Source organism: Anabrus simplex, chromosome 9, assembly GCF_040414725.1.
Source record: "Anabrus simplex isolate iqAnaSimp1 chromosome 9, ASM4041472v1, whole genome shotgun sequence".
NCBI lineage: Eukaryota > Metazoa > Arthropoda > Insecta > Orthoptera > Tettigoniidae > Anabrus > Anabrus simplex.
This window is the reverse complement of record NC_090273.1, coordinates 11,680,332-11,924,124: the sequence shown is the minus strand read 5'-3', so window position 1 is coordinate 11,924,124 and position 243,793 is coordinate 11,680,332. Positions and strand designations below refer to the sequence as shown.

Here is a 243,793-nt window from a genome sequence, read left to right as displayed (position 1 = left end):
CACCAATGACTATTTAAAAAACAGAAGATAATTGCTTTATGTTAGTTGAAACTGTCGCATGTTTTATTGTGATGTAATGTGTTAGATCTCACAGATTTCAATGAAAGTTGGGTGAATGATCAATTAACATATTTAATGGCAATAATCATTTTGCCATAAAGTCAACGATAGTGCTGCGCACCTCTGAATACTTGGCTAAACGATAACTACCGATTGTTTTATTTAAAGTTACATAAAACGCTTTATATTGAAAATGAGATTTTGACAACACGAAGAAACCTATTTTACTAATATGTACAGTATATGAACATACACAATTTAATCATTCTGTATTGTTTACAATGAAAGCTGAAATGTTATGACATCTCGATTATGAAAATACAGAAATTTTCTATTACCACAAATGAAGAAACTGCCAGATTCCATTCAGAATCACTTTTGTTTTTCATGGACAGTGTCATGTCTTAATTGATCTGCCACCCTAGTTTCATTGCAACTTCAACAGATGTGCAATTATGAGGATACGTAATCTACTTTCTGCACGATCAAAACAATCATAGGACGAAAACCAGGTTTCCCACCACCGTCAACTTCACACAGAGCCGTAGCAGTCTCTTTCCCGCTCTGTTTCACATGCTATCACCGAAAACCTTGGGCAGACTCCATAGTGGAAATAAGTTTCATCATCTTGTAGTTCATCCCATAACTAACGCTGCTTGATTGAATCAGCCACGCTTTCACTTGGTGGGGTACATCTTTTTCAAAACAAAAGACTGCGGAAAAGTTTCAAGCGTTTCCTCAAACTCTTGAAAGATAACCGCAGCCTCTCGAGCTTTCGTGGAAAGAGTACACTAAGAGTGATGTACATAGGATGGACAAGGGTAAAATACATCATTTCTCCCTTCTATGGCTGTAACAATAATGTTCACCTTCTGATCCTAGAAGATTTGTTTATCGATGTTGCTAAAACCAACTAATGGTGTACAATGGCACTTCTAATGACGTACAATGGCACTTTTCGTTCACGACAGCATGGAAGATTTAAAACAAGAGTTACCCAAAATTTATATTTAAACCAACATGGTTAGTATTCACACCGCAGCAAAACACTTTTCAAGCCTTAGACACTTCAGTCTTTGATATACAGTGTAAGTTTCATAACATTTCAGAAAATTATTCGAATATGCATGGCTGTTCAAGTAAACAAAATGGAATCCTTTTCTTCCTCCTAATAATGTGTTTATGTGGTACAAGCGACAAAAATATAGAAACCATGACTCTTTTCATAAATTCAGTTTGGTTTACAACTTGCTTAATGATTTCCACAACCAGTGTATCATCATTAACTTTTCTTTTTCTAAAACATACAAGGAAAGCACAAAATCCATTGCTGTATCAGCTGTAGCATTCATTTCATAGCAGGAAGTACGGTATTTCAGTGCTATCAGGCAGGACAAGCCAGTTTTGCTACTGGATATGCAGTGAAACTAAACATATTTTCCTTCCCTTCAGTTGTATAACTGCTTTCTATTTACCGTATTTTACTGCTGTATACATACCTGCCAACTTTTAGAAATCAAAAATAGGAAGAGTTTGAATTATTGGATTTCATCACGTATATTGCGCGACGGTCTTGATGAAAAGAGGACAAGATAAAAGGCATACATATCTACAGTTACAATGTGAATATAGCATTAAATTTAAAATCTTAAACCAAGAAAACATAAAAATGGCTACAAGAAAGTGTACCCAGTCATTCTCATTTATGACACATACATACGAATGTATATTACACAGACACAAAAATAGGAAGAAGTGAAAATTAATTGGAAAATTGGAAGAGGTGTTAAAAAACGGAAAGTTTCTGGGTAAATCGGAAGGGTTGGCAGGTATGTGTATACACTGTGATTAGATCTGCACCCCTTTCTTTATACGGTTCTAGGTTACTGTCTATTATAAATGAAATAAGGAAAAATTAAATGTTATATTTAGCATTTTGAAAAAAAACTTAGAAATTAAAATAGGCACACTGTGATGTTACTTTCTACAACAAAGTCACACAATATTTTATTTTTAATATGGAAGGAGTTCAACCAAAGACTATTTCAATGTAAATTTTCTTCTGATAAGGACAGGACACATGTCACCGATATTGTTCAAACTTCAGAAGGTCAAAAATAAACAAATACATCCCCAAGTATTTTATTAGTACAACCTCCCCCCTTGAGGATGCTGCCACGAGGACAAAGTATATGGATGACAAAAGAAATTGTACATCTTTGAAAGAAATTGGTGAAAATAATACAATGTATTAGATAGAAAAGAACAGGAGGTTCTGAATAAATTAGGAAATACAGTATAAATCCTATACAAATAATTGCAGAGTATGGTTAGTGAACCCCGTAATGTGGCAATAGTGATGTCACGAAGTTATGTCCGGTTACATGCAAGATATTCCCACAATTACACCAGATCAGGAGTCCATGGACAGAGTTGTTGTCTATCATAAGTTACGATTTTCATTTCCATGTTGACGTATAACTTATATAACGGGAATTAACTGAGAGATATTCCATTGTTCAACACAATGTATAAAACATGACATTTATTGAGCGAAAACTGGTTTTGATTCCCTTGGAATCATCATCATTTCACGATAAATAAATAATCAAAGGATCCTAATAACAATAAACATGAAAACTGCCTTAAATACATTTACAATGGTTGACATAAAACATATTACTATTTACAGAAAGTTCTTGGAACAGGTCACTGATAACTGCAGACACATATGACAAAAAACCACATTACTATTTACAGAAAGTTCTTGGATTTAGGTCACAGATAATTGTAGTGAGTTCGTAAGCTGTTGAACAGAGCTTTAGGAAAATGTGTAAAAACTTGGAAGTTAGAATACTGTGAGGTTCTTATTTATTACAGTGGGTATAAAAAACATATGTTAAAATGTTCAGATATTCTTAGTTGAAACGTTGGTGGATGGTAAAAACATGTATTAAATTTGATGGCCTTGTGAAATGCTGATGCTTGCAGTTAAAACGATTAGCTGAGGGGTTGGGGGAACATCCTTCGTTGTTATATAACATCTGCTTTGTTGCTGAAACTGTTGACTGTTATTGTTGTTGAGGTAAAAGTTGAATGACGGTATGGCCTTGGGTGTATGGCATAGTATCTTAAAAGGTGGAAGTCTGAGGAAAAAGAAAAAGAAATGAGAACTAATGTGCATGTGTTCGGATATAATTATTGGAAAGTGGTTTGATAGTACTTACTCCCTTGTCCCTCGCTCTCGTTAAACTGCCCCTAGAAGAGTATTCTACAACTTCAAGTTTTTACACATTTTCCTAAAGCTCTGTTCAACAGTGTATTAACTCACTGCAATTATCTGCGACCTAAATCCAAGAACTTCCTGTAAATAGTAATGTTTTTTGTCATACGTGTCTGCAGTTATCTGTGACCTGTTTTAAGAACTTTCTGTAAATAGTAATATGTTTTACAATCATACGTATTTTATGTCAACCATTGTAAATGTATTTAAGGCAGTTTTCATGTTGATTGTTATTAGGATCCTTTGATTTTTTATTTAATTATTTATCGCAAACTGATGACGATTCCAAGGGAATCGAAACCGGTTTTCGCTCAATAAATGCCATGTTTTATACACTGTGTTGAATGGTGGAACATCCCTCAATTAATTCCCATTATATGAGTTGTTTATGCAAAATTTCCATTTATAATAGTTTACAGTTGGCTGGTAAACAGACTTCTTCAGGCTGGCCGATGTGCGACTTGAAGCGTAAGATAAGTTTTGCTAGCTAGCTGGTTGAAAGGCTAAGATGCCAATACGCCTGTTACTCCCATCAGCAGCCAGGCCAGAAACCTCTTCCTGCACTGTGAAATCGTGATCTCTCGGCGAGTTTACAATCATGTGCAGTTTGAATGACGGCAGGAATTTCTTGATACCTCCCAGTGAGGGCGGCACCCAGCATGTGGGCAAGAATTTCATGCTCTCTGTGGCAACGCCAACAGAGGGTATTATCCTAGGACCTTCCCGGCATGGACAAGTGGCGCAAACATTTGCAATCATCTTGATGGCCTCGTTCCATTCCACACAGGATAAGCATCCATTTCTTCCCAGGCATATATTCCTGGAAAAGCCCAACACACTTTCTTTTGTGCGGCAGCTTCATCCACGACCGAAATTCTCTGTCTCTTATCTGCTGGACCTTGCTTACTTTGCGAAATTGGTGGTTACTTTTGAACATAACTTGTTCATTCATATCTACACCTAGATATTGCAAACAAGTAAGGCATCCTTAGTCCAAGTTCCTGGTAGCATAATGTAATCATTATTTGCCTGTGTTAATTTACTGGAAATGTTGATATGCTGTAGTTTGGCTTCACAAGTAGTGCGAAACAAACCGAGACGTTTATACTTCCTTTTGGTATAAACTAAGTGATCTGGAATGTCTGCTGTTAGTTGTAATATTCCTTTAGTTCCTATCTTTAATATTTTATCTGTGTCTAACAGAACAGTTAGAGGAATCTTCTTTTGGGGAGTAAATTGGAATGGGTAAATAAGAGTACGTGATTCTGAAGTATTTACGAATGAAAATTTGTGATTGGGTTGCAACGATGGTGAGTTAACAAGGGCCTCAAAACGTGTTTCACGTCTTATCAAGTACAACTTGTGGATGGATTTTAAGCTTTTTAATGAAGTTCACCCCTGAGTAGCAAATTGCATTTCTACTAAGAAATGGGCAGTGTGTAGTTATCTCTCATCTAGTGGTCAGTATTTCTGACTTCCACTTGGGCATTTGAGAGAGAGAGAGAGAGAGAGAGAAAATATCAAGTCAGCAGAAAAGGATAAAGACTGATTGCTTAAAACAATACCGGAATAAGCTGGAGTGGAGGACTGTACATTTTGTAACCTGTCAACTGAAGAAACAGAAATACAAAACTAAGGAGGAGAGGTTGGTGAGCTGCGTACTATACATGCATGCTGGCAGTTAAACTTAAAGGGCCAATGGCACTAACCTTCAAACATGTATAAGTTTTTATCAACATTTCAAAGTTTGAACAAAACTGGTGATCCTATAGTTGTGGCCTCCGTTTGTAGAAGTCTGCTGTTACAAAAAGTAAATGTGTATGATAAAACCAAAAACATTTATCTTGATAATTAAGAAGTCAAATTTCTTTTGTGGAAATAGAAAATGTTGTAGGTAAGGGAGGGGAAAAGGAAGGACATAAACCATCCTCAAGACAACAAGAGTGAAGCTAATGAAGTTACGCTGTTTGTCAACTTCGACTCATTGCTGTGCCTACTTTTCTATAACAAATTAAGATGAAGAGGCTTGTACTTGCATCTTTAATAAATTACATTCAACACAGCCAATAAAGTGGAGCAACATCTGAGGGACGATCACCAGGTCTGCTCTTCACATAGTTCGACAACATTTCTACATTGGAAATTCTAAGTTCCAAAGGAGGGAATTAGATATTTTTCCACCAATAGAACATTTCTACAGCTAGAGCAAGAGTGTAACGAGTGACCTAATGAAAGGTTCAGATGTTATAAAATAGATGCAAGGAAAGCAAGCTTCCACAGTACAGCACAAATGGTCCTTTTGACTATATTAATAATACAGAGGAAATTCATTATTCTCTATAAGGCAACTGCTATAGAGCAACCATCAAAAATACAAGACCAACTGTGATCCAACACACACGACATCAGTGGCCAAGAAACTGTAAACTGTGCAAGACATTCTATTTTCTTTTCCAGGTGGAATCAAATATCCTATGACTTTCACAACAGCAATGTAGAAAATATACTAAGTTGTTGGTTATTTGTGCTTCTGGTTGTTACGACTATGTACTAGTATTACCACACTTTATGTGCCAGTGTGCTGGTGTTACTACTACTACTACTACCACCACCACCACCACCACCACCTTTCAAATTCAGCTGCACAAAAGCTACTCAAATTACTGATTTGGTTGCTGTCTTAAGAGTGCTACTGGTTTCTTTTTCTATCCATAGATTTAATTATCTTTCGTTAGTAATAGGTTCTGCTTCCTTGCAACAGCACTCAGTTCCTTCAGACATTACTGTTGACAGATTTCATGTGGCAGACCAGTTTTTCTAGAACAGGTATATTAAAAAAATTATAATTCTACACCAAAAGCTGAAAGAACTGATTACAGTATTTTCCAGAGTGTCTAAGTAATGCCATTTTAAATAGTCCAGGTGGTGTGAAGCAACTACACACGAGTATTTCATTCCTGTACCTCAATCCTATCAATCCTTTTGGTATAGGTTTTATGTTGCACTGACATAGTTTTATGGCAACAAGACCGTGGCCTCAATTCAGGTACAGCCCTGCATTTGCTTTGGAAAACCATCTTCAGGACAGTCAAAGTGGGGTTTGAACCCACCATCCTCCAAATGCAAGCTTAGAGCCACACGGCCCCATCCGTGCAGACACTCGCAATAAGCGTGATCAGGATCTCGCCCATTAATGTGCGACCAGTTCAGCAACAACTGCATTAAATTGAATAGCCATTGAAGTATATCTATTTGAAAAATAACCCCAAATTAAAAAAGCAAGAGGGAAGTCTTACCATTTTCTGGCAAGTGGCACTAGGCATTTGCCATGAATTTTTGAAACAGCTATTAGTTTCTGAGTGTGTTTAGTATGTGTTGCAATTGTTGAGACAAGCAGGGAATCATAACTTGCTTCTATTTCAAACTGGTGCAAGCATTTACCAACATGTACCAATTTATGGCAATTCACCAAGAAGCACATCTGGTCAAGTCAAAAGTGTTGCTGACAGTTTTTATTGCACATCAGCAGCATTTCCTATTTGAGGATCAAATGGTGATATACTAATATTATCTTGAAGTCTTGAAATGTGAGGAGGGAAAGACCAAGCATGGTGCTGGAATTTTGTTCCGAACGAGTTCTCTTAATGCGACACTAAATCTACATCTACCGTCACGAGGCTAACATACTTGAGCATCTTCAAATACCATCAACTTGAGTTCGGAAACCAGCACTTTACTGTCCGAGCTACTCAGATTGACCCCAGCAAACTTTTCTTCTATTCCCCAAACTGAAATTCATCCTGAAAGGACAATTTCAGTAAGCTGAAGAGAACAAACTGAAATTGTAGATGGAACTGAGTGTGATCCCCCAAACTGCCCACCACAACTCCTTCCATAAATAGAAACAACATTACGAGTGTAGTATTAGCCTGACTGTGCAGAGTGCCTCTTCATCGTAGGAATTGTGAACTGAGTCAAACTTTCTTTCACATAGGGACACACTTTCCTTTCCTTTGGGCACCTTGAAAAAGTTATGGATTTTAATGCTGTGACAACCAATCTTCACAGGAAGCTGTAAAGTGTGGCTCTTTGATGAGAATATTTCTTTGTCTTCGAACAGTTACAAGGACTTGGGTGTTGATCTTAATTCCGATGGCGCAGTTAGTTGATAAATTATGTTGCTGTGGCGGATATGAATGCCGAATATGGAGACTATAGCAAGGTGAATGCTTGTTCAGCATTCCAGTGGAAATATATGCCTACTTAAGTGGTTCGTAAGGAGAGTACGAGGAGTGTACTATACTGTATCAAAATTTTGTGTATGTGCCAAAACTAACGTGTTACAGCAATTCCAATATCACGTATTTGGCACTCCTAACGTCCTCCCGCACTAGCGAGTGGCATAAGATGAAACTAACTAGGCCTGCAGGAAAGCTCCCCCACCCTTTGAAGAGTTATTTTTTTCACAGACCCTCGTACACAATCAGCTACTAGGACAGAAGCTGTGGTATTCTTTCCTTGATCGGCCACGTGACATCAATCGTAGCAAATGAGAGGGTGTTTGCTACAAATAGAAGACAAAGGCACTACTGTTACATATCAAATTCAATTCTAGAAATTACTGGCTCTGCCATTTATTTCTCCTGACATCAAACTGCAGGCACATGTACAAGGATTCCAAGCTGAAGAATGTGGAGTTTTCCTTCTTGACATCTTCACTGAATAAATAAATGCTCTTAAACCCAAACTGATAAAACAATAATCGATGACATATTCAAAAGACACTTTTCATGATATTTCAGAAGTATTTCTTGAATTAGAAAAGAATATTCACACAAGCTTTCAAAAATGTAGTTATCAGTATTGCAATTAAGCATTCAAGTTAAGATTGTCATTTCTTACTTGTACCAAGATGATGTCTTGGTACAATACTTTCACATTTTAGGAGCACTAAAAAACAGTAATCTCCATGTATGTTTGTGTCTGGAGAAGTTACAATTCTTGCAAGGGAACCTTGTGATAATGCAGCCGGCAGTAACCTATTTAATTTGGGAAAACTACTCATATTATACATATAAACATTCTGAAAATATTCGCTGCCTATGTTGACACATGTGCAAAAATAATAGTATATAAAAATATCCTATCAAAATTCACAGTATTTGTACCCAAATGAGGATTTCAAGACACTCAGTGTTTCATACTACTTTTTAGTATTCCACAGTGATAACTCAGTGGTCCAAAGAGAAGGTACCTGTATACTGGGAGAACATCTCAATACCCATCACTGAAGAATTGTTGTACCAGGACACAAGACTGGAAAGAGTTCAGACACATCTGGAGTAATGTTAGAGGTATTCACCAACAACAAACATTCAAAGAGTGATGGACTAAGGGGTATTTAAACATGCTCTCTATACAGCTACTTTCTGTTTGGACCAGTCTCCTATCAATGTATTGCAAGTGAAATGGTAAAAAGAATTCATGAAAAGCCACGTGTCTTAAAATATTTCTCATCTGGTTTGAAATGCTGTGAATTTTGATAGCACATCATAATATGCCTCCATAGCTCTCGCGGCAGCATGCTGGGTTCCGTGGTTCACATCCCGGTCACTCCATGCGAGATCTGGGCTGGACAAAGCAAAGGTAGAGACAGGTTTTTCCCTGAGTACTCTGGTTTTCCCTGTCATCTTTCATTCCAGCAACACTCTCCAATATCATTTCATTTCATTTCATCTGTCAGTCATTATTCAGAGGAGTGTGACAGGCTTCAGCAGCCGGCACAACTGCCATCCACGCTGCTAGATGGGGGGTTCATTCATTGCATTCCTGAGCCGGTCGAATGACTGGAAACGGGCTGTGGATTTTGATTTTTTAAATCTTAATATACTAATTACTTCCTGAAGATTATTTACAGCCTTATATTTCCTAAACGTGTCCACATCGGCAGCTAGGAATATGAGAGGTTTATATCTATAATATGAGTAGCTTTTCCAAATGCAATAGGTTAAATTTTGCTCTGTGAGGTGCATTTTTGGAAGGATCCCTTCTTAGTATCAAAAAGAACAATCTCCAGCATAAAATCACAATTAACAAGAACATCACTAATATTACATCCAAGGTATTTAGCTATTGTCATACAAAACATGATGAAAATTTAGAATGAAGAATAATCAAAATACTGTGTTGAGAAATACAGTAACAAAACTCTACCCTAACTGAAAATTTATGGCAAAAGGAGATTGCTCCTTTTGATACCAAATTCTTTTACTCATTTCCAAACAAAGAACAATCTAAAAATTATCTGTAAAAGTGCCAAAAAATGACATGATTCCAACTAATCATGTTAGAAAACATCACTCTAGTTGCTTCTCAAATAATTAGTTAAGATAAAAAATTCACCTTTGCTGCAAAATATACATACAGGAATTTGTGTGTACACAAGAATAATGAATAGTACATCTACAGAGGGATATTACAGTGCACTGCTTGTGCTGCCATGCCCTATGAGGAGTTCCATATGATTATTATAATAGCCAGATCTTTCAAAAGTTTTTTTCTTTTACATCAGTGCTTAAGCTGCTTAGAAACAAGTAGAACAAATAACCAACAAACACTTTCAGCATTCTACCAAACAAGACATTCACATTACACATTAGTACTTCTGTGCAACATAACCAAAACTGCGTGCTGCAATTATCATTTGTGAAGATTTCTTCCACAGTTTCAAGCTTAATTTCATATTTTTTAAAAATTCAAATCATGGCAATATATTATATTCTTCCCTCTCCTTAGCAGGATCAAACTCCACCACATATTAAAGGTTTCTTGGCCAGTTCTCACACGTAGCCACCTTCCCTCACAGATTACTGGCTTAAGTAAGAAAGTCGAGGGGAAGAAAGACATGGCAGGGCAGATAAAGGAAGTCACTGTAAAGATATCCAGTCCTCCAACAGATATATTATAATAATGAGAATAAGAATAAAAAGAAGAATATTTTTTGCAAACAAGACTGAAAAATACAAGAGCCATTAGAAGAAAATACCCAGAAGAAAAATTATATAAATCTTTTATTATGTGATATTTTATCCTTTAAAGTTCATTTAAATCATCACAGAAATGAGGATTATATAACAAACATCTCTATGTCAAACATCACTGGTATCATCTACTCCATTCTAAACCTGCCACTTTCTGTCCAACAGAGTGGAGCTCCTACTGGACACTTGGGTGAGAAAGAGAAGGGGAACGGGAAAGGAATGGGGGATAGCCAGCTCCGGTACTACTACGAACACATGTCGTGCCACGCATTCCCGTTGGTCGATGATGATGGCGTTTCTCCGAAACCTGCAAAAAACACTACAAGTGTATGGCATATCAAGAATAGATTAGAAGGAGAGATAAAGGCAGGTCATTTCATAGGAACAAAGGAAACAAATCACAGAAATATAACAATTTTGAGCAAGAAAAAACACGACAGCCACTCTTAAGGGTATCTGGATGCGAACAGTCATAAAAAATTCGTGCAGTTTGGTTTCCCACTTCTCTAAACAGAATAAGCTTTCTGGAAAAGGGTCTAACAAGGTGAGGCCACCTCTACGGGAGATTGATCTGCGACCAAATTAAACAGGGTTTCTGTTGTTGGCCCTTATTTAAGAAGATAAAAGTTGGAACCGAAAAGGACAAATCAGGGCGAATATTCATTTATAGGAAGAGGAATTAGGGATTAGATTACTTTACTGAAGAAGATGTTCGATAAACTTCAAACTTCTTTGAAATAGTTTACAAATTTTTTTTTTGCTAGGGGCTTTACGTCGCACCGACACAGATAGGTCTTATGGTGACGATGGGATAGGAAAGGCCTAGGAGTTGGAAGGAAGCGGCCGTGGCCTTAATTAAGGTACAGCCCCAGCATTTGCCTGGTGTGAAAATGGGAAACCACGGAAAACCATTTTCAGGGCTGCCGATAATGGGATTCGAACCTACTATCTTCCGGATGCAAGCTCACAGCCGCGCGCCTCTACGCGCACGGCCAACTCGCCCGGTAAATAGTTTACAAAAAGACTAGACTGATAGGGAATCTACCATCTGGACGACAGCCCTAAGTAATGACTGATGATGACAACGAAAATAGCTCTTTAAATTTAACAGCTTGCATACATGTTGGCTATTTGTGTACCACCACTGGTCAAGTGGCCAGCGTCCCTCACTTCTAAGTGACTTAAAGACTCTGGTATTCCTTGATGAGTACTCATTTTTGTTACAAAATATGTAGTATGTAATTACAGAACAGAATTCCACACACGTTCTAAATTATCTAGTTCATAATGTATTACGCTCAGAGCTGGGAAGTAAATGAGTAAAAGTAATCGAATGACTTGTATCCTCTCGATCTGGGAAACTCGAGAAGTGCCCGATGCCATCATCACTATCTTCAAGAAAGGCAATCGTAGTGTATGTGGGAACTACCGTGGTATATCGCCTTTGTCACTTGCAGGTTAAATACTCGCAAGAATTATATTAAATCGGCTCAGAGTTATCTCGGAGAGGATTTTGCCCAAGTCTCGATGTGGTTTCCGAACCTCCCGAGGCGCAACAGATATGATCTGTGTTAGACAACTCCAGGAAAATACAGAGACCAACAGCAGCCTCTCTATTTAGTTTTCTATGATATGGAACAAGCCTTTGATTCAGTACCAAGATCTGCTATGTGGAAAGTATTGAGATGTTCTGGATGTCCTGAACGTTATGTGGAATTGGTTCAAGCTCTTCATGATGGCATGTCTGGACAGGTTCTTCATGCAGATTCATTCCCAATCACTCAAGGATTGAAACAAGGCTGTATGCTTGCTCCTACACTCTTTGCACTGTACATGGCTGCCATGCTGCATGAATCATCTGCAAACAACTTAGGCATGGAGATCAAATTTCGTTTTGATGGAGGCCTTTTCAATCTGGCAAGACTTTGCTCACAAAGACACACTCTGGTTACCCGGGTGACAGAACTGCGGTATGCTGATTACACCGCATCTCCTGCTCTCTTCAGAACTACAAGAGTCAGTCAACTGCTTTAAAACTGCATCTGATCGCTTTGGTCTTGCCATTAATGCAAAAAACACTGAATGTACTTGCACAATCTGCCGCAGGGTTAACTCTTCCTGAGTTCAGTATCTCCGTCATGGACACAACACTGGAACAGGTTGATCACTTTTCACATCTCGGAAGCATCTTGTCTAAATGGTGTGTGTACCTGCGAACAAGATGTTGATAAAAAAAATTGGGGCTGCTCATGCAGCATTTGGACGGTTAATGCACAGAGTCTTCATGAATAACGACCAAAACTGCATATCAAACTCATGGTGTACAAAGCTGTTGTCATTTCCACGCTACTGTATGGCTGTGAAACTTGGACACACTATCGCCATGAACTTGAGCGCTTCCATCAACAAAAAATGAGATACATCTTGAATATCAAGTGGGAGAACTAAGTGACCAACAATGCAGTTCTCGACAAAGCGCAGCTAAATGGCATTGGGGCAATAATCATCACTCATCAGCTGAGATGGTTAGGCCATGTTCACCGCATGGGTGATACCAGGCTTCCCTGCCAAATTCTTTATGGTGAACTTTGCTCTGGCAGTAGACTTCATGGAGCCTCTCTTAAGAGTTTTATGGACCAGCTGAAACACATCATGAAGACAACTGGTATAAATATACAGACATGGGAAGAATGTGCTCTGGACCATTCACTGTGGCAGAACACTACATCCACCGCTGTCAACTTGTTTGAAAGAGAATGCTACAGACATCAAGAGGCCAAGCGACAAGTAACAAAGCTCCGTCTATTACAACTCCGCCCTCCTGCATCCATTGAGTATGATTTGTGTGGGAGTATGTTTTATGCCAGGATGGGTCTGTTGAGTCATCGCAAACACATCCATAAACTGACTTGAACTGGTCAAATGTATGCAGGAAGAAGTTATATATACTCGGATCGAGTTACAGTCGACAACATCGCACAGAAGCAGAAACGTGTAAAAATATATAACGATAAAGATGACTTTTTCACTTCTACTACAGCAGAACCAGTTCTTACCTCTCCAGCATTTCCAAGGACATTCCAACGATGTTCTTAAAATTAAACACAGGCATTCCTTCAAGTGCCCCTGAAGGTTGTCTTTTCAGTAAATACAAAGATGTACGTACTCTCCCCCTAAGTCATCGAAGAACAGCAATGAGAATTTTAAGAACCAATTAATTTATTTGCAAAGTAAATGGAAAATCACCGAGCTGACTCCAACTTGGCAGGTTTGATCGTCGCTCAGAGTGGTGGTGGTGGTGGTGGTGGTGGTGGTGATTACTGTTTTAAAAGCAAGTACAACTAGGCAACCATCCTCTATATAACAGTAATCAGAGGGGAAAATGGAAGGGATCCGACACTTTGAAAAATGAAGGTATCGGCCATAGGAAGACAAGGGCCACGAAGGGCATGAAAATGAAAGACTCCCTATGCCTCTGTACATAATACCGTCGGGGTCTGAAAAGAACATGATTGGTTGATTGATGCTTGTTGTTTAAAGGGGCCTAACATCTAGGTCATCAGCCCCTGAAAAGAACAAGAGTTGACCAAAGGAGGTCGGATAGGATAGATGAAAGTGAGGAGCCTGGCACAAGTAAGTGTAAGCAATGCCAGGACTCAAATGACGGCCCAGTGGTCGCCAACCCACGCTCTAAAGTTCAGAGCCCCTAGGGCTCCTTTTAGTCACCTCTTACGACAGGCAGGGGATACCGTGGGTGTTATTCTACAGCCCCCACCCACAGGGGGAATCGTTGCTCAGAACCGGTAGTATTTGAGGGTGCTCAAGTAAGTCAGCCTCGTGTTGGTAGATTTATTGGCACGTTAAGGAACTCCTGCGAGACAAAATTCCAGCACCTCGGTGTCACCAAAAAACCGTAAAAGTAGTTAACGGTATGTAAAATCAATAACAATATTAAATGGAAAATCATTTCAAATGCAAAAAAATCATTAACTAAAATAAAAATCTTGGGAAAACATAATTTTGAAAAAAAAAAAAAGAAATAATAATAATAATCCTAGGAGCAAGATATACCCAAGATGGTTACAGGCTACAATCAATCAAAACAACAGAAAAAGTTTCAAACATTGAAACTGACATTAAGAAAAGACAAATGAAATTCTTTGGACACCTCACAAGATTACCAGAAAATCGACTGTCAAAAAGAATATTAAATTATGTTAGCTCACTTAGGAATTCAACACCTTGGCTGGACGAACTTCGAAAGGACCTCAAAAACGCAAACATATGTGCAACAGACATTTTAGAAAGAGAAACCTTCAGACACTAAGTCAACAAGTGGGAAGTTACATCAGAGCAACCAAAGCAAAAACAGTGCATACTGAAATGGTCGGAAGAACGTAAACAAGCCTTCTCAGAGAGAATGAAAGCCTATTGGAAGAACAAGAAGAACCCAAAGAAAGCTTGATTGAGTTGTTTGCTTAACGTCTTCCATTATTGGGAGAATACGCTAATAATAATAATAATAATAATAATAATAATAATAATAATAATAATAATAATAATAATAATAATAATAATAATAATAGTTATTGGCTTTACGTCCCACTAAGTACTTTTTCAGTTTTTGGAGAGACAGAGGTGGTGAAATGGTGTCCCATAGGAGTTCTTTTACGTGCCAGTAAACCTAGACACGAGGCTGCATTTTGAAAAATCCAAGGTATTAGGTTCAATCTCACCGAGTGATGATAGCCACTTAATGCCTCTATGCTAGAAGAAACCACTCATAATGAAGTAACATTTGTTTTCCTTGCAAATTTTTGTATTATTCCAGCCCCAAGGAAGAAAAAAAAAAAAATCTGAGATTTCCTTAAGACTAACATTCTGTAAAGTAATTGTAATTTTAATGTTACTGATTACTTTATAATTTATATTCGCAACTGAGTAATATATTTCCCAAATAACCATAATTGAGCCCAATTACTTTTTTCTTGTATTCTTCCCATCACTGGATATGTTATATCTTACAAGGTTTTTTCTTTTAATTTGCTTTATGTCGCACCGACACAGATAGGTCTTATGACGATGATGGGATAGAAAAGGTCTAAGAGTAGGAAGGAAGTGACTGTGGTCTTAATTAAGGAAAAGTCCCAGCACTTGCCTAGTGTGAAAATAGGAAACCACGGGAAACCATCTTCAGGGATGTCAAAAGTGGGGTTCGAACCCACTATGTCCCGGAGGCAGGCTAACAGCTGTGCGTCCCTAACCGCACAGCCAACTCGCCTGGTTCTTGCAATGTTAATACATATTGGAATAGTTGTACAACACTGTAAATATAACTTTCTCAAAATAATTCACACCAAGGTTTTCTTCCTCACCGATTTGTTATAAAAGTTTCTCTCTCCATCTCTTAACACAGTGGTTATAAAAATATCAGAAAAATTAAGATTTGTCAAGCTGAGAGTGGCAGGAGTATATGATATACTTCCTAGTCCTCGTGAATAATGACAAAAACAGATAAAAAGTAGAAGAAAAGTAAAAAAACAGGGATAGAGATACCCAGGTGGAGGTCAGGAATTAGACAACAATGCAACAGGTACACACAAATTGCCAACATTTATGCACGCTGTTAAATATAAAAAGCAATTTTCTTGTTATACAAGGGCCAACAGGCACAAACCCTCAGACACGATTCTTAATTTTTGATGGAGGCCAAATTCCTGAAGTTTGAAAGAAACCTGTGGCCCCATAGCTGTGACCTCCCCTTGCAAGTGTCAAAAACCAAAAACAAAGATAGGCTTTTCAGTTGAAAAGGTTTTAAGTGTCAAGCATTAAGCTGAAGTAGGTAGTTTTTAAGACAAGCTAAAGATGGAGCTATAATATAAGCATCATCATTTCCCCATATCCTGCTCCACCGGGTTAGGGTATTTATGGCACTTCTCCATCTTCCACTTCCAGATCTTGTCCCAGTCTAAATTTCGTCTTCTTATGCCACTCTTCACTGATTTAATCCACCTTGTTCTAGGTCTTCCTCTTGCACTCTTGCCCTTGCACTTTGCCTCCAGCATCTGTCTTGGAATTCTATTTTCCTCCATCGTCTTTACATGCCCAAATCACCTTAGTTTATTCTTTTCAACTCTCATTTAGCTTTCCTATTCCAACTTCCTTCCTAACATCTTCATTTCTCACTCTGTCTTTCCTATCATACTTCTTAGGAATTTCATCTCACTGACTTGAATTCTACTCTCTTGCCAGCTAGTCAAAGTCTCAGCTGCGTAAGTCAGTATGGGTACATTATCTCTTTACTTTTCCTTGGTACTTCTTTGCTCCAAACAAGTTCTCTTACACTTTGGTAGAATGCATTACCCTGCTGTACCCTCCTGCCAATCTCCATGTCCACCCTAGTATTTTGCATTAATTCACTTCCTAGGTATTTAAAGCCGTCTACAATTTCCAGACTGTGACTTTCAATTTTCACAGTGGCCTTTCCATGCCTTTCCCTTCTCGACATCACCATAGTCTTGCTTTTCTCTGTATTGATTTTCATGCCATACTTCTCCATTTTTTTGTTCAGTATATCTAGTTGTTGTTGCACTTCTTTGCAGTTCATTCCCCAGTCCATGGCATCATCAGCAAATAGCAGTAACTTCATCTCTTTATCTCCATAGGCTTCCTTCATTTCCTTTACAATTTCCTCCATGACCATAATAAACAAAAGAGGTGACAGCTCACTCCCCTGTCTTAGTCCAGTCTTATTCCTAAACCATATGTCTCTCCAACTGGGGTCAGTACTCTGCTAATACAGTTGTTGTACATTGCTTGCACCATTTCTAACATTTCTCTTCCAAGTTTCTTTTTAACCATGGTTTCCCAAACCTTCTCTCTACACTATCATACGCCTTTTCTATATCTATGAAAGTCATGACCAGATCCTTTCCATCAGCTGTCTCATGCTTAAGATTGGGTCCACTGTAGATCTTCCACTCCTGAAGCCATACTGTTCCTCTTGTAACTCTCCTTTAATCTTTCTTCTCATTCTTCTTTCTAATGTCCTTTCTAGTATTTTAACTACCTGTGATATAAGCGTGATTCTTCTATAGTTACCACAAACTTTCTTGTCCCCTTTCTTAAGCACTGATATTATTCCTTTTCTTCCAGTCTTCTGGTACACATTTGTGTTTCCACACACACTGGTAGTCGGTACAACCATTGCATACCAACAGGTCCAGCAGCCTTCATCATTTCCACACTGATTTCATCCATCCCTGTTGCTTTTCGCATTTTCATCTTTTGCACCGCTAACTCCACCTCCCGCATTGTTATATCATCCTCTGTTGTTGAGTCCTCACACTGTATTGCTTCTATCTCCCCTGTACAGTTGTTCACATTCAATAGCTTACCAAAATATTTCTTCCATCTTCTCTTTATCTCTTCTGGGTGTGTTAACTCGATGAGTGCTACGCCCGGTCCAGTGGTACTACACCCGTCTATAGACGGTGAACAAGAACTTTAATTTTTTTGAGTTTTCCAGTTCACTCTCGAGTGCCGATTCGATCTCCGGCATGTTCTGCCACCTGTTGGGTATAATGTAGAACTAACTGATCATGGATTATAGCTTCTGGAAGTAACTTACAGAGCTTTTTATAGATGTCTACGGAATTCATCTATGATGTAAACAAACATGGCGGAACAACAAGCTACAGTTGCTCTTGCGGCAATGCTATTTCGGATCAAAGAATCTTTCAATTATTAACCACAGCGGAAAGTGATTATGATTTCAATGAATTGTTAAGTGATTTTGAAAGTGAGAGTGATACAGAGTGTGCTGAAAATATTTCAAGTGAGAAAGAAACACAGCCTCCTTCTAAACAAAAGAAGAAAAACACGGCAAGTTCAAAAGCTATTTCATCACCATTTTCATGGCGGACGGATGATTTTTCTCCACCAAACTTTCAAGAAACTGTGACAGACTCTGGGAGCCAAGTAGTGTTTGATGACAACCCCAATTTTATTTTGAACTCTTTACTGTGTATAAATGTGATGTACTCATGGGCACAAAAAGTGTAATTTTGTTTTCTCTCAAAATTATACTGAACATAAGGGTAGGATTTTCCATTTGCATTTAGATTTATAAGGAACCAACAATTATAAAGACCCCACTGATAAGTTAAAAATTGAGGCTTCTACAAATTTTTTACATAGGAAGAAAAAACTCAGCACTGAGGTACCAAACAGTCAACTGGTAACTAAGCACTTAAAAGGTTAACAGTTCCCCATCTTTTTTCACTAGCTTTGTGGTAACTCTTTCTGTCGTCTTACTTATAAGCCCATACAGCATCCTTTTACTGCCACTTACATCCGCTTCCAATTTTTTGTGTAAATTCTTCCTAACTCTTCATCTTTTCTTCTCCTACCACCTACTTACATCTCCATTTGCTGTTGAGATACTTCCTTTTGCTTTGTTCTGTTTAATATCGGTTCCATTCTCGCCAGGCTGTCTCCTTTTCTTTCACTCTTGTAGATGTCCTGCCACAAACACTCTCTGCTGCACTAACAAGTGCCTTTTTAAAATTGACCCACTCCTCTTCTACATTTTCCACTTCAGTAACTGGAATTTGTTGCTTCAACTCCCCTGAAAATCTTCCTGTACATTTTTGTCTTTCAATATCCATACTTTTATTTTGCTTTCTCTTATCTCTTTTAGTTTTTCTATTTATCCCAACCGTAATTTTGCCACCACAACTCTATGGTCCACATCAAATGCTTCTCCTGGTAAAGCTGTCACATCCATCAACTTCCTGCGATTTGTCCTTTCCACCAAAAAGTAGTCAATTACTGATTTTGTTCTTCTGTCACCCTACTAATAATTTTCCTGCTGTTTTTCTTTCAAAACCATGTACTCTCCACTATCAGTCCATTCCTTTCAGAGAAGTCCACGAGTTCCTCTCCTTTACGATTCTTTTTCCCATATCCATACGGTCCAATGATTTCTTCCTTGTCTATCGTTTCCGACCTGTCTCCCATAATAACCACTTCCACATCTGAAATTTCTCTTTCTACTTTCTCCAAGAATCCTTCAATATCTTCTTCCCTGTTTCCCACCTGCAGTGCATACACTTGTATGAAGTCCATCACTTCATTCTTCATCTTTAGTCTAATCTTCATTATTCTGTCACACATTCTACCACTTGAACATACCCTCCACTTGCTTCAAAATGATTAGTCCCACTCCGTTTATTGTCTGCTGGCCACCATTCCGGTATAATGTGTATCCTTTCCTTAATTTCTTCCTCCCATTACCTTTCCAATTCACTTCACTCAGCTCCATCATTTCCACCTTCTCCTTCTCCACGAAGTCTACCGATTCCTCTGCCTTTTCTGTCAGGGTCATTCCTATCTTAATGTTGGTTACTGGTCGCCCATTTCTCAGTTACCCCAGTACCCTGAGAACTGTACGTCACCTGTAGGGGACGCCCTAACCTTTTCCGAGGTTGATTTCCTAGTACCATACCATATATAGCCTATTATTATGATGGGGTCGCCACTCCCAAAGGCATTTTATACCTACTGCCAGGTGTTATTCTAGGCCGCTCCACTGGAGTACAGACGCCACAAGTTTCCCTCTTCCGCCACCGATGCTGTACCAAAGTCCACCTTCTCCACCACTGATGCCATTGGGCCCTCCATATTTGTTACCGCTGGAGAAAGAGGGTGTCCCAGTATTTTAAAGCCCCCAGGAACTGGGCTGCCTGTTAGTCCGTGGGTTGTATTGGGTATTTCAACCAGCCCTATTGAATTGTTGAGTCCCCCTACCCCCCACCCGAGACGCCCTCTAGGGGTTAACAGGCTCCCTGGAAGGGGAGCTATAATAATGGAGTTATAATATTAAAATTCAAGAATCGTCATGTAAATAAAATATTTAAGATTACATAAAACAAACATCTCTTCTTAAAATTCTCAAACAGAAGGAGCTGCAATACAACATTTTAAATTGTACATGCACACACTGTTTCTAGAGACAATATCTCAATCTTAAGAAGAAGAGATGCTTATTTTACGTAATTTTTGTTTTTTATGGAATTTTAATACTGGTTTTACGCAAATAATCCCTACATATTTTTAAAAAAATTTGAGGCACGAAATTGGCGTGCAGGTTTTATTTGCGTCAAGGTTGCCAACACGCTCCTGGCTCACCTACTTTTTGATGCTGAGTGTACAGTTATGCTTTGTGCAACCGTAGATGGAAGAAAACTGTCCCCATATGTCATATTTAAACGGAAAACAATTCAGACTTTTAATTCTAAACTGACTTTACATTGTTTTAAATAGTACCGTATTTTACAGAGTAATTTAAATTCAAAATTTCTCTGCATACGATAGAACGTGTTTTCCGGAACGTGCAGGGTTAGCTTTCCACACTTTCACTCACTTTGGTGCGTCTATAGTGTGTTTCTTAGTTGAAAATAGACTGAAATCATAATTCTTTTGTATTCAGCATTTTAAGGAACGCCACAATATCACGTTACAGGCAGTATGCGGTAAAGCAGAATCTGTGAAAACTGGCGAGGGTTGGCATTTCTGAATTACAAGATGGCTGTTAATTTGAAATCATGTAGTTGGAAGTCCGATTTCTGTATTACAAAGACTTCGAATTAACGAGGTTTTACTGTATCGCAAAACTAACATCAGATGTCGCCGGTGTGTCTATGTCAAATGTTTACATTACACGAAAAGAATTATCTACCACTGGTTGTGTTACTGTCCAGTAAAAAGAGACCGCGTGTGAAAAGTGTTTAGACGTGGAGTGTGACGAACTTGTAAGTAATTTAGGAGAGGATTCTAGTGATGCAAGAGACAACAAATCTTCCCATCTACAGGGAATCGAGCCTATTGCAAGTTCAGATTAATGAAATACCTGTCACGTAAGTAGGCCTACTTGCTCATTTTCATGGAAAATATATTTCGTAGCAGTGATAATGTATTTTTATCATCTCAGGCAAAGCAGCCATATCCGTAAATTTACATGTTCATATTTGCGTAAAGACCACGTGGACCTCGCAGAGTGATACAAAATGTTTGTTTACGCCTACGTTACTCTTTCGATGGAAGGAAATTTAGTTCATTTAATTTTATTTCAAAATGAGCCTTCCTAAAATGAGGGTGCGGGCATTATTCGACAGCAGGGATTATTCGGGTAAATACGGTATTTTATTTAGATTACTATTCTTGTATTTTAATTATAACTTATTTAGGGTATACTGTCAGCAGGTTTTGAATCAAGCCCGGAAATTATTTGATGGAATGTTAGGTTGCTGATGAAGAGAGTATCAGATTCTCGAAACATGCATGACGTTTTATTAACATGGATTAATCATCACCATTTCACAGTTTCAGTTTCCCCAGGTACTGCTGGCGAGCCTCTTCCATTCTGCCTTATTGTTCTGTTGTTAATGACGTCCTCCAGTGTCCTTCCCCGATCTGCAATGTCCATCTTTATCATGTCCATCCAGTGGGTTCTTGGTCTTCCCACCATCCATTTCCTGCCACATGTCTCTCTAAGTTAACATACGCTGTCCTTGTTGGCTCCATCCTCATTACATGCCCAAACCACCTCAGTCTGGACATGCTGATCTGATCTAACAATGATTTAACAATCCCAGCTTCCTTCCTAACCACATCATTCCTCAACTTGTCCAGTTTGGTTTTTTGAATTGTGAACCTAAGGAACTTCATCTCAGATGCCTGCAACCTTGATGAGTCTTTCTTAGTGAGGGTGCAGGTTTCAATACCATAGGTTAAGATTGGTATGAAGTACTGATTGAACATCACCAGCTTTGATTTTCTTTGTACTTCGGGATCCCAGAGGAGTGTTCGTACTTGCTGGTAAAAGTGAGGGCTCTTCTGCACTCTATTTGCCACCTCCTTTGTGGCTAGTGTATCTCGAGATATTACAATGCCGAGGTATGTAAAGCTTTCCACACCTTCAAGTGGATGGTTTCCTAGTATAATGTTCGCTGGTCGTCCCTCTCTGTTTATTGCCATCACCACTGTTTTGAGTTTGCTTATCTTGAGATTGAACTCCTGGAACTTAACCTTCCATTCATTGAGTCTTGACTGTACTTGTTCCTCAGTTTCTCCCCAGATCATAACATCATCAGCAAAGGCCATTGCATTTAGTTTACCAGAGGTTTTCTTGATGTTCTTCATTATGTCATCCATGATGGTGATAAATAATGAGGATAGCGCACTACCTTGCTGGACTCCACTTTCGGTCTTGAACCAGGATGAATGTCCATCACCCAATCGCACACAGCTGGTACAGTTCTCATACAGCACCTGAACTTTCCTCACCAGTCGCTCTGGCACATTCCTTTTTCTTAGGCATTCCCATATCTTCTCTCCTGCAATGCTATCATATGCCTTCTCAATGTCAAGGAAAACCAGAAACACATTTTTGCCTTTTTCCCAATATTTTTCCATTAACATACGGACACTGAAGATTACGTCTTGTGGACCTGTTAGGCCTGAAGCCATACTGTTCCCCTTCGAACTGTGGCTCTAAGATGACTTGCAATCTGCTCTCTAAGATTTTCTCAAGAATCTTAAGCCCATGAGAAAGGAGTGTTATTCCCCAGTAGTTGGAGCATTTTCAGCAATTTCCTTTCTTAAACAAGGGGTAATGACACTCTTCCTCCAATCAGTACGTATCTCGCCATCTTTCCAAACTGCATTGAGCACTCTGTGTAGCCGCTGTAAATCCTGGACTCCTGCTGCTTTAATAGATTGAATAGCTTTATATTAGTACTGACAAGGCGGACATGATCTTTACCTGTGATTTTTCAGTGTTGTTATTAGATAAGTCAATCGTCATCCTCCTCCCCTCATCCAGCTCCTGCCAGGTCAGAGGATTTACGGCACTCCTCCTCCTTCCTCTCTCCTTCCACCATTTTGTCCCAGTCCAGGTTTCTTCTTGCACTTCTGTTTATGGACTCAATCCACCTTGTTCTAGATCTCCCTCTCACACTCGTTCCCTCCAACTTCATCTCCATGACCTGTTTTGGTATTCTTTTCTCCTCCATCCTCTTCACATGTCCAAACCATCTTTGTTTACTCCTATCAATTCTCTCATTTAGGTTTTCCATTCTGACCTTTCTCACATCTTTGTTTCTCAATCTGTCTTTCCTATCATACTTCTTAGGTATTCCATTTCATTGGCCTGAATTCTACACTCCTCACTACTTGTCACTGTCCAGATCTCAGCTGCAGAGGTCAATGTGTGAACGTTATCTCTTTACCCTTCCTTGATACTTCCTTATTTCAGACAAGGTTTTTTACACTGCTATAAATCTTTGCACTGTTGCACCCTCTTGCTAATCTCCATGTCCAGCCTTGTTTCTGTATTAATTTACTCCCTAGGTATTTGAAACTGTCAACAATTTCAAGGTTTTGACCACCAATTTTCACAATTCCTTACCCTTGTCTTTCTCCTCTTGATATCAGCATGGTCTTGCTTTTCTCTGCACTGATGTTTCATACCATACTTTTCAGTTTTCTTGTTTCAGTACATAAAATTGTTCTTGCCGTTCTTTATTGTTTATTCCCCACTCCACAATATCGTCTGCAAATAGTAATAACTTCATCACCCCGATGCTACCTTTATCTCCTTTACAATTTTGTCCATAACCATTAGAAACCTTTTAACTTCATGTGACGCAAGTTTTATTACGAATTGTATCATTTAAACTTAGAAATAAGTGGTGTTTTAACATTATAGTATGTTTTATCAAAGTAAGGTGCTTCTGCAGCTGAAGATGGCCTCTAATAGGAACCAACACCGGTACTGCAAAATGTATTAAATACATCTAAATAAAATAAATTTAAAAAGTATTGAGTAGGTGAGAAATTCAGCTTTATAACTGATTTTTTGAACGATCTATACAGGGCTAATGAAGCTAATAAACTACAATAAGGAAAATAGTATTTTTTGAAATAAACTCTTTCATGCTATGAAATACTTTATGTACCCTTTTCTGATGCCAATAAATTTTTCATGGAATTGGATTATCTGTTTTTTAATTTTTTTGTGCATGTCCCCCCCTTAGCCTACACGCCCTCAGACTACAGAAATGTGTATTTATTAAATAATTCTTTTCATCAATCTTCGCTACTTTTCTGTGTTTATTCTTTGTGTGATCCTATCCTCCCTTCTGCTTTCCCATCTTTGATTTTAACTGGCTGTATTTCATCACACATAGCCATAGGTCCTCCAGAATTCAAATCGTTGGAATATAACTTTTCATTTCAAAATCGGACATGTACTGGTCTCATTACTAATATCAACAAGAGAAACTCAAATGCTCTTTACAAATTAATGTGGCTTTTCAGCCTGTAAAAAAGTAAACTCGTGTTCTCACGTACCATCTCCACCGTGTACCAGCCCTCCTGCCATTCATAAATTTTTGGCTCCTTAGGATGGCAGCTAAAAACGCTAACCGTTACGCTACAGGTCTGTGTCCCACAGTAACAGTAAGTAATGGATGATAGCAGCTTAGTAAAGAAAAATGTTCATTATTTACTGAAAGGACAGTTCCTTTGTCCAACCCTTGTCCCGTTTCTCTATGGGGTCAGGTATGAGGTGAGATGAATCTGTTACGGCGCGTTTTTATGACTAGATGCCCTTCCTGACGTCAACCTCATCAGAGGAGTTAATGAGATGAAATGAATGACGTGATATATGACAGCAGGAAGGGTGATGGTGAAACCCGGTGCCAGCACATAGCCTACTCCTGTCGAAAGCAACAAGGGGTCTGCTCAAGGCTTAACATCTCCAACTGATGGATGAATCGCCATCAATGTCGTATGCCCTCACTCCATATGAGCACTGCGGAGAGGTTTGGAATTTAATCCAGGCTTTTTGCACGCAATCTAGTGATTAGAAATTGTATACCACCACCTCCGCTACCCTGCCGGCCAACATTTTGACGGTGAAAATTTGTTCGACCAACGGGACTCGAACTGGCTAACCACGGTGTCAGACCAGGCAGGCTATTTTCTGAAGTGACAGCAACATTCATAATTGTTCATGGCACGACTAATTTACGCAAAGAAAACACTACTGCACATACATGGGCATGATTTAAAGTGATTTGATAGAATCTGAGAATATTCTTGTAGAATGAAACATGTCATTCTTAGTTTAATAGTGTGTAGTTCTTACAGATATGTTATAGTGTTTTGAACTAGTGTGTTCGACAGCCTGAAAAGTTTTTAAGTTACATTAACTAAGTCGACACTGGGAAGTATGGCTTACTTCTTAACAAAGTTTACAAACAAATCAGTCATTTGGTTATGGTACACTGTAGCCACCAAAATACAATGAAAGAATAATTAAACAACTGTGATGAAAAATGTTAGTTTATATATATATATATGTTAGTTTATATATATGTTATAGTTGCGTGCGAACACAAGTTGGCAGGACAAGTTGGTTCAAAATAACTAGTGGGCTGAGACAGGGAAGTGTTCTATCACCAATCCAGTTTACAATAGTAATGGATGACATCATGAGAACAGCAAAAGCAGCATATGGAGGAAGAGAAATGAATATGATGTTATTTGCAGATGATATTGTGATTTGGGGAGAAGACGACAGGAAGGTTCAAGAACAGTTGAACGTGGTGAATGGGAAGATCGAAGAATGTGGATTGAAAATAAGTGTAGAAAAGAGTAAAACTCTTGTTATGACTACAGGGGAAAAAGAAGGGAAAGGTCAGATTAGACTTGCAGACAAGCCCCTGGAAGCAGTGGAAACTTTTAAATACCTGGGGAGTGAATTAATGGAGAATGCTCGACTGGATGCTGAGATTAGTAAAAGGATTCAAGCTGGAAGTTGTTTCTATCATAGTGTAAGAAACATGTTATGGGAAAAAGATGTGCCAATGGAAGCAAAGGATACTATGTACAAGATGTATTACGTACCCATAACAACTTACGGAGCAGAAACTTGGACAATGACAAAGAAGGATGAGAGTCGAATACAGGCAGCCGAAATGAAGTTCTTGAGGAGTATGATACAGAAGAGTAGAAGAGACAAAATAAGGAATGAGAAAATCCGGGAAGAAATTGGAGTGGAAAAAATGAATGATAGAATAGAGAAGAGCCGACTAAGATGGTTTTGGCACATAAAGCGAATGAGCGATGAAAGAATGCCAAAAAAGGTAATGGAAATGCAAATCCAAGGAAGGAGAGGCCGTGGACGACCACGATTGAGATGGAAGGATACCATCCAACGCAGCATTATAGAAAGAAACCTGGACTGGGACACAGTGTTGGAGGAGGAGCAGTGGAAAGACCGAAGAAAGTGGAGAGGAACCATATTTCCCCCTACCCGGCTACAGCTGGATAAAGGGAAAAGATGATGATGATATTCTAAGAAAATATCCTTTAATTTTTTTGAGTAAAAGGTCACATGTAACACTTGAATCAGCAAATAAGTTTCCTCAATTGTTGAATACAACTTTCATGGTTACAGTATCATTTTATACTTTTCCAAACAACCAATTCAAATATATGTCGAGTTTAGACCTGCACACAAATAACAACGCCATGCACAGTTCAATGTTTATTAATTTTCTCAAGTGCTAACATATTCTTTATACATGTACAGGTTCACGTAATCTTACCAGTCTCGCTGGATTTCGAGCTGGAACTTCTATGTTTCTTAGGACCCCATATCCGAATAGTGCAATCATCAGATACAGACGCCAACATCTGATGGAATACTGGATTCCAATGTACGCAGTTCACCGTTCTAGTGTGTCCCGTGAGGGTGGCAATGGGCAATTCCCGTTTAACATGCCACACGTACACTTTGTTATCTGCAATTCCAAAAAGAGTAAACATTTTTTTCTTTAGAAAGGATAAACTACCAAGCAGAGATGCACAATGTCAACTTTGAAGGAGAAAAGTTATATTTTTTATTTACCTGCTTTTCATAAATTAAAAATATGTGGCATTACAAATGCAATAAAACTTAGCTCACATTTATACAGACAAAGATTTTAGTCAGACAATACATACTAGAAAAAAATAACTCAAATATTTTGGCCTGGTAACAGTAAATATTCTCCTTGACCTGCGACTAATATATTAATTTCTATACACAACAAAATCATTACTATTTAATGTTATTTCTTAAGTTGAATTTTGAAAAACTGCATTCCATTACAAAAGTGATCTCTAGTAACCTTATAAACCTTATCCAATCTGAGAGCTCTCTTTGAAGACAGGCAAACAAAAAGTGTATACGTATAGAACAGCAACGTCATAGTTGTCTATCATCTTTGGGATTGAGAAATTCTCCTTTCCATCACTTCCATGTCATCACATTCCTTAAAATTATGACACTGCCTTTACTTTCAACTTTTTGCAGCTATGTAAACTATTCAGTTCTAGAATTATTTTGCATCTTTCAATTTTCTCAATGTTTTCTCAATGCAAGTTTATGTAACTGAGTGGCACGACAAGTACCTCCAATACCATATCATAATACTGAAGCCGTTTCTTAACTCGTGCAACAAAGCAAGAATTATAATATAATTAAATAATGTGCATACATAATTATCATTCTTTGGACATCTTATCAGAACACCTGACACCAGAATTGGCAGAAGAATAATAATTGAAAAATTATGGAGTAGCAAGACCAAGATTAAATGGATCACGGAAAATAAGGAGGATATTAAAGAACTACAAATAACAATAAACAATCTCAAAAACAAAACACCAAGATCAATAAAAGGTCTAATGGGAGGGTATTTTCAACAGAACAAAGGAAAGCAGCAACTCTCAGAATGAAAAAATATTGGGCTGATAGGAAATCAAGAAATTTTTGTATAATTGACTAGAGTGGTCCAATGTAGGCCATAAAATGTAAAATAAATAAATAAATTATGGCAATGTACAAAAGGGTGCACACCTTCACTTCCACTGGCCACAAAGTCTTGATTGACACCTCCGAAGCAACTATGGATGGTGAAATGTCCCTGAGTGACTCCCTGAAACTTGCGCACCAGACAGCGGTCTTGAAGATCCCATAAATGAACTCCTTGAGTAGCTACGTTGAGGAGAGCCAATCTGTCTGTGGCATTTACTGAGAATGCCATTACTGGGTGGTCCTCCTGAAGACTAAGAAATGGTCTCCACATTAAACAACTTACAGGTATATCCACAACGTTTCATGAAATACGTCACACACCTTGAAAGTCAACAGTGTCAAGTAGTCAAATCACTTACATATTAGAATCTGTTAAATCGTCGAAGTTGTAGCTCCGTACACGATGATGGGTGTCGGCAGCAAGCACCGTCTTGCCATCGCTGCGACACCAAAGGCAGTTAACACGTACACCCTCCCAAGAATCCAGAACATTACCTTCCAAATCCTGGAACATTCAGAGAATTGAGCGTTAACTGAAAGACTGAAGATAATCTACATCTGGGGGGGGGGAAAAATATGTTGTTTCTTTTCTTTTCATTTCATACACTTACAAAGGTAAACAGACAACCCGAAATGTAATTGAATACCTTACAAAGAATTATAAAACAGTAACATATTGACAATCAACTTCACCAAGCTTAACCCTTGCAGGTGGTGGGAATTTAAGGCAGTAAGTGGCAGAAATTTTGAAGAAGGAAAAAAGGAAATTATGAATATGTCTGCAAAGATTACTTAATCAAGCAAATATACTTCAAAGTTACTACGTATCTTGTGACAGGTGTGCAGCATAGTTGCCTCTAGGGTAACCACAGTCCCAAATTTTATGGGACAATGCTGTATTTGGATACTTTTAGACTGTCCCACTTGGGGTAGCATTCGTCCTGCAAATATGTTTTTATGTCTTTGTGCAGTGATCTTTCAGTCTAGTCCAATCTTAGAGACAGGCTTCATGTGGATACATTTGAAGCAGAGCTTCAAGTAAAAATAAACTTCAGTATGGAATGTAAAGACTTTTTATGTACTGTATTCAATGACAAAAGACATTTTTGCATGTGCAAGAAGTAACAAAAGGCACAGATGTAAATGAAATATATTATGTGATTCCAGAAATATGTTCACAGGCCTACAAACTTGAGACGTAAGTTATATTCTTTTTTTTTTTTCAGGTTTCCTGATTCCCCCCCAATAATCTTGGTCAGCATTAATGTTTTACACCTGTCTTGATGTAAACCAGATGTGGATGGTTCTGTGTTAAGGTGTTGACAAAACACCCAAACACCCAGTCTCTGAGCCAGATGAATTAACCAATACAAGGCCTGACTGAGAATCAAACCCGGAGCTTTCTGAACTAAAGGACATTTGCTGACCATTCAGCCAATGAACCTGACTAGTATTTTCTAATTGAAAATGTAAAATCAGTTCTAAATAACAAAGAATGTAAGAAAAGAGGATTGAATTAAAACTCATTTTATGCTGACTTGTGCCCTGCTTTTTTTTTTTTTTTAAACACATCTTTTATTCCTCACCTAGTCATTGCCCTTGTATCTTGCCATGCAAGGGCCCATATTTATTTTTCCTGCAATTATATACTAAGTTTTAATTTTTAGCATTCTCAGATTTTAGCTCTATTAGTAAGTATAGCAATGTCTAGTGCTGGCAAGGTGTATAGATAGGGATGAGCACACACTTTCCATATCCTGCAATGCTTCAAAAAACTTCTGCTTTTCTCACGTATGGCATGAGGTAATACCGTAACAGAAGACAAAAACCTTCAACTCGGATTTAGTGCATTATAAACCAGGGAGGAAATCCTTTCCTCAAAACAATATATTTGATCAGAAACTGCAGACCATGGACAGTAAAATAATATATACATATGTGTCTAATTTTCTCAAGAACACCATGTGTGTTTTTCACAGCAGTCATTGCCAGCAGGGCTCAATTCCCTTTTATGAAATTCATGTTCAGTACAGTCAAGCAGTCAAGTCTTTATCTTTTATCCAGGAGTCCATTTTCACACAAATCTACCCTAATCACATATGTTCCATCTGATTATTTAAAACTTTTATCCTGCTGTTGCACTGTTAAGTACAAGGTTTGCATTCATAAGCTCTCCTTAGCTACAGCAGCTAGCTTATAAACTTCTCTACTGAAGTGCCAGACCGAGAGCGCTGGCCTTCTGAACCCAACTTGGCAGGTGCTCAAATATGTCGACCTCCTGTAGGTAAAGTTAACTAATGAAAAAGGTTCCACCTGATCGATACTTTCCTTTTTTTAATTTTATTACTTGGCCTTCGGCTAAATTTTTGTCATTAAAACTTACAGTACATGTTTCGATTGCTTAGCAATCATCATCAGCTGTTTCACATAATGCTTAGGTAAAAAATAGCATAAAACAATTCCATAATTAAGATTAAAAATGATGTTAGTAAGGAACAATTAGGTGGTGGGGGAGTGGGGCAGTTGTTAGTTAAAGATAAAAACTTATACAAATTAAAAAACTATTTTGTAATTAAAGTCTTTGGTTTCATTCTATGTCACTGCACTGGTTATTTATTAAATTACACGTCCTCGTCACACCGCTTCTACACAAGGTCGAGAACGGCAGAGATAGATACAAACTCGCAAACATCGGAACAAGAACAAATTGGACAGGGTTACAGGTCGTACACCAAACATCCCAACTTAACGATTTACGAATAGAATTTGTATAACTGAACAATTGGATAGGGGTCGTACTCCAAACTATCCAACTTAACGAAACCTGAATAATTCGACCAACAATAAACATAATCTCCTCCACCGGACAGTAACGAGATACAAACAAGAAAGGTCTAGCAAAAGAAGGAACATTACACAACCAAGACAAGTTTGCAAGAGCATCATACTAAAAACCATTGAATTTAATAAATAACTGGCACGTAAAATAGTAAAATAACTCCAGCGGGAAAAAAGTTCCGACACCCCAGCGGCTCTGCTCTGAAAACTGTAATGGTACTTGCCAATGAAATTATTATTGTCCATCAAAGCTCCTTCACCCCCCCCCCCCCCACTAGTGGCTTTACGTCGCACCGACACAGATAGGTCTTATGGCGACGATGGGGTAGAAAAGGCCTGGGAGTTGGAAGGAAGCAGGAAACCACGGAAAACCATCTTCAGGGCTGCTGACAGTGGGATTCGAACCCACTATCTCCCGGATGCAAGCTCACAGCCGCGCGCCCCTAACCACATGACCAATTCGCCCAGTAAGAGCCTTTCTTTTAGGATTGTTAGTTCCTATATGAAGCACTAACACTTTCACTGCAGCTGAACTTGGTACCAGTCACAAGCCTGGACAAACGGGGAGGGTTGGTATCAGAATGGCATCAAGTTGTAAAAATCTGCCAAAAGCACAATGGAACCCTGTAAATAACCTCACCAGTGTCCAGTGAGAACTACGCAAAAACTAATCCATCAAGGATAGACCCGACTCTTTAGAGTGAGCCCCTTCTACATTGGTAGTATGTCCGGAGGAGGAAGAGAACTAGCCAATTTCATGTAGTAAAGGAGGAGAGACATACTCTGTGTGCAAGAGACAGGGAGGAGGATAAAATCTACTCAACATATGGGGGGAGGGGGATGGAGACTGCATAATCTTGATAAGATTGTGGAAGACATGCTTAGAGATAGGTAACAGGAGAGGTGATAGACAGCAGACACAAAGCATTTTCCACAAGGAAAATCTGCAATACTCAAAGATGATGCAAGCTTGTCTCAAAATGACTGTTCATTAGTATTAAACAATCTTTGACCACGAAACTGATGGCTCTCTCACAATTCTGTCCTAATCTAAAGTGAGGAACTAGAATAGCCTATTAATGTCAATGTTGCTCACCCTTTACAAGTACTTACACACTGGTAGAACTGTCCTCTAATGCCTCCTGTAACAAATTTCTTGCCGTCTCTATGCCAGGAACAGGAAGTTAAAGAGTCTTCAGCCGATTGAGACATCTTTACTCTGAGGTCATCCGATTCTATGTTCCATATCCACAGCTCAGGACAGTCTTCGGGCCCACAAGCGATGAGATGAGTGCTGTCTGGACTCCAAGCAATGTACGCCACCCCGTAGGAGTGGCCCTCCAGCGTCTTCCGATGGGTGCAAGTCAGCGTCTCCTGCACATTGCAGGGAGGCACCAGTCAGTAGGGCAAACCTAAAACAGACCGCCTGGCTAAGGGGGTCTCTGCGACTTGGCAAACGTCGCTTTATATTGCTGGTATATACTGTCCTACCCATTTAGATTACAGAGTTGACTATGTTAAAATATCACAGGTAAAAGCAAAATTAGACTTTACTAGAATATTTTAGTCACAAAAAGAACACATTACTTTCAACCACAATTTTCTTTTTATCATATCAGATTATCATAGGTTGCAAATAAAATCAAAAGTAGACTTTTCTGCAATCTTTATATATATAAAATAACACATTATTTCCTCGCACAATTTTCTTTTAACATATCAAATTAACTTATGAATGATGCACAACAATGCAAATTAGGAAATAGAAATATCAGAAATGAGAAGACGTTCCTCCTAATCAGAGCAAAAACCAGTTCGACAAGAACACGAAGGGTGACTTATGAGAACTATTCATGTAGAAAATTGTGTTTCAAGCAAAAGCTGGAAAAGTCTGCTCAAGGAATGGGATAAACCCCAAAGGAAGTAGTAGTAGTAATGTGCATTTGTTTCCAGATAATATAACTTAAAAGCTTTTCAGTCTAAATACAAAGAGAACACTTAGAACACTATACAATATATTCAATTTTTTACCTCAGGTATTTTATACTTCGTGTTTGACAAACTGAAAAGCTTATAAATTATATTAACTGAGTCAACACTGAAAAAGAACGGCTTTATTAAATTATTTTAAAAAATAAAGTTGTTTTCAGGACAAGACCAACATAATCGACAGAAATATATCAAAAGTTGGAACTATTTTAAAAAGTCACTTATAATTTCTTATATCACTGTGCCAAATTCTTTGTACAAAAACAAAGAAGGAAGAGGGAAAATAGTGCTAGTCTGGTAAAAATTACAGAACAGGTTACAAAAACCAATTCCATACCAAACCTAATCATTTTCCATCACCCACATGTAATCCTATAATATCAAATGATTTACTACTAATTTACTTCATCATGGTTTACAACAAGCAGCCACAGAGCTCTTGCAATACGTGATGAACAAGTCTTTTTTTTATGGGTAAGTTTTATGAAATACTGAGTGACATCGTAGTCAGGGTCAACAGCAAGGAGTGGAGAGTGCTGATGGGAGATTTCAATGCGAGAGTTGGAAATAGAATTGAAGGATATAAGAAGGTGATGGATACATGAGGGGAAGATCTAGAAGCCAGCAGGAATGGGAAGCGTTTACTGGACTTCTGTGCTAGTATGGGACTAGCAGTTACAAGTACATTCTACAAACACAAAGCTATTCATCGCTTCAAAAGGAGGATAGGGGCACCAGATCCATAATACACTATATCATAACAGATTTTGAATTCAGGAAATCTGTTAGAAATGTGCAGGTGTTCCAGGGATTTTTCAATGGGGAAGACCACCACCTGACCTGTAGAGAACTAAGTATCGCTAGGCCTAGGATAGAGAAAGTGAAATCTGTCTGTAGGCTATTAAAGGTAGAGAAGCTCCAGGAGAAAAAAAAAATTAGAAGTACACGGATATACTGCATTTACGCGAATAATCCCTGCACCCTAATTTTAGGAAGAATAATTTTGAAAGAAATGAAATGAAATGAACTAAAATTCCTTCTAGTGAAAGAGTAATGTAGGCATAAACAAAGATTTCATATCACTCCTAGAGTTTCATGTGGTCTTTCTTCAAATATGAACATGACGGATATAACTACTTTGACTGAACATATCTGAGAAGATAAAAATGCATTATCACTGCTATAAAATATATCTGTCATGAAAATTGGCAAGTAGGCCTTCTTACATGACAGGTATTTCATTAATATGAACTTGCAATAGATTGGAAGATTCTTTATATCTTGCATCACAAGATTCCTCTCCTAAATTACTTACAAATCACATGTTTAAAACACTTCTCCCACAATATTCTTTTTACTCAGAGAGTAACACAACCAGTGGTGGATAATTCTTTTTGTGCAATGTAAACACTTGGAACAGAAACACCTACAAACTCGTTTGTTAGTTTTCTCTTTTTTTTTTTTTTTTTTTTTTTTCCAAGCTACTTTACGTTGCACTGATACAGATAGGTCTTATGGCAACGATGGGACAGGAAAGGGCTACGAGTGGGAAGGAAGCGTCCGTTGCCTTAAGGTACAGCCCCAGCATTTGCCTGGTGTGAAAATGGGAAACCACGGAAAACCATCTTCAGGGCTGCCAACAGTGGGGTTTGAACCCACTACCTCCGGAAAACTGGATACTGGCCGCACTTAAGCGACAGCAGCTATCGAGCTCGGTGGTTCGTTAGTTTTGCGATACAGTAAAACCTCGTTAATTCAAAGTCGTAGGGACGCAAAAATGTGACTTTGAATTAAGTGATTTCAAATTAACCACCAACTCTTCATAAACAGAAATGCCAATCCTTGCCGTATCACAAAATATTCGAAGACCCGTTACTGCATGCAATTAACATGTATTCACAGTTTAAACTTTTCAAATGCCATGAAAAAAAAAATTCCAAAATGTATCCAACAAGGCGCATTTACAGTATTCAAAGAACGCACTTGGATAAGTCACTGGCAAACATAACCTCAATCTATGAAGGAAAAAAAGAAAAAAATATGATTCAAGGATTAGGAGAAATCAATGTTAGTTCACCTGTGCAAGTGTTTTATTCATTGTACGGAAAGTACCTGTTGCCCTTAAAAGCACTGTGGTTTATCGAACATTCCTATGACGAGGGGAGGGAGTAGGAAGTCTCTCGTTTCCGTCTGCATTGCAATACAGTACAGCGACCCTATCTCCCTTAAAACCTCAAGTCTGTTTGATCTCGGCATTCGGAAAAAAGACGCTGTTTCATCAGCATTGACAATATTGTTTGGTGCGTACGAATTGATAATAATTATGAACCACGCTGTTTTGCCAACTGTCGGCATCACCAGTGTTCGCGGATTCTGTTTCTCCGCACACTGCCTGCTATGTGATATTGTGATATTCCTTAAAAGGCTGAATAGTAATGAATTATGATTTCACTCAAACTTAGCAACTACGAAATGCACTGTAGATGCATAGAAGCAAGTGAAAGTGCGGAAAGCTACCCCTGCACGTTCCGGAAGACGCGTTCTATCGTGATGCTGAGAAAATGTTAATTAATCTCTAAAAACTATTTTTTTTTAATTTATAAACAGTTTTGAATTAAAAGTCTGAATTGTTTTCCATTTTAATATGACATATGGGGCCAGTTTTCTTCCAATATCGAAGACTATGGGCCATTTTCTCCAAATCGAGTTAAACCTGGTATAAATTAAACCCGTTTAACTTTAGTACCTAGTTTAAAGTTGCGTCCATTTTCTCCACCAATTTCTGACACTCGTTTAGTTTAAACGGGCGAGCTGCCGTTGGCGCTAACGTTGGCTGCACTGAAGGAATAGTCGAAGGCATGGTCGATTGGAATTGGCCAATCAGAGCCAAGTAATTCAATGACCGACATTTTTGTAATAATATCAGCTGTTTGTGGCGAATTAATGCTATCGTACGTAGTGAATAAAGAACAAATTCGGCGGGATATTAGCTTTACTGATAAATAAATTGTTTACATTTGTGCGAAGTGTTGTGTCATATAATTCTACCTATGGCTGTCTACAATTTATTGGAACGCACTTTTATTTCTTATTTTTCTCTGTCATGCTTTACCATAAACAAGTACCGTGGGCCTAATACGTGTCTTTTGATGTCTGTATTGTCTTACGGAACACACAGGAACGTTGAAATATTAAAATCCTGGTCTTTCAGCAATAGGCCTACGGTATTCCTTTCCTCAGAAAATCAACATTTATGTGAATTTCAAGTAAACAAATTCCAAGCATGCTCGGGATCTATCTCCTATCAAAATCCATCGCCCTCGGCTGGGATCAATCTCACAAACCTTGGATCCAGCAGACAGACCACTGAGGATGTATTATTTGGAGATGTATTACTTGATTCCATATTCGTTTATAACATAACCAAGTTCGCGATATGTCGTACTGTATGCATAATACTCTTCTCCCTATAGCATTAATATTTCTATTGCTGGTATGCTGGCAATAGATACGATGAAACATTCTTAACTATAATCTATTCTATTACAAGTTTACTAGCAAGCATGAAATACTTTATTGTTTTTCTGATCCTATAAATATATAATCTAGCGATTAGAAATTGTATACCACCGCCTCTCCTACCGTGCCGGTCAACATTCTGATGGTAAAAATATTTTCGACAAATTAGATTCGAACCGCCTTGTCACGGATTCGGGCGATGCTGACTTCACGCTTTAGCGACCACAGCCACAGGTACCGATGAAAAGCGGACGTATTACACGACTTATGTAGGAATATTTTTATGCTTCACATTACAGTATTCATACCACGAACAGTATTTTACAGTATATAATATAAGGGGACTGCAATTTAAGGTCTGTGGTCCCCGTTGTTAATGAAAAAAATGCCTGCTGCATCATATCTTAAAGCAACCAGAATCATTGCTTCTAGCGAAATAGCATTATTTCGTGCAGTTGACGTTTTAAATGAATCCTTCTTCGATACTAGACAATCCTTGCTGTTCGCTTATGAATTATAAATCCATCAAAGAACTCCGTTACATCCGATTTTCCAAGATTGTAAACTTTTGTTGGAACGCGGCTTCTTAACCTCTCTTGCACATCAAAATTATTTCCTATTTAACCAAAGACTTCAATAAATTCTCCCATTTTTCTAATGCTAATACTAGGTTTTAATTTTAGTACGTTTTTCGTTAAAGTGCTGCAGTACTGGTAGTCAAAACTAACCCTTCTATTAAGAAAATCACAGATACGTTAATAAAATGTCAAGAAAGTTGAATATAAACAGCAGTTTAAACCAACAATATAGAAGGTTTAACTCTGAGCCAGGTTTAAACTTGATACAAAGTTTAAACCAATATGGGGAAAATGAATGTTAGTTTAAACTCAGACTTAAACCAGATTAAAATAAACCTAGTTTAAACTCATTTGGGGAAAACGGCCCTATGTGATGCAGGAGCGTGTTGCCAACCTTGACGCAAACAAAACCCACACCCAATTTCGTGCCTCAATTTTTTTTTAAATATGCGGGGATTACTCGCATAAATATGGTAATTAGAGAAGAGACCAAACAACAGACAGTAAGCAGGTTCAAGACATAGAACGAGAATGCATGACATACAGTGATGCTGTAGTAGAAACAGCAAGTGTCTCGGAACAACTGCGTGTAAAGATATGAAAAAGCGAACATCTTGGTGAAATGATGAAGTGAGGGCGGCCTGCAAATGTAAAAGAAGGCGTATCAGAAATAGCTCCAAACAAGTGTACATAGATGGAAAAAAATGAAATGGCGTATGGCTTTTAGTGCCGGGAATGTCCAAGGACATGTTCAGCTCGCCAGGTGCAGGTCTTTCAATCTTATGTTAATTTCAAGGACACTTCCTCTAAAGCATTACTTTGTCAATTTTATATTTTTCATCTAAACTGTGTTATGTGGCTGAAGATGTTGATAATATACGAAACATGTACCACTTTTGACCAATAAAAATTGCCTTAGGCAATCATTGTATCGACTAGGTGGAAAATAAATAAATACTTCATTGTGAATCTATTGAAGTGCGATACGGACCATGAAGCTGATTTTATGTAATTGACAGCTGTAGGCGACCTGCGCATCGTGATGAGGATGAAATGATGAAGACGCATACCGTATAATTACGAATACCACCCGCACTTTTTTCCCCAAATTATTGGTTCTAAATCCTGGGTGTGGGTCGTATTCAAGCAGTTCATTCTCGTAAATATTTACAACGTTTACATGGAGTATTGAAATAGATTTGAATACAGTTACCGTACTCGATATAGCACATGTAAACGGGCATTCAAGTCTTAGTGTGTTTTAGTTGCGTTCTAGAAAACAAGATAGATGTTTTTCTCAACACTGTTACAGTGGCATGTAAACGCGAAATGTAAGATAATGAAATATGGTAAATCAAAGAATATGGGTAAATATGCGGTAAATATGAAAGCTGCGGGTGCTCGATTGTAATTTGTTTCACAAGTGTTGCTGGCATGCTGGGTGCGCGAATAGCTGATCTCGCGAGATTTCGTACTTTGTGAGAGTCGAGACTGTTGGTTACGGAAGTCTACCTTGCTCACATATCTGTCCCGTGAAAGTCCTGTCTCGATAGTAAGCGATGGATTCAAAACGGCGTCTGTGGTCATTTACTGTGCATGAGAAACTTAAAGTTGTAAGCGAAGCTGAAATATATAGAAATTGTGCCGTTGGTAGAAAGTACGATATTGATGAATCGTGGACGATATTCGTGACTGGCAGAAGAATGAGGAAAAACTTCTGAAAAGTAACGGTGATCGCAGAGCGTTCCGTGGGCAGAGTGCAGTGTTTCAGGAAATTGAAAAACGACTCCACAAATTTGTGATAAAAAAACGTGAGTTAGGATATGGTGTTTCTAGTGAAATGTGTCAATTGAAAGCACTGGAGATCTCAAAAGAACTCAAAACACAGGGTTTTACTGCAAGCCACGGATGGAGCCGACACTTTTATCGGAAGGGATTGTGCATTCGGAGACATACGTCTATTTCCCAATGTCTACCAGGGGCGTATGAAGAAAAATTAATGGCCTTTCAGCGTCAAATTATTAATTTGTGGGAGCAAAATTCTTATTTGCTGTTGCAAACTGGGAAAGCTGACCAGACACCTGTCTATTTTGAAATGCCGTTTGAAAATACAGTGGATACGAAGGGTTCTAAAAGTATAACCATCAGAACAGGTCGTAACGAAAAGCAACGATGTACGGTAATATTGTATGTATTAGCGGATGGAACCAAACTTCCTCCATATTTGGTTCTGAAAAGGAAAACACTTCTGAAAGGAAACTTGCTGTCCAGTGTTATTGTTAGAACACACGAGTCCAGCTGGATGGACAGTGCATTAGTTGAGGACTGGGTGAAGTGCGTTTGGCAACCTTGCCCAGGAGCTTTTTTACAAAAACAAAAATGCTTGTGATGGACAGTTACCGAGGACATACAACTGACGCCGTAAAAGATATGATGAGAAAAGGAAAAACCGATCTTGTGATAATTCCTGGAGGACTCACTTCTATTCTACAGCCGTTGGATGTGTGCGTGAACAGGCCTTTCAAAACTGCAATGAAACAGTTGTACACCGAATGGATGTCAGATGGTGATCGCACGTTAACACCAACCGGACGAGTGAAGAGGCCTGAAGTGGGACTAATATGCAGCTGGATCAAGACCGCATGGGCGCACATTCCTAACGATCTAGTGTCCAAAAGCTTTAAGAAATGTGTAATTTCAAATTCAGTCGACGGTAGTGAGGACGACTATTTGTGGAAAGATGCCAGCGACGAAAGTTACTATGGTCGAACTTCAGACGACGATGGTGAATTGTGAATGATGTGAGTATTGGACCAATTTTATTTACGATTTTTGTGATGATTTTATTAATTGTAAATTGTTTGAATTTATATTTGTGGCATATTTGAAGAAAATTAAATAGTTATGTAAGTTATATGTTTTTTTTTATTTTTTTCCGTATTTTGCTGTTTCAAATTTAGGGTGCAGGTCTTATTCGGTGGCGGGTGGTATTTGGGATTATACGGTACACCCAGCCCCCGTGTCAGCGAAATTAACCAATGATGGTTAAAATTTCTGATCCTGCCGGGAATCTAACCTGGAACCCCTCAGACCAAAGGCCAGCACACTAACCATTTAGCCATGGAGCCGGACCGTAGATGGAAGAAACAAAGTGAAAAAAAGAAAAAAATGTTGAATCCAAAGTCGTGGGAAGACGACGGTAATAACCTGGAAAGGCTAGGTCAAATGGCAGAGAAACCTTTCCGGAAAGTAATAAAGAATCTGAGAAAGGCAGGGAAAAGTGAAATGAATAGTGTTTTGGGTAAATCAGGTGATCTCATAATAGATCCCTAAAGAATATTTCGAAAATCTTCTTAACGTAAAAGGAAAACATCATTCTGGTGATGTCACGAACAACTGAGCTCATGGGAGGGGGGACAACGATGTTGGTGAAATTACGCTCTCCATTGTCATAAAGCAGCAGGAATAGATGAAATTCCCTGAAATGGTGAAATACAGTGGAAAGGCAGGAATGAAATGGCTTCATAGAGTAATAAGATTAGCATGGAATGTTAGTATGGTACCTTCTCAGTGTTCTCCCTAGGAATGTGTGCACCGCCCTGCTGCTTTTACAGAGTGCCTGGCTAACATATGTGCTTGGGTGCTCCAAATTAACATGTAAATACTGTAAAACTGTTTATGTAAATGATAAATCTTCATTATTGTCAGCATAACTGCATCAATTAGATTGGAGTTGAAATGTTTAGCTCAACTATAAGGCAGTGTCGTGCGCGAGCGGTGTCTGGATTAGCATGGAATCGCATGCGAGCACTCGATTCCGTATGACATTACAAACCCGAGCGACAGAGTGGTAAGCTCCGATTTCACATGATTATGAACGAGCAGTAGAACACTTAGAGTTCAAAATACTCTGTTATGCCATGTTTGTGATAATGACATGAAAACAGTTAATTTTGCAGTTAAAGTTTACATGTATGATAATACTGTTAATGCCCTGAGGGGAATACATTTTTCATATTCACTTTTTACATAGTATTCCCCGCCCGGCTGACGAAAATTTCTGGGGAGAGCACTTCTTCTGATTGGACGAAAGCAGTACTTACACATATCTATAAGCAAGGGCAGCAAGGACTGCAACAACTATCGAAGTATTTCATTGATCAATATACCAGGCAATGTTTTCCCTGGCATTTTGCAAGGGAGGATGTGATCAGTGGTTGAGTTTAAGTTGGATGAAAAACGGTGTGGTTTCAGACCATAGAGCGGTTATTAGGATCAGATTTTCAGTATGCACCAGGTAACTGAAAAATGCTACAAGAGGAATAGACAGTTATATTTATATTTCATAGATCTAGAGAAGGTGTATGAGTACCGAGGGAAAAGATGTTAGCCATACTGCGGGAGCTAAGGAATTAAGGGCAGATTATAAAAAGCAATTAAAGGCATTTACACTGACAATTGAATTGCAGTGAGAATTGATGGTAGAATGAGTTCTTGGTTCAAGGTACTTACAGCTTTGTTGTTCATAGTTTACATGGATCATCTACTGAAAAGTACAAAGTAGCAGGGAGGCATGCAATTAGGTGGAAATGTAGTAAGCAGTTTGGCCTATGCCAACTACTTGGTCTTAATGGCAGATTGTGCTGATAGCCTATAGTCTAATATCTTGGACCTTGAAAAAATGTGCAATGAGTATGATATGAAAATTGGCATTTCCAAGACCAAAGTGATGTCAGTACGAAAGAAACATCAGAGAACTGAATGTCAGGTTGGTAATACAAACCTGGAACAAGTGGATCATTTCAAGTATTTAGGATGTGTGTTCTTCCAGGGTTAGTACAAGTGAGATTGAATCAAGATGCAGTAAAGCTAGTGCAGTGAGCTTGCTGTTGCGATCAACAGTAGTCTGTAAGAAAGAAGTCAGCTCCCGGATGAAACTATCTTTACACACATCTGTTTTCAGACCAACTTTGCTTTACGAGAGTAAAAGCTGGGTGGACTCAGGATACCTTATTCAAATGTTAGAAGTAACAAGAGATCAAAGTAGCGAGAATGATCGCTGGTGCAAACAGGTGGGAACAATGGCGGAAACATATTCGGAATAAGGAGATAAAGGCTAAGCTAGGAATGAACTCTACTGATGAAACTGTACGCATAATCGGCTTCAGTTGTGGGGTCATGTGAGGTGGATGGACGAGGATGGGTTACCTAGGAGAGTAATTGACTCAGCCAGGGATGGTAGAAGAAGTAAAGCGAGACCACAATGATGCTTAGACTCTGTTTCAAATGGTTTAAAGATACGGGGTATAGAACTAAACGAGGCCACAGAGCTAGTTACTGTGATGGCATTCAGTAAATTCACAGAGGTTTGTAGACTGAAAGGCATAACAGTCTATAATGTATGTGTTTTGTGCTAATCTCATTGGGAACTGTTCCTTGCCAAGTTGTCTTTTACTGCAGTGGAATAAATTCAGGAACACTTATTAAGCACAGGGTAGAACAAGCATTTCACTTTAGTTCTACTATATGAAGTGCACACCAGAACTAGGACTTTTTAAGTATTTCAACTTTAAGAGCCACGAGCTGTCTGGCCTACTGATCACACGGTAGCAAAGTGCCAAAAGTACACATATAAAGAGTGTGGTATGGCCTAAGAAATACACAAAGAATTGACGGTGAAAAGTCTATAGCAAAATGAAATTTGCAAATCAACAGCCACATAATGAAATGAAGCTGCAATTAATGCCAGACATCACAGCATTCACAAAAAAGTGAGATTCGAGACTGATGTGCCACAGCCAGTAAAAGTCAACAAAAATAAACAAACTTGTGTATCCCCTACTATCTTAATAAATATCAGCTCAAGAGACTTAAGTTCAGAGCCGCAGGCATGATTATATCCATCTTTGTCAACTTCTACAACATATTTAATCCCATGCTTATACATTCAATACTTTGGATATATTTTCATTATTTTTATTTCATATTCTTGGTCCATAACAGCTGTAGGCTAATAACTCACAAATTCTGGATCCTTGTGGTCACCTGTAATTTCACGGACCTGTAATTTCACGCAGATTAACAAAACAAACCTTGAAATCTACAAGTTGTTCTATACTTGGGATTATAAAAGAAAAGCCTTCTAAACATATGCAAGAGAAATATTTTGCCCTCCATCTAATGAGTCATTTTCAGAGCCTAGAACCTCTATGTTATAGAACAACCACATACAGAGAAAAGCAGTCAATTAATGACCATTTACAACTACACATGTATCAAAGGCTGCAATGCAAAATACTGCAATTAATTAAGTAAAACTGCATACAGGATTATATAATCTCTGAAAAGGGACATCTGTCACTCAGATGCCAAAGAAAAGAAGCTACAGTTTACTCACAGGGTCCACATCCCATATCACAACTGTGGTATCCTTGGAGCCTGTTGCAAGCTTCAAACCGTCAGGTGAAAAGCGACAGAACCAAACCTCATCGCAGTGGTCATTTAGAATTTGTATAGTCTCACATGGAAACTGATCCCTGAAACAAAATTAGAACTACCTTCAGGTTCAGATATAGCTAGAGTAACATCACCATCACTCTCAAATCTCCATATGCCATATTGCTACAGGAAAGTCAATTGACCTAATTTTGTCGAGACACTGGCTCAACAATGTCTCAGGTAACTTGATTCTTTAACTTACACTGACCAGAATGCAACACACATTATAGAGCATAACTGTTGTATCTGGTGTTGACGGTTTAGTCTCTCTACGATTGCAGAAAACTTATCTTTATCACCCTTTGAGCAATAATGACATCTAGCAGAAGCAGTTGTAACAGAAGAAACGGGACTCAGTCAGTGGAACACTACTGTTGATTCTCAACACCAGTACTTGGAAGTTAGTGAATAAATATAGCAATAGCAATATTCTTCGTACAATAACAATGCCCACAACATAAAAATCTGATATTATATTTTGCACGATTTATTGTGTATGGTTTTTTGATACAGCTAATATAAACAGAGAAATATGAAATCACTCTACTTAATTCAATGCACAAACATTTCACGCAACATTTAAACTTTAGATTTTATTCATTCACTAATGTTCAATAAGACATGCCAAAATTACTTCCTATAAACAATTAAAAATAAAAACAAAAATAAAGACTATAGTTTACAAGGATCATCTATAGAGTGGCAGAATGTAGTAAGCACTTGGTCTTAATGGCAGACTGTGCTGAAAGCCTGCAGTCTTGAAACTTGAAAATTAGTGTTTCCAAGACTAAAGTGACACCAGTAAGGACGAAACAGAGAATTGAATGTCTGGCTCCATGGCTAAATGGTTAGTGTGTTTGCCTTTGGTCACAGGAGTCCCGGGTTCGACTCCTGGCAGGGTCGGGAATTTTAACCATCATTGGTTAATTTCTCTAGCACGGGACTAGGTGTATGTGTCGAATTCATCATAATTTCATCATCATCATCACGACGCACAGGTCGCCTACGGCCGTCATATCGAAAGACCTGTAACAGGCGAGCCGAACATGTCTTCGGACACTCCCAGCACTAAAAGCCATACGCCATTCCATTTAGAGAATTGAATGTCAGGTTGGGAATACAAATCTGGAACAGGTAGATCATTTCAAAAATTTAAAACGTGTATGATGGCAATGTAGTAAGTGAGATTAAACCACAGTGCAGCCAGCAAAGCTAACGCAGTGAACTCGCAGATGTAATCAACACTATTCTGTAAGAAAGAAGTCAGATCCGAGATGAAACAATCTTTACACACGTCTGTTTTCATACCAACTTCGTTTTATGAGAGTGAAAGGTGGGTGGACTGAGGATACCTTATTTATAAGTTAGAAGTTAACAGACATGAAAGTGGCAAGAATGATTGCTGGTATAAACAGATGGGAACAATGGCAGGAGGGTACTTAGAATGAATATATGAAGCGGTACGCATAAACCGGCTTCGGTAGTGGGGTCGTGAGACGAGGGGAGGACAGGTTACCTATGAGAATAATTGACTCAGCCATGGAGGGAAAGAAAAGTAGAGAAAGACAAGTCAACAATGGTTAGACTCAGTTTCTAAAAATTTTAAATATAAGATATATGGAACTAAACAAGGCCACAGAGCTAGTTCCAAAAAGAGGATTGTGGAGGTATTTAGCAAATTCACAGAGGCTTGCATACTGAATGCTGAAAGACATAACAGTCTTACATATGTATGTATGTATGTATGTAAGTATGTATGTATGTATGTATGTATGTATGTATGTATGTATAACAGGTAAAATTATTGCTAGAATATTGCTCAATCACCTGCAGATTATTTCCAAGAGGATCCTACCTGAGTCGCTGCAGTTTTTGAACCTCCAGCGGCATGAGAGACATGATCTGCAGAGAGCAACAAACTCGTTTATACCTAATATTCCATGACCTGGAAAAGGCTTTCAACTCAGTCCCGAGACCAGCTATGTGAACAGTGCTGAAACACTTTGGCTGTCCACAGGATTTTGTAGATCTGGTCAAGGCTTTTCATAATACATCACATCACATCATCACAATATTGTCCGACTCATTGGCTGAACGATCAGCGTACTGACCTTCGGTTCAGAGGGTCCCGGGTTCGATTCCCGGCCGGGTCGGGGATTTTAACCTTAATTGGTTAATTCCTACAGCACGGGGGCTGGGTGTATGTGTTGTCTTCATCATCATTTCATCCTCATCACGACGCGCAGGTCGCCTACGGGCGTCACATAGAAAGACCTGCACCTGGCGAGCCGAACCCGTCCTGGGATATCCCGGCACTAAAAGCCATACGACATTTCATTTCATCACAATATTATCTCTAAATTTTCCAGCTAACTCATTCCCAGTTGCCAGAGTTTCGCGCCAGTGTGCTAAGTTGAGCTCATCAGTTGGTACTTAGCACACCCACCAAGATGCATGGCTAGTGCATACTGTGGAGGCCATTGCGTAGGCTACTTGGAGCCACCAGCAGTGCCAATGCACTATGAGAGAACAAAAACTGATGTCTGCCTGGCCATCACACCCCCTCTGATGGTGGTACAAATGCTCACTCACGTTCCTTTTTTCAATGAAATCTTCCTCCTTCCATATGTAAGAAGATATATTGTCTTTTGATTCTACTTTGTGCCCAGAAGTTTTTGTTCTCACTTTGTCCTTCACAGAAAGCAGTGGAAGCTTCAATGATCAATACAGGAAGTTTCCCTGCATTTAGAGACCATCGATGGGAAATACAAAAACTATCTGAACCAAAGTTTTTAAACGTTTAAAGACGTGCTAGGATATGGCGGCAGCTCAAAATGTAAACAATCTACTTGTTTGGCAGTGAATGTGTAACCTTAAAATTAATAATACAACGGAAGATTTTTAAGAGAGAATAAGATGGTCCCCGTTCAAGAACCTTGACGCCACTGCTCCTGGCATATTCCACCAATAACCAGACCCTATGGTATGATATCAGCCTAAAAGGCTGCCAACGTAAGTCGTCGTCCTTCGTTTCAAAGACAGTAGATATGATCGCAGTAAACGTCAGTGGTAAGTACCTGTGCTTGAATGTGATAACTTGAGAGTTGTTTACTTCTGGCATATTGAAAAGTTACAGCAAGACAGAATTCTGACATCCTATACCATATTTATCCACGTAATGGACAAGCCTTTTCCCCCAGTTTTTATTTTTTAAATCTATGGTGCTTCTTATATGAGAGGAAAATCTGTAAATGCCAGGTTCCTAAGACTACACATGGAAGGTCTGCACTGCACTGCACTGCACACTACCTTTGCAATGATGTTCCGAGGCAGTGTGGTTTCTCAAACTGCGAAATCACGTTTCATCCAATGAATCTCGCCGCCTACATGCTACTTTTGAAAGAGAATACGGATGATAAAGAGGAAATTCTCCTGAGCTTTTTTGGTGGGGAATACTGTGATAGGAGGGAGCCTAAAATATTCTTGTAAAACACCATCTGGAAACAGTGAAACTAAATTCAGATATTACTTTCGAGTCTCAAAGAACCTTTTCCACAGTATTTTACATTTCTTTAACAAAATAACAGAACCATCTCACTGGGTGAATTTGGATTTGTTCAATCAGTTTCTAGATCACTTGGTCAGTAAAACCCATATTAACGCTCGATGAAGAACAGAAACCACTTTCTGAGGCAAGTTATCTCTGCGAAGCTGCAAAGACCGCACACCGCAGAACATTAAAATCCACTCTCCTTAGCTCCTGTAATTTGGATATGAGTGAAGCAGCTATGCACCTCGCATGCATTAAGCCTTACAAACCTAACCTTAAGACAAAAATGAGATGTATTAAAACACGAACCATCTCGAATGCGAAATAATCTATAGGATAGGATCAATATAGCAAACCAGGAGAGACTACAAACGATGTATTGATCGTTGCGCTATAAACGAGTCTACAATCGATCTACCTAACTTATGTAACAAAACATAGATAGCATACACATACTTGCCATACTTGAAAAGGGCTATCAGTAAAACTCACGTGCGACAAAAAAATGTAACAATTTTCGACATAGCCCGGCTTGATATAGATGTTGATTCCCACAGGGAACCTGAAATATTTGTCCCGGCTTGATGAAAATAATAATGCTTCTGGGCTACAAAATACAATAATTCATGCTTTAAACAGGATACTTCAATGAAATCATATCTACTTACATTATAGGCCAATGATTTGTAAATGAACATAATCAAGAAGAAATACATGTTAAACAGCAGCAGGCATGGTGAATATTAGTTTGGAGCATATATAACAGGACTTCCTTGATAAATTAAGCAGAATATAATTGAAAAAGGCTTTACACAATAAAACTTGTTGAACGTAACACAGGCAAGAAATAATATGATACACATGATACACACTGCAAATCACACGCTAGTTTGACTTTAAAATCATAGTTGTGACCTTTTTAGCTTCCTTCAAAAAGTCTTGAGAAAATGTTTTGTCATAACAGGAACCAGAACTCCTGGTCTTCAAAATAGAAATAGACTCCAGAGATTCATTGGACATGCATGATCTGAACTCTGTTCTATATTTCTTCACAAGGCTAAAAACACGTTCACATTCTGCATTGATATAGGGTGTGGTGAGAATAGAGAGCATTACTCTAGAAATTCGGTTATACTTAAGAAGTCCATCGGCTCCATGAATTCTTGATATTTGTGCTCAGCTGAAATCACTTGCAGCATCTTGATTTGCAGCCGAAGTGTCATCTACCTGAAGAGCTGTGAACTACCTCTGAAGTTCATTCATCACCTCGTCTGTAGTTTCATTCTCTTCCTTGCATAACATGATAGGAAACTATTCCAAGAAGAAAACGAATGGAAGAAAACTGTGCGTCTTCAATGTTGTCTAACCTAGAAAATTGAGCATGCTTTTAACACATCATCCTTCAGTGGAAACTTGTTGATGATGTAGTCACAGGCAATACAAAAGTAGTTTCTCACTGATGAAAAGAAAAGGGATTTATCTGTATCCCGGAGATCATTCACTATGTTCGAAGTCTGGATGCCAATAACTAACTCATCATCACTTAAATTGTTTCTTCCACCATGTGCAATATTAATATCACACCCACATACCGTGCAAAAGGCAAATTTTTCTCCCTTTCTTGATTTTAGTATGCACAGAAAATCAACAGAATATGATTCTTTAAATGCCTGGAAGTACTGTTTCTCACTGGATTTATTCATGATAATCTATAATAGAAACGTAGCATATGAAAATGTCCGAGAACAAATGTCTCGATGTGTACTGAAAATAGAAAAGAACCTGGATCACTGAATGTCACACAAAATGATAAACACTCAAGGCAGTCAAACACTTCATTAAAACATGTCAAAGCACACAAAGTCAAACCATTAAATGAACACTACGCCAACCTTGTGAACAAAGAATATGCACATGGTAAAATTACACACACACGTGGAACGAATGTCCTTCTTCATAATTACATGGGCTTCGCTACTAACGGTATACACAGTTACTACAACGAATGTAATTAGTCCAACGAATACGGAAAAGTGCGAAGCATGAACTTGTAACACAAAAACTCGAACACTTCATTAAAATATGTCATAACATTAAAAGGCCAAAACTTTCAAAGAACGCCAACTTCGTGAACAAAGAACAACACTCACGTGGTCAAAGGATACATGTTAAATCACAACAAGCGAACGTAGCGGAACAAAGAATTTTCGGAACAGAGCCTGTCGACACCTAAAATTCACACCAAACAGGATTCACACAGAAGAACTGTTATCCCAGCTTTAAATCCAATTCCAATAACAACACAAACATCACACGGTTAAAAATACCAATCGTATCAAAGAATGAGTTATCGACTATCGTGGACTTGCCTTCGACCAAGAACGAGCGTGCTTCGACCCACGCAAACAATCGATTGTGCGGAAGTGAAGCGATTATCAAATAACATTTTTATATTTTTCCGCAAAGTTGTGAAATGACACCGTCCATCTGTAAAACCATAAAATGCTGCAATTTCCGTAAATTTTACGAATAAACCGTAAAAGTTGCCAGGTATTAACACAGCGTATCACAACTTAAAATTGGAAATAAAGTACAGCAGTATTTATTGGTAAAACGAAACAATACCAAAATGTTATTGCTATGATTATGCTAAAATTTACTGTATAATTTCAATATTTTAACTTATATCTAACCATTTTTTTTTGGCTTTACGCTGCACCGACACAGATAGGTCTTATGGCGACGATGGGATAGGAAAGGCCTAGAAGTGGAAAGGAAGCGGCCGTGGCCTTAATTTAGGTAGCCCCAGCATTTGCCTGATGTGAAAATGGGAAACCACGCAAAACCTCTTCAGGGCTGCCAACAGTGGGATTCAAACCCACTATCTTCCGGATGCAAGCTCACAGCCATGCACCCCTGACCACACGGCCAACTCGCCCGGTCTATCCATTGTAAAAACCCTTGTTCAATACAACTAATTTCTGCAGTTCCAACAACACTGGGTTATTACCCATTCAGTGCATCTTTTCAGCGTTAAAAAAAAAAGGGGGGGCGATTGATCGTGATTAGAGTTTTTATGAATTATTTAAAAACTTGAATTTTAACATGCCTACTCTGCCCTTCACCCCTTAATATCACCAATAAATTAAAATAATACACACTGCCATCCCCTTTACACACATGCTACGGATATGCCAGTAATACAGTTTATGAATTTCATATTCATAATGTTCCATATCTATAAAATACGAGTTCTGTCTGTACATTGCTTAGAATTTTTTAAAAAAGGTAATTTTGTGTCTGTCGTGTCCACAGAAACAAGGAAATGCACTTTTAAATTTTTCATCATCTATGTATGTAATGTATGTGATGTATGTATGTATGTATGTATGTATGTATGTATGTGCATCACAAGAAAATAGCTGAAGATAATTTAATGAAAATCAGTGTGTAAAGTCGGGAAATGAGTCACTACAATCTAGGCTGTAAATAATGTTATTCACGCTAAGTGAAATGGTAGTTTCGAGGAAGACCTAAAATGTATGTTATTTATGGTCCTATTGATAAATACTACGTAACTAAAGTTATATACAATTAAATTTCCAATCATTTATATCTTATACATTTTTTCAAGAATTGGTATCATCAATGTCAAGACTCTGAATGGCAAGGTAGAAAAACTGAAAGAGTACATGGAGAAGAATCACAGCAATGATGGGAATGAGTGAGACAAGATGGAAGAGGAAAGTCAAAAATAATTGAAGAAAGGGTATAGATTATATTGGAGTGGAGGAAAGATGGCAACAAATGGTGTTGGTGTTATAGTGAGAGAAGACCTAGTGCAATATATGGACAAAATTGACCAGATCAGTGACAGGATAATTACAGTTAGACTTGGACTTGAGAGTGGAATCAAGGATTTTATACAAGATTATGCACCCCAATGGAGGAATGCAAATGAATGCTTAGAAGAGTTTCTAGAAGAACTGGAAAGTTGTATTGAAGACAAAGAGGCTATAATAATGGGAGACATGAATGCACATGTTGGAACAGTCAGACAGGGAAAAGAATAGATAATTGGCCCCTATAATTTTGGAAACCAAGATGAAGGAGGAGATTTGGTATTAGATTTTTGAAGAAGGAATGGATTAATTGTTGGCAATACGTGACTTAGAAAAAAAAAACACAAAAAATAACTAGATATGGTTGGGGAGATAGAAAGACAAAGACAATGATTGATCTTACTCTGGTGGAGGAGGAGAAGCATAGCCAACTGGAAGATGTGACAGCAATGCCAAGAGCAGATTTGGAAGGAGACCATCAAGTGGTGGTAGCCAAATTAAAACTTAGTAAAATAACAAAGTTAAAAGAAAAAAAGGGAAAGAAAAATAATGGGTGGGAAGTTAAAAGAGAAAGAAATAAGGGAAAAGTTGCAAGAGGATCTGAAGAAAGAAATTCCCAAAGGTGACGTCAACAGTGTGGAAGAGGAATGGACATGTTTCAGAAATGGTTTTGTAAAGTGGGCAGAAAACACCTGTGGAAGACGATCAGGGAGGAAAAAGGAAAAGGAGACTCTTTGGTGGAACGGCAGGGTAAAGGAAGCAGTTAAAGAGAAAAAAATGGCTTTGAGGAAGTGGATAGGGAGCAATAGTACAGGGAATTGGCAGAAATATAAAGAAGCCAAAAACGTATGTAAGAAAATAGTACAAGAAGAGAAACGGAAGAGCTGGGATAGTTTCGCAGAAACTTTACAGGAGGATACAAAGGGAAGTAAAAAGGTTTTGTATGGTTTGGTGAAGAATAGTTTACGAAACAGGGAAGATACAAAGTTTGTAAAAACTGAAACAGGGCAGATACTGATGCAAAGAGATGACATACCAAAAAGATGGGAAGAATACTTCACAGAATTGCTAAATATTAAATACAGTGAACTGGTAGATGAGAAGGAGAAAGAAGAAACAATGGGGAAAGAGAAACTAGAAAAGGAGATATCGATGTTAGAAATAGAGGAAGCCATACAAAAGATGAAGAGCAGTAAAGCAGCAGGAGTGGACGAGGTAGCTATGGAAATGATAAAAGCAGCAGGACCATTAGGGCTACAGTGACTGTATAGATTATTTAGAATAATCTGGAGGAAGAAAGAGATCCCAGTAGAGTGGGGAAAGGGTTTAATTATCCCGATGTTTAAAAAATGTGATGAAAAGGAATGTAATAACTACAGAGGAATCACCCTCACTGCCCATGTTGCTAAGATATTTGAGAGAGTATTGGAAGGAAGACTGAGGAGGAAGCTAGAAGGATATATGGAAGAAGAACAGTATGGTTATAGGAAAGACAGATCAATGTTTGATCTGATCTTTACATCTATATATATAAAATAAGAGTTTTGTCTGTACATTGCTCAGAATTTGAAAAGAATGGTATTTCTGTATCGGTCATGTCCACAATAACAAGGAAATATACTTTTTACTTTTCCAATTTCTGTCTGTCTGTCTGTCTGTCTGTCTGTATACGCATAAGGAGAAAACGGCTGAAGATAATTTAATGAAAATCGGTGCAAAGTTGGGGGAAGAACCACTACAATCTAGGCTATAAATAATTTTATTCACGCTGAGTGAAATGGTAGTTTAGGGGAAGGCCTGAAATTTAATGTTCAAATATTTGTATTAATAGTGGTCCTATCGATCAATACTACATAACTAGTTATATAGAATGAAATTTCCTATCATTTTTGTCTTATATTTACCGTACCGGTTATGATAACACAGATAGTCATGAATTTGTATTTTTGTTGCTAAGTCCATATCACACGAGCCTCGAGAAAATGGGTTAACAGACTTTAATGAAAATTGGTATATAGAGTCATGGAATAAGAAACTATGGTCTAAGCTATAAACAATTTTATTCACCCTGGATGAAATTGTAGTTTAGGGGAAGGCACCTAAAATTTAATTTTTAAATACTTATGTCATTGGTCCTTTCAAAACTACTACATAACAAAAGTTATAGAAAATACAATTTCCAATCATTTATCTTTTATTCAGTTTTACCGTACCAGCTAAAATAAAAATGGTATTTCAGGGTCGGAAGAAAACTAAATGTGAAGGCCTCGAAAGCGCATAACATTGATCAACAATACCATTACACTGGCCACTGTTTGTTGTGATGTTCTTTGTCTCTTATGCTGTCACTCGACTCCGATAGATGGTATTACTGCTGCGTACCGAGAATAACAGCCTGACTGAATATTGGCGGGAAATAGCTGGGGAGTTAGAAAATGTTCTTCTTTAGCATGCCATTCCTCTGGTTCATACATTTCCTGATGCTACTGGTACGTAATACACTGGTTCATCATAGTATTACAGGTATTTGATGCTTACTCTGATGCGCTGTTTTAAATGAGCAGTAGTGTTGGCTACTGAATGCATGATTCGAAGCAGTGTATCGATTCATTCAAATGTCCGAGTGAATCAATTCACAGGAACGGCAAGCTCACGGCACACGATTCAGCTTACTCCCAGCGTACAGTGCTGAGTGGCACACTCACGGGTCACTAGCGGGACACTGGACGCTGGCGGGGAGCCGAGTTTCCGCTACAGCGCATAATGAATCATGGCACACACACACGGTTCATTATCAGTACACTGGACATTGGCGGGGAGCCAAACTTCCTATGAAGCAATACGTATAGAGCCATGGTACACTGAAAGAATCGTATGCTATAATGGAATCTCAGGCTCAGCTCATTTGAAAGTAATACCCACTTGCATTCACTGTCCTTCTTACAGGAAGTTTTAAATAATTCTGGAGTAGCTAGTAAGTAGGTAGGCTATTAGGTTATACTATTTATTAGTTTAATGAATCTTAGTATTATAACTTAGTTGACATTTGACAATTAATTAAACTCTACTCTAGCCTGCCCTATGACTGAGTCATGCTCATGACCACTCAAAAATACCTGTTTTAGATTGGGAAGAACGGCTCAGTATTCTCTCAGTTCGTATGTCACATCGTTGCACAAGACTTCAATCATATGTGGACAGTAAGTGAGCCAACTGACGCAGTAACTTAACCAACAGTACGTTGAATCAGAAAACCAGTGGGCCACTGTACATCTCGGGTAGTGTATACAAAATATGACGATTTAAAAAAATCCTCTGCTGATAGAAAAATACGTATTTTCAAAAATGACTGAGCGAGTTAGACGTGCGGTTAGTATCGCATAGCTATGCGCTTGCATTCGGGAGAGGGTGGGTTCAAATCCCACCATCGGCAGCCGTTAAGATGCTTTTCCGTAGTTTTTCCATTTTCACACCTGGAAATGCTGGGACTGTACCTTAAAGGCCATGGCTGCTACCTTCCTAGACCTTTCCCATCCTGCATCGCCGGAAACCTTCGATGTATTAGAGTAACTAGCATTCTTTTCTAAGAAAGGAATTCATAGTATGAAGGCCAGATGGCAGCAGCGAGCGCTGAATGCTGTTGCTGCTGTCTGCCAGTACATACTACACAGATGCAGTAGGAGCGGTGACTCTAATGTGCCGTGAATCGGATCACTGTGTCGATTCAGTAAAATGAATCAAATGTCCCATCACTAATGAGCAGTGTGAACACTTGAGGTAGAGGCTCAAGAAGAAGAAGAAGAAGAAGAAGAAGAAGAAGAAGAAGAAGAAGAAGAAGAAGAAGAAGACCTGGTCTAGAATTACAATTTAGGCCTATTTCAAATTATAGCAACACAGTTCACTAAATAACTAAAAATTTAACCCTGAACAGAGCTGTTTCTTAAAAAATCTTCTTTCCCTTCACTGTAATTAAATTTGCCTCCAAATCAGATAGTTTTTCCCCCACCAGTATAGTGAATTGAGATTTTCCAAATCATCGGGTACGCCTAGGAAACAGTTAACCCATTACCTACCAAAATTCCTGAATTTTACCCTATTATTGACATTATTTAAATGTTTGGGGCAAGAATAAGCGAGAAAATGGGATTTTATTATATTTCGATGCAGGATCCTAAAATTAAGGGGCGTCCCAATTTTGGGACATTGGCAACTTATGATAGCAGAAGGTTGCACTATTTTATTTATGAAAAAGAACAGATACTGTGCATTCATACGCACTCATTTATTGCTTCACAACATATTTACAAATTTTATGACTCTACATCTATTCACCGACGAATTTTATAACCATAGGATGTAAAGAAGTTGAGATAGGATTTTCACAGCATCGCAGAAAATTGGTCACAAAGCAGAATTCTGCCACAAGAAATAAACCTTCAGCTCCAATGAAATGTGCAACAGGAGTTAGGCACTCAAGTTTATGGCAGCTAACATTCATCGTGTTTGGAATGGAACAAAGCATTTATCATGCAGTGGCACATCGCAATGTACACAAACCCTTGTCCTCTTCTTGCAATGTCCGCATCTTCTCCAAGTTGCAATCGGTGTAATGAAATGATTTCCTGAATGGAACCTGACTACAATGCTTACTCTGCCTTCTAGGAGTTAGCTGCTTTGAGGGCCTCTGCGTTTGGGTGTTGAACCTGATGTTTTAGAAAGATATGCTAGCGCTATCTTCCTTCGTACATCTAGCCGAGATTCATTATCTTCTTTATTGGCAGTTTGGTATGCTCTCCTAGTATTTATGACTGCAACATCCAACATATGGGTAAAACGTGGCCACCGCCACTTTTTGGAGAGAATTCTTGTTTGTTGTTTGTAAACACCAAAACTCATCAAAGAAACATTTTTCAAAAACGTCAGCAACAGACTTTCCATGTAAATTGTCAATGATATGACCAACTCTCTTGGTGAGTAGCTTTCTATAGAGATTTCCCTCCTGGGTGTAGCTACACTTTGAGTATGTTCTGTTTGATCTGTGGGCTTACAGTTGGATGTCAATTCTGCTAAAAGGCATGTTTTCTGCCATTTAGGCTGCTTTCTTGCTGCAGAAGGCGATGGTAGATAATCTAACTGCATTTCAGTTTCCTTTTATTAGCATCGGTACGAAATGCTTCTAATGTCCCTGCTACATCACGTATTTCAGTGTCCAAAAGTTTCTAGCACATCCTCCTCATCAGGATCAGGCGGTAAAATTATTACTCCTATATCATCCACTTCCTGAGAATCATTTTCCAGCTCTTCGAGATAGCTTCTTATCTTCGGAACTGTCAGGCGTGTAGTATATGACATTGTATTTGCCTAGAACGCAAGAAGTAATACGAAGTATTGTACTATAAAAGCAAGAATACATTTATAGAACAAATATTCTCTAACTATGCTAATATAATGCTCTAAAATCAGAGAAATGCAGCATTGTAGGTGATGAAGCATTCAACAATGAACCTTTGTAAGTGCTACTGCTTTATACCAATGTCCCAAAAATGGGACTGCGTGAAGAAACACATGTGATTCTCACCTACATTACAATAACGGGCAGCTTATGCACCATTTGCACTCTCGAAACTTAGAACTATAGCACTGATACTGGAATGAGCTTCAGAAATTCAGTCTAAGGAAATATGCTCAGCTTCCCAAGATCAGTTGCGGAACCTAACAAGAACACATGTAGATAGAACATTCATGGTGAAAGAGTATGAAACTAAACATAATGCTCTCTTGTTTTCTAGTGCAACAGCAAACAGTTTGACCAATATGACAGAAAAAAATACCTCTAACTTAGTAAGCAGTGTTTAAAAAGTTATGAAATATTTGCGTCCCATAAATGGGACATTGGCTGATAATGGGTTAAATAAAAGGACATATGCCCGGGAACTCCTCACTATTCGCCCCCACCACCCCCACCGAAAATAAAAGAGTGTTCACGGCTCACGGCTGTCTGCGGCTTGGTCATTCCAGCTCTGGAACTTTGGACTGTTAGATCAGCAGCGTAGTACTGTTCGTTAAAAGTGACAAAATGGGTGTTTTTCAATTGATCGAGTATTTCATGTGACAGCATTGCTTTTAATCGCGCCATTTATACTGATGTCATTGTGATGACCTATGTTCATTTCAGTATTTCTGAAGATGGAAAAAGGCAGGTGGAGATTGAGTGTCTGGCATTATAATCCTCCCCAACTTGATTGTGACTGAAGGTACGCAAGCGGACCTACCATTACAATGAAAATTGCCTAACCCAGTCTTCATATGAGAAAAGACGTTTGGTGACTTCCCCGTCGAGTTCCTAGGGTAACATTAAGAGCTATGCTATTTAATACAATCTTCCTCACAATGTGTACACTAACTAATCTAGAATTCTGTATACAATGTAGAATTCTGTAGCGAAACATGGGTACATCAGCTAGTTAAGACATATGATGGAGAAAAGATGGGAGTTTGGAAAAGACATAGTGATGACATTTATTGACATTGAGAAAGCTTATGACAGTGTGCCCAGACAGTTGGTATGGAACACATTAAGGAAAAAACAAGTTAACAGAGTGGAAGTGCAAATGATAAAAGCTATGTAAAAAAATTATGTTAGTGTGAAGACTAGCATAGGAAAAACAAAATGGTTTAAAGTTGAAACTGGCCGACAGAGAAGTCTACTATCCCCCATACTATTCATCATAGTCATGAATGAAACTCCTATTGGGGAGACAGGCAACAAAAGCCATGTTGTTTTCAGATGATGCAGTGATATGGGGTGAGGATGAAATGGAAGTGCTAAAACAAGTAGATGTATGGAATCAAGATATAGAAAAATTTGGGATGAAAGTAAGCACTGAGAAAAGTAAAACAACAGCGAAGACAAGGGGAAGGAAGGAAGGAAGGAAGGAAGGAAGGAAGGAAGGAAGGAAGGAAGGAAGGAAGGAAGGAAGGGGAAAGATAAAACTGAATGGTAAAATTCTGGAAGTGGTTAAAAGTTCCAAGTACTTGGGAAGTGTGATCACAGAAGATGGAAAGATAACCAAGGAAATTGGGAAAAGAATACAACAAGCAAACTGCTTCTACCAGAGTGTAAGGGGTATTTTGTGGAACCAAGATGTCCCGAAGAAATGTAAGAAAGTATTATATTCAACCTATTATGAACCCATTCTGAACTATGCAACTGGATCGTGGAGTACAACAAAACGAGAGGAGAGTAGAATACAGGCAGCGGAGATTAAATTCCTAAGAGATATCAAGGGCAAGACCAGAAAGGACAGAATGAGAAATACAGAAATAAGGAAAAGGACAGAAATCTTGAAACTTCCAGACAGGATAGAAACAACAAAGCTAAAGTGGTATGGGCATATGATGAGAATGGGAGGAGAGAAAGTGAAAAAAAAAAAGCTTTTTTCAGAGAAGTTAACAGGAAAGAGACCACGAGGAGGACCCCGAAGGAGGTGGACAGATTCAGTGTGCGAGTGCATAGAGAAGAGGAGAGGAAAACCAGAAGATGTATTGAAAAAAGGGAGAAGAGTGGTGGAGAGACAGGCAGTGATGGAAGTCCTTGATTCACAACCCGACCCGGGAAGCTGGAAACGAGAAATGAAGATGATGGTGACATTTTTACTGTACCGGCTATGATAACAGATATACAGTATTAATGAATTTTGATTTTTGTTGTTAGTTCCATATCAACGCCGAACAACCGGAAAACGGTCGAACAGGATTTAATGAAAATCGGTATGTAAAGTCTGGGAATAAGGTACTACTGTCTAGGCTATAAATAATTTTTAATCACGCTGGATTAAACTGTAGTTTAGGGGCAGGTTAAATTATAATTTTTATAATACCTATGTTATTGGTCCTGTCGAAAAGCATCACATAACAAAAGTTATAGAGAATAGCGTTTCCAACAGTTTCTACAGTTTTACCATACTGACTGTGATAAATTCAGACTTTTGTTGGTTAATCGATATCACCACCGAGCATTGTTAACATGCAAATATTGTTTAATTGTGTTATTTGACGATGGTTTTTATAATTTCTTAAGGTGTAAAACCATGTGATCATTGGTTCATATCAACAAGGAAAATTGTTAAGATGAGTATGAAAAATGAGAAAAAATCTTAAAAGAACGATCACTTTACATCAGAAGCGTTAATATCTCAGAGTCGGAAAAACCTAAATGTGAAGGCCTACAATGTCAAAAGCTCATAAAAATGACCAACAGTAACATTACATTAACCATCGCTGTGATATGATTTCTCTCTTCTGCTGCCACTCATCTCTTATAGATGGGATTATTGCTGCATCCCGAGTAAAACAGCATGACTATATTGGTGGAAAGGAGCTGGGAAGTGCTATACGATTGTCTCGTCAATGATGGGTACTACAGAAAAAGTGTAAAGTCAGGTGGTAACTAACAGTTTCCTCTGTAGTAAGCACTTGTTTATCTTTACAATTCCTCTATTCGACATGTCAACAAGAAGTACGTTTGCTCTTCCATGTTTTTTCTTTACACTTCCTTTTCCCCTCAAGATCATTTCCCCTTATCCAGCTTCTCCCGGGTCAGGGTATTTATGGCACTTCTCCATCTTCCACTTCCAGATCTTGTCCCAGTCTAAATTTAGTCTTCTTATGCCGCTCTTCACTGATTCAATTCACCTTGTTCTAGGTCTTCCTCTCTTTGCCCTCGCACTTTGCCTCCAGCATCTGTCTTGGAATTCTATTTTCCTCCATCATCTTTACATGTCCAAATCACCTTAGTTTATTATTTTCAACTCTCGCATTTAGCTTTCCCTTCCCAACTTCCTTCCTAACATCTTCATTTCTCACTCTGCCTTTCCTATCATACTTCTTAGGAATGTCATCTCACTGGCTTGAATTCTACTCTCCTGCCTGCTAGTCAAAGTCTCAGCTGCATAAGTCAGTATGGGTACATTATCTCTTTACTTTTCCTTGGTACTTCTTTGCTCCAAATAAGTTCTCTTACACTTTGATAGAATGCATTACTCTGCTGTACCCTCCTGCCAATCTCCATGTCCACCCTAGTATTTTGCATTAATTGACTTCCTAGGTATTTAAAGCTGTCCACATTTTCCAGACTCTGACTTTCAATTTTCACAGTGCCATTTCCTTGTCTTTCCCCTCTCGACATCACCATACTCTTGCTTTTCTCTGTACTGATTTTCATGCCATACTTCTCATTTTATTTCGTTCAGTGTATCTAGTTGTTGTTGCACTTCTTTGCAGTCCTTTCCCCAGATTACTGCATCATCTGCAATTAGCAGTATCTTCATCTCGTTATCTCCATAGGCTTAATTTATTTCCTTTGCAATTTCGTCCATGACCATAAAAAGCAAAAGAGTTGACAGCACACTCTGCTGTCTTAGTTTTTTTTTCTTCTTTACATCGCACAAACACAGATGGGTCTTATGGCGACGATGGGACAGGAAAGGCCTAGGAATGGGAAGGAAGTGGCCTTAATGAAGGTACAGCCCCAGCATTTTCCAGGTGTGAAAATGGGAAACCACGGAAAACCACCTTCAGGGATGCCGACGTTGGGATTCGAACCCACTATCTCCCGGATGCGAGCTCACAACTGCACGCCCCTAACCGCACGGCCAACTCGCCCGGCTGTCTTAATACAGTCTTATTCCTAAACCATTCTGTCTTTTCAACTGGGGTCAGTACCCTGCTAACACAGTTGTTGTACATTGCTTGCACCATTTCTAACATTTCTCTTCGAAGTTTCTTTTTAACCATGGTTTCCCAAACTTTCTCTGTGAGGACACAATCATATGACTTTTCCATATCTATGAAAGTCATTACCAGATACTTTCCAGATTCCCAGTTTTTTTTCCATCACCTGCCTCATGCTAAAGATTGGGCCTACTGTAGTCTTCCACTCCTGAAGCCATACTGTTCCTCTTGTAACTCTCCTTCAATCTTTCTTCTCATTCTTCTTTCTAATGTCCTTTCTAGTATTTTAACTACCTGCGATGTAAGTGTGATTCCTCTACAGTTACCACAAACTTTCTTGTCCCCTTTCTTAAACAATGGTATTATTATGTGATTTTTCCAGTCTTCTGGTACACATTTGTGTTTCCACATACACTCTAGTAGTTGGTATAACCATTGCATTTAACAGTTCAAGCAGCCTTTATCGATGATGATGATGATTATGCTTGTTGTTTAAAGGAGCCAGATATCTACGTCACCAGCCCCTAATGATAGGAAATGTAATGAAATTTAAAAGTTCAAAATCATCCACTGACCAGAATAAAAAATGTGATGATGAATGAATGGATAGATGGATTTGAATTTAAAACAGTCAGTGGATCCAACCCAGAAACTATCATAAACAATAGTATTGCTGACTAAGAGACCACTTCTAATGCACAATCCTGAATCAATGATGCTTGTTGTCTAAAGAGGCCCAAAATCCAGGTCAACAGCCCCTCATAATGGTACTTATCGCTAGTAAAGTAGAACCATGATATTTGTCATGTTGCGGTACTAATAAAAATTTGCGTACGCTCGCAGTGTTCCACACATGACGGTACTACTCACAAGTATTGTACGCCGCACAGGTAACTCAGACCTATGGTGTTTCTCACATAAAGGCACCACTCATAGGCAACACATACCCATGGTGTTCCTCACCTAGGTGTATTCCCGTTGTGTTCCTCATATAGGCAATGCCCAGACCCGTGGTGCTTCTCACAATGGTACTAATCACGGGTACTGGAAACCCACAGTGAACCACTCTCTGCTGCTACTAATCACAAACCTATTGTGTACCTAATATAGAGGTACTACTCGCAAGTAAAGGCGACCCATGGTGTTCCCCGCGTGATGGTACTAATCACAAGTAGTTTCATGGTTCTAATACAATCACCCCTTCGTCGCCCCTTAAGACAGGCAGGGGATACCGTGGGTGTATTCTTCGTCTGCGTCCCCCACCCACAGGGGGTGCAGCCTTCATCATTTCCACACTGATTTCATCCATCAGTGTTGCTTTTTGCATCTTCATCTTTTATACCACTAACTCCACCTCCAGCATTGTTATATCATTCTCTGTTGTTCAGTCCTCGCACTGTTTTGCTTCTATCTCCCTACAATTGTTCACATTCAACAGCTTGTCAAAATACCCCTTCCATCTTCTCTTTATCTCTTCTGGAAGTGTTAACAATTCCCCATCTTAGTTTTTCACTAGCTTTGTTATAACTCTTTGTGTCCTCTTACTTCCTATTAGTCCATACAACATCATTTTACTGCCACTTACTGTACATCAACTTCCATTTTTTGTGTACATTCTTCCCAACTCTTCTCATCTACTTCTGCCACCTTCTTACATCTCCTTTTGCTGTTGAGATACTTCCTTTTGCTTTCTTCTGTTTGATCTCGGTTCCAATCTCGCCAAGCCGTCATTTTTTCTTTCATCGCTTTTCTCACTTCCTCATTCCAGCACGGTGTCTCCTTTTCTTTCACTCTTGTAAATGTCCTGCCACAAACACTCTCTGCTGCACTAACAAATGCATTTTTTTTAAATTGGCCCAGTCCTCTACTACATTTTCCACTTCAATAACTGGAATTTGTTTCTTCAATCTCTCCTGAAGATCTTCCTATACAATGAATATTGAATTTTCACGACCGCATTGTAATCGAAACAGACTTTCAATGTATTAGGTCGTGTTACGTACATGATTTCGCGTCGGTTGAGGTTGTGGGTTCGGATCCCACTGGTGTCCGGCTGGCCATTTTTGTTCTGTTCTGTACTTGCATCCCTTCAACACGTACTACATGTATGTAACACGTTGAAAGTCTGTTTCGATCTTCCTATACATTTTTGTCCTTGAATTTCCACACTTTTATTTTACTTACTTTCTCTTATTCCCCTTAGTTTTGCCCTTTTTCCCAACTGTAATTTTTCCTCCACAACTCTATGGTCCCCATCAAATGCTTCTCCTGGTAAAGCCTCACATCCATCAACTTCCTGTGATTTGTCCTTTGCACCAAAAAGTAGTCAATTACTGATTTTGTTCTTCTGTCACCCCACTAATAATTTTCCTGCTGTTTTTCTTTTGAAACCATGTATTCCCCACGATCAGTCCATTCCTTTCCGAGAAGTCCACTAGTTCCTTTCCTTTAAGATTCTTTTTCCCATATCCATACGGTCCAATGATTTCTTCCTTGTCTATCGTTTCCGACCTGTCTCCCATAATAACCACTTCCACATCTGAAATTTCTCTTTCTACTTTCTCCAAGAATCCTTCAATATCTTCTTCCCTGTTTCCCATCTGTGGTGCATACACTTGTATGAAGTCCATCACTTCATTCTTCATCTTTAGTCTAATCTTCATTATTCTGTCACTCACAAATTCTACCACTTGAACATACTCCTCCAATTGCTTCAAAATGATTAGTCCCACTCAGTTTATTGCCTCCTGGCAACCACTCCGGTATAATGTGCAACCTTTCCTCAATTTCTTTCTTCCTTTACCTTTCTATTTTACTTCTACTCAGCCACATCATTTCCACCTTCTCCTTCTCCATGAAGTCTACTGCTTCCTCTGCCTTTCCTGTCAGGGTCATAAGATGTACTATTCCTATCTTAAATGATCTTAATGTTGGTTGCTGGTCGCCCATTTCTCACAGTTCCCCCAGTACTCTGAGAACTGCACTTCGCCTGCAGGGGACGGCCTAACCTTTTTCGATGCTGATTTACTAGTACCATATCATGTATACACTATTATGACGATGGGGTCACCTCTCCCAAAGGCATTTTATACCTACTGCCAGGTGTCATTCTAGGCCGCTCCACTGGAGTACAAACGCTACAAGTTTCCCTCTTCCACAATCGATGCCGTATCGAAGTCCACCTTCGGTGCCGCTGATGCCGTTGAGACTTCTTTTTCTATGAAATTCTTATCTTCTTTTTTACTATGTTTTTAATTGGAGTATCATATCAGTCATTAATTTCACCTAGAAAAATCATTCTTCCGCATTGACTCCAAGCGCAAGCTTGTTTTACGTAACAGTATTTTCTACTAAGTGTGTTACTGCATATTGTTAATTATTCAGAGAGTTTTCTCCGATTCAGACAGAAAAAAAAAAAAAAAAAAAAACAGAGGATTGGACATCATGCCAGAAAGATTCCCTCTGCGCCAATGTTGAACTTTTTATCTTCTAGAACTCAATAGAAGCATTTGGATTTCACTTTAAAACCAGCATATTACGATTTTAAATGTGCAATTTTAGAATATTCGTCAAACGGAGCTCATTTTTATTCAATTTTACAATAATTGTATGATAAATATTCATATAGTTTAATTATACGTGACTTAATTCCAAAGATTTTATTTGTCACTGACAAACATAACATTGTTACATCTATAACAGTTCATAGATTCACCATTTTATGTGCATCATTCCATCACATACTCAATCCATTCTTTTATATTTCATTCCACCGTGTTATTATGTTTTAAGACTTTGGCATATACATATGTATCTTGGCTAGGCTGATGATGGCCCATGCAGTGTCAAAACTAGTACCTCGTAACTTCTTGTAATGTTTTTGTAAACATCGCAATTTATATAAAGTAGGTGGATTAAACCTTGTATTTATTTTATATGTAATCGTAATTCAATACGGAACCAATAATGAAGTTTATAACCTTGAATTGTGTGCTCTATCCAAGAGTGCTTAAGAATGGAGATCCTGTATGTAACAAAAAACCCATTTTACAGGAGCGTGAAAAAAACTGTCCTATGGTTGAAAATTAAAAACAAAATTGTGCCAATGAATTTAATTTGATAATCATATTGATAAGTACAAAAATAATTTTGTTCTAAGATTTTTTTATTCTGTGCTTACGAAGTATTGGTAGTAAGTTATGTAGTATACAAGACACAAAATAGAGGTGTTTGTCATTTTAAGCAATTCTATGGGATATTTTGATACCTGGTCTCCACAGAATGGTTCAGAGGCTTCATATAGTCACAACAAAAAATTGAACAATATTTTTTTTAAATCGCACATGAGGTCTTCATTCTTAAGCAATGATATGCATATCTGGAGTCAGGGTAGCATAGAAAATGGTTTAAATATCTTCAGGAGTAAATATGAGATAAAATTAACAACATATAAAGCATCCAAGTCCTACTTAGAATAGCACTGCTTGCAAGTCAAGATACCACAGCATATTTTGAAAATCACCATCAAGTCAACAAACAATGGAACCCAGGATGTAGGACATAAAATATACTAAATTCTCTCCTGGTAGAACATCAATATATAAAATGAAAGACTGAGTACAGAATATTAATATAAATCTGCTGAATACTAGAGGCTACAGCTACAAACCTGTTTCACTGAACAAAATGTTACAGATGTTCTAAATTAGGTCTTAAAAGTAGAAAGAAATGCTGCAAACAACAAACCTGCCAGGACCATACCTAGTACAATGATGGTCGACCAAGAGAGAGACACTGTTCAGGCCATCCTCGGTCATGGTGTTGTGATACGGACACAAGTGCTTCTGGTACTCCACAGCCTGACACAGCAAGGTGTACAGTCTAGAAAACATTTAATAACAGGCAATACTTTCAGATGGCGTCATGCAATTTCGACAATTTAACAACAAGGAACCTACTGTCAAACATTATCTAAATACAGAGAGTCAACACTCATGCTCAGCTTTATTATGTCCAATAGACAGACTGAAAGTGTATAGACGTAGTTCAGGCCCACACACATCAACGTGTGAGAATGCAGCAGTCAAATGGACAATTTTTTTTTCCTAGTACCGATACAGTGAGATCCAAAACAATACCAACAATGTTTAGTATGGTGTATGGAACACCAAGCTGATCACATTTCAAGAAAGGACCCATGTCCGCAAACTCATGGTCTGAATGCAGTGAGGTGTCAAAATTTGACAACAACTTCGGATGTGGTCATGGGCAAGTGTTCCATATTTAGTGAAGAAACCTCCAGCAAGAACATAACATTGTGCGTTCAATTGTCGACCACCAACCTGCTTGCAGTGCCTACATCCGTGGTGCACTCTTTTGTTTGGGGTACGGGACTTGTGTTCAATCAAAAGATGATCTTATCACACGAATCTACGCAGTGAGCGACATACTAAGCGCACAACCGCACACTCTGACCAGGAGCACCAATCCCAGCACCTTCGATGTCGGCTCTATAATCACGTTGGAGGTCGACAATTCCAACCCCTTTTGTAATTTCTTAATGCATGATGTGATCCTTATGTGTAAATGGTAGAGGTGTCTTGACGAAATATGGAATGTATGTCTCGTCACCAAATTTTAATACACCGCAGCACCAAAATCTTGTACCGTATTTCCCAGCATAATCGTCGCACTTTTTATACAAAAATTTTTGAAAAAAAGAAGGGTGCGACCATTATACGAAGAATTTTTAATACCAGTATTTGTATTACTCAATAAATTTATTTATAACTAAATTGTATTTGATACAAATTTAAGATGCATGTAATACTCGCGTTTATACATCAAAATAATTGAAATAGTCTAAAACAAAATTCATAATTATTCGCAACAATTCGGTGAACGTTTTTCCAACCTGAAAATAAAAATGAACGTATTAAGTTAGTTGTCATTAATCTGAGTATTAAAGTTAAAATATTTCACTTGCAAAAATTATCGCTTTGTTGTTAAATCCGGACTTACTGGTGCACAATTTATTCCAAATTTTCTGTGTCGCTATCGCAGGTTTCGGTACCTGATGCGCCGTCCTCGCCGCTGTTAATACCAGTATCAGATTCTTCGTCTCTGTGCCACACTGTGTCATCTTCGGATCCTCCTAGTGCATTCGAAATCCCAGTCCTTTTGAAGCTCTTGGAGACTAGTTCACATGGTATAAGATCCCAACTCTTCATCACCCACAAGCATAACAAGTCCAAGGGTGGATGCCTGATATTTCCAGCGGGCGTCAATTTCTGATCGCTGCTCATCATCCACTCGTTGCAAAATCGACATAAGTGGTCTTTAAAGGGTTCATTAATACATACGACTAGTGACTGCAAAGCAGATGTTAGGCCACCAGCAATGACTATCTGCTGTGTCTTATTTTTACTGAGAAGTTGCTTCACTTCGTTCACGAGGTGACCTCGGAAACTATATAAAACAAGCAGAGCTGGTTGTTTTAGTAGTGCACCGGGTCTTCTATCCCACACAGTTTTAACCCAGTCCAGCATGAGTTCTACGTCCATCCAACCCTTTGGTTGCACTCGTACATGAATTCCACGGGGAAACTGTATATTCTTAGGCATCGTTTTCTTCTTGAAAATGATGTAAGGCGGCAACTTTCTTCCGTCAGCTGTAATGGCTAGCATTGCCGTGCATCGAAACTTCTCACTACAGCTGGTTTTCATTAATACACTCCGTGATCCTTTTAGCGCAATAGTGCTGTTGCGAGGCATATCAAAAAAGATTGGAGTCTGATCGGCATTACCGATTTGAGAAAGCAAGTACGAAGTTTCCTTACGCAAACGCATGACAAATCAGTGAAAATTTACAATCTTGTCCGTGTAATCAGCAGGCAACTTTTGGCTTAGTGTTGTTCTCCTTCGCACTGACAGAATGTGCCGTCGCATGAACCCCTTAATCCACCCAAGACTCGCCTTAAATTGAGTTATGTTGTGTTTGTGCGCTACCTCCCGTCCCTTAATTTGTAACATTTCATATGATATACTGCAGCTATTGCTACGTATTTCATTGATGTACATAAACACTTCTTCGTCAATTATAGGAACTTTCCCTGTTTTAGGACCTCTAAACGCGCGTCTAGAAGGGTTTGCGCTTTTTAGCTTGTTTTTTAATTTCCGCCAGTCACGCACCAACTTTTCACTCACTGAACATTTTCTTCCTGCAGCTCTGTTCCCGTGCTGTTCAACGAACGCTTAGCTTGAAGCCGCAGAATAGTTTCTATATTTACCCATAATCGCTTATAAATGCTTCACACGTTAATGTTTTGCAATATAAATGACTTTCCGTAATTGTTCACTATGAAAACAAATTATTTCCACAAACACCCCAAACACAAATTAAAAACTGAAATTCTCATGCACACATGTCTATAGTAATCATGTCAGTCACAAAAAAATAAATGCATCTATGATCTGTCCATTCCAGAGCAGCCATACTGTTAGGCAGCAAGGAAGCATGCAGCAATTTGTTATCAGTTGAGCTCGTTGGTTGCGACACAGTAGTGCGCTTGCGCAAAGCTCGCAAACCGGAGCACGGACGTCGTCATACAATGCTCTAGCTAGCGCGGTGTAGATCTAGGTACTGTAGTTGACCGTGTTCCGAGACGTCAGTAACAAACATTAATTTTTTCAATTTCTTTTAAACATACGGTAATTAGGTTTATATTTCTTCCCAGTTATTGATGATTTTACATTACATTACTGACGAGTTTATAAAATAAAACTTTAATACCATTGGATAATAATTATCTTGACTGCTTGGGTAAAAGTTTTCATCCCATGCCCAGACACTTATGACGTAGTAGTAAAATAAGAGTCTAGCGATGACAACTGAGACATCGTAAATAATTCGGCTGACCGTGAGCTGAATAATTCCGTGGAAATCTGCGTTATCGTCTTGGATTTCACTTCGTGCGCAATAATGCAGAAGCCGGCCCCATGGTGTAGGGGTAGCATGCCTGCCTCTTACACTGAGGCCCCGGGTTCAATTCACGACCAGGTCAGGGAATTTTACCTGTATCTGAGGGCTGGTTCGAGGTCCACTCAACCTATGTGATTACAATTGAGGAGCAATCTGACGGTGAGATGGCGGCCCCGGTCTAGGGAGCCAAGAATAACGGCCGTGAGGATTCGTCATGCTGACCACACAACACCTCGCAATCTGCAGGCCTTCGAGCTGAGCAGCGGTCGCTTGCTAGGCCAAGGTCCTTCAAGATTGTTGCACCGGGGGGCGGGTGGTTGTAATAACGCAGAATTACATCAGACCTCTTGTCTACTAAAAGACAAGTGTGTGTTGGTACCGGTATATCCTGGCAAAGTTGCCGATAAGCGATAACTTACAGCCTTATGTATTTCAAATGAGAATTCATAATATGTAGGTGGTGAATAAATTGTACACTGTCTCGCGACCACGTTTTCAAACTGCCGATAACCTACCGGTAAGCCATACGTCGTACATATACCAGTATTATTTATTTATACGTTGTGCAACATCTCTCAAATGTGACTATGTTGCCAAATTGCCCATAAACCATACACGTATTTAAATTGCGCATTCATGTGTAACTTACATTGCAGTTCCATTTACCTTTTAACCAGATTGGTGAACAAAATTTGGAAGTGCGACGATTATGTGATTAAATGTTTAAAGTCCGATTTTTGTATTGAAAATAAAGGATGCGACGATTACGCGATGGCGAAAATTATGCCCGGAAATAGGGTATTTCTTGAAATACAGCACTCAAAAAAAAGTTGTGCGTATCAAGATTTCACACAGTATATGGCAAGCTGACTCCAGCATGCACTGTACGCCAATGTCCGACACACGTAGCAACACTAAACCCACATCAAATTCCATATTTGTCCAATAGGAAGCAGACAGCCAGTCAGTTTAACATCACTTGTAAGGTTTCCACCCTCATGGTGTAAAGGTCACCGTTATCAACCGTCATTCTCAAAGGGCTGGGATCAAGTCCCGGTACTGCCAGAAATTAAGTTTGGCCAGAGGGTATGTGGTTGAAAAGGTACATGCAGCTCACCCTCACCTCCATTGGGAGTGTGCCCGAAGAGCTGCAACATCTCAGAATGAGGACACGAGTATACTTCACTTTTAAGGTAGGTGGTGCATGAAGCACGTGTAGGGCTGGGGTTAATATGGCAAGAGCAATCACTTTAGCTACGACCGCATTCAAATTGAGACACCGCAGACAAATGTCTCCACTAGTGTTGAAGTGAGAATGATGTCTCCAGAACTTGGAAAAAGGTCGAGACAAACTGTTCTTGAGCTGTGTTTGGTCATGCTTCAGGGTGGGATCATGTTTAATTGAGATAGGCCTCTAACTCCTATATAGGGTAACATGACTGGTCTGAAGACATTCTTCAACCTGCTGCCACTGTAGGCGAAGGCTTTACACTAGTGGATGAAAACGCTCTGCCCACTGAACCAGAGTGGTCAGTGAATTATTTGAGACTCATGACATATATATGTCTGGAATATTCTGCGGACATGAACTGTGTTGATACAGGGATGTTGCGAACTGAACAGAGCAATTGCCCACAATTCTAATCCTCTTGCTAACATTCAGCAATTGACTGAAGCTACTATTCATGAGTGGGATAATCTGCCCCAAAACATGTTGTATTCTTTTGCGATGAAAGTATGCCTTGTCACGCTCAAGCACGCTTCAGGGCCTGGGGTGGCTAAACATGGCACAGACTGCCACATAATGAAGGTTAATTTTGTGTTCAAAATCTCACATTACCAACTTTGTGCTTTTCTCGAGTTTCTGTTGTTTTTGTTAGCTGACTGCATGTTGTTTCTCTTTGTATACACCTTTGTAATATGTAACATACGTAGATACATGAAGTAAAATAAAAAGTGCACTAAACCAGAATACAAAAAATACTTTGCATCCCTATCTGTCTGAGTTTCTTTGTAATTAACATATATACTGTGTATGGCAAAACATGGACACATAATAATTACTAGAACAGCAAACGACTTAATTAATTAGCTTAGGTTATATTTATATACAATGTGTACAAATGGTTTCATCAGAATGTTGGCCGGCAGGGGAGGGGAGGTGGTGGTATACAATTTCCAATCACTAGATTGCGTGCCAAAAGCCTGAATTAAATTCCAAACCTCTCCACAGTACTCACAGGAAGTGCGGGCATATGACGCTGTTGATGGTGATTCGTCCGTCGGATGGGGACGTTAAGCCTTGAGCAGACCCCTTGGTGCTATTCAACAGGAGTAGAGTATGGGCCGGAACCAGGTTTCACCCTCTCCCTACTATCATATATCACGTCATTCATTTCATCTCATTAACTCCTCTGATGAGGTTGACGTCAGGAAGGGCATCCGGTCATAAAAACATGCCATGGCAGATTCATCTCCTCTCATACCAGACCCCATAGAGAAACGGGACAAAAAATAACAGTCTCATCAAGCCAGCTTCTTCTTCCACTGCTTTTCCCACGTATGTGGGGTTGCAGGTGCGAATTATGCCGCACATGTGGACTTGAACTTGTTTTACGTCCGGATGCCCTTCCTGACGCTAACCCTATATGAAGGGATGTAATTACTATTGCGTGGTTTGCAGTGTAGTGTGTTGTCCGAGTATGAACAGGAAAGTGTTGGGACAAACACAAACACCCAGTTCCTGGGCCAGGAGAATCACACACAATTAAAACCCCCAACCCGAGCGGGAATCGAACCCGGAACACCTCTGAACCGAAGGTCTCAACGCTGACCATTCAGCCAATGAGTCGGACAGTCTCATCAAGCCAGCTGTGAAAGTCCTGGATAGATCCTCCAAACCTCTCAGTAAACACTCAGGGTTACATGCTTGATAGTATGCGGTATTGTAAGCTGTATGCGGTATGTCGCCACCGTTAGATGTGGGACTCAGGTTTTACCCACTTCAGCAGCCAGAACTCAGATCTGCTATGGTTCTTTCAAATTTCAAAGATGTCTATACTCTTTTTGGTAAGGGCTAAAGGATCAGAGATAATAACTAGGTGATCAGAGTTTCAAGCACCAAGCCTGATCCACTTCGAAATGAACTTCTATCATCTTCACGGCTAGCTTCCACGAGAGATTTTTGTATTTTCATCTCCAATTCCAGTCCTGGTGTCTGAGCAATTATGGATTCTAGCAGTACTTTTTCCATGCTTTTATGTAGAACTATTTTTCTTTGAATGTTGGGAGGATAGCTGCATTTGATTTAACGTCACACAAACACCTGCAAGTTTTTGGGGATGCTGGAATGGGAAAACACTAGGATTGTAGTCTCAATTAAGATACACCCTCTGCATTTTCCAGATGTACAAAACCATCTTCAGGGCTGCTGGCAGTGAGATTCAAACCCAAAATCTTCCACCCGTATCGCTTAGCCAATTCACTCTAACACAGGTAACATTTCAGCCCTGTTAGCAGTGCTGATCCATAAACTTATATAATGGTTTATTTAGTGAAAAGAAATAACAAGCTACTGTTGGCAAGCACTTGAATACATCAATGTTACAGCTCATCACGTTCAGTGCGGAGCACGTGTCATGGGATGGGGGCTAGGAAACGTGAATTAGAGGTTTCCCCCATGGTAACAAAGACTCTCCTTTTCACCCCGCACATCGTGGAAGTCCAGTCTGCAAGGAGGTTCATCCGTAGCCGGGTTTGCACATTCGCATTCAGTTTCCCGCGTATTTCCTCTCCGCAGTTTTTGTCATTCGTCCTCATTATTTTTGGGATCTTTGAGCAGCAAGACAACTTCATTGCGAGCTAAGACACTGAATTTTCTGTTTATTAATACTTCTGCTTTTGAAATAAATTCCACTACTGCAATGAGTTCAGTGAAAGGGCTGAACTTGTAACTGTCCTTTATTCTTCCATCATATTTATGAGTAACATGAAAGAACTTGTAGTAATCATTTTTGACCGAGTCATGATCCTTATGTTATCATTTTATTTATATTTTGTTCAGATGGCCGACAATGCAGTTCCTTCAACATCACCAGATCCACCCACATAGCTGCCAACACTTAGAAATAAAAAATAGGAAGATTTTTTAATTTTAATTCTTGGATTTAATTTTAATTCATGGATTTCATCACGTATATTGTGGCACGGTCTAAGTGAAAAAAAAGGACAGGATAAAAGGCATACATATCTACAGTTACAATGTGAATTGAACATTAAATTTAAAATCTTAAACTAAAAAAAACATTAACCTTTTCGCTGCTAATATTGTGAGCGACTATCTGAACTCTCCGTGCTGAATTACTTTTTAAAAAAATAATGCCTCAAAATACATGAAAAATATGAAAATTTTGCAAGATATTTTACATGAACTGGCAAAAAATTCGAGAACAGCTTTCAGTTTTATTTTTTTCACAAAAATTAACAACAGAAAAAAATCAGGGTTGTCCATGAGAGCCAAAAATAGAAGCAAAAATACACTTTCCTATAAAAAATTCTATATTCCTATTTCACAAGTGCTAAATTATCACCAAATTGGACAAAGCTCTTTCAACAGTTACAAATATGAGACATTTTAGCTATTTTTCAAATCAGGGTCGTCCATAATAGTCAAAGTACTCACTGGTCATCGCCTTGAATAGATCGGTTATGATTAATTATTTCCTAATGAAAAGCAATCAAAGAACATTTCACTATTACATCAATGTTAAAAATATTAAATTTAAGCCAAAATAAGAAATGTAGTGAAAACACCAAGTTCTCAACTCACCTAATTTACACCAAATTGTTTCACAATTTACAACAGACACTCCAATGTGCCGTCTTCTAAACTTCACTAATGTGTGGTATATTTCGAAGCAGGAGTGAACGCAGAGGGTCACGTCACATTTGATGCACATGTACCGGGTTTCTCGCCTCTTCTTTTCGCCAGTTGTGTTGGAGCAGACATGGCAGCATTCTGTTAGAAATTTCTTCTTTGGAGTAGGTTGTACAGGGGATGGGAAATGTCTCTCCGTCAGTCTGAGTGGTTGGTCACCAGATGTAGGACGTCCTCTTTTACTGGTTTGCCTAGATACGTGGTACCTCTGGATGAGTTCCCTTATGAGCTGTAGCTGGAAATCTACTAGAGATATGTTCTGTCCAGTTTTGACATTGAAGAGGGCATGAGAATTTAGAACAGTGATGTTTCGGTACTATTTCATTGACTTCCACGCACACTCTATAGAACTGATCATCATGTCTGACCGGTCAACAGGACCCATATACCTATTATAGTCAACAACGCAATGGGGTTTCTCTACAGGCAATCTTGTCTGTCTGTCCGTCTTCCCTGTAGGTATCATGTCTGTATGTCGCGGGGTCAGCATACAAACTTCCCTACAATCGAACCACCTGATGGCAATCATGTTATCTGTCGCTTTTGATTCAGTTTGTCCTTTCTTCAATTTTGTAGTAAATTTCAGCATACCCCTCCTATTTTTCCTTACGGTACTACATGTGTTGGTTTTGTTTTTATGTAGGTGATCGTACAGTTGTGGACTTGAATACCAGTTATCTATCTACAATGTATGTCCTTTCTAAAAATAAATGAGGAAATAAATGAGCATCTGCCAGAGAACCAATATGGTTTTAGGAAGGGACGATCTACCCTAAACGCTACTGAACTCCTGCTAAACTGATATTGTAATTGGCTCCAGAGACATAACAAAATTACAGGAAACTGTAAATGACGTCCAAAACTGGTGCTCCGAAAACAAGCTGTTCATAAACATCTCAAAAACAGACACCATGGTGTTCAGGAAAGGAGGGAGAGTACCCGCCTCAGCAGAGACCTTCATTCGGGATAAAAAATTAAAGATAGTATCAGACTTCAAATATTTAGGCATCACCCTGCAATCGAGCGCATATTGTTTCACAAAACATGTCACAGAAAAGGCAACTCAAGCAATGATGGCAATGCATGAAATAAAAGACATTAGATCACTTAGTCTGGAGACAGCAATGTTGCTATTCAGAGTAAAAATTCTTCCAATAATGACTTATGGCATTGAAATTATCTGGACACATTTAACAACGAGGAACTTATCAACCTTGGAAAAGGTGAAAGCGAACTATATAAAGGTGTATCAAAAACGACACGATCTAGACTTGTATATCTCCTCGCAAGGGAATCATTTCTCATAGAAGATCTCAGGACAAGTATGCCACTACCGAACACCGGTGCATCAAAGAAACTGCTAGCAAATCTGACGGAGAAGAGAGAAGAAGTCCAACCAGACTTCTATGGCACAGGGGCAATGATAGATCGCTCGTGGACAAAAGCTAATTTTGAATTAAGACATGTCATTACAAGATTAGCAGTTCACGGTTTTCATCACCTACTCTGCAAATCAAAACACTTCCATGACCTAAGTATAGACTGTGAGTGCAAACTATGTGGAAAAACGTGTGAACAGTACCACATTGAATTCTGTACAAGAAGAACAATGTCTATAAGTGATTATGCAAATATGTAACCCATCAATGTAACCTATATCCTCTGTTATGGCTATTTGGCTGCATTAAATATATTAATGTATGTCCTTTCTGCAAGTACCTTTCAATTAGCGTCAAGACAACTGCACTTGAATACCCCAAATTCACGTTCAGGAATTATTTCTGTAGTTGACCCTGTGTAAACAATAAAATCCAGCACATATCCAGTCTCACAATCACAGATAACAAATGTCTTTATTCCAAATCTGTGTCTCTTAGATGGGATAAACTGTATGAATGAAAGCCTGCCTTTGAAAAGCATCAAACTTCCATCAATGCAAATGTTTTCAAACAAGGTGAACGTTTCTCTGAACTTGTTTCTGAGATGGTCAATTACAGGCTTTATTTTATACAGCCGGCCACCTTCAGGCTGACTGTTGTCATTAAAATGTAACAACCGCAATAATAAGAGATACCCGTCTCTAGACAAGAAATCCGAGAACTGTGGGGTCATTATTAGAGGATCAGTTGACCAGTATTCAAGAATTGTAAGCCATACGCACTGTCACGGCGAAAAAGACGTACAGTTCTTCAGGTGTGGTTTCCCTCCATTTCTGTAGCCTTGAACTTGGAGACGGTGGCATTGTTTGCGTAACAAATACAAAGTACTTGTTTCTTTCAACTGCTATATGCTCCATAATTTCTCGTGAAAAGAAGCACTGAAATACGTCTAAAACCGTTGGTTCATAATAAATCACACTGAATGATATACCCGATGAACCGTCATCAAAACTGTGTATTACAGGACTAAACATCTTACCCATGCGCCATTGAAATAAATCAGGTTCGGAATTAATTCTTTTCCTGGTTTGTGGAGCTGGTACTTGAAGCTCAGCACTATCACTGTCATCACTACCCAAATCACTAATATCTGAGTACTCATCTTCCGATTGAAGGGTATTCACAGCTTCTATAATTTCGAACTCTGAAAGAACGCGCCGTCCGCTACTTGAAGCCATTTTTCAAACCCTGGATACACGTGCTTTGCGGGACGGCCAACCTAGGTGGCGCGTTGAGCTGAATGCATTATTTCAGATATTTGACCGTAGATAGCGTTAAAAAAAACAGTCCCCGTTTTGACTGATGGCCCATTATGATGTAGCTTGTTGCCTCTCAAGTTTGAAAAACAAAGCAAAATCCAAAGGTATATATTTCCTTTTCAGAACTTTAGCTAAATTTACCGACGAGATATCTCGAGCGCAGCAAGGACGTGACGCATTACCACGCCCGAGATCGAGCAAAGCAGTGTAAAGGTTAAAATGGTTACAAGAAAATGTACTTAATCACTCTCATTTATGACACATACATATGAATAATAATAATAATAATAATAATAATAATAATAATAATAATAATAATAATACAGTCGAACCTCGATATCTCGAACCTCCGTTACTAGAATTTACAGTTTCTCGAACTAACTTAGATTTTCCGGCTGTTTTTCCTATTCATCACAAGTATTTATCTCTCTATTCGGTTATACAAATTTCTCGAAGCAAACATTTCCTCCCTTGAAGCAAAAAATGCTCTGTAAGTCGAATTTTGTGCACCATTAACTGTGCAATACGGCATTTGTGGTTTGTGAGGAACAGTTAACAAGTGATGCTGGAAACTAATATGACGGGAACCGAAAAACTCAAACTTCTAGTGTTCAGCAAATCCTCGCCGTTTCTCGGGTGTCAATTACCGGTCACGTACGAAAGCAAGCCCAGAAGTCACGGATGACAAGCTCCATTTACGAAACTCGACTGGTGGTATTGACAAGAAGTTTCAACGTGAAGGGACGAAAGATTAACCGCAATAAACAGAAGAGACTGACGGATTATTTTCCAAACGTGTTAACGGAGCTATATTTCTTGTTTCAGTATTCTAAGTTACTATAATAAGGGTTATAATTAAAATGATGCCGTAAAATAGAGTTTCTTTGTACATTTTTAAGTACCGTTAAACATATTCAGTAAAAGCCCGTAGATACATATGATTCAATTATGTGCTATACCGTACATGCTCAAAAACGGTATTCTCTATATCTCGAAATATCGATAACTCGAAATAAAATTTATCTCCCGAGATGATTCGCAGAATAATTTCCTTTATTAGACTGTAAAATGAACAGAAATTTAATTTTGTTTAATTTTATAGGTGTCTCTGAACACTTGGATATAACGTTTATGTTTTTTGGCCATAACGAGAAGAGAAGAAAATACCAGAAACTGTCGCCGACACAACTCCCTGACATACATTCAACTCGTTAAAAATACAAAGACTAAACAAAAATGCACTGAAATATGCGAAACTAGCACATACAAAAAGATCGGTATGTCTCATATATTATTAACATACGACTTTGACACGGGGAAAAGTACAGAACCACTAGAAAAAACACGTGGCATACAACTCCAACGAAATTATGCACAGAAACTATGTTAATAGTGCACGAACTGCACAATAAGAAACTTCATTCTTTCGTCCCGATTAACTGAATCGCCTCTCTTGCCTGTAGGACGATTGCCATCCCGAATCCCCAGCCGTAAAGAGCACACATGCAGCTGTAGCGAGCAGGAAACACGATACACAGAGGCGACGGACGATACACACACGAAATGAAAATGCTTGAAAATGAGGTTGGGTAAATTACACAAGCACATACGAATTTATCCTTTATCCTAGGGGAAGAATATTGACGTCTGGAGATTATAATGGTCAAAAATACAAAGAAATAAAAATAAATCAGAAAATCGGAAGACGAGTTAAAAAATGGAAAGTTTCCAGTTAAATCGGAAGGGTTGGCAGTTATGCGCCCAATAAATGCAGAAGAAATAACGCCTCGGCAGGTGGCAGCTTTGCAATGACAAAGACTTTATGTCGTCAAATTATATAATAGAGAAGTGTAAATGAATATACTTATGTTTGTAATCATACTTATGCATATGCTTGCTATCCATGGTAAATAACGCACAGTAAACTACCGTTGCGCCTGGCACGTGATCCGCCTGACGACCAGTATTACCTCTCGATTTCAACCACCGTGCGGGTCACGCCCAAGGCGCATGAGTGGGATAAGTCCACAAGTTCAATATAACTTGTCCTACCAACATTCAAAACTCTAATTATTACAAGTTTTAAAGAGTTCCACGCAAATATCTTGCTTAGGTTGGGGCGTATGTCATGTTTAGGGGCCGTAATTTTTGGTAATAACGATATGCAAGAGTTTTTTAAATATCTTCTTTGTTGTCTATGTATGACTTCCCAGGTTCTAAAAATACCGTATTTTGGCAAAATGAACTCGCGGAATATCGCAAAAATTGATTTATTGCATGAATTGCACAAATAATCGTGAAATATACACCACTTGGTGCGAAAAATGCGAAATGGCACTGGAAGAGCTCTCCAATAAACGTTTAAATGCTTCTGAGCACTTGACTATCGTTGTTTCCTTCTCATTTGCTTGATAGCGCTGTATATTCTCCACACAAATGCACACAAAGCGGTACGCACAGTGTATCGAAAGTATGTGTATTAAGTTCCGCGATCTCTAAGGCACGATATAGATGTTGATTCCCATAGGGAATCTGAAATATTTGTTCCGAATGAGTAAATTTATAATACCAATATAAATGGTCCGTTATTGGGCATTATAAATTTTCCAGCTAACTCATTCCTGGTTGCCAGCGTTTCGCCCTCGTGTGCTAGCCTGGGCTCATCAGTTGGTACCTAGCACACCTACCAAGACGCTAGCTAGTGCATACCGTAAGTAGGTGTGCTAGGTACCAACTGATGAGCCCAGCCTAGCACACGAGGGCGAAACGCTGGCAACCAGGAATGAGTTAGCTGGAAAATTTATAATGTCCAATAACGGACCATTTATATTGGTATTATAAATTTACTCATTCGGAACAAATATTTCAGATTCCCTATGGGAATCAACATCTATATCATCTGTTGGCCAAGCAGGCATCAAATTTTGATAATGGGACAAAGTGTCTCATAGTGCATTGGTACTGCTGGTGGCTACAATTAGCTTACGCAGTGGCCTCCACGGTATGCACTAGCTAGCGTCTTGGTAGGTGTGCTAGGTACCAACTGATGAGCCCAGCCTAGCACACGAGGGCGAAACGCTGGCAACCAGGAATGAGTTAGCTGGAAAATTTATAATGTCCAATAACGGACCATTTATATTGGTATTATTATCTCTATGGCAGTCGATAAAAATCAATATTTGTTATCGATTATAGCAAATAGCGTTGTGGTCGTAACAAGATACAAGACCGGTCGTAGATACAGCAGTGCGCAATGAGAGTTCGTTACTTACAAAACTTTATCGGCAAATGTTCAACATTTAAGTATTAAAATGCCGAAAACTGCAGTCACAACAGGTTTTTCGAGGGCCAAAGAATACAACAGTGAGGGGTTCTATGTATCTGATGCTGCAAGAAAGATTCTAATGTATCAATAGTGTACCGGTAATATTCGTAAAGTTGAAACGTACGATGTACACAGCAGAGAATCAGAATGAAGCAAATGAACATAATTCTAAGCGGCAAATAACAATCGGCGATACTTCACAGATCGTAAAGGTGTTGAAAACTTATAGAGAGCAATTTGTAATAGACATAGAAAAAGCATTCATGCAAGCCAACATGCCTCTAGAAAAATTGGATAATCCTGGCATGAGGAAGAGAATGAATATTAAAGGAAAGGTAAATAATACTGTCTTTACTGTAAAATATGACGGTATTGGTAGGCCTATAGTAAATAAATCGCCTGTTTGAGTAGTAATAACGTTATTGTTTTTATGTCCCACTAACCACTTTTACGTTTTCCGGAGACGCCAAGATAAAGGAATGTTGTCCCGCAGGAGTTCTTTTACGTGCCAGTAAATTAGTGACACAAGGCTGACCTATTTGAACTCCTTCAAATACCACCGGACTGAGCCAGAATCAAACCTGCCAAATTGGGGTCAGAAAGCCAGCACTTTACCCGTCTGAGCTACTCATCCCCGACCGGGGAAAAAGAGCATATCCATGAACATCTTCCAGAGCTATATGACTTTGAAAAATACACTGAAAGCACATCTGGTTGAGGAAGTGAAAGGAGACAGTGTTAGCAAAGTTTTAGGAGGTTTTATAAAAGAACATAGTGAATTTGATCCAAGTGTTCGCAAGCTTTATGGTTTCCGACATCTAATGTGGTCAGCGAGAGGAGCTTCTCTGCTTACACAGACACACTTTCTGTCACACAACTGTGCATCCTGATAATGTTGAAACCATGCTTAGTTTGTACTTTGGAGACAAGTAATTCAACGTCTGAAAATGTAGGCTATGTATAAATGTATATCACAGGGCAGATTACCTAACTTAATTTCGAAGTATCAGTGATTTATATATTTATTTCTCTAACAATTGCATATTTGGTGTTTCTAAGATTTAATAACAATGATACATTACAGGAATTTACTTTAAAACCCCTTATCACAAAGTTAGTTACATTTACGCCATACACTACTACAAGGAAAATTTCGCAGAAACATCGATCAGTATAACAATTTATTTCACGAAATACCTACCGAAATAGTGTCAGTTTTAACACCAAAATCAACAGTTTTATTTCACCAAAAAATAAGGCCCCTAGTCATGCTCTACAAATACATAGTAAACATGTTAAGGGAAGTTGGATACCTACAAATCAAGACAAGATAAGCTCTCAATGAGTGCTGAAGCTGGAAAGCAGAACTGAGCTCATCAAGAGTACAGTAGAAATGGATGTAGAGAACTGGGACTGGTGAGGAAAGAGTCCATCTATTTGAGGATGACAATGAATGAAAATGTGGAGAGGTGGAGATCGTTCTTGATTTTTCTTTCTATTCCTCCCTCTTCGTAAACTGACCTGTCACTGAATTCATTCAAAACATCATCATCATCATCAAAGTTAATCGTTCCAGCAAGCCAGGCTTATACACGAGCCTGTCCATTACATCATGACAATTCACACATTGGTTTTCAATCTGTTTCACCCAAACATCTAGAGGTCTTCCTCCAAGTCTCTTACCTGTGACAGACTGTTAAAAGTATGCTCATGCAGCCATTCTCTTCACATGACCATACCATTGCAATCACTTCAAAACAACTAAAAGAGACTACTGGATTAGACATTCATACAGAACACTGATGATACATGCTGCACTGCACAAGACAAGGCTTTTTCTAGAGTTATACACACTACTTAGCCCTAGCAAGTCTCCCACATGCGAATAAGAATGCTACACACATCTGTGTGGACTGCTGGATCGTTTGGCTCTGAGAGATGGACATTACACATGACAAAAATCAACCACCTGGAAGGATTTTAAATGTGGTACTTCTGCAGGATTATGAAAACCTCGTGGAAGATTAAGATCTCTAATTACTAGGTCCTTGTGAAGGTAAACAAGAAGGTCTTTAATATATCTCATACGAAAGCAATGTCTGTCCTGGTGGGTTCATGCAATGTGCCATTCAGAAGACAGCAGCAGAAGATTTTACATACGTGGAAAACCAAGACAGCTTCATCAAACAGTGAACAACACAGCATCAGAGAGCTATACAGCAATGAAGACCACTGAAGGAGAAACTTCGTGGCAACTGACCTTTAAGGATTGAATACTTATTGACAACAATGACATTTTATCCTCTCAAAAACTGCTTTAAATGAGATGAAATAACATATTCAAATCAGAAAGACGTCCCTTCATTCTAGTGAAGTGAACTTACAATAGATGTCAAAAACATCTCTCCCATAAATACGGTGCAACCTCATTAGTGCTTTCCTCATGAAGTTTCCTCGCTTAGCATGTTGAAAATTTTAAGTCCCAACTGCTACTGTATTAAATCAATATTAATAGATACTTTTTTCAGCATCACGATTTTTCATTATTGCCACGTAGTATGGTGACATTTTCCCAGTCCTGAAAATATTATTTTTTAATAATAATAATTCATGGACTGAAGAGAGGAGGAAAATGTGCAGTCCTCACATGAAGAGATCTAGCTAAATACTGCAACTTCTACTGCGCTCCACAGATGGGCATAACGCTGTAAAAATTGGTAATATTGGTTTAACATCCCTCTAACTACTTTTATGGTTTTCGGAGACGCTGAGGTGTTGGAATTTTGTCCCACGGGAGTTCCTTTATGTGCCGGTAAATCTACCAACACGGATCTAACGTACATGAGCAAGTTCAAATGACATCGGACTGAACCAGGATTAAACCTGCCAATTTGTGCTCAGAAAGCCAATGCCTTTACTGTCTGAGCCACTCAGCCCGGCCAAACTACTATTTTTTTCATCCCTTGTGTAAGGAATGGCGATTTTCAACACGGACAAGAACTCCTGTCATTGGAGGAAGGTGGGGAAAGTTGTGCCATAACAGTTTCATAGGTTTCATTCCTTCTGATGTTCAATTACAATTTTGTCTTTACGTTGTCATGGTTCTTAAGTGGCGATAAAAATTGTGTCGAAAGGAATTTGACAGTCCTAACTCGTTATTCTAAGATTAATGTTACAACTGGGGGGATCTAATCTTGTTCTAAATTACTTCTTGTATTCACACAGTGTTAACAAAAATAATTATATTAATCAATGATTGGTATATAATAATTGAAATCAAATTATTTTCAACCTTATAATGGGACTTAAAACAAACAAAAAACAATATACCGTTATGGCTATGGTGGTGGTGGTATGATTCTATGGCAAATGTAGGAATTGCCTGAAGGGACAGATTTGATACAGACAGGAAGAATCAAACATACTCAGTTGTAGTCAGGGTGACCAAATGTTGAAGGAAGGAATGAGGGACAAGTCAGTAAACAAAGGGGGACATTCCACAATTTTGGGAGGGGAGAAATAAGGAATGAGAAAATCCGGGAATAAATTGGAGTGAAAGAAATGAATGATAGAATAGAGAAGAGCCGACTAAGATGGTTTGGGCACACAAAGTGAATGAGTGATAAAAGAATACCAAAGAAGGTGATGGAAATGCAAACGCGAGGAAGGAGAGGCCACGGACGACCACGATTGAGATGGAAGGACACAATCCAATGCAGTATTATAGAAAGAAACTTGGACTGCGACACAGTGTTGGAGGAGGAGTGGTGGAAAGGTCGAAGAAAGTGGAGAGGAACCATATTTGCCCTTACCCAGCTACAGCTGGATAATGGGAAATGAAGATGATGAGCTACATTTTTAGCAGCAATTTTAAAAAGACAAAAATTATAACATTTTCAAAATCACTGTGTGGCCACATTCCCTCTTTTTTGACCAAGAGAACTCTCACTGAAGTAACATAGAAAAACTAGGGATAGGTCCTCGATACTTACGATACTTGCATGGTATCAGCATCGAACGATACTTCAGAAAAATCGCTCGATACTTCGGTGGTAATTCTGTAATTTTTATTCATTTTAAAATCACAAAATATTATTGCCGCAAGTAGAACATTTTAAAGTGGTCGCAATGACCATGTAAACAGTAGAGACAAAGACGGAGATACGATCAGGAAGACCCTTCCTTCAATTCCTGCTTATGCAGTGAAAACCCAAACATCTACTTACCTCACTGCAAGTCAAGCAAGAACCTGACTAATTACATGTTGAGTTTAATTTTCTAAGAAGTGCTTCTCTGTGATTTTCTAACAATAGAGAAATTACCTTTGTTGTGTTGTGGGAAAAATGAAAATGAAACAGATCAACTTACAGTTAGAGCTTTCTGGTGAAAGTAAGTCACTTGATTATATTATCGAATCATAAAGCGATCTATTTTGGTACGTTCTTAACTGTCATGTTTGAATGCCAGCACTGTCAGCTGAGGGGGAGCATCATCTGCAGGAGCTCTGCTGCAGCTGGTAGGAATTTCCCCACGGCAGGGTTTTGTCCCTTAATTTCTGGATTTTCTCCACTTGCTTGTCTGGAGATAACTAGACAGGTCAAGGCAGGTAAACAGACAACTTTTTCGGGAAAACCAAATGTAAGATAAGGCCTAATGAGGTTCACCGACTGCTGTGAGCATTAGTTCTCAACCCCCATACCCTCACCTCCCCTCCCCCCCGAATACTCACCAAAATGAGAATTTATTCTTCAGTTGCTACCTCTATGTGACAGAAGATTATGTGTTTCGTTTCGTGGTACCATACCATCTGTATTCTATTTCGTTCAATATGAGTGAACTGTGGAACTATTTTCAAAGAGACCCCCATTGTGATGATTGTGCTATTTGTCACATTTGTAAAAAGAGCTTTTCGTGTGGTGGAGAATCTCACAACGCTAGTAACCTAAAAAATCATGTCACGTCAGTGCACAAAATTGTTTTTTCAGAACATCTGAATAAAAAATTCTGCGGAAGTGGAAATTTAACTTCTGAAGAAGTAATAGTAGATGAGCCTGTAACTCTTCTTTCACGGTCATCGACAACATCGGCATCATCATTACCATCATGATCTCAACAGTCTCAACCTACACTTCAATCATTTATGGACAAGAAATCTGCATTTAAACCACGTGATAGTTAGTTAAAGACAATTTACCAGAAAAACTGTTACAATTGTATGCAAAGATAACCAACCACTGGATATGTGGACATCAACAGCCTGCGACGATTATTTGTCACCATTCATTTCGTGGACCTGGACTATAATCTTAAACATATATGCATTGAAGTGATACCATTGGAAGAAGTGAGCCATACTGGTAAAAATATAGCCAACTTTTTAAAGAATAGAAACTTGGGGTTTAATTGATAAATTAACGATCAAGATTCATAATGGTCGCAATGTTGTAAATGGTATGAAGTTAGGAAACTTTACCCACCTGTCGTATTTAGCTCATACATTCCAACTTGTTTTGAAGCATGGACTTTTCACTTCAAAAAATATTGAAAGTCCCATTTCATCATCCAGGAAACTAGTTAGAAGCTTCAAACACTCCTCAAAATCCATTAAGATTCTCATAGTGGCATAGAAGCATCTTTCTTTATCACAACACCGCTTCATTCAGGATGAACCTACGCGATGGAATTCGACTCTCTATATGTTAAGACGAATTCTGCAGCAAAAGAGGGCCATAGTTTTTGCATCCTCTGATCTCTCCTTGGCAGTGAATCTCACAGTAACACAGTGGGATCTTGTTAATATACTGATTAACACATTAAATATTTTCGATCCAGCAACACTCATCGTAAGTTTATCTTCAGTGTCAATGTCTGAAGTATACCCATTGTGAACAGTGTTATTTCTGAATTGGAAAAGCCGTCAGACAGTGGATCAGGAATTGAGACCATTCTGAGAGTCATAGCTGGATGAAATGAACGTGAGGTACAAAATCCACTGAAGAAAATTAAATATGTTCCATTGCAACGCTGTTGGATTCCCGCTCAAAAGGACGAGTTTCTCGCAACCCCAGTGATCTCAGTTGTGCTAAAGACCGACTGGTGGACCTTGCTAACCAAAAGGAATGTCCCGCATCCAAAAATGATCAGGTAAAATTTATTTTAATTTTTTTTTTTTTCAGATTTTCAGATACCTATGTTAGGCTGACATGCTTGTTAAAATCAATCAGTTCACAAACTTTATTTTATTTTAGGTGTCGCCTACTCCAAAGCCCAAGAAATTGCCAGGAATGTTGTACCTGTACAGTAACATCGTGTGTCAGATTCACTGCCAGTTAACAGTTCACTGCATATCTCGACGATTTGTCGCCTCTTTCTACTGTACTGGATTACTGGAAAACAAATTTAAAATTTCCAAAACTAAAAAAATTGGCTGCTAAATATTTGTGTATTCCAGCTGCAACAGTTTTCTCTGAAAGGCAGGAGTCATATGTGACAGACTTGGCCTCGAAAGAGTGAGTGTGCTAGTATTTTTGAACAGAAACTTATAAAAGTGGACTATTTCAAAACGCCTTTGGCTTTTAAATGTCTAATGTAGAGTTTAAAAATAAATACGCACATGGTTTAAATTTTGTCTCATTAAATATGTGCACCTAATTAATTTCACTGGCATTACGCAGTTCTCCCAACATTCTATTTTATATTGAAACTAGAAGTAGAAATAACGGTATCGAAGTATCGGGTATCGTGGAAAATATTGCGCATCGATATCGGGTGTTGACAAAACTAGTATCGACCCATCCCTAAGAAAAAGTAAGAAAAACACATTTCACTCATTCTTAATGGATAACTTCTTTTCCAGTTTGTGGGTCAAAGCCCCTTCATCCATGATACATACTGAACGTCTCCTTGCCAAGTTTACAAAATGTCTTGTGGACATTACTTCGATCAGGAGATAAGTATAGCGTGTTGGTTTCCCTCTTTGCATTATATGCACATACACGTTTATTTTTCCCTTCAGCTTTCTTGCGTTTAAATGATGGCTTCCTCTTTTAGGAAGAAGTTAGAAGTACAGTCATCACTATCAGACACTGAAAACATTTCAAAAATCACAAAAATAAAAATACCAGTTAATACAACACGTCTATGCTGATGCGCTCCATGTTACAGAACGGCTACACATACCACACTTCGGACTAAAGGTAACTTGGAAGTCGGAAGGTACATCTAGTACTCTTTACCAAAGATGCTATAACCTGCTTCTTTGTCCTTTCAAAGATTGTACTGTTGGCAACAGTTACGCTATGTTTAGTTGAGGCAGGACAGATATGTACTGTGAAAATTTTAACCGATGACAATAACACAAAAATTTGTTCAGATAGAAAACAAAACAATTGTGGGACATACACAAAATGCAGGACAGTTGGTCACCCTACGACACTGCTTCACTGCCGCTATAGCCAGGCATCAGACAATTCCATTTAAGTTGTGGTCTTTATGCTCAGTCATACAAGGCTCTTGTCAACACATCCTGGCCTTGGTAAGCCATTCTTTATTTTGATACATTATTGGTTATGTATAGCATACAAGGATTTTTCAAACACAAAATTTAGCTCTAAGGCTAAAGACTTTTTCGTCAGTCTAGAACAAACTTTGAAAGATGTGAGAGGAGTAATAAAATGAAGAGAGCAAGGGAACAGAACTATACTGTATCAGGGAGCACCTACCTGCGAGGAGGCAGCATAATGCTCGGTGGAAGATATGTCTGCAGCTTGTCCATCAGTTGTGTTCGAGACTTGATTCCCTTGCCATCCCACACCGCCCGCAGCTGAAGTTCCTCTCGCCCAACACACATCATGTAGCTGTTAGAACAAAACAAAGCAACCAATTATACCCTTTCTTCACTTATACCATGCGATAACTCCATCATTAAAATCATGGAGACTTGTTCATGTAGATTGCTTTGGTTGCTACACACGAAGTCGTGAACGTGATTTCTTTTTGTTGGGGTTTTGTTTTTCAAGACTGAAATGCAATAATAATATGAGAAGAAGATAATTATTTTATTTGGATAAGTTGTCTATCACAGAGAATACTGATAAGATAAAAACGAAACATGTGAAAGCTTACACGATTGATTTATAAACTCTATATTTTTAAATTATTAATTCACACAATATTTCAAAAATAATACAAGTTTTTCTTACCAAAAAAAAGTAAAACAGCTTTTTGGACCACTGAAGAAATTCCTCAGCCAGCTACGAAGCCATAGGGAAATGAGTTTGAATCTAGTACTGACCATCACTGTTAACCAGTTCTTGAACATTGAACCATTTTTTTCTCTCTTGCTTTTTTATTACTTCTCCCATGCAAGCTACTCGGATTTGCTGAGATACAAGGCTTTCGGCAGAGTTCACATCCAGTCAATTTGCACCCACAGGGACTTCAGTTCCTGCCAGCGGTGGAATAAAGCACCCTCAAAATAAACGCCATTATCGCAAAATGTAAATAATAGAAATCTTTCCTCCTATTACTTGTCGAGAAGAGATGCGTTCATTATGAGTGCCAGGGACCCACCCAGAGTATGAGTATATTTACTTTCATAACCCAACATCAACAATCGTGCATCATCCTCTATATTTCCTGCAGCTACTACCACTGGTATCGGGTGGAATTTCATGCAACATGAAGTCACTCTGAGAAAGAAACAGAGCTAGATTTTTTGTTGCGTAACACCACACAAAAAAAAATCTTAAACAATGTGGGTCAATGGCCGACACGAAACAGCCCCCGCTACCCAGAGGCTCACTCCGTTTCAGAGGCTCTCTGCTAAACATCCCTGACATGTGAGACTCCATGTTGTTTTTCGTCACTAGCCAGGATGTGCACAGGCCAAAAAAGAAAAGCTGAACCATAACCATGATTGCAGGACTGTGCAGTTTGCAAACATCTGCTGTAAGTAAGGAAGCCGATGTGAACGCTGCAGGTTGATCATCCGAGAGCTATCAACAAAAAGAGGAGCATCTAAGAATGATCATAACAAAAAACATTCATGCTCCACCATGCTGCAGGTGGAACATAGCAACGAGAGCGAGGGACCCTAATTCTTTTTTCTTTCTTTGCTATTGGCCTTACGTCACACCGACACAGATAGGTCTTACGGCGACGATGGAACAGGAAAGGGCTAGGACTGGGAAGGAAGCGGTCCTGGCCTTAATTAAGGTACAGCCCCAGCATTTGCCTGGTGTGAAAATGGGAAACCACGGAAAACCATTTTCAGGGCTGCCGACAGTGGGGTTCGGACCTACTATCTCCCGAATACTGGATACTGGGCGCACTTAAGCGACTGCAGCTATCGAGCTCGGTGGACCCTAATTCAACCTGTAGTTTCTTAGCTGGGATCTACTGAAGTGCTAAAGTTTTCTGAAGAGATTTCAGCTAAGGCTATTTCAAAGACTGAAATGAAATGGCATACGGCTTTTAGTGCTGGGAGTGTCCGAGGACATGTTCGGCTTGTCAGGTGCAGGTCTTTCGATTTGACACCCGTAGGCTACCTGCGCATCATGATGAGGATGAAATGATGATGATGATTACACATACACCCAGTCCCAGTGCCAGAGAAATTAACCAATGATGGTTAAAATTCTCGACCCTGTCGGGAATCAAATCCGGGACCTCTGTGACCAAAGGCCAGCACGCTAACTGTTTAGCCATGGAGCCGGACTTCCAAGATTGTTTAATACTCTAAAATGGTGATGTTTGTATCTGTTAAATGATACAGCTTGAGAGTCTACCAGAAGTCCAGCCTTTTCGGAAAACATTTGAGTCGATACATCAGACGTTGCAGAGCCAGGTGAACTGTTTCAATTTCCCCATCAACATTTGTTTTTTTGTCTGCCTACTAGTGCATATTGGGGGGGAAAAAGGTGGCAGTAGATCCTATTCCAGCACTGTTTTTGGATACATTTTGTCCAACAAAGTGCCGGCCCCATGGTTAGGGGTAGTGTGCCTGCCTCTTACCCGGAAGCCCCGGGTTCAATTCCTGGCCAGGTCTGGGAATTTTATCTGAATCTGAGGGCTGGTTCAAGGTCCACTCAGCCTACGTGATTACAACTGAGAAGCTATGTGACTAAAATAGTGGCCTCAGTCTAGAAAGCCAAGAATAATAGCCGAGAAGATTCGTCCTACCGACAACACGACACCTTGTAATCCGTAGGCCTTCGAGTTGAGCAGTGGTCGCTTCAGAGCTGTTGCGACCATGGAGTTTCATTTGGTTTGTCCAACAAACTAAGGGCAGAGAGTTCCGTAAGATATGAGCCGGTGACACGGTTTCAGAAAGTAAAGAAACAGGACGAAAGCTATGTAGCCAAAAGAGCCCCTGACCCAACTACCCAGGATGCAAAGAAGAGGATGGGCCCAAGAATAGCTGCATCCAACAGATGAGGCAATTACAACAACAACAACTTGACAGCTCCAATGATGTTGAAACACAAGCAAGCACCACCACCAAGCTTTACCCCATAAAAAGCCATTATTACTGCACTTCGACATCATCTACTAGCTTCAGTGCAGACTCTGTCCAGCTTTCTGGTGTCTTAACTACCAACACTCTCTGCAGTGCAAGTTCCACCAAACCTCATGTGACGATTGTTTCACAGTTAAAAGTCCTTAAACATTTACCTCGTTAAAAGTCCTTAAACATTTACCTCGTTAAAAGTCCTTAAACATTTACCTCCATCTCCCCACCCTCTTGCCCTTTGAGGTTCAAACGATGCTTAGGTCTAGGGAAGCACCCAGCCTTACATTCCTTTACCTCACAACACCGTCTACCAGTCAACATCGATCAAATTTACAAAATTACAAGTAATAAACTTCATTCCGGTTCCGTATTGACTTTATATATCTAAAATAAGAATGTAATTGTACTAAGTCCACCTGGTCAATACAAGTTTGCCATTTGATAAATGGTCTGTCTAAAAAGCTACATAGGACATGCTTCGACCTAGCCTAAAATAACACCAAGAAGAAAGACATATACAAAAACTTGAGATAAAATACAATCAACAATTGCAATAAAAATGTATGTTTAAAATGTTCATAGCTTCAATCTTGGACGAATCTAGTTGTACAGGTGCGAGTCCAACTGTATTTAATACAACTATTGGTTGGCTGGAGGAATACTTTAAAATTGTGAAGACTGTCAAATGTTATCTGTTTGTGATGCTTTTGGAACGGAGTGGTTTTAAAATACGTAACATTTCTTCACGGAGGATACAAGTATAGCCAGGATCTAAAAGTGATACCAAAAAGCCAAGTGTGAGAACAAAAAAATGAGGCTGAAGTAAAAGTTAATATGAAAAGTCGTAAAATATTACTCACTTCCGCTTTCCTCCAGGCCTGTACTTGTATAGATCAGATTGGGTCCGTATTGACCTCCACAATGACTAGCGACCCTTCTGAGGTTCTGAGGGCTGGCAGAAAGAGTTTGCGACTCTTCATATTAACTTTTACTTAAACCTCATTTTTTCGTTCTCACATTTGGCTTTTTGGTTTCACTTTTAGATCCTGGCTATACTTGTCTCCGTAGTACAATTTATGAACTTCATAGTATGGATCTGTATTGAAACAGTTAAAACTAAGAAACATGTGGTAGATCACAAAACTCATTATTCAGAAATTGAAAAAGATGAAAGAATGCCTTTTTAAGGACTATTTGAGAAACAAATATATATATATATATAAGTTCATATACATTATTCACACATATTGACCTCACTTCTTGCAAAAACTTTTGTTGTCTCCAATGCTAAAATTGAAATATAACTTGAAATATGACATGCCTGTCATAACGTCTCGTACGGAAACACAATGTCCATTGTTGCTGTCCGTATTTGAAACGCAAGTTCCTTTATGAACTGTTGAGAAAACACTGGAGAACAAATATACATATATTTAATGAGGTAGTTTAACACTTCTTGCAAACGATCTTTTTGCAATGTTAAATATAAACGACCTTACTTGAAAATGTTGCAAGCATTGTTAGAATCTGGTAGTTTGAGTGTGTTGACTGGGGAGATCGAAAATCTGGCCTCGGAAAAGGATTGGTACTAAATCCAAATCAGAACATGTAAAAACTTTAACCTGTAAGGAATTTTCTCTCAAATTGAGCTATTCTGGTAGAAATCTGAAGCCTTATGAGATCGCATGTCGTATGGCAAAGACCAGCGCTGCATGACCACCATATTCATGGCTTAAAACTTAAGAATAAACCTTTCTTTTTTAAACAAGGTCTGGAAAGAAAGAAATATAAAAATTAATGGGTTTAAAACCTTCGGATATCTAAGAAAAGAGATTCCGCCACATGAATGTATGACGTAAAAGCTTACCATCCAATTGGATGAAACCCCTATAGCTGGTTTACGACTGAGCCTGGCTCCGACTTGCTTCTCGCCACGCCACTGCCCATGTTATAGTTGTATTTTTTTTTTGCCCAGCGGAACTTGGCAAGTGGCGGTAGGGGGGGAGACAACGACGACAGTGCTATTAGTGGGGGAAGGGGAAATAGTTCGGCCTATAGTAGGAGCGAGAGGGCAGACAGTTTGAATTAGAGGAGGTGACTTCAAATTATTAATTTTTCGTGATGATAGAAGTGATGGTATCTGTTCATATAACAGATTTTTGTTCTCTTGTACGCCATTTAAATTTTTGTTTGCGTTAATACTCTGGTCCAAACATATATAAATATTTTTGTAATTGCTCATCAGATTCCCTTTGCTCATTTTTTTAATGGTCTAGTCTTTATTTATGTCAGTATATTAGTGACCAGTATCCTCCATGTGGACACTCATTGCAGAATACTTCTGTTGGCATTGGCATGTTCAAGATATCTAGTTTGAAAACTCCTACCTGTTTTCCCCATGTACGTGACGAAGCATTGATCGCACTTATGTTTATAGATTCCTGAATCTAAGAAATCCTCTTTATTGTAATTAACACTATTATGGATATAAAATATAAGACCATTATTGTTCTTAGTCGAAAATGAGACTTGACAGTCGTGTTACTTAAATAATTTTGTGATTTGAAAAATCCCTGGGTTAGTAAAAGTAAAATTTGCATATTTTGAACTCTTGGGATTCTCTGGTGTTAATCTTATGTTGTTCTTTCTTTTTACTTTACTGATGGTATTAACACTGAACACATTCATAATAGCTATCTTCTGTATGTATCGTAATTCCTTTTCTCTTTCTGTATGAGATAAAGGTAAATTGAAGGCTCGATAAACCATACTGAAATAGGCAGCCCTCTTATGACTCCCAGGATGTAAAGAATCATTTTTAATGGTCACTGGAGTAAACGTATCCTTTCTGTATACTTTATGAGAGAACTTGCAAGGTTCCATCTTAACGGTTACATCCAAGAAATTCAAAGCACTGTCCTCATTTTAAAGAGTGAATTTTATTCTTTCATCTAATGAATTTTAAAAATGTAAGATATTGTTACTATTGTTATAACACTTATCTATTATTACAAATCCAAACCTGGAATATGTCCTATTATTTTGCAATGTTGTAGATGGTCGAAATAAATATTGACTGATATAGCCGAGGCAGAAGCTCCCATTGGTAATCCTTCTTGCCTATAAATGGTGGTGTTGAACATAAAATAGTTGTTTTTGTGACAAACTCTAGAATTTTCATGAATTGATCAATCTCTAAGTTCCCTAGACGACCCTGACTGGTTAAATTCGTTCTATTAATATCTATTGTTTTATTGATTGGGATATTTGCATACATATTAGTTACGTCAAATGAACATAAGTAATGATGGGGCAGAAGCTTGAAACCTTCTAAACTTTTACAAAATTCTACCGAATTTCTAATTACTGTACTGACTTATTGTGAAACAAAGTCAACCACTAGTGATTAAGGAAATGATTAAATTTCTTTGCAGAAAGAAATCCTCCTTAAATTAAAAGTTGTATTTAGCTCATCTTGAGGCCCCCCTTTGGCTAGAGCCCTGCACGGATGCGGATATCCGCGGGTCAATTTCTAAATAATGACGTTTATGGATTTTCACTCAGGTATACTCTTATTTTTGCTTGTGGTTTGGAGACCCTTGACAGTGGTATGGGAGAATGGTGATATATCAGTTTTCAGTGATGTCTAGAAGAGGGCCTTTAATTAGAGTGCTGAGAATTCTGATATCCTGGTCTATTGTAATGAAAATATGTTTTGTGTCATGTATATGTTGCACCACTGCCAAAAATCTGTTGTATTTTATTGCATTAACGCATTCAAAATATCTAATTTTGAAGTTACGACCAGTTTGACCTATGTAAGAAGAGTTACAGTTGTTGCGTTTAAAACGGTATACGCCTGACTTAGAAAAGACACTGCTTTTATTTAAGGAGTTGGAGTTATGTAATAATTCAAGGTTTCTATTATTAGTTTGAAAAGAAATCATGGTGGTGTGTTTTTTGGAAGACATTAGCAATACTGTAGGCATTTATATTGAATGTGGAGTAAGCAGCTGGTTTAGGATTATCTTTTAAGAATGTTGTATTAGGATGGTGTTTAAAATTGTTAATAATTCGTTCAATAAAATATCTATTATAACCATTAAATTTGGCGATGGAGCGGATGATATTTAGTTCTTTATTTAAGTTATCCTTTGATAGCAGAATTTTGAAAGCACGGTTAACCATACTGTTGCACGAGGCGCGTTTACGTGTCTGTGGATGAAAAGAGTCTTGTTTTATGGTATTAGCTGTATGTGTGGGTTTTCTATAAATCATATATGATGAGGAAGGTAATCTGCTTATTGTTATACCTAGAAAATTAATTGATTTGTTTGATTCTGTTTCAAGAGTGAATTTAATATGTGGATCAATTTTGAGGTTATTTAGAGTAGATGCTGCATTAAAAACTATCATCTAGGATCACAAATGTGTCATCTACATACCTGGCCCAAAAAAAATACGTGTTTAAAGTTGCCGTCATTATCAATGAAATTGTATTCTAAAAAATCTAGGTATATTTCCGCTAAGATCCCTGAGGCTGGTGAACTCATTGCCAAACCATCTTGTTGATAAATTGTATTGTGGAAGATGAAGAAGTTGTTATTAACTACTAATTTTAAGATGGTCATGAAATCATTAATTTCAAGTTTGCTTAAGCAACTATGTGTGTTTAAATTCTCCTCAATGATAGGAAATAATTTTTTGATATTAATGCTGGCATACATGTTGACAATATCGAAAGAGCGTAGAGAATGGCGTGGTTGAAATTTAAAGTTATTTCATTTCTCAATTAGTTCTATGGCATTTTTTACAGACTTATTCAATAAAAATTTGTAATTATTCTTAAGAAATTTCAGAATGAATTGTGCTAATTTGTAAAGTGGGCTGGGTCTGTAATTAATAATTGGTCGAATTACATTGAAAAAACCAAAAATTTCTTCAGTAATAATTCTTTTTCTATAATAAAGAAAGATCCTACTCAACAAAACCAACATCTCCGTAAACAATCCCTAAAGAACTCTTCATTCTTATTTACTGAGCATGAAAAAACAAGACTGAGTATGAATCCAGGCCTACCAACCGCAAAATCTCTCCCTAAGATTCATAAGACTGTCCCCATTCGATGTAACCGCTTCGTCAACTGATCCAGAATCGTGCATAGTTGAAAGTAGTAAAACTGCCTTGTTCTTTTTCGGTACATATGACACTAACTTCATGTCATTCTGTAAACCAAACAGAAAGGAATGGAGAGCCCAAGGTAGAAATTTTTTTGGGATCTCATGTTTGTTTTTTCTCAATGTACCAATGAATGTTAGCCGCTTTTTCAACAATGAGGCAGCTAAGGAGTTGCTGGTGTACCAATTATCCATCATAACATTTCTACCGGAGCCCTCAGTGTGAGTAACAAGCCTTCTTGTAATATCACTGGGAGAATTAGAAGCATCGTATGGTCCTGTAGGTTGTTTCCTGCAGTATACTTGAATATTACTTGCGAAGAATGTTTTAGCATCTGCTAAAACAAAACTCTTTCTTGTGATTCGCTGGTTTGTTCAGGATATACTGAAGAAAAGAACAGCAACCGCAGGAAGCTTGCAACTCAGAAAAAGGACATTGTTTTCAAAGCAGGGTCATACTATAACAGAAAGACACTCCCGTTTGTCACGTGCAAATTTTTTGCTTATAATACCAGCCATGGACTCTTCTTAAATTTAATTTCTATCATTTTATAATCGTTGATTATTTAAACTGTGATTTAACTCATAGTTTACCTTGGTAACATAAAAACAGCTCTTCCGTACATGTTTTCAAAGTACGCCACGTGCCCGCCGGAGGGTTAATGCAATGATCATGAAGTTGTGGCATCCGCCAACAGGTTCAATTCATTACAACAAAAGATAATTTACCTACTGATTTTATGAACATGCCAAATGAATATAAACTGTACAGTAAACACGAATTGTTGTAAGCACCCTAGAATTTTTGAAAGCACAGCAAAGTGAATGAATTTATACCAAGTTTTTACTCTGTAGTTAGCGCTATCATAAGAAATTATTTTTCTTCCATTTTTATTGGGATAAACCATATTTTTGGATTAGCATAGTTTGGATTAACAAAACCCTACTGTAATTGCTGCTCAAATCAATACTGAGCTGGCTGAAATAAACATTACAGCCATTAAATTATACAGGGGAGATGTTTTAATAAGAAAAGAAGATCACAATACTATGCAGAGAAAGAAATGCATACCTGCTGAGCTCGTGGACACGTTCCGTCTCATGCTGAAGAGGCGTAAGCTCGGTCCGGAGCACGTGCAGAGCATCCAACACCCTGCCATCCTCCAGGTACTCCAAGTACTTTTGCTCCAGCAGTAGAAACTTCATCTCCTGATGACAACATCATATTGGTGTGGAACTGAGTAAAAGTAATGACAAAGCAAAGTTTTCCAAAACCTGGCAGTCGCACCAGCTAGAAGCATGAGGAGGTGGAGGAGAGGATTAAGAGGTTTAAAACAAAGTCATCTGATGCAGATCACATAACAAACCAACATAGTCATCATGACTGAGCTTGCCATTGTGCTTATCTTACTGTGTATTCCTTGTATAACTTGATTTGACCGTTCCTAACACATGGTGGTGCATTTCTAGTCTTTCACCAACTGTATTCATCTGTAACATTTTCTCTCTTCCGTTTTCCTGTGTTTATCTGGCTTTCTTCTTACCCTACATTCCCCCTATCAAGACTATGGCCCCTCAGTGAGTGTTGAAGCCTATTTTCTTGGAGAGGCTGGAAAGCAGAAACAAGCTTGTCAGGGGCTGAGAAAAAATGGATGTAGAAGTGAGATTGATGAAGATAGCCTATTTGAGACCCCATATAATCTACCATACTTCTCCATATACTACTGCACCAGCTCTATTTCCAAGTCTTATGACCTTTTATTAATTTGAAAAGAGCCTCCGTGGCTCGGACGGCAGCGCGTCGGCCTCTCACCGCTGGATACCGTGGTTCAAATCCTGGCCACTCCATGTGAGATTTGTGCTGGACAAAGAGGAGGCGGGACAGGTTTTTCTCCGGGTACTCCGGTTTTTCCTGTCATCTTTCATTCCAGCAACACTCTCCATTCTCATTTCATAGCATCTATCAGTCATCTATCAGTCATTAATATATCACTTTGGGAGTGGCGACCCCATCGTAATAACAGCCTATACATGCTTCATAAATTACATCCCTGACCCGGTCAATGACTGGAAAACAGGTTGTAGGTTTTCATTACTTTGAAAATAGTACAAACTAGCAAATGTGCCCGTGCTTCGCTACGATTTTTTACATCGTACTGTATACAGATTTCTACATAAATTACTTTGCTTGTCAGATACAGTTGTGGAGTACCTTCACTAAATAATTTATTCTGTAAAAACCACTTAAGATATCGCTTTCAAATTGTGTAACAATGGAAAATACACTATAGTTATTCTAAAATTATACAATGAAATCACATAATTTCTTGCAATAACCCCCTCCTCCTGTTCAGAATGATACAACAAGAAGCATCCAATATGGTGCATAATGTTAAATTGCTTGTTCTTGAAGTCAATCAGAATTGCTGGAGCTGATGGGGTTCTTATTTTCTTGGTAATGCAGAGAACGCAGGAATTCACCCTGAATCTCCCAATTTATTTCATTTTCGGGATCCATCGGATGAAGATATTTAGGTAGCAAATCGTACTTCCACTCGGACATACAAATTATAAACAATTTGTCACAGGATGGGATTAGAAGATAAATTGACAGTAGTTGGAATATTATGTAATTAAGTAGAGGCTCATAGTCCGAAACAGATTTAACTGGAGAATTAAAACTGATAATTATGTTTTTTACAAGTAGGCCTAATATTTTAAAAGGAGACGGTAACTGAATGAACGTTTCCTGTCCTGTGCCACATTTCGACTTTTTTTTTTTTTTTTTTTGCTAGGGGCTTTACGTCGCACCGACACAGATAGGTCTTATGGCGACGATGGGATAGGAAAGGCCTAGGAGTTGGAAGGAAGCGGCCGTGGCCTTAATTAAGGTACAGCCCCAGCATTTGCCTGGTGTGAAAATGGGAAACCACGCATGTGGAGGGCTGCCGATAGTGGGATTTGAACCTACTATCTCCCAGATGCAAGCTCACAGTCGCGCGCCTCTACGCGCACGGCCAACTCGCCCGGTCATATTTCGATTTCCCTCAGATTCATATCCTGTCCCAACTGCATCCCATACCATTTTTATCATCATACCTACAACTTCAAACTCACTACCATTGCATCTGTCAATATATTGATCTAATTTGTAACAAATATCCTCCGCACTCAACTGGTTATGAGCAGCCGTGTTGCTGCAATGTGTTTAGATTCAGTCAGCTGTCTGTTCTATCTAAGAAAACGTATAAAAGACCACTTTATTTTAGGATTCCATGCATGCCAGTTGTATCTAGGAAGCGTAGGGAATTCACTGGTTCCAAAAAATTATATGTTTAGCAGACAGATGGCAGAGGAAGTCGGTTTGAAAGTCGAGTACGCTTTACTACGCAACCCGCGGGAGACTGTGCGACTCCAGTGCGCTTTACTACACAACACGCGGGAAAGAGTTAACAAACGGTTTGCACCATTAGACGCCGCATTTATCCTTCTACACGTTTTGTTCTAAAACATTGAAAAATATTAACATCTTGGAATTTTTCCATCGGTTACAGACTAAAAGCTATAATTTCACAAAATTTCAATTTTCTAGCTCGCCTGCCAGATTGTGCCGCCATCTTGATTTGGGGGAAAGCGGGATAAAAATTAGGAAATTAACAAATTAGTTTAAGCCCACAAAACCTATAGGTTGTCGCTTTGGGTAAGTTATACGACTGCGTTCTTATGTTGAGGCCAAAATTTGAAGCCCCCCCAGCATGCCTCCTTCGGGGAATTTTGAGAATTTTCGATTTTTCTAGGGATGCTGAGGTTATCAGCTTCTCCGGTAGCAAATTTCAAATTTCTGAAATTTCGGGAAGTGCCTCATTAATTCACGTCTATTTTCATTTTTATACCTTTATATATAGATCGCGCGAGACCGACTTACTTTTATATACAGAGATTTTCAAGGGCACTTTGTCAAAATATTGGTAGTCTGTGTCGCATGCTTTATGGTATAATTCTGTCAAAAAGCAGGTACTTTCTCAAAATGTGTTTATTATATGGCTATTAGTGTTAAAATAATAATAATAATAATAATAATAATAATAATAATAATAATAATAATATGCAGCGGAATGTCTCGTCATGAACAAAAAAAAAGCATGATGGAGAAATTGGAGGCCAGGAAAAGAAAGATTTTGAGAAAAATCTTACGTCCAGTCAAAGAAAACTGCGAGTTTAGGAGACGGCACAACCAGGAGTTGTACTCGCATGTGGAGAAAATAACCGATGTGATGCGAAAAAGGAGGATTACTTTTTATGGACACATGGCCCGAATGAATTCAACACGGTTAACCAACCACATTTTCACTTTCCTCCAAGAGAAAAAGGCAAAGGGGGCATGGTTCAGTGAAGAACAGAAAGATATGCAGGAGATTGGGATCTCATTTGAAGATATCCAGGAGCGTGTCCCGCTTAAGAAAAAACTCCAAGAACATCAGAGTTTCCAACCAAAGCCGAAGATGAAAACTGGAAAGGCATGGACGAAAGAGCGAAAGGAACAACACCGTATACGAATGAAGGAATACTGGACCAACATTAAAGCTCAAAGGAAACATTTGAAATGATGTGGTCCTTAGTTGGCCGAAACGAAACAAGAATAATAATAATAATAATAATAATAATAATAATAATAATAATAATAATAATAATAATGGCATGGCCTCAGTTACCGTGTGCAGACATTTCAATTTGACGCCATCTGACTGTCTGCTTGGCAATTTCGACGTTCTATTTTCCTCTAGGCCTACTAGATGGCAGCAGAGTAAACAGAAACTCTATTGGGCGTCTATGGCTGAGATTTAATGAATTTTGACAGGTAACACCAAATGTGTCAGGTGGTGGTGGTTATTGTTTTAAGAGGAAGTACAACTAGGCAGCCATCCTCTATATAACACTAATCAGAAAGAAAAATGGAAGGGAACCGACACTTCGAAAAATGAAGATATCGGACAAAGAAAGGCAAGGGCCACGAAGGGCGTGAAAATGAAAGACTCCCTAGCCCTCGCAAACCTAATAAAGTCGGGGTCGGAAAAGAACAAGAGTTGACCAAGAGAGGTCGGATAGGACAGATGAAAGTGAGGAGCCCGGCACAAGTAAGTGGAAGCAATGCCAGGACACAGCTGAGGGCCCCGTGGTCGCCAACCCACGCTCCAAAGTTCAGAGCCCCTGGGGCCCAAATGTGTCACCAGAGATCATTTACATGCCAACATCATATGACATGGAGTGTCCAATGGACTTTTATCCACCCTTCAAAAATCCGACTACCTCTGCTGGGTTTGAACCCGCTATCTTGGGATCCGGATGCTGACACTGTACCACTGATCCACAGATCAGCTATTAGTGTTAAAGAGAAATTACGAGTTCAATTAAACAGAACTGTGCAGAAACTCCCGGATCCACAAATACAGAACCGCTCTATCCACATTCATAGTCTAGTGGGGTAAATCCACTATAACGGAGGTAGTCAGCTGAATGCTCTGCGTTAGAATGTCTCTTCTGGAAGTGCCATATCCTCAATGGATGTTCGTGATCCATCTGGTGCTATGTGAGATATGCCCTATTGATTACGCCATCTGGACAAGACAGCAGTAGAAGGGCCAGCTGGCAAACCCCAAACATGGCACACTTTTTCTGAGTTTTGGTTTGAGGAGGAGCCTTTGCTGGGTAGGCGCCAAAGACCTAGCCTACCCGCAATGTTCGCCACTGCTTCTAAGTGTTACCACTTATCGAATTTTGTAATATTATATTGATCCTAAGACGTGAACTTTACCAATGACATATGCTTACTGTCAAAGTACACTGACTTAGCAAGTGTCATGGGATAGTCACCTAATAGCGTGCGGGGCCTCCTCTGGCCCTGCGAACTGCAGTGAGACGGCGTGGAAGTGAGTCGACAAGTCCCTGGTAATCCTCTGGACGCAGCTGACACCAAATCGTTTTGCAGAGCGGCCGACAATGCTGGTCTGTTTGTGGGTGCAGGATCCATGGTACGGAGCCTGCGTTCCAGGACATCCCAGATATGCTCGATAGGGTTCATATCGGGGCTCCTAGGTGGCCAAGGCAGTCATTGAACCTCCGCTGCATGTTCCTGGAACCATTCCCGGGTGACGTGGGAGCGATGTGGCGGCGCGTTATCATCTTGAAACAACGCAGAACTATCTGGGCGCTGGAAGGCCAAAAATGGGTGGAGATGGTCTCCGAGCAGCTCAATATAGCGCGTATCATTCAAAGTCTCTTCCAGAACAACTAGGAGGCCCATTCCATACCAGAAAAATGCACCCCAGACCATAACAGAGACACCAGCGCCCTAAGCCACACCTTCGAGGCAGGCGGGATCCATCGCTTCATGTGGTCTGCGCCATACACGGTGCCTCCCATCGGCATAGTGCAGTTGAAATCGTGATTCGTCCGACCATATCACGTTAAGCCATTGTTCCAGTGTCCATCCCTGGTGACTAGCGACAAATGCGCGTTGTCGTGCCCTATGACGTTGGGTTAACAGTGGCACCCGTGTGCAGCGCCGGCTTCCATACCCCATAGAACCCATGTTCCTACGGATTGTCCACTGGAAGACGTGTCTAGCACAGCATGTGTTGAATTGAGCCGTGATTTGTTGCACAGTTGTCCGTCTGTCACTATTGACAATCCGTCTCAGACGTTGCCGGTCACGGTCATCGAGGGTGGCTGGACGGCCGGTCGTTCGTCTGTTGTGGACGGTGACACCCGCATTCAACCATTCACGATACACCCTGGACACGGTTGATCGTGTGAAGCCGAACTCCCGCACCACTTCCAAAATCGCACTTCCCATCCATCGGGCACCGACCACCATACCCCGTTCGAACGGTGTCAGCTCTCAACAACGTTCCATGGTACACATGTCACATGCACAGCCACTGCTCACAAGGTATCCTATACAACTGCCGCTGGCACAGGGGGCATGTGGTGCGCAGACAACACACCTGCACATCAGTGCTCCGCTATCCCATGACATTTGCTCAGTCAGTGTACTTCAAAATATAAAGGGGAGACTGTTGGAGTTAGAACAAAAAGCAGCAGCTGTCAGGCTTAAAATAAATGCTGCAAAGTCCAAAGAGACGAGAGTAAATGACACTGCAAGCTATCAGCTGATCATATCTGGCAAGGAAAGAGGGGAAGTTAGTTCTTCTACCGTCCGGGCTGAGTGACTCAGATGACTGAGATGCTGACCTTCCGACTGCAACTTGGCAAGTTTGATCCTGGCTTAGTCTGGTGGTATTTGAAGAGTATCAGTTGTTATAGTTCACAATACAGTCTAGTACCACAGTGTGATGTTTGTATAATCACAAATAAAATGGGTATTGATTAGGACAACGTTCTTTTTCATCCTACTGTAACTGATTTGTGGTGTATGCAGCGGCTCTCCGTGGAACATTCTTTGGCAGGTGATATTGGAAGCGTCTTTGACGGTGAAGTGACTGTGTTTATAGTGTTCATTTCAAGTGAGTGAAAAAATTAGGGCAATATTGCTGCACTATGACAGAAACTCATTGCATAATTGAAGACATTTAAAAAAAGTATTTTGGTTCTCGATCATTTAGTGAAAAGAGTGACATTATATCAGTGGGAAGACCACTACCGGTGATTCCAATAATATTTACGTCATTTTAATGTGAATCAAAATGAGAAATCTAATTGGCTAGCTGGAAGTTGTCATTTTAATAAATTATTTTTCTGGACATGCTTATTATTTTGTAATGAGCAAACTGTTTGGAACAATGAGGGTTATGGTAATTTAAATAATCTCAGTAATGCCATTGTCAAACACGAACGATCGCAAAGTCATTTACGTTCGTTTGTTCAGTTTACGTGCTTCGGACGTGTTCGCATTGATACCCAAATCGATCAACAATTGAAAGCTGATGTGGTGCATCACAATGAAAAGGTCAAGAAGAACAGAGAAATATTAAAGCGCCTAATCGATGCAACATGCTTCTTATCCATGCAAGAATTTCCATTCAGAGGACATGATGAGAGTGAAGGTTCATTCAACAAAGGTAATTATGTAGAACTTTTACATTTGTTGACTCTAAGAAGTTTTTTTGCTTCACGTCGCACCAACACAGATAGGTCTTATGGCGACGATAGGACTGGAAAGGGCTAGGAGTGGGAAGGAAGTGGCCGTGGCCTTAATTAAGGTACAGCCCCAGCATTTGCCTGGTGTGAAAATGGGAAACCACGGAAAACCATCTTCAGGGCTGCCGATAGTGGGGTTCGAATTTACTATCTCCCGAATACTGGATACTGGCCGCACTTAAGCGACTGCAGCTATCGAGCTCGGTAGAGAGAGAGAGAGAGAGAAAACATCTAGAGTCATCTTCAACTTTTAAAGGCACATCGAATAGGATTCAATGCCACTATCAGTAGCGTGCTGATGGAAACCATAAGGAATGAGATTTCCATGGCCCAGCATGTAGCCATTATTTTAGATAAAAATTCTGATATTAGCAACAAAACTGTTCACCACCCTCAGATATGTTCATCACCAGACAGCACAGGTTCAAGAAATGTTTTATTTCCATCGTTGACATGAGTGCAGATAGATCAGCTAATGGCTTACTTAATCATGTAATGGACATAGTGACTTCTTATGACATCACAGAAAAATTGGTTGCCCAGACATACGACGGTGCTGCAGTGGTGGCTGGTGAACTAAATGGACTAAAATACCCTAGAGCTCTCTTTGTTCATTGTTTCAGTCAGTTCTAAATCTAGTCTTACCTCAGTCAGCTATGAGTTAAGGAGTGCCATATCTTTTTCCAAACTCTCAATGGACTAAGTAGTTTCTTCTGTAAGTCTACAAATTGTACTCATGCTCTTACTGAATATTCCAACAAGAAAATTCCATGAAATACGCCAAGAAGATGGAATCTCTTTTCCAGAGTTGTAAATGTTATCAAAGAGAATCGTGAATTGCTGGCGGACTACTTTTAGAGTGTACTAGACAACTCATCGGACTGGAAAAATGAAACTGTAGCCCTTGCACGTGGATATTTGTCTTTCCTTTCAGAATTTGAGACCAAATTCCTTCTTTATGTTTTATCAAACATCTATTCGTATACTGACATTCTATATAACATTCTTCAGACAAAGCATTTGGACATACTGTAGTGTGCAGAAAAGGTGAACGAAAGAAAGTGTATTATTCAGAATGAAAGAGAGAAATTTGAAGCAGTGTGGAATGATGTTTGTGGTGGTGTCGAATACAAAGAAGTGTTACGAAAGAGAAAACGCCTGGACAGTGATATCGGGAAATATAGGAGAATATATATTTTGAAATAATAGACAAGGTTCGGAAACTTATCCCAAATGGAATTTCTTTCATTACTTGATCCAACCAAATTTTAAATGTACAAAGTAAATTTCCTAATCCTGCTGTAGATGCACTGAAAATGAAACACAATTCAATGTTTGATATTGTTCGACTCAAAAATGAACTGACAGTGTTATATTCCATGGGGGAGTTTTAATGGCAAATACCCTCACAAACTGGCAACACATTTGAAATTGAAACAACTCCACATGGTATTTGCTGATTTGCTGAATTATATAAATTGACATTACTTGCTTTGACCATACCAAGGACATCTGCATCAGCCAAAAGATCATTATCTGCACTTAAACGGATCAAATCATTCCAAAGGTCAACACAATGACAACAAAAATTGAGCAGCCTTGCACTGATGTCCTTTGAGAAGAAGTTGAGGGAAATCCAAAAATCGCCAACATTCCACAGCGATGTCATTGAGGCGTATTCCAAACAAGAACGCAGAATGGAGTTCTCCTTCAAGTAAAGAAGTAATTGTTTATTTTACTCATTTGCTATGAAAATCAGCATGGCCCTGGTTCGATGTCAGAAGTCATAAATTATGTTACATTACCTATATGTTCAAGATAATGTAAGGGACCGATGAAGTATTATGTAAATTTTTATGGATCAAACTTAGCTTATTCTGTTGGCAAGTGGGAAGAAAGAACAGAGCAATGCTTATTACTAGAGTCCGGATTTCCATGCAAATGCATGTTCCTAAATAAGCTGGTTACACTTCTGAAACTTTGTAAATATTCATTTTATGACTAACCAATTCCAAACAACCGTACTTTTTCCGTGCATGTTTGCATGTTTTGGCCTTTTTGGGAGAAAAGTCATGCATAATGCATATTTTGAAGATTTTGGATTTAGTAGCGAATAATTCGACGTTTATATTGTATTATATGACTTTTCTTCTGACTTTGACGCATATATTATGTTAATTTGCATGATAGTGCCTTTTTCTCAACATGGATTTGCAGAATTTGGGACCATACATCCACGTTATTTGTTTATTCTTGAGAGAGAAAGAAAATGTATTCTTGGTATATTACTTCACAACCAAAGTTAGATGCATGGAGGTGCTATAATCCAGTTAACCAAGCACGTTCTTTTCTGTTGCTTGAATAAACATCGACATAAGCCCTCCCCGTCGACCTCTCTAATCCTTAGAAATAAGGTGTCCCAGTAAAAACTAACTGTAAATTTGGGGTTATTGAATGTTATTTCTTTTTTCGTCTATGTTAGACGAAGATATCAAAACTTCAATCATACTTCTGTAACGCTGCGTTACTGAGATAGCAGCTTACAGACCTTGGTTTTTGCACTGAATCACGTTTTCTTTTCCTGCAATTATCTACCCCGAACTCCGAACTCTCACTGTTCACATGTCTGAGGCCAAAATAATTGAGAAAAGAAGGGAGTTGAATGCAGCATGCTTACACGCTTCAAATTGCAATTTAGTGTTGGACTGTGCTGTGAAGTGTGTTGGTGTCATGCCACCTGAAGATACCTCGTGTCTAAATGGATTGAGGTAAGCACTTTTTTAGTTAATTTTCGAAAAGAGATAACTTCAGATATACTTCGTCCTAAATGTCTTCATTTAAGTATGAACCTGTCACTTCTTGTGACGTAGAAAGATCATTTTCCGTGTTCAGCAATGTTCTGTCACATAAACGAATGAACTTAAATGAAGAAAATATGGAGAAATTAGTTGTTGTACAATGTTTCAAACAGAAGTGAAAATATAACAATGTGGAACTAAATTCTGATAGGGCATATTTCCCACTTGATTGTGCATGTTTAGTCATTTGATGTTGCATAAATGCATGCATATTTCGAGACTTGATAGTGCATGGAAATCCGGGCTCTACTTATTACAGACAGACAAAACTGAAAATTTCCAATTATTAAACGAAAAATGGAAAATTGCCCAACACTGATATCATTTTTGTTGTTTTAATTTATTTTTCAATGGTGTTTACTGTTATCCTTTTAATACCTATACAGTTCTACCTTAGAGTGGACTATGAATTAAAATATTGACACCAGTAGTTTGGCCAGTGATGTAACGTAAAAAAAATTGGACAAATCTTACATAAGCACAAAAGGTTCAGGGGACCAAATTCTTATTCTTGTTTACAGGACAAGGAGGAGGGGTGGGGGAGTTTATAAAATACTATAAATATGCTTAGGTAATACTTGAACGGTCGCAAAGTAGCATGGAAATATGAAGAGCCTACCCTGTTGCAGAAGTCACCGCATGCCACTTCAACCAACAGTCATTATCCAAACTATTTATAATGTGTATTCTTTTTGTTTTACATGAAAAAAGAATACAGTAACTTATCAATTTCTTTTAACTATATACATAAAGTATGATAAACAGTCTTCACTACTGACAATCATGTAAGCGTTCTTTTAGTTAAACCTAAGTTCATGGTCAAGATAAGACATGGGTCTTTAAAAATATCTGTTAGGAGGCCCTCTTAATCAAAGATGTTTCAAAAATGGAACATAACTCGGAGCAGCCGCCCTTGTGTCAAGGTTACTAAAACAAAATAAAGCACACTGCAAACTACATATGCACAAATGATTGATAAGGATAAGACCCCTGGCCACATGAAGTTCTAGGCTATCAGCTTAAGTTTAGAAGTTATGGATATCATCATAATTTCCCTTATCCAGTTTCTGTCGGCTTGAGGTGTCTTTCCCTCTCCTAACATTCTTCTTCCATTCCCAGGTACCATCTTCTTATGCTGGTCTTGATCAAGTCTATCCATTTTGCTCTGGATCTCCCTGAAAGACTCAGTCCATCATCTGTTTCAGTATCCTTCCCTCCTCTATTCTCTTTACATGCCTAAACCATCATAGACTATTCTTCTCAATTCCGTCAACTACTCTACTCCAACTTCTCACTGCCTTTACTATCGCACTTTCTAGGAATTTCATTTCACTGGCTTGAATTTTACCCTCCTCTCTTCTCGTCGCCGCCGAGGTCTCCGCTGCATGTCAATATGAGTATATAGCACATCTTTGAAGATTCCTTACATTTGACTATTGCACCCTTTTCCTACTCTCTAAATGCATTACTTTGCTTCCAAGCTTGTTGTACTTCCTTACTGTCTGTTCCCCACATCACAATATCATTCTCTCTCTTTGACCAAATGCTTTCTTTGACCCCTTTACAATTTGATCCATTAACATTATATAAATAGTCTTAACAACATGCTTCGCTGTCTTAGCCCCAAAACATTCCTAAACCATTCCATCCTCGCAACTTGCGTTCGGATAGAGCTAAAACATCTGCTATACATTGCTTTTAGAACCTGTAAGGATAACTTGAGTATAGGTCTCCTTGTCAAAATTTGATATAACATTAAGAAGTTATTGTAACTTGATATCCATATACCCAGTTTTTTAAGCTCATAATTATTAGTTAAGGGGATAAATAACTTACATACAACACAGTCCCTTATTCACTGATTACTACTTTCAATAAATGTAATGTTCCTCAAGTACTCACTATTAAACTTTGAGATGAACCATCCAGCAAAGACTTCAGCTCCATTAAGTCATGCTCTGCCTGAAAATAAATAAAACATCTCTATCAACAAGTACAACTGCGAAAGAATTAAAATACACATGCAAGTCCAGGAGTAGCTATATTGTCAAGACAACAAGAAAGCACGTTTATTAGACTTGAAGTTGGATTACTGCCAAGAACTCCAATTCGAATAGAAAATGCTCCTCATCTTGATGTCATTTTATGTAAAAAGCAAGCCTCACCTCACAGACTACACCACAGGTAATTTTATTAATCTTATGTGCCAAAAGCCTGTATTCATGTCGCTTCATACCTGACCCTGTATAGAAATGGGACACACGCAGTTTAAGTTCTGGAGAGACAAATTAAGTCGCATATAGAAAGGAACAGGTCAGTGTGGCGAGAGGACATGAAGACAAACATGAAAGGAAGAGGATATACACTGGCACAACAGTGTCAGTATGACGTAGGTCTGTCCTTTACTGTTATCGCAGCCTCCAACCCTCTAGAAAACTTTGCAAGATGTCGGCAGTTATTTTCTTTCATTCCTCCTGCAACACAACAAACAGTTCTGAAGCCTGTCTGGTCTGGCCATCAACTGGTGCTGTAACTCAACCCACAGATGCCCTATTGTGCTTAGATCAGGGCTTCAGGCTTGCCATTCAATTTCGACAAACCAAGTTATTGCTTTTGCTTTATGAACAACTGATTGTCATGCTGAAAATGAAAAGGGCCAGTTTGAAATAGTTCCCACAGGGTGGGCAGCATAGAATTGTCCAATATTACCTAGTAGGCTTCGGTGTTTATGGCTCAAGGAACTAAAACTAGTGGACCAATATAAAATGACTATAAAGAGGCCCCTACTGTAATGACTCTCCCTTCAAATTTCAGAGTGGTAACAACGCACTCAAGTAAGTCACAGTCATCCGGCATTCACCAGGTCCATACACATCCATCAGACTGCCACGTCAAGTTGGCCGTGTGGTTAGGAGCGCGCAGCTATGAACTTGCATCCAGGAGATAGTAGGTTCGAATCCCACTGTCAGCAGCCCTGGTTTTCTGTGGTTTCCCATTTTCACACCAGGCAAATGCTGGAGCTGTACCTTAATTAAGGCCGTGGCCGCTTCCTTCCCATTCCTAGGCCTTTCCTATCCCACCGTCGCCATAAGATCTATCTGTGTCGGTGCGACGTAAAGCAAAAAAAAAAAAAAAAAAAAAAAGACTGCCGATGCTCTTCCGCTGTTCCGGAGTCTACAAAGGCGACGTGTTTTGCCCAACTGCAACAGGCAGCATGCTGTATGTTTACTGACCCTTGGTTTGTGTGCCACAACTCGCCTATGGAATCCAAGTACAAATATCATCTGACAAATGACATGAGTACTGGCATCACTTCCATTAGCCAATCGAAAGTCTGCAGTCATAGTTTCTAACAAAGCTTGCCGGTCTGACTTCAACAGAAAGCTGAAGTCATCTGTTCCTACCTGTTAAATTGTTTCAGTGTCCCTGGTCAAGGAGGGGGTTTTTGTAAGTCACTAGAATTTTCATTTCAGCACTACATCACTCACTGTTGAATGTGATATCTGAAACTTGGGGAAATCTCATGGATGGAATGACCGAATCAGTGGGCACTGGTAACATTACGCTCCTTTCAGCCTCACCGAACTCTCGTACATGCATTACACCTGCTGTAGCTAGCACTCAAGGCCTTGTTGCATATAGGCTCACAAATTGTTTGACTGACATAAGGGATCAGTCTACGTTCGTCACAGAGGGTGTCTGGCCATTAAAACAACTAGTCCGTTCCTTTCCATTTCTTCTAAGATTACTTACTGGACTGTGAAAGTATGCACTAGTGTACCAACATTAATTCACATCATACACCAGTAAAAACAGCAAGCCATCTCACCTTAGCCCAGTCTCCATCCATAACATGTTGACGGAACTTTGCAGCAGCAGGATGATCGAGACGACAACCAGATTCCTGCATAAGTAGGTCAGCTGTCCGACTAGAATTTAAAGAAAAGATGACATTTAGTATATGAAAACAAGTAGAACGGATGTACTACATAACATTTATTGACATATATGATAAAAAATGAAACACACTTCAGCCTTTATAAAGCATTCAATGACAATTGAACAACTTTCATGTGCTACAGTTCTCAGTAAACCATTCTGAATGTGTTAATAAAACACCTTTTTTGTCAACTCATAAGAATGTCAATGTTTTATTACAAACTACTATACAGTAGATAGACTACCTGATGGCTACAACTGTTAAGACATCAATCTACATGGTCTGACACAGAGGTTGGCCAGTTCGAGACCCGTTGGTAGGGGCAAAAGATGTAATCAGATTGCTGGCCGGCAGGGGAGGAGAAATGGCGGTATAGAATTTCTAATCACTAGATTGTGTGCCAAAAGCCTAGATTCAACTCTGGACCTCTCCACAGTGTTCGTATGGAGTGACGGCACATGATGCTGTTGATGGAGATTCAACTCTCGGACGGAGATGATAAGCCTTGAACAGATCCCCTGGCATTATTTGGCAGGAGTATACTATGTGCCGAAACTGGGTTTCACTGTCCCCCTACCTCATTATCATAACCATCATCATCACATGCCGGCCCCGTGGTGTAGGGGTAGCGTGTCTGCCACTTACCCGGAGGCCCCGGGTTCGATTCCCGGCCAGGTCAGGGATTTTTACCTGGATCTGACGGCTGGTTCGAGGTCAATTCAGCCTACGTGTTTAGAATTGAGGAGCTATCTGATGGTGAGATAGCGGCCCTGGTCTAAAAAGCCAAGAATAGCGCTCAAAGATATCAGATTTCCATGAAAATGAGTATGATACAGCTTTATGGTTATGTGTGACTGTCACAGATTGCAAAAATTGTTCTGTTTGCCTTGCTCGTTATTCTCGCAAGAAAAATCCACTTGGAGTCACCCTGGTTTTGATGACCTAAATTCCTACAATGGTGGGAGAAGGGGGTGAACACTATTTTACAGATATTGAGAAAGCAAATCTATTTAGTAGGGAATTCAGAGATTCAGTAGAAGATTGTCAGGAGATGGAAACCGTAACAGAAGATAGAGAGGGAGAGACACATAGAGAAACAAGAAGCTTCTCGTTCACAAATGAAGATATTTTCAGAGAAATCCAACTGCTTTTTTTTTTTTTGCTAGGGGCTTTACGTCGCACCGACACAGATAGGTCTTATGGCGACGATGGGATAGGAAAGGCCTAGGAGTTGGAAGGAAGCGGCCGTAGCCTTAATTAAGGTACAGCCCCAGCATTTGCCTGGTGTGAAAATGGGAAACCACGGAAAACCATTTTCAGGGCTGCCGATAGTGGGATTCGAACCTACTATCTCCCGGATGCAAGCTCACAGCCGCGCGCCTCTACGCGCACGGCCAACTCACCCGGTCCCAACTGCTTCAGCAAGGGAAAGCAGCAGAAAGTGATCAAATTACTGGGGAGGTATTAAAGACAATGGGGTGGTACATAGTGCCTTATTTAAAATTTCTCTTTGACTATGTCATAAATAATAGTGTAATACCAAAGGAATGGAAGGAATCTATAATAATACCAATTTATTAAGGAAAGGGTGATAAAAGGAAACCAGAGAACTACAGACCAATCAGCCTGACCAGTATAGTTTGTAAAATACTGGAGAGTTTAATAGCAAAGTATATCAGAGGGATATGTGATGATAAAAATTGGTTCATGAGGAGCCAGTATGGATTTAGAAAGAAATTTTCTTGCGAGGCACAACTGGTGGGATTTCAGCAGGACATATCAGATCAATTGGATTCAGGAGGCCAGTTAGATTGCATAGCCATAGATCTTTCCAAAGCCTTTGATAGAGTGGAAAATGGAATATTATTAAAGAAATTGGAGGGAATAGGACTGGACGTAAGGGTTATACGTTGGATCAGAACATTTCTAAATTCAAGGGTTCAGAAAGTCAAAGTAGGAAATAATATATCACAGGAAGTTTGGAAGGGAATTGCACAGGGTAGTATAATCGGTCCATTACTTTTCTTAATATACGCAAATGATTTAGGGAACAATATAACATCGAAAATAAGATTTATGCAGATGACATAATTGTTTATAGGGTGATAAATAACACTGAGGATTGTTCAGAATTACAAAGGGACCTTGAGTGTATCCAAGAATGGGTTGAAGAAAATAATATGAAGGTTAATGGAGGCAAATCAACTGTTACAACATTTACAAACAGGAGCTTTAAAACTGAATTTGAATATACTTTGGATAAGGTAGTTATCCCTAAAGATGGCAAGTGCAAATACTTAGGTGTGAGATTTGAAAGTAATTTGCACTGGAAGGGTCATGTTGATGACATTGTTGGGAAAGCATACAGATCGTTACATGTCATAATGAGGCTACTTAAAGGATGCAACAAGGAATTAAAAAGAAAAAGTTACTTAAGTATGATTCGTCCATTATTGGAATATGCAAACAGTGTTTGGGATCCTCACCAAGAATACCTAATAAAAGAACTAGATGGTGTGCAGAGGAAAGCAGCAAGGTTTGTAACAGGGGATTTCAGGAGAAAGAGTAGTGTATCAGAAATGTTAAAGGAACTTGGGCGGGAAACTTTAAGTAAGAGAAGAGAGAGAACTAGACTTATAAGATTATACAGAGCCTATACAGGAGAAGAAGCATGGAGAGAAATCCGTGAGAGGCTTCAGTTGGAAAATAATTATATTGGCAGAACTGACCACGAGTACAAAATTAGAAGGAATTTTAGCAGAAGCGATTGGGGTAAATTTTCATTCATTGGGAAGGGCGTGAAGGAGTGGAACAGTTTACCACGGGGTAGTGTTTGATCCTTTTCCAAAATCTGTACAGATATTCAAGAAGAGAATAAACAGCAACAAAGAATATAAATTAAATGTTAGAGGGCATTCGACCAGTGCAGGATATTGTAAATAAAAAATGTGTGTGATTAAATCAATTCCATCCCCTGGTCTATGGAGCTTGGACAGCCCAAGTAGGGGACTGCCTGTAGGGGTGAAGTACAGTGGGGACTTTGAGGGCCTTGGGACCGCTATGGTAGCTGTGAAGGCCCTTCAGGAACTCTGAAAAGTGGTGGCAAAAGGGGCTCTGGTTAAGACGCAGCAGGTCGTTATGCTACTTAGGTTCCAAAATGGATAAAATATAAATATGAAATAAATACAATGTAAATTTTAATCTTATACCAGTTGTATAGTATTATTTGAAGTAATTTTACATACTGTATATGAGTTGACTATGTTTGTAAGTACAGGAGATATTGTAAGTAGAATTTTGTAAACAACATAAATTTATTAAGGATGATTTGTGTGTTTAATAGAAAAAATTATTAGCGTAAATTGTATAATATTGTATTCTAAAAAAATGTTCTTCGTCTCTTGTTAATTTGAAATTTAGTGCTTGACAATAATGTATTTTAGTGTACCATTTGCCACCGAGGTAGACGCCTCATTTGCAAATAAAGAGATTTTGATTTGATTTGAACTTACGCAAATCTCAGGAAAAGTTATGAAGTTGTACAAAATCGCATAAAGTGTCTAAAACAATTTACTCAATTCGGGAAAACATGGACTGAATTTGTGTTTGAGAGTAATTCCGGCTTTCCACAGAGAAATGCTACAATACCTACATCAGCATCAAAAAGGTTTTTTTTTTTTTTTTTTTTTGTATTTGTTTTACGTCGCACCAACACAGATAGGTCTTATGGCAACGATGAGACAGGAAAGGCCTAGCAATGGGAAGGAAGCGGCCGTGGCCTTAATTAAGGTTCAGTCCCAGCATTTGCCTTGTGTGAAAATGGGAAACCATGGAAAACCATCTTCAGTGCTGCTGACAGCATCAAAAAGTTTAGTCAACACTAATATTCTCTAAATTCAGTATATACTCCCCCACTAACCCTGGGAAAATAGAAGACAACAGCTTCAACGATTAAATTTTCATTTCTTGATATGTTTAAACTCCATTGAATTGAAACTGTATTCCGGATCCAAATGGTCACCCTCATTGGACGACGGATGATTTATTTCTTTAATAAATCTCTCTCTCTTCTTGAAACTGATATTTATTTGAGATTTTTGGATTTGTTGTTGCTGCTTGTTTAAAAGTTATCGGCTTTTTTTTTTTTTTGGATTTGCAAAATATTTCATGCTGCAGATACTTTTTTTAAGTTAAAAACTTCATAATGGTCCGTATTGAACTGAGAATAACAATGATAAAAACAAATTTAAGGTGTCCACCTTTTCAATACAAAACAGTTTTATGTTCTAGTTAAAACACAACACTTATTTTGGGACCGGTTTCGACACCGGACGAGTGTCATCATCAGCCAATCTTGCAAATAGGGTCAAAGAACATGTGATACAAAAAATTGTTACATACACATAGATAATAAAACCTTAATGCTATTGACCGAGAAAATAAGACAGAATGATGAAGTTAAAAACATGAGTCTACAGTTGCTGACAAGATGAGATCTTTAGAGTCTTATGCGATCTTAAACGAGGATGAAAACACGTACATTGTAAAAACTTTTTTGATCCACTTTTGTTTCTGGTAATTAAAATCTTGTAAGACTTGTTAATAGTGACAAGCCCAAAATACATGCAGGGTCTTGATTGTGAATAAAATCTTTAAAACTTGGACAGACGATCTAATGAGTCCATCTACAAAGAAATGTCCTAGATCATTTGAGAGTAATGCAGCTACACTTAATGAACTGAGTCTGATTGTACTGAGTTTGTGTTGTTCCCTGTTGCAAGAGGTGGAGAACAGTACAGGTAGAGGTCAATAGTCGGAAATGTGACCAATATTTCTCAGTCTATTGCAGATCCTGAAGCATAAAGAAAAGGAAAATGGGCTGATTAGAGGTGCAAGAAGCGTGTGGAAAGATCTGGAGGAAAAACGAAAAGAAAAAAAATGTGTAGTATGGAACTCACCGTGTGCAGCCTGTTGCAAGGCTTGAGCATGTGTAGGAACTGGGAACTAGAATGTATGTGGATCAAGAGCTTGGCGTGAATGGGGGTAAGCAGGAGAGCGGAAATGGTCCTGAGGAAGGGGGGTAATTGTGTAGAGGGGATCCGGAGAGCGATGTGATAGGGGTGTGTAACGTGAGAAAGTGTTAAGCATGATGTGAAATATCGAACTTTTATTTACAATTTTAATGTCTGCGAAAGTTGTAATAAGAAAACCAAAAGGTATTTTAGGTTTCTCAGATAAATCATTCAGATTTAGATTAGAGCTGAAGTAATGATCCAGGTGAATAAAACTTTTCGGTGACATCAAGTAAAGAGCCTTTACTTAATGTTTCCAGGATTTCTATATCCTGTTCTATACTGATAAAACTATGTTTTAAGTCGTATATGTGTTGACCCACCGCAGAAAATCTATTGTTTTATTGCATTGACGTGTTCCGCATACCCGATTTTGAAATTCCGTCCAGTTTGTCCCATGTAAGAACAATTACAGTTGTTGCACCTAAATCTATGTAGACTCCTGATCTTAGAAAAACGTTGGATTTATTTACTGAAGCAGGGTTATGTAATACCTCCATATTCCTGTTGATACAAAATGAAATTTTGGTGTTGTTTTTTTATAAATGTTCGCAATGCTATATACGTCTTTATTAAAAGACAAAGTTGAGTACATGTCAGGAGCGGGTTTCTCTTTTGGTAAAGTTGATTTGAAACGATATCTGAATTTATTAATTATTTGTTCAATAAAGGGTTTGTTGAAGCCATTGAATCTGGCGATAGAGCAGATAATGTTTAATTCTTTATTTAAATTGTCTTTGGACATAGGAATCTTAAAGGCATGGTCAACCATGCTGTTATAAGTAGCGCATTTATGTGTTTGTGTGTATAAAATCTTGTCTTATAGTAGTGGCAGTTCGAGTGGGTTTTCTACAGATCTTATATGATAGAGAAGAAGAAAGTCTGTTTGTTAAATCTAAGAAATTAATTGAATGACTGATTTTTGACTCGAGTGAATTTTATGTGGGGATCAATTTTGTTCAGATTTGTAAGTGTAGTAGGTGCATCAACACTATGGTCGTCCAAGATTATTATCGTGTCGTCCACATATCTAGCCCAAAAAATGTATATTTGTAAAAATATTGTTATTTTTAATAGCAGTATGCCCTAAAAAGTCTTCATCTTCAAGATTTCATCTTGTCAGCAACTGTAGACATATTTTTAACTTGATAATTCTGTCTTATTTTCTTGGTCAATAGCATTAAGGTTTTGCTATCTGTATGCATGTAACCTGCCTGCTGTCATTTCTTGATGGATGCAGTACTTTTGCATCCATCTCTTGGTACAGGCCAGAGTAAAGTGTAGCTTCTATTGAAGTCCCAGTCTCATCAATGGCTGTGACAATATGGAAGCTCCTGGGGTACGGGTGGTGCTGAGTAATAGCATTCAGAGTACAGAGTGTTATGAAACGTGTTGCTCACAGAGTCAGTCGTGCTACAATAACACTGCCTGGACCAGTGAGGAAAGCAATGGCAAACTACCTCACTCCTCATCTTGCCTAGTATGCCTCATTTTGGTACTGCCATTGGTTTTTGTGGTTTTACTATAACTGCATAGCCTTTGGTGGTGCTATTTGAGGATCCAACCAGCCTGTGGGCTGATGACCTAACAGACAGACATGTATATAACAATTTTTTGTATCACATGTTCTTTGACCCTATTTGCAAGATTGGCTGACGATGACACTTGCCCAGTGTCGAAACCGGTCCCAAAATAAAAGTGTTGTGTTTTAACTAGAACATAAAACTGTTTTGTATTGAAAAGGTGGACACCTTAAATTTGTTTTTATCATTGCTGCAAGTATTTGCCTGTTCTGATCTACACACTAAAATATGGTATGTAATGACTAATGATATTTAATTATTATGTAGGTATCTGGAGAGTGATATTTGTAATGTAATCCTCGGCCTGTATGCAAGGAATATCAGCCCAGATTCTGTTATGCCAAAGTATTTATAAACCTGAAAAAGACTGCTGTTGAAATCATTTATTGTTAGCTATAAAACAAACTACTTTCCCTCCTTTTTGAATGTCCGTTGGTTTCGACCGTTGTCAACCACTGACTTCTCTACAGAACTCCTCCAATTCTTGGAGGAAAGAGACTCACTGCAGAAAGGGGAGGGGGGAGTAGAACAAACAAAGAAAACAATGTTATGGCATGTGTCTACACAACAGTTGGTCAAATGGCACACTGATCTATAATTAGGGATTTCTGAATTTGGCATTTGCTGCTCAGCTTTGAAGCGAACACAAGAGGCAGAGACTTAATTACTTTTTTTTCAATCTGCTTTACGTTGCACCGACGCAGGTAGGTCATGGCGACGATGGGATAGGAAAGGGCTAGGAGTAGGAAGAAAGTGGCCGTGGCTTTAATTAAGGTAAAACCCCAGCATTTGCATGGTGTGAAAATGGGGAAACCATGGAAAACCATCTTCAGCACTGCCAACAGTACGGGTTCGAACCCACTATCTCCTGAATGCAAGTTCACAACTGTGCACCCCTAACCACACGATCAACTCGCTCAGTAAGAAAAAAATATATACTGCTGAAAATAAGCAGATTGTGATCTTAAGCAAGCACAACACAAGGCTTACAGCTGTGAACATTTGCACTGAAATCAACACAACTAGAGAACAATCAGTGTATGTAGACCGTGAAATATCGTTTGTTGAGTTGTATGGATATGTATCTGCCAAAATCCCTCTTTTAAATGGATACATAAAGCTCCGAGACTTCAGTGGACCAGACAACACAAAGATTGGACCACTGACCATAGGAAATGTGAGCGAAGAGACAAAATCTGATAAGCCTGCGTCAGTATGTCGGCCTTCATCCAGAAGCAAGAATGCTAAGAGTAGGTGGTCGCATTATGGTTTTTCGTAACAATAACGTGCAAGACTTGGCGAGAGTGGAAGGTGTCTCGAGGAAGGAGCAGTATGAATGCATTCTATAGAGCAATGCAGTATCATCAGGAACTCAACTTCTGCAGCATGTTAATGATCTAAAACACATGTCAAAGCTGTGCAAGAAGTACTGTATGTAAGAAACAAAGAATCATCAGTCTCTATCACCCATCGAATTGCTGTGGGATGAACTCAGCCATAAGGCAAAACAATATTCTGTCAACAGTTACGGAGATCTCTGGCAATGCCTCTTGCAAGTGTGGTGAATTATAACCACAAGGATGTTGGAAAAATTAACCAGAAGAATGCCATGTAACTAGGGCTAAAGGAGGACACACAGGCGGCCACAGAGTTTGAATAGTGTAGCTCTAAAACACATGGTTTTCCATTATTTGAAGCATAAATTGCTTTATAATTTGTTAGTTTATGTGTAATGGATGCCCATGTTTGTATTTTGATTTAACACGCTGAAGACGATGTCAGCTCTTGTGGGGTGACGGACGCTCGTACAAAATATCCCATGTCACTCCTCATGGGGGTGACATGGTACTGTGTCCAGGCCTCTCAACTTTAGTCTGTCATGCGAAACTAGTGCTACCAATTGCTATGGTATTGCATTGCTTGTTCACGTAAGGTGTTCACAGAGTGCAGCGCGGTGCCCATTCCTTTCTCAGCACCCTGTGCATTGCGCGACATTGGAATTTCACTGATATTAGTTATCCCATTTGGGGTGACATACACAACCATCAGAATTCAATTATTAGTGGCAAGGAAAATAATGTGTATTGGAGTCTATTGTTGCTTCATTCTTAAATAATATTGTTACATAGCTTCAGAAATTATTATTGTTATTGTTATTAGACCTTCAGTGCTCCACTGTTCTAAGGAAAGTTAAAATTACAAAAGAAAACGACACAGACAGCATGCTAGTCATTGAACTGACATAGTATAAATGATATGAAAGGATAACAGATTTTGCAAGATACACATCACTTATGAACCAACTCATGAGGTTTGCATAAGAATGCTCTGTCCAGGCAATGTTTACAGTATGTAGTTACTTTCTTCACTTTCCTTGCAGCTTCTTGACCTCCAGTTTCGTTATCCTCTTTGTCGCATATGCTGCAGTATTTCCTTCTCCCCCCTGTAAATTTCCAGCCTTGGAGATGGATACCACGATTGTGATGAGGTGTTTCTACTTCATCCGACAAGCACATCAGTTCAAGAGGACATCTCCTTGAAGGTAGTGATGATATTTTCTACAGCTTTAGCACTGTTTGATAGTTTCTGAATGCAATCCACAAATTCACCAAGCTCGTTCCAATTAGACAGTTCTGTAGCTACCTTGTGATACCATCTGACAGTTTTCCGAACTGTATTATAGTACGATAGCTGATCAGATACATCAACGCCAGGCTTTGTGATTCCTTAACAACCATTTCTCCTTTCTTGACTCTCTTTTAGACCTGGCAGAAGTCCAACTCTATTCTTCCGCAAGGTTCCAACCAGGTGAGCGCGTCTAGCTAAGAATTTATTTGCCAGATCAACAGACATGTACAAATTGTCTGCGAACAAAGTTGATCCAGTGTGTAAATAAGGATTAATAAGTTCCATCACAACAGTTGTAGCATGTGATAGACAAAGGTTAGCAGTTGTACCTTCACCACAGTACAATTTTTAGGTTTACATATAGTTGTCTGTACCACATAGTTGGAATACCTTCATCCCATATTTATAGCTTATTTGGAATAAACTGGTGAAATATTAGCCTTCCCCTGAAGCGGATCATAGAATCGTCAAAGACTAATGTTTCTTGCAGCTCATTTAGGTCCTTGAAATTATTATTGAGCTTTAGAACAAGAGGTGCGATTTTATACAACCTGTCTTGACCTTGGTTCGGTTTACTGTTGAAATGCCAGAAATGCAAAATCAGTAAGAACTTGTCCCGCTTCATTACATGACCCCCCAACATAGTTTTTATACAATCTGTTCTTTCTTGACCAATAATTATGTAGTTGGGAGAAACTGTGCTAAACTCATCCACATCAATAAGCCTAAGAACTTTTTCATGTCAGCACAACTGATATCAGTCCACTAAGTGAATCTACTCTGCCTACTCAATCGCTTCCCTTGCAACACATTCCTTGCATTTTAATTGGTCTCATGCACTATCATATTGATGATATTGTCAGTAACTATCGCACGATAGAAATCAAATGGTTGAGATTTAGCACTCGGAGGAAATTTTAAACAGGAGCTACGTGTGAATAAAACGTTTTTCTGTGAACCTGAGAATGTTCCCCAGTAAATGTCAGTGCCTGATGATATGGTTGAATCATCACATGATGCAGCACTGGATTCTTCACTAGTGTCCTCACTACACAAACTACTGTCCAATTCAGAATCTAAAAAGGTGGCCCCACATTGTGTCACGAAGATGGTTTTCTTTAGCTCACATAGTTAAAAGACAATTTATTTTTCTCTTTCATGTATGGTTTTTCTGGTGTTTTTCGTTTGCTTAGTTAATAATTTACCTACTGTGTCAAAAGGGCAGTTTTCTTTAGCGATTTGTCCTGTATGTATTTCATCAATGAAATCTGTTGTGATCATTTGTATGGAAATTGCTCTGTGTATCACTCCTGCTAATTTGTGTGTGTATGGGTGTGTGAAGTTGAGTGGTTTTCTGTATATTTTGTAATGACAGGTTATCATTATTCCTACTGTTTGTGGTGTCTAAAAAGTTTATTTTCTTGTTAAAATCTGATTCCATTGAGAATTTGATTGACTTGTGTAAGAAATTCAGTGTGTTTATTAACTGCCGTAGCCTGTCTGGTGGCTATGATTATTAAGGTATCAAGTCTATTAGTCCGACACTGTGGTTATTGTTCACCGTCAGAATCTTGGCCAGCAGGTAGGGGAGGTGGTAATATACAATTTCTATTCACTGGATTGCGTGCCAAAGGCCTGGATTCAATTCCACACCTCTCTAAGTGTTCATATGGAGTAAGGATATATAACGCTGTTGATGGTAATTCGTCCATCGGATGAGGACGTAAAGCTTTGGTGTTATTCGACAGGAGTAGGCTACATGCCGACACCAGGTGTTGCCCTCTCCCTACCTCACTATCATCCCACATTCAAATGTGCAGGTCACCCATGGACGTCAACTGGAAAGTCCTACACCAGGCGAGCCAAACATGTATAAGGACACTCGTGGCACTAAATGCCGTATGATAAGCAAGTAAATAACTTGTATATTTGTGATGTCAACGTATAATTTATGTCATCCAAATACCTGCTCCAGAATAAGATTCCTTCAGAATGCCGGTTGGTTAAGGAATTGTTTTAAAAGTTATTTAGGAAAACATTTGCTATTATACCCGATAATGGTGAGCCCAGGGTTAACCCCTTCATTTAACAATTGATTTTGTAATTTAATGTAAACTGTTTTGGGTTAGGGTTGTTCTAAGACAAGCGATTCCAACTGAGGTGCTCCCACGACCCCGGCTGGCCCCTGCAGCAGACCTGGCACTGTGTTCTAGCACCGTTGGAGTGGTGGGGGAAGGAGGAGAAGTGACAGAGGCAGAACCACAGATCGTCAAGTCAGCGCTCAGCTTATGAAAACAATATTATTTTTGACAGTTCTGTGAACACATAAACACACAATTTATTCTGTACATACTTTGCGTTTGACTTAATGTACATTTAGCGTTTAAGTTGATTGCTGACATCGTTTTGCGGCAACTAATTTACCAATATTGGGTACAATTGATTTGGCAGAAGAAATTCTAAGTACAGCCTCTAAGTGAGCATTAGACAGAAGTCCTAGTTTTCCATTTACTTAAATTCAGAACTGAAAACATCTGTTTGCATGCATACGTTGTACCGAACATTGACGTAAATTTTAAGGCAAGTGCTTGAAGTCTACCAAATTCTTGTGGATGAACACCTTTGTAAAAGGAAATTAAATCACCGCTGTAGTGGTAGTACCTGTCCTTTAGGATTGCGTCATACTGTAGTTTTATCAGCTCTGTTTGGAAATATGATGGTGATTTTTCAAGATGTGATGAAAATGGAGTCATAAATATTTCAGAGTGCAAAGTCTGTAACAACGTCTGATAGTCTACAAGACTTTCATAAGTAGACAAATGTAATGATTTTAATGAAGAAAAATTGTCAAAATTTCCAGCTTCAAGCTGACTTTTCAATAACAAACTCTGCATTTTGAAAGCCTTAATTCTATCACACATGGTGCTAATCAATTTGTTTCTCACTTGCAATGAAATATTTAAACCATTCAAATAAGACGTTATGTCTGCCAAGAAAGCGAGGTCAGGAACCCATTGTTTATTCCACAAAGATGGTAGTGGAGAACCTTTCATCTCCTTGAACAGAGCAATTTCTTCAATTATTGTAAAGAAGCTTGCTAGCACTTACGTGCAACTTAACCAGCGTGCAATACAATAAAAGGGCATGTCGCTACATTCTGACTCGAGATCTTTTAAAAAGGCTTTGAACTGCCGCTGATTCAAACATTGCTTTCTGCAGAAATTTACACATTTTGACACAGTATGCATAACATATTTAAAGTTGCGAAAGTTCTTTGGGCATAATTGTTTTTGATCTAAAACACAATGTACCGATAATACTGGAGGTAACACAGCATCATGCACCTCCGTTTTTGATGCGGCCTGTAAAACCTTGCCCACCCGACGACTTTGCTGGTGCTCCGTCAGTAGCGACACTAGACAGATTTCCGAGTGATAAGCCCATGTCGATCATTGCGCCTGCAAATATATCTGCGCCAGTGGTAGTATCTTTGAGGGGAATAATGTCCAGTAGTTCCTCAGCTATAGTGAAATTGTTTCGACTCCCCTGATGAAAATAGGTAGCTGTGCCATATCACTTTTGTCACTAGTCTCATCGAGAGTAATCTAGTACTTCTGGAAAGTGCCGCATTTGTTCCGCAATTGCTTATTCTAGTCGGCACCAAGTTCCTGTACACGACGAGAGAATTTTTTTTTTTTTTTTTCTGACAAGCTTATCGCCTCAAAGTTGGCCAGAGTACGTGGACACAATACTTCCGAGCACTCTATTAAACATTCTTTTACAAATTCACCATCAGTAAAGGGTCGCCCACTTTTGGCAATTTTCAGAGCAATAATAGCCCACAACTTGCTCGACTGCTCCTTCTAAAGTGTTGGGATCAAGTATCTGGGGGACAGGGAAATAAAATTATCTTTGTGTTCTTAATAATACAAATCCCAAAACAAAAACAAATCCCCTAAATTGCATGTAAAACAATTCCTAATGAATAAGTTATTACTTATGTCTGAAGAACTTGGCAATTCCGATTTTAACTTAGCATTTCATTCGATTCTTGCTGTGCCAACAATGTCATCATAGACTGAAACATGTTTATTATGGTAGTGCAGTCAAACGGTTGGAGACTTTACGCTTAAAACGACATGACAAATTAAACATTGAGCTTTCCGTTCGGTATTGAGAACAAAATATGAATCGACCCATGAAGGATTAAACGACATTTTTATTGAAGGAGAAACCAACTGCTCCGCTATCTGTTCTATCAAATAGATTCTACTGAGAATGACAGACACAGAGAGAGAGAGAGAGAGAGAATGAATGTACTGTCTCTTACCCACACATGCACCACCACTGTGTGGGGTAGGTGGGGAAGGAGGGGAACGGTGCTGCTGAGTGCAGCGCTGGTGCACCCCAGCACAAAGTGCTCGAGTTGGAAAGGCCTGTTCTAAGAAGGTTAATTATTATTTAGTTTAGTTCTTGTAGTGAACTGTTATCATTTACATGGTTTTCTATCATTTTAATTGATTTTTCCTATGGTACATTAGTTATATACAGTACAGTCTCTGAAATCCAAGGTTCCATTAAATCCAAGAGTATTTTAATTTTTCTTTTCGCAAATTTAAAATGAGTTTTCTACAACATTTCATTCCCTGCTTTCTCCTATCATGTAATAGTATTGTACCTCCCCTCTACTGAGATCACGCACGCGTTTGTTGCCGTGCCTAAAACTACAATGTTTTTGAGAAAGAATGGTCTGTCTATTAAAGCAGATTTATTGCTGGACAACACAGGGTCACATCTAAATGAACACAAACTAGTATGTGATGGAATTCGTGCTTTCTTTTTGCCCCCTAACAAGTTTGAAACAACCTATGGATAGCACCTCCGTGGCTCAGGCAGCAGCCCTGGCCTCACACTGCTGGGTTCTGTGGTTCAAATCCCGGCCACTCTGTGTAAGATTTGTGCTGGACAAAGCAAAGGCAGGACAGGTTTTTCTCCGGGTACTCTGATTTTCTCTGTCATCTTTCATTCCAACAACACTCTTCAATATAATTTCATTTCATCTGTCAGTCATTAATCATTGCCCCAGAGGAGTGCAACAGGCTTCGGCAGCCGGCACAGTTCCTATCTTCATCGCTAGATGGGGGCTTCATTCCATTCCTGACCTAGTCGAATGAATGGAAACAAGCTGACGATTTTCAATTTACAACCTACGGATTAGGTTGTTTTGGAATGTCTTAAAAAAAAAAAAAAAGTATCGGCACCACCTGCTACATTCACTCCCGGAAGCAACAGAGCGTGAGGGGTACATCACAAACTTCCTCAAAGATAACGATGAGGAATGTGGTGTATTGTTTAACAGAATCGTGGGATGAAGTGAAGTCACAGACACTCACAAAATCATGGAAGATTTTAGGAAATGTTGTGTCTGCTGACAGTAACTATATAACAGCAATGATGATGACATACCAAACTTGTCAGACCTAAAACCCAGATGTAAAGAAGTTAGTGAAATCGAAGTTACGGAATGGATGAAGAATGATGAATAGTATGATGAATGTTGAGTGAACCAACACAAGATAGCAAGGGTCTCACTGCGTTGGAGGCAGCACTACACTACACAGAAAAACAACCAGAGGCAACTTCCACCAACACCCTGCTCTGCAAGCGATGGCATGACACTGCTACACAGAAACAATGCAACATTCAAAAACAGAAGTCAATTAAGTACTGGTTTCAAAAATTAACTCTATTCCATGCCATAGCACTGTAGGAAATGACAATACAGGACCTTACTTCAATCGCTGCCAATGTTTCATGTCTTTCCCTACGTTGCTCAGTGTAGTCCAAGTTATTCCAAACCCGAGGTACCTCCCCTCCCAATTACCTTGGATTATCGAGACTCTATTGTATTGGTGTTGTCAAAGGATATCATTCCTGCTCTTTGATTAGTCTGATTAGGATTACCTGTGTAATTTAACAAGATCTCCAGAATTTAACTAGAGAGAATCTGAAGCTCTGTATTTATCAAATAACTAAAAAATTAGGTAATGATAATGAAAGAACATAAATATAAAACAAATTTGGTACACAGGTATTCATAACCTATACAGAATACAAAACTTCCAGCATGTAAATATGCCGTATAAATGCCAGCCTGAAGAAAACAATTCTGAGAAGTGACTGCTTATATTCCTGTATTTCCTTTCTACTGTACAAGGAAAGGTACCACTTGGAGTTGAACAAGGTTATTGGGCTAATGCTAGGTGAATGCAGTGCAGTCCTTCTTCATGCAGTTCTCGATACAAGTTCATTTGCCATTCTGCATCCATTATATCATTTCTCAGCCATGATGCCCATCACCCTTTCCTTTATATACAGGGGCTACTATAGCAACTCTCCATTCATTTGGTAAAGTTCCTTCAAGCAAACAAAAATCAAACAAGTACTTCAGATATGGTTTCTAGAAAATAGAACTCAGAGAATTAGAGTAGGTGAAGCTTTATCTGTCCCTGTAAAAATTAAGAGGGAAATTCCTCAAGGCAGTATTATTGGACCTTTATGTTTTCTTATATATATCAATGATACGTGTAAAGAAGTGAAATCAGAGATAAGGCTTTTTGCAGATGATGTTATTCTGTACAGAGTAATAAATAAGTTACAAGATTGTGAGCAACTGCAAAATTACCTTGATAATGTTGTGAGATGGACAGTAGGCAATGGTATGATGATAAACGGGGATAAAAGTCAGGTTGTGAGTTTCACAAATAGGAAAAGTCCTCTCAGTTTTAATTACTACGTTGATGGGGTGAAAGTTCCCTTTGGGGATCATTGTAAATACCTAGGTATAAATATAAGGAAAGATCTTCATTGGGGTAATCACATAAATATGATTGTAAATAAAGGGTACAGATCTCTGCACATGGTTATGAGAGTATTAAGGGGTTGTAGTAAGGTTGTAAAGGAGAGAGCATATTTGTCTCTGGTGAGACCTCAACTTGAGTATGGTTCCAGTGTATGGGACCCTTACCAGGATTACTTGATTCAGGAACTGGAAAAAATCCAAAGAAAAGCAGCTCGATTTGTTCTGGGCGATTTCCGACAAAAGAGTAGCGTTACAAAAATGTTGCAAAGTTTGGGCTGGGAAGACTTGGGAAAAAGGAGACGAGCTGCTCGACTAAGTGGTATGTAAATACAAAATATGTTACAAGTGTTTATTTATATATCCACCTATTCAATACAAAGAGATCTTTTTAGAAATTAAATATTATTATAAAATGTTAAGGGACATGTTTCGCCCATATTAAGGGCATCATCAGCCTCAAATTCAAACCTGTATGGTGAAAAATCAGGATCCTGATTGCTCTTACAAGCCATAAAAAGAGGATATCATTATAGGTGTCAGTCTAAACATACAAAATATTAGAATGTCCTTGGCTAAAATTGCAGTATCAAGCTGCATGTCATAAGTTCACATGAATATACTTTCCGGAGCGTTGAAAAACTTGTTTGGGTAGTGCAGTAAACAGCTCAGTCTTTATAATGAAACAGAAATGTGCCTCCTTGAAGATGATAAGAAAAAGCAAAGCTGATACAATGTTACAGATGTCAATATCGTATGTTGTGATAAGACAACAGATCTCTTAAATGGCTGTTCAGCTGCCTATAGTCTATTTAACTGGCTGAAGGAGTGAAAGTCGAATGTGTTATGATAAGATAACAGTCTTCCTTACGTAATTGTGGGAGCAAGGAAAAAGCATTCGGTTGTCTATAGATGTATTTATCTTATTTGAAGGACGAAAGTCGAAGGTTTATCGACGTTGATAGAGCTCTTTGGTGTGAAGTCTGTAACAAGAGGAGAGTGAATGCTTAGGAAGGTATTTTTGAAGAGAATGTGGGTTTAAAGAAAGGTAAAACATGGAAAATGTATAAAAACACTTACCCTTTCGTCTGTGAAGATGTAAATCAGTTATGGAAAGGTTAGTTGAAGAAAAATAACGTTATGTGTAGGTTCATGTATTTCTTTGACTGTTAATGCAGTTGCTATGGTAGCGTTGAATGACTGACACTTGTACTTCTGGTATTGTATCGATGTGAGATTGGCGGAGGAGGGTGTGGTTGAGGGGAGGGGGTAGGCGGAGCGTTAAGTTTATGTGTTGTTGGTTGCGAGAGATTTACATGGTCGGACAGGGAGGGAGTCGTGTTGGGTTGCGGGAGAATTGTGGGGGCGGGCATGAAGGGAGTCAAGTTAGTTAAAGTAGTGGAGGTTCTAGAAGATGTTAACTTAAGATTTTTAAGAATGTAGTTATGTTTTGAATTTAGAGTTTGCAATAATTTGGGTAAACTTTCGTATAATGGATTCTTGACTTCAATTAAATCATTGAGGTTTAGATTTTTGTTGTAGTGTTGGTCCAAAAATATATAGATGGTTTCAAGTTCATTCATCAACTTTCCTTTGTCTACTCTTTTAATAATTGTGAGGTCTCTTTCTATTGTTGTGAAGTGATATCCTGTTTCTTTCATATGGGAGCTCATTGCTGAAAATTTATTGTGCTTAATGGCATTATAGTGTTCTAAGTACCTAGTTTGAAAACTCCGGCCTGTTTGACCAAAATAAGAGGCGTTGCATTGCGTGCATGTGAGCCTGTATATGCCTGATCCTGAGTAAATGTTTTTGCTTGAATTGACTGTGTTGTGATTAAAAAATAATTTTTGGTTAGTGTTTGTTGTTCTAAAAGCTATACTGGTATTTTTGTTTTTTATTGGGTTCAAGATCTGGTGAACGTTTGGATTGTTGTAGGTGAAAGTAACGAATTTGGATTTTTTGAAGTCAAGAATCCATTATACGAAAGTTTACCCAAATTATTGCAAACTCTAAATTCAAAACATAACTACATTCTTAAAAATCTTAAGTTAACATCTTCTAGAACCTCCACTACTTTAACTAACTTGACTCCCTTCATGCCCGCCCCCACAATTCTCCCGCAACCCAACACGACTCCCTCCCTGTCCGACCATGTAAATCTCTCGCAACCAACAACACATAAACTTAACGCTCCGCCTAGCCCCTCCCCTCAACCACACCCTCCTCCGCCAATCTCACATCGATACAATACCAGAAGTACAAGTGTCAGTCATTCAACGCTACCATAGCAACTGCATTAACAGTCAAAGAAATACATGAACCTACACATAACGTTATTTTTCTTCAACTAACCTTTCCATAACTGATTTACATCTTCACAGACGAAAGGGTAAGTGTTTTTATACATTTTCCATGTTTTACCTTTCTTTAAACCCACATTCTCTTCAAAAATACCTTCCTAAGCATTCACTCTCCTCTTGTTACAGACTTCACACCAAAGAGCTCTATCAACGTCGATAAACCTTCGACTTTCGTCCTTCAAATAAGATAAATACATCTAGACAACCGAATGCTTTTTCCTTGCTCCCACAATTACGTAAGGAAGACTGTTATCTTATCATAACACATTCGACTTTCACTCCTTCAGCCAGTTAAATAGACTATAGGCAGCTGAACAGCCATTTAAGAGATCTGTTGTCTTATCACAACATACGATATTGACATCTGTAACATTGTATCAGCTTTGCTTTTTCTTATCATCTTCAAGGAGGCACATTTCTGTTTCATTATAAAGACTGAGCTGTTTACTGCACTACCCAAACAAGTTTTTCAACGCTCCGGAAAGTATATTCATGTGAACTTATGACATGCAGCTTGATACTGCAATTTTAGCCAAGGACATTCTAATATTTTGTATGTTTAGACTGACACCTATAATGATATCCTCTTTTTATGGCTTGTAAGAGCAATCAGGATCCTGATTTTTCACCATACAGGTTTGAATTTGAGGCTGATGATGCCCTTAATATGGGCGAAACATGTCCCTTAACATTTTATAATAATATTTAATTTCTAAAAAGATCTCTTTGTATTGAATAGGTGGATATATAAATAAACACTTGTAACATACTTTGTATTTACATTTCAATACGGACCTAACATGAGAATTATAACATATAAGTGGTATGTTCCGAGCTGTCAGTGGAGAGATGGCGTGGGAGGACATCAGTAGACTAATAAGTTTGGATGGTGTCTTTAAAAGTAGGAAAGATAACAATATGAAGATAAAGTTAGAATTCAAGAGGACAAATTGGGGCAAATATTTGTTTATAGGAAGGGGAGTTAGGGATTGGAATAACTTACGAAGGGAGATGTTCAATAAATTTCCAATTTCTTTGCAATCATTTAAGAAAAGGCTAGGAAAACAACAGATAGGGAATCTGCCACCTGGGCGACTGCCCTAAATGCAGATCAGTAGTGATTGATTGATTGAAAGGCATTTCAAGACATTATAGCAGTCATACGCGAATCAGCAGGAACTGTAATGCCCCATCTATGCTCTCAATTCCCCTGCTAAAAATTGGATCTGAATTATATTCTAAAGCCTGATAAGACATTTATCACTGGGCGAGTTGGCCATGCGGTTAGGGGCATGCAGCTGTGAGCTCGCATCCAGGAGACAGTGGGTTCAAATCCCACTGTCGGCAACCCTGAAGAGGGTTTTCCGTGATTTCTCATTTTCACACCAGGCAAATACCTTAATTAATGCCACAGCTGCTTCCTTCCCAGTCCTAGGTCTTTCCTGTCCCATAGTCGCCTTAAGACCTATCTGTGTCAGTGCGACGTAAAGCAAACAGAAAAGAAAAAAAAAGACATTTATCTGCAGAGTCATGAAATCGAGTCTACTTTCCTTTTAATTATGTACCAGTTTTCAACATTAAAAACAGTCTTGATAAGCTTGCTTTGTCTATTGTTGTACGTCTGAGATGTTTATGGCTATTATTTCTAGTAATAAATCATCTCTCTCTTTTTGCATTTGAACTCTCTGGGCTGTAATCTTCCAACATGACGGCTGTTGGCTTTATCCGCTTAACACAGTTTCTGTTTGCTTTTCTGTTGAATTTATATAAAGCAAAAGCAGACAGCAGTGTTAAAATGAAGGTGATAACACGAAAATGATAAAATTTTCGTGATAGCTGCTGATTGGTTGAAGTTCTTGACTTACCGGTCTGGTCAATGGAACCACGAGCTAAATAACCAACATAAACATCTCTAGCATTCAAACATATTTCTATGGAAAATATAAAAATTATGAATACCAGTACATTCACAATGTGATGGAACATTGCCTTATACCTTTGATTAGGCATGTAACAATAACAACAATTTATGCATTGTAAATTTAGTGAGTGCTGACGGCATAAATTCATATTTTATAACAATTTCAGTCTCCTTTATATCATGTCCAAATTACTAAACACCACTAACTTACGACTCCAAACTGATTTGTACCCATATTACACAGTCGACAAGACAGTGCCAGAAATACAGACTACAACTCCTTTTGTAGTGTCTGCTGACATATCTATCATTTAGACCAAATAATAATGAATTCATAGACAGTGAGAAATTTGTTACTGCACTATTTGCCTCTAGTTTAACTGGGGACAGCAGGAAACTATTTCAAGAATACCTGGACTCAAAACGACAAGTCTCCTAAGGCTATGCACAACGTAGCTGGGGGTATAGATAACAAAATCTACAATACACAGTACAAAATGTATAAGGAATTAGGAACAAGACATCCGTTTTTTATTACAAGACTTAGTGAGAGCGAGTTAAATCCTTGACGAAGTGAAAAGCTACTGTTACATGAAGATAAGATCGAGAAGGATGTCTACAAGGGAAAAAGAAAAGGGATTAAGGTCACTAGGGGAAAAGATTCTAAACCTTTCAAAGCACATAACGTGAGGGAGAACAGCACTTGTGGAACTTCTCAACATGGCTGTGTAGAAGTTAATATCAGGTTTCATTTAAATACAGTCAATTCAGTACAATAAGAACCGATGATGATGATGATGATGATGATGATGATGATGATGAACGTTGTTCAAGTGACCACAGATCGAACTCATCAGCCCCAAAATCACAACTAACAGAGCCTTTATTACCACCACAACTTCTAAAGAAAGATTAATAGATGCTATCAAATATCATCACTTAGTTCATTAGGCCCATGTACTGACCTACAACAACGTAATAAACACTTCTTTTCTTGGGCACTCCGCATGTCAGAAGTAGCCCGCCTCGTGGCTATGATCGTTAAGGCATCAAGCCTATATGGTCCGACACCATGCTTAACTGGTTCGAGTCCCCTTTTTTGAAAAAAATTCCTCCAGCAGAATGTGGGCCGGCAGGGTAGGAGAAGTGGTGGTATACAGTTTATAATCACCAGATTGCCTGCCAAAAGCCTGGATTTAATTCCAAACCTCTTCACAGTGTTCATATGGAGTGAGGGCAGATGACGCTGTTGATGGTGATTCGCCTGTCAGATGGGAACATAAAGCTGTGAGCAGATCCCTTTGGTATTGTTTGACACGAATAGGCTACGTGCCGACACCACGTTTCACCCTCTCCCTACCTCATTATCCTCATCCCACATCTAGACACTCAGGTTGCCCATGGGCATCAAATAGAAGGATCTGCACTAGGCGAAGCGATCCGAATATGTCCTCAGACACTCCCGGCACTAAAAGCCATACAATAAATTAAAATATCAGAACTCAGTCATCTCTCTACTCATTTTTTGGGGTACCTCACACCAGGAAAAAACCATCAACATGGGAAGTGAATTATATTTTGATAATTATTAAAATATTAAATGCGAGGAACATACAATACCATGAGCTCACTGTTTTTTTGTTTTTTTGAGCGCCTATATATTCATCACGGGGAAAACAACTAATGTGGTCTACAAGGAAATCTTAAAGGCCCATCATAAATTGAAAATTGCTCATCTGCAAAGCCACGGCAGGTTGGTGTTATTCTAATAAAACCTAATACAATATTTGGAAGCCATAAAGATAGAATCTAGTTCTATTGTCATATTCTATGCATGTATTATTGTGATATTTTATGAAAGCCTTTTGTGGCTTCTAAGGGGAAGACCATTGAAAATTGATGGTACTTGTTTCCAGAGAGAGGTGTTATGTATCTGGCATGTTTTGAGAGTTCCTCATAATTAATTTTTGGTTTAAATTGTTTTGTCATAGTCGTACAGGTTCAGTGCAGACAATTTATTAAATTACCTGATTCTTAAGAGTGGGATAGTACTATAAAACTTGTCTTTCTTGTAAGGTTGTTCTTATGGCCTTTGACTGAGGCATGATATACAGAAGCACCCCATATGGAGTGAGAGCATATGGCATTGTTGATGGTGATTCGTCCGTTGGATGGAAATAATAATAAAATCATCATCATCTATGGCTTTTGCTACCATCTTGCAGACATTTGAAGTCTGTCATTTACGCTGCCTAGGTGTCAGTTTTGACGTTCTGTGTTACCCCAACCTGGGCCAGTGGAACTGCAAATCTGCTGGATAATCTATGGCTGAGTTTTAATTAATTTTTTCAGATAAACACCTAATGTGCCACCAGAGATCTCTTACATGCAGAAATCGTGAACTTTAATTAATTTTCTCAGATGAACACCTAATATGTCACCAGATATATTTTATATGCGGAAATCATGAGCTTTAATTAATTTTGTCAGATAAACACCTAATGTGTCACCAGATATCTTTTACATGCGGAAATCATACAACATGGGTATGTCAAAGTGGATTTTTTTTCCACCCATCAAACCATCCATCTACATCTGCCAAGTTTGAACCCACAGTCTTGAGATTCAGAGGCCAACTCTTTACCAGTGATCAATAGATATCACGGACATAATATCCTAGATCATAAAATGTGTTCAAGCTATTTTGTAAGTTTCTGAGTGTGAAATGTATATTTTGTGTATTGATGAAGTGCACATGCAACAATAATTTCAGAATACATGTAGTTGTTTTAGAATCAGTGGAGAAGTTACTGGAGAATCTAGGTGCAGTTCCTATCCATTTCATTGTTTTAACAGGGTTATGTAAGGCCCTAAGCAGATGTACCAGTACACAGCTTTATATACACACTCTGGGAGAGAGAATTATTACACTATCAAAATCCGAGGGATACATTTTGGTAAATTCTGGTGATCAAATTCCAGACATTTCAGTTATTTCATTTATTTTATTTTGTTCATTTATATTACACAGAGTAAGGCATATTGTATTATTTATATTACATGCTAACTATCTTAAATAATCATCTGTATGGCATTAAAAAATATAGATCAACCTTGTTTGTATTTTACATACTACACTCTTCATTAGTATTAATATTATGTACTTTTTTATAGCGCATGGAATAACTATACACTGTACCTACCAGCATTGTTTGCAGTTATAATTTTAAATGTCAGCATTAATATACTTGCTTACTGTGCTTTGTATTAGGAACTACCATAACTGATAATCTTAACCATAATGGTCAATATGAAACATGCTCGGAGTATTGAAACTCTAATAAATTTCATATTGATCTTGACAAGGTGGACATTCATTTGTAATGTGATATATTAGCAACTACCAGTCATAGGAAGCAGAATTTTCAAGAAATTCAAAGTTAAATTGGATCAAGATGCAGCAAAGCTAATGCAGTGAGCTTACAGTTGCGATAACGATATTGTGTAAGAAAGAAGTGATCTCTCAGACAAAATTATCTTTACACAGGCCTGTTTTCTTACCAATTTTGCTGGGTAGACTCAGGATATCTTGTAAGTCAGGAGTAACAGACATTAAGATAAAAATAATAGTTGCTGCACAAATAGGAGGGAACAGCTTCAGATCATGTGAGCTGAACAGAAGAGGTTAGGTTGCCAAGGAGAATAATAGACTCAACGAAGTGTAGAAATAAATAACGCCACAGTGCAAAATATCTTTGAGTTACCCTTGATCACGCTCTCACTTACCAGAAACACTGCTCGAACACCAAGCAAAAAGTGGCAGCCAGAAATAATATTATAAGGAAGATAACGGGTACAACATGGGGGGCATGTCCCAATACTGTGAGAACCTCTTCCATTGCTCTATGTTACTCTGCAGCGGAATGTGCATCCCCAGTATGGTATAAATCAAGTCATGCCAGGAAGGTAGATGCTGCTCTAAACGATACCTGTCGCATCATTACTGGCTGTCTAAAACCTACACCGTTGAACAAATTGTATAGTCTTGCTGGTATTGCCCCTCCTGATATCCGTCGAGAGGTTGCAGCAAAAAACGAGAGGAAGAAGGCGGAAACATCTGAGGCACACCCTCTGTATGGATACAGGCCAGTTACTCCAAGACTCAAATCAAGGAAAAGTTTTCTCAGAACAACAGAGGCTCTTAATGGGACACCTCAGCAATCCCGAATTGATATGTGGCACGCAAGCTGCACTTACTCCGAAGAATGGTCGATACCAAGTGAAGAATTACCACCTGGTCACATGGAGAAATGGAGTACTTTGAGATCACTGAACTGATTATGGGCAGGCATGACAAGATGTAAAAGCAACCTGCAGAAGTGGGGTTTTAAACAACGAGTCATCATTGTGCGAGTGTGGTGCAATCCAGACGACGTCTCATTTGTTGCAGTGTAGTAAGTGCCCTAAAACATGCACAGTACAAGATCTACTTCAGGCAACAGAAAATTCACTGGATGTTGCCAATTTCTGGGCAAAAGTAGTATAGACTTTTTCTTATAACTGTGACTTTGTATATAATGTATATAATTCAGTAAGAGTATATATGTATTTATATTATTAATGCTTCTGATACGAATACTAAGTGCAAAATTGTGGATTGCGGAGGCACTTAATTCACAGAAGTCTGCAGACTGAATGCTGAAATGCAGATCTTCCTATGATGAAGATATACTGTATGTATTAACATAGGTGTTGCAGTCCAGTTTTCGGGAATGCTTTTATGTAAACACGTTTTACACCGTGAAATTTAAGTTCATAAACTGCATAGTAGTAAAGGTGAAAGTCCATTAGAAGAGTTGGTATGGATGTTGTTGTCCTGGCACCATTTTGTTATATTATGATTAGTATTCTTGTTGAAGTCTTTCAAAGGATAAATTAGGAACGTTGCGAATAGTAAATAAAACAGTGTCATCAGTATAAGTTAGTATGGCTGCTATGTTCTACAGCCTTATCCATGACGTTTACAAAGAAATTCATACACAGTTGGTGATAATATTCCGCTAGTTGCTTTACATCGCACCGACAAGATGTATTATGCAATGTGTTATGATTCAAAGCATCATAGACAATATTAGCCAATTCAGACAGCATATACCTTTCCTAAATTCACACATATTCTCTACGTTATATTTACTTAAATAATTATTTGGTCCCTAAAAAATAAACATTCAGAAAACTAAAATCACGGTCATCAAGAAGCAGGAAATCACCAGCATTATCGTAAGATAGGACAGAAAAGCCATAGAGAGGGTGTCACAATACAGGAACCTAGGATGTCAGTAAACAAAGCAAAGGGGTCTGGATGTAATGGGTGAGCAGAATAAAGCAGAAACACTCCATCCTGTGCGCGGGAATTCCTGAGTGAATGAGCGAGACAGCCAGTGACTTCAACGACTTGTTCAGGAAATGGAAATTTCCTATGGTTCTGTTCAAACGGGTACAAGGTTACTGAAGTTAAAGCCGTATAAAATTACTGCAGTGCAAGAATTGAAACCAGGTGACCCTGCATTACGAATGCGATTTTGTGAATGGGTTTTGAATGCGATACAAGACTGAAAAATTGACCCTAATCAATGTTCTTTTCAGAGTAATCGTGATTTCATCTAAGTAGTGGGTATATTAATACACAAAATATTCAGTGGAGTACTGAAAAGCCTAATCAGCTTCACCAAGTACCCCTGCTTGATGCAAAAAGAGGAGTGTGGTGTGCTATCAGTGGCGAGAGAATAATAGGCCCCATTTTCTTTTCGGAAACTATCAATAGTGATAGGTAAGTGCAAACCATTTTGCGCTTTTTTTTTTCTTTTTTTTGGGTAATTACCTGAGAGGGAAAGAAGTATCGTGTTTTTCCAGCAAGACTCTGCGACGGCACATACCGCCCACTTCTCCTGACAGGAAATCCATGCAGTGTTCGAAAATAGAGTCATCACTAACATATGGTCTCCTCAGTCCCCCAATTTAACTCCCTGCGATTTTTATCTCTGGGGGGCATTAAACGTACAAAACAAATCCACACACTTTAGATGAACTTTGAAATAACATTCGTCAAGAAAATGCTGCCATTTCTCAGAGGGAACTGCAGAGGGTAACGAATAATTTCCTAAGCAGGTGTCAGAAATGCTTGAACAACAAAGAGAGGCAGTTTCAACATCTCCTGGACTGATACATGCGAGTACTTTTATGTTTTGTGTTGTTTGTTAGAAATAGCTCACGCGACTATGTATTTACTGCGGACTTCCTGTCACGCACGCAATTCCTGTGCCGGGCTGCGGGACTGGTTTCGCTTTACGTTGCTCACCCTGTAGAAAGGAAAACCAGCATTGGCATTGCAAGGAGTATGTTTCTGAAAGTAAAGCATACTGTGTGCAACCATGACCTCCAATTAGAAATTCTGGTGTGACGTGAAGTGTTGTGTGTTACAGGTGCTGCTTTATGGAGTCTAAGGCTTCATTAATGAATAAACTGGAGGCCTTTGAAATGTGGATGTATCGCAGAATGTTCAAGATTCCTTGGTAAACCATATCACCACTGACAAGCTACTCCGTCGAGCTGGAAAATCGCATGAATTTTAATGGAGGAATGAAGCCTATTTTTGTCACATCTTCTGGCATGACAAATGCAGTTTGATACAACGGATCATAGAAGAGAAACGAGGGCGTGGGTGAAGATTATCCTGGACCAGAACCTGTGACAGTGGTTATCCGCAACACGACAACTCAGATGCAGGAGACACGAAGTAGGAAAACTTATTCCATGACTGCCGCAAAACTTCTGTGAAGAGACAGCACCAGAATTATGATTTAGTCTTCTTTCAAGGTATATTTCCAGAATTTTATAAAGAAATTGCAGTACACAGATAGGTTTGCAGGTATCCGAGTCTAAATGTTTACATTTTTTTGAACACAAGTTTAATAATTAGGTGCTTGCAGGGATTAGACTACTATGTTTTTCAAAAAATGTATTTATGAATGGCAGAGCTTTATGTAGTTGGTTTGATATCTTCTATGCAGATGGTGTTCACTCTGGGCAACTTCTCATGGTGGGTGGAGTTAAAGGTGAAACAAGTTTTTAGTATCTCAAAGGAAATGTTAAACAATTATTAATAGAAAAAGTAATAAATAGAAAAGTTTAAAATCATTTATTCAGAAATAATTACATAGCACCAACTGATATAATACCAGAGTTGGGAAGCAACTGAGCAACAAAAGTAGCTGAATTAATTGTAACATATTTTTAAAGGAATTTTTACTTGTAATCATTACTTTTCACTAAATGTAATTTTTACTCAATTTTACTTCTTGAAATAAAACTGTCATTCTAATATCAACATACTGCACATCGATTCTGGAAAGTGTAATTCGTAATCATTATAATTGAGTAAAATATTTCTCAGGTAAGTGTTCAGCCCATAACTGTAATACAGATGTACCTACACCAGAAATGTAAAGGGAAACGGATGATATGCGTGTATAAGTCTCATATTCACTGCTCTGTATTGACACTATTCTCGTACAATTACCTTGAAAGCAAGTTATACTGGTTCCACCTTGTCCGATAGCAATCGGATTCATAAAACCTGTAACGGTGTACACATGAGCATGCAGCAGTAAACAGATCCACAGGACAACATGGAATTTCATCTATGAGCCTACAAATTTTAATCACCTAATATTTACATTGTTCCGTGTTAGCAGTATTTCACTACGTTTTAACAATAGGGTAAAGATTTTCTAAGTTTTTTTTTTAAATATGGTGATCCTTTCACATGTGAGCACAGCAAGACTGTGTCTATTCCAATGAGTTACAACAGTTCAATGTTAGGTTTTTTTCCTTATCTGGTCAGTATTTGTTCTCGTCACCCTGGAAACTGCAAGGATATTAGTTGACAATGGTTTAATATTAATGACTGCTGGAGAGAGACATGGCAGATTAATGCTACGACGGAACAGCTTAAGATGCCGTGCACCAGGCTTTGAAATGCCACACAGGATATGGTCGGTTCTTAACCGAATAAGAACCAACACTGGCAGGTGTGCTGGTTTCCTGCACAAGTGGAAGAAAATAACTTCTCCAAGTTGTGTTGTGACTGTGGTGCTGAAAAGCAAACTGTTCATCATGTATTCCAAGAATGTCCTCTGAGAGCTTTCCTCGGTGATCCAACAGAGTTCCTGGTTATGACGGAGGGATCAACAGACTACATTTGTGGCCTGGATAGTAGTTTGTAATTTTATTACGAGATAATTATTGTAAATAATTTTTAGTGATGTAGTCATACGCTAAATAAATGAACTTCCTCTCCACACTCAGGACAGGTGGTTCGGGAGGTCTTGTGATAACATAAACCACTCCACTTTCCCTGGCATCTTAGATATTGTAAATTTCTGAATATCCTACTATAACATAGTATAAAAACATAACATACTTTCTGTGGTTCTATTCTGACATATAAAATGGGAGAATTTTTTTAATGGAAACATTCTGTTGCTCTATTACAATTATAAATATTCTAAAAGTATGTGTGTTTCTTCATAACAAAAATTATTAATGTAATCCCCATACTGAACTGTCCAGATCTCCTCAAGTATTAAAAAATAGCTATTTTCTTTCCAATGATTATAAACAAAAATATTTAATAACTTCAAAACACTGCATATTTCACGAACATGATTCCTGTTTTAAACTTTTGGTCTCAGGCATACAATTTTTTTTACAGAGAACTAGTACACATTTAGAGTAACATTTGCTGAAATTTTCGTTAGAATACCACTACCCCAGGTATTTCAGATTATGTACGGCATACAACAAGAATCCAAGCGGAGGCCTGTCTTCAGGCAGGTGGAGGTCACCTCAACATTTCATCTGATACATGAACAGTGTTCCAGCTGTATTGACAGTCAATGCAACAGTGTTGGATAACCCTGTAAACATGTATTCTCGCACCCGTCTTGTCATACCCTCCTGTTCTTCTCTCTACATAGGAATCCATTCCTGAAGTTTTGATATACAGGATGGGAGCAAGTTCCTCACACCAAAACTAGGAAAAAAGTCTTGTAAATATACACCCTGTAATGCTCCGTATTATTATTCTTGCCAAAAGTGTATGTTCAAGGTGCACTCCAATCAATGTGTGTTAGAATAATTAACTTAGTCAAATAATAGAGTGTATTAGTGAAAACCAGCACTGGTGAGTGCGTGATCAGTGTGTTGAACCCATACCCCCATACCACAGATTCAACCGCTGAGGTCGGTGATGTCTGCGCAGTGACAAAAAAAACATATAACATGCCATGTAGTACATGGTAAAAGAGCAGTAGGCCATTCCCACACAGCAAACTTTAATTCGGCAATAAACCAACACCCACACTCCGGACCGCCTCCAAGGGGTCTTCATTGTGGTGCCTACAGTAGGCGATGGCTGGAAACACGTGCAAACAGCAGCTGAAGCCATATGCCGTGACTACTACCATCGATTCAAGTCCGTTTACTGATGCAAACATTGCATCCTACGTAGTGCTGTGTTGCCATGGGGACTTGTTTATATTTGTCAGTTGAATCAATTGTCTACTGAGTACAGTTGTGGTTAGTGGTGCATTACTTGTGTGTGTTCTATACAGCTACTAAGTTAGAATCATTTAACCATGGCAGGATATTAATTTAATGAGCAGGCAGATATGATTTTTATGCATGGTTGCACAAATGGTAATGGACGCATGGCTGTATCAAATGGGATTTTGAAACCGCAAGCTCCTGAGTCGTGAAACCTTTGTTGCTATTTAACGTTGAGTTGCTAAAACAAGATCCTTAGTACACAAACTGTGAATCGAAGAAGACTAAGAGTCACAAGAACGCCTGTCCAGTAAGAAGACATTGTCCAAACTGTCCAAGAAGATCAGATATCAGCACAAGACAATTGGCCCAAGCATGTGGTATATCTCATAGTACCACATGCAGCTCCTGTATCTGTACAATCTTCAACATGAGTAGGGTCTTTCACCTGCCGGTTACCCACGATGGGAGAACTTCTCTTTACAAAGGAAAAAATTATATGAATCTTCCTAATTCAATACAAAACATAATTCCATCATTAGTTGGAGCAATAAAATTCAAACATGTTTCGACTCATTTGAGCCATCTTCAGTGAAATAAGGGGGGGGGGGGGGGGTAAAGTAATCTACATATTGCAAGCTAAAAATGTGCTAAAAACATAATGAAGGAACAAATGGAAAAAAAAAAAAAAAAAGACGGGCAGAAATGAAAACAATAACAATATACAATATTTACATCACTAGATGGAGCAATAAATAACTCTCTGAGATCTCCATCTAATTTTGGAATTATGTTTGGTATTGAATTAGGAGGATACATTTAATTTTTTCCTTTCTACAGTGAAAACCATCAATACGGAATGATTCTAATATCTTGTAAGGGAGAACTTCTGTCGATTTTTCTTTTTATGCAATTTGCTTTACGTCACACCGACACAGATATGTCTTATGGCGACGATGGGATAGGAGAGGCCTAGGAGTGGGGAGGATATGACCGTGGCCTTAATTAAGGTACAGCCCCAGCATTTGCCTGGTGTAAAATTGGGAAATCACGGAAAAACATCTTTGTTAAATATCTAGATTCAAAGTTCAGAGATTTTGTACCAGGGCAGAATGTGTCTGTAGATGAGAGTACCGTTGATTTCAAAGGTAGAAAAATGTTCAAATGTTATAACCTGCAGGTCTTAGTATATTTGTATCAACAGATTCTGCATCAGAATATATTATTCCTATAGAACCTTACTTTGGAACACTTACAACTGCTTCCCCACCTCATCCAGACTTGCCATTTTCTGCCAGAATAGTCCTTGATTTATGTGAAAAGTTGCAGAACTCCAATAATGTGTTTAATGATAGGTACTATACAGGCTTTTTTTACTAGTTGCTTTACGTCGCACCGACACAGATAGGTCTTATGGCGACAATGGGACAGGAAAGGCCTAGGAGTTGGAAGGAAGCGGCCGTGGCCTTAATTAAGGTACAGCCCCAGCATTTGCCTGGTGTGAAAATGGGAAACCATCTTCAGGGCTGCCGACCGTGGGGCTCGAACCCACGATCTCCCAGATGCAAGCTCACAGCCGCGCCAAAGAAACTGTAGGACCTTGGGTATCACATTACAGGGACAATCATGTTGGAACAAAAAGGATTGCCATGTTGTGTAAAAAAAACAGGCGACATGAAACTGTAAACACTCACCACTGAGCCTTTCAGGAAAGATGATAAAATTATTACTTTGCTGTGAAAAGATAAGTACTGTCCAGTACCTGATGTGATGTAACAACACAAATATCTATAAAGAAAACTAAAGGAAATACGGAGGAAATGGAAAAAAACCAACAGTGATATCCAATTATAATCAGTATATGGGTGGGGTAGGGGAAACACAACCATCATTATTATTATTATTATTATTATTATTATTATTATTATTATCATCTTATATAAAAGTATGTTAGGGATATCGTTTATAACAATACAATATTAAAGGTTGTTAATATATTAGCTGAACAAAACACTGCATAAGAATATTACGAGTTAAAACCAGAGTCTAAGAAATGGATAAAAGCTAAAGTGCAACACCTTTCCCCAAACTGGAAGGGAAAAATTTACAGTACAGTAACTGAGGTGTCCTAACAAATTGTTTCTTTTGATGGCATGTAGAGGATAATGGAACATTAAATGAGCTACTGTTTGTTCTGACTGGCATTTACAAAGCCGTTGAAAATAACATTTAAATTTAAAATGTGCAGTGTGATTATAAAAGTGGGTTTGAAGAGTTTTGAGATTAATCGTAGTTGAACGGTTGGAAAGAACAACTGCTGCATGACGTGTCCCTTCATACCGAGTTCCAACTCTCTTCCATTTCACTTCTAAACATCATCTTCACATGAGATACAGGAGAAGGTGAAATCTATATCCCATCGAGATGAGGATCTTGCTAACATGTCCGCCCTCTCATTTCCAACAGTTCCAGCACGACCTTTCACCCAACCAAAACAGATATTCAAGTTGCTGGCTAAGATTAAATTCCTAATGTTTGAGGCCAGCGGGTGTAGATTATATTTTCTCTTATGGTGATGATGGAAGATTGAGAATCACTGGATATTTGAGTACTATAATTCTTTTGTAAACAGCATCTTACTACCTTTTTTTATAGCAAAGAGTTCTGTTTGAAAAATGATGGTAGAAGGTGCTAACTTGTATTCCCTATTCAAAAATTTTGAATTATTAATAAACAAAACAAATGAGCATCCTATATAGATCATTTTCAGGTGCGGGGCAGTCATCCAAGACCCGTGAGTGTATATGAAGCAATAATGTACTTTGTTGCAGAAGATTACCTGCAGCGCTTAACGTATAAGCCAGGATGACATGACAACGAAAAGTGTGGCTTCTTTTCAACATCATAGTGAGGCATTTGAAGAGAACTGCCGTAACTTCTCTTTTAAACAGTAACTTTTGCCTTAAACATAGTTGTTGGATACAGAGGTTCAATTCCAGCGATTATCAATGCTGCATCGGCGGAAATAGTGTGATACCCACGAATGATTCTCAGTATGAAGCCTCATTGAATCTGGCATAGTTTCATTTGGGCCCAATGTTTATGAAGGATATCTTGAAAGCCTCACAGTATGTGATAATGGGTTCAACAGCACCCTGATATATTGTTTTCAATATGGATGAGTTTGATAACATGACCATTCCACATCTACATATTCATTCACATGGAAATTGGTCAAAGGGTGGCAAAAGCTGTCTTTCTGGCTGCTGAAAATGTGAGTAGTGAATAGTTTTCTGTTATTCAATAAATCAAAGAAGCAAGAAGGGAAAGTCAAAATCAGCCACATGTAATACAGGAAGAACCTCATCACACTGGTGTCTGATGTGATAAATACTGCTTCACGAAAACATCATCCATCAACTGCAGATTCTGAAGAACAATGGTGTCCAAACTTCATCAAGTGAAAACAATTCCAACGACTGTGCAGCGTGTTCTGATAGGGAAGTAAAGGGTGGCAGGTGAGAGACTAATCTACTGCAACACATCTACATGCAAATCTCATTTATAACTTGCAAAATGTTTTTGGATATATCATAAGTAGGTACTGTAATGTTAGGTGATATGATTTTGTTGAGCTCTTGTTTGGTACTGTTACTCTTCCTCAAAAGTAAGAAAAGTATCACCAAGAAGTAAACATTGTATTGTGCATATAACCTTTGTGTAAATCACTCTATAAACGCTTCCTTTTTTTTTTTTTTTTCCCCCTGCTGATCTTCATGTTAATTCATATCAAAAAGCATGTTACTCTCTAAGTACAGTTCAATGATGATGCCTGGCTATTTGTGAAGTGTTCCTACCCACAATTATCTATGTTAACAGGACACTGGTTGAATTTGATAATTTCTTTTAATGATCATTAAGGCATCAAATCTACATGGTCTAACACTGTAGTTAGGTGGTACGAGTCCCGTTGGTCGAAAAATTTCACCGTCAGAATGTTGGCCGGCAGGGTAGGAAAGGCGGTGTTATACAATTTCTAATCACTAGATTCAGTGGCAAAAGCCTGGATTCAATTCCAAATCTCTCCCCAGAGTTCATATGGAATGAGGGCATACGACACTGCTAATGGTGATTCGTCCATCAGAAGGAGATGTAAAGCTCTGAACAGATCCCTTGGTGTTACTCAACAGGCGTAAGCTACATGGCGGCACACGGTTTCACCCTCTCCCTACCTCATTATCATCCCACATCCAGATGCAAATAGTAAGACCCACAACAGGAGAACCAAACATGTCCCCAATATTCCTGGCGTTAAAACCCATACAATAAAAAGATGAAGAAGAAATTATGGTAAAATTTTAAAAGTAAAATAATTTCTCTTCAATTTTGCATATTGCTTTTACTTGCCCTGGTATAGTTTGCTGTAAACTTTTACAGGCTTAAATACATCATTCAAGAGTAAGTCGCTAGCTCTAAAATCACAAAAGATGAATGCAGATTATATAAGATAAAAATTCAGATTTCAGATATATGAGTACTAGAAACAACTCGGAGAACTTTAATTCGAAAGGTAAAGGTTAAATACTAGGCAGGGAATACAAACCTGAACAGGTGCTTACAATGTGTATTCCCCCAGGATAGAAGTGAAACTGTATCACGGTAAAGCAAAGCTAATGCAGTGAGCTTGTAGTTATAGATTGTAGTTGTGACCAATGCTATTTCTTGGGTGAAACTGTTTTGACATCAGTCTGTTGTTATATGGCAATGAAAGCTGAGTGGAGTCTGAATACATGATTCATGACTTGGAAGTAACAGACATCAAAGTAAAAAGACTGACTGCTGGTACAAACAAGTGGCAACAATTGCAAGAGGGTATTTGGAAGGAGGAGATAAAGGCTAAGGAATAAATGAGTTAGTTACAAATAATAGGATTGTAGAGGCACTTAGTTTATTCACAGAGGCTGTGATGAAGTTGGATGGATGTTATTTACAACTTGTACAATAATATTACTTTTATTTTACTCTACATTTCTTTTCGAAAGTGCATAACCATTCAGTCCATTACCTGCTTAAAGCAACTGGGCATCATAATTGAGGTAGTGACAGAAAAAGAGAAAGTATCAGGGAACAATGAAAAGATCTTAACATTACAACACAAAAAAAATATTTGAAATATAAAATTTAGAAATGATCAAATCCTAATTTATTCTTGATATTAAACTCTAAAACATTGACAATGTTACACGCTTAGGAGTACCATCAGCATTCGCAGATCTTGACTGAAACTTTCAGTACAGTACACCTGTTAAACCAGTAGGAAGAAGCATGAAGTGGCATGCAGGCAGCTCTCTATTTTGGCTTCAGGTGAAGTTAATGGAAACTAAAAATATCATCCATTACTATTATTAGATGGAGTGCAAGGGGAGAAGCTCGGGCAGAATATTGTCTGTGATATGCTGCTCTGGTTGGAGTTACACCTTTATGCTCAGCATAGTACAAATTTTTTACATGTTAAAATGATGTCATAATCTCTCCGAGGTCTATAAAGACAAAGGCACCTACAGTGAAGATAGCACACATTTCTCCAATACAGTTTACACACTACTAGAATTGATGAGACCACTGGATGAAGATGTGGAGATTGTCCACATCTCCTCTTTCAATTGCTCTGCTAGCTGTTAACCTTGCAGAACTCTGGCTTGGCGACTGGGTGTTGTCATACACTTCACACAACACACCACACTACCGACCACGACAAATGTGCCACAGTGAATATATCTCTCTCTCCATTTGGGAAGGGAATCCCTAAAACTAGGCCAAATCCTCAAACCCAATAAGAGGTGGGTAAAATGCCATGAAGAAGATGGAAAATGTGCACAAAGAAAAGATTTCTGAGTCAGTAAAAATGTTTAGAAATCACAAGAATGTTCCTTATAGAACAAGTAATGAAATGACGTATGGCTTTTAGTGCCGGGAGATCCCAGGATGGGTTCGGCTCGCCAGGTGCAGGTCTTTTGATTTGACTCCCGTAGGCGACCTGCGCGTCGTGATGAGGATGAAATGATGATGAAGACAACACAAACACCCAGCCCCCGTGCCAGGGAAATTAACCAATGATGGTTAAAATTCCCAATCCTGCCAGGAATCGAACCCGGGACCCCTGTCACCAAAGGCCAGCACGCTAACCATTTAGCCATGGAGCCGGACAGAACAAGTAATGTTTTGGTGATACTAAAACTGTTATAGATAGTTTTGATTTTTGATACATTTAATAATAATTAATGTTACTGATTTTGTCTCAATACTTTTGGAAATGCTTAATGTCACCAGAATGTGACTGTGGTGCTCCACGGAAAACCATCCCTCACATCGTCGACAGCTGCAAACTACGAGCCTACTTGGGTAGCTGGGCTGATTTCTTCATCCCATCAAAGGGAGTATAAGAGTGGATAGAAGGACCGGACATTTCGATATGATTATGCTTTCTTGTTATGGTACCATACTTAATTGTATATATGTATATTTTATGCCATATGCTAAATAATAATTGTGGTTCTTACTCAGAGAACCGATCTGAATGCAGTCTGTACATTTACAATGTTCTGCTTCAGAACAGGAAAATTATTAGTTATGAACCACAGTTTCGACATTCTCCAATGATGGCAGCATAATTTTACTTCCAATTCAATAGGAAATCAGACAACCTCTATAGCACTACAGCCCTGACAGGCCTTGGCCTCCCAAACAACCACCACTCAGCCCAAAGGCCTGCAAATTATGAGGCGACGTGATCAGAGCAACAAATCCTCTCGGTAGTTATTCTTCACTTTCTAGAAACTGAAATCAAATCTGATACTTTTCATGGCAATGCTTTAACAACACACCGGCTTCGCGAGGTGGGACTGGGAAGGAAGTAGTCGTGAACTTAATAAAGGTTCGATCCCTGCCTGGTGTAAAAATGTGAAACAACAAGAAACCACCTTCAGAGTATTTTGCTATTTGCTTTACGTCACACCGACACAGATAGGTCTTATGGCGATGATGGAACAGGAAAGGTCTAGCAACCTCGCGCAGTTAGCGATGGCCTGGGAGAGTGCAGCCTGATGAAGTACCTGCCTGTTAGAGCCGAGGACTCGTTCCTGTTCCCCTGACGTCATGTGTGTGTGTGTGTGTGTGTGTGTGTGTGTGTGTGAGTCCCTTGTGGCTGGCTGCTAGAGAACCACCTTGGGTGTTCTGGAGCGGCGAAGAAGGGTACACTGGGTGACGACTTGTGTAGACTGCGAACGGGGTTCGACGGATTGAGTGGACAGTTGATACAATCCTGACCCGCGAGACTGACGTGTAGGCTGTGGACCGTGACAGCGCTAGCGAGTGTGACCGAGTGGCTGAGTGAGTGTAGTGTACATAATCGATGACTGTGTGTGTCATTGTGGATGGAACATAAGAGAAACTAAGAGAGAGCGCGCAAGCAGTGTGTGTGACCGTGTACGTGTGTAAGTTGTAATCTCGGCTTTCATCTGTGTGTGTGTAAATCTGTAATTGTAGTGCTTAGTTAATAAATCGTAGAAATAGGACACTACCAGGTGCTGTACTCATTTATTTACTTATTTACCCCGCCAACATGTTACAATATTGTCAAAGCCAAGGATAAGACTGAGACAGGTCAATGAAAGTAACAAATTTATTCTAGCACATACCAGAAGACATAGTACACTGTAAACACTACATCTTGACAGCAAAGGTACGAAATGTTTGTGTATGGCTTAAAATCCGGCTTATTGTCCGCTTTTGTTACGTTGCTATAGATGCAATGCATACATGAAGTATCTATAAAATACCGTTCTAAAATGATCATTCCTGTCCTATTAACCAGTTCATGTTGTCAGTTTGGAGTTAAGGAAAAAAAAAAAAAGAGATGCACTTCGTTTTGTTCTTCCTATCTTTCCACAATTTTGCTACCGGAATACAACAGAATAGGGGGTTAATTTTCTCACCCTTCAGCAAACACACTGTTCTTGTCAAGGACAATCTAACGGTACCATATTGCAGCAAGTGCTTTTAATACCAACGTAGCAGCAAGCTTCAGTGTTTAAATAATTTGAAAAGCATAAAATACTTAGTAAGAGCAAAGAGTGCAGGTGGTTCACAAGTTAGAGGCAGGATGAATAAAATAACTAATTATTTTGTACTGGTGTGCAATAAAAGTATCAACTGAACTGCGAGCAGTGAATCAAGTAAATGTGAAGAAAACATCACAAGTACAGATTGATTTACTGCAGGTGAACAGGGAGACTGCTGGACATTAACTCAGAAAAATGATTTCTTCCTGAGAAATGACTGGCTTTATGCGAGAAATAAAACGCTAGGTTGTAAGGTGTGCCAAGATTTTACAAGTTTAGGACCAGAAAAACAGATAGAAGTGAAAATTTATTCAGAGTGCATCAGTAGTATGGGCATAACGGTACTGCTCCTATGTAACATAGTTCTCGCAAGGTGGTACTAGTCGCAAGTAACATTGACCTACGGTGTTCCGCACGTAATGGCACTAATCACAAGTATTCTCATGGTTCTAATTTCATCATCCCTTGGTCCCCCTTTTAGTTGCCTCTTATGACAGGCAGGGGATATCATGGGTGTATTCTTCATCTGCATCCTCCACCCAAAGGGGCTAATAATAATAATAATAATAATAATAATAATAATAATAATAATAATAATAATAATAATAACAATAATAATAACAATAATAATAATCCATACTCATCATAGTTCTCTTGTGCCAGTTTTGCCAAGCTGTATCCCTTACATACTTCCAATCTCCTGAGAAGACTCATTACTTTCTTTACAATGTCTTTCCATGCTTCAACTTTCTGCTTATGACCGAGCACAGACAAAAATCCATCAAAAAGCACATTCTTCTTCTCTTTCATAAAGTTTAATATCGGAATTCTAAAAGAATTGCCAGGCTGAGTGGTTCAGATGGTTAAGGAACTGGTTTTCTGAGCCCAAGTTGGCAGGTTTAATCCTGGCTCAGTCCGGTGGTATTTGAAGGTGCTTAAATACGTAGCCCTGTTTCTGCAGATTTACGAGCACGTAAAAGAATTCCCACGGGATACAATTCTGGCACCTTGGCATCTCCAAAAACTGTAAAAGTAGTTAGTGGGACGTAAAACCAATAACGTTATTATATAAAAAATTGACTTCTGTCAGTGAGAAAAAAATTTAGGTTAAATTTAAGCCTTTGATTATACCTTTCTTTATGAGTAATGACAGTCAACTGTTTGTGCATCGCATTCATTAATCAATATTGCCCTTCAGAGGCATCTAGAGTGTAATGCATCAAACTTCTGGTCTGATAAACTGTCACATTTCTGAAACAAGTTCTTTATGCTAGACGTTTATAATATATTGCTCATCACTTAAGGGAAACCTGTAACATTTTTTTTTTTTTTTTTTTTTTTTTTGCTAGGGGCTTTACATCGCACCGACACAGATAGGTCTTATGGCGACGATGGGATAGGAAAGGCCTAGGAGTTGGAAGGAAGCGGCCGCGGCCTTAATTAAGGTACAGCCCCAGCATTTGCCTGGTGTGAAAATGGGAAACCACGGAAAACCATTTTCAGGGCTGCCGATAGTGGGATTCGAACCTACTATCTCCCGGATGCAAGCTCACAGCCGCGCGCCTCTACGCGCACGGCCAACTCGCCCGGTACTTGTAACATTTATGAAACAGAAAATAATCATGAGAAATTGACAAATTTGTCAGATCTGACATAATTGTTGAATATATTGACAAGGTGGAAAATAAAAAATACTTAGTTGTGAATGTGTCGCACCTGTTGAGCTTTATGAAAGAGAGACCTGGACAATGACAAAAAGACAGGAGAGTAAAATCCAAGCCAGTGGGATGAAAATGTTAAGAAGAATGATAGGAAAGACAGCAAGAACAGGGTAAAAAATGAGGATATCAGGAAGGAAATCCATGTAGAAAAGTGTTTTCAGACAGTATGGAGAAAAATAAAAACTAAGGTGTTTTCAACATGTTAAGAGGATGGAAGAGGGAAGGATGATGGAGACTGACTGAAGAAAGAACAAAAGATTAAGGTGGCTGGACAGAGGAAGATGTAAAGATGCCATTAACATCCCAACCTCGCCAGAGTTGTGAAAGGGAGATTGATGATGACAGTTGATATCCCGAGCATAATGCTGGAACCTCCAATCTAATGTAGAATCCAAACCACATGGCACGATTATTTCAAAAATCCGATAAGTACCGCCCAGAATTCAAGCCGAGACTGTATTTGTGAAAAGCCAACGGTGGCATCACACCTGCCATGACCCGTGGAAATCAAACAACATTACTTGAAAATCAGTACAAGGAGAAAGATACCAAAGAAAATCAGGACCTGATAAACTCTGGAATATATCACTTATAGACAACAAGACATCTACAGCAGGGTTAGTCATTAATTTAATTTTTAAAACAATTTGCACATGGAAAGTAATCTTGGAAAACACTCAACTGATTTAGGTAATTCTTTCGCAATTAAAAAGCTTATTTCTTACAGATTATTATAGGCTATATATGCTCATTTATCAGAAAAACAAATAGATATTTTAAAAATTAGTAGAACAGGCCAGAAAAATTGTGTGTCCAGAACCTTTCAAATTGAATATGCTTATTGAACTGGTAGACCTACTCTTTACATGTCCAAACCACCTTAGTCTATTCTTCTCAATTCTGTCGTTCATTTCACTGACATTTTCATTTCTCACTCTTGTCTTTCCTATCACACTTCTTGGAAAGTTCCGTTTTCACTCTGCTGTCTTCAAGTCGCTGCCGAGGTCTTCCCTGATTATGTCAATATAGGTGTAAAAAACACCTTGTACATCACTTCCTTGGTACCTCCTCCTTCCAAACTAGATTCCAACATTCTGGTAGAATGCATTCGCCTGTTGCACCCTCTTGCTAATCTCTGTACCCAGCCTTGCATTTTGCATAGGTTTACTTCCTAGGTATTTGAAGCTGTCTGCAATTTCAAGGTTCTGCCCTCCTATACTTACAATTTCTTCCCCTACTCTGTCACCTCTTGCCCTTCTCCACACTAAATTTCATGCTGTATTTCACAATTTTTTTCATTATCTCCAATTTATTCCTTACTATTTGTTCAAGACACCACAATATCATCAGCAAATAGCATTTCCTTCACATCACCAAATAACGCTTCCTTTCAGTCCTTCACATTATAAATGATAGTGGTTACAGCAGCCAGCCCCGCGGTGTAGGGGTAGCGTACCTGCCTCTTACCCAGAGGTCCCGGGTTCGATTCCCGGCCATGTAAGGGATTTTTACCTGCACCTGAGGGCTAGTTCGAGGTCCAATCAGCCTACATGATTGCAATTGAGGAGCTATCCGATGGTGAGATGCCGGCCCCAGTCTAGGAAGCCAAGAATAACGGCCAAGAGAATTTGTCTTGTTGACCACACGGCACCTCAATCTGTAGGCATTTGGCTTGAACGGTCATGGTAGGTCATGGTCCTTCGGAGATATTGCGCCATGGGGTTTGGTAACAGCACGCTTCCCTGTCTCAGCTAAAACATTCGCCATACACTGTTCATAGAACTCCCACCGCTTGTTTACCAACTGCCTCTCCTGCCTCGGTTTCCATACCTTTTCCCTGGGAACATTATCATATGCTTTTACTATATCAAGAAATGAAATCTTTGGCATACTCCAATGTCTTTCTACTAACTGTCTCATATTATAAAAGGGTTCTGCTGTTGATCTGTCATTTCTAAAGCCATGCTGCTCCTCTTCTAACTGTGTTTTAACCTTTCTATTATTTTTTCAACTTGTGATATGAATGTTGTTCCTCAATACTTACCACCTGCTTTCTTGTCCCCCTCTTTTAAACTGAAATTCCCTTTCCCCATTCTTCTGCCACACATTTCTGTTTCCATAGGGCCTATACACTTAACAATCTATACAGCCATTGCAGACTAACAGGTCCATCTGCCTCCTCCATATTCATGCTTATTTCATCTATCCCAACTGCTTTTCCCATTTTCAGTCCTTTGACTGGTAGTCAAATATTGCACAGCAATACTTATCTCTCTTAGTCCAAGTCATCACCCTGTACTTCTTTCCTTTTTTTTTTTTTTCCTCTCCACACAGTTTGTCAAATTACTTGTTCCATCTTTCCATATCTCTTCTGGCTGTGTTAACAGCTCTCCACCCTCCTTTGTCACCAGCTCTTTCTTTCCTCTTGCTCTTTGTAAGTCCATATAGCATCTTTTTACCCCCCATTAATATCTTCCTCCATTTCTTGTGTAAATTCCTCCCAACTTTTCTTCAACTAACATGTTTTTTTTAGATCTCCTTTTACTTTCCTGATATCTCCTTTTTCTTTCACTCTGTTCCATACTGGGCTGGGTTTCTTCTTTTCTCCCACTGCTTCTCATACCACCTTTCCTTTCTGTCCTGTGGATGTTCTCTGCACAATGTTGTACTAATGTCCCTTCTAACTTGGACCATTACTCTTCCACACTTCCCAATTCTGTGTATGAAACGTTATGTTGTATTTTATCTTTTAATTTCAATACCTTGATCGTCATATCCTTTTTTTCCATTTTCCCCAATTTCATCCTTCCTACCACTACTTGGTCTCCTTCAATAGCTGCCATGCCCAACAACTGTCCACAATTTATTGCCTTTGTCCTTCTCTCCCCCCAACCACATCTGTCAAGATCTATCTATCAATTTCTTTCACAAAAATCTACCAATTTGCTCCATTTATTTTCCTATATCCGTAAGATCCAATTACTTCTTCCTTCCCCAGGCTTTCGATTCACATCACTGCTTACACATCAGTAAGTTATCTTTCCAGTTTCTCGCAGAATACCTCAATGTCCTATTCTCTGTTTCCAATCTGGGGCGAATACACTTGCACTCCATTTTGCATTCTCATCGAAAGGTTCATCCTCCTATTGCTTTTGTAATTCAGCATACTTCTCAATCCCGTCCTTGCCTCTTGTCCACTACTCCAACACCATATGCATCCGAAACCGACTTTCAACCTATTCGGTCGTGTTACGTACAATTAGTACGTGTAGAAGAGATATTAAGTACAGAACAAAAATGGCCAACTGGACACCAGTGGGATCCGAACCCACAACCTCCCGATTTTGCGTAGATTGCTCTACCAATTGCGCTATGGTGGCCTAGGTCATCCTTGATCTGTTGGAAAGGATCTAAGCTACAGGTCTGGCACTACTGTACTGCCATCACACCGTAGAGTACGTATCCTTTCCTCATTTTTTCCCTTCCTTTTGCCTTCCACTTTACTTAGCTAAGTCTCATCACTGTAAATCATATTGAAAAAGTAGCAAGGATGGAGTATTTAAAATTAAATTTCCTACAAACATGTCCTTACACATTTTCTTCCTACTTTAATTTTGTGTGGCTATTTCTAGCCAAGTGCAGCCCTTGTAAGACAGACCCTCCGATGAGGGTGTGCGGCATCTGCCATGTGTAGGTAACTGCGTGTTATTATGGTGGAGGATAGTGTTGTGTGTGGTATGAGAGTTGCAAAGATGTTGGGGACAGCACAAACACCCAGCCCCCGAGCCATTGGAATTAACCAATGAAGGTTAAAAATCCCTGATCCGGCCAGGAATCAAACCCAGTACCCTCTGAACTGAAGGCCAGTACAATGACCATTCAGCCAACGAGTCGGATGTTTTCTTCCTAAGAAGCAGTTAACTAGGAAAAATGCTTTTCTGTCCTTTGGGCTCGTGCTTCATCCGATAAAAACCAAATTAACGAGTAGGGCAGAAGACAATGAGAGAAAAAGTCCAACAAGCAAAAAGCAATGTACGTTTTGGATCCTTAAAAGAATATGCCTATACACTCCCTTATCTGTTAGAAGCACAAGAATTGTAATTGTACTTCTGGTTAGATGGAAGGTTTGCCAGACAAAGTAAGATTCCCTGGCTACACACTAACTGATAAAGAGTCTAAGGAGAGAGATCAAACATGACAAGAGATGTTGGACCGTTTGCTGCTGTTATCAACAGTGTGCAAATCCGATTTCTGACGTCAATCCACATAGAGAAATGGGTACTGCTAACCCTCTCCCTTAAAGTTACATTTAAAATCTCAAACTGTTCTGTTTGTACAATGACAAGATGTTTTATAATCAAGTAAACACAAGAATTTCATCAATATTAGTTTTAGTATCTTTATTGTTAGTAAATACGTTTCAGGATTTTAAAAGTTTTAATAATACACATACATATTTTCTAGTAATCAATGTACATATTACTCAAGTTAGTTAAAGGTGTTAAGATAGTATATTTATAGAAATAACAATGTTTCACAACTTTTGGTCTGATCGATATGAAAACACAAAAACCACAATGTCATTCTCCTGGGATCCAAAACTCAAGTGCTCAAGTTCTTTGTTTGTCAACTGATATTTTAAAAATTCTGAGTAAAGTGTGCTTTCACCTTATCAACAGATTTAAGACTTTGAAGGACTGGTCACGATACAGGTTCCAACAGAACAATTTGTACGGTATTTTACAATCTGATATGGTTGTCTGCACCTTATTTTTAACACTTCCATGTATGTAGTGATTTAAATTACAATGTCAACTTCCCAATCACCATGATTTTAAATAAACATGCTCAATTCTACTAGCGTATTTATTTACTTTCATGAAATGTGTTTACCGGGGCTATCACAATTCAAAATTAAATCCAGGACAATTAGCAATGCAGACACAAATAAGTGAGAAATCAAGTCATACATACAGGATGTCGGTTTACTCCTCCTTAATACTACCTTATTTCTTGGACCGTAAGGCACTGCAGACCATAAGACGCTCCCTGATATTTTTATGAAAATTTAAGGAAAAATATAATTTTACTGTATTTTCAAACAAACTTTTACAGAAATTATTTAATTTGTATACAAACACAAATTACTGGTAGTGCAATACTGTCAATATTAAAAATCACTTTCATTCGTCACCCATAACACTTTTCTGAAATTTCACTTCTGATTCTTCAAACAGTATCATCAAGGCACTACTTATACTGCATCTCTTAAATGAATTGATGACAATTTCCTTTTTCTCTGGCTCCCGTAACATCTTCACCCATTCACAGACTAGTCCAACTGATGGACTTTTCATTCGCCCTGCTGGCATTAGATCGTGATGAAGTGTAGCCATCTATTTTGTCCATTATCCATACACAGATACCTAGAATGGTTTGTTTATTGAGACATCCAGTGACTGCAACTGACTTGCGAGACCTCCTGGAATGACCGCAAATTGAGTGTTCCCAGTCCCTCGTTCTCTGCTTTGTTGTATCTGCTGTGTGGGATTTGAACTGGTCCAACACAAGAAGGGATTTCTTTTTCAGGAGACCACTGGGACATTTAGCTCACAATTTCTCCAACCAATTTCTTCATTCCATTTTTCTCCATCCATCCCTTCTCTTCAACATGAAGGTCCTTGTGGAATTTTATTTCTGTTTCTTTTTTCCTCTTAAAAATTACCAATGGACCAATTTTGTACTATCTGCACAGCGAGACAACATGACAGTATAATGCGACTTTTCATGGCCGGATATTTTTATTGTGATGGTCTTAACTCCTTTACTGCCAACAGTTCTGTTTGATGGAACATCAAAGGTCAGGGGCACTTTGTCCATATTACCAACTAGACCGAGTTTGTTTTTGTGCATCGATCACAAAATTGTGAAATTCCAAAATTTTGGATTCATATTCCGCAGGTATATTTTGTGAAATTCTAGTGCAAGTTTGCATCGATAGTCCATGTCTCTTCACAAACTGGTAACACAAAGCACGTGTTGCCACAAAATCCACAATGTTAAAAAATGAGCAGCCACCCATCTCCTTACTTCACAGATTATCATTTTGGTGGACACAGAGGTGTCATTATTTCTGTGGTTTGTCACACATTCCTTCCTTTCTGACTCCAAAAGAGGCCATTTTTTCAGCATGTGTCCTAAGAGAATGTGTATTTTTTTTAGTAATTTTCTCGTTTTTGCCATTTGTGTTATCATTTTCTCAGTTGGTGGAGATCCAAATTGTCTTTCTGCTGCCCTATTACCATGTAATTTTGCATATTTCACAACTTTTAATTGAAATGTTATGTTACAAGAAACATCCATCCATTATCCCATTATCCATGCACAGATACCTACAATGGTTTGTTTATTGAGACATCCAGTGACTGCAACTGACTTGCGAGACCTCCTGGAATGCCCGCAAATTGAAATAAATTGTAATCTTGGTTCAATATGGACGAATAATGAAATTTATATACTTAACTGACACTGTGTACGGTAAACTGTCAACTACCAGAATTTACTCACCCTGAACTTCCTCTAAAAGGACACCGTTCAATGAAGGCTGTCATCTGGGCTGAAATTACCATTGATGCACACACAGAGCTTGTCGAGAATGGGAATATGACAGCCCACCAATACATCATGGAAATTTAGCAGATCACATGGTGCCTTTTGCAACTGTCATTGGCCAGAACTTCATCCTGGGCATGACAATGTTCGCCCACACAATTGCCGTCAGTGTATACGATACCTGCTTGCAGTCCCAACCTAAACTCAATAGAACGCGCCTGCGATATGCTTGGGAGACGTGCTAAGAGTCGTTCCCCGACGCACTGGTTCAACTTCAGGCTGCACTCCATGCAGAATGAGAACTTGCATCACAAGAGAACATTTGCTCACAGCTGTAACTGCAGCTACAGGTGGTAATATCTGTTACTGAGGCAAATGGACTGCAATGCAACATTTCAACACCTCGAAAATTCATGTTGGTGCACTATATTGATTGTCACGATCAATAACTTTTCTCAATTATGGCACTGAAACTTTTCAAACGGGCTAATTCATTTAAGATACATGGCCATATTCACGTAATGTCATATTTGAATTATCCAAGGTTTCAAATGGACGAAAATTAAAATCTGTCTGAAATATGTAGTGTTTAGTTTTTATTGCCAGTCAGTGTACTTTGTGTATCTCATACTGTCAAGGCAATCAGTTTTCAATAAAATAAAGTTCATTAATTGCCTGTTAAGTTGTGTTTAATATGTGCTTATGTTCGTTCTTACACGGAGGGGGTCCGTAAGTTTCACCACTCTTACAAACAGGTCCATGACACAAAAACAGTTCCTCTGTTCTACAGTGTTTAGAAGAACTGACAAATTTCCATATTTTGTCAATATCTACATATTCATTAATAAATGGTTAGCAAGTACAAATGAGTGCTCCAAGGTGTTCTTTGTTTGAAATTTAAACTGCCTTTTTGCTATTTGTTTAATGTCGCACTAACTTGAGTATATTTTTGTCAAAATTAGTACAGTTTCTGCAACACTTAACATCACACTGACTCAGAACGCCAGGACTAGCAGGGAAGTGGCTGCAGCCTAAATTGAGGTATAACCCCAGTATTTACCTCATGTGAAAATGGGAGACCACAGAAAACCACCTTTAGGACTCCCCACCATCTCACGGGACCCAAACATCATAGCAAACTTGTTCAGTCCGATAATGTAGGAAAGGTTTAGAAATGGAAAGAAAGCAAATTAGGGGCAGAAAAATGAGAAAGCACATAAAAATATCCTCAGGACTGCTGACTGTGGGGCTTGAATGCAATATCTCCCAAATGCAAGTTTATTTTTACCGCACAACCAACTTATTCAGTTCAACCCATCTTTTTTAACGCTTCTGGTTGTATCATTTATGACTGTGAAGTTAAGATTTAAACTGATATCAACAGCCCAATCAACTTCAAAGAACTAAATAATTTTCTTAAGTACAAAAATATGTTTAAATATATTTAGGGAGCCCCTTTAGTCTGAAACTTTGATCCACAACCTTTCAAATCACCCAACACAACCACTCAGCATTCAGATTCATCCACAGACTCAACAATACACCACTCTCCACAGAAGATTAAAATGAAGAGCTAATAAACCTTTAAGAATCTAGCAGTTGCTAATAATTACAACCAAACATTGACAGCCTCCAAACACAAAATAAAGAACAAAGACACATCATACTCACAAACTTACCTAAAAAAACCACAAAAGAACTATATTAAACTCTCAGAAACACCATATTAGTTGAAAAAGAACTAACAAAGGGACAAAAATGAGAATATATACAGCAGTTTAACTTCCCACTCTGATATGTGGACCAGGAAGCTGGACCCCGCAGACCGAACAGGAGAGAACACTTACAGAAATGAAGTTCATGAGGGATATCAGGATACAAAGAGTGTGTCAGTCAAGAACCACAGACCAGTGTCACTGAGAGAAAAGTACAAGATGGTTCGGACAGAAGAAGAAAACCAACATAAGTATGATATATGAAGCCAGACCATAGGTGGCAAGCAGAAGAAGACAACCAGGTTAAATAAACCGAAACCAATATATTTCTATATTAACCCAGAAGAGAGAAAACTCCAGATGATGTAAACGGATTGGCTCTCGGCTGAATTTCTTATGAGAAGTGGCTGGAATGATCTGATAAGGGAAAAGAAGAAGCAGCAGTCTAAAAACTCAAATCATTCGGAACAAAAAAAATAATACTCAGCATAATTCAACCAAGCCAGAACACTAACATATGGAGAGCGATTCAAAATGCTTCATTGTCAGTTCTGCATTGTTTAGGAATGTTTTGGAAAAATAAAATAAACTGTCCATTATGTCACACTTGACATGCCCAGGCTTGGGTTGTCCTAGGACTATAAGTTCCTATTTGAAAGTAGTTGTATTTCGCTCCCCTCTATGGGCTACTTTGGTTTGTCTGCAACCTTTTTAATCACCCTGTATCGCTCACCTGGTGATAGTATAAACTAAAGTGCAGTGTGAATTTCCCATGTCTTACAATGGATATACAACTGGAACTGAACACATCAAAACACACTAACATAGAACAGAATCTCCATTTGTCAACCATTGATGAAATCATGCATACAAAGTCATCAACACACGTATGGAAATTTTCCCCGTGAATCATAACGGCCACACTCAAAAAACATAAAATATACATATTCTCCCTCAAAGCAATAACATGTATTACTGTATATGATAAGATCATACAAAATAGCCTATCTAACCCAAATGTTTGTGTTCCTGTACCAACTGCAGTCATTAGAAGGTAACTTGTATTCCATTAAAACTGCAGTGTAGTAATCACTTCCACTGTTAACGTGTATACACTATGCCTACTGCAATGCTGGTGATGTTTGATTCTATCCCCAGCAGTTCAGTTCATCTGGAACTGGAATGACCCACCTTCTGGTAAAATTCAGGGTCAATGATGGGTGCCAATTGAAGTCCTACTTGGTAAGGGGATCATACCGAAAAAGTTCAATTTAAGTTGAGGTTAAGAATTCACTGTAAATATGCTGAAATGATTGCTAAAGAGTGTGTGTCATTAAAATTAATGAGGTCAATTCATGCAGAATGTCACACTGACCTCTTTCCTGTATACATGCCAAGCAAAGCAAGGTAGCCAAAGAACATCACAGAGAGCTTGTGGAAGCTGCAGGGTGGAACAATGTCCTTCCGTACCAAACGTTGCAAGATGGACAGCAGCATTTCAGCACGGACATCAAACAATGCAATGGTCCGGAAGACCTGTTAGTGTCCATAGTGATGCATCCCGTGTAGTAACTACCCAGTGCATGGACGTCGACAGAAAATGGACACTACTTGAGTTACAAACAGGCAGTGCAAAACAAACCATCCACAGAATTTTATTTTATGGGAAGATCTTAATCTGCAGAAAACTGCATCACAGTGGGTGCCACTTACTCTCACGGACGTGCAAGAGCGGACACGGTACCACTTGGTAAGCTACTGGCAGGAAGGCGATTTCGCCGCCATCCCCTAAAGTGAAAAAACCATTGCGTGGGAGACGGTTTGGTACGCGAGAGGACATCGTCAATGCTGTGAAGCACTAGACTTCAGACTGGTATCAGACATCTCCCGCATCGTTGGCAACATGTTGTGCACAATCTAGGGGACTACTTCGAGGGTTACCATTAAAGTTACTGTACTCTATAAAAAATAAACATTGTACAACACAAGGATTTAATGGCCGACACCTGGTAAACCTACTCAGCTTTATTCATTCCTGCAGTATATTTTCATTTGTCTGGTAGATCCTGCATTCATGCAAAAATAAAAAGAAATAGTTGCCATGACTTATGCCCCAACTCTCGTATCACCATTGGCTGGGATGAGTAACATCTGGTACCCACCATCTTGAAGTTTATTCACCTTTCTGAGGACAACTGCAAAGCTGTAAGGGTACTGTACTGCTGCATTGATCTAACATTCCCCCATATTCTGTTAGCCTACAGATAGGAAAGGCTGCAGGAGTTACGGAAACATAAAATTAATAAAATACAACAGAATTCCTGTGTTTTATAGGGCTCTTTAGAAAGTTAACTGGGTAAAAATATACTATAGGGCTCTCAAATACCACAGCTGCAGACTCCTGCTGCTCAATGTTCTTTTGTTGCTAACTGCTGGTAGAGAGTCTGCCTCTTACTTGGAGGCCTCAGCTACAATTCCTAGCCATGTGAGGAACTTTAATTTGGGTGTGAGGACTTCTTTGTGGTCCACTCAGCCTAGATGGACAACTAAGGAGCTATCTGACGGTGGAATAGCGGCTCCAGTCTAGAAAGCCAAGAATAATGGCAGAGTGTGTTCGCTAACCTGACCATGCATCACCTCATGACGTGTAGGCCTTCTTGGTAGGACCGAGATTACTTAGCAAGCCAAAACCCATCAGGGCTGTGATGCCATGGGGTAGGTTTATTGGTTTGGGTTATCTAGTGGCTTATTTTTGATACCAACTGCTGACCAGATTGTCGTAGCAACATCCCATCCCATTGGTCTAAATCGTCAGGGGTGCATAGTAGAGGCTGTCCGGCAAATGAGGGAAGTGCAGTGCACTCGTGTGCCTCTTCATTTTGATAAGAACCTGGCCAATTCATGTGTCGCGGTTGGTAATCACACCTATCTGTATTGAATTATGGGAAGGACTTCTAATTTAATGGAACTCAGCCAATGGCGGAGACTGTTGAAGCAAGTGGTAGTGAAAATATTGCACGATTTATGACATTTTCCTTAAAAGTAAACACATTTTTCGGGTCGGATAGTTGGAACCCTAGCCTTGGCAGTGATCACATCTCTCTCCAACAAGTAATAAAAGATTAAGATAAAATGTATATGATTAACATTTTAAAATAATGTAATTTATGCTAAGAGCCCAATTATAATATAGTGTTACCATAAACTGGAATGAACTGCAGACAACAGTTAAAAGTGTAATACTGCCACATTAAGTAACTTCGTAGCAAGATTATTTTAAAAATCTTGATCAGTGCAGAATTTTCAGGTTCTAAAACTTATGTTAAGCAGTTATGAAGTGAAGTATGCCTACTTGTGGTAGCCAAGGAGACCAAGCAATCTTGCATAAAAATTGAAAAGGCTTGTAAAACGTTCACTTTATCACTGCAGAAAGTCCGACACCGTACAAAATCTATAGGCCTACAACCTATGTGCTTTTAGTTCTTTCATATTCTGGACGGGAATGGTGATAATGACTGATTTAAGTGACAAAATTATCATACGCACATTAAAAAGACCAGTTCTAATCTTGCAAAGAATTAGGATACCAATTGTAGAATTTCAAGTCCAAGACAACAGGACAAAAAGCAAAAGGACACTGAGGCACCGTAGGTCACAAAAGTCTAATTCAGTCTCCACTGAAAGAGAGTTCACCAACGATGGCTGGGCAAGAAATATGACAAAAGAAAGACACTACAAAGTACTGGAAGCAATGCAAGGCTCAGCTTGGGTCCCACGAATGCCACACATAAGACACAAGCCCCTTGAGATCTGAATGACGAACCTTCACAAAGGACAACTTTCTCCCCATCACTAGAGCGCTGAACAGGTGCGGATATCCACGAAGTTAGTGTTTTGGCGGATACAAACTGTATGGCAGTGCGGATAATTTTGCTGATAATTTCTAAATAATGACGTTTATTGATTTTCACTCAGGCATACTCTTGTTTTTGCTTGTGGTTAGGCAACCCTTGGCATAGTATGGGAGAATAGTGATATATAAAGAGCCTTGACACCATAGAGCCGTAAATCTGACCTAAGCCTGACTAGCTCTTGCCCTCAATTAGTGAAAGGAAGAAACAAAGGACAATACGTTGGTAGTTGTCGCAAGAGAAAATCCCTCATAAACTTGTGATTGTAGGGGTTCTAGTTCCGGTGTCAGGCCTAATGTATTATGTTTAACAGATATATCAGTTTCAATACCATGGGTGTAATATACTGTAGTTAAATATTTAAATTATCCACGGATAACCATTTGCGGATGCGGATATTATTTAGTATACAATTATAAATAGGAAAAGACTTTCACCTTATCAATACTTATTTATTGTAATTATTTACTACAGTACCGGTTTCGACCCCCACACATTTGTTATCATATGGCATTCCCCAGACAAAGTAACTTCAATCATTGCTTCATGATCTATATGTGAATGTATTGTTCAGCTGAAGATGACCCAAAAAGAGGGTCGAAACCAGTACTGTAGTAAATAATTACCGAGCTCGATAGCTGCAGTCGCTTAAGTGCGGCCAGTATCCAGTAATCGGGAGATAGTGGGTTCGAACCCCACTGTCGGCAGCCCTGAGGATGGTTTTCCGTGGTTTCCCATTTTCACACCAGGCAAATGCTGGGGCTGTACCTTAATTAAGGTCACAGCCACTTCCTTCCCATTCCTAGGCCTTTCCTATCCCATCGTCGCCATAAGACCTATCTGTGTCTGTGCGACGTAAAGTAAATAGTACTAAATAATTACAATAAATAAGTATTGATAAGGTGGAAGTCTTTTCCTATTTATAATTGTGTAGTTTGTCAATACGGATATGAAGATCATAGATTACGATTATTTAGTATATTCGCGCAGGGCTCTACCCATCACTCTGCCCTCCAAGTAGCACCCGATTCCCATTCTTCTTCCAGTAAATCGAACTGGAATTCACATGGAGAGAATCAAAACACGTGCATGAGGAGATGGACTTCATAGAAAACTGAGGAGCAATCATTCGGGACCTAAAAAAAAGACAACATCCCAGCATATGCTTCAAGTTGAAATAGTACAAGTAACAGTAAATAAAATCTGAAGTTGGCAAATGATCGGATTCACATCCAACTGTCTCCTAAAACCATACTGTAATAACTATTGTAAAAGTGCATAGTGCAACCATCTATCCCTCTGACTGGCTCCCCAGGCGAGTGGTTGGTGTCTTGGCCTTCGGGCCTAGAGTTCGATTCCTGGCTGGGACGTGGATTTTAATCTCAAGCTGTTAATTCCCTTGACATGGAGACTGGGTGTTTATGCTGTCTTCAACACTCCTGTAACTCTCACACAACAGTTCCACCACAGTAACAAACAGCTTCCCACAAACTTCAGACAACACTCACCCTTATCGCAGGGTCTGCACCAAGCTACCAACAGCCACACAATCAACGTTAACACCCTTCGCCTCACAAATATCTAAGTGTACGAAGAACACCGCATCGCTGATGCAGGGAGCGAACAAAAGGATTGATATTGCAATTAACAAACAAATGGGCACAGTAGAAATTATCGATCCAATTGTAAGGTCTGAAACTTAGATCCCACAGCCAACTGAAGTTAATGTTCAAAATCTGATAAATACCAGCCAATTGTTCTGCTGACAAAGAACCCATCCCCCAGAAATGTAAGGATTTGCGAACTGTCATCCTGGTGAGCCATGCTGAAACTCTTTCTGAAGAACAACATGCCAGAATCTATCAGAAGTGTGAAGAATACACAGGTGAAACACAATGTGGATTCTGTAACTCCCTGGGCACCCACTAGGCTCTCTTTGCATTGGAAGTACTCGTTCAGAGATGCAGAGATGAGAGTTGTAACATGTTTGTTTCAAGAAATTTCATCGCTGTTAGCCCCAGATGATCAAAGCCCTTCGTATAGTAGGTGTGCATGAAAATTACTTCAGACTTGCCACAAATCTCTACTGGTACCACCACAAGCAAGTCCAAGTCGAATACTAGGTGACCGAGTTAGTAGAAATACGTAGGGGCATCTCAGAAGGTTAAGTACTTCTACCTACACTATTCAGTATTTACTCTGAGGAGATCTTCACAGAAGTTTTGACTGGTCTACACATAGGCATCCGAACTGGGGAGTACTTGAGCAACCTACGGTACACAAACAACACGGTCCTGCTAGCCACTTACTTCAGGGATCTGCAATTATTATAGATGGACTGAGTGAGAACTGCAAGCAAAGCTTCCAGATTAGAACTAAATACTAAAATGTCCAGATTCATAGTCATAAACCGCACATAAACTGCAGGCACGGTGATGACAGGAATTGAAGAAATTGAGACAGTTGACAAATTTATCTACCTAGGAAGCAGTCTCAACACACAGTGGGACCCTAAGCAGAAATCGAAGTCCGAATAGAAATCGCCAGATCGACCTTCATTAAAATGAGACCCTTCCTGTGCTCCACAGTTTCTATCGAACTTTGTCAAGTGTTATGTCTACCTTGTTCTGTTGTATGGAGTAGATGTGTGGACACTGAAGCAAGCTACCAAGAGGATGTGGATTTACAGAAGGCTGCTCATACTTATCGGCACACTTTATATTGGTGCATTTGTGTACGGGGGTGAGGAGTAAGCAGGGAACTGTCGTAGTTCCGGTAGTGCTGCCAACTGAATGAAAATGAAATCTGAATTGAATCGAGAATATGATAGATCGATATGAAGTTTCTAAACTGTTATTATCTTAAGCCAATAACTGTGTCACATACACATTATCTAACATTATATAACATTTCTCGCTGCGAATCTTGTTCCTAGCATGAATTCTATCATTTGGCTTTGCTGTGTAAACAACAACAGTACTAGTACGTAAAGCGTATGCCAGAATGTTGCACAACGATGCTCAAGTGATTCATAGTTTGTGTTTCAAAGGTTGCCAGTACGAATCTCGAAGATTGCCAAGATCGACCGATTCAGCACTAGGGTGTAAATGCACCAAGATAAAGTGTGCCGATAATACCTTGGATGGACCATGTGACTAACATCGTAGTCCTACAACAGATCAGCCATGATAAAGAACTGATGAAAATAGTGAAGAAGCGGAAACTAGAATATTTCGGATAAGTCATCCACAATGTGAAAAAATACTGAATACTCCAACACGTTATACAAGGCAAGATGTTTGCAAAAAGTCCTGGACACCATCCAATCTCCTTGCTGCAAAACCTTTGTCAATGGTTTGAACAGGGATCTGCCGAGCCATTCCGAAGATCTATAAACAAAACTACAATAGGCCTGATGACCGCCAAAATCCGGACCGGGTAAGGCATGAGAAGGAGGAGAGGAAGAAGAAAAAGAAGGATGAGGTCATTTCTTCCTTACATTATATTGTGTAAAGGAGATAGATGTCACTGGTCTCTTCTGTGCTGCTGTGGGGACTATTCCACAGTCCTTTGTGAAGTGGCAGCAGAAATTTAAGTTTCCCAAGGTCCTTCAAAATCAAATTGACACCTCAATAATCAAGTATTTCACTAGAAATACTTCAGCATCATTCATATGATGCAAGTTAAATTGCACTTTAGAAGTCTACTCCTCAAGCTTGCTCATATTTGTATGGTAATGATAACCATTTCCTAGGCTACATATATTACTTTATTCTTATATACTGTACTTGTGAGCTATTAGGTTAGGTCAGATAATAAAAATTGTAATAATAATAATAATAATAATAATAATAATAATAATAATAATAATAATAATATCTGTCCCTCCCTTCATTTATGTTTACAAATATCCTGCAAATACAGTATCTCTCTGTTTAAACATTAAGACATTTTCCCCAAGTGATCAGAGTTGTTGCAATTGTTATAGGCCTATATTCATAACTGGTCTAAAAACAAGCACTGAAAATTTCTTGAAAAAACCCTTGGTTATGGTGGTTGTGGTAGACATATCAAATTAAAGTTAATAATAATAATAATAATAATAATAATAATAATAATAATAATTTCGGATGGCTATTTCTAACCGACTGCAGCCCTTGTAAGGCAGACCCTCCAATGAGGGTGGATGCATCTACCGTGTGTAGATAACTGTGTGTTATTGTGGTGGAGGATAGTGTTATGTGTGGTGTGCGAGTTGCAGGGATGTTGGGGTCAGCACAAACACCCAGACCCAAGGTTAAAATTCCCAACCCGGCTGGGAATCGAACCCGGGACCTTCTGAACCGAAGGCCAGTACGCCGACCATTCAGCTGAGTCGGACAAAATGAAGTTTAATATGCCTAAATAAATTTGAAAGGGAAGGAAAAGGAAAATACGAATTTAGTAGTAGTAGGTACCTTTCATCACTGACATGGTATAGTTAAATAGTACCGCCACTTTCACTTGTAGGAATACGAGATGTCATGTTAAAATATATATATGAGATCTGACATTGTTGCACAATCAAACTTCCTAGTATGTCTCAGATGTTAGCCAAGGTCGTAAGAACCTTTGTGCAACCCACACAAGGCCTACAGTACACAAAGAAAAGGGATCAATAAATCACCTGGAGACACCAACAAGGCCTGTCATATCAAAGTAAATCACTTAATATTCCCTACATGATGACAAATATGATCCACTAACCACAAAATTCGAAAATACATTTCAATAATCGTAATTCATTCACCTCCCTACCATGATAACATTAACAACAATGGTTGATAAACAACATAATACATGCAATGTGGCATAATCAACAGAAAAATGATTAACGGATTACTTACATTATACAATACTCCAATATTCGCATTTAAAGAAGGTATTTAAAACGTGGAAAAGCAACGTTATGGAATTCTTGGAATAGGTCGTGACCCAAGGAAGTCATTTTCTTATACACAATACACAAATTACGTACAAACGAAACTTTTTGCTTTTTGTAACCAAAGCTGTAGATCCTATTACGTTCTGACATTCATATTTCTGGATCTAACACAGAAATAACACAGACCAAAAATATGATTCACTCGACAATGTACAGTCACGAAACAGTAATATTTTTATTAATAAAGGCGTTCCAACGAAACGAGAATATTACTCGAAATACCGATATACTAAAACCACTACGCAGTGACATATGAAAGAATCAAGACAGGTTATGACAAGTATGGATCGAAGTATCTGACAGCTGACATCGCAGAGCACAGCTGTAATAAACAAAGTACACTACTACAAATTCTGGATACAGTAAACAGATCATCAATATAATTACGGGAAAAATCATTATAAATTCTAGATCTAAACCTTTAAAAATTTCCAGGGTAGAATTCACTCATAAAATAAATTGATGACAAAAAATAACAGTAAACATACTCAAGCCCAATAGTTTTCAAATGTTGCCCAATAAGTCGCACAATGTCTTGGCTGGTCTTGTCCATTATCTTTGGAGTAATGTCTCCATTTGGTCCTCCGTTAATTGCGTTACTTTCAGGCGAAACGTCCGTCCCATTCTGTTGACTTGTATGCTCTGAATGCTCTTCGGACACTCCATTGCGTTGCGTACAGCCATTTGCTGCTTGCTGCATTGTAGCGTCCAAAGTACGCGATTTTTTTCGCGGTGGCGGAGCAAGCCCACCGTCGTCCGACTCTCCGCTCGAGGCCAGGCTTGCTAACGGGTCGCCGTGATGGAATTTTTTGGGGCACACAATATTTCCCGAAGAAATTTTGTGCGAATCCAATGTCACCACTCACACAACACACCACCTTCGCCACACAGCTGAGCAATGTTTAGATTGTGACGTCATGTACAAGGACCTGGGCAATAGCTTCACGGGCTAGCACGGCACAGGACAATGATATGTGTATTTCTACGCTAAGTGCGAGTATATAGCGTGATCGTGGTCTTTCTGTTTGTTCTACTACAACCCAGGAGATAGCGTGCAGCGCGTATGGATTATCAGGAAATTACATTGTAGTTGAAAAATTTTACTACAGATAGCAAGAGTATCTACTCCACAGCTATATCGATCTCGCAGTCGAGCATCGTGAGATCAATCTCTGAGATGCAGAGGGGAAAACTTTTAAGATGTATATTATTACTAGCTTACACTTTTGTATGAATTGTTTATTTGTGAGACTTTATCGTCGATTTTCTATATATTAGTTTATCACACTTACATGTTACATAAAGAGCAAAATTCATGAAAAAGAACTACGTACTCTCATGGAATATAACTATCGAAATTTTAATTCTACGTAAGTGGTAGGTATATAATTGTAAAATAAAGATTTCTTTTAATTGTTCTGGATAGTCCATATTTTGTACACGAAATGTTCCAACTAGTGTTGTAATTTACCGTTAATGGCAATAATTGGAGTTCAGTACTGTTACCTTATATTACATTACATCGTTCTCGATGGCTTGAAATATCGGAGAATGATCTTCACCTACAGACTTTGTGTTTGGAAAATAGACTGAAGTTGTTTCTGGTCAGAAGACTCAATACAATGTTGTGTATTCATTCAATCACACTTTTCAAAATCAGTTAGGATATTCACCGTTACATCTTGCGACAGTTGCATTGCTCTGTCCAAATACTGTATATAGACTAAAATAGATAAAAACATCGCATGTTATCAGACAGTTTGCATACCATACACCTACCGGTACTATAAGCGAACGGGCTATATTTCTCATAAATTACGCAATGTTAGTTTAGGGGTACAAAAGTTATTCCATTTTAGTTATCACTGTTATTAGTCATATTTGGATTCTGGTAGACCTTGCACAATACTGAGTTGGATTAACGCAGAAAAGAGATGGCAGCCCTGTGATATGTTGTCGGAAACTCGTTATTATCTTTCTGACTACCGGTATCCCTCAGTAGGAGGGCATCATTGGCGTGTACTGAGAGCTAGCAAGGCTATCGGTGAAGCTCAAACCTCAATTGAGAATGATGGAAGTATAAAGCACATTATAATGTAAGCATCTGACACATTTTTCCATTTACAAAACTTGAAAGCAGCGAGAAAACACGTCGCTCGTATTTCTGAAAGCTAGGCATCGGAGACTGATATCGCAGCCCAGACTCTCGTCCCTCTCCCCTCTACTCACCCCACGCGACTTGTTGCTGTATATCGGATACCGGGGTGATAGGTGTGCTAGGCTTCGGCAAATACAGTCTCTACTGTGTTTGGCTTCGGTCCGTCACATCGCCAGGTAGATTTGCTAAAATGGAATGCAGTCTTTCAGGTCCTTTTTTGTTGGTTGGAATCAATCAATCAATCAATCAATCAATACTCATCTGCATTTAGGGCAGTCGCCCAGGTGGCAGATTCCCTATCTGTTGTTTTCCTAGCCTTTTCCCAAATGATTTCAAAGAAATTGGAAATTTATTGAACATCTCCCTTGGTAAGTTATTCCAATCCCAACTCCCCTTCCTATAAATGAATATTTGCCCCAGTTTGTCCTCTTGAATTCCAACTTTATCTTCATATTGTGCTCTTTCCTACTTTTATAAACGCCACTCAAACTTATTCGTCTACTAATGTCATTCCACGCCATCTCTCCGCTGACAGCTCGGAACATACCACTTAGTCAAGCAGCTCTCCCTCTTTCTCTCAATTCTACCCAGCCCAAACTTTGCAACATTTTTGTAACGCTACTCTTTTGTCGGAAATCACCCAGAAAAATCGAGCTGCTTTTCTTTAGATTTTTCCAGTTCTTGAATCAGGTAATCCTGGTGAGGGTCCCATACACTGGAACCATACTCTAGTTGGGGTCTTACCAGAGACTTATAAGCCCTCTCCTTTACATCCTTACTACAACCCCTAAACACCCTCATAACCATGTGCAGAGATCTGTACCCTTTATTCACAATCCCATTTATGTGATTACCCCAGTGAAGATCTTTCCTTATATTAACACCTAGATACTTACAATGATCCCCAAAAGGAACTTTCACCCCATCAACGCAGTAATTAAAACTGAGAGGACATTTCCTATTTGTGAAACTCACAACCTGACTTTTAACCCCGTTTGTCAACATATTATTGCCTGCTGTCCATCTCACAACATTTTCGAGGTCACGTTGCAGTTGCTCACAATCTTGTAACTTATTTATTACTCTATAGAGAATAACATCATCCGCAAAAAGCCTTACCTCTGATTCCACTCCTTTACTCATGTCATTTATATTTATTAGAAAACATAAAGGTCCAATAATCCTGCCTTGAGGAATTCCCCTCTTAATTATTACAGGGTCAGATAGAGCTTCACCTACTCTCGAACCCGTCCTCATGGGTCGGTCACCACCACTGATCTCCCGAGGAAGCTAATAAACCAGTGAACGATGGATACGACCGCTGTAAAATTCAGCATTTGTATTTAATAATAATAATAATAATAATAATAATAATAATAATAATAATAATAATAATAATAATAGTGCATGGCATCTGTATAGGCTTGGTGGTATCTTAATGAGGATAAAATGAATGGTGAAGAAGTTATAAATATCCAGTCCCCAAGCCAGGGGAATTAACAGTATGAGGGGGTTGATTATGACAATTCAACCGGGTCATCAGACCAAAGGCAAGCATTCTATCCATTTAGCCACAAAACCGGACTTTAATTTGCTAAACCTTAGGCTACCATTGGCATTGGCAGTAGCAGAGACCAGGGCAGTAGATTGTGAAGCAGCCTTCACAACGTAACAGACTTCTCCGTTGGATATTGGCTGCAGCTCAAAACACTGAAGGCTTGACGTTCACTAAATCAACCATCGAAAAGGGGTAACCTAAGTCTACTGGTAGCCCACGTCTTGATCCCAGCATACGCCACTGGAGGGCATGGTCACCTAGTGGCTTAGCTGCTGGCTTCCCACCTGGAAGGCTGATGTTTGAATCCCTGTCGATTCTGGGTTGAGATTTTTATCTCAAGAATCACGTGGCGTCAGGAAGGGCATCCGGCGAAAACCAAAATAAGGCTGCGTGGCTCCAGCGACCTCAGAAATCACTGGGATAAGGTGAAGAAAGTTTACTAGTTTAAGGCTCTGTCAAACAGAATGCGGACAAGTCAAGGCGAGCCAGTGTGAAAGCAATCGCGATCAAGTGCGTATTACAGTGTTTTCTGTTCGTGATATTAGACATGTCCAGCAGTTCCTGTGACGAAGAAGAATTGCTTCTTCTGTTATCTTTGAGTCAAGCAAGACGGAAAAGAAAATGGGTGCATGATATTAATGATAAAAAGAGAGGAGTTCGGCGAGTATTACAAACTATGCTGCGAGTTGAGGTCATTTCCAGATCGTTTCTTCGTATATTTTCGAATGACTGTAGAACAATTTGACAACTTACATACTCTCCTTGAACCTAAAATAGCAAAACTGACGTCCAACTGGAGGAAACCCATTGGGACGAAGGAAGGACTAGCAATATACCTGAGGTAAGTAAAGTGTATTTTAATTCATTTGTGTTCTTTTTGTTTTTGCTTACTCATGTTTCACAACACATCATAATACAACAGATTAAATTGAAGCCGTGAAGGTCCCTGCTACTCCTACATGTCTCCCGTGAACGTTTCATACCACCCTTTTGCCGAATCGGCTGAGGGTACTAGGAATCCAAATGGTGACCGGTTTGTATCGTTCAGATCAGTGTAAGTCAGTCTTTCTTCAGGGAAATTATCATTACTGGCAGTGGTTTGCCACGATGAACAACTTGGGGATGGGGATGGAGTCTGAACATCCATATCGCGAAGTTCAGCCCGGATAAATATTTGGGCCATTTCCATTTTTAAAACAGCTTGTGTTCTATGGACACTTCTTAAAAGTTTCAGCATAGCTCAAAAATAGGTGATCGACACGGTCAAGACAATTTTTAGGCTTCTTGTCGTTTTTGCTCTCTAGATACTGTAAAACCGTATCAACATCCGTGCTGACGTCCTTTGACTTTGATTTTTTCGGAGGCGGTGGCTTTGTTAGGGATCCGTCGGTTGCACAGGCATCCTCGTCCACCTGAACAATATCTGTCGCATCTGTCCGTGGTACATTTGACACAGTTGGCCGCGGAGAGATTGTATCTTGAAGGAACTGCAAATTTTTATCCCAGGGCCAATGTTTGTATTTCTTTGCCGAACCAGTAACGCCCTTTGAGAACTTGAGGTACTTCAGATATGAATCCCTCAAATTCTTCCATTTCTGCCTCACAGCGTCACTTACAGAAAACAATAAAACAGTAATTTTAGAAATTAGTCAAGTTAAATATAAGTGAGAAATGAATACAAATAATTGTTACAAATAGCACTATTTCAATTGCTGCTTAGGTATATCGTTATTAAAATAATGTTAAAATAATTTTTCACAATAATAGTTTTTAATTTTTGTTTGTTTATGCAATTATTCATGTTGTATTCATTGTTACAGGTATTTGGCTACAGGTGATTCCCATCACACTATCGCTTTCTCGTTCCGTGTTGGACGCACCACTGTTTCAAGCATAATTAAAGAAGTATGTTTGGAGATCTGGAATGTTCTACAACCACTGTACTTGCCCACTCCAACGGAACAGATTTGGAGGAAGTCCGAGTTTGGGTTTAGAGAACTATGGAACTTTCCCAACTGCATCGGGGGCATAGAAGGAAAACACGTGGAAATGAAATGCCCTAATAACAACGGATCAGGTTATTTTTGCTACAAAAACTATGATTCTATTGTTCTCTTGGCTATAGTTAATCCTTACTACAAGTTCATTTTTGTTGATATAGGTAGAGTGACTGAATGGGTTGCTATATTTCTAGAAAATAGATCTCAGAGAGTTAGAGTAGGTGAAGCTTTGTCTGACCCTGTAATAGTTGAGAGGGGAGTTCCTCAGGGCAGTGTTATCGGACCTTTATGTTTTCTTATATATATAAATGATATGAGTAAAGGAGTGGAATCGGAGGTAAGGCTTTTTGCGGATGATGTTATTCTCTATAGAGTGATAAATAAGTTACAAGATTGTGAGCAACTGCAACGTGACCTCGAAAATGTTGTGAGATGGACAGCAGGCAATGGTATGTTGATAAACGGGCCTAAAAGTCAGGTTGTGAGTTTCACAAATAGGAAAAGTCCTCTCAGTTTTAATTACTGCGTTGATGGGGTGAAAGTTCCTTTTGGGGATCATTGTAAGTATCTAGGTGTTAATATAAGGAAAGATCTTCACTGGGGTAATCACATAAATGGGATTGTAAATAAAGGGTACCGATCTCTGCACATGATTATGAGGGTGTTTAGGGGTTGTAGTAAGGATGTAAAGGAGAGTGCATATAAGTCCCTGGTAAGACCCCAACTAGAGATTGGTTCCAGTGTATGGGACCCTCACCAGGATTACCTGATTCAAGAACTGGAAAAACTCCAAAGAAAAGCAGCTCGATTTGTTCTGAGTGATTTCCGACAAAAGAGTAGCGTTACAAAAATGTTGCAATGTTTGGGTTTGGAAGAATTGAGAGAAAGAAGAAGAGCTGCTCGACTAAGTGGTATGTTCCGAGCTGTCAGCGGAGAGATGGCGTGGAATGACATTAGTAGACGAATAAGTTTGAATGGCGTTTATAAAAGTAGGAAAGATCACAATATGAAGATAAAGTTGGAATTCAAGAGGACAAACTGGGGCAGATATTCATTTATAGGAAGGGGAGTTAGGGATTGGAATAACTTACCAAGGGAGATGTTCAATAAATTTCCAATTTCTTTGAAATCATTTAGGAAAAGGCTAGGAAAACAACAGATAGGGAATCTGCCACCTGGGCGACTGCCCTAAATGCAGATCAATATTGATTGATTGATTGATTGATTGATTGATTGATTGATTGATTGATTGATTGATTGATTGATTGATTGATTGATTGATTGATTGATTGATTGATTGATTGATTGATTGATATAGTTGGGCCCACGAGAGTTGAAGTCTGACGTTCAGCGCCACCGGCGAGAAACAATTGATTAACGCTGCTCGAAAATGGTCTGTTGCTATGGCAACGATAACAGCGATGCCATATTTAAGGGTGGTATCGCCACGTGGGTTAGCTTGCTCACAGTCGTTTTTGTGATATTATTCGGAGTAGTACTGTGTTAGTTCTTGCTGGTTTATGTAATAATTTAAGTGATTGTTTCCCGAAAAATTATTTTCGTTGTTAGTTAATTTTTTGTAGTAAATCAGTGGCTAGTTGTACAGTTCTGTTCTCTATTTAACATGTGCATTTGTTGAGGTTATTGTCAGTTTAGTGAATATAAAATATCATATTTATCGGCAATGACGTATTCTGTCTTAAATGCCGAAATTATTAGCATGAGCTTAGGAACGGGTCAAAGTTTATTGAATTGCATTAGGCCAACATAGTTGATTAAATATTCAAGCTGTATGAAAGGGTGATATGCCGCAGATTGAGGTAACTATGACAACGCAGTGCTCTTCGTAGTTACTGCTTTCGCAGCTCAAATGTCAGACTTCAACTCTTGTGGGCCCAACTGTAGTAATGGGCGGCACAGCGATAGTGCTATCTTCGAGAATTCCTCCTTCTATCGCGTATTTGTTGCTAACAAAACAATTTTGCCTCCAAAGCCATGACCTGGGACAGATACCCCCGTCCCTCATGTGCTTATAGGTGATGAAGGGTACAAGTTACATACGTATTTAAAGCATCCTTTTCCAATAAAAGCAGTCGTCGATGATTTAGAGAAAAGAAGGTACAATAAACGACTTTACGGCGCGTCGTTGAAAATGCATTCGGCATTTCAGCTGAAAAGTGGCGTGTGTTTTTTATCCCTGTCCAGTGTGATACTGATACTGCTGTACACATTGTTAAAGCTGCTTGTTGCCTTCACAATTTTATTCGAAGTAATAATACAGAGAATATCACTACTGATGAGGGAGAATTATTAGCAGAAGACAACTCATATCAGCCCATCAATGCTTTCTCAGCTACTAATCGATTGAGAGAAAGATCATGTGATGCTGCCCATGCAGTACTAAACAATTTCGTTCAGTACTTCAACGATCTTTCTTGAATCATGATGTCAAACAATTTGCGTATGTTATATTTTCATTAAACTTTACTTTGTATGATATATTCATTAACGGTATTATACTTGTGTAATCTATATTTATACTATTATTGCAGTGTCACACTTCCATTTCATTTATTTTTGTTTGAATCTTTAATTTATGAATAAAAATATAATAATAATACTGTAACTTACTGCTTTGATGTAGTGTCTCCCCAATCACTCTCCATGCTTCTGCTTTCTACACTACATCCTTGTAGTCCGGATGGCGTAAATCATATAAAAAAACGCACTCTCGCACATAGTCAATTAACTTCTCAGTTTCGTCGGCCATGCTTTGGCTTCCAGCTCGCGCGAACTTTGCGGAAAATCACAACCGCTCACCTGCCCGCCGCGGTAGACCGCCTTCTGTTTAACTAGGATGATGCTATATTACGCGATACTCGGGCGGGCAGTCCGCTTCCTGTTTGACCGAGCCTTTCCTACTAGCTACGACGGTGAGTAGGAAGGTAACTGGTTATTGAAGAGCGGACACACATCTTCTCGATCAACGCACTGATTTCATGAGGGACAAGCCCATTTCTTGGGCCTAAACAGCTGCGTCATACGAAGGCGAGAACCAAGACTATACCCAGGGTGGATGTTGCTTCAACCCCCCCCCCCCCCCACTCCGTAATAAAAACTGACTTGACAAATTTAAACAGCACGTACGGGTTTTCGAAAATTCAACCCATTAAATCAAAACTATTATGAAATCAGGAATTTGGAAAATTTAACAATTGAATTTAACCTCTGCGTAGTCTTTAAATGTGTCTCTATGAATATAATTAACATTTACTGAAAAAATAAGGCGTGGGTTACTGTAGTCACGTCCTAGTTCGTGAACCATGGCAAACGGCTGAGTGACCTAGTAAGTGGTCCTGAGAGTAGGGATACCAGTTGCTACGGAATGGGAGTGGTCATCTCGGACATATTCTGAGTCATGGCCCTCCTTGTGCACAGGCGGCTAGAACTATACAATCCAACGGTGGTCCCTAACCCGTTAGAGGAGAGATCCTCACTTGGACTATGTGTAAGAAGGGTAACATCCTGCTTCATGAATTTACCGAGCTCAGAACATTTTAAGCAAGCCTCGGACCTATGGGAGTAAGGGAGTCCCACTCCCATTTGACAGGCGAGGGACTCCTTGGAAACAACTTGGCGAACGAAATGGAATTCGATAGAGACCTATCAATATTAATGGGGCTTACAGAAGAAAGAATGAGCCTCCGTGGCTCAGACGGCAGCGCATCGGCCTCTCACCGCTGGATACCGTGGTTCAAATCCCGGTCACTCCATGTAAGATTTGTGCTGGACAAAGCAGAGGCGGAACAGGTTTTTCTTCGGGTACTCCGGTTTTCCCTGTCATCTTTCATTCCAGCAACACTCTCCATTCTCATTTCATGGCATCTATCAGTCATTAATTAATCACTTTGGGAGTGGCGACCCCATCGTACTAATAGCCTATATCTGCTTCATTCATTCCATCCCTGACCCGGTCAATGACTGGAAAACAGGTTGTAGGTTTTCACAGAAGAAAGAAAGTAGAACTGGCTGAGTGAGCAAAAAGGATGCATCTGTATGTGCTAGGAGTAAGTGACATTCGGGTAAGGTGAGGTAATGAGAAAGAGATAGGAGATTATGAAGTGTACTTGACGGGCGTTAGAAAGGGAAGGGCAGAGTGTGGGGTAGGGCTGTTCATCAGGAATACTATTGCACGCAACATAGTTTCTGTTAGGCACGTAAATGAGCGAATGATGTGGGTAGATTTGTCAGTTGGAGGAATTAGGACAAGAACTGTGTCCGTGTATTCACCATGTGAGGGTGCAGATGAGGATGAAGTTGACAAGTTTTATGAAGCATTAAGTGAGATTGTAATCAGGGTCAACAGCAAGGATAGGATAGTGCTAATGGGCGATTTCAATGCGAGAGTTGGAAATAGAACTGAAGGATACGAAAGGGTGATTGGTAAATGTGGGGAAGATATGGAAGCTAATGGGAATGGAAAGCGTTAGCTGGACTTTTGTGCTAGTATGGGTTTAGCAGTTACGAATACATTCTTCAAGCATTCACCGTTACACATGGGAGGCTAGAGGTACAAGATTCATAATAAACTATATATTAACCGACCTCGAATTCAGGAAGTCTGTTAGGAATATACGGGTTTTTCGGAGATTTTTCGATGATATGTACCACTATCTGATCTTTTGCTGCCGCTTTTTCCCACACCTATGGGGTTGCGGGTGCGAACTGCGTCGTATATATATATGTGTGTGTGCATGTATGTATGTATGTATGTATGTGTGTGTGTGTATATATATATGTATGTATGTATGTATGTATGTATGTATGTATGTATGTATGTATGTATGTATGTATGTATGTATGTATGTATGTATGTATGTATGTATGTATGTATTTGTCCCTGTTTTACGGCCGGATGCCCTTCCTGACGCCAACCCTGTAGAGAACTAATTATTTCTAGGCCAAGGATAGAGAAGTGCCATCTGTCTGCAAAGGAATAAGGGTATACAATCTCCAGGACGAGGAAATTAGACAGAAATACATGGATATCATTAGTGAGAAGTTTCGAACAGTGGACAGTAAACAGGTTCAGGATATGGTGGCATGGGATGCTGTAGTAGAAACTGAAAGGAAATGCCTAAGAACAACTGTGTGTAAAGATGGGAAAATGCGAACATCCGTTCATAATAATCCCCTTTGCAGTAGAAGTAAGTAGATTTTAGACAGAAGGAGCAGCAATGGGTTCACCTCTGTCACCAGTGGCTGCTAATATTTTTATGGAACACTTCGAGTCTGCTGCATTAACTACAGCGCCATTGATACCTAAGTGCTTCTATCGTTACGTGGATGACACATTTTCGGTATGGCCACATGGAAGGGAAACATTAAATTAATTTTTGGAGGACCTAAATTCCATTAATAGTAAGATCAAGTTCGCGATGGAAGTAGAAAATTAAGGTAAATTACCTTTTCTTGATGTGTTAGTATACTAGAAGAATGGTGGTACACTAGGCCATGCAAAGTACAAAAAACCTACACATTCTGAAAGATACCTTCTTAAGTCCTCACATCACCACCCGTGCCAAAAAGCAGCTCTTCTTCGAACGTTATTTACTACGGTGAATAACGTTGCAGACGCTGATAACCGCTCAAGTGCCTTAAGAGAACTGACAACATCCATGAAGAAAAACGGCTAATACGTCAGGAGACATAACACGAGCTGTAAAGATCAAGGAGCCTAACAGGGATAGTACCAACCAGGACTAGAGTAAAAGAAGAAAGTATTCCTTCCTTACGTGGCAAGTATAACTGGCGGAATAGGGCGCATTCTTAGGAAGTACAATATAATTCCAGTTTTCACCACAGACCGGAATCTCAAATCCCTGTTTCGACCAGTCAAAGAAAAACCACATCTTGAAACACCGAGCGTGTATGAAGTTCCATGTGGTTGTAGTTGCTCATACGAAAAGGCTTGTCAGCACCACGGTGAAAAAAACACATCAGGTCGGTAAAGAATGTCGCTCTTTCAGGAAAATGCCATAAGACAGTCTGCCATAGCAGAACATTTCTACAGTACAGACCATGAAATCCTCTTTGACCAGGCGAAGGTCATCGCGCCTGTAAAAGACTTCTATGCTCGACTGGTAAGAGAAGCCATAGAGATAGAGCTGTGCCCAAATAACATCAACAGGGAAGACGGCTTCAAGTTATCACCCCCCCTGTGGGTGGGGGCGGTAGAATAACACCCACGGTATCCCCTGCCTGTCGTAAGAGGCGACTAAAAGGGGCTCCAGCGGCTCTGAACTTTGGAGCGTGGGTTGGGGACCACGGGTCTCTTAGCTGAGTCATGGCATTGCTTCCACTTACTTGTGCCAGGCTCCTCACTTTCATCTTTCCTACTCGACCTCTCTTAGTCAACTCTTGTTCTTTTCCGACCCCGACGCTATTAGGTTTTGCGAGGGCTAGGAAGTTTTTCATTTTCACGCCCTTCGTGGCCCTTGTCTTTCTTTGACCGATATCTTCATTTTTCGAAGTGTCGGATCCCTTCCATGTTTCCCTCTGATTAGTATTATATAGAGGATGGTTGCCTAGGTGTTCTTCCTCTTAAAACAATAGTCACCAACACCACCACTTCAAGTTATCAAATACATGGAGGCATAGGCAATCCGAGGCTATTTAAAAGGAAATGTTTAATGTGGTATTCAAATATGTAAAAAGTAGATTTCACCAACGTAAAATTTAATAATTAGCTCTTAATTATCAATAAGGATAGAAATTTTAGAGGTTAAGTAAATTACTTTTAGTGATTTTTAGAAATACATGTAAAAATGATTTTATAAAGCTGTTGTATAATATGGTTTGGCATAATAGCAGGCTTCATAGCCTGAGCCCCGCCATATAAGAAAGGCAATAAACTAAACTAAACTAAACTAAACTAAACTAAACTGTACTGCAGAAATACATGCATAACACCACCATGGAAGGGCGGGACGCACTCACGAAACTGTCGACAGAGGGTGGTGAATCACAGCACGACGATCCTTGAGTCCAATTAGTGGGGTAGGCCTTGGATAGTACAGCCATGACTTCCACGTTTCTTTGAATTTCTTTGATCACTGTCGGAGGCAGAACTTAACATGCCCTGATGAAGGCCAATGCCATTTGGCTGAAAGCTCGGCTTCATTAAATAAATAGTGGCTTTAATCCAATATTAATTTATTTCTTTACGTTAATACAATGAGCCACGAAAACCTACGTTCATTAATTATTAAAGCATTGTTGTCTTAATAGTATGAGTACCGGGCTGAGTGGCGCTGGCCTCTGACCCCAGCTGGGCAGTTTCGATCCTGGCTCAGTCCGACGGTACTTGAAGGTGCTCATATACGTCGTGGGGTCTGGTTTGGTTAGTATTGATAGAGGACGGTTGCCTAGTTGTACTCCCTGAATGAATGTAGGTATGCCCAACCCTTCTCACGGGGTCGGGTATGTAGAGAGATGAACCTTCACAGCGAATTTTTACGCCCGGATGCCCTTCCTGACGTCAACCTCATCCGATGAGTTAATCATTTGAAATGAATGTCGTGATATATGATGGTAGGAAGGGAAAGGGTGAAACCAGATGCCGGGACATAGCCTACTCCTGCCGAATAGCTCGTTTTTCCGATCAACGGGACTCGAACCGGCTAACTACGGTGTCAGACCGCCTTATCGATCACGGCCACCATCGATTGAGCAGCATTGTCCTGTATGGTGCTGGAGGCTGGGCCGCCACTTGCCGTCTTGGAAACATACAATGAAGTTCGCAGGTGATAAGGAATGGTACCAATCGCTAAAAAGATTAGAGAAGGCGTCTGTCCTGGTACTTAGACTAGAAGCAGTAACATTGGCCAACTAGTTTTGCTTTGCAAGTAGATGGAAAACGAGCGAGGCACCTCGTCAGCTACCCCTGGTACGCAGCACATAACTAAGACGGTGTTGAGTAAGGGCAATAGCCTGCTAGTGTTGCAAATAACGAGGGGAAGTTGGAATTTACTAATTACTTGTCTTCAAAAGAAATGGTGTGTATCAGATTTTCATAGAATTGTACGTTCGGAATAACCGGCTCCATGGATTCGATTCCGGACGGGCTATTGACGTTAAAATAGTGGTTCCGGTCTAGAAAGCTAAGAATAGCGGCCGAGAGGATTCTTCGCGTTGACCACGCGTCACCTCATAATCTGCAGGCCTTCGGGTTGATGAGCGGTCACTTGATAGGCTGTAGCGCCATTTTTAATTTATTGTTTTGTATATTCGGCGCTTGTGTGACGTTTCCTCAAAATGTCTTCTTCTTCTCCTTCTTTTTCTTATTTTCCTAGCCCTTTTCCGTTTTGGGGGGTCAGCATTTGATATAGATTTGGCCCATTTATTATGGCCAGATGCCCTTCCCAACGTCAACCCTAGAACGTGTTTCTGTGGTGATTGTTAGCGGCAATACTTACTTATAGCAGTATAACAACGAAGCAAAGGTAAAATATAAATTACAAAACAACAAACTATTACAAGAAGTTATGTATGTCTTCACAGCTACCGTTCAGCGCTATTAGCTGCTATCTTCGGAGACTCGGGTTCGATTCCCGGTACTGCCAGAGGCATAAGAATGGCAGGAGGGCTTGTATGTGGTTAAAATGGTGCATGCAGCTCACCTCCACTGGGGGGAGGGGGTTGCCTGCGAGACGAGGACACGAATTTGCTTTACAAAAATGATATTGAAACGAGGAAGTTGACAAGAAAAACATGTCGCGATAAGAGAAGAAGAAAAAGTAGGTGGATATCCACAGCCCGTTTCCAGTCATCTGACCGGGTCAGGGATGGAATGAAGTCCCAATCTAGCGGCGAGGATAGCAATCGTGCCTGTGGCACTCCTCTGGGACAATGATTAATGACTGACAGATGAAATGAAATGATATTGAAGAGCGTTGCTGGAACGAATGATGACAAGGAAAACAGGAGTACCCGGAGAAAAACCTGTCCCGCCTGTGCTTTGTCCAGCACAAATCTCACTTAGAGTGACCGGGATTTGAACCACGGAACCCAGCCGTGAGAGGCCGGCGCGCTGCCGCATGAGCCACGGAGGCTAGAAGAAGAAAAATTAGGTACCTACATTAAAACAGGGAAAAAAATATACATGATATCGGCCCTACGAGTATGTATCATAATACAATAATAGTATAATCATTAGCATCGAAATGAACACTAATAATTTAAAATATTTCCTTACATCTAGCGTAACATAATTACAACGCAGTCACTTATAAATTCGCCCGAAATTGACAAGGAAAACCGGAGTACCCGGAGACAAAAAAATTCAGGAAAATACATATCCATATGAGTGTGGCTGGTTGTGTTCCAAGTTACCCCATTTGGAATGCCGTAATGCGTTGTCAAGCAGTGAAGAAAATATGGGTGATTTAAGAAATGTACATATTTTGTTGAAATAATATGATGATGCAAATTTGTTTTACCCTAATGTAATGGCATTTTGCTTATAGGAAAAGTTTGAATGTTTTTGAGGCTAAATTTATATATTTTCTTTCTGTTAGTATGCTTCAAGTTAAAAGGAAAATTGTCCAGCTCTTAAATGTAAATTCATTGAATCACGTGTGTAAGGAATGTGTCGATATTTTTGTTGACAAGTGTTTTAATATGATGATACAATGCTTTTAAATGAGAAAAAAGAAAAATCTAGCCGTGAACGTTCAGGCAGGAATTCTAAAGCTAAAATTGTAATGCATAAATGAAAGACCAAGCCCTTTCACAGCAGTCCATTTCACATCTTGATTATATGTCTAATGTCAGTCTTTAAATAATAACCTGTTAAATAATTCTTCATTCATTTATCCAGAATTGCTTTAGCAACTTTGAAGTTAATATCTTAGTAACACTTCCTTTCTAGACGTAATTTATTTATCCATTTCCGTATATACATTTCCATTGATATTTGAATTTAGCGCGAATTTTCAGGTCAAGCCACTAGGAGCGCCACTTGCGACTTGTCTCCCATTTTAACAAGGCTAAATCTCGAAGTGTCGCGTATTGTCTCTACTGTATTTGGCTCTACTATCTATTTTTGCTGCTTTCCGCACGTAGCTACAAGCAAAATCAAAGGCTAATTTCTCTTCATTTTTGCCATTTGATGTGAGAAATACAACGAAGTACATATTTAGAGAGCACCATTTTAATAAAATATTTTACAGGAGAAGAGGGGTCCTTAAAATTACTCCAAAACTGTAAAACTGCTTTCATTAGACTCTACGGCAGTATAGGAAGCACCTGATATGGTAGTGGAAGTTCAACTGGGCAAGCATCCTCTATCCTCTGTACAAGTACCGATACAGTTGGCGGTATTGCTTCTTCTTACTTGTCTCAGGTTCCGACCTCCCTTGGCCAAATCTTGTTCTCTCCCGACCCCTACGGTATTACGTTTGCAAGGCCTAGGGAATATTAATTTCATTGTCACGCCTTTCGTGGCCTCTTCTTTTCATTTACCGATACCTTCATTTTCCTAAGTGTCGGACTTCTTCCATTTCCCCTCTGATTAGTGTTAATAGAGGATGGTTGCCCAGTTGTACTTCCTTTTATAACAATAACCACCACCACCACCACTCAGACAGTTTCTTAGATATGAACATAATAAATGGCCCTTGAAACATGCAGGTTAGACATCCAGGTGCTCTTAAGAAGACGAGATAATAATAATAATAATAATAATAATAATAATAATAATAATAATAATAATAATAATAATAATAATAATAATAATAATAATAATCTCTATGTAGCCTACGGCCTTCGCGGCGTATAGTGATCTTACCAAATAGGATTTCAAATGTTATCTTGTTTCAAAGACAGTACAGAACAGAAACGGCTCGGGAGAGAATTTTAGCAACCACTTTCAATTAGAAGGGTCTCGAAAAACGATAGAGGAACAAGAGAAGGTCTGTGACAGATTGGCGCCACTGGCATGGGCAATAATTATCAGAACTGTGAGGAATGCAGCTCGGAGGAATGTTACGAAAAGCAGGAGGCAGGAATGTCATCTCGACAAGGAAAGTAACTCATGTTGGTCGTGATAGTTGATGGACGTCCAAATTCGTTGTTAGGTTATCTTGAAAGAATGCGACTTCACTCAGCACTAGCAATCTTCACAGCTCTTAACGCGTGTTTCTACTGTTCTTTTGATTTTAAAAGTAATTTCTTTAGCGTGTCCTATTTCTTCAGCAATTTCGACTCTCTGAGGTAAATGTCTGTCTCTTTCTGGACACAGCGTTCACAAATTACGGGCAAGCTCTTCAACTATTTTAGCCCTCAAAAGGGCCGCAAAGGAGCCTGGCCTCCTAAAAACCTGTGGCGCGCTTTTTCTTTTACCGAGTCCCGCCTGTTGTCCGTCATTTATCAAACCGAGGAAAAGTGGTGACGTAGTTAGTGGTAAAATGTGTTGGCGGAGTTTCTCTTGCCAAGAACATCAGTAATAAAATGTTCCAAATCCTTGTACAAGCTGAAACTAGGCGTCATTTATTTATTATTATGCGAAAGGCTGAAAGAAGTTCTACTCTTTACGTTCTATAGAACAGTAGCCCATAAAATGTATCTGCAGGTGGATTACTGAACGCTATATAGGATATATTTTGAGAACGACGCTTGTTGCTATCCTTCTATACTGTGTAAAAAGAAATGAGTACACTGCAAGTGGTAGCCTACAAACGTAATATTCACTAAGTCCCAGCGTTAGTTTCGGCAGGATGCACGTTCAGACCTACCATAGTTTTATTTTACAACCCGTTGTTCTGTACAAGCAGAGGCGAAACGTTTAATGTATGCGCATCGTCACTGATTTTATGCGTGCAAATACAAAAAATAAACTGGCTACTTGTATTGTGGTAATACAAGTTTGAAAACTTACCTGTCTTCTTATTATTATTCTACCGCTTTTCCCACACCTGTGGGGTAGCGGGCGCGAATTGTGTTGCACATGTTCAGTTGGTCTTGTTTTACGACCGGATGCCCTTCCTGGCGCTAACCCAATACGCGACAGGTGAGTAGTTGGTGGAGCTTGCATGAGTCATCACTCATCATTCAAGTAGAGGTTTAGTATTTCTTTCATAACCTACATAATCTGTATGACTGAAACATTTGGTTGAATAGTGCTCACACCAGCCAGGTCCATGTTGGACCAATACACGCAATGCACATTGTTACAGCCTGCATTCGTTCCACTAATACGTATACACCATCCAATCCCCGAGCTAGGGAAATAAGCATGGTATGTCTAAAATTCCCTGTCTAGCTGGGAATCAAATCTGAGGCCCTGCAATCTGCAAGCCACAATGCTCACTATTCTGCCAAGGAGATGTAGCTCAATATGTTGTATTATAAATATTCATGGACTAGGGAAAGTGGTGGGTTTAAATTTTAATAAAGCAGCTACTTCTAAGAATATTAACCACACTTCAAACCTCCGCTACGAGCGCCAGCTACCGCACCCAGCTTAGGAAAACAACAGATAGGGAATCTGCCACCTGGACGACTGCCCTAAATGCAGATCAGTAGTGATTGATTGATTGATTGATTGATTGATTGATTGATTGATTGATTGATTGATTGATTGATTGATTGATTGATTGATTGATTGATTGATTGATTGATTGATTGATTGATCCACGTTGTTGTTGAGTTCCCGCGCGTTTACTTCGAGTAAAATTGTTAATTGTTGTGTTCCTCTCCGTAAATCAAAGCAAGGAAATCCATATTCTTCAGGTGTGAGGTTTCATGAAATTCCCTCAAGTAAAGAATTTCGGAGAAAGTGGCTTAACGCTATATCAAGGCAAGGATCAAACAAGGGTAGCGAATGGATTCCACCCGATTGTCCTCGTGTTTGTAGGCTGCATTTTAGTGATGGAGATTACCGAGAAAACTGTAAGAGAAAGATACTGAAGCCAAATGTTGTATAGTTGGGGACAAATCATGACGACCTCGCCTCACACCACTACTTTCCAGCGGCAGCTCGGTGTCTATTAGCGACTTATAGGATTTACTACCTCTACTGTAGCCAGAGTTGCCAAATCGACTACTGCACTCTACACGAAGAAAGGATAAATACTTCAGAGTGAGGAAGAAAGTGGTTTGGCAGCCTCTCCAAAACAAACAAGGATCACTTAGAACTCGTTAACTCAGCAGGGTGCAGGGTATTATTGACTACTGTCTTCCAGCTCGCTTCTAGGAACTGAGGCCATCATGTTTTGTCCCCAACTATACCTAGCTAGTTTCCGAATTACACTGACTGACAGAGCAAATGCAACACCAAGAAGGAGTGGTTCGAAAGGGATGAAAGTTGGGGAAAAAACAGAGACGGCACGGACGAATAATTGATGTTTATTTCAAACCGATATGCAGGTTACACAATGCGCACGGCATCGACTCAGTAGGATGTAGGACCACTGCGAGCGGCGATGCACGCAGAAACACGTCGAGGTACAGAGTCAATAAGAGTGCGATGGTGTCCTGAGGGATGGTTCTCCATTCTCTGTCAACCATTTGCCACAGTTGGTCGTCCGTACGAGGCTGGGGCAGAGTTTGGAAATGGCGTCCAATGAGATCCCACACGTGTTCGATTGGTGAGAGATCCGGAGAGTACGCTGGCCACGGAAGCATCTGTACACCTCGTAGAGCCTGTTGGGAGATGCGAGCAGTGTGTGGGCGGGCATTATCCTGCTGAAACAGAGCATTGGGCAGCCCCTGAAGGTACGGGAGTGCCACCGGCCGCAGCACATGCTGCACGTAGCAGTGGACATTTAACGTGCCTTGAATACGCACTAGAGGTGACGTGGAATCATACGCAATAGCGCCCCAAACCATGATGCCGCGTTGTCTAGCGGTAGGGCGCTCCACATTTACTGCCGGATTTGACCTTTCTCCACGCCGACGCCACACTCGTCTGCGGTGACTATCACTGACAGAACAGAAGCGTGACTCATCGGAGAACACGACGTTCCGCCATTCCCTCATCCTCATCTAAGTCGCTCTAGCCCGGCACCATGCCAGGCGTGCACGTCCATGCTGTGGAGTCAATGGTAGTCTTCTGAGCGGACGCCGGGAGTGCAGGCCTCCTTCAACCAATCGACGGGAAATTGTTCTGGTCGATATTGGAACAGCCAGGGTGTCTTGCACATGCTGAAGAATGGCGGTTGACGTGGCGTGCGGGGCTGCCACCGCTTGGCGGCGGATGCGCCGATCCTCGCGTGCTGACGTCACTCGGGCTGCGCCTGGACCCCTCGCACGTGCCACATGTCCCTGCGCCAACCATCTTCGCCACAGGCGCTGCAGCGTGGACACATCCCTATGGGTATCGGCTGCGATTTGACGAAGCGACCAACCTGCCCTTCTCAGCCCGATCACCATACCCCTCGTAAAGTCGTCTGTCTGCTGGAAATGCCTCCGTTGACGGCGGCCTGGCATTCTTAGCTATACACGTGTCCTGTGGCACACGACAACACGTTCTACAATGACTGTCGGCTGAGTAATCACGGTACGAAGTGGGCCATTCGCCAACGCCGTGTCCCATTTATCGTTCGCTACGTGCGCAGCACAGCGGCGCATTTCACATCATGAGCATACCTCAGTGACGTCAGTCTACCCTGCAATTGGCATAAAGTTCTGACCACTCCTTCTTGGTGTTGCATTTGCTCTGTCAGTCAGTGTATCTCCATTACCTTCAAACGAGAAAAATAGTTCCACGAACGACCAAACAGCGACAAGATATTTCTTCGTAACAACTCCTTGAGGAAAAAAGTTCTTCAACCGCCGGAAATACCTTGTAATCGAACACGAAATTCATGTGAACAATGATGTCTCAATCCAAGTCAATATCCCATCGAGTAATAAGGACAGCAATCATCAGAAGATCATCAATCAGAGGCTCCGATCGAGAATTCCGAGATTGCGAGAAAAACTGATGAAGAAGGATAATGTTAAACGACTACAGAGGAAATTCGAAGACAACCCAGAAATTGATCATCTGACGAGACTGAAGGAAGCAGTTAAAAATAATGATCAAAAGGCCGTTTTTCTTTCAGATCAAAACAATAATTTCCGCAAGACAAAACCCGCGTGGTCAGAACAAACATTAAGGTACTGTGTGAGGTGGAGAATAGTATCACCAAAAGGTTAGAATATGGGAAGACTTCTAGTCTAGTCAGCTCCATCGCGAAGTACTCTGGACAGCTACATGGGAAATGTTGAGTGTGGCGTCGGATTTCCCAGTTAATGAAGGAAAGACTTAAATCTGAATGCGAAACTCTCCAACCAACAGAGAATCGTAACAGTGATTGCCGATGAAATGTCTATTAAGGAATGGCTCCTCTACAACCGAACCAGTGACAAATTCGTAGGCGTGGTCAGTGCTGATAGTGTATACGGCACAGATATTGGAAAATCTCCTGCTCTCGCGAATAAACGGTTCTATTTTGTTTAAATGGACTTTCAAAAAAGTTCACTATTCCTGCTGGTTACTTCCTTGTTAAAGGCTTACAAGGCTCCGATCTATTCCGTTTGGTCCAGAAAGTGATTAATGCAGTTGAAGAAACAGGTTTTTATGTGCTTAGATTAGTGACTGACAATCATAGAACCAATGTTTCTATGTTTAAACTTTTTGGAGAGGGTAAACTGAGAACCTGTGTGACTCATACTTGTGATCCTAGTCGTAAACTTTTTTCAGTTTTGACTATTGCCATTTGATTTAAAAAATGAGATCTCAGTTTCTAGATAGAGAATGGCAGACGGCAATGGCACCATCACCTCCAGAGAGACTTGACTGTCGAGCCTGTTCGGTATTTGACGAGAAAACACATCGAACCGAGTAAAGATTCCTGTTCTTTATGCTGTACAAATATTTTCCCTAGCGGTTACTGCTACTACGCTTCATGAAAGAAAACAATGCTCGTTTAGTTACAAGTTTAGAATTTTCAGACGCAGAATCGACAGTGCGCTTTATGGAATCAATTTACCAATTTTTCACATTCCACGACGTCAGTGACAGAACTCAGCACATTCGGCAAAATAATCCAGACTGTATGCATTTCTATTCACCAGCAGATAAAAGACTACAATGGCTGAATAATGATTTCATCGAGTACATTAGAACAATTCAGTTGGAATCAAAACGTGCAAAGCTGAAAAGTCTAACAAATGAAACGACAGATGCTCTCTTGCTAACTGTGAAATCTACAGTAGAATGTGCGACTTATGTTACAGAATGGGTTCTTTTATGTTCTCACTGGAAGATTTTCTGGGGATGCAGTAGAAGCTCTGTTTAGTGCAGTGAGATTAGAGGGTGGATGTAATGACATGACGGACGCACGCACTGCAATATGTGCTATTAAACGTATCCTGAAATATGGGCTTACGATACCTTCTCGTAGTGCGAATAGTGCAGATGTTAGTGCCTGCGGTGACACCTTGCGGACTGAATACTTCAATCAACCTCACGAAAACAAATCAAACTCCAAGAGGAAATTGCTCTTGTCGATGATGTCACCGTCCTTCTCGAAAAATTCGTGTGCCAGATGCTACGGTAGAAATAAATTTAGAAACAGCCTCCCAAACTTTGGTTTGTGGGTATTTAGTGCGTTTGGTTGAAGAAAGGCTAGGATGTGACACGTGCGTAAGCAATATATCCACGCCCGTCTCATCATCAGCGCTAATGCAGGTCATTAGAAATCAAGACAGGGGAGGCCTTCGATACCGGTACCCTAAACAGTCTTTTGTGGGATTTGTGAAGTGTTTGCAAGACTTTGTTGAAGCTGCTGTTCCCTATTTTAAAAAAATCAAGTCCTGTTTTGAAAACAATACATGACATTGTGATACCGTCCCTCTCAGAGTGCGCTTTGTTGAAATGTGATGTTCCAGGTCTCGAGCAAATGGTCAGCGAAATAGTGATAGAAAAATTTGTACGTCCACTGCTAGTAAATATAGGTAAGAAAAGGACTGAAAAGGTGCTCTGTTACTCGTGTCCCTCCAAGCCCCTGTCGAGAAAAATTCTGAAATTGTGAAGCACCACAGTTGGGTGATCCTTATATACCTACTGTAACTGGTAAGATATTTTATATATATTACATTTCTTTATCTTAAATATGGCTCAAAAGTGGAATGTTTGTTTATGTATGTGCACTGTCTTCTCAATTAGTAGCGTGTTAAGGATTATTTCTCATTTTATATTGGTCTTACGGACGAACTCTCATTCAACTAACGTAGTTCTGGGTGTGGTAAGTGCTGCCATCTGCAATGCCGCTGTAAACGCAAATCTCGCAGCACAGATATGTTAATCAGCATACTTGTTTCTCGAAACGTCGGAAACACTTCTTCCTACATCAATCATGGGCTGATCGCAGTGTTGCCAGATCTTCAAATTAAAAATCGCTAGATTGTACGTAAACATTTCGGGAGTTTTATTGAAAATTTCGGTAGTTTCGCGAGCACTGAAATGTTATAATACAACTAAATAGCTGATGTACCCGCGCTTCGCTACGGAATGCTAGTGTACACGTTGTGACCCATAGCATAGCTCTTAACGTTACCCTAGAAACCCGACGGAGAAGTCACCAAACGTCTCTTCTCATACGAAGACTGGGTGAGAGAGGCCCGCTTGCCTACCATCAGTCACAATCAAGTTGGGGAGCATTATTATGGCAGACACTCAATTTCCACCTCCTTTTTACATCATCAGAAAGACTGTCTTAGTAATTTTCCCAACTGAAATGAACATAGGTCGTTACAATGACGTCAGTAGGAATGACACGATTTAAAAAAAAAATGTTTTCATGTGAAATACTCGATCAAATTAAAAATCACTCATTTTCTCACTTTTAACTAACAGTACTACGCTTCCCACATAACAATCCAGATTTTCAGAGCTGGAATGACCAAGCCGCAGACAGCCGTTATCGGTCCTTTTTCCGCAAGGAGGGGGCGGGGGTCGAATAGTGGAGAGTCCCAGGGCAAAATCTATGCCCTTTTACTAATCTGTTTCCTAGGAATACCCGATGAATCGGAAAATCTCAATTCACTACACTGCGGCGGAAAGAACTATCTGACTTGGAGGCAAATTATTTCTCCAAGCCAGAGGAGAAAGCCCCTCTTCACTGATAATTTGAAATAAAATGAATGTAGATTTAATACAAGTGAAGAGGAAGAAGCTTTTCTTAAGAAACGGCTCTTTTCAGGGTTGAATTTTGAACTATTTAGTGAATTGTGGTGCTATAATTTGGAACAGGCCTAAATTATAATTCTAGACCAGGCCATACTACTACTACTATGTGAGCCTCTGTCTTAAGTGTGCAGACTACCGAGCGAGTTGGCCGTGCGGTTAGGAGCGCGCAGCTGTGAGCTTGCATCCGGGAGATAGTGGGTTCGAACCCCACTGTCGGCAGCCCTGAAGATGGTTTTCTGTGGTTTCCCATTTTCACGCCAGGCAAATGCTGGGGCTGTACCTTAATTAAGGCCACGGTCGCTTCCTTCCCACTCCTAGCCCTTTCCTATCTCATCGTCGCCATAAGACCTATCTATGTCGGTGTGACGTAAAGCAAATAGCAAAAAAAAAAGTGCACACTGCTCATTCAAAACAGCGCGTCAGAGTAGGGATCGATTAGCTGGAATACTATTATGAACCAGTGTGTTACGCACCAGCAGTATCAGAAAATTTATGAACCAGAGGAACGGGATGCTAAAGAAGAAAGTTTTCTAATTCCCCAACTATTTACCGCCAATATTCAGTTAGGTTGTTATACCAAAGCCTACTAGATACTAGAAGGCCTGGACAGGGAGCCAATTTCTTGCATTAAAAGTGGGGTAATAGTTTTTCTCTTTTCCACCGCTAGGTTCGCGTTTATGCTCTGTTGCTTGGCGCGAATTCTATGATTACGTGTGTTACTGCAACATGTTTCATGAGAAGAAATAACATATTCGTTTTATAAGGAAAGGCCTTATCTAACATGAAATATGAAGAGTGTTGTCGTTTTTTAATTTATTTGGTCTCACGATTTGCAATATATGGATGGTTGATGAGATGCACTTAACATTTGTTTAGTTATGTACTTCCAAATTACCGTGAAGGTGATAGTGGTGTTTATTGTTTTAAGAGGAATACAGCTAGGCAACCATCATCTGTACAACACTAATCAGAGAGAGAAACTGGAAGGGACCAGACACTTCGAAAAATGAAAGTATCGGCCAGAGGAAGACAAGGGCCACAAAGGGCGTGAAAATGAAAGACTCCCTAGCCCTCGGAAACCTAATAGCGTCGGGGTCGGCAAAGAACTAGAGTTGGTCAAGGAAGGTCGGATAGGGTAGATCAAAGTGAGGAGCCTGGCACAAGTAAGTGGAAGAAATGCCAGGACTCAGCTAAGGGCCCCGTGGTCGCCAACCCACGATCCAAATTTCAGAGCCCCTGGGTCCAATTGCCGTCAAGTTTCTCTTTCCATTCTGTAGGTTAAGATAGTTTATTGTTGAGTGCCTAACTGCACATTGACACAGCGAAGAAATATACACAAATATAAATTTTCATCTTTTTCCTAAAGATCCCAGTTTAGGGGACAAATGGAGGCTTGCTATTTCTCGACAGGGCAGCAGAAAAGGATCTCTTTGGGCTCCTAATGATAACTCCAGAATATGTAGCTTGCACTTTGTCGAATCAGGTCACAGTGTATGTACAGTGAGGGGAATTCTGCTCCCCGACAAAGTGCCGGCGTAAATTCGTCTTCTTCTTAAAAATGTATCAATATTTATAACGCGGACGTTAGGATATATCGGAAAATGTAACCTTGTCCGAAAGCTGAAATTCCTCACCGCTCCAAAGTTTAAAGAGACGTTTCAGTGCCGCGACTGTGATCAAGCACACATCACATACGTTATACTTACAAAATTTTTCAGGCCTGTTCTTGATATTAATGCAAAGCAAGAGACTAAAGACTGATTTATTAAACAAATTCAAGAGCAAGCCTCCAAGCAGAAAAGCGTTGAAATTATAGAAATAGGGACAAATCTTGTGAGTACTTCTATTTAGCCCTATTTCCCTATTCTTTATTCTTGTGTGATAATCAAGTGCTAAATGAAAGAAATATATGAAGTGTAGTGTGTTCTAAGTTGTTTTATATATTTATATCTGATTCACACCGAGCATAATGATAATAAAATGTATTATTTCGCGTTATTGTGTGAATCTTCAATATAAGGATATAGACAGAACATGAGAACAACAGAACATAAACGCGATCCAAGCGTCAATTGCCTGAACTATTTTCTTCGCCCAGAAATGTGTCGGCTTGTCCAGGCCTCCTATTATAGCGTAGGCAACGGTTATACTCGGTACGCAGCAGTAATTCCATCTATCGGAGTTGAGTGGCAGCATAAGAGACAAATAACATCACAACAAACAGTGGCCAATATAATGTTATTGTTGATGAATGTTATGCGCTTTCGGTATGGTAGGCCTTCACGTTTAGTTTTCTTCCGAATCTGAAATACTACTCTTATCATAGTCGGTACGGTAAAACTGAATCAATCAATCAATCAATCAATACTGATCTGCATTTAGGGCAGTCGCCCAGGTGGCAGATTCCCTATCTGTTGCTTTCCTAGCCTTTTCCTAAATGATTTCAAAGAAATTGGAAATTTATTGGTAAGTTATTCCAATCCCTAACTCCCCTTCCTATAAATGAATATTTGCCCCAGTTTGTCCTCTTGAATTCCAACTTTATCTTCATATTGTGATCTTTCCTACTTTTATAAACGCCATTCAAACTTATGAATAAAGCATAAATGATTGGAAATTGTATTCTCTCTAACTTTTGTTATGCAGTACTTTTCGATAGGACCAATAACATACTGTAGGTATTTAAAAATTAAATTTTAGGTTGCTTCCCCTAAACTACAATTTCATCCAGGATGAATAAAATTGTTTATAGCTAAGACTGTAGGTTCTTATTCCCCGAATGTATGTACCGATTTTCTTTAAATTCTGTTAACCAATTTTCTCCTGGCTTGACGTTGATATGGACTTAGCAACAAAAATACAAATTCATGAATATCTCTTATCATAGCCAGTATGGTAAACATGTATGAGACATAAATGATCGGAAATTTAATTCTATATAACTTCAGTTGTGTAATATTTATCGATAGGACCACTCATAATACACATATTTGAAAATTAAATTTCAGGCCTTCCCCTAAACTACCATTTCACTCAGCGTGAATAAAATGATTTATATCCTAGATTGTATTGGTTCATCCCCCGACTTTACATACCGATTTTCATTAAATTATCTTCAGCTGTTTTCTCGTGATGCGTGTACATACATACATACATACATACATACATACATACATACATACATACATACATACATACAGACAGACAGACAGACAGACAGACAGACAGACAGACAGACAGACAGACAGACAGACAGACAGACAGACAGACAGACAGACAGACAGACAGACAGACAGACAGACATTACGGAAAAGTAATTGTTACTGTGGACATGACCGGTACAGGAATACCATTCTTTTCAAATTCTGAGCAATATACAGATCCAACTCTTATTTTATATACAGTATATAGATTAAAGAATGCAATAGTCATTTAAAGTTATGATGAGAACAATATGCAATTTCACTCACCCGTACTCTCTGGTCACCGTATGCTTCTTCTTCTCTTCTCCCCACTCTTCCTGTAGATGTAGTTATTCATCAGACGTAGAAATTGTTTGCCAATTTTGAAGTTAAAACGGGATGCAGATTTTGTATCCTATATGCGGGTTGGTGAAATCCCTTCGAATGATGTAGTCAAGCTTGAGTTTTGAGTTCAATAAGAGGGGAGAGATTACGTATTCCCAGCCAAAAATGAATACGGGGAAGTATCTAACGAGTGATGTCGATAAAACGTCACACAGTGAGACGAGGAAAGAGTTTTTTGGCACAAATACATTATGCACCATTGATCATTTGTATTCATTTTCCTTAAATTTGGATTAGACGAAATTTCGGGAGATGTTTTGTTTTTTCCGGTTTTCTGGTTTGTTACAAAAATCGGGAGATATCCTGAAATTTCTGGAGACCTGGCAACACTGGACTGATGACTTCCGTATTTTTGTCACTTAAACCGATAGTTTTTCAATGTTGGTAAGGCTACACATGTAAGGAGATGGAATGTCGGTGTAATAGTCCTCTAACACTTGTGATGTATGATAATGACTATACCGCTACTTAGGTGCCATCACATCCCGTATATTCTCCAGATAATATCTACGGAACTCCAATAAAATACAGGTAAATTAAACCCAATTTATGTTAAAGCGTCATTACTAAGAATTAGGTAACTGTTTATTTCTCAATCAGAATACATTATTAGAAGAAACGGGTCTTTACGCAGTTTTATATCTGTGACTAGGAATTCGAAATGTGTAGTTATCTACATCACAGTTCCAACCTTAATAAAAGATTCAACTCCTTTAGGTTTATAGTCAGTTACACAGTGGGGCCCGACTTTAGGATCTACTGTTAACAGTAATAATCCCGAATAGTTACACAACTTAGGAAAATGACGGGATCACATCTGAGGCCGATTATACTTCCTACACATCCCTACCGACTTGGTTTAATTCCTTGCCAATCTCGATAGCCAGTGGTTTAGTTGGATTTATTTTTACAGGAACTTCAGCAATCGCCAAATGGACTCATACTGCGTGTCAAAAACAGCGTCCTCATGTTTCGGATATTCTGCATCATCAGCTGACTGCATCACCTTTCACATACGGTTCTGGATTAAACATAATGAATCCCAAGTTCCTTATGAGGATCAGTTCTCTTGATCATGCAATCAAGAGCCATTGTGCTGAAAGCTCTTTCACTTGCTCCAGTTGAGATGGAAATTGTCTGAAAATTCTTCATTAAAGGTATCAGCTCCAATGGAAATTCCCTGGTCACTCTATACTTCCTAAAAGCATCTACTGTATGTATCTCCTCTTATCTAAAATGTGAAAAACATCACAATGGCTGTCCACACGCATTATCATTGCCGATATCGAAAGTAGAAATGGAACCTTTGAATAACTGATGACTGATGATTTATGTCATTCTATCATCTTCTGATAGCAAGTGGTTCTTACAGGGATTTTGCACAAACCTGCTATCGAAATTATAATATTCCTGAAAAATTGCCCACTGCCAATTTTTACAAAACACATAATCATCTTTTAAGTAAAAACATTTTTCCGGAACAGCGATTCGATACGTTCCGGTCCAGCTAAACCACTGTGGAAAGCCGTATTAATTAATTAATTAATTAATCATATAAGTTCAGCATTATATTCTGTCAAATACTTCATCATGTGTTACATTAATCATATTCGTCTACAGAGCTCTTTCACAAATGCCTGCAATTTTACGACTAACTAGAACAGGACCTTTTAAACATAACAGCATAAAACACGAAATAGTGTAATTCAGACTTAGAAATGACTATTAGTCACTTGATGCAAAACTTTAATGATTGAGCGGTTGGCGTTTGGTCAAAATTCTTTTCCCGCCAAACCATGTTGAAAACAAAAGCCCGAACAATAAATTATATACATTTTACACCTTTAGCGAGCAGATGGAGCTATAATCTTCAAAAAAAAAAAAAAAGAAACGTTTTACCTTTGTGAAAAGGTAATGAACATGAATATATCTTACAAGAAATAAAACTCGATGTTATCAAGGAAAACTGCAACTCTACCGTCGAAGGAACTTAACTTGTAGCCGCAGCATCTTTGGCGACCAAGGCCTGCGGTAACGACTAATGTGGCGTCACTGACGGTACACTTTCTATTTCAACTCTCTCTCTCTCTCTCTCCACTCCATAAGGAATAGAATTAATATATATATATATATATATATATCCACATCCGCAGCATCTTTGGTGACCAAGGCCTACGGCAACGACTAATGTGACGTTATCGTATTATGTGAAGTTATCTTATTTTTTCCTTCTATTTTCATTATTCAGTAAAGAATGTCTAAGGAGTGCAAGTATAGGAACTGTGGGTGTGGCCAGGCATTGAGGAGTATGAGGGAGTAGTTGGAAAGTTTGAGGGAGATAATTAGGATTCTGGGCCGATGACCTTCGATGTTAGGTCCCTTAAAACAACAAGCGTCATCATCATTGGGATTCTGTCAGAGGACAGGAGGGAAAGTAGGCCTCCCTCAAACAATGTAAGGATACAGTAGGTGTAAAAGAGGGATGGGAAGAAAGGGGAGAATTGTAGAAGACAGGTGGTCTAATGCTTTAAGGGGAAGGAGTTTGCAGGCTAAGGGCTCCATTCAGGATCAGAATTCAGGAGAGGTCTCTGTGAGAAATAGGTAAGAGTCACTGCAGGTAGAACAACCGAGGGAAGATGAGGAACAGGGAACTGATGCTGAGAAGTGTGGAAGTAGGAGGAAGGGAAAAGGTAGGAAAGGGAATGTGGAGTAGTGGATAGGAAAAGACAGGTGGAACAGGGTCATGGGATGGAGAAAAAGGAGGAGGAAATAGCTTCTGCAGCTATCAGGAAAGATAGGACTGACCAGGAGGGGAGGGGATCAAATGAGGTGGGTAGGGTTGAGGCTCTGGTCATGGGAGATTCCATTGTTTTTTAATGCTATTTGTTCGGTGCGTCGACGTATGGAGATCTTTTGCCCTACTTGCACCATATGATATGAACCTGCGTGTAATTGGAATTGCGGAAGTGTAGAATGTTGAATGTGAGGAAAGGAACGTGAAGGACGGTACAAATACCCAGTCCCCAGGCCAGGGATTTTAATTATTTACAATTAAAAATCCCTGACCAGGCCAGGAATCGAGCCCGGGTCTGCCGGGTGACAGGCGGACCCACTACACCGCGGGGCCGAACTGATTCCATTGTTAGACATGTGGGGAAAGTGTGTGGAGGAAAGGTAACCAGGGTTGAGTGTTATCCAGGAATTAGGTAAAGGCAGATGTTGAGGAAAGTAGAAGAGGAGGAGGGAAAGGAAAAGGTGGTAGTGTTTCACGTTTGTACCAACAACGTAAGACAAGCATGTGTAAGTACCAACATAGTTGGGAATGAGTGGGATCTGGTAAATGCAGTACGGGTGAAGTTTAAGGAAGCGGAGATTGTTATTAGTGGAATACTGTGTAGGAGGGATACTGACTGGAACGTAATTGGGGATTTATGGAGTGGATATGTGGGAAACTGGGAGTGAGATTTCTAGATCCTAATGGGTGGGTAGGAGGTAGGGATCTGCGCTCAGATGGCCTTCACTGAAACCGCAGTGGTACATATAAGTTAGGAAAATTGTTTAGTAGGATTATAGGAAGGTACATTCAGGGAAAAGGGGTGGCCTGGGGAGCGGTGATAAGGAAACAGGGAACTGGAAGTCAAATATGGATGACATAAAAATGTTAGTGCTGAACTGTAGAAGTATTGTAAAGAAGGGAATAGAATTAAGTAATTTAATAGATGTATACCGTACTTACCAGATATTGTATTAGGAGTTGATTCATGGCTGAGAAATGATACTCGTATATTGGATGCAGAAATGTTCTCACGGAACTGGAATGTGTATCGTAGAGATAGGATAGGAATGGTAGGAGGGGGAGTATTCATTCTGGTGAAAGAAGAATTTATAAGCTACGAAAAAGTTAAAGATGACAAATATGAAATTCTAGGTGTTAGGCTCATCTGTAAAGATAATAGGCAACTTGATGTCTTTGGAGTGTACAGACCGGGAAAGGGGAGCGCTGTCGCTGATTCAGAATTATTTGATAAGGTAATCAGCTATATGGGAAACGATAAGGAAAGGAACGTGATTGTAGCGGGTGATCTCAATTTACCAAAATGTCAATTGGGAAGGTAATGAGAACGACAGGAAGCATGACCAACAAATGGCAAATAAGTTAATATGGGAAGGGCATCTGATTCAGAAAGTGATGGAACCAACTAGAGAGAAGAATATTCTGGATGTAGTAGTGGTAAAACCAGATGAGCTCTGTAGACAAACGGAAGTAATAGATGGTATTTTTGATCACGAAGCTGTTTTTGTGGCAGTTAAAAATAAATGTGAAACAAAGGAAGATATTAAAATTAGGCCTATTTGACAGTACCATATGGCTGATAAAACAGTCATGAGGGAGTTTTGAAAAAGTAACTATGAACGGTGGAAAACGGTAAATAAAAATGTAAACAGACTCTGGGATGCGTTTAAAGCAATTGTTGAGGAATGTGAAAGTAGTTTTGTTCCTTTAAAGGTGGTAAGGAATGGTAAAGATCCACTATATTATAACAGAGAAGTAAATAGATTAAGAAGGAGGTGCAGATTGGAACGAAATAGAGTTAGAAATGGTTATGGAAGTAAGGAGAAATTGAAGGAACTTACTTGGAAATTGAATCTAGCAAAGAAGTCGGCTAAAGATAAAATGATGGCAAGCATAATTGACGGTCATACAAATTTTAGTGAAAAATGGAAGAGTATGTATAGGTACTTTAAGGAAGAAACAGGTTCCAAGAAGGATATTCCAGGAATCATTAATGAACAGGGAGAGTGTGTATGCGAGGATCTTCAAACGGCAGAAGTATTCAGTCAGCCGTATGTAAAGATTGTTGGTTACAAGGATAACGTCCAGATAGAGGAGGTGACTAATACTAAGGAAGTATTAAAATTTACCTATGACAACAATGACATTTACAGTAAGATACAAAAGTTGAAAACTAAAAAAGCAGCTGGAATTGATAAGGTTTCGGGGGATATACTAAAGACAATGGGTTCGGATATAATACCATATCTGAAGTACTTATATGATTACTGTTTGAATGAAGAAGCTATACCAAATGAATGGAGAGTTGCTATAGTAGCCCCTGTATATAAAGGAAAGGGTGATAGACATAAAGCTGAAAATTACAGGCCAGTAAGTTTGACATGCATTGCATGTAAGCTTTGGGAAAGTATTCTTTCTGATTATATTAGACATGTTTGCGAGATTAATAACTGGTTTGATAGAAGGCAGTTTGTGTTTAAGAAAGGTTATTCCACTGAAGCTCAACTTGTAGGATTCCAGCAAGATATAGCAGATATCCTGGTTTCAGGAGATCAAATGGACACTATCGCGATTGACCTATCTAAGGCATTTGATAGGATAGATCATGGGAGACTATTGGCAATAATGAGTGCAATTTGACTTGACAAAAGAGTGACTGAATGGGTGGCTATGTTTCTAGAAAACAGACCTCAGAGAATTAGAGTAGGCGAAGCTTTATCTGTCGCTGTAATAATATTAAGAGGGGAATTCCTCAAGGCAGTGTTATTGGAACTTTATGTTTTCTTATATCTAACAATATGTGTAAAGAAGTGGAATCAGAGATAAGGCTTTTTGCAGATGAAGTTATTCTGTACAGAGTAATAAATAAATTACAAGATTGTGAGCAACTGCAAAATGACCTCGATAATGTTGTGAGATGGACAGTAGGCAATGGTATGATGATAAACGGGGTTAAAAGTCAGATTGTGAGTTTCACAAATAGGTAAAGTCATCTCAGTTTAATTACTAAGTTGATGGGGTGAACGTTCCTTTTCGGGATCATTGTTAGTACCTTGGTGTTAATATAAGGAAGGATCTTCATTGGAGTAATCATATACATATGATTGTAAATAAAGGGTACAGATCTCTGCACATGGTTGTGAGGGTGTTTAGGGGTTGTAGTAAGGATGTAAAGGAGAGGGCATAAAAGACTCTGGTAAGACCCCAACTAGAGTATGGTTCCAGTGTATGCGACCCTCAGCAGGATTACTTGATTCAAGAACTGGAAACAATCCAAAGAAAAGCACGTCGATTTGTTCTGGGTGATTTCCGACAAAAGAGTAGCGTTACAAGAATATTGCAAAGTTTGGGCTGGGAAGACTTGGAAGAAAGGAGACGCACTGTGGTATGTTCCGAGCTGTCAGTGGAGAGATGGCGTGGGAGTACATCAGTAGACGAATACGTTTGAGTGGTATCTTTAAAAGTAGGAAAGATCGCAATATCAAGATAAAGTTGGAATTCCAGAGGGCAAATTGGGGCAAATATTCGTTTATAGGAAGGGAGTTAGGGATTGGAATAACTTACCAAGGGAGATGTTCAATAAATTTCCAATTTCTTTGCAATCATTTAAGAAAAGGCTACGCAAACAACAAATGAGGGAATCTGCCACCTGGGCGACTGCCCTAAATGATGATCAGTAGTGATTGATTGATTGATTGATTGATTGATTGATTGATTGATTGATTGATTGATTGATTGATTGATTGATTGATTGATTGATTGATTGATTGATTGATTGATTGATTGATTGATTGATTGATTGATTGATTGATTGATTGTCACTGACGGTAGAATTTATATTTCAACACACTGTATTACACACGTGCACAGCCGCAGCATCTTTGGCGACCAAGGCCTGCAGTAACTTCCGTCACACATTTTGTCGTGTTACGTTCCAGAAATTTTCGGATGATCCTCAGTCTTAAGACATGTTCATGTCAAAATCATTGTTGGTTTTTGGGATGTAGTTACTAGCTTAAAGTTACTCATTTAGCGCATGGCCTTTAGTGCCGGGAGTGTCCGAGGTGCAGCACTTCCAATGTGACGGCCATGGACGACCTGCGCGTTTGGGTGTGAGATTAATATGATGATCTAGGAAGAACGTGAAACTCGATGTTGGTATTTAGCCCACTCGTGTCGAATAACGCCAAGGGGTCTGCTGAAGGCTTAACGACACCATCGGACGGAAGAATCGCCATGAACAGCGTCATATGCCCTCACTCATATGATTTCTATGGAGAGGTTTGCAACTGAATCCAGACTTTTGGCATGCACCCTGTCAGCCAACATTGTGATGGTGAAAACTTTTCCATCCACGGGAGTCGAACCGGCTAACCACGGTGTCATGACGTCATGAGGATCCTGACCACGAGGCGGACCGCTAGCTTCAAGTGAATGTCGCTGTCTATATTCACAGGAACCAATAATACTAATATAATTATAAAAGATTTAATATACGATTTGTAATAGTAAACGGTACAAGGGATAACTTTCATTTGCATTATATTTAATGTCATTCAAGTCAACTGTGTCAGTCTGGAAGAAATTACGACAGGTTATTTTAAACGTGTTAGACGAAGAAGGCTTATTAATAGCCATAGTCTCGAAACATTGAGTCTTTCTTGCAAAAATATAGACTTTCGAGATAATCTCAATGATTTCAGTGCAAAAAAAGTAAGGAAAGAGAATGTTTAAAATGAAGTTAGTTTCATTAGATTTAACATTGCTTAACCATTTCCATATTATATAATACTATTTTCCTCTAAAGTAAATATAATTTTAATATAAACATAATGATTTTATAATTTTGGGTAATTTGTTAGCTATTTTAGTAACATTCGAGGATGGAATGAAATACTTGGTAGGAAGTATTTGTCAAGTTGAGCTCAGTCAGGCACTGGTTTGCAGACTCTCGTTTTCTATTTTTTAGATTTTGTAGGCATAAGATGAACACGCGGTGCTCACCTATTTTCAATGCGAAAACGTATTGGAAGACAAATTCTTAGTTTTAAAAAAATTGCAATTTGCTCTACATTGCACCGACACAGATAGGTCTGACGGCGACGATGGGGTAGGAAAGAGTTAGGAGTGGGAAGGAAGCGACTGTGGCCTGAATTAAGGTACAGCCCCAGCATTTACCTGGTATGAAAATGGTAAAAACACGGAAAACCATGTTCAGCGGAGTTCGAACCCACTATCTCCCGAATACAAGCTGATAGGTAAGTGGCATTTCGAAGAGAATTCAGTATGCGTGATAACTGACTCACTTCTCATCAAGGGTGGAAAATACAGACCCGGAATGAGTCAAGACTCAGCTGATGACGTTTGAGGATTTTTACGGTGTTCTCCAAGGAAACCATTGCGCCGAGTGAGCCAGGAGACATGCTATTCATATGGCATATGTCAGAGAGCTGCAAAGGAATACGGCTAAAGTTAGCGGTTCACAGCCTTTGGGAGATGGCGGCCCGGAAAAGACTTGCAAATGCGTGCCCAGGTCTTTAAGTTCATTCATTTAAACAACACCACCTAGATATAGAAAATATTATTCTGTTCTTGTGTAAATTCTATTCTACTTCAGTCTCCTCGATTACTGCGTGGATATTTTCCCTTCTTCTTCTCTCAAGAACCTGCTCCACATGTTTTTGAACTACTCAAATACCGGTACGCTGGGCAATTTGGTAAAAGTGAAGGAACAGCACTTCAGATAAGTCGTGCAACCTTCAGTGGCTGCCCATCCGCACAATGAAACTCTCTGTGTTTCCTTATTTCGTTCGGATTAAAGGGTAATTCACAAACCTGTAATAAAATTACAGTCAATTAACATAACCTAAACGCATTTCACCATGCATATTGGAGAGTATATCCCGTCTAACCTAACTGCTATTTTTCAGATAATATCTATATCATCTCTTGATTATCTATATATATAAAATAAGAGTTTTGTCTGTACATTGCTCAGAATTTAAGAAGAATGGTATTTTTGTATCGGTCATGTCCACAGTAACAAGGAAATGCACTTTTTACTTTTCCGTAATTTCTGTCTGTCTGTCTGTCTGTCTGTCTGTCTGTCTGTCTGTCTGTCTGTCTGTCTGTCTGTCTGTCTGTCTGTCTGTCTGTCTGTCTGTCTGTCTGTCTGTCTGTCTGTCTGTCTGTCTGTCTGTCTGTCTGTCTGTCTGTCTGTCTGTCTGTTCACGCATCACGAGAAAACAGCTGAAGATAATTTAATGAAAATCGGTACGTAAAGTCGGGGGGATGAGCCACTACAATCTGCGCTATAAATAATTTTATTCACGCTGAGTTAATGGTAGTTTAAGGGAAGGCATAAAAATTAATTCTTAGTGATCTTATGGATAAATACATGACTAAAGTTATATAGAATTACATTTCCGATCATTTATGCCTTATACATTTTCACCGTACCGGCTATGATAACACAGATATTCATGAATTTGTATTTTTATTGCTAAGTCCATATCAACGCCGAGTGACGAGAAAATGGATTAACAGAATTTAATGTAAATCGGTAAACAGAGTCGGGAAATAAGAAACTACAGTCTAAGCTATAAACAATTTTATTCACCCTGGATGAAATTATAGTTTAGGGGAAGGCGCCTAACATTTAATTTTTAAATACTCATATTATTGGACCTATTGAAAAGTATTAAACAAAAGTTATAGAGAATACATTTTCCGATCATTTATGTTTTATGTTTTATTCAGTTTTACCGTACCGACTATGATAAGAATGGTATCAAAGTGTCGGAAGAAAACTAAGTGTGAAGGCCTATAATATCGAAAGCGCATAACATTGATTAACAATAACATTACACTGATCATTGTTTGTTGTGATGTTCTTTGTCTCTTATGCTGCCACTCAACTCTGATAGATGGGATTAGTGCTGCGTAACCGAGTATAACAGCCTGACTGAATATTGGATGGAAATGGCTGGGGAGTTAGAAAACTTTCTTCTTTAGCATGCCATTCCTCTGGTTCATACCTTTTCTGATACAGCTGGTGCGTAACACACTGGTTCATCATAGCATTCCAGCTATTCGATCCCTACTCTGACGCGCTGTTTTGAATGAGCAGTGTGCACACTTAAGGCAGAGACTCACTCAGTAGTAGTAGTAGTAGTAGTAGTAGTAGTATGGCCTGGTCTAGAATTATAATTTAGGTCTATTCCAAATTATAGCACCACAATTCACTAAATAACTCAAAATTCAACCCTGAAAAGAGCTGTTTCTTAAGAAAAGCTTCTTCCTCTTCACTTTTATTAAATTCTACATTCATTTTATTCCACATTATCAGTGAATTTTTCCTCTGGCTTAGAGGAAAAATTTGCCTCCAAGTCAGATAGATTTTTCCGCCGCTAGTGTAGTGAATTGATATTTTCCGACTCATCGGCTACTGATAGGAAACAGATTAGTAAAACGCATAGTTTTTGCCCTGGGAGTCTCCACTATTCTACCCTCTCCCGCCGAAAAAAGACGAAGAGTGTTCACGAATCACGGCTGTCTGCGGCTTGGTCATTCCAGGTCTGGAACTTTGGACTGTTAGATCGGCAGCGTAGTCCTGTTCGTTAAAAGTGAGAAAATATGTGGTGTTTCTTTGATCGAGTATTTCATGTGAAGGCATTGCTTTTAATCGCGCCATTCCTACAGACGTCATTGTAATATATGTTCATTTCAGTTCGGAAAACCACTAAGACAGTCTTTCTGAGGATGTAAAAAGGCAGGGGAAGAGTGAATATCTGCCATTATAATGAAAACTCCCCAATCTGATGGTGACTTGAAGTGTGTTGTGGCTGAATGGTTAAGGTACAAAGTTTCTCGGATTTGATTCCCGGCCGGGTAGGGGTTTTAATCTTAAACGGTTAATTCCCCCGACTCGGGGACTCGGTGCTTGTTCTGTCCCGCTCGCGCTATCCTCCACCAAAATACGCGCTGTTTCCCATATAGCGTCTGCGTTACTCCGCTAGCAATAGGCACTCGAAATGAATTAAACCACTGGTAGTTGCGTCGCAAACACCTTCAGGGTGACATTTCTGAATATCAAAATTAAACAAGGTGCCTTATCGTTTATTCATTTAAACATTAGTATGTTCAGTTTTGTGACCAGAGGATTCGTCGCTCATTGCTGTAATATGCCTCTATGCAATTTTTATGACAGCGGTATTCTTCCTCCAGAATGTCGAAAGAATTCTTCACCTGTAAATTGGTGACAATTAAACAAAAAGTGGCTCTTCATGACCTTTGCAGCACGGATGTTAGATTTTAGAATCTAGAGTTCAGTGATAAACAGGTTCTACATGTTTCGATACAGTCATAGAAATTAGGTATTCTGCTAAGCAAATTAACACTATAAAACATATATTCTTGAAGAATGCTGCGAGAAATTAAATTACAAATTCCAGAAGAATATCTCGCCACCCGGTGGTTGCGGCATATGAAACGAACGAAATATTCTAACTGACTGACTGACTGACTGACTGACTGACTGACTGACTGACTGACTGACTGACTGACTGACTGACTGACTGACTGACTGACTGACTGACTGACTGACTCATTCATCACCGCCGAGCCAAAACTACTGGACATAAAGAAATGAAATGTTGAGGATACATTTATGTTAAAATGTAGGCGCTCGCTATGGGAGGATTTTTGGATCTTACGTCGCTAAGGGGGTGAAAAGGGGGGTGAATTTTTAAAACGAGTGTATCTATATCTCAAAACTTTAAAAGTGTACAGATGTAAAACTTGGTATTTAGAATCTCCTTCAAAAAAAAAAGATGTATTTTTTGTTTTTCGGAAAATCCCGCTAGGAGGGGTGAAAAAGGATGAAAAAGGGGTTGAATGACTTTAATGAGGATACTTATATCTCAGAAACTCAATATATATATATATATTCTGATCTGAAAATTGGTATTTGGAATCTCCTTTAAAAATAACGAAACACGATTTTTTTTTGTTCTTGGGAAGTCCAATTAATGGGGGTTAAATAGGACTGACAAACAGGGTGAAATTTTAGAAAGACTATATCTACAGTATATCTCAGAAACGTAAAATGTTACAGTCGTAAAAATTGGCATTTGGAATCTCCGTAAATGTAAAAAAAAAAAAAAAAAAAAAAAAAAGGTGATTTGTTTTCGGATTCTCCACTTAAGGGGAACTAAAAGAGGGTGAAATTTAAAAATGAGCATATCTACAGTATATCTCAAAAACTTAACAGGTTACAGAAGTGAAAAAGGGTATTTTTCATCTCTATAAAAATAAAGAAACATGATTTTTGTTTTCGGAAAAACCACTTGGGTGAGGGTGGGGTAAAAATAACTGAAAATGTGGTTGAATTCTTTTTATTAGGATACTGATATCTCAAAAACTGAAGATGCTACAGACGTGAAATTTGGCATTTTGAATCTTCTTTAAAAGTAAAGAAATACGTATTTTTTCGGAAATCCACTTAAAAGGGGGGGGGGAGAATGGGAAAATTAGTTGAATTGTTTGTAAGAAGATCCTATTATCTCAAAAACGAAATATGTTGCAGACATGAAAATGGTATTTGGATTCTGCTTTAGAATTAAAGATGCACTTATTCCTTTGATTTCGGAAAATCCAATGAAGCGGGGGTGAAGGAGTTGAAAAATGAATTGAATTAATTGTATGAGGATAGTTACATGTAATGAAAACTACAGTTGTTACAGACGTGAAAACTGGTATTTGGGTCTCCTTTAAAAACCAAGAAAAGCGCATCTTGGGGGGGAAATCATCTTGGGGGCGGCGGTGAAAAAGAGTTGAATTCCTTTTATGAGGACACATATCTCAAAAACTGAGGATGTTACAGTCGTGATAATTTGTGTTTAGAAGATCCTTTACTAATAAATAAACAGGTATTTTTACCAGAAAATTCACTTAAGGGAGAGTGTGAAAGAAAGTGAAAAAAGTGAATTCTTTTTATGGGGATACTTACAACTCAAAACTGAAGGTAACAGACGTGAACATTGGTATTTGAAATCTCCCTTAAACATAAAGAAACACGCCTTCTGTTCTTTTTTTCGGGGAGTAATCAACTTAACGGCGGTGGGGTGAAAAAGGAGTTGAGACCAATTGATTTTACTGTTCACAATGTACTTGATTCTCATGACAAACTGAACATTTTTTATCTTTCCTGGGTTCGTTTTCAAGAGCCATATTTTCCTTTGGAGAACTTAATGTTAGATTACAGTAGATTCTCCTGACATATAAATAAACATGTAAACACACTTGAAATAAACTATAGGAATGATATTGACCGTGCAATTGTTCACCTCTATAATAAGGTCAATAATGTATATATACTGGGAAATTCAGACAGAAAGCTGGTTTGATCCTCCACAGCTCCTCCAACAGCTCTCATAAAGAGCTTAGGCATCACTGAAGAGGCGTACTAGGGAAATGAGGAGTGAGGTACTTTCCCGTTGCTTTCCTCACCGAGTCAGAAGTTGCTATTGCATATCAGTCTGCCAAGCCCACTGAAATGCATGAACCAACCGACCCTATGAGCGATATTTTCACACCATTCATAACAGGGACTGGCTGCATAAGGAATGGCATTACTAGCATCACTCATACCTCAGTCACTTTCATATTGTCAAAGCCAAGGATAAAACTGAGACAGGTCAATGAAAGCAACAAATTTATCCTAGCCCATACCAGAAGTCATAGTGTACTGTAAACACTACATCTCGCCAGCAAAGCCGATAAAGGTCAATAATGCACGGAAGTATTCGTATCGCCAGAAATCCCGCGCACTTGCCTACGCTCGACAACGGTGCTGGTCACATTGTCAGCAATTACAAGGGCAGCAGATGTAATTTCCGGCAAGTAGCGATCTCGCATCTTGATGTGGGGTCCAGAACATCAATAATAATAATAATAATAATAATAATAATAATAATAATAATAATAATAATAATAATAATAATAATAATAATAATAATAATAATGTTCTGGACCGTCGTCAAAATGAATGTGCGGACCGCGCTGGAAACGGGTCCAGGCCGGGTAATCACTACGAATGTGGTCCGGCAGCGGGTTCAGTACCGACAAGGCACCCAAGACGACACCACGCCGGATCGCCTCAAGGATTTGATTCATATTAAAAATGCTTATAGAAAAGATGGCAAAGATTTAGGGACCCAACTGACCGGGCGGAATACCTGAAGCTAGCTCGGGAAGTACGAAATCGATTGCTGGAAAGAAAGATTGAAAAATGGGAGGAACTTCGCCGTCAGGTCGCGAATTTTGACGGATTATATATAAAATGTTAAGCATTTTAAATTTCAGTATAATACCGTAGCGAAGCACGGGTATCTTGCTAGTTTGAGAATATAACTTTTTCGTCCCTCTGTAGATAAAGATACAGTTTGGCTGTTATCATCTGTGTTTGCTGCATTAGTTGGTTCTTACTGGTGCTGTGCTGTGCAGTACGGATTATCTTGAAATCTAAACGTGGAACAAGGACAACTGCTGGTCATTTTCAAACCACCTGACGTAGGACAGAGGGGCGATGATGTTCCTTCTCCGTACGGACACAACTCTTTCCTGCTTTCGACGTACAGTATTACCTTGTAGACATTCTTGTCTTCCAGCTCATCTTAAAGAATGTTTGTTGCAAAGCCGTGGTCACATTAATTCTTGTGGCCATAATCTTCCCGTGAGGCGCCTGCGCATTAAAACCAAATGGCCATTTGCATTCTAATTGTGAATGCATTGTTGGGTATGCTAGACGTTCATTTGAAACCAGCTTTATAAGAAGAGGCCGCACTCGCCTGGCTCAAGGATATCTCATTACGCAAAGGAACGTTCAGGAATGTGTGTCTCCAAGGCCTCCGCTGCCACACAACATGCATCTTCCATTCGCCTCCTTGAAAACAGGGCATGGGGAAATCTCGATTTTATTAACACTTCACATCTCCCGAGAAAACAAGTACTCGCGCTGCAATTACTAGACATGTGCGATGACAGTCATAGGAAAGAGAGAGGACCAGAATACCCGGTATGACGTCATCGACGCCATATTGAGCTACTAAAATCGCCATGTCGCGCTGATTCTTCTCCATGAGTTCATCAATTCTGCTGCAAAAAGAAACGTTCCCTTTTGTGAAAAGCTAATGGTCATGAAAATGAAAATACACAGCCTGTTTCCAGTCATTCGACCGGGTCAGGAATGGAATGAATGAAGCCTCCATCTAGCGGCGAGGATAGGAACTGTGTCGGCTGCCGAAGCCTGTCGCACTCCTCTGGGCAATGATTAGTCAGTGACAGATGAAATGAAATGATAGTGGAGAGTGTTGCTGGAATGAAATATGACAGGGAAAGCCGAGTACCGGGAGAAAAACCTGTCCCGCCTCCGCTTTGTCCAGAACAAATCTCACATTGAGTGACCGTGGTTTGAACCACGGAATCCAGCGGTGAGAGGCCGACGCGCTGCCACTTGAGCCACGGAGGCTCTCAATGGTCATGAATATGTCTCTCAATAAATGAAACTCAGTGTTATTATCAAGGAGAACTGCAACTCTTTGTTAAAGGAACTTGTAGCTGCAGCATCTTTGGCGACCAAGGCCTACGGTAACGACTAATGTGACGTCACTTCCGTCACACATTTTATCGCGTTACGTTACACAAATGAACCCAAGCCATCTCAAAAGCGAAACATTGAGAAAACTGTGCTGCGAACAGAACGGCATCCTGGCCCCTAGCGGTCCGGTTGTCGCGTAATCCCTCATGTATATGTATAGGCCCTATGGACTTCAGATTTAAAATCTTGCATTGGGTCGAGTCTTACAGCAAAGGGAAATTCAGTTACATAATATTAATTGTTTGTTGTAAATAAGAGACGCTGGGATGCCACCATTTTGTCTCTTAGAAGTTCTTAAACGTGTTGCAAGTCAAAATGGATTTGTTGCTCTTGGACACCTTTAAATTTATTTATTTATTTACTAGCAAGATACCCATGCTTCGCTACGGTATTATACTGAACTTTATAATTGAATGCTTAGGCCCTAACATTTTATATATAATCAGCCAAAATTCCTCCCATTTTTCAATCTTTTTTTTTTTCCAGCAATCGATTTCGTACTTCCCGAGCTAGCTTCAGGTATTCCGCCCCTTCAGTTGGGTCCCTAAATCTTTGCAATCTTTTCCTATAAGCATTTTTAATATGAATCAAATCCTTGAGGAGATCCGGCATGGTGTCGTCTTGGGTACCTTGGCGGTACTGAACCCGCGGCCGGACTGCATTCGTAGTTATTACCCGGCCAGGACCCGTTTCCAGCGCTGTCCGCACATTTTCACGAGATCCAGAACATTATTATTATTATTATTATTATTATTATTATTATTATTATTATTATTATTATTATTATTATTATTTGCGAATGAGCCCATTAGGACTACGCAAAGTACTTAGAGACAGGCATTTGCCTTTCTTTGTGCCCACACTTCCTTCATCCGTTTGCTGTGTGCTTCTTTTCTCTCTTGAGACCATATTGTTCCGGTCTTCTTCTTTGGTTCCTCCTCTTGGTCAACTTGCCACTTATTATTATTATTATTATTATTATTATTATTATTATTATTATTATTATTATTATTATTATTATTATTATTATTAATGATGATGTTCTGGACCCCGCAGCAAGATGCAAGACCGCTACTTGGCGGTAAATTTCATCTGCTACCATTGTCATTGCTAATAATGTGACCAGCCCAATGTTGCGCGTAGGCAAGTGCGTAAGATTTCTGGCGATGCGAATGATATACTTCCGTGCATTATTGACCTTATTATAGAGGTGAACAATTGCACGGTCAATATCATTCCTACAGTTTATTTCAAGTGTGTTTACATTTTTATTTATTTGCCAGGAGAATCTACTGTAATCTAACATTAAGTTCTCCAAAGGAAAAGATGGCTCTTGAAAACGAACCCAGGAAAGATAAAAAATGTTCAGTTTGTCATGAGAATCAAGTACATTGTGAACAGTAAAATCAATTGGTCTCAACTCCTTTTTCACCCCACCGCCGTTAAGTTGATTACTCCCCGAAAAAAAGAACAGAAGGCGTGTTTCTTTATGTTTAAGGGAGATTTCAAATACCAATGTTCACGTCTGTTTCCTTCAGTTTTGAGTTGTAAGTATCCCCATAAAAAGAATTCACTTTTTTCACTTTCTTTCACACTCCCCCCTTAAGTGAATTTTCTGGTAAAAATACCTGTTTATTTATTAATAAAGGATCTTCTAAACACCAATTATCACGACTGTAGCATCTTCAGTTTTTGAGATATGTGTCCTCATAAAAGGAATTCAACTCTTTTTCACCGCCGCCCCCAAGATGATTTTCCCCCCAAAATGGGTTTTTCTTGGTTTTTAAAGGAGATCCAAATACCAGTTTTCACGCCTGTAACAACTGTAGTTTTCATTATATGTAACTATCCTCATACAATTAATTCAATTCATTTTTCAACTCCTTCACCCCCGCTTCATTGGATTTTCCGAAATCAAAGGAATAAGTACATCTTTAATTCTAAAGCCGAATCCAAATACCATTTTCATGTCTGCAACATCTTTACTTTTTGAGATAATAGTATCTTCATACAAATAATTCAACTAATATTTCAATTCTCTCCCCCCCCCTCCACTAAATAGATTTCCGAAAATAAAAAAATATGTATTTCTTTTATTTTTAAAAGATTCCAAATATAAAATTTTACGTCTGTACATCTTCATTTTTTAGATATCAGTATCCTCATAAAAATAATTCAACCCCGTTTTCAGTCATTTTTACCCCCACCGAAGTGTTGTTTTTTTTTTCGAAAAAATCATGTTTCTTTATTTTTATAGAGATTAAAAATACCATTTTCACTTCTGTAACATGTTAAGTTTTTGAGATATACTGTAGACATGCTCATTTTAAAATTTCACCCCCCTTTTAGTTCCCCTTAAGTGGAGTTTCTGAAACCAAATCACCTATGTTTCTTTACTTTTACAGGAGATTCCAAATACAAATTTTTACGTCTGTAACATTTTACGTTTCTGAGCTATACTGTAGATAATTTCTTTCTAAAAATTCACCCCATTTGTCACTCCTATTTAACCCCCATTAATTGGAATTTCATGGAACAAAAAAAATGTGTTTCTTTATTTTTAAAGGAGATTCCAAATACCAATTTTCAGATCTGTAATATCTTCAGTTTCTGAGGATATAAGTATCCTCATTAAAGGTATTCAACCCCCTTTTCACCCCTCCTGGTGGGATTTTCCGAAAGCAAAAAAAAAATTTCTTTATTTTTAAAGGAGATTCTAAATACCAATTTTTACATCTGTAAACTTTTAAAGTTTTGAGATATAGATACACTCATTTTAAAAATGCGCCCCCATTTTCACCCCTTTAGGGACGGAATATCGAAAAATCCTCCCTTATCGAGCACCTACATTGTAATATAAATGTATCCTCAAAATTTCATTTCTTTATCTCCAGTAGTTTTGGCTCGGCGATGATGAATGAGTCAGTCAGGACATGTTCTTATATACAGATATATATATAGATTTATTCACAAAGCACAAGAAGCAGTTCTCACAGACGAATTAACGAAGGGTGATGCTGGGTTCCTTGAACGTTGGCCATCACTTTGTTCGCTAACCCGAACAACTCTGCAGAAGAGTTACTCCCTCACCGCTGTTTTATATTTTTAAGCCAGGACTTTTGTCTTCTACTGCGTCCTCGTGTGCCTTCTATCCTGCTTTTTAGTATTAGCTGATATTGTTGGACGCTAAGCAAATGTCCTAGACAAGCAGTTTTTCTACATTTAATGTCAGACAAGAGCTGAATTTCTCTTCTTAGGACGTCTCTGTTCCTCACTTTATCAGTCCAGGGTATTTTCAGCATTTTTCAATGGATCCACGTTTCAAACGCTACTAGTTTTTGTATGATGCTAACTTTCAGTGTCCACGCCTCTACATCATATAAAAGAGTCAACCAGATGTAAGTCAATGTAACTAGAACGGAGTGTACAGTAAGTAACTTTGATCCATATAAACCTGTACAATTTTAATGACTTGTAACTTTTGAACCAATATCAACAAATGTGTGAAATCTGTTTAGAATTACGGAGTAACTGTAGAAGATCTGTACACAACTGTACTCGTGATATCCTCGTCAAGGTTTGTCCCGAACTTCAGCAAGTTACCGTGCAGCTCCATAAGAAGTCCGGAGATGTAAGGTCAGGTGATCCGAAGGGTCACAGATCACGGAAGAAGCTGGCTACAAATCTCCTGGAGTCGTTAGAGTATTGGACGTACAACATGATGTGCCATCTTCCTAGAAGTAGACTTCCAGTTGTTCCAAGAAATCATTGAAGATGATATTCGCATTTTCAGTAGCCCAGTATCTATGGTTTAGCGCGTTGATGCAGCCTGATGGGTGGAACTAAGCCTCATAGATATATCTCACGCCCCTTCGCTCCCCACCCAAAAGGGGGCTGAACTTGGACTTTCAAAAATCTGGAGTATTACTTTTCAACTCAGCGACCCCGAAAACTATGAATTCGACACATTTCTCGATTATTTTTATAAATAACCCCCCTGATCCCCCTCTCTTAAGGGCGCTAGGGATTGCATACCCCTACAGTGCTCATCTCCCGATAGTAAGAAATACGTGTGCCAGTTTGGTTGAAATTGCTCCAATGTGTCATTGGAGATGTGTCATTTACACACACACATACATCCATTTTTATATATAGTAGGATAAGATTTTTATACTTCACCCCCTTCCCAGCCCCGCCCAAAGGAGTCCTATGAGTGCCTTACACAACAGTATATTTTTTACAGATAGTAAGTCTTATGTGTACCAGTTTTGGTTGGCAGCTATGCCCAAACGTACATGCTGCTGTAGAATCCTGGAGCTGACGTTGCCATAGTTACGGCAGTACATTTCTTTTATCCGATTCCTAGAGCAGGGGTAGTGTGGTGCCAATATCTCCGTAACGGTTGATTTTAGAGCCTTAAAACATGGTTTTCGGGGCCCGTAGGACTTACCGAGTTTTGTTCTTTGCGTCAAGAGCGTCAATTGAGCTTTGTCTCGTCCTTATACGACAAATTCGATATTTTGCCCACATTAGCCTATTATTTTTATATATCCTATTATTTTTATATCTCCCCTCCGTGCCCCCCCCCACCTCGATTTGTTTTGAAAATAAAATACAGCCCATGTTACTCGCTGGCAATGTAGCTTTCTATAGGTGAAGTCATTTTTAAAATCGGTTTAGTAGTTTTTGAGTCTATTCGTTACAAACAAACAAATTTTTCTTCTTTATAATATACTAATTCTTTATAATTAGTATAGATATAGATAAATAATAATGTCCGCCTCCGTCGTGTAGTGGTTAGCGTGATTAGCTGCCACCTCCCGGAGTCCCGGATTCGATTCCCGGCTCTGCCACGAATTTTAGAAAAGTGGTACGAGGGCTAGAACGCGATCCACTCAGCCTCGGGAGGTCAACTGAGTAGAGGTGGGTTCGATTCCCACCTCAGCCATCCTCGAAGTGGTTTTCCGTGGTTTTCCACTTCTCCAGGAAAATGCCGGTATGGTACCTAACTTAAGGCCACGACCGCTTCCTCCCCTCACCATCCCTTCCAATCTTCCCATACCTCCACAAGGCCCCTGTTCAACGCAGCAGGTGAGACAGTCTGGGAGAGGTACTGGTCCTCCTTCCCAGTTGTATACCCTGACCCAAAGTCTCCTACTCCAGGACACCACCCTTGAGGCGGTAGAGGTGGGATCCCTCGGTGAGTTCGAGAGAAAAACCAACCCTGGAAGGTAAAAGATTAAGAAAGAAAGAAAGAATGAAAGAAAGAAATAATAATAATAATAATAATAATAATAATAATAATAATAATAATAATGATAATAATAATAATAATAATAGTGTTCTTAGACAGGAAAACCTTTCGGGCCATGATTCCAAACTTAGAAGTGTTTGAAGTCGAAAGACGGGAAGAACCTGGACGCCCATACACGTTCCCAGAATTCTTTGCGGCAGCGGCCATATTGGGACCAAAGGCCTGCACTATGTGCTATACAGTGCAGTGAGATTAAGTTGTAATGTGTTATTCTGTCACTCCAAATCGTGGAAATCATTCATGTAAAGGGAATACGTTATTTATATTCCCGAAAGATAAGAACAAGAGGGCAAAATGGGTTCAAAATTGCTGACGTGGTAAGTGGCAGCCCACAGAACAACCGCAGCTGTGTGAGGTTAGTATAACCTTTGCTAGATAAAAATAAATAATCACCAAGTTAAATTATATTTACTTTTGTGGTGTTGAGTTTAGTGTGATTAGCTGCCACCCCTGGAGGCCCGGGTTCGATTACGGGCTCTGCCATGAAATTTGAAAAGGGGTACGAGGGATGGAAGGGAGCCTCGGGAGGTCAACTGAGTAAAAGGGGTGTTCGATTCCCGCCTCAGCCATCCTCTAAATGGTTTTCCGTGGTTTTTCACTTCTCCTGCCGGATTGGTACCTAACTTAGGACCACGGCGGCTTCTTTCCTCTTCCTTGTCAACCCTTTCCAATATTCTTATCCCCCGACAAAGCCCCTGTTCGGTATAGCAGGTGAGGCCGCCTGGGCGAGGTACTGATCCTCCTCGCCAGTTTTATCCCCCGACCCAAAATCTCATGCTCCAGGATACTGCCCTTGAGGCGGTAGAGATGGACTCCCTCGCTGAGTCCGAGGGGAAAACTAACCCCGGACGGCAAACGAATTAGGAAAGAAAGAAAGAAAGAAAGAAAGAAAGAAAGAAAGAAAGAAAGAAAGAAGATAAAATTTGCATACCTACTTCTTCTTCTTCTTCTTCTTCTTCTTATTATTATTATTATTATTATTATTATTATTATTATTATTTGAAATGTATATCACCGACCTAGCGACTGCGGGTCTTGGGTCGCGTAGTTGTCAGTTTCCATTCGGGAGATAGTGGGTTCGAACTACACTGTCGGCAGTCCTGAAGGTGGTTTTCCGTGGTTTCCCTTTTTAACACCAGGCAAAGCTGGGGATGTACCTTAATTAAGGCCACGGTCGTTTCCTTCCCACTCCTAGACCTTTGCTCTCTCATCGTTGCCATAAGACCTATCTGTATCGGTGCGATAAACCCGTGTCGTCATCCCGTGGCGGTGCGGCTCTTTTTTTTTTTTTTTTTTCAGGCACACCCGCATTAGATGTGAGCTGCTAGTACCATTTCGACCACATACCATTCTTAAATTTCCCTCAGTACCGGGAATCGAACCCGGACACCGAGGACGGCAGCTAAATACATAAACCGTTACACTACGAAGGCAGTTCTCTTCCTGTTACTAGAAATGTAGTCTAAATTGCTGGCTTTAATATTTATTCCAATAGGCCTAAATGTTGTGTTAGACCTTAGCCTATATGTAATTATTTAATTTTAACCGTTCACACTTCTTTGATCATTTTATCACTTTGTTCACGCTTCGGTACCCTACTGGCTGAATAATTGATGATAATTTTGTCATATACACTGACTGACAGAGCAAATGCAACACCAAGAAGGAGTGGTCAGAACTTTATGCCAATTGCAGGGTAGACTGACGTCACTGAGGTATGCTCATGATGTGAAATGCGCCGCTGTGCTGCGCACGTAGCGAACGATAAATGGGACACGGCGTTGGCGAATGGCCTACTTCGTACCGTGATTTCTCAGCCGACAGTCATTGTAGAACGTGTTGTTGTGTGCCACAGGACACGCGTATAGCTAAGAATGCCAGGCCGCCGTCAACGGAGGCATTTCCAGCAGACAGACGACTTTACGAGGGGTATGGTGATCGGGCTGAGAAGGGCAGGTTGGTCGCTTCGTCAAATCGCAGCCGATACCCATAGGGATGTGTCCACGGTGCAGCGCCTGTGGCGAAGGTGGTTGGCGCAGGGACATGTGGCAAGTGCGAGGGGTCCAGGCGCAGCCCGAGTGACGTCAGCACGCGAGGATCGGCGCATCCGCCGCCAAGCGGTGGCAGCCCCGCACGCCACGTCAACCGCCATTCTTCAGCATGTGCAAGACACCCTGGCTGTTCCAATATCGACCAGAACAATTTCCCGTCGATTGGTTGAAGGAGGCCTGCACTCCCGGCGCCCGCTCAGAAGACTACCATTGACTCCACAGCATAGACGTGCACGCCTGGCATGATGCCGGGCTAGAGCGACTTGGATGAGGATGAGGGAATGGCGGAACGTCGTGTTCTCCGATGAGTCACGCTTCTGTTCTGTCAGTGATAGTCACCGCAGACGAGTGTGGCGTCGGCGTGGAGAAAGGTCAAATCCGGCAGTAACTGTGGAGCGCCCTACCGCTAGACAACGCGGCATCATGGTTTGGGGCGCTATTGCGTATGATTCCACGTCACCTCTAGTGCGTATTCAAGGCACGTTAAATGCCCACCGCTACGTACAGCATGTGCTGCGGCCGGTGGCACTCCCGTACCTTCAGGGGCTGCCCAATGCTCTCTTTCAGCAGGATAATGCCCGCCCACACACTGCTCGCATCTCCCAACAGGCTCTACGAGGTGTACAGATGCTTCCGTGGCCAGCGTACTCTCCGGATCTCTCACCAATCGAACACGTGTGGGATCTCATTGGACGCCGTTTGCAAACTCTGCCCCAGCCTCGTACGGACGACCAACTGTGGCAAATGGTTGACAGAGAATGGAGAACCATCCCTCAGGACACCATCCGCACTCTTATTGACTCTGTACCTCGACGTGTTTCTGCGTGCATCGCCGCTCGCGGTGGTCCTACATCCTACTGAGTCGATGCCGTGCGCATTGTGTAACCTGCATATCGGTTTGAAATAAATATCAATTATTCGTCCGTGCCGTCTCTGATTTTTCCCCAACTTTCATCCCTTTCGAACCACTCCTTCTTGGTGTTGCATTTGCTCTGTCAGTCAGTGTAGTTTGTTCTTAATGCCATTGCACTGCTCACAATATACGAAAATTTAGTGCTGATAGATGACAAAATATAATAAATTAGCATTATTTCACAATTCGCAGATTATGGTAAAACTATTAATTACTGGTACATGTAATCAAAGGCAAAAGACAAATTTTAACAGTTTTTTGTTCTTAAATCCATTTTTAAATCCGGAACTCGCCTGTATCCAACACGGAAATACTGAGGGGAACGCCCAGACTTAGTCCGAAGATGGCGGCTCCATATGCGTGTCCTGACCCACGTATATAGACCTTGGCCCATATGAAGGAGGACTGGAGGAAGAGGAAATTTCGGACAAAGAAAAAGTGAAATTGTAGCGTGATCGTCAGTGGTCAATTCGCAATTTGCCCCGTGCATTTAAATTAAGCACCTTGGAGAATGCCATCTCAAATATAAAATTCTCAATAACTAGCGCAAGCAGTTTGAACATTTCTCAACAGATGTCGCTACTATAAACATATGCCATGCCCTTCGGTGTGAAGATGAACTATTAAAATTGTAGAGTAATTTTGTAAGTTAAGGTTTACTAAACTGAATTGTTTATTCTTTGTTTTCGGCGTGTTAAAGTTTACAAAACTCCTGTCTCTTGCCGCCAACTTAAGATGTTAGCCAATGACAAATTTTGTACATTTATTTTTCTACCAATCAAAATTTTCTGGTATTTATTTAATTATCAAATAAGAATTGGGAGTGTGGCAGGGCCTTAGCCCAGAGTTTTCTGAAACTTTCCCCTCGGCTATAAAAAAGGCTGAGGCGCCTCGTTCATCTTCGAGAGATCCACCAATTCAAGGTAATGACAGATCCTGTAGTCCTTCAAAGCTAGATCGAGAGGAAGGTTTCAAATCTTTAGTAATGTAACTTCATTTTCTAAAAATTTAAATTTCAAACTAGTCGAAAGAACTTAACCGAGAGTGAGGTAACCTCTCGAGTTCCCTTTCAATTGCCTTTTGAGGTGACTATGATTTTGTAACCTTTTCTATGTTTTAATTTCTGCAACTTAAATATTCTCTCCATCTAGTCACCTCGGTAGTATAGGCTTAGCCTCTGTAACGTCGGGCCACAAGCCCAAATAGTTTTTTTTTAAATGAACTTAATGTAAATTTCTAAGAGTACAATAGATCGCCTCCTTTCCATTTTGGATTTTGGGCCAGTAAGTTAACCTTTTGATTTTACCAAAGGCTTTGTAGAATGGGTTCGTGCTACCCTTGTTGCAATCAATGTAATCCGTTTTCATGTTAAAGATACCAGACTGTTGAGAAATTATGAGAGTGAAATTTTGTGAAATGTAGGTTGTGCCTTTGATAGGCCTGAAAAGTGTGAATTTTCGAAAATAGATTCCTAAGGGTAAAATTGTAGAGCAGAGATGCTCTTCCTATTAATGCAAAGGTTGAATGGTGGCTTTGGGAGGCTGGAATAGCATAATGTTTGGAGATTAGTGGAGCAAAGGTGCTCTTGTAAGAGATGTTATTGAATGGAGCAGTGGTCGCTCTTGTAAGAGATGTTATTGAATGGAGCAGTGGTCGCTCTTGTAAGATATATTATTGAATGGAGCAGTGGTCGCTCTTGTAAGAGATGTTATTGAATGGAGCAGTGGTCGCTCTTGTAAGAGATGTTATTGAATGGAGCAGTGGTCGCTCTTGTAAGAGATGTTATTGAATGGAGCAGTGGTCGCTCTTGTAAGAGATATTATTGAATGGAGCAGTGGTCGCTCTTGTAAGAGATATTATTGAATGGAGCAGTGGTCGCTCTTGTAAGAGATGTTATTGAATGGAGCAGTGGTCGCTCTTGTAAGAGATGTTATTGAATGGAGCAGTGGTCGCTCTTGTAAGAGATGTTATTGAATGGAGCAGTGGTCGCTCTTGTAAGAGATGTTATTGAATGGAGCAGTGGTCGCTCTTGTAAGAGATGTTATTGAATGGAGCAGTGGTCGCTCTTGTAAGAGATGTTATTGAATGGAGCAGTGGTCGCTCTTGTAAGAGATGTTATTGAATGGAGCAGTGGTCGCTCTTGTAAGAGATGTTATTGAATTGAGCAGTGGTCGCTCTTGTAAGAGATATTATTGAATGGAGCAGTGGTCGCTCTTGTAAGAGATATTATTGAATGGAGCAGTGGTCGCTCTTGTAAGAGATGTTATTGAATGGAGCAGTGGTCGCTCTTGTAAGAGATGTTATTGAATGGAGCAGTGGTCGCTCTTGTAAGAGATGTTATTGAATGGAGCAGTGGTCGCTCTTGTAAGAGATGTTATTGAATGGAGCAGTGGTCGCTCTTGTAAGAGATGTTATTGAATGGAGCAGTGGTCGCTCTTGTAAGAGATGTTATTGAATGGAGCAGTGGTCGCTCTTGTAAGAGATGTTATTGAATGGAGCAGTGGTCGCTCTTGTAAGAGATGTTATTGAATGGAGCAGTGGTCGCTCTTGTAAGAGATGTTATTGAATGGAGCAGTGGTCGCTCTTGTAAGAGATGTTATTGAATTGAGCAGTGGTCGCTCTTGTAAGAGATATTATTGAATGGAGCAGTGGTCGCTCTTGTAAGAGATGTTATTGAATGGAGCAGTGGTCGCTCTTGTAAGAGATGTTATTGAATGGAGCAGTGGTCGCTCTTGTAAGAGATGTTATTGAATGGAGCAGTGGTCGCTCTTGTAAGAGATGTTATTGAATGGAGCAGTGGTCGCTCTTGTAAGAGATGTTATTGAATGGAGCAGTGGTCGCTCTTGTAAGAGATGTTATTGAATGGAGCAGTGGTCGCTCTTGTAAGAGATATTATTGAATGGAGCAGTGGTCGCTCTTGTAAGAGATATTATTGAATGGAGCAGTGGTCGCTCTTGTAAGAGATGTTATTGAATGGAGCAGTGGTCGCTCTTGTCACATTGCCCCAAGGTTGGAGCCTCAAGCTCGTATTGTTAATTAATGTTGTTTAATTGTTCTATGAATTCACAATACAGTATTACTTCTCGAGATCATTGTTGTACCTGAGGTTTGTTTATTCGCTTAGGGAATTGTATTTGTTAATATTTAACATTTGAAAAGAGAGAAGAAAAAGGGCGAAGAAATAAAACTGCCCATTTTAAAGTTTTAAATCAATCTTTCCACCCATTGATGCCCGCAACCTCTGTAAACCACGGTATCCCGAAACAAAATAATAGTACATACATACATACATACATCATCATTATAGACCGTTATGCCTTTCAGCGTTCAGTCTGCAAGCCACTGTGAATTTACTAAACGTCGCCTTAATCCTCTATTTGCAACTAGTGTTGTGGCCTCATTTAGTTCTATACCTCTTATCTTTAAATCGTTAGAAACTGAGTCTAACCATCGTCGCCTTGCTCTCCCTCTACTTCTCTCCCCCTCCATAGCAGAGTCCATTATTCTCCTAGGTAACCTATCCTCCTCCATTCGCCTCACATGACCCCACCACTGAAGCCGGTTTATGCGTACAGCTTCATCAATTGAGTTCATTCCTAACTTAGTCTTTATCTCCTCATTCCTAGTACCTTCCTGCCATTGTTCCCACCTGTTTGTACCAGCAATCATTCTCGCTACTTTCATGTCTGTTACTTCTAACTTGTGAATAAAATATCCTAGGAGTCCTCCCAGCTTTCGCTCCCCTAAAGCAAAGTTCGTCTGAAAACAGACCGATGTAACGATAATTTGGTCTGGCAGCTGACTTCCTTCTTTCAGAATACCGCTGACCGCAACTGCGAGCTCACTGCATTGAATCAAATCAATCAATACTGATCTACATTTAGGGCAGTCGCCCAGGTGGCAGATTCCCTATCTGTTGCTTTCCTAGCCTTTTCCCAAATGATTTCAAAGAAATTGGAAATTTATTGAACATCTCCCTTGGTAAGTTATTCCAATCCCTAACTCCCCTTCCTATAAATGAATATTTGCCCCAGTTTGTCCTCTTGAATTCCAACTTTATCTTCATATTGTGATCTTTCCTACTTTTATAGACGCCATTCAAACCTAGTTTTACTGCACGTTGATTCAATCTCACTTACTATATTACCACCCTGAGAGAACACATATCGTAAATATTTGAAATTATCGACCTGTTCCACCTTTGTATCAACAATCTGACATTCAACTCTGTTGAATTTCTCACCTACTAACATAAGTTTAGTCTTCAAAAGGCTCATTTTCATACCATACTCAGTGCACCTATTTTCAACTTCCAAGATATTACACTGCAGGCTTTCAGCACAATCTGCCAGTAGCACCAAGTCATCAGCATAGGCCAAACTGCTTACTACACTCCCACCTAACTGAATCCCTCCCTGCCACTTTATACCTTTCAGTAGATGATCCATGTAAAATACGAACAGCAAAGGTGAAAGATTACAGCCTTGTCTAACCCCTGTAAGTACCCTGAACCAAGAACTCATTCTACCATAAATGCTCACTGAAGCACAATTGTCAATATAAATGCCTTTGATTGATTTTAGTAATCCATTCGTAATTCCATAGTCCCCCAGTATGGCGAACATCTTTTCCCTCTGTACCCTGTCATATGCTTTCTCTAGATCTACGAAACATAAACACAACTGCCTATTCCTCTCGTAACATTTTTCAATTACCTGGCACATACTGAAAATCTGATCCTGACAGCCCCTCTGTGGCCTGAAACCACACTAGTTTTCATCCAACTTCCTCTCAACCACTGGTCGCACCCTCCCTTCCAAGATGCCAGTAATACTTTGTCTGGTATACTAATTAATGAGATACCTCGGTAGTTGATGCAATCCTTCCTGTTCCCTTGTTTATAGATAGGTGCAATTACTGCTTTTGTCCAGTCTCATGATGGTACCTTACCAACACGCCATGCTAATTTTACTACTCTATGAAGCCATTTCATCCCTGCCTTTCCACTATACTTCACCATTTCAGGTCTAATCTCATCTATTCCTGATGCTTTATGACAATGGAGTTTATTTACCATCCTTTCCACTTTCTCAATCGTAATTTCACCAACATCATTTTTCTCCTCTCCATGAGCTTGGTTGTTCACGACACCATCATGAAGATATCCTTTTACGTTGAGAAGATTTACAAAATATTCCCTCTACCTCTCCAGTGATTCCCTGGGATCTATTATGAGTTCACCTGAATCACTCAAAACACTGTTCATTTCCTTTTTTCCCTCCTTTCCTAAGATTATTTATTACTGTCCAGAAAGGTTTCCCTGTTGCTTGACCTAGTCTTTCCAGGTTATTACCGAAATCTTCCCATGAATTCTTTTTGGATTCAACAACTATTTGTTTCTTTCATGTGCGTACAAGTCCCTATCTGCCTTGGCCCTTGTTTGGAGCCATTTCTGATAAGCCTTCTTTTTACGTTATATAAGCTATCGAGCTCGGTGCACAGAAGTCCAGCAAACGCTTCCCATTCCCATTAGCTTCCATATGTTCCCCACATTTACCAATCACACTTCCGTATCCTTCAGTTCTACTTCCAACTGTCGCATTGAAATCGCCCATTAGTGCTAATGGAATGTGTTTGCGATAGTTCTGAAGCCATGTAGTGTCCAAATGTCACGAAAGAAAGTGTTCGTATTTCTTCAGACGACAGTTTTCTCAAATGTTCATTATTTGATTTTGATTTTGCCGTAAATCTGTAGTAGTCCAGTAAAAATGACCTGAATCTAGGCGTTTGCTGTGCAAAAGTTCGGGTAGTTTTCATTATGTTGTCAGTACTGGGCCAAGTTTTCGACCTTGGCTGCCACCGCGCGCAACTTGCCATTAAAGAAACAAACAGTTTTGACCTTTTCTCTGTTTTTTCGAAACATCTCCTAAACGGCTGGTTTAATAAAAAAATATTGTTTTCAGATTTAAAGTAGTTTAAATTTCCAAAAGATTGAGTTCAAATTCAGCTCTGTAGCTTCGATAGTAATTGAGATACAGGCTTCCAGACAATCGTGTTTTTTAAAAATGAAAAACTTGCTAATGTAGTAATCTGTTGTCGAAGTTTTTAACTATCCCCTAAACTAAGGCGTTTAGAGCAAACGTCATATGGTTCCTTTTCAGTGCTGTACACAAAGCACAATAGACTGTTTCTACGACTAACATTTGAAGACCTGTAGTTGTTCGAAGACCATGTTACGTAATAGGTATTTGTGAATCGGGAGACAAACGCCAAAGAAGCAGGTGGTGTGTTCCGCTAGGGTCCTGCGCCTGACGGAAAGTAGTTATGGCAAGAGTAACATTTACAACGGTGTAATGTCCTCCCACGAGCCCATTTTGCCGACATTACAGAACTCGCAGAGAAAAATGAAACGAGATCTCATACGATGCGCTACCGTACCGGAGTCCAGATCTAAAATGAACTGTAGCCTCGCGGCACGGTGATTTTAGTACCTCAAGATGGCGGTCCTATAGCATGGAGTGATGACGTCATACGCTGCTGCCGTAACGCTCGCCATATTCATAAACCTTTTGCTCCCCGCATCAAAATCATGATCTACAGAACAAGTCCAGCTTGCCCTTGCTGCCGGCTGAGTGTCTCGATTCGATCCCGGCTCAGTCCGGTAGATTTGCTGACATGTAAAAGAACACCTGAGGGACTAAATTTCGGCACCTGAGCGTCACCGAAAATCGTAAAGGTAGTTAATTAGAAGTAACATAATAATGGTGCCATATAGGCGACCTACATATGATGAAATCTAATGTTGAAAACGTCACAAACACCCAATCCCCGAGCCATAGTAATTAACTGATGAAAGTAAGTTAAAATCCCCGACCCGACTGGGACTCGAACTGGGCACTCCTTAAACCAAAGGTCCGCATGCTAACCATTTAGCCATGGAACCGGCCAATTAGAAGTAAAACAAATGTAGTAGTAGTTGTTGTAGTTCTTGTGGTTTGAGCCATCAGTTCATAGACTGGTTCGATACAGCGGTCCATGCCACCCTATCTTGTGTTTACATTTTAATTCCTATGTAACTACTACATTCTACATCTACGCTATTCTCTTTCTCATATTCAAGCGTACTGTTCTTACCATCTACTCTATCCTCACAAACTATCCGAACAAGTTCTGGGTGCCTCAAAAAATATCCTATCATTTTCTTGTTGTCCAATTTAGCCAAATCAGTTATAACTCTGTTCCTGATCCAATCTATCTGTCTCACCTTCAGCATTCTTCTCTAACACTACATTTCTTCTTTCTCCATGTTTCACTTCCATCCATTGCCTAGCATCTATCATAGTCACACGCGCTTGCGCAGACATCGCACTAACACATGTAGTATAGAGTATATGTCTGTGGTCGGGCTGAGTGGCTCAGACGGCCTTCTGACTCCAACTTGGCACGTTCAGTCCCCTGGTATTGAAGGTGCTCAAATACGTCAGCCTCCTGCGGAACTAAATTCCGTTATCTCACCGTCTCCGAAAACCGCAAACGTAGTTAGTGGGACGTAAAGCCAATAATACGGGTTATCAGTAGAAAAGGTGTCTCATGGCTAAGTGATAAGCGTGCTGGCCTTTGGTCCAGGAGGTCTAGGGTTCAATTCCCGTCCGGGTCGGCGATTTTAACCATCATTGGTAATTCCGATGACTCGGAGGCTGTGTATGTGTGACATCTTCATCATTAGAATTAATCGTAGATAGGGCTCCATCCTCACAGATGCGCAAGTCGCCTATACGCTTCAACTCGAAAGGCCACACGCCATTATTACAGCAGAAAAGATAGATTTTCGGAATAGCAATAAATGTGAAATATGGTCAAATGCTGTAAAAGAAAGTGTATTCTACTTTTAGAAGATATTTAAGCGTATCAGTCCAAAATTGAGTACAAAACGCCTACGTGTTTCTACGAAATAAGAACGAAATCAGATCTATACAAAACATTCTCCTGTTTAATAGTCCTACTCCTTCGCTGAATGGTCAGCGTTGAGGCCTTCGGTTCAGAGCTTGCCGGGTTCGATTTCCGGCCGGATCGGAGATTTTAATCGCGTCTGATTAATTCTTCTGGCTCGGGGACTGGGTGTTTGTGTTTGTCCCACCGTTTTCCTCTTCATGTTCATACAACATACTACACTACAACCACCATAGAAAACACGCAATAGTGATTACGTCCCTCCATATAGGGTTGGCGTCAGGAAGGGCATCTAGCCGTAAAATAGGGTCAGATCCACATGTGCTACACAGTTCGCACTCATGACACCACGTGTGGGGAAAAGCTGTATAAAAACAAGAAAAAGATTCACTTGTCGTGAGTGTGCTCGCTTCCTGTATTACATTTTAATAACAGTTACGTTATTGTTTCTTACGTCCCACTAACTGCGTTTGATGGTTCTCGGAGACGCCTCGGTGCCGGAATGTTGTCCCGCAGGAGACGCAACACTAAGTCTACCGACACGAGGCTGACGTATTTAGGCATCTTCAAATACCACCGGACTGAGGCAGGATCGAACCTGCCAAGTTGGGGTCAGAAGGCCAGCGCCCCTATCCTACTATATTTTCAGGTTCCGGACTTTCTTCAATTAGTTTAGTCATCCCTGTATATCATCTTGAACACTGATGGTTTTACTGAATGTTACGCTAAAGAGTTAAATGAAAGTAAGACTGTGTTAAGGTGAGTTCAATAAAATGATACCTTGCCTTGATTACTGATTTCCAAAGTGAGTCTGCAAGTCCATATCAGTTTACTGTACGTGTTTGTTAACGTTCCTTTAGTTATTTTAATCTAGTGGTTGATACATTGATAATTTCCGGTTCTTCATTCAGAAATATCACACAATGCTATTACTAATAATGCTAGAAAATGCTGAAATAAATTGTTAAATGCTAAATTATTTTAGTTTTATTACAATCTACCATCTCTTTTTAACAGTTAGCCAACATACAGGTATTAGGTGTAGGGAAACGCTTCGATATTCGATCAAAAAGGAGCGCGTCCTATGAATGTACTCAACAGCCTTTATCCAAAATTCTCCTTAAAGTTTGTTGAACCATGTAAAAATACTTATTTCTCTGACTTTGTTAAGGTTTGTCACCTTCGCGTCTCCGCTCTATCTGCCTCGAGGGAAATAATGATCACCACATAATTTAAAGAATATTCTTATGTTGTGTACGCTGAATACTGATCAAACTGGGATTGCTTCAAATAAAGTAAGCGTCTTGGTCACGGGACGTGGGCAGAATGGTCTAGAGTCCTAGTGAACCCAAAGCCGAGACGAAGAAGCCTCACAATTTGCTCTACGTAACACCGACACAGAGACTATCGGGTAGGAGTGGCCTTGATTGAGCACAGCCCTCCTGTGAGAATAGGAAACCACGGATAACCATACTCAGAGTTGTCGACATTGGGATTCGAACCCACTATCTCCCGAATGCAAGCTGACAGCTACGTGACCCACACCGCCCATTCACTCTCTCGGAAATTGCCGTTTTATGATCAATCCGAACCACATGCAATGGCCGGATCGAAACGTAGCCACCACCGTGGTAAGAAGTTAACAGTCGAACTCATTACTTGGGACGGTGACCACGAGGCCCAAGATGAGTCTCGCTGTGCTTCAACTGAATTCTACTAGTCACTACTCAACTGATCTTTCCTTCCGATCTAACACTTGTTCTGTTCCAACCTCGATGGTATAAAGTTTGCAGGACCTTCTTCTTCTTCTACTGCTACTGCTACTACTACTACCACTACTATTACTATCGCTTCTCCCACCCCCTGATGGAGTCGCGCGTACGAACTTTCACGCACATATAGATGTGGCCCTGTTTTATGGCCGCATACCCTTCCTAACGCCAATCCTATGTGGAGGGATGTTATCACTATGGCGTGTTTCTGTAGTGGTTGGTAGTGTGGTATCTTCTTTTCCTGCCGCTTTTTCCCACACCTGTGGGGTCGCGGGTGCGAACTGCGTCGTACATGTGGTTTTGGCCCTGTTTTACGGCCGGATGCCCTTCCTGACGCCAACCCTCTATGGAGGGATGTAAGCACTATTGCGTGTTCCTGTGGTGGTTGGTAGTGTAGTATGTTGTCTGAATATGATGAGGAGAGTGTTGGGACGGACATATACATCCAGTCCCCGAGCCAGAAGAATTAATCAGAAGCGATTAAAATCCCCGACCCAGCCGGGAATCGAACCCGGGACCCTCTGAACCGAAGACCAGTACGCTGACCATTCAGCCAACGAGTCGGACAGTGGTTGGTAGTGTGGTATATTTTCTGAAAATGAAGAGGAGACTATTGGGATGAACACAAACACCCAGTTTCCGAGCCAGAAGAATTGTTCAGGTACGATTAAAATCTCTGACCCGGGCGGGAATCGAACCCGGGACCCTCTGACCGAAAGACCTCAACAAAGTTTGCGGAACCTAAGGAGTCTACAGTTTATTCGCAGTTTTGTTTAATCGGTATTATCATTCACTGTCTCCTGCAGTTCGTTAATATGGGTAGAATATGGGTAGAATAACACCCACGGTATCGCCCCCTGTCCAAGAGGTGACTAAAATGGGAGCGTGGGTTGAGTTGGCGCCTGGGGGCTCTTAGCTGAGTCCTAGCACTGCTTCCACTTACTTGCGCCAGGCTCCTCACTTTCATCTATCCTCTCCGACCTCCCTTAGTCAACTCTTGCTTTTTCCGACGCGACAGCCTAGGGAGTCTTTCGTTTTCACGCCTTTTGTGGCCCTTGTCTTTCTTTGGCCGATACTTAGATTATTCGAGGTGTCGGATCCTTTCCACTTTTTTCCCTCTGATTATTATTAATAGAGGATGGTTGCCTAGTTGTACCACCACCTGGGAATATGACTTGCAACAACAGAAAAAATGGCAGCAACACGAGAAATCTCTTCTTTCCAACACTGTTCCAACTACTCGAATCAAAGTTCTTCAAGGGGACCAGTTCATCAGCGGACATGGCAAGTTCAAAAGTTATTTCCAGAGATTCAGGATACAAACAGCAGACAATTACCAATGTCAGTGCGGAGTGCTCACCTTTTGTTCGAATATTCATCACATGACGGTAAGAGACGCAACTTAGTAGTTCTTTTGAACTAGTGTGAAATTCACTTCTTATAACCACTTAGAAATGTCTTTTATAAATTGTGTTGTTCTGCTTTTGTGAGATACTTGGAGCGACTATTCAAACAACTGTAACATCATAGCATTTTATGAAATAACTTTTTTTGTGGAATAGGGTTATGTGTGCAAGCATTTTGATCTCGCTGCTTGCTCGTCAATTTCGACGTTCCGTTTCCTCTAGGCCTACTAGCTGACGAAGTAAACATAAACAGAATCTCTCTTGGGCGGCGTCTATGGCTGAGTTTTAATAATTTTGTCGGGTAAACACCAAATGTGTCACCCGACATGTCTTACATACCAACATCGTACGACATGCAGTGTCGAAGGGACTTCTTTTCGCCTTTCAAAAATCCGACTACCTCTGTACCTGTGCTGCGTTTGAACCCGCAATCTTGCGATCCGGAGGCCGACACTCTACCACTGATCCACAGAGGTAGCTATAATAATAATAATAATAATAATAATAATAATAATAATAATAATAATAATAATAATAAATCAAGCCCTGGTCGTCTGCCTTCCACCCTAGCAAACGAAAGCTGTGGAACGTGTACAGCGGACACTTGCATTGCTTCTCTTTTCACTAAGCTTCTGTTCTTCATTCTAGTTAGTCTCTGAGAAATGGGTAGTTATTCTTTCTTAATCTGTTTTACCCTCAGGGTTGGTTTTTCCCTCGGACTCAGCGAGGGATCCCACCTGTACCGCCTCAAGGGCAGTGTACTGGAGCGAGAGACTTTGGGACAGGGCATACAACTGGGAAGGAGGGCCAGTACCTCGCCCAGGCTGCCTCACCTGCTATGCTGAACAGAGGTCTTGTGTGTGTGGGGGGGGGGGGAATGGGAAGATTGAAAGGAATAGACAAAGAAGAGGGAAAGAAGCGGCCGTGGTCTTAAATTAGGTACCATCGTGGCATTTGCGTGGAGAAGTGGGAAATCACGGAAAAACACTTCAAGGATGGCTGAGGTGGGAATGGAACCCACCTCTTCTCATCGACATCCCGAGGCTGAGTGGACCCCGTTCCAGCTCTCGTATCACGTTTTCAAATTTCGTGGCAGAGCCGGGAATCGAACCCGGGCCTCCGAGGGGGGGGGGGGGTGGCAGCTAATCACGCTAACCACTTGTGTACTTATTTCTGATATTAATGTGTTGTTTCGACAGTCATTATTATTTCTTCGATCTTATATTTAATACTTTTCATTTAAACAATATGTCCGTCTTTATTTCATTCAATGTTAAGACATATTTTGAGTTAAAAATATTCGCTAATGGAATACTATCAACTATTTACTAAACTCGGTCTAGAAAGCCAAGAATAACGGCCGAGAGGATCCGTCGTGCTGACCACACGACACCTCGTAATCTGCAGGCCGTCGGGCTGAGCAGCGGTCGCTTGGTAGGCCATGGCCCTTTGGGTCTGTTGCGCCATGGGGTTTAGGTTTGGGAATTAGTAAACTCTTCTTTTTGTTCTCATGACCTCGGGACCTACAAGCGTCCGGAGGGAACCATATCTACATCAAATGAATGATCCTACATTCCAAAGCCACGAGTTAACCTTGATTCATTCCCAGATTTACTTTTCGAAGCACGCAAACAACGTGAGTATATTTTGTCCAATCAGAACTTTTATCGCCGTAGTAAATGACAGAGCGCCAATCGACATAAGGGTCAAGATTATAGAGCATATTGCGACGGATACTAAAATGAAGATAAGAGGAAAGTAATAATACCGATCGGCTACGTCAAATGAAGCCCATAAACAGCGTCCACTTTACATCATCTTTTAATTTTAGATTTTCATTCCAGCCTAGATTACATTGAAGCAGTTCTTTTTCGTGATAGTCAATTTAAGATTAATTTATCCGAATTATTAATCACAGTCGTAATACTGAATATGATTGTTCTGAAATCTCAACTATGCATTAAATAGATACTGTTAAAATATCTAGAGGAATAATATTTACTTAATTTAAATCCCTGTATTTACATTTCTTTTCCCTGTTGTTGTTCGTGCGTCATGTAAGACTACCTTTCGCGTAGACCTTCATTTGGGTGCAGTTTGACGTGCTTGCTAGCAGGTAGCAGCGCAGTCGTTTGGCGCGAGTTTCAGAGAGAACGTGATTGGTCGACTTCTAGCCTTGTACTCAGGAATGTAATCCCTGTGTACTCGTGGAGTGGGGGGAGACAGACTGAGAGAAATGGTTTTTAATCTTTCATTCTGGACGAGACTTGTGGGAAGGTAGCCCTCGCGTGAGGTTAGCTGCAGTTTCGCCCAGGACGGAATGCCGTGGTCAAGTCAAGAATGTAGCCTCACGGAAAGGTAGTTCGAAAATATGAAATTCCTTGCCAGTGTTTGCCCTACCTAGCTGTGTGGAGGCCCCTAAAACTTGGCCAAGTGTGCCGGGGCTGTTCGCGGACACCGGACCGCATCGCGCATTGCTCGCGAGAAAAGTGTTGTGGTAAAAAAAAAAAAAAAAAACATCGCTTTCGTTCAACAGAGATTTGAAGAAATATCACGTGTGTGCCGTGTTGATGTTTGAATCCCACACTTTACATTGCCGTGTTTAACCCTCATCAGGATTGAGTGCATCAAACTTATTGAATGTAATAATTTAAATATTATGAATTTAAACAAAAAAATCTTACGCGTAAACAGAGTCCCTTGGTTACAATGAAAATGTCATTGACACATGTTCAGTTCGTGTGATGAAGAGTGATAAAAAAGAGGTGTTCTTTAGTAGTGTGTTGTCAGTTGAATAATATGAATTGTTATTATCTTGTGTGACATCTGTGCCTTGGATTATTGCATCTAGACTCGACAACAATGATCTACAGACAACACGTTTTTCACCGAAGACCTGGAGTCTTCTTAAGTTGGAACCGTATATGAAAGGTATTCATTGAACTTTAATATGAAATGGGTTAGGGGCAAAGCGTCTATGTCTACAAATATAAATATCCTTGCATGTGGTAGTGCATGTCTTGCTTGATCGTATTGTACATTCGCATGCTAGAAAATGTGCTGCTGTCACTGACTACAGGTATTTTGCTTTTCCCGTGATTGGCAGAATTGGCGATCAATGAAGGGGCCTTCCGTTGCTATAATGAATGCGCTATGATCTGCGTTCAATGATTTCTATCGGTTTTTAATTTGGAACTTGTCTTCATTATAAACCGCAGCTATAAGTGTTTTTGAAATCTTCCTTTAGTTTCCATTCGAAACATTGAGAAAATAAGTGTTATCATGCAGTAAGTTAGTAGGCTTTTGTAGAGTTATTCGGATCAAGCAAGTTAGTAGAGAAAATGACCGGTTAATTTTTTGTCAGTTCAGATGTTCGAACATCTTCCTGATGTTGTTCTATAGTTTTGGAGAAATCTCGAGGATCAGTGGAGACTTCAATGCGTGTTTGTGGTTTCAGTTCCATATAATTTCGGATTTCTTTCTTAGTTGCTCGGGTTAGTGAACCCAAGTTTGATTGATGTGCGGATGGCCTTGTGCTGGACAGATCTGGGATCGACGCCCAGTCGAAAAGAATAGAGTGCTCCAGTGATGACCTTCCTAAAAACGTTTCTTCTGTGTGATGTTAAAATATTTCATAAGTTTGACAATATCAGATACTGCTGCCATCGTGCTAATATTGCATCTTGATAGTATTGCTCCACAATTTGTTCATTGTGGGAAAAATGAGTGTGCTTTATTTGTCAACCGAAATATTCGAAACTACCCACCTTTTTTACCTGAATCTGTGCCTAGACTCGTATAATAAGCAATATTGCTGTAGATTTTGGTGTTTTGATTGTCAAATCGAAATCAGTCACCACTGATGTGCACTTACGGCTGTCGTGCAGGTGGCAGATTCCCTATCGGTTTTCTTAAATATCCATATCTGCTACATTTTGCTGGAATCCTACAAGTGGAAAATCTTCTAAACCCGAACTCTTGTGTACTTAGACAATGATAAAAGTCAAATCTCTGGATGTGATTGCTATTTACGTGCGAGCATTCAGCAATGTTTTTTCTTTATTATTGTTGGTATGCAATCCCAATCCGCACATGGCTGCTTTTTTGCTTTCTTTACAGATGCTCGTAATGTTAAACTCTCCCTAACTAACCATCGATTCTTCATTGCGGTATTTCCGTAGGCCTGGACCTATTTTCATTCATTTTACTACTGACTGTTTCCAAAATATGTAAATTGTTTTTAGCACTGGCGATAATTTCGATTATAACTGCCTCTGAGTAGGCCTAGCATATAGAATACTGTAATGAAGGGTGCATTCAGTTTTGAATATCTCGAATATACATTGCGGAATTGCTATGGGTATTAGCAGTATTCCATGCTGAGAAGTGAAAGTGTGCACAACTGTGTGGGGCGATATGTGGATGGCGCACCCTCTTTACTATACATACCCAAATGTACTAGTTTATTTTATAGTAATCTATCACCGAGCTCGATAGCTGCAGTCGCTTAAGAGCGGCCAGTATCCAGTATTCCGGAGATAGGTGGTTCGAACCCCACTCTCGGCAGCCCTGAATATGGTTTTCCGTGGTTTCCCATTTTCACACCAGGCAAATGCTGGGGCTGTACCTTAATTAAGGCCACGGCCGCTTCCTTCCCAGTCCTAGCCCTTTCCTGTCCCATCGTCGCCATAAGACCTATCTGTGTCAGTGCGACGTAAAGCCAATAGCAAAAAAAAAAAAAAAAAAAAAAATCTATCATATAGGTTATTATCTTCTTTAGTCCAAATGTAAGTGTATACAAATTTGGCCGTTGCTCACGTTCTAATAATAAAACATGGATTCAGATTTTATCATATTCCTTGAAAGATGCAGTTGGTACCTTGAATATGATTAGCAAGGGTTGCTGTTCGCCATCAGTCTGGGAGGGCTGCAAATCAGTGTTCGAGCTTAAATCGGCGAGCAGCGTAGCTTCGTAGAGAAACTGAGTGCAGCTTTGGACGAGCCACATCGCTGGTAAATACTTCGATCGTTTTTAAAACAAGTATGTTTATTGGAAGGTCACACACACATTTTCCTCAGCTACGCGGAAGTTTGTAGTCGGGTTTATTCCCTTCTTACACAAATACAACGCTGACATATTGAATTGTAGCGGTCTTTTGTATTTTACTGATAAACTTTGAACACTATTTACTTATTCTTAATTCTGTAGATGTTATCGGGACACCGAGCGAGTTGGCCGTGCGCAGTTGTGAGTTTGCATTCGGAAGATAGTGGGTTCGAACCTCATTGGCAACAGCCTGGAAGATGGCTTTTCGTGGTTTCCCATTTTCATACTAGGCAAATGCTGGGGCTGTACCCTACATAAGGCCACAACTGCTTCCTTCCCACTTCTCGTCCTTTCCTATCCCATCGTCGTCATAAGACTTATCTGTGTCGGTGCGACGTAAAGCAAGTTTTTAAAAAAAATACCGGAACATTATGATGAATGAGTGCAGTTGACTCTCTAAAAATAGCTGCACCGAGAGAATGCTCTTGAGGCCGTGCATTCGAGAGATGGTGGATTCGAATTCCAGTGCCGGTAGCCCACCCTCACACAAAGTAAATGCTGGGGCTGTACCTTAATAAAGGCAATTGAGCTCTCCCTCTCAGTCGTAGCCCGGCTCCATGGCTAAATGGTTAGCGTGCTGGCCTATGGTCACAGGGGTCCCGGGTTCGATTAACCGTAATTGGTTAATTTCGCTGGCACGGGGCTGGGTGTTAGAGTCGTCTTCATCATCACTGCATCCTCATCACGACGCGCAGGTCGCCTACTTTCGGCAGTTCGCACCTGGCGAGGCGAACATGTCCTCGGACATTCCCGGCACTAAAAGCCATACGCCATTTCATTTGTCACCATCGGAGCGACGTTTCTTCAACAGGAGAAAAATACAATTACAATTGTTGCCTTATACCGTAAGGTGTCCGACTCGCGTACTGGCCTTCGGTTCAGAGGGTCCCGGGTTCGATTCCAGGCCGGGTCGGGGAATTTAACCTTAATTGGTTAATTCCAATGGCACGGGGGCTGGGTGTGTGCTGCGTATTCAACATTAGAAATCATCCTAGGTAGGGCCCTCATCTTCACAGACATGCAGGTCGCCTAATAGGCCGTCTACGAGAAAAAGACCTTCACCAGGAGTCTCCGGAGGCCAAACGCCATTATTATTATTATTATTATTATTATACCGTAAGGTGCGAGCTGTTCCCCATGTCCCTTCTCTTGTGAATTAATTACTTCAAAACAGTCATCTGACTTTGAGATAACGTAAAATACTTACAGTAGTAGTCTTAAGGTGTCGCACAGGGGTTACAAAAATGGACAACTCCCAAAATCTTTGTCATTGCCATATTACTCTGTCATTTATTGCCGGCCTTTGTGTGTTTCTAAACCTATTCTCGTTGAATATCTCGTGACATTGATTTTGCCCTTACTCAGTTCTAATTATTCTTCCTTAAACCGGGATTCGCTGAGGCAGCTTTGAAAATCCCTATCTCATAGCAGTGTTTATTTTAACCGAAATATGAACGTTATAGATACAGTAGGATAAACTAGCAACGAACCGTTCTACTGGAAATAGAATTCTGAGGACTATTTTCAAAGTTATTTAGTACGATTTTTCTTCTTTTTCTTGAACTTTCCCAATTTCTTGGGGTCAGCACTTGTAGAGGATTTTTGTCCAGTTTTACGGCCGGATGCCCTTACTTACGCTAACCCTATGCTGAGAGATGAATTTACTATTTCGTGTTTCTGAATTAGTTATTGGTGTGATGCGTTGTATATAGGCTAGATGAAGAGAAGTGCGTTAAGAGGAAAACAAACACTCAATCTCCACGTCAGAGGGATTAACCGTATAGGCTACAGTTAAAATCTTGGACCTCACCGGGAATCGAACGTCAGTACGCTGACCATTCATCCAAGGAGCCGGACAGTCATGCAGTATGATAAATCGCATGCAGAGGAAGACGTACATTAAAAAAAAAAAATCCACTTTTCCTTTGCAAAAATCAGATGATCATAAATATGTCTCGCGGTCATGGCCATCCATGACAGCTGCTAATTTCAGATGGCCACCAGCCATAAGACAGCCTGCACGGTTGCTAGGTAACATTGTCTGACCATCATCCATACCTTATATCACAGCCTGCACGGTTGCTAGGTAACATTGTCTGACCATCATCCATACTTTACATCACAGCCTGCACGGTTGCTTGGTAACATTGTCTGACCATCCATCTATACTTTACGTCACAGCCTGCACGGTTGCTTGGTAACATTGTCTGACCATCATCCATACTTTACATCACAGCCTACACGGTTGCTTGGTAACATTTTCTGGCCATCCATCTATACTTTACGTCACAGCCTGCACGGTTGCTAGGTAACATTGTCTGACCATCATCCATACTTTACATCACAGCCTACACGGTTGCTTGGTAACATTGTCTGACCATCATCCATACTTTACATCACAGCCTACACGGTTGCTAGGTAACATTGACCATCATCCATAGTTTACATCACAGCCTACACGGTTGCTAGGTAACATTGTCTGACCATCATCCATACTTTACATCACAGCCTACACGCTTGCTTGGTAACATTTTCTGGCCATCCATCTATACTTTATATCACAGCCTGCACGGTTGCTAGGTAACATTGTCTGACCATCATCCATACTTTACATCACAGCCTACATGGTTGCTTGGTAACATTTTCTGGCCATCCATCTATACTTTACGTCACAGCCTGCACGGTTGCTAGGTAACATTGTCTGACCATCCATCTATACCTTACATCACAGCCTGCACGGTTGCTAGGTAACATTGTCTGACCATCATCCATACTTTACATCACAGCCTACATGGTTGCTTGGTAACATTTTCTGGCCATCCATCTATACTTTACGTCACAGCCTGCACGGTTGCTAGGTAACATTGTCTATCATCCATACTTTACATCATAGCCTGCACGGTTGCTAGGTAACATTGTTTGACCATCATTCGTACCTTACATCTCAGCCTGCACGGTTGCTAAGTAACATTGTCTGACCATCCATCTATACCTTACATCACAGCCTGCACGGTTGCTAAGTAACATTGTCTGACCATCCATCTATACCTTACATCACAGCCTGCACGGTTGCTAGGTAACATTGTCTGACCATCATCCACACCTTACATCACAGCCTGCACGGTTGCTATGGTTACACTTCCGTCACACATTCTGTCGCGTCACGTTACACAAATTTTCGGAAGATCCTAAGCCATAAGAGATTTTTATGTCAAAACTTGGTTGGGTTTATAGATTAGATGTCAGTGATAAGATTAACATGTGGCAACATAATCGGTAGTTGCAGTCACTACTGCACGGCTAGTTATTATACAGGCTAAGGGAAGAGGACATTCCGTTCCATCGCCGCATTCTGTGAAATATTGTAGACCAGCAGATCTTCGCTGCGTTCGTTAAAATTCTTTAGGGTTAGGTTTTTGCAGCATTGTTGTCCTTGGAAGATGCTCAACTGCACGGGGTTGATGACTGGGTATATGACGAATGCTGGCACACTATCGTCAGACTGACTCAGAAGTCACGTGAACTGTGGAATGTGACAAGTCCGTCGCGTCGTTCAGCTGGCTGCGCTTGACGACAGTGTGACTGACACCCAGCAGAAAATAGCAACCATGGGTCCGGATTGTGGAATGTAAAATTCCCATACTTCGTTGTAGTTCAGTAATAGGCCTACTGTACTTTATACAGTAACTAAGAAATGTGTAACCAAAGGCAGAGTTTCCCACGGAATGTTGTCTGACCCACTTTTATTTCCACGTGACAAGACTAAACACAGCTCATCTCGAGACCGGAAACAGACATACACAGTACTCCATGCGTGACCAGCTGCCGCGTACATTATATAAAATTAGGAAGAAATCATGCTCACAATACGGTACTCTCAGCGACTAGTGTCACTGCAGGGTTTTCTGTTCTTGATGTCATTTGTGTGGCGATGACTAATGCGCGTAGGGGCCTATTTATATGACCTATGAATCACCAGTCAGCCACAATCCTGAAAAATCGGTAAATGTGTACGCCTATGATCACGATATCGAGTCAAGTAAAACAAAAAACTTGCTTTTCAATTATTGCCCTTCAGCAAGTCCATTCATCACAGTCTTGGACGTTTTTTCCGTTCCTCTTTCTTTTCATGGTTTTACCATATCTTGTTTTGCCTTTAATTCTCTACTCATCCGTGGAATATGAACAAACTATCTCAATCAATGGTTCTCATGTTTTCACACACTTTTCACATAAATATGTGTTAGAGCTGGGATCATACGTTTATTTGTACAACGTAACGCGATGAAGTGTGACGGAGTGTAACCATAGCAACCGTGCAGGCTGTGTCGCCATCTGAAATTAGCAGCCGTTGATGGATGACCATGACCGAGAGACATATTTTTGATCATTTGATTTTCGCAAAGGAAAAATTGTTTTCCTTTTCATTGTCATTTCTTCTCGAATGTGACAGTTTCTCTTTCCTCTGTTTCCCCAAAACTAACTTTTTACTCCTTGTAGAATAATTTTTCACCTTCTGTCAACTTACTAAAAAATTTTTAGCAACTGTCATTGTTATTATTTTCTCTAAAGTACAATATAGAAATTCTAACGGCCTAAAAATTAAACACATGCATCCACTTCTTTGGTAATCACCTTGATAACTGTTTGGTTAAACGACTCAGGTTTTGTTGCGATATTTCAACTCCACATTCATAAACCTCCATGAGGCGATATCGTCACTCGTTTCTCACACAGACAGCCGCCGTTCGAATCCTGGCCGATGCGCCTGGGATATTTCAGATGAGAAGTAATATCCCCATGGTTCAGGTTTGACGGAGCAAGAGTCAGGTATAATAAGACGCTAGTTTTATAACCTCAACACGCTCATGAGCCAACGTTCGTGAAATTCTTCCCCATTTCTTATAATCCTGACACGTTTACGAATGTGTTCATATTCCTTTGTAGCAGATGTGTTCTCAATTCCCATTTCATCAGTAATTTTATTGATTGGTGCCTGCCGCCACATTGTGTTTGCTATATCTCAACTCGTCTCTTAGAAGGTTTTTTTTTTAAGTTAGCCTTTGTTTAAGGAATACCATCCCACTGGTGTCGGGGTAGATAGCCTGCTTCTTACCAACCCCGGGTTCGATTCCCGGGCAGGTAAGCGATTTTTACGTGGATCTGAGGACTAGTTTGAAGTCCACTCAGTCTGCGTGAGAATTGAGAAGCTATCTGACGGTATGATAGCGACCCTGGTCTAGGAAGCCGAGATGACTGCATGGCATTTTGCATGGCGTGAAAATGGGAAAATAAAGAAGGCCTGCCAGGATTGAGTTTCGAACCCGTAGAAGAAAAAAAGACTCCTCGCGAATGAAGGGTGAGGCCCACGTTTTGGCTTAGTTTATAAGTTAATATCGATAACGGGTCAAAATACAGTACAGTATTTCGTAATTGGATCCTACTACTTTGTGGGTATGTCCTTGTTACAATAAACAAATGACGTATGACATCCCAGCTAGGTACTCACTCGCTCACATATCCATTTTAACGGGAATTGTGTAGAACGGAATGTAGTCCGTATGGTTTGAAGAGTGACCGGAAACTATTGACTAGTGTGTAAACAACAAGACTTGCTCGACCAGCCAGTCCCAGTTTCCTACGAGGTCCCAAGGAATGCTGGTCAGCTGTACGTCACGCCGAGTGACTTCTCGTCAAGGATCGAGGGGAAAAGTGAGTGCACTAAGAATTAATATTCTTCAGCTTCCTCCAAGGCTAAATATAGAGGAAGCATGAGTTGTAGCTGGATGATGTCAGAGCAATAGACGAAGTCTCTGACATTACGATAGTCAGCCACTTCCATCTATATGGTGTTGCATCCTCGACAACCAGAGTGCTTTATCATTCTTTGTGATTCCTTGAGTGTTCTCTCTGCGATAAGTGCTCCTATGATTGGCAACAAGGGTCATACGTTAACTTTATATGGATTTCGTCACGACTGGAATTGCCCACTACGAGAATGCCGATGGACTGACTAGCTGAAGGACCGAACGGACCGGAAAAGAGCCAAACGTCCTCAGGACTTCTCATGATAGAGCCTACAAACAGAGGAACATCAGTACTCCCTCAAACAATGCCCTCATGGTTTTTCCAAGTTTTCCGAATCAATGATATGGATACTCATGTGCTTATGATGGGGCTTAAATACAGGATATGAATCATATCTTTTTCAGTTCAAATTATAAGCAATATCTAAGTGTTTTCCTTTCTGAATGAGTGAAACTAGGAAAACTCCCGAGCAGTGTCAGTACTCTCCTAGCATCCCAGAACAATTAGACTTCATGGCCGAGTGGACACAGCGTTTTGACCTTTGGGGCCTGAGTTCGATTCCCGCCTGGGACGAACAGTTTGAATGTTCAATTTCGTACAGCTCAAACTCTACACACACTAAAATGGAGTTTTGTATGCATGACCGTCGCCGCTCACGCTTGCACTAGGCTAGCGGCAGTGCACGCCGTTATAAACCATATATCAAGAACATTAATATTGAAATTTAAACTCCATTTCTCTATATAGATTTTGTTAATGTTTCATTGCTGGTGCATGGTCCCTTTGCGCCTAAAATCCAAGGGATTCCGGCTGAGGCGCTGGCCTTCTGACCCCAATTTGGCAGGTTTGATCCTGGCTCAGTCCTGTGGTATTTGAAGGTGTTCAAATACGTCAGCCTCGTGCCGGTAGATTTACTGGCACGTAAAAGAACTCCTGTGGGGCACAATTTCGGCACCTCGGCGTCTCCGAAACCCTTCAAAAGTAGTTAGTGGGACGTAAAATTAATAACATTATTATTTATTCCTTCTTATTTGCTCTTCTTAACATGTCTGTATCCTCACCAGCGGTTCAGAATCTCCCAGGCTTACTTTCGAGCGGATTCACATGGAGCTGCTGTCGTTGCCAGGACTGGAGCAATGCTGATGAGTTTCCTACACATTTCTGGGATTGTTCCAGTATTGGCTTACGTAACTGACGTCAGTCAGAAGTAAATTAAATTAGTGATCTTTCTTTCAATGGAATAGACTGTTCCCATCCTCTAGTTCCGGATCAGCTGGAAGAGAGTGCACGATTTTTCTTGTTACAAATGGTTTATCTACTACTACGTTAAAGATCACAGTTAACCCTAATCACTGTTTTCACCGAATCCGCAAATTGAAGTTTTTTTTACATTTTGTTTAGTTGAGTTTTTAGATGTTGACAGTGTTATAGGATAACAAGTTTCTTACCCTTCATACGTGCTAGTATTTATTTATGTCACAAGTCTGTCTAGACTTATCCTCGAATTGCAACAGAGTTTCTGTTATTGCAGGATAGTTTTGAATATTCAGTAATAAACATGTTTGGGGCATGCTTCACAATATTTTCAAGGTCGTGCGAGCTACGGAAATGGTCCTTCACACTTGGGTATGTCCGCTGGACGTGAGGAGCTTTCTTCACTGACCCACAAGAATTGTGTCACGTGCCTTACTTTCCTCGTTCACCTGTCACCGTACATTATCCGAAGCGAGCTCTGTTGTTCCCAATAACATTACACTTGTAACGGTATACATCTTTTGTGATTACGATCACACTGTTTTAAAAGTGAATGTTTCAAGAACCCATCTTTTTCAGCATTTTAACATTTTCTTTGCCCTTCATTATTCGCGGGTTCAAATCCGACTGAGATAGTAGGATCTTTGAAGGGTGCAAAAAATTTGATCAGTCCACGCTCGACGTCTGGTGACACATTTGTTGTCTACACTACAAAAGTAATCAAAGCTCGACCATAGATCGATTTAGTTCACTCTGTCATCTGATAGAGTGGTCCGACTCGTTGGTTGAATGGTCAGCGTACTGGCCTTCGGTTCAGAGGGTCCCGGGTTCGATTTCCGGCCGGGTTGGGGAATTTAACCTCGGGCTAGGTGTTTGTGCTGTCCTCAACGTCCCTGCAACTCACATACCACACATAACACTATCCTCCACCACAATAACACACAGTTACCTACACATGGCAGATGCCGCCCACCCTCATCGGAGGGTCTGGCTTACAAGGGCTGCACTCGGCTAGAAATAGCCACACGAAATTATTATCTGATAGAGTAATATGGAACGTCGAAATTGAAGCGCAGACAGGCTAAATGGCCAGCACACTGTAGCTGGGACCTGGCCCGTGGTGTAGGGGTAGCGAGCCTACCTAATTCCTGGAGGCACCGGATTCGATTCCTCGCTAAGTTTCTTTTTTTCTGGATCTGAAGGCTAGTTCAGAGTCCTCTAAGCCTACGTGAGATCAATTGAGAAGCTATCTGATGCTGAGCTAGAAAGCTAAGAATAACGGCGGAGAGGATTCGTCCTGCTGACCACACGTTACCTCATAATTTGCAGGCCTTCGGTTTGAGTAGCGATCGCTTGGTAGGCCAAGGCTTAACAGGGCTGTAGCGTCATGGGGTGGGTTTGTTCGGAAGTTTGAACATGGATGACTAACAACAGAAGGGAGCGAGTGTGGGCTTGAATTCGGGAGGTAGTGGATTGGAACCGCACGGTCGGCAGCACTCAAGATGGGGCATGGCCGCTTCGTTCCCACTCCTAGCCTTTTCCTATCCCAACATCGCCATAAGACCTGTCTGTGTCGGTGCGACGTAAAGCGAATGGTAAAATAAGAAAAGAAAAACGTGACAGACGATGACGTACATACAGGTTACAACTTCATTGAAAATGTACATTTTAGATTTATAAATTAA

At 39.6% G+C, this 243,793-nt stretch overlaps 1 protein-coding gene across 3 annotated transcripts; it reads right to left on the bottom strand.

Moving 5' to 3' along the window:
• Positions 1 to 10,395: 10,395 nt before the first annotated feature.
• LOC136881201 (WD repeat-containing protein 26) lies at positions 10,396 to 168,458 on the bottom strand. 3 transcript variants are annotated; one of them, XM_067153909.2, is made up of 12 exons: positions 168,029 to 168,458; positions 110,335 to 110,434; positions 108,408 to 108,467; positions 96,563 to 96,699; positions 87,522 to 87,656; positions 65,608 to 65,742; positions 43,637 to 43,775; positions 32,267 to 32,527; positions 28,675 to 28,820; positions 28,358 to 28,566; positions 27,063 to 27,257; positions 10,396 to 10,690 (listed from the first exon to the last, which is right to left on the bottom strand). In XM_067153909.2, exons 1-12 carry the CDS (start codon positions 168,238 to 168,240, stop codon positions 10,629 to 10,631), a joined length of 1,791 nt encoding a protein of 596 aa, XP_067010010.2. In that variant the 5' UTR covers positions 168,241 to 168,458; the 3' UTR covers positions 10,396 to 10,628. The 3 variants fall into 3 exon arrangements, with proteins under 3 accessions (XP_067010010.2, XP_067010011.2, XP_067010012.2); XM_067153910.2 differs by having other exon boundaries at positions 65,623 to 65,742; XM_067153911.2 differs by lacking the exon at positions 65,608 to 65,742.
• Between the last annotated feature and the right edge of the window lie 75,335 nt (positions 168,459 to 243,793).

Excerpts from the sequence above, each read along its gene's own strand:
- LOC136881201 (XM_067153909.2), bottom strand. The coding sequence starts at position 168,240 with ATGCAGCAAGCAGCAAATGGCTGTACGCAACGCAATGGAGTGTCCGAA. Across the intron at positions 96,700-108,407 it reads GTTCATCTCAAAGTTTAATA|GAGATGAAGTTTCTACTGCT; the intron begins GTGAGTACTTGA and ends TGTTGTCATCAG. Across the intron at positions 87,657-96,562 it reads CGTGTCCACGAGCTCAGCAG|CTACATGATGTGTGTTGGGC; the intron begins GTATGCATTTCT and ends TTGTTCTAACAG.